Source organism: Pelobates fuscus, chromosome 4, assembly GCF_036172605.1.
Source record: "Pelobates fuscus isolate aPelFus1 chromosome 4, aPelFus1.pri, whole genome shotgun sequence".
NCBI classification, from domain to species: domain Eukaryota; kingdom Metazoa; phylum Chordata; class Amphibia; order Anura; family Pelobatidae; genus Pelobates; species Pelobates fuscus.
In genome coordinates, this window is record NC_086320.1 from 140,014,476 (window position 1) to 140,271,309 (window position 256,834).

At 39.5% G+C, this 256,834-nt stretch overlaps 1 protein-coding gene across 5 annotated transcripts; it reads right to left on the minus strand.

Moving 5' to 3' along the window:
* Window positions 1–121,057: 121,057 nt before the first annotated feature.
* ZNF516 (zinc finger protein 516) lies at window positions 121,058–241,756 on the minus strand. Of its 5 annotated transcripts, XM_063451633.1 has the most exons (8): window positions 235,576–235,901; window positions 187,448–187,562; window positions 186,773–186,966; window positions 163,975–165,870; window positions 137,054–138,559; window positions 131,078–131,182; window positions 129,991–130,058; window positions 122,683–122,825 (listed from the first exon to the last, which is right to left on the minus strand). In XM_063451633.1, the coding sequence occupies exons 4-8, from the start codon at window positions 165,743–165,745 to the stop codon at window positions 122,766–122,768; spliced, it is 3,510 nt and encodes a 1,169-aa protein (XP_063307703.1). In that variant the 5' UTR covers window positions 165,746–165,870; window positions 186,773–186,966; window positions 187,448–187,562; window positions 235,576–235,901; the 3' UTR covers window positions 122,683–122,765. The 5 variants fall into 5 exon arrangements, with proteins under 5 accessions (XP_063307702.1, XP_063307701.1, XP_063307700.1 ...); XM_063451632.1 differs by lacking the exons at window positions 129,991–130,058; window positions 235,576–235,901 and adding an exon at window positions 241,681–241,756 and having other exon boundaries at window positions 121,058–122,825; window positions 187,448–187,559; XM_063451631.1 differs by lacking the exons at window positions 129,991–130,058; window positions 235,576–235,901 and adding an exon at window positions 241,681–241,753 and having other exon boundaries at window positions 121,058–122,825.
* Window positions 241,757–256,834: the final 15,078 nt, after the last annotated feature.

Consider the following 256,834-nt stretch of genomic DNA (forward strand, 5'->3'; position numbering starts at 1 on the left):
GTTACTCCAATGGCCATTGGAAGGAATGCCCTCCTGCCAACGTCAAGGCAGGTCCTACACTGACTTTTCACCTTGCTTCTAATGGCCATTGGACTAACTAAATTTGTTTAAATATACATAAGGATTTGGGAGAGAGCGCAGGTAACTTGTTCTTTGGTTTTTACTGGGATTCATACCAGGACATCGTGAACAGAGACTAGCCAGTCGAGGGACCAAGGCGAGGATCCCTAAGATTGGTGACGGCACTTCTGGGGTACTGGCAAGTTTTGGTGGGCTCTCATGAGCCCGAGGGACAAAGAAACCAGCTCTTTTCTTTTCTGTGCCAGGGAGAAAAGACAGTCCCTGGGTAAAAGGACAGTCCCTTTTACCCACGCCTAGACTCTCAGGCACAGAGGCACTTGGGAAGAAGACCCCTGGCAGTTGGTGTGGGAAACCCCAGAGATTTAGTGGCAGGCTTTTGGGACAAAGGGAACAGAGTCCCTTCCCGCGCTGGGACCTCGGGGAGGATTGTGGGATGTGTCTTCGTATGTGTGTGTGTGTGTGTTCCACCCCTTGCACGGGGTATGCATTAAAGCCATGTGTGGGCAAAAAAATTGTATTGTACCTCCAGAACTAGGTCTTGTCCAGTTACTGGGGGTAAATGAGTCTCGTTGTAGTTTAAGTGGTTCCTGACCGGCTGAAGGAAGGGAATTAGCGGTGGAGACAAGTTGGGTTACCCGGAGGCTGCTACAATATCCATCCGGGGTTCCATCATGTCATAATACAGGCAGTTTGTGCAATGATAGGGGTTGAATTATTTTTACTCACTGTGGTTCCATAAAGGGATACACTAAGCACCAAAACAACTTTAGTTTAAAAAATGATTTTGGTGTACAGATCATGCTGCTGCAATCTCACTGTTAATGCTCTGCTATTTGTTTGAAAATTAAACATTTTTTTTTAGAGAAGCTGTTTATGCAGTCATGGGAGTTGTGGCTATGGCGGTATAAAGAAAGTGATTTAACTCTTAATTTGTAACTCTACGACTTTTCTCCCTACATACCCACATAGTATATAATCCTATCATAATATATATATTGCCCCAGGTATATGTTGCCACATTACTCTGACATTACCCATACCATATTATCCTTACATTTCAGCCGTGTTGCAATTTTGCATACACACACAAATACACACACTGATATACCATGCATACAAACACTGATACATGAACACATATAAACACTCTGATAAACGCACACACATACAGTCTCTGATAGATGCACACATATACATACACAAACACACTCCACAAGGTCACACAATGACACACACAAACGTTGACAGTTTCAGACACACCTGTGTGTGCATGTCTGGCACTGACTGTGTAGCATGTATGTGTTTGAGAGTGTGTGTGTGTCTGGCAGTCAGTATCCTTGTGCATGTGTGAGTGTATATCTGTTGGTGTGTGTATCTAGGAAAGTGGCTGAAATGCATATTTTATCTCTGCGTCTGTTATATGTATATGTTTCTCGGTGTCTGGGAGCATATGTGTGTAGGGGAGCTACTTGCAGTGTGTTGTGTGTATATATATATATATGGTGTGGTGAGTGTGGAGAGTGAGCATGACAAGGACACTGTGTTGGGGGGTGAGAGTGACAGAGTAACTGAGTGAGAGGGGTAAGTATAAGAGGGTGCTAGCAGCCTTACTCTTACAGCTTGCTGTAGTTGCTATACTGCTTAGAGTGCTTCCTTAATATTATACTGATCAGCCACAACATAAAAACCACCTTCCTGATATTATGTAGGTCCCCCTTGTGCTACTGAAACAGCCCTGATGCATCGAGGCATGGACTCTACAAGACCTTTGAATGTGTCCTGTGGTATCTGGCTCCCAGACATTAGCAACAGATCCCTTTAAAGTCCTGCATGTTGCGAGGTGAGGCCTCCATGGATCGGATTTGTTGTTCAGCACATTCTACAGATACTCAATTGGATTAAGATCTGTTTGCATAGGCAATACCTTGAACACTTTTCCATGTTCCTCAAAGCATTCCTGAACAATTTTTGCAGTGCAGGGTGCATTATCCTGATCTAAAAGGAAAAATGATTCACCAGACCAGGAAACCTTCTTCCATTGCTCCATGGTGTAGTTTGTGCCTTAGACAAGTGTCAACATGGGCACTTTAACCAGTCTGCAAGTACACAGCCCCATATGCAGCAAACTGCAAAGCACTGTGTGTATTGATACCTTTCTATAATGGTGAGCATTAAGATCTTCAGCAATTTGAGCTACAGTAACTCTTCTCTTTGATTGAACTAGGCTTCGCAATCAGGGCCGGACTGGGAAGAAAATTCGGCCTGGGCATTTTTTAATTACAGCGGCCCACTAAAAAGGGGGCGGGGCCAGATAGGGTGTGTTTTGTCATCACCAATGACAAGCACGCCCCATCACAAAGTGAGCATGTTGGTTCAATGCTCTTCCAGGGTAGAGCATGCGCAGAGCTCTGCTGAAGAGCTCTGGCATGAGAAAAAGACCCTGTATTTGTTCTGCACAGCGCAAGCAAATTCAATAACATGCTTGCACTGTGTTTGCTTGAAATTTGTCTCTGGTGTCTCCATAGTTGGGATACCAGGAGTCAAAAATGCTAGGAAAGCATATTGTGCAGTGTGTGAGGGTGCTGTGTGTGTGTGTGTGTGTGTGTGTAAGGGGTGTAGTATGTGTGCAAGAGGGGTGCAGTGTGTGTGTGTGGGGTGTGTGTGTGTGTGTGTGTGAGAGATGGGTGCAGTTTGCGTGAGGGTGCTATGTGGGTAAGGGTGCTTTGTGTGTGTGCTGTGTGTGAGTGGGTGCTGTGTTTGCGTGAGGGTGCTATGTGCATGTGAGTAAGCTGTGTGTGTCAGGGGTGCAGTGTGTGTGTGTGAGGGTGCTGTGAGTGTCAAGGGTGCAGTGTGTGAGTGAGGGTGCTGTGAGTGTCAGGGGTGCAGTGTGTGTGTGTGTGTGTGTGTGTATGTGTGTGCTAGTGAGGCTGCTGTGAGTGTCAGGGGTGCAGTGTGTGTGCTGTGAGTGTCAGGGGTGCAGTGTGTGTGTGTAAGGGTGCTGTGAGTGTCAGGGGTGCAGTGTGTGTGAGTAAGGGTGTTGTGAGTGTCAGGGGTGCAGTGTGTTTGTGTGTATGTGTGTACTAGTGAGGGTGCTGTGAGTGTCAGGGGGCAGTGTGTATGTGCTGTGCGTGTCAGGGGTGCAGTGTGTGTGTGTTGGTGCTGTAAGTGTTAGGGGTGCAGTGTGTGTGTGTGTGAGGGTGCTGTAAGTGTAAGTGGTGCAGTGTGTGTGTTATGAGTGTCAGGGGTGCAATGTGTGTGTGTGTGAGTGAGGGTGCTGTGAGTGTCAGGGGTGCAGTGTGTGTGAGTTAGGGTGCTGTGAGTGTTAGGGGTGCAGTGTGTGTGTGTGAGGGTGCTGTGAGTGTCAGGGGTGCAGTGTGAGTGTGTGAGTGAGGGTGCTGTGAGTGTCAGGGGTGCAGTGTGTGAGTGGGAGTGCTGTGAGTGTTAGGGGTGCAGTGTGTGTGTGTGTGTGTGTGTGTGTGTGTGTGCGTGTGCTGTGGGTGTTGGGGGTGCAGTGTGTGTGTGTGTGTGTGCAGTGAGTGTTAGGGGTGCAGTGTGTGTGTGTGCAGTGAGTGTCAGGGGTGCAGTGTGTGTGTTTGTGTGTGCAGTGAGTGTCAGGGGTGCAGTGTGTGTGGGTGTGTGTGTGTGTGTGAGTGAGGGTGCTGTGAGTGTTAGGGGTGCAGTGTGTGTGTGAGGGTGCTGTGAGTGTCAGGGGTGCAGTGTGTGTGAGTGAGGGTGCTGTGAGTGTCAGGGGTGCAGTGTGTGTGCAGTGAGTGTCAGGGGTGCAGTGTGTGTGTGTGTGTGTGTGTGTGTGTGTGTGTGTGCAGTGAGTGTCAGGGGTGCAGTGTGTGTGCAGTGAGTGTCAGGGGCGCAGTGTGTGTGTGTGTGTGTGTGTGTGTGTGCTGTGAGTGTCAGGGGTGCAGTGTGTGTGTGTGTGTGTGTGCTGTGAGTGTCAGGGGTGCAGTGTGAGTGAGTGAGGGTGCTCTGAGTGTTAGAGGTGCAGTCAGTGTCAGGGGTGCAGTGTGTGTGTGTGTGTGTGTGTGTGCAGTGAGTGTCAGGGGTGCAGTGTGTGTGTGTGTGTTCAGTGAGTGTCAGGGGTGCAGTGTGTGTGTGTGAGTGAGGGTGCTGTGAGTGTTAGGGGTGCAGTGTGTGTGTGTGTGTGCTGTGAGTGTCAGGGGTGCAGTGTGTGTGTGTGTGTGTGTGTGTGAGTGAGGGTGCTGTGAGTGTTAGGGGTGCAGTGTGTGTGTGTGTGTGAGTGAGGGTGCTGTAAGTGTTAGGGGCAGGGCCAGACTGGCCCACCGGGATACCGGGAAATTTCCCGGTGGGCCGCGGCACCTGGGGATGGGCTGACAGCCCCATTCAGTGATCAGGCTCCTGTGATCCCGGCCGGCCATGTGTGAGCTCTGCTGCCGCACAGGACCCTATGGGAGCAGGGGGAGCCAGGCGGCCGGCACACCTCGCACATGGCCGGCCGTGATCATTAAAAATTTTTTTTTTTAAAAAATTTGCGGCAGGGCGGAGCTTGCTTGCGGCGGAGGCGGGGCTTAGCGTGTGGCGGGGGCGGAGCTTAGCATGCGGCGGGGGCCTGGCCAACTGCAGCATGGGAAGCAGGAAGGAGTCCCTGCTTCCCCAACAACCAGCCTCCAGGAGCTCCAAGGGATGTGGAGGTAAGAAGCAGGTCAGTGTGTCTGTGTGTGACTGCCTGTGAGTGTGTGACTGTCTGTGTGAGTGTGTGACTGTCTGTGTGTGTGTGTGATACTGTCTGTGTGTGTGACTGACTGTCTGTGTGTGTGTGTGTGTGTGTGTGACTGTCTGTGTGTGTGACTGCCTGTGAGTGTGTGTGACTGTGTGTGTGTGTGACTGTGTGTGTGTGACTGTCTGTGTGTGTGCGTGTGTGTGTTTGACTGTCTGTGTGTGTGTGTGACTGTCTGCCTGTGTGTGACTGTCTGTCTGTGACTGTGTGTGTGTGACTGTCTGCGTGTGTGTGACTGCCTGCGTGTGTGTGACTGCCTGCGTGTGTGTGACTGCCTGCGTGTGTGACTGTCTGCCTGTGTGTGTGTGTGTGACTGTGTGTGTGTGTGTGTGTGTGTGTGACAGTCTGCCTGTGAGTGTGTGACTGTCTGCCTGTGAGTGGGTGACTGTCTGCCTGTGTGTGTGTGTGTGTGTGTGGCTGTTTGCCTTTGTATGTGACTGTCTGCCTGTGTGTGTGTGTGTGTGTGTGTGTGTGTGTGTGTGTGACTGTCTGTGTGTGTGTGTGGCTGTCTGCCTGTCTCTGTATGTGTGGATGTTTGCCTCTGTGTCAGTGACTGTCTGCCTCTGTGTGTGTGTGTGTGTGTGCGCGCATCTGCTAGTGAGGGAGCCTCTGTGTGTGTGTGCCTGCTAGTGAGTTTGTGTGTGTGTGTGCCTGCTAGTGAGGGAGATTGTCTGTAGGGATCATATGTGTGTGTGTGTTAGTGAGCTTGTCTATAAGGAGCATGGGTGTGTCGGAGCCTGTCTGTGGTGAGCATGTGTGTACAATGATCTTGTCTGTAGTAAGCATGAGTGTGATCATGAGCTTGTCTGTAGTGACCCTATGTGTGTCAGTGAGCTTGCTGTAGTGAGCGTGTGTGTCAGTGAGCTTGTCTGTAGTGAATCTGTCTGTTAGTGAGCTCTTCTGTAGGGAGCATGTGTGTGTCAATGGGCTTGTCTGTAGGGAGAGTGTGTGCGCATCAGTGAGCTTGTCTGTAGTGAGCGTGTGTGTGTGACAGTGAGCTTGTCTGTAGTAAGCTTGTGTGTGTATCAGAGTTTGTCTGTACTAAATTTGTGTGTGCCAGTAACCTTGTCTGTGTGTGTCATTGAGATAGTCTGTCAATGAGCCTATTTGTGTGCATCAGTAAGATTGTCTGTGTCTGTGTGTGAGTATGCTTTACTGTATAATTTAATTACCCTAAAAGAACTAATATTTTGAGTTAGAAGAAGAAATGTATCAATAATATATATATATAAAACTTTTAAAAACGAATCAAATCTGTCAACATTGAAGTTGCTGTTTAGTAGATAGGAGAGTGTGCTGGATCTTGTGTATTGTTTATTGTATAATATGGCCCCCAGCAGCACCCCATTTAAGCATGTTCAGGTGAGTGCAACCATCCCCCATGTTTCATATATATATATATACTGTTGCATCACCAGGGCGCCAGTATCCAGGCAATTTAAATAGTTGGCTGCACTCTCAGATTACTTTTATTGAAATATTTAAGAGAAGATCAATGTTTCAGTCCCTCTTGTGGACTTTCGTCATGATCCTGATGCAAGTCCACAAGAGGGACTGAAACATTTATCTTCTCTTAAATATTTCAATAAAAATTACATTTTAAGGAAATCCGAGAGTGCAGCCAACTATTTCAATTGCCTATATATATATATATATATATATAGAAATCAAATGTAGGAAAAGCACTCCAAGGACTTCTTTCAATGTTGAAAATAAATAACTTAACTTTATTCGGCAACTGCCATGAAAAATCAACGTTTCAGTCCTGTGTCAGGACTTTCGTCATATATATATATAAACACCCTACATAGCACAATGACTTATGGGGCTGGCATAGATTTTTTTCCAGGGCTGCTTCGTATACCCAGTCCGGCCCTGGTTAGGGGTGCAGTGTGTGTGTGTGTGTGCAGTTAGTGTCAGGGGTGCAGTGTGTGTGTGTGTGTGAGTGAGGGTGCTGTGAGTGTTAGGGGTGTCTGTGAGGCTGATGTGAAGTGGGTGATTATTTCCCCTCTCCCTGCTTACCTTATGCCTGGGAGAGGGGATCCTGCTGCTCCTGCCACCATCCATCCCTGGTGGTGAGTGAACTCTAGCCTGTGAGGCTAGAGTTCACTCTCGCGAGACCCGGAGCGTTGCCATGGCAACGCTCCGAAACTCGCAAGAGGAACCCGGCGGAGCTGCAAGTTAGAGCTCCTCCGGGTTCCTCTGCTGGCAGGCTGGCTCCCTCCCTCCCTCTCTCCCCACCGGCGGCCGGAATATCCTGCATGTGGGCCGGTGAGGGAGGTCTCTGATCTCCCCACCGGCCCGCCATGGACTACTGCAGGGCCGGCGCTCGGATAGTGCCGGGCCTGCAAAGACCAGCAGGGGAGATCCTGTGATCTCCCTGCCGGCCTCGGCCCATGGCCACCGCGGCCCACCGGGCATTTGCCCAGTGTGCCCGATGGCTAGTCCGGGCCTGACATCAATGAGTCTTTGGCGCCCATGACCCTGACACCGGTTTACCAGTTGTCCTTCCTTTTAACATTTTCAAACACCTTATAAAGGAAACAACCCACAAGGCTTGCACTTTTGGAGATGCTTTGACCCAGTCATTTAACCATTACTATTTGACCATTGTCAAAGTAACTCAGATCTTTTTGATTGCCCATTTTTCATGCTTCCAACACACGAAATTCACTTGCTCCCTAATTGACTAAATTAATTGACATACATACTCACTCAATGACACACACACATACTAATACATACACTCAGTGATACACACTCTCGCTGACACACATTCATTAATCTCACAGCTAAACTTTCATATCTCAGGCACCTTCCAGATGCTGATGCATCCGTGTATTATTCAAACGTCAATCATGACGTGAAATGCTCTTCTACGCACTCACTACCCCATATATTTACTGACACATATATTCACTCCATGACAGACACACTCACTGACACAGTCATTAATTCATAGGGTCACTGATAAACTGTCTGCTGCGCACCCTATTTATACTACCCAATACCTGCATCATTCTTGATGCCACGCCGATCTGCAACAACATGGCTTTTGTTTTGTTGTCACTATTGATGCATGTTAGCAAACTTACCAACTTTAATGCATATATGTCAATCCAGCTGTGGTCACAGGATCCTCATGCCAACTCTGGTGCATCTGTGTCAATGTAGCTGTAGTCACAAAGTCCTCATTCCAACATTGACGTAGCCATCTGTATTCAAAAAAACACGTCATCTAGGTTTGAATACAGCATCATTTTCACTAGGTTTGGGACTCTGTCATTTAAGATTGGTTGGAACTTCAATGAAGTGATGTACTGCAGATACACCAATGACTTAAACTGATGCAAGGGCCTGTGCCTATATTAGTATATATCTGGTATGTGAGCACTCCAATATAAATAAACAAATAATCATAAAATAAAATAATAAAATAATGACCACTAAAGCTAGCAACACCACAATAACCACCAAAATGAAAAATCAAATAGAGGAACAGGCATATATACCGGGTAAATCTATCTAGACAAATGTACTGTGAACATATATAAAGTATGTAAAAAACTTAATTTATTGTATAAAAAACAAAACATAATAGTATTAAACAACACCTCAAATGTCCAGATCAAATATCTGCAAAGTGGATAGTATGGGGCCCCCTGTTCGTTGTTATTTTCCACAAATAAGCTGATGTTGAGGACTGGAGATGTGCACATAAAAAACAATTAATAAATTCAGATGTACAAAATGTATTCCACAGAAAAAATAAAGTTAGAGATAGTACCCAAATGGATGCACCGTCTCAAGTTAAAAGCTAGGTTTAGGGAGCACAGGCGAGCCATCAGCAACCATGACAGAAAATCTTCTGTGGCCAGACACTTCCAAATGGCCTATGAGAGTAATCCTGCTCATTTATCAGTGATGGGTATTGAGCATATTGCGGAGAGGATACACAATAGAAAATTAACCCTAATCACAGCAGAAACCAAATGGATCTTCAGGCTTGACACGCTCACCCCTAATGGGTTAAATGAAGAAGTGGAATGTAACATCTAAGAATTGATCTATAGTTTATATTCTCTTTCTTTGATATTGAAGGATTTTTATAGATTCCATATGTGGGGAAGAATTGATTGGTAACTATTTAGAGGTATGTGATATACACCTCTGACATACACTTTAGATCTTATGTTTCATTATGGTATTTTTATGAGTTATATATGAGCTTTCAGTATCTTTTTAATGTTCTTTGTATTACCTTTCCGGGATCCGGATAAATAACAATTCAATTTTATTATCCTTAAGAAGATTAGGAAATTAATATCCATTTATATAATCAAATCTTGTGAAAATATTGTGAAAATGGATATTTAATTATTCAATTACAAATTTCCTGATTACAATTTTACTTCTATCATATATTTTCATTTATACATTTCTGAAATTAAGTTTGTGATATTGCTCAGTAATTGTAACGATTTCATTTTATATATATTTTTTCATTGTAGTCTGTGTCACTTCAATAATATACAACATTATATATATATATATAAATTTATTCCTATTTTGTTTTTCTAATTAACAATTATGACCACTTTGAATAATAAGCAAGAGAGGGTATATATACTCTGCTTTTAGACAGCATAGGTTGTCTTGAGAAAGTCCTCTAGCAAGGACGAAACGCGTAGACGTGCTGTCTGCTGCTTCACCACGCCGCCGATTGACTTGGTTTTCCCATCCGGTCCTCCATTTACGATCAGACATTGATTTTCGGCGATTGGCCTGGCGGGAACGGCATCATTTGCACCTCCCACTGTTTGGAGTTGGTGTGCTCCCGTTACCTTATCCGAAGGTTGGACGAACAGGGTAAGTTGCCTTGGTGAACCCCCACATTGTTCAACATCCTATGGATATGGTTTCACATTTGGGGACATCCTAATTGCAACCCCCTTAGTCCTGACCCGGTATTTTGGTTGGTTTATGAGCTCCCTCCACTTGAGACGGTGCATCCATTTGGGTACTATCTCTAACTTTATTTTTTCTGTGGAATACATTTTGTACATCTGAATTTATTAATTGTTTTTTATGTGCACATCTCCAGTCCTCAACATCAGCTTATTTGTGGAAAATAACAACGAACAGGGGGCCCCATACTATCCACTTTGCAGATATTTGATCTGGACATTTGAGGTGTTGTTTAATACTATTATGTTTTGTTTTTTATACAATAAATTAAGTTTTTTACATACTTTATATATGTTCACAGTACATTTGTCTAGATAGATTTACCCGGTATATATGCCTGTTCCTCTATTTGATTTTTCATTTTGGTGGTTATTGTGGTGTTGCTAGCTTTAGTGGTCATTATTTTATTATTTTATTTTATGATTATTTGTTTATTTATATTGGAGCGCTCACATACCAGATATATACTTTTCTAGTTCATTCACACAAGTCGCTCTCCTGTATGTGATGCAGCCCTATCTCTATTGATCCTATCGGGTCGATTTGTTACTCCCACTCTCACTGTCAGTTCTTTTATATTTATACTTGCCTGTGCCTATATTAACTAGTGTATTTTGTTGTGTATTTTATACAATTGTTTAAACAACACACTGTGACTTAATTTATAAGATTTATTACAATATACTATGTGAGATATTATGGGGTTATTGCTTTGGAATATGAAACCCAATTAATGCACATAAATCTTAATGGATATGAAAATAGCCATGATACTTTTAATAACTATCTGAATTCGTTGACCTTATGCAGATATTAATATGCATACAATTTTAAATGAAAATAAAAGACTACGTATGTTATATAATTAAAGCACAATTTAATTTTGATCATTAAGTCAATTAAAATCAGGTATTGTTCGTTTTGTCAAGCAATATATTACTATAGTTACACAGTCAGAAGCAATGGTAAAATAGTAAAGAGCTGACTCCCTTATATATTATGCCCAAACATTGAAATGCATGATCCAAGAAACTGAAACAATATTACAAACTCAAGGAACTGAGATCTTCCTTTGGGATAATTCCGAAATGGGTTCCCAAAAGTGTTATTTGATCTAGATTTAGTATTAAGGTCAGATCATCACACCCTTATATCGAAATTGTAACAGATATCATATGACACCAGAGTTTAGTAAGTATTGCGATGTGTATATTATTAATACTTGATAGATATAGTTCTACAATGATGTCAATGCTAATATTCTTGTAATTTAAAGTTAGGCTATTTATATTCTTTCCCACGAGTCCAATTTATCAGCAGGAATGCAGATAATCAATGCTATCAAAAGCTGGTAAGATATTTTCCCCCACCAACTTGGTGACTTCTCTTTAATTTTCTGCACTAAAATGAAAAGGTTTCCTTTATTCTATTTTAAACTTAAATAGAAGTGGTTCTTGACTATCTATATATCCTACTTAATAAATAGATATATTTGGTGTGTAGTGGGATGGTGACTGGTATGCCATGAGTTTGTGAGTGTCAGTAATGTGAGTGCTCTCCTGTGATTTCATGTGTGCCTTGTTGTCTTGTCTGACATATGTACTCTTTTTTTGTGTTGAATTTACTTGTTTAGAACCTTCCCTTTGTATCCTTCCTTTAGTCCAGAGTACCCATTGTTAGTGAGAATTTAAGGTAATCAGTTAGATGTGATTAACCCTATCAGTAAAAATAATCCTATTACATTTACTAAAATGGCTGCTCTGTTTTGAAATAAATACATAACAATATACCCAACAATATTTAAAGCTCTGTTTAGCTGGACCTCACACCTGACTATGTATATCAACACTGATATATGCCTTCATATATAGATAGAGTGTATGTATAACCAGAGACCATATACAATAACTCCAAACTTACATATTCATATACACATATAGGTGCATCTACCCATTTATCCCTATAAATAAATACCTCAATGCAAGGTTTGTGTCATAAATTTCTAAGAAATAAGAAAGATATGCTCCACATATAATACTATTTATAAATCATTGGCATGGGCAGAGCCTGAATATACTATTTATGAATGGTTTTAGTTCAATTAATATATTCCATTTTCATAAAGTATGTTGTATCATCGCTTGCTGTAATAATTACTCAACTCTCAATCAAACAGGATGAATTCCTCAATCATCTATGCTTCATCCATTGATCCTCTATAATTGTACTGCTTTACTCTCTTTTGTAACTGTGTCACCTGGAAGCAATCTGTTTACTTCATGGCCAATTATTCCTTTGGTAATCCCGTTACACACACAATGTTGTGTATTGCCCCGTGAACAATGACCTGGTCAGTTTTATGACCCATTTGAATAGGGTGAGAATTTTTTTTTTAATATTTAAATATGTAAACAAATTAGAAAATCATATTTATATAAATATACATACATGATCCAGTGCACTTGCTCATTCATTAAACAGCAAATACAAGTTCACCTCACCTAGGCAAAAAATAATGGGGATTTATTTCCAGCATATGATCATACATTGCATGAGCCTGCCACAACATCAATGTCAAGGTACCTATTTGACATTTGCCTGCAGAGAATCCCAGGAGGAAGCATTTCCCAAGTAAGTGGATTAATCTCTGAAGAGCAGGCATTAGATGGCTAGAGAAGGACCTGCCAAAAGATGGGGTACACTGACGTTGTGGCAAGCTTATTCAATGTATGATCATTTACAGTAACTAAACCCCCATCATTTTTTGCCAAGGTGAGGTTTTTTTAAATAAAAAAATTACATTCTGTGAGACTTGAAATTGCTGTTTAAGGAATGAGCGAGTGCACTGGATCTTGTATGATACATACCTATTTCTCGGGTCATCTACTAGACCTCTGGGAGTCTGAGGATTCTGCACAGTATCGTATCTGTTCCTAGAACTGCACTCTTCTGGATTGTGTTCTCAGATGTCCCACTTGGAATCTTCTGAAACCACTCCCCAAACTTGGGGGTCAAGGATCTGACTGCTCCTATCACAACTGGGACTACTACTGCCTTCACTTTCCACATCTTTTCTAGCTCCACTTATATATATCTCCTCTTCTTATTGATTCTGATCTGAGACAGAGCAAAATACAGTCATGGGTAATAGTCTAAGATTAAAGGTGGTTGCCCTATACCAGGCACAGGCAACCTTCGGCACTCCAGATGTTTTGGACCACACCTCCCATGATGCTTTTTCAACATTATCGGTGTTAGAGCATTAGGGGGGGATGAAGTCCCCAACAATTGGAGTGCTGAAGGTTGCCTATCCTTCAAAACCAAGATTCTTGTCAAGAATGTGGCACATATATTATAGCAAATTTAAATTAAACATTGGGAGCTGGACATTTTCTTTAGTTATGCATTGTAGGTATCCTCTAGATTTGCGCATGGCAATAGAATTAAGTTCTTCTACTTGGGATTTGTCCATATGGCATTTTGGTTTACATGAGTTTTATTCATTCATATTCGGATGAACCAAAGTGGTTTGAAAATTGGCCAATCAGTTCATTGCAAAATAGGAATATTATGTATATATTTTGCAGTACACAGATAGGTGTTCATGTCATTTGAAGAAGTAACTAATAGAGAAAAAAGAGGAGTAGCAGTAAAAAGAAATGTTCTTTATTTATTATATATGTATTCAATATTTCATACATAAATATAGACTTTTTTTTTTACCTCTTTATTTTCCTTCTGTAGGTAACTTTTTTTACTTGATCTAACCATCACTCATTTTTTTCCATCAGTCATCTTTTTATTTAGTGAAACAGAAGGAAGTCTGAATCAGGAAAAAAAGAAATTGTCCATTGCCCATTTAATTTGTTTCATTATTCATCCATATAGCGTTTTGGAGTTTAGGATTTTGGATGAATCGCCTAATCCCCAAAATTTGAACAAATCGCAATTCATATAAAACTAAAGGCACAGGCTTAGTCTCCTCCATATTCTTCAAGTTTCTTTTAAAGCACTAGGTGTAAGCAATATAATTCATGTTCTTTCCTCCTAAGGAATTTTTTTATCCTTTGTCCTATGTCTTTTTTTTTTTCTCTCTATGTATTCCTTGGCTCCTCGGTTATTTTATTTCACTTAACTTTTCAGTAACTTTTAAATCACTGTTTCTTCGCATCTATACCCTAATTTATTAACCCTATCCTTTCCCTCCCATAGTACCTATTTTACATCCATACAATTTATTTTCTTTTTTTCTATAGTGCTTATTCTTTGCCAGTCCTTACTTCCAATTTTGTTAGTGATTCTCATAGGACCAACTAAGGTAATTCTCACCGATATGGATATTATCATAAAAATATACTGCAGCTTTTTGTAGAACTTCTATGTAGTTGATTTATGTGAATTTTATAGAAAAGTTCAAATTCCAGACAAAAAAATAATCTGTTGACTCAAATCTGTACAAAATAAAATATATAACTACATGAAATGATTGCATGGACAATATAAAGCTGATTGTTACTGACACATAGAGACATAAATTGCAACAAATTGCCAAGATATTTAAGCTACAATGTGTGAGGTTTTTGTACCAATATCTGGAGTGATTAAATGCATTCCAGTTCATGTTGACTTAATTTTACACACTAGTATATATCTTTCAGTAAAAGGAATCATATACATGTTTTATTTCAGAATTATTATACCCTTGAAATCCTTATTAGAAAACATATAACATTTATAGAAAGTCACGTGAATATATAATTGTTAGATTTCCACATTTACAGAGGTTTTCAGCTTTAACATTTTTTAAACATGAACCATATTTACATTAGGATTCATTTTGATTTAAACACACTAGGTATAAAAGCCTATTTTGCAACATTCCAACTGATAGAGATATTTGCAAGAATAAAATTGCTTGATAATGATATTCTAAGCAAGAAAATAGAGCAGTAGAGCAGTGCTACTGACATCTTGTGGTCGAAGACAATAACAGCAGTCATATGTCTAGGTTTTGTCAAAGTGAATGTGCTGCCTAGGTATATCATATAAAGACATTACTCATTTGTCAGCATTGACAAGGATACCGCAAGGTTCATTCTGTCAGCATTGACAAGGTTACTGCAGGGCTCATTCTAATAACTGCTTTGAAATGCCAGCTTACAAAGTAGGTATATTTTTAGTGGGTCTGAAATACGTTATGAAGGATGAAAATGGTGATGTATGTGTCTTTCTGCATTTTACCAGGAAAAAAGACAGCCCACGTAATAACATAGCAAAAAGTAAAGTAGTAGCTTCGGGCTCTCTCACCCGAAATATAGAGTCAGGCACGGTCATTTAGTGGTCATTTTGCCACATACACCTTTGTAGTGCTTAGAGTAATTCCCTTTCCTTTATGGTAACATCTGAATAGTTTACTGTACAGATTCAACAAGTTTATGGAAACATTATTTATGTATTTCTACTTTCATGTTTGACTAGATTCCCAGAGGTTCTGCAGATATTTTGGGCACATACTAACACTACAAAACTGTTTAGTCTCTTCCTAAATTTGTATTGGATGTAGTTTTCTCATTACGCAATCCAGCCTGTTATTATTATTATTATTATTATGTTATTATTTATATAACGCCAACAAATTCCACAGCGCTTTACAGTGGGTGGACGAACAAACATGTAGTTGTAACCAGACAGGTTGGACACACAGGAACAGAGGGGTTGAGGCAGGGGAGGGCTGGCAGCCTTAGGCCTGGGGGGCAAAACCAGTCAAGTGGCCCATTGCGCCACCAAATCAGTTCACCATCCATGCCCACCTTTTCCTGGTTTTATAACGGATATTGATGTTATGCTAATCAGTAGCTCCTTCACGGCTCTGACTTTCAATGTTGTCAGAGCACAGGCTGAGAATCTCTGAGCCTGTGCTCTGACTCACTAACTGAGCGCCGGAAACACGAGGGAGAGGATATAATCTGACTGCACCTACTGCTGGTGCGCACCAGTGGACCACCAGCGAATCGTTTAAATTAAATATGCTGGTGTACCCAACTTGTGAGCTGTGTTGGCCGCCGGGCGCCTCTGTTGTCATGGCACCCTGCGTGACCGCACAGCTTGCCCACCCTAACGGCTGGCCCTGCTGACACAAACTGACGTTACTACTTAGACATCCCTCAATATTAATACAGACATCAGAGTAAACACCAATAAACTGTGGAAACAGAGCTGATCCCCCCCAAATTTATAAAGGTTTGCTTAGAGGATTTATTCAAGATTAAATCATGCCTCCTCCTCTCTCCCCCATGCGCTGCTCTGTAGGCTGGAAGGAAGTGAAGAGTAATCACAGTCTCCCAGCACAACACCACCTGTGGCTGCATGGGGAACAGCTGTTTAATGTAATGCTTGCAGGACGGCCAGCTGCCGCAGAACCTCTTTGTTTCCGTCTCTTCAAAGGGCTCCAGGCACTGCTTGTTGTGAGTGTGAGCCACTGTAAATTAGGGGCAGAGGGCACTTGCACTGCGGTCAAGACGGGTCTGGGCAGGAGGAGAGTGCAGTGCAATCAGTGCACTCCCCTCCTGTGGGTCACCAGTAGCCGGTGCAAGGATTTTTGCCGCCCTAGACAAAATATAAATTTGCCTCCCCCCCCCATGTGACATCACAATGCCCCACCCATATGATCTGCCATTTGAACTAACGCCAGTGCTGCACACAGTTTGTGTTTACATTAAAAAGCCTCAGGGACCAGCTATAGACACCAGAACCACTTCATTAAGCTATAGTGTCCCTTTAATGTGAGGTAAATTATAGATTAGTGTCACTAATATACTAGATTGCCTACTTACAATTAGATGAGGATGATGATGGGCTGCAGTTTGGCTCCACTGGTCTGGTGTAGAACAGGACCTCTGGAGGCTGTTTGCAACTGTGGTCACAAAATTCAACGTTCTGGGAGAATTGGAAGCAGCTCCATTTTTTGGGGGCCTCTTACACAGCTCAAGGTCTGGGCCCCAGTGCCTGACGGTGAGTATGCCCATAAGACCCACTCATAAGTCCACTTATATGTTCCACCCACCCATGAGCTCGCTCACAGGGAGTGGAGTGTGTAGGGGATGTGTTATGTGTTATCTAATATGTGTGCTTATGGTATGTAGTGTATAGGGATACCAGTTTGTGCAGGTGATGCAGTGTGTTTGTGTGTAGTGGAAGCAGTGTGTATTTGTGTATAAGGGATGTATTATGTGTTTCTGGTTGTGTGTGAGGGATGCATTGTGTGAATCTGTGTTTGTATGCATAAGGGATGCAAGGTGTGTGTCTGTATGTGTGTGCATTGAGTGTAAGAGATGCATTGTGTTTCTGTGTGTATGTAAGAAAAACAGTGTGTGTGTTTGCATGTGTGTGTAAGGGTTTGCATTGTATGTTTCTGTGTATGTGTGCAAATGATGCATTGTCTTTGTATGTAAGGGTTGCATTGTGTGTGTGTGTAATGGATGCATTGTGTGTTTCTCTGTGTGTAAGGGAAGCATGTTCTGTTTCTGTGTATGTATAGGGATGCATTGTGTGTTTCTGTGTATGTATAGGGGTGCATTGTGTGTTTCTGTGTATGTATAGGGATGCATTGTGTGTGTGTGTGCGCATAGTGTTAAAGAGCTCCCTGTCTTGCCCCCTGTCCTATAGAGCTGTCCCTTCTGTACCTTAGAGCTCTCCCCTGCCCCTTAGTGGTCTCTCCTCTCCCCCACCCTCCCCTAGCGGTCTCTTCTCACACTCACCCACCCTCCCTGTGCTCTTCTCACCCCCCCTCCACCCTCCCTGTCTTCTTCTCACTCCTCCCTCTGTGTGTTCTCACCCCCCTGTGTTCTTCTTACCCCCTCCTCCCTGTGTTCTTCTTACTCCCCCCCTTGTTCTTCTTACCCCCTTCTTCTTATTACTCCCCCCTTCTTCTTACCCTCTTCTTCTTCTTAACCCTCCTACTTCTTCTTACCCCCTCTTCTTCTTCTTACCCCCCTTCTTCTTCTTACCCCCTTCTTCTTACCCCCTTCTTCTTCTTACTCCCCCCTCTTCTTCTTACTCCCCCCTCTTCTTCTTACTCCCCCTTCTTCTTCTTACTCCCCCTTCTTCTTCTTACACCCCCTTCTTCTTCTTACTCCCCCTTCTTCTTCTTACCCCCTTCTTCTTCTTACCCCCTCTTCTTCTTACCCCCTTCTTCTAATTACTTCCCACTCTTCTTCTTACTCCCCCCTGTTTCTGTTTCCTGTACCCGGCCGGACTGACAGGAAGTGCACACTCAGTGTGCACCTTCCCATCACTCCGGCCGGGACCGCGGACCGGAGTGCAGCTCGGCCACCTACAGGGGAGGGGAGGGAGGGAAAAGCAGCTGCAGCCATCTGAGCGCTCTTTACAGAGCGCTCGGCGGCTGCAGCATTTAAAGGGCCGGCCCGCCGCAGCCGGTCCTAAAATAATTTCGGGCGGCTTGGGGGGCAATTGCCTCCCTGCCCCCCGGCCCAGCCCGCCCCTGGGTTGAGGGCCCTGCTCAATGAGCTTACATGCTAGAGGGAGTGGGGTAAAATGACACAAAAGGTAAAGATAGTATTAGACTAATGGCAGTTGCAAGAGAGGAATCAGTCGGTTTAATTGATACGCCTTTATGAAGAAGTGGGTTTTTAATGATTTTTTTGAAGGAGTGGACACTGGGTGAGCATCTAACGGAGGAGGGAAGTGAGTTCCACAGGAACGGTGCAGCCCTCGAGAAGTCTTGAAGGCGAGCATTAGAGGTGGGAGTACGGACAGAAGATAGACGTAAGTCTTCAGCAGAGCGTAAGGGCCTAGACAGGACATACTTGAGTGCTGAGAAGGGCTACAAAATTAAAAGGAATGGACCATTTTAGCTATGAAGAAAGGTTAACAAATTTAAGCCTCTTTAGTTTAGAAAAACATTGCCTCAGAGGGTATATGATAACACTATACAAATATATTTGTGGTCAATACAAACCATTGCATTTAGACTGGAAGAAAGAAGATTTAGTCTAAGGCAAAATAAAGTTTTTTTTATTGTAAGAACAATACGGATGTTGAATTCTCTGCCTGAAGAAGTGGTTTTATCAGAGTCCGTACAGATGTTTAAACAGCAACTAGATGCATACTTGCAAAAGCAGAATATTAAAGGATATGATTTTTCAATGTAGGGTAACTGCTTCTTGATCCAATGATTAATGTGACTGCCATTCTGGGGTCAAGAAGGATTTGTGTGTTTACTAGTTTGTTGCAAAATTGGAAGTGGTTCAAACTGGGGGGAGGGGTTGCCTTCTTTTGGATCAACAGCAAAAACAAATATGAGGAAGGATGAACTTGACACATGTCTCTTTTCATCCTTTGTAACTATGTAACAAAACAGGAGCAATGAGGGTTGCAAACATTTTCTTCTTCACCAACCAATTCTGCTTCTGTTAGATAATCCAGAATTGTGTGTTTCTTTTTACATTTCTTGTGAGCTGTCTCATCATGATTTCACATAGGGACTCATCTGGAATTCTTATTTCTTTAGTGTCTGTGCTGGTTTGTTTATGTTTATCCATATTTTTGACTGTATTATGTTTAACATGAAAATAAATAATTAAAAAAACAAATGTCAATTTAAAATCTAAATATGGCACTATTTTATGCAATGCAGTTTTCCCACATCACTTTGATTTGGATCCACTGGTCAGCAAAAATCATCATGTTTTCCAATGTTACTAATTCTGTAGGTTCCTTCTTATTATGGTCTATGAAAGCATATGACAAACATGCTTGTACATCAGCAAAGGAAAGAGAGAGCCTGATAAAGATGAATCAAGATTACAGGTCTGTGGATCCAATGTATGTGAACTTTAACCCCTTAAGGACCAAACTTCTGGAATAAAAGGGAATCTTGACATGTCCCACATGTCATGTGTCCTTAAGGGGTTAAGGAACACTATAGCATTAGAAATACAAATCTGTATTCCTAACATTATAGTGTCCCTGTCCCTACTCTTACTCATCCCTCCTCCCACAGGTTCATTAAATCAAATATATATGTATATATGTTTTACTTACTTATATACCTACTGTTGCAAACGTGTTGATGCTACGAGCTCCTGGAGGAGCCTACTAGCTAGCCTTCCACAAAAGGACTTTGGGCCATATACAAAGACCCTGTTTGGGAGTTAAATCTCCCCAGCCACCATTCACAGCTTTCCCTGGGTGCCCTTGGTTCAGCACATTCCCTTCATTCGCATGAAAAAACGCACAAATTGTCCTCAGCAGTACTTAGCCGCGATTGTTATGGAACTGTTTTCGGCATGGGTGACCTTCCGGCTCCTGGACAACTTGGTGAAGGGTTTTGAATGAGTTTGCAACACGCCAGGAGAGCGCTTTATGGAGGGAAGGTGCCTGAGACTAAGGGGAACAAACGCTACCTGAGACCCAGATGGAGCACCCCCATATTGCGGCCACAGGAGCTCCCAAAAGTCCCGGTCAGAACGTTAACACGGAAAACTTGGGAGCTTAGATCAGGGCTATTTGGGGATGTATTTTTGTGGGGTTATTATATATTTTTATGATGTTTTTAGGTATTTTTATGTTTTACATTTTTATGTTTGCCTCTCTGTTCCTCTGAGATAATTAGCTTACTGGTCTTTAATGCAATTATCTCCCAAGCACAGAGATCTTTGGGAGGGGCTTGCATTGTATTGTGTGGAAACCCCCTGCTGGGGATTGTGTATATAAGCAGGCAACTTGACCATAATAAATCAGTTTATTTGTACCCTTCATCAAGTCTAGGCTGATGTTTGGGATAGCTCAGAGTAATAATCACTGCTTCACTTCGGGACCTGGGAGACTTCAATGGGTATAGTCGGAGTATACATTTTGGTATTCAATTTTTATATAACTATCTTGTTCTGAACGTCAGCAGTTCTTTGAGGTGAAAAACTGTCAATTATGTGAGAAAACTAGTCACAATTCAACCTTTTGGTGTTTTTATTAGAAATGAGAAGCCTTCTTCTAGCAGTACTAATACATATGTACTTGGAGGAATCTAATGCATGCTAAATGTCATTTAATCTGTGTAGTGTGGTCTCCTGTGTTGACACTGGTGGATAAAGAGGAGGAGCACCAGGGCAAGTGGTCCCTCCCAGTCACTAGGTAAATCTACTACATTGCGATGATCTGTAACAGCATAGATTTTGCTTTAATTCTGATTCCTCCAAATGTTGACCAGCACCTACATTGCCCTTTTTTCCTGCTAATGCATAGCTTATCCTCCAGAACAGGATGCCAAATCCGCCAGCCATGGATCCTACAACCCCATGCAGGGCAGGTAACTTTTAGGGCTGGCTTGTAGCCTATGATATTACAGGTTAAGATATATATGATATACCCATGTTACTTATATAATGAGTACTTAATCTATTAATTATGACAACTCTTATGATTAACTGGAATAGACTGTGTCTGCCATAGAGTCATTCCAAATAAAGTTTTCTTAGTTATTCTATATGGATATATGTAAACAGTGAATAAAAATTAAAATAGAATAAATTACAAAAACTTCATTGGGACTCAATATATAACATAGGGATATGTTATCTACCGTATTTTTCGCTCGATAAGACGCACTTTTCTTTTGAGGGGAAATGTCTGTGCGTCTTATGGAGCGAATATGAAGCTTTACTTACCTGTCTTGTAGCGTGGGCCGGCTTCACAGCGCGCACCGCGGTACAGGAACTTCAATTTCAGGTTTCGGTTTCCGGCGGGACTGAAAGGAAGTGCGCACTCAGTGAAATTGAAGTTCCAGTACCGTGGTGCGCGCTGTAAGGCCAGCCCACGCTACAAGATAGGTAAGTAATTATGGGACGAGGGGAGGGGACCGTATGGGAGAGGAGAGAACACTATGGGAAAGGGGGGAGAAGACTATGGGAAAGGGGGGAGAAGACTATGGGAGGGATGGGGGGGAGAAGACTATGGGAGGGATGGGGGGGAGAAGACTATGGGAGGGGGGGAGAAGACTATGGGAGAGAGGAGAAGACTATGGCGGGGGGGGGAGAACACTATGGGACAGGGGAGAAAAAAAATATTCTGAACAAACTGTCCCATAGTAAGAAACACTATGGGACAGTTTGTTCAGAATATTTTTTTTCTGGGTTTCCTCCTCTAAAAACTAGGTGCGTCTTATGGTGTGGTGCGTCTTATGGAGCGAAAAATGGTGATCCCATGACCTTCCCCCCTCATGTTCATTATTGGATGAATATTATTGTCTTTGTTGGTTATGCCCAGCATTGGGGAGTAATAAGGTAGCTCTTTTAATTTCCTTGATTTTTTTAAAATTGTATTAATATATATTGCTGTTACCCACCTCCACACACACTGCTACCCATACTGTTACACACACACACACACACACACACAAAAATTGCTACAAACACTGTATACTCTACACAAACACATGCTAACCCACATACACAGTATTACATATATACATACTAAGACATTTACACAATGCTGTACATGAGCCAAAACTACACGTGTGTGCGTGTGTGTGTGTGTGTGCGTGTGTGTGTGTGTGTGTTTATATATGTACACAACAGTTTCTATCATATTTAAATGGTCAAGTATTTTTTTAAGAATGCTGTGCCTGGAAACATAAATCCAGACCATTATTGAGCTATCAATCTGCCCCTGTATTGTAATTTTGGGGGTTCATTTTCTTTTAATGTATGAAAGTCACTTATCTAAAAGTAATTTTAGAATGATCAATTCAACTGTTAAGTAGCAGCTCCTTACATTGAAACATTAAGTAGATTAAAAGCATTATGCTGCCAGGTAAATCTTTAAAAACACCAAAATAAATATATACAAAAACCGAGAAGGGATCCTTAAGTCTCCCACTACACCAGAAGCAAAACTAAACATGAATATGAATAAACATGGAACTGTATTCTTTCTTTAAATATATATATATATATATATATATAATTTTTTTTTTATATAAATCTGGAACAGTTCTTTATATCTCGATTGTGTTTGAATGAATAATCGAATTAGAGGAAAATGCGAGATAAAGATTGAGCTATCATGAATTGAAACTCAAATATAAAAAAACCTTATGTATAATCTTTTTTTAAGATCGAGAATAAAATCCTGACCTTACCCCTATATTCCAGGTTATTCACAAAACTCTGAATCTTCATGAATTAAATCAGAATGGCAAATAATCCTATTTGAGGTTAGTAGCAACACTTTATTAAACAGATATTCGTTACATGTCCCTTACACAGGCATCCTTTTCCATATGACCCATTATTTACTACATACGCTTTTCTAAACAAAAGCACAAGGACAGCAAAAATAACATCATTCTGACATATCACTGATGCTAATGTCCATAAACCTATGGAGGAACAACCAATTAAGATACATTTTATCCCTAGAGGATAATCGAAATCTATAGAGAACATTAACCCAATCTGAGAGCTGCTATACTGCAAATAAAAAACCATTAGCCCTGTTCTCATCAGTCCGCTGGATTTTACTTAATCCATCAAATGTAATATTAATACATTTAAACAAATATGACAAAAAATATTCATTAGACAGCAAAAAAAAAAGAGTTGCACAGTTTTTGTGTAATACATAAAAGCAAGTTGCATACAATATTAAAGAAGACATGACATACAGAAGATGCCATTAAACTCTGCTAATCCTTCAATATATGTGTGTTGGAGATGCAATAGTAATAGGACATATAGTCAAAAAACACTTGCATTCATTGTTGTATTCATGTGTCTATTATAGATGTTAGTATATTTGTAAGTGCTTTCCAGGACATAGATAGAACGCTTAATGTACCCGAACATATTTTACAAATAACTAGGAAAATGAATTAACATTATCCTTATTTCAGTGTAAGAAACCATATGTTCATATTTTTTTGTGGTATTTATAGTATTTTTTATGTATTTATATATATATATTTTTTTAATTCTTTATTTTTGCATTCCATGTATAAGTGATACACATGTATCAGTCAGGTAAATTGAATATACATTCACAAAAATAATAACAGTAACATCAGTAGAAGGCACTGTGGAATGGCTTTTAAGGAAGTATGTGTAGACATATAAAGTGTAACCAGATGGTTCCCTAGTGTATCCCTCTCAGGGTGTGCTGTCTCCTTGAGAGTGGTACTAAACCATTTATCTCCCCCATTAGTTCTCCCTTGTAGGCTAAGGCTTAGTTAACGTGTGTCGGGGGGTGAGGGGGGAGGGGAGTTTGAAGTGCATTAAGGCATGAGCAAGTAATGTAACAACCTATGAGTTGTGGATAAGTTGCCTTATTGCATAGTTAACTAAAAGTTAAGACATAGAAAATAAACAGAAAGAAATTAAGAAATCATACGTAAGTAAAATCTGTGTAAATATATATATGAAACAAACTGCGATGTTGAGACTTGAAGGTTCTCCAAACCACACAAGGGCTTAGGCACATCACTGTCCTTCAAGTTTTTCCCATAGAGGTGTCGTGTGTTGAGATGCTCGGGGCATAAATTCCCCAACCATGGCTGGATCCATTCGGGACAGGCTTGAGGGTGCCGCTTGAGGAGGTTCTGCAATGCCCAGCCCACGTAAGTGCGATTCCAGTTCCGCATAGTTGCGTGCTCGGTAGGCAGTGTCCTGGTGTTAGAATGTGAGCAGTTTCGGTGTCCCTCATAGGTATGATACTCCTTTTTTTGCGGAGCTGTAGCAGTAGTGGCTGCAGGGCCCTGTGCAATTCAATGGTGCCTCTGGTGAGGTTTGGGAAAAGTATTAGCGTAGATTTTCCCTCTGGCCGCCGCAATCAGGAGGGTCTTATCCTGTAGTGACTGGAAGCGAAATACGAGGTCTGCCTGAGCAGTTTATGGCGCCGTCCTTGTCTTTGGTAATCTGAACATTCCACCAAGTCGTACCACTTTAACCTGTTTAGGTGGTAACAGTTCGTGGAATAGGTGTCGGACAAAGTGGGACAGGCCTGTGAGGCCCACAGAGTCCGGGATGCTATTTTTACGTTATAGCGCCTCCTTTGATCCTCAAAGGTCTCCATCACTGGCGACCATTTGTTGTTGCTGTATTGCTTCACGCTTGAGCTCCATGGCGGTAATCCTAGATTCTTGCATGCCCGAGGTGGCCTCTAGTGAGGTGATCCGTGAGACGATGTCTACAATTGCATCCTTATTGCCAGTCATATCTGCCGTGATGTGAGCCCTGAGCTCCGCTAGCATGCTCTACAACTGGGAAGCGGTAACTGGTTCGCCCTTTGGAGGTTGTGGAGGTTTTTGGGGTTTAGTAGGTAGCATACACGTGGCTTCTTCTCCCAGGTCGATTGGCAAGTCCTCAGAGGAGTAGGACGATCCGTGCTTACTCAGCACCATTTTGTCCCATGGAGGCCTCTGGGAGCTCTGCAGCAACTCTCCAATATCGTGGCAGGTAGGGCCTCTGTGCGCCTTTGTTGTTAAATGTTTCCACCCATGATGGTTCTTTGCTTCCTGTGAGGGGTATTTCAGTTGGATTTGTTCCCCAGTACCTCTCCAAAACCCTTGTTTTCCTTTCATATAGCAGAGAGCAAGAAGCAACACATCTGCTCTGTTCGGCTGATGGCTCCGCCCCCTCATTTTTTATATTTTTTTATTCTTTATTTTGGCACATGATTCATGACAAAGCAGTAGTTTAATTGTATAACATTTGACAAGCATATTCGAGATTTGCAAACATTGGTGTCTAGTGTCATCACATTTTTTTTTTACTGAAAGATAACTATTTGTAGACTAGGGATGCCCAGCAGCAGGGTATAGGTAGTCGAAGTGTCGGCCTTCTCAAGCGGTTAAAAATCTAGTCAGTAAGACTATGTATCAAGGGCATGAGTATATCTCCTAGGTGGTGTGAAGGCCTCTTACCCATGAGGCAATGGGGGGAAGGGGATAGGGGGAATTATATGCTTATGATACCCAATCGACATTATGTGCATTAAAGGCTTTCTCTAAGGGCTGGGCTTAGTTTTTTATAGCAGGACTAATTATTAACAATTATATGTAAACACAATTATCCGTACAGAAATAACATCAACATAAGAGTATAAAATAGAACTGAAAAATTTGGTGACTTAGATATGGTCTGCGATATTTAGGTCAGAGAGTCTCGTTCTCACCCTGGTACAAAGCGAGTGATCACAGAGACATCCCAGTGATGGCTGGTTCTCGATGAAGGAGTTGCATCAGGTATGCCAAGTGCCTGGAAGAAGGCCGGACCCTTTGTGGGACTCATTGCCCGCAAGGTTTTCCACTCTTGGACTACGGTGATGGATCTTGAGTAAGTTCAATGATAAGAAAGTCCTGCAGTTTGTAGGGCTCCGGTAATGTGCTTCATAGACTTTCGCCACAATAGTGTAGGCCTGAAGTGGGGTTTTCCCTTTTAATGCTGTGAGGAGCTTTTGTTTATCAGCGATGGATTGACACCACAGGATTAGGTCTCTAGGAGCTACGGTGGGAGCTTGGGAGGATTTTGTGATGAGGTATGCCCCTTCAAAAGCAAATTGTTTGTCAAATTTCGTAGGCACTCTATAGGCACTTAAACTACTTCATGTCAGGGGGTATGCCAGCAGGATGGGAACAGTGCAAGAGAGCTGAAAGTTAAGTAAAACTCACCCTATTGGCCCTAATATGGCAGTGGGGACATGCTTGTATCCCTAACGTTATAGTATTCTTTAAGCTAAAATGGGGACAGCTTCACCTGCCCTTGTGGGACAACTTCCTCTGTTCTGAATAAATAGGGAAAAGAGGGGTCAAGTTGTATGGGCAAGGAAAAGGAAGAGTGTTATTTAGTCTTTGGGCATCAGGTTGTGATAACAGTAATACCCTTTGTTTCTAGGTTTTTAAACACAATCAGAGTTATTCAGTAAAGTAAGAATTCAAAGTGAATTCAAATTTAAGGTAAAAATTGCTGAAATGGAAATATTATCTTAGTCAACTATGCTATCAGTTCAGTTCAACTACTCTGGCTTTTAGTTTAAAATTCACTTTGATGTCTCACTTTGGTAAATAACTATGAATGCGTAGAAATGTGTGAAATGATTAGAAGGGGCAGTAGGGGGATTGAGAGATACAGAGGCAGCAGAGTGAAAAAGAAGAAAGAAAGATTAAAACAAGTAATAGGGTTTCTATGATGTGGGCAGTAGATTATAACAAAATTGTCTACACAATTGTACAAGACACAAGTAAGGGCTTTCATGGGGATGATCCAAGTTCTTCCTTTAATAGCTATTTTACTCTCTATCCAGCAGTGTGTTTAGAACATTCCTGTGCTTTCTTTAATTAATACAATACAAGGATTAAAACCAATACAACACATTGTAGGGGTTATAGTACCAGATGTGCCCTGGTGCTCCCATAGTAAGGAGTGAACCCATTCTAAAGCAGTTTGACTTCTTACTTAGAGTCCGACAGACACTCCTCCCCACCTTAGCTACAGCTCAGTGAGAGCCGTAAACTCCCGTCACTGATCTAAGCCTTGCACTGCAGGACTTTGCTCATTGGTTGAGAGTGATCAGCAGGTGTGGTTTCTGTCACCATAACCACTACAGCACCCTGTAGTGGTTATGGTGCTTAGGGTGTTTATGGACCCTATAGCCACTAAGCATACATTGATGCAGTTTGCCCCCTATAATTGCTCTACATTTGCCTTGGTAAATATGGCCTTTAACTTATTCTGTATATGACAAATTAACTTTTTCCATTAGAAATAATTCAGTGAGAAAAAAAATACACATTGCTTAATAAGATAAGAACTGCAATACAATTTGGCACGCAGAGTATGGCAGTGTATACACAAGCTTTAGTCTATTGTTTCTGAATAATCCCTCATAGACGTTGCTTACGATACTCAGTGTGATGTGATCGATATGGCTCCTTTATAACTTATACAAGGAGACAATACACTAACTGATGAGGGATCTTTTGTAACAATGATACACATGCTTCTTTCGATTCTGAAGAGCAGCATTTTTAAAATATGAATGCATGCATTGTGTCGCCCAAACAGTATTCCAATAACTATCAAACATTTGCAGTAAACACATCCCACTATGGATGATCATTTACAGGACTGGTTTAACCCCTTAAGGACCAAACTTCTGGAATAAAAAGGAATCATGACATGTCACACATGTCATGTGTCCTTAAGGGGTTAAGCTAACTGCAGGTGGTTAAGCTATATCCTTTTTCTGAATTTCAAGGGGAATTATCACACGTCACGATTTATAATATCATGCTGAATTATCACTATATTTAACAAATATGTATTTGTGAGGTGTAAAAAATTAATGATACGTAGTAATCCACACTTCTTTATCCTTCAGTTGGGCGCCTCCATCTTAGCTCCCTGCCCATTGTTGTTATAAGCTTTGTACTCTGCACCCGGCAGTGATAGTGAAGGCATAAAGAAGTAATTACAGCATTTCTATTCCCCCTCTTCATTTGCAATTTTTGCAGTGGCTTGTCTTGCTTGTCTACACTGGATTTTAATGTAATTTGGTAAATATTTAATATAAATTCAGCAGAAAATTGAGCATCTCATAAAAAGGTTATATTTACTAGTAATGTTGTATTCAATGGTGCAAATTCCAAAGAAGTGACAGGACCGCTTTTGTGGGGTTCAGCAATGTCAGGTATATTGTAATGCGAGGATAGATTCAGCTCTATAGAGTCTTAAACCCAACTGGAATTATAAAAATGTCCAAACAGGAAAAAGGCTGATTTTATGTCTAAATCTGTAAAAATGGAGCCAAGTTATTTATTTAGAAACAGACTCGTTTTTTACAAAAAAAAAATGTGTCAAATTGCATTTCAATCAGTTCAGTGTGTGCATTTGTTATTATGCTCTTTCAGGGTCTGAAATGTAATATATTAACCCCTTAAGGACACATGACGGGAATATTCCGTCATGATTCCCTTTTATTCCAGAAGTTGTGTCATTAAGGGTTTAAATGTGCGTATTTTGTGCATCATTTATAGAGGTACACAATACACTAGTGCTCAGGAATCAAATGCAGAGGGAATGTTTGAGTACTAAATGCATTTGCAAATAGAGTATCAGCCACTCAGTTTCCCTCTTGCTTTACATGCCTGGCCTGATGGGGAGTATGTATTTCTTCTGTGGGACTCTGTAATCAATTTATCACTTGGGCCTTGCGGTGTAGGTCTCTATTTTAATTTTGCTAAACTGAGCATAATTCAATGCACTGATGTCTGCGTCCCATTAGTGATATGTTCTCTCTGTATTAGTGTTGCTGGTTTGCAGATGAAGGTGCGTCTATCTATCAGCCTCTGATGGTGAAAAGAGGAGACATGTAATGGCAATCTGTGATGGCTTAAAGGGACTTGTAATAGAGATTTGTAATTGGGGAATTGGAACATGTGATGGTGGATTAGTGGCCTATAATAGGAGGTCTCTAAGAGTGGTAGAGTGCAATTCAGCAGAAAATTAAACCTAAAATAAGCAATGTGTGCCTGTGATGGGTCTTGTGATTGGGTACGAGGATTAGAGGGACTTCACACTGGCAAATCCATATATATATAGTATTATTTTGGTGTGTATTTTTTGGAAAGAAATTGCAAAAAGTATGAAAGGTTGGTTGGATCTGTATGTTTGTATATATGAAAGAGAATGTAAATGTATCCGTTTCATCATCATTACTAGTTGCTGTCTTCTGATATACCTTAGCAAGTACCCTGATGACGATATCGTTGTCGTTGTTAAATCAATTATTATTATTAAGTCCTAGTTTCCCTTTTGTTATACAATACACATTGTGCTTGTCAAGCCTCGGAAAACTACCCACAGATAAGCTGTTTCCAGTAAAGGCCTGTCCCAAGATGTCAGGAAATTGAACATAATCCAATGGAGTTGGTGTTTTGAAGAATTATATTTCTGAAGAGTAGGTTTGTAATGATATGCACATAATCTCTCTCAAAACAAGTCAAAAACAATGTGTCCAGTTACGGTTTTTAAATATGTCTGCTCAGTATGGCCTTGTTTACGCAGCATTTTAACAAGTATCAATAATTAATATATGTTTTGTTGCTCACTTGTTATAAGTATTTTAGAAGAACAAAAACAACTGGTGCAAAACTGCTCTAAGTAGGCCCAAAGTGCTAACATTTTGTAGTAATTAACAGAATATATATTTTTTAAGCCTGGCTATTTGGTGTCATGGATGTTACATAAAGATATGTAAATTTGCCATTACTATTGCTCATTATTTGATATACAGTTTTTATAACATTAAGATTGCAATTTATCCTGTCTGTTAACTCCTCTGTTTTCTACCCACAACAATTTCCCTTAAAGTGGCACTGTCACTGTCTGGGGACTTTGCCAAATTTGCAGAGCCCCCGACGGTGAAATCACCACTTGGGGGTCAGGTGGCCAAGTAAGAGGCAGGTAAAAGGGAGGTTTCTTACCTGAACCTGTCCCTCGCAGGAACAGCCATCTTGATCCAGCAGGTCCTCTTTGGAGCCGATGTCACTGCTGTACTCTCATACATTCACTAGAGTACAGCATTGGGGTCTATGGAAGATCCTGCAAGACTCCAGGGTTCTCCACAGACACAGCCAATTCCCAGCAGCCATCACTAGTGACAGCTGTCGGGATTGACCCTTAAGGTCTGCCCAAAGTCTTATAAAGTTAGGCAGAGAAAGCCATATCTCTTGACTGGGTTGGAGTTTTAGTTAAATTCTAACACAGTCAAAATAAGTATTTCATAAAGATTCTATTGTTGTGAAATACAATTTTTTGGGGTGTGGGGAATGGGACAATGCCGCTTTCATGCTCCAAAGTATGGACTTTGTGTCTCAGCAAATGTTTAGGCAACTAGAACATGCCTCCCAAGGGTCTCTATTTTGGGCTCAAATCCCTCTGCCGTTCTTTTCTTTCCTAATGTCCCCCGTTTCTAGGAGATTTCTATATTGTTAATGTGTATGAGTGTATAACAGAGCTCCAGGGCAATAATAATCAAACAAATATGTCTTTACTCTACAATAAATGTGTTTAAAAATCAGTGTGTGTGTGTGAATAAGATACATTGTTCTTCTTCTATATTACATTTTAGAGACAAATATAAAGTGTGCTGTGCCTTTAAGATTGTGCTCACAAGACCTCTTGTGTATTGCAATCAACCCCGGCAGATACAATATTTAAATGCAACAAAGTGCTTGTGCTCAAGATAAAAACTGTGATTTTTTTTTGTGCCAAAAATGCAAAATTTGTGCAATACTGTGCAGTTACACTTCAAAGTATATGTGTAACCATTATTGCAACAATACACACTAGAGTGCCTAAATGTCAAAGGTGCTTTTTATATACTGTGTATATCAACATATAACTTAAAACCAATGTGGTAAAAATCAATGTGTTAATAGAGTTACACTCACAAACTTATTTCACAGAGAGCAGAGTAATATTGCAAACACAATTATAGATATAAATACAGGGTATATTATAGCACTCACAAACGTTGAGCAGGTAAAGAGACTGCTCAGGCTATTTGCGCTTGTTCACTGTAATACAGTGTGCACAGGATATTTTCCTTGACAAAATCGACTGTCAGCCAAGAATAAAGGTAACAACTTTATTCCACTCAATAAAAAACAGCAGGCAATTAAAAGTGGATCCTTTCCATCACCGTTCATGTACTAGGCAGGATAAACATACGGTTTCCAGATACCGGTATTTCTGGCGTCCGAGGTCTCCTTGCTTGTTCCGGGAGGCGGAGTCCCTGCGTCACTACGTGATGATGCCTTTCGCCACTATTGGCTTCATCAGATCACATGTGTTGACTCTTGTCCATCTCTTTTTAAATCCCCCTGTATAGGCGTATCGTAGACCAAAGGCATGTATTAGTCATCGGATAGGTCCTATAGTAGACCTATATGTTAATATGTCTCTTTCTGTTTATAAGTCCACAGATCATACTTAAAGGGACTCTCCAGTACCAGTAAAACAATCAGTTTTCCTGGCACTGCAGGTCCCCTCTCCCTCCCACCTCCCATCCATCCCCGGTTGCTGAAGGGGTGAAAACTCCTTCAGTCACTTACCAAAGGCAGCGATGATGTCCATCGTTGCTGCTTCTTCCTCTGCCACCACTCCTCCCCTTCATCACGTCAGCCGGTGAGGGAGACTGATCACGCCTGCCAGCTGGGGAGACCTAATGCATATAATGCAATCTCTCCATAGAAAAGCATTGAAAATGCTTTTTAATGCTTTTCTATGGGGATTTTAGCAACGCTGGAGGTCCTCACATAAACCTGTGCTAGAATCCTGGAAGTGCCCTCTAGTGGCTGTCTAGTCAGTCACTAGAGGAGGAGTTAACCCTGCAATGTAATTATTGCAGTTTATGAAAACTGCAATAATTACAGTTGCAGGCAGGGTTAAGGTAGTGGGAGTTGGCACCCAGACCACCCCAATGGGCAGAAGTGGTCTGGGTGCCTGGAGTGTCCCTTTAACCCCTTAAGGACCAAACTTCTGGAATAAAAGGGAATCATGACATGTCACACATGTCATGTGTCCTTAAGGGGTTAAATATTCTTAAAGAGACATAGACATAACTTTTTTTTTCCGTAAAATAAACTTTACAAAAATGAGTTAAAATTGCAAACATATCTTAGTTAAGTATTGTTAAAAATACCCACACAACTTAGGCTGCAAAAAATATCTTAATTAAATGTTAATGAGGGTCTCCACACAAAAACGTCTCTTCTTAAAGGTACATGCCCCTAAAGATGCATGTTAAAAAAAATACATATAAATACATATTAAGAACATGTTTGGTATAAATTAAATTTTAGCAGCATAACCTGTTATTAGTAACACCCCTAAAATTAAAGTGTCCCTCTTTGTCCATTTGGAATGTTGGGAGGCGTGATCAGAATATATGAAATACAGCCTGTGTTCACAATAAAGAACACGATGGAGTCTCTCCCCAATTTACCATAACAGAACAGATTTTATATATATATATATATCAGATTTCCCAATATCATAATAAACTGGCAAAAGGACTTCATAGCACCTATATTTGCTTAACAACAAATTAATGAAAGCTGCTCTGACACCTTCTGGGGTCGTTGCATATTTTGCATAGACCCAGATGGTGATTGCTTCACTTGCATTTCAGTTGCCTTGGGGGCCAGGGGAAGATAGTTTTTACTTATCTGAATTTGTACCTTCCAAGAAATCCATTTCAGCTCCTGATGCACCATCTGCCTGGTGCAAACCTCAGTTCCGTACTCTCGCACATGTGCAAGAGTACAACACTGATGTCTATGGAGGATCCCGCAATTCCAATACAATCTTTATGAGGATTTTGAAGACTATATATTTGTGAAATGCTTGAAGATGATATGAAGACTTTATCTTTGCGAAATGCTTTTTTTTTTGGGTAGGGGGAGGGGCGGGTGACAGAACCTCTTTAACAATGTGCATGAGCAATACCAACACTGCATACATCTAAAATATCATTGTGTAGGTGGGGTGTTAAGATGTAATTCGTAGCTCCCAAGTTTCAGTGATGCCAGGTTATCAGTTTGGTTGTCAATACTTCAACCATGATGTAATCTCATATCAAAGATCATGTGATTAAAGACAAAAATGAACGTTGAGCTCAGTTTTATGTTAACAATTTCTTGCTTCAAAGCATTAACAGAAAAAAGAAGTAAAGGCAGTTTTGGATTTGGATTGAGTTATTACACCTGCCGAAGTTCAGGAACTGCTATTGAAACTTTTTTTTTTTAATTCAGCAGTGTAATAGAGGCCATAGTTACTTTATGAATAAACAAGGGAAACAAAGTTACTCCCTGAAAATGTAATGTTAATAAGTAGTCAACAAGGACATCAATAGCCCAGGATTCAAGAATTAGTATTATTCAAACAGCGATATCAATAAAACATTACAATTTGCTGAGGTTTGGGTTGAGAACAACAAATAATGCATATGAAGTGCTCTACAATAGAGATTTCAATAACAGAATCATTTGGGTACAGCAAGGGTCAGTGGTAAGTGTATTTATATGTAGGGCGTTTCAATATCAGAACGTTCTCACAATCCTATGTTCGTAGACATGGCATATATTAAAGTATTGATTCCGATGTCTAAGGACCTTGAGGTCCGAAACCCGTTAGGTGTTTGGTGTGATCTTTCCCCCTGTTTGTTACTTTTTGCTTTGTGCAGATTAAAGCTTCTGTGGACTTTGAGAGCTTGCAATGGCATTATTTCCTCATGTATTAAAGTAAGAATGATGTACTTTTATTTTTTTTCCATTCTTTATTTAAACTTGAGCAGTAGACAGTTCAGTATACAATGACAGTGGATAGAGTACATATAGTATATAGAAAAGATACCCAAAGGTAATCTACAATACAATAGTAACAGATAAAAACATTGCAATAATGTTGTAACAATTGTGAGTGAATAATTTGATAAGTCACACTCACAAACCAATATAGATTGTAGGCATATCATAAAAGAAGCCTCAAGACTCATAGAAGCCTCAAGACTTGTAGAACATCATGGTAAATATAGAAGGAAACAAAGAATATAATAGTGCAGAGTATCTTAAGAAATTGATATAGGCACAGGCATAGAGAAGGAATTTTATTATACGCCCCTGAGGAAGTTCAGAGGATACTGAACGAAACGCGTAGGGCTGCCTCATAGTGTTTAGAGTTTATTTTTCATTATTTATTTGTTTTATGTCAATATTTTATTTTATGTTTTCTGTTTTTTCTGATCCTGGGATCCTGTGACCGGAATATCTTATGTGATGTGTCTATTTGCCACTTCAATCTTGTAAGTGTGCCTTTATATTAAAACGTATCAATTAGTACCAACCAGATTATGAAGTCATTTACTAAATCTTTATTATAAATGTAAGAAAAATGGAGCATCTCATGAAAAGGGGTTAACACGAGGTGTAGATTATCTTTAATTCAAATTTATTCAGTGGTGTAAATTCCCGAGACATACCATTTCCTCTTTAAAGATAGGGAATTATATTATTAAAATTCAAAATTTTCAGTCACATAAAATAATATATATATATATATATATATATATACATATTATAATAAATATTACTATACATAAATAATACTATATTTCGTATTATATATATATATATATATATATATATCTTGACTAACTTAGTAAAGTTTATTATACCAGTTGGCAACTTTCAAACTGAATTGGTGGCAATGAGTTAAATGAACATATCCTACAGCTTGAATAAGAAAAAAAAGAATACGAAGTGAATGTTAGCTTTACACAAGTCGAAGAACAATGAAATATATTAACTTCTCATGGAGATGTCAGTCTCTTTTACCCAGGTCAGTGAAAAATCACTTATTAGTTTTGAGTACTAAAGACAGTTTTTACTTCAGGGCAACTCCTTTATGCCACCCTTGTCCCAAGTCATTTCTTTAGTAATATGGTTTTAATGTAAAATAGGTGCAATTTCTTTTGGTGCAAGGAAAATGACACAATATTAAAGGGTTCTTGGATGAAAAGCCTTTATCTTAAAAGCTTTCAAGGTCCATAAAAGCCACAGAGGTACAAAGCCAGTTAGCTAAGCAGCTACTTTACAAATGTTCTTCACAGAATATACAAGAATGGAAGTAAAAGAGGTAACATAACTTAATTATTGGAAGAACAATTAAAGAGAAGCATGTGGATTACAGTTATTGTACCGTATATCAAGCTAGTAATGTACCAAAGAGAAATGGCTAAAAGAAATACCCCATAGCTGGACAGCACTAAAAATCTTTCATAATGCACTGTTCAAAGGCATTCTTAACAATTCTGACAACGCATTATGGTTTTTTGCATTAAAAGCTTAGACTAATCTGTTACACTTAAAGAAGAAACGGACAAAACAGCACTACAAATGTGAAGAGCTAAGAGGTTAAAGGGCCATTTTAAATACAGGCAATTCACATTTTTTTAAAATAAGAAATAGTAAGTACCTTATGATTGAAACACATTATTTTACTGAAAGTGGATCATAAGTTTTATATATATCAGAATAATCAAATGTGACTGTTTTAAAATTGGGGGTATATGGATCTTTGCATATCAATATTATAACGATCTAATATACAATAAATATAGCTGGTAAAAAAAAAAAGCTACATAAGATGTAATAAACTGTTTTCTAAGCACATATCATAGACTCATGAGTATACATGTATTATATACATAGGCAGCCACAATGGTGAATATTTTCTATTGCTATGTGGATAATTTATTCACACTAATTGCTCTTTGATTCTTAGTTGGTAGACGTTGCTTATTTTCAATAATTGTGTAAATGAAAATAGCAAAATATGGGCAATTTAATATAATACTGCTAAGGAAAAGGACATGTTTCAATAAAAATAGTTATTTATTGCAAAAATAAGAATAGTGTATTTTTTTTTTTTAATGTTAAATTCCTATTTCTTCTTAACTGCCAACTAATTATGGGACCTGTGCATGTCTCCTGGCTACTAAGATTGATGTCAGCATGTGGTTATATATGTCGGAGAATTTATTTACGTCAGCTGTTTTGACCTAAATATACCAGTCAAATCACAACATGAAAGGTTACAGAAGAATGGTTCAGTGAAAATAGTTGACATAAATGGCAGAAATACAGAGATTATCACTTTGTGCAGCAATGGTTTGCAAAGGATTATCTATAGACACACAATGTATTGAAACATAGGATATGTACTACAGCAGAAGGAAAACATGTTGGATTACAACATAGGAGACATATGGATACAGTAAACATAAGACCGAAAGCTGTAAAAATGTCTGGTCTGATTATTTTTTATTTCTGACAAGGGTCAAAAGAGAATGTAAACTGTGTACATCCATTGGATCCTGCAGTTTGTGCTAATTTGTGCTGCAAAAATGAACGTTTGTGACACTTTGGTTTCAGAGGTTTTATGCATTAGATTCGCTCAAACCACACCCACTTTCCACCCCATGTTATTACATTTTAAATGCAAAAACACCATTTATTTGTGCTGTCTTCGTGCTGATCTGTGCCGCAAAAATTAACATGGGGCATCATGGGGTGGAAAGTGGGTGGGCTTTGATACAAATCTAATGCTCAATATCTCCAAAAACACAGCAGCACAAACATTCATTTTTGCGGCACAAATCAGCATAAATTAATGCTTCATATCTATTTACCAATATAAATACGGGGTGCCAACCTCACGCAATTAAACTATCTGGATACATCACATCCCAGGATTCCAATTTCTTATTGAAATATAAAAAAGAGCTGCCAGAAACCTGTTTTCACATGGATCAGGAGAAAGGTGTATTTCTGTCTCACTAGTGAAGTGTCATAGAAATATTAAAGTGGAGGTCCCACAAGACAAGCAATCATAGGGACAGCAGTACCCAGTGATGGCCATCCCCATCAACCTCAAACAGCTTTGGTGCCTAAATGAAAGGGACATTATTGTCACCAGAACAACTGCAGCTTAATGTAGTTGTTCTGGTGTCTACAGCATGTCCCTGCATGTATTTTAATGACAACACTGCCTGTTCAAAGAAAAATGCCGATTGGCAGTTGCAACTTATCGTGGTAAATGCTCTTTCTCAAGTAATACATTTTGGAGTACTGTAGGGGGGTCCCTGCACTCACCACCAAACCACATTATTTTCTTCAGTGCATGAGATTTTACCTGGAAACATCTACACCTTTGCACACTATACTGCATTGCACTTTCACATACCTTGGATCTCAGGGCTATAGTCCCATCTATACCATCTCTACAAGTCAATCCAGGCTGAGGTTTTCCAGGGAAGATCCACAGGGATGTGATGTGGTTGCTATAGTAACTCCCTACTTATTGCTGCTAGTGCTAGCTATCGGGTATAGGAATTGAGTTACTGATGTCACTCAGTTCAGACCCCAATATGCTGGCAATGAAGCCAGCATGTTGATGTCATGGAGGAGGTTTGTCCTACTTGGGGAAGCGTACCCAAGCAGGGCAAATCAAAGAGGACTGTCAAAGAGCACATAATGCCAACAAACTAGTTATTTAGTTGATTGTTCCACACTATTTGTGGTACGTTGGGTGAAATACTTGGGTGCATATACTGTATATGAATTACTGAATGTCTTTCTCTGTCCTTATAAATCTGATTCTTTTTTGCCATTATCTACAGTTGTGTTTAAATGTTTGCATACCCTTGGAGAATTGGGAATACATGTACCATTTTTAGAGAAAACATGAGTCAGACAAACATTTTTTTATTTCCTGTAGGATTTATATTCAATTGTAGGTTATAACAGGATGGCACAATCATAAAACAAAACATGGCAACAAAGAAAAAAAATGAAATTACCCCTGTTTAAAAGTCTGCATACACTTAGTTCTTAATACTGTGTCTTGCCCCCTTTAGCATTAATGACAGCATGCACTCTTTTGTAATAGTTGTCTATGAGGCCCCTAATTCTTGCAGGTGGTATAACTGTATTGTGACCATAAAGTTCTATTTTGGTCTCTTCACTTCAAATTACAGTGTGCCAGAAGCTTTGAGGTTTGTCAAGGTGTTGTTGGGCATATTGTAACCAGGCTTTTTTTGTGGCATTGGTGCAGTAAAGGCTTCTTTCTGGCAACTCCACCATGAAGCTCATTTTTGTTTTCGTTCATATCGTCGTATTGTGCTTCTTTAAACAACCACACCGTCTTTTTCCAGAGCAGCCTGTATTTCTCCTGAGGTTACCTGTGGGTTTTTCTTTGTATCCCGAACAATTCTTCTGGCAGTTTCTCTGTCTACCTGACCTTGGCTTGGGATCAAGAGATCCATGAATTTTCCACTTCTTAAAAAGTGATTGAACAGTAGTGACTGGCATTTTCAAGGCTTTGGACATCTTTTTATATCCTTTTCCATCTTTATAAGGTTCCATTACCTTGTTACACAGGTCTTATGACAGGTCTTTTCTGCTCCCTGTGGCTCAGTATCTACCCTGTTCCGTGCATCCATGTGAAAGCTGACAAACCCATTGACAATTTATACACAGACACTTATTGCAATTTAAAAAGCAGGTCTGGGAAATTAACCTTTAATTGATTTTAACCTGTGTGTTTCACCTTGTGCGTATGTAACAAGGCCAAACATTCAAGGGTATGTAAGGGCCAGTTGGGTGATTTCTGTTATCATTATGATTTAAAAAGGAGCCAAACAATTATGTCATGATAAACGGCTTCATCTGACAATACTTTTCAGTATTTGTGGTGATGTATGAGTGTAAAGCAATCTCTTCTTCCTATTACATCTAACCAAAACAATCTACTATTGTTTTATTTAGAAAAATACATATAATTATTATTATTATTTATATACCACCAGCAAATTCAGTAGCGCTGTATAATGGGTGGACTAACAGACACATAATTGTAACTAGACAAATGGATGCACAGGAACAGAGGGGTTGGGGGCCTTGCTTAATGAGCTTACAAGCTAGAGGGAGTCGGGTATAGTGACACAAAGGGTAGAAGTAGGGGTAATGAAATAGGTTGCTAGAAAAGTATTCACTGAGAACTTAGTAGGTAATTTTTGACAGTTGCAGGAGAGGAGTCATGAGGGGGGAGGGGGGGAGGGTAAAAACCCACTAACAGTTTAAATTATATGCTTTCCTGAAAAAATGTGTGTTTTCAAAGAAGGAATGGAGAATGGGTGAAAGTCTAACGGAGAAGGGAAGGGAGTTCCACAGAAAAGGTGCAGCACTGGAGAAGTCTTGGAGGCGAGCATCAGATGTGGGGGTACGGACAGAGGATAGGTGTAGGTCTTCGGCAGAGCGCAGGGGCCTCGACGAGACCTATTTGTATATTACGGAGGATAGGTAGGTTGGAGCAGCATTATGTAGGGACTTGAAGCAAGCACCAGAATCTTGTTTTTGAGATAGTAGCTGCAGGATTTGGCGATTGACTGGACATGAGGGGTAAAGAAGAGGTCGGTGTCAAAGAGAAGACCTAGGCAGCATATTATTTAGAAAAATCAATACATTCATTGCAATCTTATTAATGCCATCCAAGGTATCTGTGTGAAGATGTAAGGGGTCATATGAACATATTAATGGCTTCTGTTTGATTCGGAAAACTTTGCTATAGCCATAGTTAGTGGGGGTTAATTCACTAAAATGTGAGTCAGGGGGCGGAGCCTGACCTGTAAGCAGACAAGACGTGCCTAGCACAAGCTCCTGCACAAACTCGCAGTATTATGGCAATATCTCGAGACACTGGGCTACAAACTTAAATTTGAGGGGTTCTTCAGAAAGGGGACACACTCCTGCACTGTTAGATACCTGAAGTGAGGCTCAAAACCGCCGGGGACCACGACAGTAAATTGAGGCCTGTCAGCATCAGAGCTGACTTACTCACCTACAGATCTTTCCCTTGTTCTTTAAGTTGCCCTCTTGATCGATATAGCTGAGCGATCCATATACCTGTTTATTCAACTTAAGTTAATAGTTAAAGCACGTATCTTTTCATGCAACAAGCTAGACGCAGCCATGCAGCATTTGCCAGTGGTTTAACTGCATATCCTGATCAGCACACGTTTAGTTAAATGTCTGCAAACATGATCTTTATCTTTACTTTGTTTACTAATGTTTCTTTTATGCTGATCATCTTAATGTTTTTCATATCCTGTGGCACTCCTACAATGACTCCAGTAATTGTCTTTTCTAGATCTGCCACTGTCATAACATGTATGACTTTTCTTTAATGATCCCTAGCCATAGTGAGGCTCTGAGGGCCTGCGGCATCACCTGACTGGATATCGCCATGTTATGGTGATATTCAGAAACCACACTCTAGACCCCCTTAACGTGTTTTAACCTATGTCTAACAACATATTGGCACCTTCCCATTCCACAAGTATGTAGGCTTAGTTGTTAAAATGTCTCTTATAAACGGAGCAGCGAGCTAGACCTGTAACGTGTGCCACTAGCTGCCACTCTCTGTTGCCAATCGAGATGATTATACATATAAGTGTGTCAATAACTACTATGTTTTTTCTTTATGCTAGTTATTATAGCTAAATCTCACTCTGTTGGAATAACTGTTTAGTTAAGCATGCAAATTATACAAAAATGTGCGAATTGTCATGCCACTGTTTAATCTAAGTGAAACCTGAGATACGCTGTTGTGATGCTTGCTGATATGTCTGTAACCCCCCGCACAACAAAAATAAAGAATAAAAAAAAATAAAAAATGTGAGTCAGATTAAGGTTGGGGGCAAGATAGTTTCTATATGTTTGATTAACATTTGCAAGTCATTTTTCAGTTCATCTCAACGCAGCTGAATTGTGAATAGAACTTATAATTCTAAAACGTACACGTATTTATTTTATCTTTTTTTTTTTAAATCTATAACAATGAATGAATTAATGATTAAGTGCTATTATTTCCTGGAATTGGCTGAATTAAATGAGATAATCTCTGCTCTGAGTGAATGGAGGAAAATTTTTTATCTACGGGCAATATGCATTTAATGCCCAGATTTTCATTATTCTTTTCCTGAACTCACACCTTACCATGTGCCAGAGAACCTTGGAGACACTTTAAAAGCTTTAGCACCTTTTATCATACAGCTTTAATTAAGCTACCCATATTTTTACATTTTTACCACCCTTCCGGAGAATAACGCTATTACATTGTGCTTCTTATATTAATTAGTCTTTAAAAATAACATTTCAACTTAAATACCCACAAATTCCAATGTTAAAGATTGAAAATCTGCAACTTATATCCATTGAGGTGGCCCACTTTTTTATGTGCTGCATGTGTTAGAGTCATAACTATTCCAAGCATGCGGTTAGAGTACATTTTTCGTTTGTTGCACTTAAATTATTTTTCCGGAAATCTAGATTAAGACACAGGTGACATGAAGTAGTAATAGTCAAAAGGCATTCATTTTTTTTTTTTTTTATGCGTATGAACGTGAATTTTCCTTTTCAGCATGAAATGGTAGATACAAAGCATCTACTTTTTTGGTGTACACTTAAATCCCCCTCTCATAATATTGTAAAGCTCTACGGAATCTGTTGGCGCTATATAAATGGCAATAATAATAATAATAATAACATAAGCATGGATTGATGGACAGACATTGTAACCTGGTCTGACGAATGTTATATTACGATGCCACATGCAGATGGAACGATCTGAATGTGTCATCAGACATGAGAATTCATGGATTAGTGTTGGCTGTCAGCAGTACATGATGGTGGTGAAATGGACCTGTTCATAGTTCATAGTTGAAATGATATGCAAGGACACCCCTACAAGTGATTCACTTAGAGTGTTTGGCATTTTCCATTCAGTCATTGTACATTCCATGTAGCTATGCCTTTTCATCATTAAATTTGTTTAATTTTCTCTTTTTTTATTGTTTGAATCATTAGGGTGGGAGGACAGGGGGAAAAACAGGAAGTGTGACTTAATTTCTTAACTGATAAATCGGGGGAATGTCTCTGCATTGTGGCTGAACTGCGCTTCTGTCATAGTAAATATGAGTATTCCAGTGAGCGTTTTTAACAGATTTTGTCCATCTGCAAAAAAACTCCAGTGTTTAGTAAATACCCCTGCCAGTGTTTTTCATAAAAAAAAAGAACAATCCAGTTTATAGATCGTGATAATACAACAACAAAACCTTTTCTAGGGTGAGTGGTTGTTTTCTTTTTCCGTTCTCCTCTTTTTTAGCAAGAGTTAACAAGTAAAGACTAGGGCCAGTAAGCAATTCAAATACAGATACACCACAAAACAACAGACCTTTTTGTAGAGGTCTTTAAAATATTCTGCTTTTACAGTAGACTTAACCCATCTCCAGATATTAGTGCTAAGATGTCTATATGCACTGAATAAAAAAGTGATGTGTTGTAGAGATGATTTCCTTCAAGGTTCTATTTTACATTGAATTAAATAAATCTACAATCTTCTGTTTCTTTTAATCTTTTTATTCTGTGCCTGTAAGCCTATACTTTTGTCAGTTTTCTAACAAGTGTATATTCTCCTTTACCACATTGGACAAGATTTGCCATTCCGAGTTTTTTAATATGGAAATCTTCACGACTTTTACCATAGATGCTCCACTACTGCTATGTTCACCTCTGTCTTATAAAACATAATATTAAGTCCGTACAATACAATAATGAAATGTATACAGTCTTTGCATTAAACAAGACATACATTCCAACACATATAAGTAATGCATATATCTCTTTGCTTGTTAAAGTGCAACACAATAGTTCTTAAACTTGGAACCACAAATTAATTGTTAGTAGTTAATGACCCATTGGGGAACTGTATTGCTGACGTTTTGTTTGCCGGGATCAAGAGATTGATCCTAATCAGGCCATTGATATAACGGTGCCTTCCAAATCTATTTTCAGTGGTGGTTTGTCCATCATGATGTGTGATCCCTTTCTGTCTGAAGCTATGTATTAAAACAGAATAATGCATACATGTGACATCACATCACATTGCTGTGGCTCTTGCACCTCTTAAGAAGGTAAAGATGACTGCATGAGGTTCACGGGATGGTGACCAAAAGGCAGGAAATAAGGAAAGTGTGTGGAAATATCACTGGAGAGAGGAAAGGGGAGGTAATGGAAACAGGGGGAAGATAGTGTAATTGTATATGACCGCATTAGATATTGAGAACTGAGGTAATTGATTGTAGGGACTTGGTAACTAAGGGTACGAGATAGACAACAAGAGACCTGGAGATTAATAGTAAGATTCCAGGTACGTGAGACTACTAGGACATAGTGGTGAGACTACTAGGATGTGGTAATAGAGTAAGAGACTATGGAGACAGAGGAAAATAGACTTGGAATGTGACGGGACTGAAAAACGTATTCCATACTCAAAAAGGCTTAGAACTGCTGGTGTGGAATTATTTGTATGTAATTTCTATTTATTGGTAATGACAATGCTTTTAGAATTAATCACACTAATCTAGTCTAAATCTAGCAATCTATTCTAATGTCCATGGTGGCCTTTTTTGCATGCAATATAAACAAACTTTTGTATCTAGGGATCCAATAGATCTAAATGTAACCTGGATTTGAACAGATCTTTTCCTTTTTTTAAATCACTCTTTTTTATTTGCATGCTTGAATATTTGCACTTCTGTTTACAAACTGTCACATTTGCAATGTGTTGCTCTATGCCCTGGCATTGAATATGTAAAAAAATAAAAAAAAATAAATAGGAAGACCTAAAATGCACATGCTATGCTTATGAATTCCTGTGAAATCTTCCAGATCTATACCAAAATATATACTATGCACATTTAGTTATAATATAAACAGTATTTTTTGGCATATACTTGGCATACAAGTCTTCAATATACAATTTCAAATTAATTGTCACCGGTGATACTTGTCAAGAACTTTCCATGCATTACATAGAATTGTCGTTCAACAAATTCTGTCCTTTGTGGTATCAGCTTAATTACAATTCCAGCTTTCATTTTGACTATAATTAGTAGATCAACATGATTTCATGATTTCTTTGTTAATGGTTAGGCGATTACTTAAGCTACGTTTGCAAATGAATAAAAAAGAAAAAAAAAGTAGAAAATGATCACAAAAGAACTATTAATTAATTGTTAAAATAAATTCATCCAAGAATTAATATCATGCTGAATTCACTTAAACATATTGTAAGGTCAATAGGCTCAGCACCTAAATATTTTAATGTGTAAAAAAATAGCGCAGCTTATTTTACGTTTTCCAAACTGTAGAACAAACAATGCACTATGACTAAAAAGAGAAGGCTCAGCTAATCTCCTGTTTAGGTGTAAATAACACTCAATGTGAATAAAACTATGTTTTAACATTCATTAGTGTCATAGATTTGAAAAGAGAAAAACATAGGTCATTCACCGGAGGTTACTTCGTATGCTAAATACCCTGCGGTAGCTGTCATTCAGAGCTACTTAGTGTACGCCCCCAGCCATCTATTAACAGGGCTCCTGGTCATAACCTTTTGTGGCATTTGGAATACCAAAACCTCTTATTAGCAATGCAATATTTACATATCCTTTAGTAAAAGAGGGGAAAAAGACTGCCTTTATATAAATTCATGATGCGTTCTAAATTTCCTTGGCCTTTTGTCTAGAATGCATAATTATGAATTTAATAACTGCATCAAATAAAGAAGTGCAGTAAATTAGATATACATATATATATTTATATATATTTGTTCATCATGTTACAGCATTTAACATGACATCACTTAACCCTTTATATGGCGGGTTCACTCCCTGAAGACCATGCATGCAAACTAAGCTCGCGCAATGGGTGGCAGGGAGCTTATTTCTCCTAATTTATAGGTAGTAGTTAAAAGGCCTACATTTTAGCACCTTGAACTATTCTATATAGTTTTTACCTCATCTGGGGAAAAATTCATGTCTATGCCACACGTGATTTAGTGTTCTCCACAGAGTTCGAAATGGTACAAATTTACTGGAAGTTGTAAGAATGTTATTGAATTATTGCATCACTGCATTCTAGGAAGGTATCACCAATCATACACATTCTGATCTCCAATAGCATGGGAACATCATTCACTGGTATTGCTGAATCAATAATGGTATTTTTTTTTTTTTTTTTTTACGGATTTTGAAATCAAGTCATAATACAGCATGAACCGCATTATATTGGACATGATGGATTCATTTGTTGATTTATTTTGTTTCTTCCCTTGCGGTGGGATGATAAGGCAATATTAAGTTGGTTTCTCAGTGGCATACTTGTCAATCTAGCAGTTACATTAGTTTTATCTTAATATAAACACATGCCCAAGCTGCTATACAACTACAAAGAAATGAATGTATCCTGTATGAAGTAAAAGTTCACAATCTGCAGGATTAAATTTAAAAAATTAAAGAGTTCTTCTTTTTTTATATACAATAAATAAATACCTAAGTAAAGTATTTGCACAAACATAGTTGTGGAGAGAAAGTATATGTTAATTATTTACAAATAAATAATACATTTGAACCATTCTAAGTAAATCTCCAAGCTGAACAGACGTAAATACTGAATATCCAATTATCAACAGCTTATTTCACTTATATCTGACAATCAATATGAAACATATTCTGGGAAATGTTTGTTAAAGATATAAATGAGCTATTTATAGAAAATGAATATCAAAGATAATATGTATAAACCTTATCCCAATTGTTAAAGTCAATGTAGTGATTCTGACAGGAAATTAAAATGTCAAACATGCCAGTTAGTATGTAAAAGAGAGAATTGTGGTAAATAAGGTACAAAGAAATCAGAAATACCCAAAAAGAAAGAAAATAATTTCCTCATAAGAATACCCTGATATTTCACATGTTTACATTGCTATGTTAGCATAACCATGCTTAAGTGCTGTGGTGCATTTTACGACAAAGACAACAGTGAGAAAAGTTTGTCAACTCCACACCTTGAGTGTGCTCGTCTGTATTAACGGTTAAAACTGTATTATATTTAGTAGTGAAGTGTAAACAATAATTTTAAATTCTCAGCAAACAAATGCTACTAAACCTGGATAGTAGTGATGGGCTGAGAGTGCTCTGGGTGAGTTAGCCCAGCTCTTTCTGTATATTAAAATGTTTGACATGGGCACTCCAGGGGGAATAAAAATGAAACAAACACACCTTTTATCGTTCTCAAACAACTCAGATATGAGATGGAATGATGTCAACACCAAGAAGCTGATGAACTATGGGGAAGGACTCTATGATAGAATGCACGACCTAAAATGGCCGCCCAGGTTAAAATGGTGTCCTTGATTTGATTGCAATATAAAATGTCTGTGAATCCAAACCCAGGTACAGAATTTGTTAAAGTAATACACATTGTTTCACGTTTCACCACTGATTTTATTTTATAACATTTATATTTGTACTTTTTGCATTTCTTATTCTAAACCTATAATAAAGGTTGTTAGACAAAGGACACTGTATAATGTTTAATATCTGCAGTAGAAGAATGAATACAAATATTAATATTTTTTTAAAAATGTGCTGATTTTAATATTATATATTCATTTTAGGCACAGCTGCATTTGTAGCTTTAGTATGCTAGTAACACATCTTGAGTTTAAAATGTGGTTTGATTTACAATTATCAGAATTTTCTATGTATTATTAATATTTATGTAGCATGAAAAATTGACATATCATTTAAAACAGTACTAGCAGGGTACTGCCAACTGACAAATTGATAAATCAGAGCCATGCTTGCTGAAGAAAAAAACATAAATATTAACATTTTAAAGAGACAGTTGAACTCAAAGCATTGAAAAGGTGGGAGGGATAGATTATACCATGAAAAATTTAACTACTTTTAAACTGATTTTACATGTACCACCCCATTTAATTAAACTGGAAATAATTTGCTGCTTTATCTAACAGGCTATCAAGCATCCTGAGTTTCTGCATTATGAGATATGAGATATGTCAAGGCAGTCAACTATCAGTGTCACCTCTTTTACACAGGGCCTTACTGTAGTGGTGCATCCACTATCAGGAATGAAAACATGCGTCGTAATATTGAATAAATCTGATAAATGTGCACTCCAAACATCCCCCTTTGTATTACATTGTATAAATAATGAATTTAAAGAGAAAAGCCAAACATTGAGTGACATGATTGGGGGAGTAATTGTAAGTGTGGCACCGTGAAGGGGGTGACAGTGTGTGTGTGTGGGGTTGACAGATACATAAGTGCATACACTGACACACATGCAGATAAACAGACAAACACACACTGACAGATCTGCAGATACAAACAATATAACACGTACAGATCCATACATGGACACACTTTCTGATACACAAACACACATTCAGATAGACAGACACACTTAATGACAAACATTCAGATACACAGAATGATACTCATACAGATATATAGGGGCAAACACTGACACACATACATACAGACACATGCAGACAGACACACAACGCAGACAAACATACAGATACACATAGACACAGATACACAAACACACACAGATATACATACAGATACACAAACACGCACACATGCAAAATGTTAAGTTTTTTAGTCCTACCTTTTAGGTGCAGAAGGGTGACTTCTTCCCTGGGGTCCAGTGGCTGGCTTAGGCTGATGGGAGTCAGAGCTCCCACTCCGAATCCCTCTTCTGCCGCGTGGCGCTCTCCTCTTCGTCCCTCATCATCACAGGTGGCTCAGTTTCACTATTAAAGAGCCGCAGCACTACAGTACAAAATGTGTATTCTTAACTTTACAGTCCCCGAGTGGGCATTTAGGTTACCGGCACCACATGTAGGGTTCCTCGCAGCACTGGTCTCCATACTGCAATTTTGCCTCCTTGGCTGAGATCATCAAGATCGATCATCTCAGCAAATCCAATGCTTCTCAGAGGAAAGTAGTGGAAGGCTGGTGTGCACATACTGCGAAACCCCACCCTGCTTCAATCAGAGACCATCTCTGATGAAATAGCAGAGTTTTACTCTAGTGACAGCCACTAGAGGCATTTAAACCCTGCAGTGAAAACACTGCCGTTCTGCAGAACAGCAATGTTTTTTACACTGCACGGTGAAAACAGGGCGGACATGGCAGTCACACCAATTAATTGAGATTATGTGGGGTGAGTAACTAAGTACTGTATATAACATTTCAGGTGTCTGGGGTCACTCTTGAGTTAAAATAATAGTAGTCAGGAGAAGACAATTCAATATATCACATGGCATTAAATTCTTATTATTATTTTAAAGCAGGAGAGCATGTGTAAGAAAGAACCTAGTGAATTTTGTTTCCAGGATTAACCAATAGGAGAACTGGGATCGTAATAGAAATTTGCATTTCATTTTTTTCCAACAATCTTTCTGTGAAATTCCAAACTCTGCAGCACCTACATTCATTAGTCATTTATATTTTTTTTAAAATGCATTCATGAAAACATAGGATAGAGCAAGCTTTTTCCATGAGAACATAATCACTTTATATGATAAATTAGAGTTGTTTAGACAAATATTGCTTACAAGAAAATTTATCCAGTTCATTGATCCAAAAACAAATACTTAGAGAACATTAGATCACCCTAATGAATATTGTTTGTAGTTATGTCCATTAAATAAAGTAATTAACGTGTTTTAAAATGACCAAGGGGTTTTTGTTGAGTGGATATGGTTCCTCAATCCCCTGTATCTAATATGTATGTCACAGATAACAAAGCAATTGCACTCTTATTTGATTAGGATATATGAATCAAACAAGACATGTAGCCATGCTGATTACAGTGAAATTTGGCAATCTGCGGTGCTTTATTTATGATTATTAAGATTTTAAGCTGGTTTTACTTATCCTTAACAAACTGACAGATGCATATACAGCTTCATTCATAAGATGGAAAAAATATGTATGAATACATTTCTTATTATAATCACAAATCATTAATCTTTTTATTTACTTCTGTATATATGTATAAACTTCTTATATCCAGTGCTAATTTGACAAAATTGACTACATTTATTTAAAGGGACACTCCACTGCCCAAATCCAAAGATAATATCACTGTATACTAGATATACCCCTAAATAAAAACATGCATGTATTAAATTGTGCGTTTTTTGTTTTTTTTTAGAAGATATCTAAAAAAAAAAAGTTTGCAAAAGCTGCAATTCCCTTAGTAATATCAAATAGTTACAATATCTTTCAAAACCATTTCTACTCAGCATGATTACTTTTATTAAGCACAAGATAGGCTTTAATTCATTAGTGAATATGGTGAGACAGAAAATACATTTTAGGTATTTAAAGAACACTGGGACAAAAAAAAAGTGACTGAAAAAACGTTATTGGTAAAAGAAAAAAAAGAAAAAAGTGGATGGATAGCCAGTTAAACCATAGTAGTCCACAGATAAAAACTAAGATTATCAAATAATACTTGCAATAATACTTATAATTTTACATTAACTGTGTATACAAAAGTGACAGAATAAAGGAGAATGAACATATTACTTTGTATACAGGTTCAAATAGAGAAGGGAAAAAGAAATGGCTTCAAGTAAATCGGGAGGTAGGGATGAGGAGACAGTGGGAAAATGGCCAATAGGATAATAGATGAGGAACTGATTATTTACAATTTAGGTTGTAAATAAAATGATCCAAGACAGATCTCGGGTAAGTTATCAAATCATTTGCTAATGGTATGACTTTTTACCCTGGTACGGCTCCAAGACACTCCTGGACCCATAACCACTACAGTGCATTGGTTATGGTGCTTAGAGTGCAACTTTAAAGGGACTCTCCAGTGACAGGAAAACAACCTGTTCCTGGCACTGCTGGATCTTGCAGTGCTGTCCCTCCCTCCCTCCCTCCCACCCATCACCCCATGTCATTGAAGGGGTTAAAACCCCATTCAGTAACTTACCTGAATTCAGCACCAGTGTCCCTCCGCTCTGGGTCAGGCTCCGCCCACGCTCCTCCCTCGCCATCAACCAGCAGGGAGACCTAATGCGCATGTGCAGCAATGACCGTGCGCACACATTAGACCTCCCCATAGGAAAGCATTACTCAATGCTTTCCTATGGGGAAAATCTGACTATGGAGGTCCGTGAGGACATTCAGCGTCAGATAACGGACCAAAAGTCCGTCATGAATCCTGAAGCGCCCCCGGTGGCTGTCTGATAGACAGCCACAGAGGGCAGACTTAGAACTGCAATGTAAACATTGCAGTTCACTAAGTGCAATAGGAGCACAGCACCCAGACTACTTAAATTAGCTGAAGTGGTCAGGGTGCCTGGAGTGTCCCTTTAAGTATTGTGTGGGAATTTACCATACCCTACATCACATGTGATTATATAGTTACAAGACAGACTATTTCCTTTGCAAAGAGGGAATTCTAGTAGCCGATCTTGATTATCAGTCAAATGGAATGAGGAGCTACCCAAACATTAAAGGGACACTATAGTTACAAAACAACGGTACCTTAATGGAGCAGTTTTGGTGTACAGATGACACCATTGCCATCTCAATGCTCAATTCTTTGCCATTTAGGAGTTAATTCACTTTGTTTATGCAACCCCAGCCACACTTGACTGCATATGATTTACTAAACACTTCTTGTAAAGTGATATCTAATGTTTACACTTCCTTTATAGCACATTCTGTTTAATTTAGAATCCCTTATCTCCTGCTCTGTTAATAGCTTGCTAGACACTGCAGGAACTTTAATTCTGGATTATTCTAGCTTCAGTGACTGAATAATATAAATTGTATTAAAGACAGGAGGCGAATATTTGCTTTAACCTTCTTTACTGAACCTCCCAGCAGCAAAGAAATAGTTAAACATATGAGAAAAAATCAACCAATCAGGACACATCTTAGAACATATTCGTCTGCGAGGCTCCTCCCAACTCCTCTGATGCAGCCAATCATAAGTGTAGTCAACCATGTAAACTTGAGCGATTAATCAACAGTGTAAACCAGAACGGAACCGATACTGGAGACCAATGGAAACTCCCACCCTACCTGAGTAAAATGCTCTCCTCAGCTTTTCCCACCTCCTATAACCTCCGATCCAGTACCAGCACTTTATTTAGTCTACCTCAATACAAAAAGAAAGCGGCTCGATCCTCCTTCTCCTACAGAGCACCGCACTTGTGGAACGACCTCCCGCACACTTTAAAATCTTCCCCAAGCCTAGAGTCCTTTAAGAGATCCCTCTCTGCATACCTCAAAACAGAATGCATATGTCAAGGCTGATTATATATTTCCTACCTGTTCTATGTTAAATTTTGTATATATTGTGTATTAATATTGTTTTTGTATTTTATTGTACCCTAATGTAACAATGCAATGTTTTGTGGACCCAGGACTTGAGAACAAGAGAAATCTCAGTGTATCTTTCCTGGTAAAATATTTTATAAATAAAATAAATAAATAAATAGTCTTCGTAGCTCATGCAGATAAACCTCACACTAAAAAGACAGAGAAATATTGTGAAAGTATAGTAACTTGGACTGGGTGTCTGCAATATATATACATACACAGATATACCCCATGGATATCACAAGTATAAAACCATTGCAACATCTAAAATAGCCAGAACTAGGTAGATTAAGAATCACCTAACCAGAGTAAACAGAAAACAGGAAGTTTACGAGAATCCTAGAAAATAAGAATATACTTGACCTGAAAGTATCTGGAATGGGATACCAATAGGGTGTGAAAATATTTGCCTCCTGTCTTTAATAAAATTTAGATTATTGAGTCACTGAAGCTAGAATAATCCCGAATTTTATGGCAATACCGAAGGCTTCATATTTGCTGTTTTAAAGCATGGAAACCAAAGAAAAAGAAGCATGGGACAATTGTTGAAAATAAAAGGTATGGAAGGTAGACTCTCTGGACCAATCAGCGGATGATAGAATGTCTGCAAGGGATCCCCAAACCCTAAAGGTGGAAGAGGCGGCAGAACCTCTGACTGATTGAGCTCCAAAAGATGAATCTATGCCGGCTAAAGCAAAAAGCCACTTAATCCAGCAGGCAATTGTGGGACAAGACATTGTCTTGTGTGGTTGCACATATGAGATAGACAGGGGGCCCGTAGGAGTACGTAGAGGTGACGTAGTGTTGAACACAACGAGCAATGCGGAGTGATGGCTTGTCAGAAAAGTAAGGGTAAGTAATAATTAAGGAATTAGTTTTAGTGCGGCGAGAAATATTGAAATGTACACCCTGGGGAGTTAAATCAATGGAATGGAAGTCAAATGCTTGAATATCAGACACTCTTCTAAAAGAAACTAAGCAGAGAAGAAGAGCTAACTTGTCCGACAGTTGTAGAAGAAAGAGTGCTTCATTGGGTGGCCAAGCCTCCAAGAAGGACAAAACAAGAGAGGCATCCCAAAAGTGAGAATATTTTGGGGCAGCAGGTCGAGCAAGACGAATGCCACGCAACAGTCTACAGATAGAGGGATGTTTACTCACTGCAGCATTGTCAATGGGGCCTTGAGCTGCCGAAATTGCTGAACGAAACACATTAATAGATCTGTAGGATTTACCTTGATCGAAAAGAGAGGACAGAAAGTTCATAACATTAATCAAAGAAGCCTGAAACGGGATCAATACCCCTTTCCAAACACCAGCAATGCCAAACTCGCCAAGCCGAGAGGTAAGAGCGTCTAGTCCAGGGGGCCCATGAGTCCCATAAAAGTTCGATAGCAGTCTCCAAAAGTCCTACAACATTCCAGGATCCCTTGAACCAGTCCAGGCTACTAGCTGGAGATGACCCTGCAATGCGAGAGAGTGAAAGCTGCCTGCAGGATCTTTGAGAAGAGTGTGGCAGGTAGCAGTAGTGGGTAATCCACTGACATCTCCAAGAGATTGTGGAACCATGGTTGGGTACGCCACAATGGAGTCAGCAGTGTTATTGTGGTCCCTAGAGTCCTGAGATGATGGAGAGTGTGAAGGATCATGGAGAAGGAGGGAAAGCATAAGCTTTGGCCAAGATTGAAGGAAGACGTCAAAATTGGTATAGTTCTTTTGTGAGGTCTGAGAGCATTTTGGAATGGGATCCCCCTAAGCGATTCACGTATTGAACAGCTGAGATGTTGTCCATCCTCAGCACTAGGGAACAATTGTAAGAGTCCTTTGTGCAGCTGCAAATCGCAAACGAACCTGCAATCAACTCGAGGCAATTGATGTGCAGTGCACGTTCTGATGGGGACCAACAATCTGAGCATGATGCACCCCAGCCCAGAAGGCTGGATGCTGGCTCTAGGATATAATCTGTCTGCAAGCCGAAGATCGCTCTCCCATTCCACGCATCCATATGGTGTAGCCACCAGTTCAGTTTGAGTCGGACTTCGTAAAGAGCGAGTCTTCAGATGCTCGATAATGTAAAGGAGCTGGAAAAATCGCCTGTATAGAGGCAGCGAGCAGTCCGATTATGCTAGCTAAGTCGCGAAGATGGATAGTCAAAGAGGCTAGAATTTTCCTGATGTCTTTTTTGATGTTCTTGATCTTTACTAAAGGGAGTTGTAGGATAGCCAAAACGGAATCTATCTGGAATCCGAGGAATTAAACCATTTGAGACGGGGTGAGGACGGATTTTTGGACATTGATCATGAACCCCAAGTTCTGTAATAGAGCTGCGGTCATGTCTGAATGGAGGCGTAGAGTGCCTGGGTCCTGAGCCTTAATGAGGATATCGCCCAGATATATGATGGAGCGAATCCCCTGAGAGAATAGCAAGGCCATGACCGGTTTCATCAGCTTCGTGAAACACCAAGGTGCGTAACAGAGTCCTAAGGGGATGCATGTGAACTGCCATAAATCTTGATGCCATCTGAACTGTAGGAAACAGCGATGTGGTTATAGGAACTGTGAGGTACACATCTTTCAAGTTGAAATGGGAGAACCAGTCTCTCTTGCAGAGTAGGTCTCACAGGAGATGGATACCCTCCCTTTTAAAATGTTGGTAAACAATAACATTGTTTAGGTCTTTCAGGTTGATAACTGGTCGAAAGTCTCCCAACTGTTTCCAGACCAGAAACATGTTGCTTATGAATCTGTGAGAGGACAGAGAACAATCTATAGCGCCCTTGGCAACAAGTTCGTTTAGCGCGGCCCCCAGGGTCGCATTGTCCTCTTGAGACATGTGCAGAGGAAGTGGGGGAGACCCCTGTAGAGGGTCATTTGCAAAATCTATATGGAAACCAGATACGGTTTAAAGGATCCATGAATCCCGAGTTAATAGAGACCACTATTGGAAAAAAAAAAGGGTTAACTGGCCTGCAATAGGAACTTGAGAATAAGGAAAGTTGATTACCTGTAGCAGTGCGGTCACAGAGGGAAGCAGATCCACATCGTCTGATGGATCCTGTAGAGGGAAAGAACTGTTTGTGGTAGAAACGGGTATTGCCCGAATTCCATGTGTCTGATGGTCGAGGCCTGTAGCCTGTGAAGGCAGCTCTGCCAGTCATTCGGCCTCTGTAGCGACCAGCTCTGCTGGAAAAACGCTGGGTTTTAAACACCCTGCGAAGGGACAATTGTGCCTTATTGAGGGAAGTAGACACGGATATGTGTTTACTCAGGTCCTGTCCCCAAATAACAGTCCGTTAGCCTCTGGACCAAGTTCTTTGGTGCCTAATTCTGCCAGTTTGGCATAAATTTTATATAACACAGCTTTACGCCATTCAATTGAAATAGCTACACTGGCGTTGCCCAACAGGCATAACACTCTTTGTGCCCATTCACGCACCATGAGTGCGTCGAAATTGCCACCTGTTAGCGTCTTGTCAGCAATTATAAAAATCTGGATAAGCAGGCCCGCTATATCCATCAGCTTGTCTTGTGTGGTTTTAAGCCTATTTAGATGCCTTTGCGAGGATCTTTACCCATCTTAGTTAGAAAAGTGACCAGAAGAGGGGGTCAAGTTTAGGGGTGACAGCCACCTTATCTGGGATTGTAGGCCATGGACATTCCGCCCTTAATTTGGCTCTAATCTCCTTTTCTAGTGGTTTACGAAGCCATAATCTGCAATGTTTGGCAATGTGATTAGGGAATGTTCATTCCGCTGAACAAGAGTGTCTGATACAGCATGGGTCAAAAAGAGGACAACCATTGGTATCCAGTAGGATATCGTCCTACTGGTTGGTCTGACATAATGACCAGTAAAATAGTAGTGGGTTCACCACAGAATCAGTATACCAAGTATATAATTTGTATTATTATTATTATTATTATTTTTATATATATATATATTTTTTTATATTAACAAACTTGTCAAACAAAAGCAAAGGCAGGGGCTGTTCTTATTGGAGTTCACCCAGATAAAAATATTCAGTCACCTTTAAAGGCGACTCAGGGTAGATAACTAAGGCTAAATGGTGTTGAAAAAACAAGGCATCAGTGGGGTTCATCCATAGTTATGGCAGTTAAACTGTCAGTCAACAAACAATTATTATGTTTATTATGGCAGTGTGACCTGTCTAATCAATAAACAAGGGGATCAACCTCAGAGGTAAGGCAAGAGGAGGTCAGCCTCAATAAAGAGGCCCAAGGGGGTCACCCTCAAAAAAGGAGGCGAGAGAGGGTCACCCTCTAATAGGCACAGAGCTGTGTATAGTATGAGGGCAAGCTGAAATAAAAACAAAATAGACTATGATAAGCTTAGTGTTCACTAATAGTAACGGTAACAACAAAATAATGTACCAGCAGAGGGCATAGATCAATGGTTACTTAAGTTTTAACAGAGCTGCAATTTCGATCGGGCATGGAGCACAGAGCGGAGAGTTGTCATGAAAAGCGCGCAATAACAGGAAAACAAATCGCCGAACAAAAGATGGCCGCCGGCAAGAAGGAGGAAGGCGGGACTGCGTGTCCATCAATGACGCGAACAAAGGGCTGTACAGAATAGGTCGCGGGCGTGACTACAACGGCCCGCAGCCACAGCAGTGGCACGGCGTGATAACAACCTCACCCAAAATTTTTTTTAGTACGGTACAAGTCTAAATGAATAGTTCTAGATTAACTAAAATCACAGGGAAGGGACTGGGCAGTGGGCTGACCTGAGAAAGGTAAGTGTCATAAAGGGCTTAGAGATAAAGTAAACACACAAATAACCTCATGTAACAACAGAAAGAGAAAAACATAAATTAAAGGAGTAAAAGTATCTATGGAAAACAAAATAATGCAGGTCAATAATATATAGAGAGCTATAATTGGAATAGACACACCTGGGAGGCAAGCAGCAAAGAAAGAGGAGTTGGGAGAAGCCTCACAGACTAATATGTTCTAAGTCGATGTGTCCTGATTGCTTGATTTTTTCTCTATATGTTTAACTATTTCTTTGCTGCTGGGATGGTTCAGTAAAAAAGGTTAAAGCAAATATGAAGCCTACTGTCTGGCCATAAAATTAAAGTTCAATTTACAGAGCAGGAGATACAAACTTTTAAAGTAAGTTACATCAGATTGAAAATGAACCATTTTGTTTTCACGCATGCTGTGTCAGTCTCAGCCAAGGAAGGTATGGCTAGGCCTCTATAAACTGATATAAAAGTGATTTAACCTCTAAATGGCATAGAATTGAGTAGTGAAACTTCAGAGGCATGACATATACACAAAAACTGCTTCATTAAGCTGAAGTTGGTTTGGCGCCTATAGTGTCCCTTTAAAATCATATTAATTACAGCAAAACATTAAACAAGTGAATTTGATTCTCTCCTGTCTTGAGCTTTATAAATGTTGCTGCCAACAAGGACGTTTGTTCACACATCTCTGTTTATCACACATCAGTACATGTTCCCAACTGATTTCAACCATGTTAAAAAAAAATAGATACTATTAATTGGCGCTTAAGCTATGTTAGTAAGCAATCGGCAGCATTTCTGTCTCTGGACATGCAGAATAACAGCCTGGCTCATTACTGATAATATGTACTAAAATGGCCAAGTTACTAAAATGCTTGACATTGACTAAAATGCTCACACACAATGCTTCCACACATCAAATTATTTGACTTATTAGTAAGAAGAAAATCTCATTTTAATAATGCGGTTGCTCATGGATTTGTTTTGCTCACTGAGCAAACCAGATCCCTAAGTGTCACACATAAAATAAATCTATATAGTTGTTCTGGAGGAACTGATTTCTCGAGATGTTAAGAATTACTTCTGCAAATGATGCAGATGCTGATTCAGCTAAATTTATAAATTGGGTTGAAAAGTTTGACATGCCGAATTAGATTGCACTATATAATGCATCACTAAGTAATTGATACATACATTATGTGCAAAGAGAGAACCAGGTTAACTGAACTGTAACTTTTTTTTGCATTATTGTCTAACTTAGCCTTTAGTATATTGCCAATTGAACCAATCTCTGAAAGAGCTTACTGGCTTTATTAGCTGAATAATAGCTTAGCTTGTTATAGCTTGGTGATTTTAGGAAACAAGAGAATGTGTAAGTACATTAGGAGTCTGTTTAAATCACTTGGAGGAAAATATTTTTGAAGTTTTATTTTATTCAAATTTGTTTCATAAAATCCAATTGTTCATGCATAAATGCTTAAAAACATTTGTAATATGAAAGTCCTTGAATGTAAAAGCACTTCACAAAGACATAATAGAGTGATGGTGTATCCGTCCCAATGCGGTTTAACTATTTGAAGACCTATGGGGATTTGCATGGATATTATTGAACTTTCAAAGCCCGGGCTATGTAGTGTTTTGCATAACATATTAAGATTTCATATTTTGTTGACAAAGGCTGACACAAAGATAATTTCTCACTGTTAAAAAAGCAATATTTACAAGGGAATTTTTTTTTTTCCAAAGGATAATTAAAAATGGATGCATGTAAATGTGTTCCATTTGAACCAATCAAATTAAAACGTGCATAAATGCAATTCGCCTTCACATCTATTTAAATAATTTTGATTTATCCTAGATAAAAATTTTTTTTTAAAATCAGCTTCTCCTGCGGAATTTTCTACAAGTGTTCTCAGCTGCATTCTGATAAGTGAAACCAGCAAAATATGTACACAGTTATATTATTAAGAAGCACAGATCAGGAGTGTAAGCTCACAGGCTATCTACGTAAGTATTTTGTAATTGTATAAAAGAGCTTCAATGGATAGATCTCCGCACACATCTCTTCCTTTTGTATTGGTTTGTGTATATTGTTCTGTATTTTTCCCCAATTGTACAGCGCTGCAGAATACATTGGCACTTCATAAATGCTGGTAGTAATAATAAGCCTCCAAATCAATGACTGAACAGGAGAAAGAGTGCTGATTCACCTACATTTATAAATTGGGTTGAAAAGTTTGACATGCCGAATTAGATTGCACTATATAATGCATCACTAAGTAAATGATACATACATTATGTGCAAAGAGAGAACCAGGTTAACTGAACTGTAACTTTTTTTTTTGCATTATTGTCTAACTTAGCCTTTAGTATATTGCCAATTAAAAAAGTAATCAGAAAAATGTTGGAGTAAGTTTGGGCTGTGGGTTAGTTATTTATTTATAAAATATTTTACCAGGAAAGATACATTGAGATTTCTCTCGTTTTCAAGTATGTCCTGGGTCCACAAGTCATTGCATTGTTACAGTTAGTGCACAATAAAATACAAAAAACAATATTAATATACAATATATACAAAATTTAACAAAGAACAAGTAGGAAATATATAATCAACCATGACAGGTGCATTCTGTTTTGAGGTATGTAGAGAGGGATCTCTTAAAGGGCTTTAGGCTTAGGGAAGATTTTAAATTGCGTGGGAGGTTGTTCCACAATTGCGGTGCTCTGTAGGAGAAGGGGGATCAGTGTCACGATTCGGGGAACCCAACACGCCAACACACACACAGACACACACACAGAAAGTGTGCCGTACCGGTCCTTAGAGTGGCCGGGCTAAGCACACACAGAATAGTCAGGAGACAAGCCGAGTAAGGGGAACCAGAAAACAGAATAACGAGAAACAAGCCGAGGTCAAAGGGTAGGAGAAAGTCACAAAGTCAGTATAACAAGCCAGAGAGTACGTAACCAGAAAGCACACGTTCAGTATCAATACTATAAAGCAAAGACCACAACAGGGCAGGGAGGAACAGGAAAGGTAAGTATATAAACCAGAAGGTTAATTCTGATTGGCTAATTTCCAATCAGAATTAACAATCACACGTGGGAGATAACTAAACTTCCCACTGTGATTGAGGCACTGTGCCTTTAACGCCGGGTCAGGTGACTGACCCCGGCGTGTAACAAATTGGCCGGTCTCCCAGCGTGCAGCGTCATGCATGCTGCCACTGGGGGACCCGGAAGAAGACGCGGGCGGCACCCGTGGCTGGGAGGATGCCGCCCGCCGAACACCTGGCAGAAAGGGGACCGTGGACGGCTGGAGGGTGAGTGCCGCGAGCGGATTGCAGCCTCCCCTCGCAGCCGCCCGCGGGATCCTGACATTACCCCCCCCTCGAAGACCGCCCGGAGGGCGGGAAGCAGAAGGCTTCAAAGGAAACCGGGCATGAAAGGAGCGGACCAAAGAGGGAGCGTGCAAATCAGAGCTCAAAACCCAAGACCGCTCCTCAGGGCCGTACCCCTTCCAATCCACCAGATACTGCAACCGACCCCTAGAAACACGAGAGTCGAGAAGGGCAGCCACCTCGTACACGCCACTAGAGACCGCGCGAGGGGAAACGGGCCGCCCGAGGGGACGAGAGAACCGGTTACACAGCAAGGGCTTCAAAAGCGAGACGTGAAACGTGTTTGGAATACGCATGGAAGGAGGCAGGTCAAGGGAGTAGGAAACGGGGTTAACCCTACGCAACACCTTGTAGGGACCCAGAAATCTGGGAGCAAATTTCATCGAGGGAACCTTGAGACGGAGGTTCCTGGAGGACAACCATACCCTATCACCCGGAATATAAGAAGGGGCCGCAACCCTACGGCGATCAGCAAACTTCTTCTGAGCAGCAGCTGAACGAGATAGCGCAACATGGACCTGATCCCACGTCTTCCGCAAAGAGGCGAGGTGCTGGTCCAAGGCGGGCATTCCTTTGTCGGAGAACGCACCGGGAAGGACAGAAGGCCGAAACCCATAAGCAACCTCAAAAGGACTTAAGCCAGTAGACGAGTGAGACACCGTATTCCTGGCAAACCCAGCCCACGGAAGGAGGTGAGACCAGTCGTCCTGGTGCGCATTAGTGAAGCAGCGCAGATACAATTCCACAGACTGGTTAGCACGTTCGGCTGCACCATTAGATTGCGGGTGATAGGAGGATGTGAACGACAAGGAGACCCCCATCTCAGCACAAAAGCCCCTCCAAAACCGAGAGACAAATTGAGGACCCCTGTCAGACACGATATCCTGAGGAACCCCATGCAAGCGGAACACTTCTTTGGCAAACACCTGAGCCAACTGACTCGCAGAAGGAAGCTTTCTAAGCGGAATGAAGTGCGCCATTTTAGAGAACCTATCCGTCACAGTCAAAATCACCGTCTGACCATCAGAAAGAGGAAGGTCTACAATGAAATCCATGGATAAGTGGGTCCATGGTTTCTTTGGTATAGACAGAGGCAAGAGAAGACCCTGGGGTCTCACATTAGGGGACTTACACTGAGTACAGACCCGACAAGCCTGTACAAACTCTACTACGTCCTGCTTAAGCGAAGGCCACCAGAACTGTTGAAGGAGGCCCTTATAGGTTTTGGTTACTCCCGGATGACCAGCAGTTTTGGCGGTGTGAAATAAAGTTAACAGCTTTTTTCTGTCCTTTGTTTTAACATATAGTTTACCAGCCGGCGTCTCAGGGGGTGCTTGGGTTTGGTATGTCTTAATACTATCAAGAAAAGGAGATGAAACAACCAAACGGGTAGCAGCTATTATCTGAGACGCAGGAACAATAGGTACAGGAGTCAGGTTAACAAATTCTAAAGGTTCATGCTGTCGGGAGATAGCGTCAGCTTTGGCATTACGGCAACCAGGTCTATAGGTAATAACGTATTGAAAACGTGAAAGAAATAGGGACCATCTAGCCTGCCGGGCAGATAACCTTCTAGCGTCAGCTATATAGGAGAGGTTTTTATGATCAGTAATAACCATGATTTTGTGTCTAGAACCCTCTAATAAGTACCTCCATTCCTTAAAAGCTAACACAATAGCTAAAAGTTCCCTGTTCCCAACATCGTAATTCTTTTCTGAATCGGACAACCTTTTTGAAAAGAAACAACAGGGATGGAGGGGTTCGTCATGCGATAACCTCTGTGACAGTACTGCTCCCACACCTGACTCAGAAGCGTCTACTTCCATAACAAAGGGAAGAGAAGGATTAGGGTGGTGCAGTACTGGAGCAGAGGCAAATGCCTTCTTGAGAGTTTCGAAGGCCTTAAGGGCTTCGGGAGTCCAAACCCTAGGGTGTAGACCTTTTTTAGTCAGCTTCGTTATAGGAGAGATAAGGGGTGAAAAGTTATTTATAAATTTCCTATAATAGTTGGCAAATCCTATAAAACGCTGGATAGCCTTAAGTCCTTGGGGAAGTGGCCAGGACAGTATGGCTTCCAATTTAGCAGGATCCATACTGAAACCCTGTTCAGTAATTATATAACCAAGGAATTGCACCGAGGTTTGATCGAACAAACATTTTTCTAACTTACAGTAGAGTCCGTTCTGTAATAATTTCTTGAGCACCATCCTAACATGATTATGGTGTGACTTCAAATCAGGGGAATACACAAGTATGTCGTCCAGGTACACCACGGCACAGACATGCAAAAGATCCCTAAGGACATCGTTTATGAGGTCCTGAAACACAGCAGGAGCATTACACAGTCCAAAAGGCATGACCAGATATTCGTAATGCCCGCTGCGCGTATTAAACGCTGTTTTCCACTCGTCATTCTCCTTTATACGGACGAGGTTATAAGCCCCCCTGAGGTCTAATTTGGTGAAGTACTTGGAACCTTTCACACGATCAAACAACTCAGTGATGAGGGGGATAGGGTAGGCGTTTTTAATCGTTATGTTGTTCAGACCCCTGTAGTCTATACATGGCCTCAAGTCGCCCTCCTTCTTTGCCACAAAAAAGAAACCAGCACCAGCAGGAGAAGAGGACCTTCTAATAAAACCTTTACTTAAGGATTCCCGTATGTACTCCTCCATGATCTGATTTTCTTTCTCAGAAAGAGGGTAGACCTTACCCCTAGGAGGCATAGTACCCGGTAACAGGTTTATGGCACAGTCATACTCCCGATGTGGGGGTAGTTTATCTGCTTCCCTTTTTTCAAAAACCAATGCAAGGTCTGCATAGACAGAAGGGACAGAAACAGAAAGTGGTTTAGCCGTGGGCACATTGAGTGAACAAACAGGACGTACATGAGCCATACAGACTTGTTGACAAGATTCCCCCCAGGAGAGTATATCTAAACAACCCCAGTCAAGTACCGGGTTGTGCTTAACTAACCATGGAAAACCCAGAACGATTGAAGCAGTAGGGGAGTCAATTATTTGAAAGGTTAACCTTTCCTTGTGCAAAGCACCCACAGACATAATGATTTCTTGGGTTTCATGGGTTACCAGAGGTTTCTCAAGCGGTCTACCATCTATGGCCTCCACGGCCAAGGGTGTGGCCTTTTGGATCAAAGTCAAGGCTGCGGTTTTGGCAAAATTCTCATCCATAAGGTTGTCTGCCGCACCTGAATCGATCAAGGCTTTAGTTGTTATGGTGGTTTTATTGACTAAAAGAGAAACCGTAATAAATGGTCTGGAGATGGACACATGAGGGGACAAAGTCATAACACCCGAGGCCGACCCCTCTCTAGGCCTTAGGTGCTGTAGTTTCCCTGTACCTTAGGGCATGCATTACAGCGGTGCCCCCTCTTACCACAATAAAGGCATAACCCCTCCCTTCTACGGTACGCTCTTTCAGCCTCAGTTAACCCCGTAGCGCCTAATTGCATGGGTTCAGGGGATGGTGGCCTAGGAGCGGGTAGTGCTAGTAATGCAGTGCTGGGTAGGGCAGGAAACACCCGTGTATCCAGGCGTCTTTGACTACGCCTCTCTCTAATGCGGTTATCAATAAGGATCACATAGTCTATAACATCATCCAAAAGAACAGGCAATTCCCTGGATGCTATTTCATCCAGTATGTAAGCGGCCAAACCCTCCTGAAAGGCTGTTACGAGGGCATCATTGTTCCAAACCACTTCAGCTGCTAGAGTGCGGAATTCGATAGTGTAATCCGCTACAGATCTATTACCCTGTCGTACCCTAAGCAGAGCTTTGCCAGCAGAAGCAACCCTACCGGGTTGATCAAATGTGCGTTTGAAAGCGGTCAAAAAGTCTGCAAAGGACATTGGGGAAGCATTCTCCCACATGGGATTAGCCCATGCTAAAGCTCTCCCTGACAAGTGGTTTATCAAAAAGGCTATTTTAGATCTGTCAGTGGGATAGGAACGTGGATTCATCACCAAATGGATGTCAATTTGGTTGAGGAAACCACGACACAATGCCGGGTCACCGCTGTAGCGCTGTGGCGGCGTCATATGCACTACATGGGCAGGAACGGGTGCTGGAGTGGGAATGGGCTCGGGCACAGCAGCAGCAACCTCCTGAACGGCAGGCTGCAAGTGTGCAGTGCGAGCCAGTATGGTTTGCAAAGCTTGAGCAAACTGATCCATACGGTGGTCCAAGCCATCCATTCTAGCCTCCTGATTAACTAGGAGCTGTGGTATGTCAGCAGGTTCCATTATGGCCCTGTTGTAATGTCACGATTCGGGGAACCCAACACGCCAACACACACACAGACACACACACAGAAAGTGTGCCGTACCGGTCCTTAGAGTGGCCGGGCTAAGCACACACAGAATAGTCAGGAGACAAGCCGAGTAAGGGGAACCAGAAAACAGAATAACGAGAAACAAGCCGAGGTCAAAGGGTAGGAGAAAGTCACAAAGTCAGTATAACAAGCCAGAGAGTACGTAACCAGAAAGCACACGTTCAGTATCAATACTATAAAGCAAAGACCACAACAGGGCAGGGAGGAACAGGAAAGGTAAGTATATAAACCAGAAGGTTAATTCTGATTGGCTAATTTCCAATCAGAATTAACAATCACACGTGGGAGATAACTAAACTTCCCACTGTGATTGAGGCACTGTGCCTTTAACGCCGGGTCAGGTGACTGACCCCGGCGTGTAACAAATTGGCCGGTCTCCCAGCGTGCAGCGTCATGCATGCTGCCACTGGGGGACCCGGAAGAAGACGCGGGCGGCACCCGTGGCTGGGAGGATGCCGCCCGCCGAACACCTGGCAGAAAGGGGACCGTGGACGGCTGGAGGGTGAGTGCCGCGAGCGGATTGCAGCCTCCCCTCGCAGCCGCCCGCGGGATCCTGACAATCAGGCTGCTTTCTTTTTATATTGAGGTAGACTAAGTAAAGTGTTGGTACTGGATCGGAGGTTGTAGGAAGTGGGAACAGCCGAGGAAAGCATTGTGTTCAGGTAGGATGGGAGTTTCCCAGAAAAGCTCTTAAACACAAGGCTGGAAAGATGAAGGGTGCGTCTGGATTCCAGCGACAGCCAGTTTAGTTCTTTTAGCATGTCACAATGGTGGGTCCTGAAATTACATTGTAGCACAAATCGGCAGAACGAGTTATACAATGTGTTGAGTTTATTTATGTGGGATTGCGGTGCAGATGCATATACTACATCCCCATAATCAATGATTGGCATCAGCATTTGCTGTACAATCTTTTCCTTTACTGTAGGGCTTAGGCAGGATTTGTTTCTGTACAGGGCACCTAGTTTTGGATAAAAGTCAAGACAGAATCTGTTTCTCATGAAAATGTGCAGTAACTTGTTTACATGAACAGGGACAGGAGCATAGTTCGGGACAAAGGGGGAATTAATAGCCTCAAGAATCAAAATAATTTGGCACAAATCTGCTTGCTACTGCCAGAAACACAAGAAAAATACTGCCAAGATCACCATGAAATTGACTTTCATAGGAAAATCATTGTGCAGGACAAAAGGAATAATAAGGTTATTTGACAAAAATGTTAGCTTCTTCTGCTCCCCCAGAAATGTAGGATGGTTTGTTGTTGTCTTTTTGCAATGCATCTAACACTCTATTGTTAGGAACATTACATACACATACTCACACACTTACATTCACACACACACACACACACACACACACACACACACACACACACACACACACACACACACATTCATATAAACACATGCTCACATTTGTGTACACATATGAACAAACATTTATACACACACACAATTATACACATACTCAAATTCATATACACACACATGCATAGTCACATTCTCACATTCATATGCACATATTCACACACACACTGGGATCAGTAAGATTTGTACTGCTCTCGCAGCTCTGTATGCATGCCAGGGCTGGACTGGTTATAGGCTGTTAGAGGGCAGACTGATCCCAGCAGCTACCTTGCCACCTGCGAGGTCTGATTCTGCAGAGCAAACTCTTGCCAAACAAGAACCACCACCAGCAGGGGCGTATTAGCCGCGAGGCAAACAAGGCCTTTGCCTTGGGCGGCATTTTCCAGGGGGCGGCAAAAAAAGCCGCCCCCAAATGCCCAAGGCAAATGTCTTGTTAGCCTTGCGGCTAAGAGACATGCTGGGCTGCTGCTGGGCGGTCGGGCGGCGCTCTTGGGCGGGCGGCGAGGGAGCACTTCCTCTGAGCTGTCTGCTCAGCTCCCTCGCGCGCCGCAGAATTAGGCTGGGAGCCGGAATATGACGTCATATTCCAGCTCCGCCTCCCAGCCTCACTCTGCGACGCGCGAGGGAGCTGAGCAGACAGCTGAGAGGAAGTGCTCCCTCGCCGCCCGACCGCCCAGCAGCCCAGCAGCCACTGGACCACCAGGGAGAAAGATGACCCTCCCCCCCCCCCAGCATTCCCAAAGGTAAGGAGGCTGGGGGGTTAAAGTAAAAAAAAAAGTGTTAATGTGAGTGAGTGTGAGTGTCTGTTAGTGAGTGTGTGTTTGTGTGTGTTAGTGAGTGTGAGTGTGTGTGTGTCTGTTAGTGAGTGTGAGTGTGTGTGTGTGTGTGTCTGTTAGTGAGTGTGAGTGTGTGTCTGTTAGTGAGTGTGAGTGTGTGTGTGTCTGTTAGTGAGTGTGAGTGTCTGTTAGTGAGTATGAGTGTCTGTTAGTGAGTGTGAGTGTGTGTGTGTGTGTCTGTTAGTGAGTGTGTGTGTCTGTTAGTGAGTGTGTGTGTTAGTGAGTGTGAGTGTGTGTCTGTTAGTTAGTGTGAGTGTGTGTGTGTCTGTGAGTGAGTGTGAGTGTGTGTGTGTCTGTTAGTGAGTGAGTGTGTGTGTGTGTGTGTGTGTGTGTCTGTTAGTGAGTGAGTGTGTGTCTTTTAGTGAGTGAGTGTGTGTCTGTTAGTGAGTGTGTGTGTGTGTGTGTGTCTGTTAGTGTTAGTGTGTATGTTAGTGTTGGTGTCTGTGTCTGTTAGTGTGTGTCTGTTAGTGTGTGTGTCTGTTAGTGTGTTTGCCTGTGAGTGTGTTTGCCTGTGAGTGTGTGTGTCTGCTAGTGTGTGTCTGACTGTGTGTGTGTGACTGTGTGTCTGCTAGTGTGTGTGTTTGCCTGTGAGTGTGTGTGTATGTTAGTGAGTGTGTGTGTCTGCTAGTTTGTGTCTGCTAGTGAGTGAGTGTGTGTCTGCTAGTGTGTGTCTGCTAGTGTGTGTCTGTTAGTGTGTGTCTGTTAGTGTGTGTCTGTTAGTGTGTGTGTTTGTCTGTTACTGAGTGTGAGTGTGTCTGTTAGTGTGTGTGTGTTTCTGTTAGCGAGTGTGTGTTTCTGTTAGCTAGTGTATGCGCATCTGTCAGTGAATGTGTGTATTTAGAATGCGGGGCGGGGTAAAGGTTGGGTGGGGGTGGCGCGCGGGGGGGGGGGCGCCTGAGTTTTGTTCTGCCTAGGGCAGCACAAAACCAGGATACACCACTGACCACCAGTAGGCAGGTTAGTGCTCTGGCAAGAGAGGTGGACCAACCCATAGGTAGACAAACCCATAGATAAGTATGCTACTGTCTAGCCTACACAACAGATCTCACATTGCTAAAGATCTGAACAGATCTAGAGATATGCATGCAGTTTACAATTTTACAGTTTGGCTGTCCATTAACTCTTCTGCAAAGTGGATATTGGAAGGATGATGGGATATGTGAGGCATTAGAAGGACAATCATGTAAAATGTGAATTTTAAAAATGTGAATTGATCAGTGAGACTGCAAGGGCATGATCTCTACACCAAAACTCCTTTATTTGGTGTCTAGAGCAGGCATAGGTAACCTTCAGCACTCCCTATGTTTTGGGCTACACCTCCCATGATGTTTTGCCAGCATTATGGGTATAAGAGCATTAAGGCGGGATGTGTTCCAAAACAGCTGGTGTGCCAAATGTTGCCTATCCCTGGCCTAGAGTAGCCATTTAAACAATGTATATACATTTTTGGATACTTAGGAAACAGCAACATGTTTCGGTATTTTGAATTTCATCTTAATGCTTTTGGAGGGATTTAGGTGAACGGGAAGGGTTATCCAGCATTTTCTTCATCTCTCTGTGTTTCTATGAAAAATATATAAATACATGAATTTTAAACGTTCTGAGAAAGGATTAGAAGAAAGCCTTCACCTTTTTGGATTGCTTCTTTTTGAGTGAATCTTTGTGTTTTAGGTATTTCTAAGTCTCTAGCCCTGTCAATTACAATAATAATGATATTGGTTGTTGAGAAATTGAAAGATTGTACGCTAAGGGATATGGTATTGGTTTTGGAACATGGAAAAGTCTGTGTCATATTATAATTATTAAGACATGACATTTAAAAAGTCTAAACATATAATAGTGGATGACATTTCCAGTTGTTATAAAATAAGAGGTAAAGATAGAAGGACTGGAAGACCACAGAATGAGGACTGAAAAATGGCATTTAGTAAACAGAGATTGTAATAATGGCTTATTAGTGAAAAGATAATGCCATGGTCTCAGATGTAATTAGAACATGGGACACTAGATATTTTTCATAATGTTCATTAAGAAAGTATATATAAATATATACACATACATATTTATATATCAATGCCAAATTATATAGATATTAATAAATGTGTAAATTGGCATTTTTTTTTTATTTATTTTTTATCATTCTCTTGGCTGTTGCATATTTCTTTGATTGTAAAAAGTAATGAAAATAGAACGGCATCTATCACAATTGAAAAGTATGAAAAAAGTCCACTTTTTGCTTCAGTTCTCTTTTTTTCAATAGGAAGTGCTTATTTGAATAAGATGACATTTGGCTTAACTGCATCTCCAAACTATTTGCAGTCTTATTATTTACAGGAATAAGTATGTGATTACTTACAAGTGAAATCAAATCTAGCAGTTTCACATCTCAGTGAATTTCTGCAGACTTAGGGCAATTTGATTTCTTCCAAAGAATGCTCCACTTATGACATACTGTGCTCTGGATTTATTTAATGTAATGTTTTAATGTGAAGCATTAAGCTTGGTTTGTTTGTGAGCTTCCTTATGGAAATATGTTCTGATTTATAAAAGAATATAAATATGAACAATCTATAATACGTATTTTATAAATGCATAACATAGAGGTGTCTTTACAATGTCTAGTATTTTCATGAAAGTGAAGAGAAAGTGGGATGCAGCTTTTACACGAACAGAAAACTCTATTACCTACCGATCCAGACTTTTTCGTTTCGGTGAGGTAGATCATTCAAAAATAACAGCATATCAGCCTACCTTATAGAAGTCGGGAATAGTTTCCTTTGTCCAACAGGCTTATTCACTAAAGTAAGCAGTCAGACATTCAAAGTGGATTCAAATTGAATGTTAAGGGTTACTGTAATCCTTCTTCATCTTTTCATTTTTTTTCCCTAAAATTTAGCCCTATTGGCCATTGCTATTAGGTTCCTCCCCATGAAATTGAAATTAAGTTTAAATTTACCTGAAATCAAGAACCGGGCAAAGCTCCCAGGGCTGACCTCGCTCCTTCTTCTAATGTCACAGGGGGTCGCGCACAGTCCAATCACAGGCTTCTCATATAGAAAAGGGAGGTAAGGACAGAGGGTGGACAGAGGGAAGGAGTAAAAAAAAACAAAGTCCAAATGAAATGTAGGGAAGTGGGGAGGACTTAATAAAAGAAGGGAGTGAGAGATGGAGCCCAGAGTGTGTTGGGGGTGCAACTATCCCCTTGTGCTAATATCTTAATATGTGCAGTGTTTCAAGCTGAAACACTTCACATACAGACTTCTACGACCATGACCACTTCAGATCACTGCAGTGGTCATGGCACTGTCGGATCCATTGGGGGGGCAATTCTTCCCCCCTCCCCACCCACCAAGGCTCTCCCCTGCCGGCCAATGCAGGGCTGGTGCTATCCAAGTGCCAGCCCTGCAATGTGCACTCACAAACCGGAGGGGAGATCAGAGATCTCCCTCCCCGGTCCGCAGGCACTTTGCTGGCAGCCGGCAGGGGAGGGAGGGAGAGAGGTCCCAGGAGCTCAGCCTGCAGCTCCTCTGGGTCCTTCTCTCACGAGCATGGAGAGTTGCTGCGGTTACCATGGCAACACACACATACACTGCCCCCCCATACACACACGGCCCCCCCATACAAACACTGCCCCCCATACACACACTGCCACACACACACACACTGCCCCCATACACACATTTCCCCACACACACATACACTGCCCCATACACATATTGTCTCACAAACACATTGCCCCACATACACATACACTGCCCCCTTCACACACACACACACACACACACTGCCCCCCCACACACACACTGTACCCTTGACATACACTGCCACCCTCAGACACACTGCAACCTTCACACACACACTGCACTGCTCACACATTGTCCCCCTCACACACACACATAAACTGCCCCCCTACACACACTGCACTTCTGACATACACTGTCACACACACACACACACACACACACACACTGTTTACACACACTCACTGTCCCCTTCACACACAGACACATTGCACCGCTCACACACTACACCTCCCACACACACACACACTGAACCTTTCACACACGCTGCACCCCTCGCACATTGCACCACTCACACACACCACTACTCCAATGCCCTACTGGAGCCCCATATCCCAGCAGACCCCACGTAAGTTGTCAAACTGTTCTTAAATGGTTTGACTACTTACTCTCGGAGGGGGGCCCGGCACTCCTGGCACCATAACCACTACACAGAGCTGTAGTGGTTATTGTGCAAGGATTATTTATTTAAATAATCTACAAGTGTCCATCTCCGAGATCAGGCTCTGGATTCGCCCCTGGGTCATGGTGGCAGGAGTAACCCTTTAAGGTCAAAGTAACTGAACTGAAAGATGAACTGGAAGATTTTTTTCTGCTATTTTAACTTTAACTTTGGAATTCACTTAAATTCAAAATGAATTTCAGATTTTAGGCCAAAGCTGCAAAATTGAAGCATGGCTGACTTGGATAATTCAATCCAATTCAACTATTTTATATTTTAAATTTATAAAATAAAATAAAATACACCCCTCTCTCAAAAGGTCTTGAAACTGACCTTATTTATACACTCAAATTGAGTAAAAAATATACATTTATTGATAAAATGCAGACAAATATATCACAGAAAAGAAACAATCACTTTTGCATATGAAAATATGTCTTTAAAAAAATAGCTAAAAAACAGCCGCATAAAAAATGATAATATAAAAGTCCAGACCTTATTTGAATGCTCGGCGTCCCGAGTTAGCAAAGATGTGTACTGCTGAAAAAAATATCAAATAACAGTCCTCTTTATACTCCAGATGCTGGCTGATATCGGACCTCTCCAAACGCGTTTCTCCGCTCCGGCGGCTTTTTCAATGGATGAGGTCTGTGTCTCTGCATTCTCTTTATATAGCAGTTTTGCCGACAGTCATTTGCACACGGCAAGTCCAAAACTACGATGTATACTGCAAAGTTGACTTCTATGTAACTAATTAGTTACTATGTGTTATTGCTTGATTGCTCAAAAAATAGTTACTTATTATAGGCAGCATATAACCATTGCTATTCTCTATTTACTTTTGTTACCATAGTAACCCCGCCTGAACGGGTTTAAATACAACTGCCGTTTCTCATATTTACAGGCATGAAAGAGAAAGTAAAGTAACGTAAGGTTTTCTAAATTAAACAGGAAGTCAGTGATTGTAAATACATAATCTCGTGGTTAGAGTGTGTTCAAATTCCATAACTGGAAATTTCGGCACATTAGATTACTTTACTTTTTTTTACTCATGTTACCAAGGTAACACTTGTCTCAGTAAGTGAAAAGAACCTTTCCGTTCTCACCTTAGGGTTTTTTTTAATGTTTTTTGTCAGAAAAGTGGGTATCATTAGTCCCACATAATTATACCGAGACATGATGGCTTTGAACTTTATACTATTAATTTTCAAACGGTATAGTGAATCAAAAATGCTTTGTTAACTTCCGTTGTTATATAGACAATCCCTAAGTGAGTAAAAGTATAACTCCCATTACCAATTTCTAAAAAACAGATAAAAAATATGAAAGAGAAATAAGACTAAAAAAGTGCCCTATAGAAGTAGAGATCTCTATTTATAATCCCTTTATATGTATAAAAATAAGAGTGATTTTATATAGCAAACTAGTATTGAAAAATTTTTTGAAAAATTTATACTCAGAACAGACACAAAAAATCTTATGTTAGCACTTCTGCTGCCACTTCTAGATATAGATGCATATGGGATTGAAGATGTTACATGCCATTAACTTTAATAAAAAATGGAAATTTAAAGGGGGGATTCATCCCAAAAAATGATACAGCTCAAATTCGGCATTCAAACCCTTAGGCTGCAGCGTATCAAGTTGATATATGTACATCAGAATTAGGGAACATATGTTGAATATAAAGAAGGGATATATGCAACATTCAGTATCAGCCCATTTTAAACAAATACACAATTCGGATATGAGCCTTTTGAACTTTAAGGGGATATGCAGAGTAAATAAGAACTGGAGAGGAGGAGACCATACTAAACAACTGGGCATCACGGAGATGAAATGGATATATCAACTTGATACGCTGCAGCCTAAGGGTTTGAATGCCGAATTTGAGCTGTATCATTTTTTGGGATGAATCCCCCCTTTAAATTTCCATTTTTTATTAAAGTTAATGGCATGTAACATCTTCAATCCCATATGCATCTATATCTAGAAGTGGCAGCAGAAGTGCTAACATAAGATTTTTTGTGTCTGTTCTGAGTATAAATTTTTCAAAAAATTTTTCAATACTAGTTTGCTATATAAAATCACTCTTATTTTTATACATATAAAGGGATTATAAATAGAGATCTCTACTTCTATAGGGCACTTTTTTAGTCTTATTTCTCTTTCATATTTTTTATCTGTTTTTTAGAAATTGGTAATGGGAGTTATACTTTTACTCACTTAGGGATTGTCTATATAACAACGGAAGTTAACAAAGCATTTTTGATTCACTATACCGTTTGAAAATTAATAGTATAAAGTTCAAAGCCATCATGTCTCGGTATAATTATGTGGGACTAATGATACCCACTTTTCTGACAAAAAACATTAAAAAAAACCCTAAGGTGAGAACGGAAAGGTTCTTTTCACTTACTGAGACAAGTGTTACCTTGGTAACATGAGTAAATAAAGTAAAGTAATCTAATGTGCCGAAATTTCCAGTTATGGAATTTGAACACACTCTAACCACGAGATTATGTATTTACAATCACTGACTTCCTGTTTAATTTAGAAAACCTTACGTTACTTTACTTTCTCTTTCATGCCTGTAAATATGAGAAACGGCAGTTGTATTTAAACCCGTTCAGGCGGGGTTACTATGGTAACAAAAGTAAATAGAGAATAGCAATGGTTATATGCTGCCTATAATAAGTAACTATTTTTTGAGCAATCAAGCAATAACACATAGTAACTAATTAGTTACATAGAAGTCAACTTTGCAGTATACATCGTAGTTTTGGACTTGCCGTGTGCAAATGACTGTCGGCAAAACTGCTATATAAAGAGAATGCAGAGACACAGACCTCATCCATTGAAAAAGCCGCCGGAGCGGAGAAACGCGTTTGGAGAGGTCCGATATCAGCCAGCATCTGGAGTATAAAGAGGACTGTTATTTGATATTTTTTTCAGCAGTACACATCTTTGCTAACTCGGGACGCCGAGCATTCAAATAAGGTCTGGACTTTTATATTATCATTTTTTATGCGGCTGTTTTTTAGCTATTTTTTTATAGACATATTTTCATATGCAAAAGTGATTGTTTCTTTTCTGTGATATATTTGTCTGCATTTTATCAATAAATGTATATTTTTTACTCAATTTGAGTGTATAAATAAGGTCAGTTTCAAGACCTTTTGAGAGAGGGGTGTATTTTATTTTATTTTATGCATCTGCCGTTTATCATATAGGTTGTTAGGTTTCCTATCTATTTACCCCAATCTCCTTTATCTATATTGAATCAGCGCTCCACTACAAATCCTTTTTTTCATATTTTAAATTTAGTTTGAGTTTATGTTGAATTCTTGAATTCTTAAATTTAGCGAATAACCATGTTGGAATTCACTTTGGATTCCAGACAATACTCACATTTGTGAATAACCTTGTGAGTATGTCATAGGGAATCTCATCTTCCCTTCCAAGGAAACCCAAATATTCTCTGTAATAATGCACCTTAAAAAATAGTCATTAAATATGTCCTGCAAGGACTAATTGTTTTTGCAAGTTTACAAATTATTATTATTATAATTGCCATTTATATAGTGCCAACAGATTCCGTAGCGCTTATCAACTGAACAGAATCAGAATCAACAGAATGCTATAAATAGTATTATAGTGTGTTACATAATATACCAATATTTTCATTTTTAAATGAGATGTCTCAAATGTAGATGCAAAGCCTATAAAGATATTATATACATTTTTCCCCTTACCATATTTTTAATAAAAAGCATACTTAATTATGGATCACAGATTTCATGTCTACAAGGCTACGATTTGATTATTTGATGACAATTTTCACATTGCAGAGAAACTTTAGGCTGCGGATCTCAGCAGGAGATATAATGGGCTCAAGGTGTACAAAGTACAGGAGATAATTCCACATCAATACAGTATATGCCGAGGTTTGTTGCATGATTATTGAAGCATCACATCAAAATGAGTTATGAACCTGTCAATGAAAGCAGCATCATGGGATTGAGGTACAAGATATTTTAGGCAATATGCCTAATCAGCCTTGGACCTGAATCTGCATATATTTGAAGTTATACACCTGGTTTATGTCATGCTGATATTAAACTGACAGCTGCTTCTGAATTATGCACTCTCTAAAATGAAATTTAGCCGAGGAGTGGACTAAAACCAGTTTGGTTTATCAGGCTTGTCATAAATCAAACCCAAACACTGTCAAAAGGAGACCACGTCAACATTTCAAAAGTGAGACACATCAACACTCACCGGCGCAATCAGGACAAACCAGATTCTGAATTCTGTTGAGCCATTTTCATTTTTTCTGTATTTATTTATTGTTATCAGGACCTGTTAAACCAAGATCTATTGGGCAATATTTTCTCAAGAAATGTAAGACAATATCTGAAAGGCTCCCCTCATAATCTTTGGGACCATAAACACTTTCATTAGGTTCCTCCGAAAGGAATCATTACATATAATGGGAAGAGTGCTACGATCTAGATTTCCCTTAGAGCATAATAAACCAAACTAAACCTGAATTGAGTATTGAAGCTTTATAGTGTCAATGCCAATTCCTCTCCGGAGTTATTTTTGGACAATCAAAGCACCATGTAGGTAAAATATTTCAGATTTTAGTGTTTTATTTATTTTACTTTTTGGTTTTGAAGATTTATCATCTGAGTGACTGGTACTCTAATTATGTTATTATCCAGCATATAAATCTGCAGAAAAGCAGCGGATATGTGAAAACATGTTCGCTCCATGTGAGAGCTTTCATTCAAATGTGCAGCAAACTGGCATCAATTATAAAGCAACCATTTTTAAACACTTTGCACCACTGAGCTAATTGAAGGCCCTATGTTGTATTATGACATCTCGGGGGAACAATACACTAGTACCATTCAGAATTGTCACAACAAACAAATTTCTATGTCAAAATCAGAAGCACAAACAATCTCAATAAATTGCTGGTTATAAAAGTGTATCTAATTCACTATCAGCATTTAATACCCAGATAAAAATAAAGCAATTAGCTACCTGTGAATACCATTTAAAAACATCAAATCAAACCCAGCGAGATACATAGAAGTACTTGGAAGAGCAATCTATTTCATTCTGTAGAATTACTAGGCCATGTTGATTACTTTCTAAAGAATTCACAGTAATGTGGCTTGGAAGATATATACATGTATTCTGTAATGTTGAGATTCTTGTGGATGTTCAAGAAATATCTTTTAGATATGTAATGCTGTTGACCCAGTTGGCAATCAAATAATCAAAATTCTTATGTTGTATTTCTCATTCCGGAACAGCTTAACTAGACTTTGAATTCGATAAATTGTGGGATAATTTAGGGAAACCTTATTTCAGACATCAGAACAAACCACTCATTTTGCTGGGGAGGGTGTATGATGACCAAATCAAATTTAGGAATTTAAATTGGACTATAAACATTAAAAATAGCCACATAACCATTACTTATGATTACTTAAAGGGGTAGGCAACCATGGGCACTCCAGATGTTGTAGACTACATACTCCATGATGCTGTGCCAGCATTATGACTGAAAGAGCATTATAGGAGATGTGGTCCACAAGACCTGGAGTGCCGAAGGTTGCATATACATGTCTTACACCATGATTATGAACTATGGTTTACACCAAAAAGTGTTAAATATTATGAGAGCAACCTATTTGTATATTAATATTTGTGTATTTTCATGAAGGTTACTAAACGTTTCAGCCTTCTTTGGGCCTCATCAACAAGGTCTAGCTGATACCCCAGGCACAGTGAGCCTATCTGACTCCTATCAGTAACAGCACTGTGCATGCTGGGACCTCAGTGATCCCAATATGTACTGGCTATATATGAGTGATAGGAGTGTGAGTGCTCTCAGCATGTTTAGTTAATGCCAGATTTGTGTAGAATTTGTATTGCTTTTTAAAAACTTTAGAGCTTCGACAATGGAAAAATTATATTGGTGGATCTCTAACATATATATGTCCAGGACGCTTACTGGTGATTTGGTCTGGCCAGTACATGAATCTGGTTTCCTGGTTCTAAGGCAGTGGCTATACCATTTCCCATCCTTGCAGGGTTGTATTTGTTAGCAGTTTGCGCGTTTAAAAGTAAGCATGTTTTAGTATGAAGTATGTGTGTGCATGTAAGGGTGTATGTGCTTGTGCAGTTGCCATTGAAAGTACTGTACTTCTATGCAATGTTTCTGTTGCCACTTGCCATGCAGGAGTGTGGTAGTATGTAGCGTTGACATTCAAATGCATGTGTACTTTTGTATGTAGTGTAGGGTGTGTTTGTATGTAATGTATGCATTTGATTGCAGCGTGTGTTTGTATGTAGTGTTCTTTGAATGCTAGGATGTCTGCACATATACACATACAGTGAAAAATACATACATACTTACACTAGATAAGCATACACATTAACACAAACACACAGATACGCACTGACATGTACACACACACTCAGATACACACATATACACAAACTGACACATGTGTCAATGTAGCTGGGAGGAAGTGACAGGCTCTCACTTCTTCCCAGCACTGACAATATTACAGTGTTAAAGAGCTGTTGTGCCTGACAGGGTCCTTGTTCAGCAATACCCATCGAGTGGCCCTAAGTGCATCGGCTACAATGGTGGTTGTTTTGCCGCTCAACTGAATTATTCTGTTAGTAATGAGCAATTATGCAAACATTTCTAACTTTCTGTTTGGCATTTCTTTCCAATAGCAAAACGTGTAACACTTTCTGCTAATATACTACAACATTGTAAAATATAATACTCTGATCCCAGATTCTTAACATTCTAAAAAAAGTTATACTCTCCTTGTTTTTCCCTGTTATATGTATATATATATAATTATACATAAAGTATTTTTGAAATTATATAATATAATTATATAATTATACATAAAGTCTTTTTGAAATTACAATTTTACAAAATGATTAACACTCAGTAAATTGAGTTTTTTTTTCAAATGTATATATATATATACACATTTAAAAAAAAAAACTAAATTTACTGAGTGTTAATCATTTTGTAAAATTGTAATTTCAAAAAGACTTTATGTCTAATTATATAACCCAGTCTCACAGTAATATTTTCTGAGACCATCCTAAACTGATATTTTGTTGATGTAAGATGAATTCTGAAAACACACTTATTCAACATTTTCATTCTTAGATTTGCCATTTCTGTACTGCGTTTAGCATATTATTCAAAGTGAACTTGGACTGAATACAATAAAAACATTCATTGAAAATATGCATCTAGTTTGTAACGAATGTATTGCTAAAGGAAGTGAATGTACTCTATTATCTAATGTTTTGACATTGCTCACAAGGGTGCACAGCAATTAAGTAAATAAAATGCTGGTTTGTGTTTTATCAATTTTTTAAATATTTCTGTGACATTTCCCACAAAATGCCATATTATTATTATTGGTTTCTTTGATCAAACATTTTATATTTTGTTTCCATAAACGACTGTTTGGCCATGATTGTTAAAACAATAGTAGATCAATTCTATGGCAAATATCTAAAAATAAAATAATAAGTAGAAAGATTTAATTTTTTAACAACTGCTCCAAAATTTTAGTCCTGTTTTAATCTGCAATAAAATATGTCTGTGAGTTGTAATAGCCTAACAGTTAGAAGACATATTGTCTACCATTTCTAGTTCTGATTGCAAGCAAGTTCTACACATGTGCTAGCAAAGGACACAAGATGAGCAATTGTTATTTTTTAATATTTACTTTTGATGCCAGTGAATTCCATGAAGAGCTAATATAATTTAGACTCCAGGACATGCTTGAAAACTAGCAGAAAAGCTATATATGTTTTTTATTTATATATTGGCTAGACTAGCAACATACATACAGGCTTATTTACTAAAGTGAGTATTCAAAGATCATTTCAAATTTAAGGCCAAAGTAGCTATACTGGAAGAATAGCTGAGAAATTTTCCATTCTGCTATTTTGATCTCTTTGGATTCACCTAGACTTCTCATATTAGTGAATAACCCTGACAGTGAATTATGACAGGTCTTGGATATGTAATGCATTCCATAATTTTATCCATTTAACATATTACTCAGAGTTACTACAGTTGCATAAAGCAAGATGAATATAAAGGTTCATGTTGCTTCAATAACCAGAAATTATGTCTCCATGAAGTTTTAGAGATCTGTCACGGTTCTCACCGCAACATCCAGACGGCCAGACGAGGTCGCCCCATGAGGGACTTGAACCTGGGTACTTTGCAATCCTGGACCTGCTCTTTTGCCTCTGAGCCACTATACAGCTCTAATAACTGCCCGAACTATAATCTTGCCGTGTATCAAGCACTGGGGGCTGGACGTTACCCTGAGGGCAGTGTCAGTTAATTGACTCTGGTTCAAGTATTGCTGCTTCGTGTTCCAGTGTTCTCCTGACCTTGGATTGTTATTTCGTTGTACCCTGACTTCTGGCATCCTCTGACCTCGGCTCTCTACTCGTTTATCCTGATTTCTGGCACCCACTGACCTCTGGCTTACCCACGACTATTCTCCTGGTTTATCCGTTTCTGTACTGCGACTTGGAGCATTAACCTGCACAGCCCCTGTGCACAGACTCACAGGCCAGGTGAGTTCTTACCTGACCACCTTGGTCTGTGTTTAATTGCAAGGGTGAGCATATATCTGCGCTACAGACTCCCAACCAAGGTAAGCTGTTACAAGATCATGGGTTTTCCAAGTAGAATGAGGAGTCTGTTATCATGGAACGGAGGTCTGAATAAAAATATTGTTCTTCAAACTCACCACTGCCAACAATATTTATGCTTTAATCAGGTCTGCATTTACATCATGAGCACCTGTAGGCACAGAATTCTCCAGGGAGAGGCATAGGAGGTGCAGGCAAACAGGAAGATGAGCCTCGCCTCCGCATTCATTATAGACTGTAACGGGGCAAGTTGGGAAGACGTAAGACACTGAGAAGCAGATAACAGTAGTCAACACGAGAGAGGACAGCGGCATGATTTGGCGATTGATTGAACATGAGTGGTGAAGTAGAGGTTCTTAAAGAGAACACCTAGGCAGCAATCCTGTGAGGTAGAGTGAATAGTAGTGCCATTTACTTGAATGGAAACAGACAAGGGAGTAGCAACACTTGAGGGAGGGAAGATCAGAAGTTTGCGTGTTATCCACATAGAAGTGATACTGTAAGCCGAAGGAGCTGATGAGTTTACCAAGGGAGGCAGTGAAGATTGAGAACAATAGGGGACCAAGGACAGACCCTTGGGGAACACCAACAGAGATGGATTGGAGAGTAGAGGCAGAGCCAGAGAAAGAAACACTGAAAGAACGTTGGGAGAGGTAGGAAGAGCACCAGGAGAGAGTGGTATATCATAGACCGAGATTGCAGAGGATGAAAAGAAGCTGTTGATGATCAACAGGGTCAAAAGCAGCAGAAAGGTTGAGGAGAATTAGGATAGAGTAGTGGCCACGGGATTTTGCAGTGATAAGATCATTGGATACTTTGAACACAGCTGTTTCAACAGTGTGACGAGCGCGGAATTTAGATTGAAGCGGGTCAAGCAGAGAGTTGGATTCGAGGAAGTCTGTCAATATCGCATCCACAACTCTCAAGGATCTTGGAGGCAAATGGCAGTAGTGAGATATGGCGGTAGTTGGATGGGGAATTAGGATCAAGATTGGGCTTTTTCAGAATCGTGGTAATGGTTGCATGTTTAAAGGGTCGAGGAAATGTGCCAGAGGAGAGGGAAAGATTGAAAATTTTAGTGAGAGGCAGAGCAAGAGAAGGAGACAAAATGCAGATGAAATATGAGGGAATAGGATCGAGGTGGTGGTGGTGGGGTGGGAGGAGCAGAGCAGAAACCTCTTATGCTGTAGCAGGTACAAATGAGCATAGGACAGCTGAGGGAGTGCGGTTAGGGCAAACGTTGGTAGGGGATGGAGAGAGATTAGAGATCGCTTTCCTAATTGTAGAGATCTTCTCAGTGAAGTAAGTTGCAAAGACTGTGGTGGTCAAGTTGGTAGGAGGAGGAGGCACAACAGGGCGAAGAAGAGAGTTAAAAGCATGAAACAGTCATTTGGGCTTGCGGAAGAGTGTGGTTATGAGTGAATTTAAGTAGTTTTCTTTTGAAGAGGAAAGAGCCAGATTGTAGGAGCGCAGCATCAATTTATAGTGGAGGAAGTCAGATGCAGAGTGAGTTATGGAAGATTTTTTGGAGGTATCGGGTCAGCTTGGTGTGCTATGGTTGTAATTGATGGCACTTGCTGTGTTTAAGTGTAGTAGATGACATGATGTCTAGTTGAGAGGAGAGAGTAGAGTTGTAGAGGGAGGTTGCAGTGTTAGGGTAGGTGAGGTTTGAGATGGTGAAAGGAGACTTTGGAGGTTGGTGGAGAATTGCAGTAGGTCAAGACACTGTGGAGGTTTCTGCGAGACTGAGAGTGGTAAGGGTGGTGTAATTAGGTTACATGGTATACCGATGTCAATGGACAGCAGATGGTAGTCTGACAGAGGAAATGGAACACTGGAGAGATTAGAAGTGGTACAGAGATTGGTGAAGATGAGGTTAAGAGTGTTTCCTGCTGTATGAGTTAGACTGAATTAGACCACTGTGTGAGTCCAAAAGAGGCAGTTATAGAAAGCAGGTGAGAGGCATAGGGCAGTTGGGTTTGTTGTTTGGAATATTAAAGTCCCAAAGATTGAGGGAAGGAGTGCTAGAGGAGAGGAAATTGGGTAGCCAGGAAGAATAGTGTTTAATGAATAGCCTAGGATGACTGGGGGGGGGAGGCGATAAATTATGGCAATTCTTAAAGGAGTGGTTTTAAATTGGTGGACAGTGTGAACTTCAAAGGAAGGAAAAGATAAGGCAGGGAACATTGGTTGAAAGGTACATTGAGGGGAGTGAAGGATGCCAGTTGTTGGGTCTTGGAGTGTGGGAGAATTGTAGCCCACCATTACATAATTACATAGTTACATAGCTGAAAAGAGACGTGTCCATCAAGTTCAGCCTTCCTCACATATGTTTTTCCTGTTGATGCAAAAGAAGACAAAAAGCCCAGTCTGTAGCGCTTCCAATTTTGCAATAAACTAGGGGGGGGATCCTTCTTGACCCCAAAATGATATCTCTTTGGATCAAGCAGCTATTATCCCACTAATTAGACTAATTAGAAATTGTATCCCTGTATGTTATGTTTTTAGAAGTATTTATCCAATGTCTGTTTAAACATCTGTATGGACTCTGATAAAACCACCTCTTCAGGCAGATAATTCCACATCCTTATATCCTTATGTAAAAAAACTTTTTAGATTAAATTTCCTTTCTTCCAGCCTGAATGTGTGACATTGGGTTCTATGTATAGCCCTGTTTATGTATATATTTCCAGACAATGGTTTGTACTAGCCATGAATATATTCATATACTGTTATCATATCCCTTTTAAGGCGCCGTTTTTCCAAACTAAAGAGATTTAATTTTTTTTTTACCTTTCTTCGTAACTAAAATGCTCCATTCCTTTTATCAATTTTGTAGCTTGTCTCTGCACTTTTCCTAGTGCCATAATATCCTTCTTTAGAACAGGTGCCCAAAATTGCACAGTATATTTAAGGTGTAGTCTTACCAACGATTTATAAAGAGGCAAAATTATATTTTCATCCCGAGAATTTATGCCCCTATTTATACATGACAAAACCTTACTAGCCTTAGCAATTGCAGATTGACATTGCATATTGCTGCCTAATTTGTTGTCTATAACAATTCCTTCCAAATCTTTCTCATGTGTGGTTATCCTGAATTTACCACCATTTGTGGTGTAAGTTGCTTGTGCATTCTTGACCCCGAAGTGCATAACTTTGAATTTCTCTACATTAAATATCATCTGTCATTTTAGTGCCCAGTCTAACAAACTATCTAAATCCCTCTGCAGCAAAGCAATACCTTGCTCACATTGTATTACTTTACAAAGTTTTGTGTCATCTGCAAACACTAAAACATTGAATATTCATCTAAACCAATTTCTTTTAGTTTGAAGACTAACCTATTGTGAGAAACCATATCAAATGCCTTGGCAAAATCCAAGTAGATCACATCCACTGCAACACCCTGGTCTATACTTCAACTTACTTCTTTGTAGAATGCAATTAGGTTAGTTTGACATGACCTATGTTTCATAAAACCATGCTGATTTATTGCTAATAACAAAGTTTTTCCTAATGAATTCCTGAATATTATCCCTTAATAGCCGTTCAAATAATTTCCCAGTCACAGACGTTAGGCTCACAGGTCTATAATTTCCAGGCAAGGATTTTGAACCCTTATTAAATATAGGAATGACATCTTCCTTCCTCCAATCCTCCGGTACAATACCTGAAACAAAAGAATCTTGAAAGATTAAATGCAGAGGTTCACTTATTTCCCCACTTAGCTCCATAAGTGCTCGTGGGTGAATACTGTCAGACCCCAGAGCTTTATTTACATTAATTTTCTTTAATGCTGTAGCACCTTGTCTCGAGGCATCCAATCACAAGTTATCTGCAAGTTTTTTGCAGCAATCATTTGCATATCTCTTGCCATTGGATCCTCATTAATATATACTGAAGAAAAATAGTTATTTAAAATCTCTGCCTTTTCCTGGCCTTCATTAACGAACAGACCCATCTCTGTTTCCAGTGTACCTACACTTTCATTTTTTTTTATTTATTTTTTTTAGAATGGATTTACTTGAAAAAAACTTTGTTTTGGGGTTGGTTTTGCCTTCTTTGGCTATCAATTTCAAATTTTCTAGTTTAGCCACTATAATCACCTTTTTGCAAGCATTATTGGCTGCCTTATATCTTATTTAGGATGCATCTGATTTGTCAGATTTAAATGCTTTAAATGCCCTTTTCTTATTTTGAATGTCTTGTTTTACATCTCTACGAAGCCACAATGGTTTCAGTTTGTTTCTTTTATATTTATTACCCAGTGTTACATACTGAGAAATGTACCTTTCTAATATTTGTTTGAATAGTTTCCATTTATCCTCAGTCTTTTTTTTCACTAGGGAGTTTATGCCAGTCAATATGTTGTAGAACTGCCCTAATCTTATTGAAATTATCTTTTTAAAAATGTATACGTTTTAGTATACCCCACGTGCTTTTGCTTTTTTTTATTTTTTTTGTTTATTTCAACATTTACCATATTGTGATCACTACTTCCCAAATGCTTCCCTACTTGAATGTTGGTCAAAAGATCAACATTGTTTGTTATCACAAGATACAGACATGCATCCTTTCTACTTGGTGCTTGTAACAGTTGTGACATGAAGGTCATTTAACACATTCAAAAACCTGATTCCCCTTGCTGAAGTATTAGTCACTCTACCCCAATTTATGTCCGGGTAATTAAAATCTCCAATAATTAACGTTACCCAGATTTTCAGCTTTCCCAATTTGCTCTAACAGCTGTTCTTCCTCATTAATATTTACATTAGGTGGTTTATAACATACCACAACCAATAATTGATTTCCCTTTGTTTGTCCCAAGCAGATATCTACCCTTAAAGCTTCCACATTGTCCCTGTCACACTCCACATGCCTAAGATTTGACTTTAACTCATGGTTGACATCCAAACATACCCCACCACCCTTCTTGTTTTTCCTATCCTTTCTAAATAACATGTACCCATTTAAGTTAACTGCTTAGTCAGGTGTCTCATCCCACCATGTTTCTGTTATGCCTATTATGTCATATTGTTTAGTGTAAGCTGTTGTCTCTAGTTCCCCCATTTTGTTATATAGGCTCCTTGCATTAGTAAGCATACATTTAATTTTATCATGAGTCATTTGTACTTTTTGTGAATTGTTATCAATCTTACATACTTCCTCTGTTATGAGCCTGCCCCTCCACCCCTCTTATACTGAGCTAAAGCCAATCTCCTTTCTATCCTATCTCCATTTTCTAGATTGATTTGACCCTCCCCCCTACTACTAGTTTAAAATCTCCTCCAACCATCTAGCCATCCTATCCCCCAGCACAGCAGACCCTCTTCCGGTTAAGTGCAATCCATCAAGGCTATACAGATTGTACCCAAGCGCAAAATCTGCCAGGGCTCCAAAAACCCCAAACCCTCTTTCCTGCACCAAGACTTCAGCCACACATTGACCTCTCTAATCTCGCGCTGCCTTTCTGCTGTAGCGTGCGGCATAGGTAATATTTCTGAAAATATTACCTTGGAGGTCCTTTTCTTTAGCTTACTTACTAGTTCCCTGAACTCATTCTTTAGGACCTTCCATTTTCCTCTGACTTTGTCATTGGTACCAATATGGACCATGATAGCTGGGTCATCCCCAGTTCCTCCCAATAATCCCTCCACTCTGTCAGCAACATGCCGGACTCGAGCATCCGGGAGACAGCAAACTGTTCGGTTGAGACGATCACCCTATCTACCCTCTTATTAATAGAGTCCCCTACTAGTGATGTCCCGAACGGTTCGCTGGCGAATAGTTCCCAGCGAACATAGCGTGTTCGCGTTCGCCACGGATGGTGAACATATGCGATGTTCAGTCCGCCCCCTATTCATCATCATTGAGTAAACTTTGACCCTGTACCTCACAGTCATCAGACACATTCCAGCCAATCAGCAGCAGACTCTCCCTCCAAGACCCTCCCACCTCCTAGACAGCATACAATTTAGATTAATTCTGAAGCTGCAAACCGTTTTTTTTGTGTGTGTGTGTGTTTGTGTTTATTATACATTATCCTCCATAGCCAGTAACCTGTGTTTATTATACATTATCCCTCCATAGCCAGTAACCTGTGTGTATTATACATTATCCCTCCATAGCCAGTAACCTGTGTTTATGATACATTATCCTCCCAATAGCCAGTAACCTGTGTTTATTATACAGTATCCTCCCCATAGCCAGTAACCTGTGTTTATTATACATTATCCTCCCCATAGCCAGTAACCTGTGTTTATTATACATTATCCTCCCATAGCCAGTAACCTGTGTTTATTATACATTACCCCCCCATAGCCAGTAACCTGTGTTTAGTATACATTATCCCTCCCATAGCCAGTAACCTGTGTTTATTATACATTATCCCCCCATAGCCAGTAACCTGTGTTTATTATACACTATCATCCCCATAGCCAGTAACCTGTGTTTATTATACATTGTGACGAGAGCAATCTCGCCACATTGCATTGGAGAAGCCCGGTTGCCCGCCTGCTGCCTTTGTACTATGGACCAGACTTTAAAATACTTTATTTTCTCTGCAGAAAGACTTATTCGTGCCTTTCTGCCGGGGTGTTTGGTAGATTTTATCTACCGAACAAACTACCAAAGGGGCGATCACCTGGGAGCTGGAGTGTGCCGCCAATTTACCTCACGAATACAGGGTGGTCTTTGTTCGACCACCCTGTATTCGTGAGGTAAATACAGGTAGATACTGACGAATACAGGGTGGTCTTTGTTCGTTTACCAAACACGTGGCGGCGGCCATTTTAAAAGTCCCGTACGGCCAGCAGTGTTCGGCACTTAAACTATGGAACTAAAAACGGACACTTATTTGCACGAACACCGCTGAGCCGTCCGCCGCCTGGTTCCTGTTCGTACAGTTAAGCGAATACATGTCTATTCGGTATGTTATTTTATGTGAATGTGTTAACCCAGATAGCTATGCCATGGAGCCCATTCATGTAGTTAAAGACTTTGGCTCCATGGCAATTGAACTGTGTGAATAGGATCTGGGCGCTATTCGGTAGTTTTGTGCGCTCAGATCCCAGCTATCTGGGGATATGTGAAATGTCTGTGTTTTATGTAGACAAGGTGACTGTAACGGATCACCTGGCACCCCGACTGAGTACCTCCGTTAATGGATGCTCCTAGTGCTTCCTGAGGACTCCAAGCACTCTGGCAGACACCACAATCACCGAATCCGAGAAACCTTTTAAATTCTCCCAAGCATATGAATGCTGTAGACCATTGAATAGGAACCATACGAATAGGCTTGTACTCCTAGCAGTCAACTGGAACAGCATGCAATAAATCCTTCCCCCCAATAATGAGACGACACATCACTTTGAGGGTAAAACAGGAACTCAGGACTGGCTCATCCAGCCTGGCTTTTATTACACTAATCCACATACAGGCCACACCCAGGGGGAGGCATAAAATAACCAATCAGATACATTGTACAACCCACACATCCCCTCCCCTCAGATAACATTAAACCCAATTATCCGGTACACTTTTCCAGCCAAGTTCTGGATGTACCCCAAAAACAGGGGGTACGCCTTTAAATCCAGCATCGCTGGATAGCCCTTATTCAGGGGGACAACATATCCAAAATTCAAGTCATTCGGATGAACAGTTCGGGAGATATGAGGTTCCAAAGATTTGACCGACCGCATGGGTAAAGTATCCGAAAACAGTTCCATGCATTTTGGCCCTGCGGTCGGTCACAAACAAGGGAATGAAAACAGACGAATTGCCTGTGTTATAGAGCCTGGAGAGGGTTTGAATGAATTCCCTTGTTTGTGGGGTTCTTTCTACCGAACGGCGGGTCATTCGGTAGTTCCATACGAATTTCTGGAAGTATGGAGGTCTCAGCGGTGTTTGCCTAGTCAAGTGTCCGATTTTAGTTCCAGACACTCGACGGCAAAACACCGCTGTTCGGTAGTTTAAGATGGCCGCCGCCACGTGTTTGTTTCCCGAATGGCGGCCACCCAGAGGACAAAGAATACATTACACTGATTGCCAATTACCCGTTTGCAACATTGTTGCAAACTGTAATTGGAGGCACACTTATTCCTGGGTGGTCTGGTTGTTCGGTAGTTTCACTCAATATAATGAATGGAGTGATTCTACCGAACAATCAGCTGAATGCTGCATACATATCCCAGGTTAAACTCAACACATAAATACATATGTAATATTAAAGGCAGTATACTGGAATATGCTCCACAGTCTTAAAGGGACAGTAGTCCCAAAAGTCCCAATATGTCCATCGCTGATTTTAAAGGGCCAGTAGCAGCAATATAAAGTACAATATGCCCCAAATAACCCAGGGGCCATAGTCAGCAGGTAGGAGGCTAGCAAACAGGCTTCTCCAGGGCCCAGTGGCGAGGTTGGTTTCGCCACATTTCTCCCCTTTTCCAAACAGACTAACAGGGTACCTGACCTCTTGCCGGTCAGTGCCCTTGTTAGTCCAGCAGCCCACCCACAAAACAGAAACAGCAGTACAGCCCACCCACAATAAATGGTTACTACACCTGAGTAAGAGAAAAACTTGTCCCGGTCCAGGTGCCTCACCATGGCTGTGTGGGGGACTGGTAGGCTGTTTTGGTGGGTTGCTGAGTGGGCAGAGACCAGCGGTACTCTGCCCTGGTGCCAGCACTACTACGGGAGTAGTCTGGGTGGAGCCTGGTTGCTGGAGACCGACTGTCTCCCCTTTAGCTGCGCAGCTCTGCTGCTGGAGACCGACTGTCTCCCCTTGAGTTACACAGCTCTGCTGCTGGAGACCGACTGTCTCCCCTTTAGTTACACAGCTCTGCTGCTGGAGACAGACTGTCTCCCCTTTGGCTAAACAGCCCTGTTGTGGGGGGGCAGGACCGACCGTCCCTACCCCCTGTGCTGGAAGTGCAGAGACCACGGTCCCATCTGCACAGGTGTGGGGCTTACAGTCTCCCCCTGGTACATTAAGCTGCCGCTGGGGAGAGGTGGTAACCAGCTCCTCTCCCATTAGAACACTCTGCCCATTGATGATCCGCCGCTGGGGAGAGGTGGTAACAATCTCCTCTCCCATGCCTACTTTCAGTCTGTGTGGAGGGAGACCGACTGTCTCTCCTCCCAATTCAGTGTCCTGCTGCTGGGGAATAGAAACTGGGCTCTCTATTCCCAAAAAATCACGCTGCTGCTGGGGGGTAGGACCAACTACCTCTGCCCCCTGTAACTCAGCCTTCCGCTGGGGAGGGAGGACGCTGCTCTCCTCTCCCTGCACTTCACACTGCCTTCCCGGCATATCACTCTGCTGCTGGGGGGTAGGACCAACTACCTCTGCCCCCTGTAACTCAGACTGCCGCTGGGGAATGGGGACTGGGCTCCCAATTCCCTGCAATTCACACTGCCGCTGGGGAATGGAGACTGGGCTCCCAATTCCCAACAAATCACACTGCCGCTGGGGAGTGGAGACTGGGCTCCCAATTCCCAATAAATCACACTGCTGCTGGGGGGTTGGACCCACTACCTCTGCCCCCTGTAACTCGGGCGCAGAGACCACGGTCCCATCTGCACTGGTGTGGGGCTTACTGTCTCCCCTTGGTGTGCTAAGCTGCCGCTGGGGAGAGGGGGTAACAAACTCCTCTCCCTTACACACTTTCAGCAGCTGGGGAGCAGGGCTGACCCTCTGTACTCCCTGTAGGCAGGGCGCAGAGACCACGGTCCCATCTGCGCTGGTGAGGGGTTTACTGTCTCTCCTTGGTGGGTTAGGTTGTCGGTGGGGAGAGGGGGTAACAAACTCCTCTCCCTTACACACCTTCAGCCGCTGGGGAGAGGGGATAACAGGTTCCTCTCCCTGAACCGTAGACTGCCGCTGGGGAGGAAGGACGACCCCTTCAGCTCCCTGTAACTTGGGCGCAGAGACCACGGTCCCATCTGCGCTGGTGTGGGGCTTACTGTCTCCCCTTGGTGCGCTAAGCTGCCGCTGGGGAGAGGGGGTAACAAACTCCCCTCCCTTACACACTTTCAGCAGCTGGGGAGCAGGGCTGACCCTCTGTACTCCCTGTAGGCAGGGCGCAGAGACCACGGTCCCATCTGCGCTGGTGAGGGGTTTACTGTCTCCCCTTGGTGGGTTAGGTTGTCGGTGGGGAGAGGGGGTAACAAACTCCTCTCCCTTACACACCTTCAGCCGCTGGGGAGAGGGGATAACAGGTTCCTCTCCCTGAACCGTAGACTGCCGCTGGGGAGGAAGGACGACCCCTTCAGCTCCCTGTAACTTGGGCGCAGAGACCACGGTCCCATCTGCGCTGGTGTGGGGCTTACTGTCTCCCCTTGGTGCGCTAAGCTGCTGCTGGGGAGAGGGGGTAACAAACTCCCCTCCCTTACACACTTTCAGCAGCTGGGGAGCAGGGCTGACCCTCTGTACTCCCTGTAGGCAGGGCGCAGAGACCACGGTCCCATCTGCGCTGGTGAGGGGTTTACTGTCTCCCCTTGGTGGGTTAGGTTGTCGGTGGGGAGAGGGGGTAACAAACTCCTCTCCCTTACACACCTTCAGCCGCTGGGGAGAGGGGATAACAGGTTCCTCTCCCTGAACCGTAGACTGCCGCTGGGGAGGAAGGACGACCCCTTCAGCTCTCTTTTTGTCTAAATCTGCTAGGCGCTGCAGGAAATCTGCCGTTGATTCCCTTATGAACTGCACAATTTTCTCAGAGGGGTTGGGTCCAAAGAAAGCCAGCCGTATGGCAATCTCTCTGTCCAACTGCTCCTGAGTGTAGCCAGGCGCCATGCTTGCTCTGCTGCAGTTGCTTCTTTTGTGGATAGGGACGCTGTACGGGTACTAGCGTTGTCCTCCCTTTGTAATCCAAATGTACTGTGTCTCCGAGCTGCTTTACCTCACACTAGGACGCCATCCCACCGCTGCCACCAATGTAACGGATCACCTGGCACCCCGACTGAGTACCTCCGTTAATGGATGCTCCTAGTGCTTCCTGAGGACTCCAAGCACTCTGGCAGACACCACAATCACCGAATCCGAGAAACCTTTTAAATTCTCCCAAGCATATGAATGCTGTAGACCATTGAATAGGAACCATACGAATAGGCTTGTACTCCTAGCAGTCAACTGGAACAGCATGCAATAAATCCTTCCCCCCAATAATGAGACGACACATCACTTTGAGGGTAAAACAGGAACTCAGGACTGGCTCATCCAGCCTGGCTTTTATTACACTAATCCACATACAGGCCACACCCAGGGGGAGGCATAAAATAACCAATCAGATACATGGTACAACCCACACATCCCCTCCCCTCAGATAACATTAAACCCAATTATCCGGTACACTTTTCCAGCCAAGTTCTGGATGTACCCCAAAAACAGGGGGTACGCCTTTAAATCCAGCATCGCTGGATAGCCCTTATTCAGGGGGACAACATATCCAAAATTCAAGTCATTCGGATGAACAGTTAGGGAGATATGAGGTTCCAAAGATTTGACCGACCGCATGGGTAAAGTATCCGAAAACAGTTCCATGCATTTTGGCCCTGCGGTCGGTCACAAACAAGGGAATGAAAACAGACGAATTGCCTGTGTTATAGAGCCTGGAGAGGGTTTGAATGAATTCCCTTGTTTGTGCGGTTCTTTCTACCGAACGGCGGGTCATTCGGTAGTTCCATACGAATTTCTGGAAGTATGGAGGTCTCAGCGGTGTTTGCCTAGTCAAGTGTCCGATTTTAGTTCCAGACACTCGACGGCAAAACACCGCTGTTCGGTAGTTTAAGATGGCCGCCGCCACGTGTTTGTTTCCCGAATGGCGGCCACCCAGAGGACAAAGAATACATTACACTGATTACCAATTACCCGTTTGCAACATTGTTGCAAACTGTAATTGGAGGCACACTTATTCCTGGGTGGTCTGGTTGTTCGGTAGTTTCACTCAATATAATGAATGGAGTGATTCTACCGAACAATCAGCTGAATGCTGCATACATATCCCAGGTTAAACTCAACACATAAATACATATGTAATATTAAAGGCAGTATACTGGAATATGCTCCACAGTCTTAAAGGGACAGTAGTCCCAAAAGTCCCAATATGTCCATCGCTGATTTTAAAGGGCCAGTAGCAGCAATATAAAGTACAATATGCCCCAAATAACCCAGGGGCCATAGTCAGCAGGTAGGAGGCTAGCAAACAGGCTTCTCCAGGGCCCAGTGGCGAGGTTGGTTTCGCCACAGTGACTTTATCTATTTTAAAGTGTTTTACTGTCTTTGTGTCCCCACGTGTGTAATGGAGTCTTGCCTCTGTCCTGGGAGATAATTGAATTACTTCTCAATTATCTCCAGGATAGAGGGAGGGAATTAGGATGCATTGTGGGGATGTTTTACTGCTGTGTGTCTCTAATTAGTGTATGTCTGTCCCTTGTCACAGTCTTCCATCTGGTCCCCTAGGGGAGTGTCCACCAGGTGGGAGACTTGCATAAATACTGGGCGGGTAGCCCATAATAAACCAGACCACTGCTTGACCCTCAACACGGAGCTCTGTCTCGTCTTTGGGGGGATTCACTGTATGCTGTTAGAGACTGATTGTCACGAGTGTAAGCCGCTTGGGAGCTTTTCCTGTTCGTCTGCTAGCAGCTATTCGTGAGGTTCCGGTTCGGGAGTTTGGAGTGCTACCTTATTCCATTGTATGCAGTTCGAGAGTTTGGTGCATTCACTTGTATTCAATTCGGGAGTTTGGTGTTCTACAGTAGCTGCCTTTATATCTGAAAGGGGAAGATCGCCTAAACGGATTTTAACCCCTTGTCTGCTGAAACGGTCCGTTACACACATTATCCCCCCATAGCCAGTAACCTGTGTTTATTATACATTCTCCTCCCATAGCCAGTAACCTGTGCTTATTATACATTATCCCCCCATAGCCAGTAACCTGTGTTTATTATACATTATCCTCCCATAGCCAGTAACCTGTGTTTATTATACATTATCCTCCCCATAGCCAGTAACCTGTGTTTATTATACATTATCCTCCCCATAGCCAGTAACCTGTGTTTATTATACATTATCCTCCCCATAGCCAGTAACCTGTGTTTATTATACATTATCCTCCCCATAGCCAGTAACCTGTGTTTATTATACATTATCCCCCATAGTTATTTATCGTTGGACCTAGGCAGCATGATGTCTTAGGCCGGCCCAGAGAGTGAGTGAATGATATAATATATATGTTGAGAAACATATTAGTAATATATGTAAATCGGGTTCATGCAAAGAGGGTGAAAAGGTATTAAAGAAAAACACACTTATTGCATCAAATTTACAAAGCCAAATTTTTAAAAGCTTTTAAAAGCTTTCCTCATTTCTTTCTCGGGATGAGGAATATATCGGTTGTAGACTGAGGATTTCCATCTGCCCAATCTTTTAATATTATGCACTGGAGTGTCAGTGTTGAAGGAGACCGAAGCTGCCCCTATTCTAAATGAAAGACCCGAGACATGGGTACAACCCAATCTTAGGAGTAGTGTTCAGATGTAGAAGATGAATTTAGCTGTAGTCAGAGGGATTCAGTGAGAGTAGTGGTGAAATGTGTGTGGCATGACTGAGTGTGGGTAAGTAAGAGTCAAGTATTTTAACTGGGCACTAGTTCTAGGTGGGATAAAGTGGTATAGCGGATGGATGAGTAGTTTGGTTCGTTTTAAAGGTTTGTAGAGAAAGTATATAGTGATCATGATTTTTAGCGATATCCAATATTTTTAAGGTGGTCCCAGTGCCACCACTCATATCTGGTGTCACAATAGCTTGCATTTAAAAAAAAACAAAAACTTTTTTGACTGTAATATAATAGCAGTCAGTTTCCTTCACACGTGTGCGTTTCAGGGCCTGCCAGGGTACAGTGTCACACCAGTGCAACTCAGATCTGGTGTAACAGTAGTGTGCATTTAAAAAAAAATATATACAGGGGGCTTGTTGTCACCTTTCGGGGACCCTTGGTGTTGTACATGACTGGGTGGAGGAAGAGACCTTCAATGACATCAGTGAGGACAAGGAACGGACATGGCTAACTTGGTATCCAACCTTGTGCAAATGGGGAGTTTGCGGTTGTGCAAATGGACTGTTTGAGGTTGTTTGCGGTGCGTTAAACGGGGAGTTTGGTCTATCACTGTGAAACAGGCGTAACCCTTACACTACCTGATCGATACAACATCATACCTGATGTTTTAAAGCACGTTATTCCAAACAATTTAGGAATGTTAGGTGATTTATGCCCTTTATGGATTAAAACCAGACTCTGCATCAACTATGTAATTTTCCATGGGTGTTTTGCCATGGATCCCCCTCCGGCATGCCACAGTCCAGGTGTTAGTCCCCTTGAAACAACTTTTCCATCACTATTGTGGCCAGAAAGAGTCCCTGTGGGTTCTAAAATTCGCCTGCCTATTGAGGTCTATGGTGGTTCGCCAGGTTCGCCCGTTCGCAAACATTTGCGGAAGTTCACGTTTGCCGTTCGCGAACGGAAAATTTCATGTTCGCGACATCACTATCCCCTACCACCACAACTTGTCTTGCTTTCCTTACATTCTCAACCCCACCTGTACTAAAGGGGCTGTTCCCATGGCTGTTAGAAGGAACGGCTTCCTGCAGTACAGCTACTCCTGAGCTGATGCTACCAACATCTTCACTCAAACGGGCAAATCTGTTAGGCTGGACAAGATCAGGACTAGCTAAACCTTTCCTCTTCCTTCCCCCCCACTTCGTCGCCCCACTGTTACCCAGCTATGTGCCTGTTCACCAACTGTCTCATCTCCTCCCACTCCACTACCTGCCCCCACTAAACTCTGCTAAGTGAGCAGCAGACTCCTCTCAAGATTATCAATCTCCCTCAGTGTTGCAATTTGCCTCTCCAGATCTCCGAGAAAAGCCACTCGCTCACACACGCCACAGAGGTATGGACCCTGGACAGATTCATCCAGGCATGCATACATGCAGCAGTATGTGCACTGAGTAAAACTTGCAATCTAGCTAGCACTCATTCCCAGTTACCAAAAAACACAAGTGAGCAAAACAATATTTACCCTCTTGGTTTAAACTCGCTTATAATTTAAACTCCTGTTTCAACTCCTACTTAAAAGAGACCACTTTAACCCCTTAAGGACCAAACTTCTGGAATAAAAGGGAATCATGACGTGTCACACACGTCATGTGTCCTTAAGGGGTTAAATAGCCTACTTTCAAGCAAACTCCAATGAGCAAGCTCTGTGAGTCAGTAGTGGGTATATTGGCAATACAAATCCCACATAGAAATTAAGGGGCACTTTGGGTTCTCATTCTTCCCTCCCAAACCCCATTCTGTGTCTTTCTCCCATATAGACATAAATATACAGCAAAAATACATACATGCACAAAGACACAAACATATAGACACACAACTATACAGGCACACAGACATAGTTATTCAGGCGCACAGTCACGAAGATCTACAGACACACAGTCATAAAAAGGCACACAATCAAACAGTCATACAGACACACAGTCATACAATATACACATATAGGTACATTGTCATACAAACACAGACATACAATCATATAGAGACATACGGACTGTCTTACAGAGACATAAAGACTGTCATACAGAGATATACAGACACTGTCATACAAATATATACAGACAGTCACACAGAAACATACAGACACAGACATAAAGAGACATACAAGCATAGGCATACAGTCAGAGACATATAGAGACATACAGAGACATACATACACAGTCATATAGACAGTCATACAGAGACATATATACATATACAAACCTACAGAGTCATACATACAGACATATACCATATTTTTCCATATATAAGACTAAGTTTTTTTCAAAATATTTGTAGTCAAAAATTGGGAGTCCTTTTATACACGGAATGTCACTGCAGGGGTTTAAAAAAGTAAAAAAAATAAACACTTTTGTTGCGCAGGGGTTGACAGGCTGAAGCTCCTTAAAAAATCTAATTATTTAGCCAAATAATTACAGTACTTACGGCAATTTGGGCACAAAACCTGGCTACTCACCTCAGGGAGCGGCCTACTGGAAAGTGAGGGGGCCTGGGACTGGTGGGGGATCCTGATCAGCCAAACTGGACTTCAGTGCTATAGATGTTTAAAATATGTATTTCTTTCTTTTGAGCTCAAAAAATATGGGTCGTCTTGTACATGGGGGCGTCTTATGCATGTAAAAATATCGTAGTTATACAGAGACATGCAGACACAGTCAGTCATACATGCAGTGACATGCCTGATTGCACAGGCCTGTGCAATCAGGAACCTGGGAAGCATACTTTCTGGTTCTGATGTGTGGATCCATATTAGAAGCCTAGCCCCATCACTAGGTGCTAGTGGCAGAAGTAAATTAGAGAGGACCCTAGTGCAAAAATTATATTGTCCCTTCCTCAAGGGTGCCCAGGTAGATCTCCATCTGTCATACAACTCCAACAATGCTTTGACAGCTGGAATTTGACCAAATTTCCATCCTTTCAGGGTTGCATTTAGCCCTGATCAGTGTGTGTGTTTGAATGGTAGCATGTTTTTGTAGGAGTATGACTGTGTGAATGTAGGGGTGTGTTTGTATGTAGTGCTGGCATTTGTTATATATGTTATAGGTGTACAGCGCCCGACAGTGCATCTGCTGACAAATACCCACTGGCTGGCCCCAAATGCATGGGCCACCCGATGGGCCCTCTAGCAGTTTCACCACTGCTGGACGCCAGCCGCGCTGAGTGCTACACAGGGATTTGACGTGATTAATATCCCCGTCCGTTCTGATTGCACGAGAATGGAAGGCTGGACCGGACGGAATTGCTGGAGCTTGGCCACACTGTGACCAGTAGGAGAGGAGTGCATTTGCGCCCCCACACCAGTACGCCATAAGGTGCCTGTGCCATCTTATGGTAGACTTGCTCTTTGCTAATGATTGTGCTCTGAATGCTGGTACAGAGTTAGAAATGCAAGCCAGTATGAACATGTTTTAATTTGTAACAACTTCTGTCTCACCATTAACATCATGAAAGCTGAGGCCATGCACCATCCAGCTCCCAATACTCTACACTTAGAACTATCCATTATTGTTAATGGACAGAAACTACAGGCAGTGCACCTTTCCCGAATAATGTAAATACATGCTGAAGTTAACTGCAGAATAGCTAAGGCCAGCTTTGCCTTCAGCCAATTGCGTTCCAATATCTGGAAACATGGAATGCGAATGGATTAGCCTAGTAACAAAGCTGAAGGTCTACCAAGAAGTAGAGGTTCCAACTCTGCTTACACCTGTACGACTGTCTACTGGAGTCATTCGTGTCAGCTCAAGCACGCTCTAATCCACTTCAGGGAGCAATGCACTCAGTCTGACCCACAGGAAGTGTGTGCAAAAAGACCATAAGTTCCCTGACTCACCAAGCGTTTTGCCAATCGCCAGTATGCAGGTATCCAATACAGTTTGTCTCTGATGCCTGCATGGCATCCCATCAGACTGGTGATGCTTGTCTCCCTCTTTCTAAGCCTCTGTGAGCAGGGTAGCATGCCTGCACAGAGGAGCCTCCAAGCTGACAAGCCCCACCTTGGGCCAGGGCTGCTATGTGAAATTCAGATATTTCTTGCCACTTAAGTTGTCACATCTATTCAATATATATGTAAAATGAAGTAAAAATAAATAAACTCCTGTGAGAAATGTAAGAGGCTCATATAGTACTTATTCTGAAGGAAGAAAACTCCTTATCAACCTAGCATTCCTGTCCAATTTTTTTTTATAGTTTTCTCACTTGTTGAATTCTCCCCTTTATAACATTGTAAAAGAGGCCTTGATTTAAAAGCTTTCCCAATGATTACATTCTGTTAGAAAAACCTTACAAACAATTTATCTGCAAAAAAAAGCATAAAGGATCTAATGGTGATCAATCATTTTGAGAGTTTTTTTTTTTTTAAAGCATTGCATCATTTGAAAAACTCAATAAATAGAGGCCAGACTCTGGAAATTATCCTCACTAACTAAGACCAAGTAGGGTTCATCTTTGCAAGAGATGCTCTTGATAATATTCACCGTACACTAAATTTGATTAACCTCACTCATTCGAATACGAAACAACTCTTCAGCATTGATGCTGAGAAGGCATTTGAAAAAAATAGGATTGATATACTGTGGATAACCCTTGTATATACTACCACAGCAAATCTCAAGAGACATACATGCCTTATGCAGTTGCTGATTTGTGACGGTACCTACTACTATACCTACTATTATATCTTAGTCAATATTAATCTTAAAGTATCTTAAATGGCACAAGACAAGAATGCCCTCATTGGTCTTTACTCTCTTTTATATTTAGTTATTCCATTTATGATTTAGTGCTTAGTATATATAATGTTATTTTATATATATTGTTGACCCCTTCAGGATGGAGTCAATAGTACACATTGGGAGACTTCACAGAACACAAACATGAGTGTTTCAAAACAGTAAAACATATTACAACAATAATATGATCAGTAAAAGTGCAGTTTGTGTGTGAAAAATGCAAAAAACTTCACTTTTACAGAAAATATCATCGTTGAAATACAATGTATCAATGTATCATTTTGAAGTCTCCTGAGTAAATCAGTACTTCCCATGTACAGATTTTATGGTGTCTTGGAAAGTTACAGGATTAAATATAGTTCTTGCAAAATTAAAATCTCTGCACTTTGTGCCTGGGTTGTCAGGCATGTCAATAAAATTTTAATTAAGTCGCATAATCATGTTAAAAGATTACTTAAATATACATGTAGAATTTTAATATATAAATACTTATATATGTATTTAAATTCTACGTGTATACCTATGTAATCATTTATGTAATTATATATTTATCTATATATATATATATTTGCACTTATTTGTATTTTATATTTTTATATATATATATATATATATATGTCATTCTAAATGTATCTTGTTACATATATATATATATATATATATGTATATATATATATAAATAACAAAATACAGTTACAATGAAATTACATATGTATATATATATTTTTTAATATTTTACATATTTATTTTATTTATTTATTGTAATTTTACGTGTAAATATAAAATATATATGTAGTATATATATGTATTTTATATATATAATATATATATATATATATATATATATATATATCTTATACATATGTAACTTCATTCTAAGTGTATTTTAATATTAATATATGTACTTATATTAACATTAAAATACACTACGTATGACGTTACATATATATATGTGTGTGTGTATATATGTAAGAAAAAGGAAATACAGGACACCACCTCGGCGTCACAACTAGGAACAGAAAAGCGAATGTAGTTGTAGTTCAAAAGTGGAGTCAGGAAAGGAGGGGAGATGCCAAATAATAATGGGTAAAAGGATGAAAGGAGTAGAGAGACAGGATCAACAACAAAGTAACCCTTCTCCACCTAAGACCACCCACAGGTCCCAGAAACCAAATGTACTTGGAGCTGATAACCCAAAAAGGAAAGACCCCCCCCTTTTCCAAAAGCAGGCTAGGGTCCTATGGACACAGGGTCCTTGTAGGGAGACCCTAGTAGGCCTGCATAAGACGCCAAAAAGTCATATATATACACTAAAACTAACTAACTCTTGTAATCATACTAACTACCTAAGTGCTACCCAAATAAGTGAAAAAACAAAATAATTAAATAAAAGCGAAAACGCTCTACGCGCGTTTCGGCGTGAATGCACGCCGTCGTCAGGAGCAAAGGCGCATACTGATGCCATATCGCCAATTAAATACCTGTGTGATCAAAGAAAAAGTCCTTCAGGTGATCCGGCGTGTAGGGGGGCGTGGATGAGAGACATAAACATGCCATGCCCCTCCAGCCGTATCCTAGCGCTCCATTGAACAAAAGGGTGGTCAATCATACTTGAACCACCACCCACCTAGCCATGATACACGTTATTGGGCGGTGGGGGGATCAGTCAGGCTTGATCCACACCCACCTTGCCCGAGCGTCTGTCATTGGGTGGTGGGGAGATCAGTCAAACTTGATCCCCTCCCCTATGGCCGCATCATGACTAGTGCGGCATGAAAGAACACTGTAAAGAAAAAAAATGAAATTAGAAATAAGCATATTTTAACCCCTTTGCGTGGCGGCCAGTGCCAGAATAAGTAAAGAAAAGAAACCTCAGGTTTAAACCCGATCTCGGGTGGATCGCTGTAGGCGATCCAAGACTTATAATATGAACAGGGGGGAGATATTGTGAGCCTTATCCCATCCCATGTTAGTGCCTGGTCCGATATGTGCCTTTAGGTAAGTACAATTTAGGAGGACTATTGAGAGGGCCAAAATGGCTAGATATCAGTAAGTCCTTAAAGTTCTTTCCTCTACGGGCTGTAACCAAGGGAAATGATGAGATCACAGACTTGATATGAGTATCTGATGTCAAGATTGGCCAGTATCTGCCAAGAATTGACAGCATTGTTTGCCAGCCAGCGTCATATGTCCCAATGCATCGAATCTGATGGCTTGAGGGAAGGCTTTTATCCTGAAGCAGATTTGTTCTATCTGAATTTATAGCTCTCGAATAGGCCCTTTTCAATACCCTATTGGGGTATCCCTTGTCTTTAAAGGACTTCCTTAGGCTTACAGCTTTTATTTTAAAGCCCTCAAGACTTGAGCAATTTCTGCGCAACCGCAGGTATTGCCCGATTGGAATACCAGCTTTAGAGGGGTAGGGATGGAAACTATGCCAGTTAAGTTAACTGGCATAGTTTCCATCCCTACCCCTCTAAAGCTGGTATTCCAATCGGGCAATACCTGCGGTTGCGCAGCAATTGCTCAAGTCTTGAGGACTTCAAAATAAAAGCTGTAAGCCGAAGGAAGTTTCCACCCCCTATGTACATTATAGGTCTGGCTTGTACATTTATTAAAGGGATACGACACTCTGTATCATATGGGATCTGATGAGGCTAAAATATTCTGTTATTAATTATATTACAGTTTTAGACCTTATACTGGTTCCTTTGAGGTTTGATGGGATCAAAGTTTCCACACCCTATGTACATTATAGGTCTGGCTAGTACATTTATCAAAGGGATATGATGGAGTGAAAGTATCTAACCTCTGCATACATCACACCCCCATCCCCCAGGACTAACTCTGTACTGCCTTATGATTTACAAATAGGGGTTTTGCATATTTAGCCCCTTATTGTATTACAATATCGGACCAGGCACTAACATGGGATGGGATAAGGTTCACAATATCTCCCCCCTGTTCATATTATAAGTCTTGGATCGCCTACAGCGATCCACCCGAGATCGGGTTTAAACCTGAGGTTTCTTTTCTTTACTTATTCTGGCACTGGCCGCCACGCGAATATGCTTATTTCTAATTTCATTTTTTTTCTTTACAGTGTTCTTTCATGCCGCACTAGTCATGATGCGGCCATAGGGGAGGGGATCAAGTTTGACTGATCTCCCCACCACCCAATGACAGACGCTCGGGCAAGGTGGGTGTGGATCAAGCCTGACTGATCCCCCCACCGCCCAATAACGTGTATCATGGCTCGGTGGGTGGTGGTTCAAGTATGATTGACCACCCTTTTGTTCAATGGAGCGCTAGGATATGGCTGGAGGGGCGTGGCGTGTTTATGTCTCTCATCCACGCCCCCATACACGCCGGATCACGTGAAGGACTTTTTCTTTGATCACACAGGTATTTAATTGGCGATATGGCATCAGTATGCGCCTTTGCTCCTGACGACGGTGTGCATTCACGCCGAAACGCGCGTCGAGCGTTTTCGCTTTTATTTAATTATTTAGTTTTTTCACTTATTTGGGTAGCACTTAGGTAGTTAGTATGATTACAAGAGTTAGTTAGTTTTAGTGTATATATATGACTTTTTGGCGTCTTATGCAGGCCTACTAGGGTCTCCCTACAAGGACCCTGTGTCCATAGGACCCTAGCCTGCTTTTGGAAAAGGGGGGGGGGTCTTTCCTTTTTGGGTTATCAGCTCCAAGTACATTTGGTTTCTGGGACCTGTGGGTGGTCTTAGGTGGAGAAGGGTTACTTTGTTGTTGATCCTGTCTCTCTACTCCTTTCATCCTTTTACCCATTATTATTTGGCATCTCCCCTCCTTTCCTGACTCCACTTTTCAACTACAACTACATTCGCTTTTCTGTTCCAGAGCTACTCCTTCTGGGATCCCCTTGTCTCAAGGGTCTCCTTTATTGTGTGTGTATATATATATATATATATGTATATATTATATGTGTGTGTGTATGTGTGTGTGTGTATATATATATATATATATGTATATATTATATGTGTGTGTGTATGTGTGTGTGTATATATATATATATATATATATATATATGTATATATTATATGTGTGTGTGTATGTGTGTGTGTATATATATATATATATATATATATATATATATATATATATAATTTAATTTAGTTTTACATGTTTAATGATATTTTTTTTTAGCTCTTTCCACCAGCAGGGGGGCTGTCTTACAGCCCAGACAGTCCCCCTGCTGGCATATCCACAGCCAGCTATAGGGGGTCATGTGATCGCTTTTTGAGAGTGATCATATGGCCCCCGGGGGCCTGATTTGCCATGGGGAGGGCTGCCTGGCCTGTCAGGCAATCCTCCCGAAGCGGATAGCCAGGAAGGTGAGTTTCTGGAGGCTCCTGAGAGCTTAAACCGTTATGGCGTTCTATGCCGCCGCAACAGCTTTAAAGCCTGTTATAATGGGGACGGCATAGAACGCCATAACGGCATTAAGGGGTTAAGAATTAAAAATAAAAACTACAAAAATGCTTTTAAAAATGTAATGTTTTATTAGGTTGAAGCTGTTTGTGATATTGTGTGTGTGTGTGGGCTGTCTGTTGTGTTATGTTTGTGTGTGGGGCTCTCTGTGGTATTATACATACAGTGAGGGAAAAAATATTTGATCCCCTGCTGATTGTAAACGTTTGCCCACTAACAAAGAAATGACCAGTCTATAATATTAATGGTAGGTGTATTTTAACAGTGAGAGAGAGAGAATAACAAAAAATAAATCCAGAAAAGCGCATGTCAAAAAAGTTATACATTGATTTGCATGTCAATGAGTGAAATAAGTATTTGATCCCCTATCAATCAGCAAGATTTCTGGCTCCCGGGTGGTTTTTATACAAGTAACAAGCTGAGTTTAGGAGCACTCTCTTAAAGGGAAGGCTCCTAATCTCAGCTCGTTACCTGTATAAAAGCCACCTGTCCACAGAAGCAATCAATCATTCACATTCCAAACTCTCCACCATGGCCAAGACCAAAGAGCTGTCCAAGGATGTCAGGGGCAAGATTGTAGACCTACACAAGGCTAAATTGATTGCTTCTGTGGACAGTTGTCTTTTATACAGGTAACGAGCTGAGATTTACCTCCCTGTCTCTCGCTGTTAAAATTATAGACTAATCATTTCTTTGTCAGTGGGCAAACGTTTAAAATCAGCAGGGGATCATATACCTTTTTCCCCTCACTGTATGTATGTGAACTGTTCAAGGTATTTTTGTTTGTGTGTATGTGGGCTGCCGGATGTGTGGAGTATGTATGCTCAGGGCTGCCATCAGAAATTTTGGGGCCCCTGACAAAGCACAAGGTCTGGCCCCCCCCCCCCGACCCCTCCCTCCCGGGCCCGCCCACGCCCTACCTAGTCCGCTGACAATGATGCGGGACTGAATGTGGTGTGTATAGTGTAAGTGAATTAGAATGTGTGTAATGGATGTAGTGTTTGTGTGTATTAGATACTGTTTGTGCAGTGAATGCAGAGTGTGTTAGTGTAGCAGATGCAGTGTGTACAGTGATGTAGTGTGTGTTTGTGTAGTGGATGTAGTGTTTGTATGTACTAGATGAAATGTGTTTAGTGGATGCAGTGTCTGTAGTTGATGTAGTGTGTGTATTAGACGCAGTGTCTGTGTATAGTGAATGCAGAGTGTTTCAATTTGTGGTGGATGTAGTGTGTGTACTGTGAATACAGGATGTTTGTGTAGTGGATGCTGTGTGTACAGTTAATGCAGAGTGTGTGTCGTATAGTGAATCCAGAGTGTGTGCATAGTTTAGTGAATGCAGAGTGTATGCATAGTTTAGTGAATGCAGAGTGTGTGTTAGTGTGTAATGAATGCAGAGTGTGTGTTAGTGTGTAGTGAATGCAGAGTGTGTCAGTGTAATGAATGTAGTGTATGTGTTAGTGCAGCGAATGCAGAGTGTTTGTAAATGTGTAGTGAATGCAGAGTGTGTGTTAATGTGTAGTGAATGCAGAGGGTGTGTTAGTGTGTAGCGGATGCAGAGTGTGTGTTAGTGTAGTGAATGCAGAGTGTTAATGTGTAGTGAATGCAGAGAGTGTTTGAGTAGTGGATGTAGTGTTTGTATGTACTAGATGAAATGTGTTTAGTGGATGCAGTGTCTGTAGTGGATGTAGTGTGTGTATTAGACACAGTGTCTGTGTATAGTGAATGCAGAATGTTTCAATTTGTGGTGGATGTAGTGTGTGTACTGTGAATACAGGATGTTTGTGTAGTGGATGCTGTGTGTACAGGTGATGCAGAGTGTATGTTAGTGTAGTGAATCCAGAGTGTGTGCATAGTTTAGTGAATGCAGAGTGTGTGTTAGTGTGTAATAAATGCAGAGTGTGTGTTAGTGTGTAATAAATGCAGAGTGTGTGTTAGGGTGTAGTGAATGCAGAGTGTGTCAGTGTAATGAATGTAGTGTGTGTGTAAATTTGTAGTGAATGCAGAGTGTGTGTTAATGTGTAGTGAATGCAGAGAGTGTGTTAGTGTAGTGAATGCAGAGAGTGTGTTAGTGTAGTGAATGCAGAGAGTGTGTTAATGTGTAGTGAATGCAGAGTGTGTGTTAATGTGTAGTGAATGCAGAGGGTGTGTTAGTGTGTAGCGGATGCAGAGTGTGTGTTAGTGTAGTGAATGCAGAGTGTTAATGTGTAGTGAATGCAGAGAGTGTGTTAGTGTGTAGCGGATGCAGTCTGTTAGTGTAGTGAATGCAGAGAGTGTGTTAGTGTGTAGCGGATGCACAGTGTGTGTTAGTGTAGTGAATGCAGAGTGTGTTAGTGTGTAGCGGATGCAGAGTGTGTGTTAGTGTAGTGAATGCAGAGTGTGGTAATGTGTAGCGAATGCAGAGTGTGTGTCAGTATAGTGGATGCAGTGAGTGTGTTAGTGTGTAGTGTATGCAGAGTGCATGTTGTATTAGTGAATGCAGTGTGTGTATTGTATTAGTGTATGCACTGTGTGTGTTAGTGTATGCAGTGTGTGTTGTATTAGTGTATGCAGTGTGTGTGTTTGTGTATGCAGTGTGTGTTAGTGTATGCAGTGTGTGTTGTATTAGTGTATGCAGTGTGTGTGTTTGTGTATGCAGTGTGTGTTGTGTCAGTGTATGCAGAGTGTGTTGTGTTAGTGTATGCAGTGTGTGTTGTGTTAGTGTATGCAGTGTGTTGTGTTAGTGTATGCAGTGTGTTGTGTCAGTGTATGCAGTGTGTTGTGTCAGTGTATGCAGTGTGTTGTGTCAGTGTATGCAGAGTGTGTGTTGTGTCAGTGTATGCAGTGTGTGTGTGTTGTGTTAGTGTATGCGGTGTGTGTGTTGTGTCAGTGTATGCGGTGTGTGTTGTGTTAGTGTATGCGGTGTGTGTGTTGTGTCAGTGTATGCAGAGTGTGTGTTGTGTAAGTGTATGCAGTGTGTGTTGTGTCAGTGCATGCAGAGTGTGTTGTGTCAGTGTATGCAGAGTGTGTGTTGTGTTGGTATATGCAGTGTGTGTGTTGTGTCAGTGTATGTAGTGTATGTTGTGTTAGTGTATGTAGTGTGTGTGTGTGTTGTGTCAGTGTATGTAGTGTGTGTGTTGTGTCAGTGTATGCAGTGTGTGTGTTTTGTCAGTGTATGTAGTGTGTGTGTGTGTGTGTGTTGTGTCAGTGTATGTAGTGTGTGTGTGTGTGTGTTGTGTCAGTGTATGTAGTGTGTGTGTGTGTGTGTGTGTTATGTCAGTGTATGTAGTGTGTGTGTGTGTGTGTTGTGTCAGTGTATGTAGTGTGTGTGTGTGTTGTGTCAGTGTATGTAGTGTGTGTGTGTAAATTTGTAATGAGGAGGGGGAGGGGGGGTCATTTTAACATTATTAAAAAAAAAAAAAAAATTAATTAATTAAATTGTTTCTCCCCCTCCCTGCTTACCTGTGTCTAGGGAGGGGGGAGATTCCATCCCCGGTGGTCCGGTGGCATGGTGGGGCCCCCCGGCTCCCTGTTGCCGCAGAGGGGGCCCAGGCCTCCAGCTTCTCATCTTCTCTCCTCCAATAGCTCTCGCGAGACCCGCGGAGCGTTGCCATGGCAACCGGGTCTCGCGAGAGTTATTAGCAGGGAGGAGAAGAGAAGAGGCTGGAGGCCTGGGCCCCCTCTGTGGTAACAGGGAGCCGGGGGCCCGCGGCTGCACACATAGATCGCGATATTCGCGATCTATGTATGCAGAGAGGGAAAGTGGGGCCCAGGACTGCCAGAGCAGTCCGGGCCCCCCAGGGCCGCCGGGCCCGTGACAACTGTCACGGTTGTCACCCCCTGATGGCGGCCCTGTGTATGCTCTTTGTAGCATGTATGAGTGTGGCCAGTGTGTGCATGTGTTTTGTGTGAGATGCTTGAAGTATTTGTGTGTGCTGGGGACTGTCTGTGGTGCTAACTTTGTTCACGGGCTGTATGTTTTTGTTATATATAAAACACAGTATCCACAAAATAGCTGGTGTGGTTTACTTTTTACGAGGCTCCTGGAAAGCAGTAGATAACAGTTACAAGACATTTATCTTAATTCAAATACACTACAAAATTAGTTTCTGAAAATCAGAAACAAGGAAAACAATTGTATTTGATAATATAGAAACAATTGCCATTTGCATTCCAGAAACAAGATTCTTTGAAACCTAAAAGGCTAAATAATGACAGTTAAAATTAATGATGTAAATGCAAAGCTTGATTAGATGGGGTAAATTAAGATTACAAGCCCTACTCCATATTGTGTGCACAATAATACTTCACCTAGGAAAAAGAAATAAAACAATAATTATGCTCGATTTAACATAGATGCCTGCTGGTCATACCTCATTGAGCTGTTAATTTTGTTAGTTAAGCATAGCAATGAAATTAATCAAAACATCAGATCTATTTTAATAGAAAATTAACCTCATCTTTATTAAATCTTAGCGACAACAAGCTTCATCAAGTGTTGGATAACAAATTGTGCGGACTCTGACAAGTCCATAGCCCTTAGACAATACTGTCAATGCGTGATATATGATACATCATAATAGTAAGGATACATGTCTAAGATGAAGCCAATCGGTAGATTCTATCAATCAATGACAAGGAGCAGTAATCAATTGAGCTGTCTTTCCTCAAACAGTCTCATCAATCCCGTCAGTGCTAAAGGGATAAGCAAAGCAATCTGATTCAAAACCCTGGAGTACTGATATTACATACAGGTTATATCATATTTTACATTTTGTATCAAGATGTAGCCTAGAGTATATCGTCACTAGAGAGAAGCAAATTAAACTTAAAACACTAATGTTCTGAAAGAAATGCTGTACTTTACACATTGCAGTCTAAATGGAGACTCTCTCGAATCCACTGATCTACATATAGTTTTTTTCTGGGGGTATCAGCAGGGTGAAAATTCAATGGTATTATTGTTTTCATAAAGGCATACAATTGATACATGCAAATATAACATATTTTGGTAACAACAATTTATTGGTGTACAGTGTCAAACACAATGCATACACAATGCAACGGTCAAAATCACTTTTCTGCACTGTCCAGAAATAAACATTACCACCATCAGGACAATTAAAACTGGAGCACCCTAGGTTATCTCAGCTAAATTACATTAAAGTCCCCATGTAATTTAGCATAATGTAAAAAGTCTTCTACACTAGACTTGGGCATTAGTTTTCAGACGAGCACATTTTTGTACGAATTTTGGCTTTTCACCCATTTGTCCGAAAAATTAATGAACAAGTGTTCCCTTTCAAGAGATATGCATAATGAAAAAAAAACTTGTGAAAAATGTGTGCCAAATATTTGCCAAAAGACTCTATCATTAAATGATTAATTCAAATAACCATATCCCAGCCATGCTGTTAGCTATTATGCGTCCTTATGCAAGTAAGCATGAATTCCCAAACTACCCAATAAGTGAAGGGATACTGTCTGAGACAAACTTGGTCGGAGCCAGAATGGATGATTGATTGACCCTCATTACGGCATCACGTTACGTCCGATGACGTTATGATGGTATATATGTGTGGGTACAGTAAATGAGTAAGAGGAAAATTACAGCTAAACAGAAACACCGCAGAAATGTAAAAAGAGCCCTGGTACTTAACGGTAAGAAAAATTGAAAACAGTCTGGTCACTAAGGGGTTAAATCAAAGCCTAAGTATGCTTCTGACAGGAATACTATTCGCTGTCATTTGTGTTGGAGTTCAAGAGTCTTTTTGCTAAAAGTCTTACTTTCCTGTAATTGCTTTATGCAAATACTAGTCTAATCAATATGTAATACAATCCCAATGAAACATAAAATATTTGTTTCTAGGTTTTGTTATTTGTTAATCTAGGTTTAATTCTTCATGGGGGGAGAGAGGCACACAGAGGGCTGGGGAAAGAGATACACAGAAGACTGGGGTGAGAGGCACGTATAAGGGTGATAAAGTGATAAAGAGACCAGGGCCGGTCTTAGGGGTGTGCGAGCTGTGCGGCCGCACAGGGCGCCATGTAGCAGGGGGCGCTGTGCGGCCGCACAGCCGGCCGGAATTTAAAAAAAAAAAAAAAAAAAAAATTTTTTTTTTTACATTTCCGGCGGGGGCGGAGCTTACCGTGCGGCGGGGGCGGAGCTTACCGTGCGGCGGGGGCGGAGCTTACCGTGCGGCGGGGGCGGAGCTAAAAGCGCCAGAAAACTGCTGCAGGGGAAGCAGGAAGGAGTCCCTGCTTCCCCACCAAACAGTCACCAGGAGCTGCACTGCCTCCACAATGAGTGATTGTCAGGTGAGTGTGAGTCTCTGCCTGTGTGTATTACTGTCTATGTGTGTATGACTGCCTCTGTGTGTCTGTGTGTATGACTGTCTGCCTGTGTGTATTACTGTGTGTGAGTGTGTGTGTGTGTGTATGACTGTCTGCCTCTGTGTGTTTGACTGTCTGCCTGTGTGTGTCTTTGTGTATGTCTGTGTGTGTGTGTGTGTGACTGTCTGCCTGTGTGTGTGTGTGTATGACTGTCTGCCTGTGTGTATTACTGTCTGTGTGTGTGTGTGTATGACTGTCTGCCTCTGTGTGTCTGTGTGTATGACTGTCTGCCTGTGTGTATTACTGTCTGTGTGTGTGTGTGTATGACTGTCTGCCTCTGTGTGTCTGTGTGTATGACTGTATGCCTGTGTGTATTACTGTCTGTGTGTGTGTGTGTATGACTGTCTGCCTCTGTGTGTCTGTGTGTTTGACTGTCTGCCTGTGTGTGTCTTTGTGTATGTCTGTGTGTGTGTGACTGTGTGTGTGTGACTGTCTGCCTGTGTGTGTGGATGTCTTCCTGTGTGTGTGTATGGCCGTCTGACTCTGTGTGTGTGTGTGTGTGTGTCACATACAACCAATACACGCATATCACACACTGTTAATACACCCATTACAAATATCACACATAGCATACATATCACACCTACTATCACATACACAGACAACACAAACATTACAGCATACATGGATGACTGGGGGGGGGGTGGGGGGGCGCTGTGAATATTTTTCGCACAGGGCGTCTAAATGCCTAAGGCCGGCCCTGAAAGAGACATAGAGGGGGTTCAGAGGGACAAAGATACACAGAGGGCTGTGGTTCTAAGAGACACACAGAGGGGCTAGGGAAGGGGAAAAAGACACACAAAGTTGACAATTGTTTTTTGAGGTGGGGGGGTGCAAGTAGCTGGACTTGCCTAGGGTGCTAAATAGTCTTGCACGGGCCCTGAGACCATAAGCAGATAGTGAATGTGGCACACATTACAAATTCTTACCAGTGGTTAGGAAGACTTTGTGCAAAGAGGCCTCTGAGACAATCCAGCACTAGTAGCTAACTGTTGCAACATGTTATTTGGACAGCATGCAATGAGAGGCACAACCAAGTTGCTAGGGTTCTGTACTTAAACATCCACACAGAATATTGGCTGGACCTACCAGATGGGGGGTACAGCATTGAGTAGTTGAGAATAACAGGGCTAAGAGCCTGTGGGATTTCTAGATCAAAACCCTGGCCAACAAACCTGACATTTTGGTGGTAGACAAAGAACTGAAGACTACAGTAGTGGTGGGTGTGGCAATACCCATTAAATAGGCAACGATGTGCAATGTCAATCAGCAGTGGCTTAGGCCAGTAAGGTATTGTCATGTATAAAAAGGGGCATTAATTCTTGGGATGAGAATACAATTTGCCTCTTTATGATTCACTGGTAAGACCACATCTTGAATATGCTATGCAATTTTGGGCACCTGTTCTAAAGAAGGAGATTATGAGATGAGGCAGGCTACAAAATTAATAAAAGGAATCTAACATTTTAACTATGAAAAAAAGGTTTAAATTAAACCTATTTAGTTCAGAAAAACAGCAACTCAGTGGGGATATGTTAACATTATGCAAATATCTGGGGCCAATATAAAACATTGTATGGAAATCTATTCAGAAACAGGTTTATACATAGGACATGAGGTCACACATTTAGACTAATCTAATCTAAGGCAAAGGAAAGCTTTTTTTTTTTTAACAGTAAGAACAATAAGGATGTGGAATTCTATGCCTGAAGAAGTGGTATTATCAGAGTCTGTAAAGATGTTTAAATAGCACCTAGATGCATACTTGCAAAAGCATGATATTCAATTATATAATTTTAATTGTAGGGTAATAGCTTCTTGATCCAAGGATAAATCTGACTGCTATTCTGGTGTCAAGAAGAAATTTGTTTCCTAGTTTGTTGCAAAATTGGAAGTGCTTCAAACGTTTTTTTTTTGGGGGGGGGGTTGCCTTTGCCTTCAACAGCAAAAAACACGTCAGGAAGGCTGAACTTGATGGACACATGTCTCTTTTCAGCCTATATAACTATGTAACAAAGCTTGTTCATGCTCTAGTAATCTCTTGCATCGATTACTGTAATTCACTCCTAATTGGTATCCCCAGAAGCTGTACTGCCCCCTACAATCTGTGGTGAATGCTGCTGCCAGGTCGATCTTTCTTTCCTGTCGCTCCTCTCACACCTCACCCCTCTGTCGATCCTTACACTGACTTCCTGTCCCCTACAGGTGTCAATTTAAAATACTAACTCTTACCTATAAAGCCCTAACCAACTCTAGCCCCTCTTACATTTATTCACTGATTCATAGGTATGCCCCCTCTCGGTCTCTCCACTCTACTGGTGACCTTCTCCTTTTTGCGGCTTGCACCCTTACTGCAAAATTACGCCTGCAAGACTTCTCACAGGTGGCTCCTTTCCTTTGGAACAGCCTGCCTACCCCTGTCAGACTCTCCACTAGTCTTCAATCCCTTAAGAAGTCCCTCAAAACCCATCTTCTCAGGAATGATTATGGCCTCCAACAGTAACTTCTATCTCTCAAACCTTCCTCTCGCTCTATCCTATAGGGCTACACTTCACTCTCACCTCCAGATCTGCTACTTTCCCACCATGTCTATTTGCTGTCTCTCTCAATACCCTTCCTATTGTGTTTTTATACCCCACCTCCTCTAGACTGTAAGCTTGTTTGAGCCGGGTTCTCAACTACCTATTGTTCCTGTTACATTTTGTCATTGTCTCATTTGTAAATTCCCTTTTTATTGTAAAGCACTGCAGAATAAGCTGGTGCTATATAAATACCAATAATAATAATAATAATAATGTAACTAAGTGTGGCAGTTGGAACGTATAGTGGACAGCAGATAAAATAATTATTTTTCTTTACTGTTATTATGAATGTAGACAGAAAATTTGAGTAAAGAACAAAGAAAGTGGATTCTAAAGTAGTACCGGTAGACTGAAGATACTGAGTGTTTGCGCAAAGCGTGGCAAGAAGCATTTGACACTCCTCCACCAACATGTCTGACAATTTATAGTATTAGAGATAAATTTGAAGTAACGGAGCAGTGGTTAATGCACAGAAATCTGAATGTCTGAATAAGATGAGAGTTATTTTGACATTTGTAAACAGTCCGAAAAAGTCCTCATGATGTGTGTCTCAGCAGCTATCCATACCAAGAATGTCCTTGCAGTGCTTAATGCGTAAATTGAAATTTAAGCTGTACCGTCTAAGACTTTTACATAGTCGTTTCTGTGAGATGATGCGTAACCAAACCTCTAACAAATCAGACCTTCTTGATAAGATCATCTGGACAGGTGAGGCTTCTTTCAAATTGTTGGGTACATGAACAGGCATAACTGTGTGCATTAGGCATATAAAAAAAATCCTTATTTGACGATCACATCTTAACCATCTGAACCAGCCAATCATCACAGAGTGGGGTTCATTATTTAGCAAAGGTGTTGTAGGACCAGTTTTCTTCAATAGAACTGTGAGTAGTAGCAATTACCTAAACTTGTTGCGCGACATGCCAAAACTCAGAACCAGGGCTTTCTTTGCCAAACTGCTCATAAATCCACAATACGGACAAAAATAATTGAGCTGCCCATACCATTTCATCTTTCCGAAGCGCATCATAATATCTCTCAGCTTCAATTTCAAATGATTGATCATGTTCCTGAAACCCCTAGGCAGGGCCGGACTGGCCCACCGGGATACCGGGAAATTTCCCGGTGGGCCGCGGCACCTGGGGGCTGCTCTGGCAATATATGTGCCACCGGATGGCCGGTCCGGTGGCACACACTTTGAGGGGGCCGGCCGGCAGGCGGCCGCATTGCACGCTGCAGCCTCGCCGGTCCGGCGGCACTGTTAATGCTGAGGGCTGAAGGGGGAGGGAGGAGCATGTCTCTCTACCATGCTCCCTCGCGGTTCCCACAATCCCCAGCAGCATCCGTGCTGGGGATTGTGGGAACCGCGAGGGAGCATGGTAGAGAGACATGCTCCTCCCTCCCCCTTCAGCCCTCAGCATTAACAGTGCCGCCGGACCGGCGAGGCTGCAGCGTGCAATGCGGCCGGCCCCCTGACTCCTCTCAGGTGGGTGGGGGGGATGGAAGTGGGGGGGTGAATAGAGAGAGAGAGAGACAGAGGGGGGGAGAGAGAGACAGAGGGGGGGTGAAGAGAGAGAGAGACAGAGAGGGGGTGAAGAGAGAGAGAGAGACGGGGGGTGAAGAGAGAGAGACAGAGGGGGGGGGGGTGAAGAGAGAGAGAGAGACAGAGGGGGGAGTGGAGAGAGAGAGAGACAGAGGGGGGGTGAAGAGAGAGAGAGACAGAGGGGGTGAATAGAGAGAGAGAGACAGAGGGGGGTGAATAGAGAGAGAGAGAGAGAGACAGAGGGGGGTTAATAGAGAGAGAGAGAGAGACAGAGGGGGTGAATAGAGAGAGAGACAGGGGGGGGTGAATAGAGAGAGAGGCAGAGGGGGGGTGAATAGAGAGAGAGAGGCAGAGGGGGGGTGAATAGAGAGAGAGAGGCAGAGGGGGTGAATAGAGAGAGACAGAGGGGGGGGTGAATAGAGAGAGAGAGACAGAGGGGGGAGAGTGCCACAGGGAGAGGTGGGAGAGAGGAGCGAATAGAGAGAGACAGAGGGGGAGGGAGAGTGCCACAGGGAAAGGGGGAGAAAGAGACAGAGGGGGGAGAGTGAGACACAAGGGGAGAAAGAGGGGTGAATAGAGAGAGACAGAGGGGGAGGGAGAGTACCACAGGGAAAGGAGGGATAAAGAGACAGAGGGGGAGAGTGAGACACAAGGGGAGAAAGAGGGGCGAATAGAGAGAGACAGAGGGGAAGGGAGAGTGCCACAGGGAAAGGGGGGAGAAAGAGACAGAGGGGGGAGAGTGAGACACAAGGGGAGAAAGAGGGGTGAATAGAGAGAGACAGAGGGGGAGGGAGAGTACCACAGGGAAAGGAAGGAGAAAGAGACAGAGGGGGGAGAGTGAGACACAAGGGGAGAAAGAGGGGTGAATAGAGAGAGACAGAGGGGGAGGGAGAGTGCCACAGGGAAACTCTAGCCCTGGAGCTACGGGCTAGAGTTCACTCTCACCACTGCGACCACCAGGGATTCCTGGTGGTCCAAGTGGTGAGAGTGAACTCTAGCCCCATACAAACACTGCCCACACACACCATACACATTCACACACTGCCCCCCCATACACACACACAGACCCCCATACACACATTCCCCTACACACACAGCCACCCATACACACATTGCCCCACGCACCCTACACACTGAACCTTTCACACACATTGCACCCCTCACACATTGCACCTCTGCTCCTATACCCTACTACAGCCCCATATCCCAGCAGACCCCAGGTAAGTTGTCAAACTGTACATAAACGGTTTGACTACTTACTCTGGGAGCGGGTCCCGGCACTCCTGGCATTTATATATGCATAATACACTAAGAAATGTCATTGATATGTACAATATGTAATAAGCAGATATTGGCCCAGTCTTGTTGCTAGGTGCATAATCCAGCACAATAACATATTTAAAGTGAAGAGTGCACCCACAGGACCTCAAAATAAACAAGATAACGTCATTTTTTACAGTTGTGCCCTACATACATTCACCATTTCAGTCCCATTACCAAGCTTTCCTTAATATGTCATGGTAGTTGGATGGAAACATTGGTTATATGCAAAGGCACGTCTGCTTAAAATAAATCTGCACTCTTTTTTTTAAGCCTATATGTGCTTTTTTCACGTTGGAGTAATAATTTTAATTTTAAGTTCTCTTTTCTAACTCTGTATCCGCACATTATGCTGGCGCGACGCATTATGGGGCTGGTAAATAATTTTTTTCCACGGCTGCTTTTAATTCCCAGTCCGGCCCTGCCCCTAGGAGGGGGGATAGGATAAAAAGATTACTAATGAAGGAAGCGTTCTGGATTAGGGAATTGGATACATTATCACCTAGATGGCTGAACCTAGAATATGATTTGTCACCTTTAATTTGAAGATTTTTCTTCGATTGATTTGTTTTTATATAAATATTATGTTAAATTACCAACTTTTTGTCTTTACAGGCTCTCTTATGGCCTTGCTGGTTTTGGGTTCTTTCTTTTCACCCTCTTAAGAGACCTTCTTTTGATCATCTGTTGGTTTACAAGAAGTTTTACATCTGCTGATCAACTATTTTGCTACTGGGAACAAAAAATGGAAACACGAAAAGGAAAGTCTCTATAGGTACAATGTAGACCTTTAGTAACTGTTCTTCTATTCTTGCTTTGGAATCTCAGTAGTCGAATATGGAATACAAAAGCAGAGAAGGGGGAGACCAATAGTGCAAAACCGTAATGCTGAAAGGATCACGAACAACACAGACGTGGAGAAGTGCCAACTTACAATTTTTAGAGCTAAGCCCAGCTCTAGGTAAAACAGCATACAGTGGTATTTGATACTCCCCACATGTAAGATATTACTGGGCAATTGGAGGTGTCTCCACACGATTCTTTAAAACTTCTGAGACAGACGTCAGCATATAAAATATATAAAAGAGGGGAAAAACCCAATGGTGCAATAACTTAGGTAATACTGCAACAACAGACAACACTGAGGTCCTAAGAGTGCCAACTTACAATTTGAAGAGCTATGACCAGCTCTAAGTAAAACAGCATACAGTGGTATTTAAACTCCCCACGTGTAGGATATTCCTCTAGTGATGCTTGCAGTGCCGGTCTTATGAAAATAAAATCACAAGAGAGGCCCATAGTGTTTCCGTGGGGTTCTTTGCTGACCTATGCTCAGTAGCACCCTGTGTTTTATTGTTGTGACTGAGTGCGACCCTATACTTTTTTCTATTTTATGTTACAGTCACCGGCAGGAGGAGAGCACTCCTTTCCAGCCTGTGTCCCCAGGGCCGGTGTGCTGTAAAGCGGCTGCCTGTGCTGCCTTATGGTATTTGTATGTATGGAACATGTAAGGGGAAGGGATGTGATGTTTAAACTTTACGAGCTTCAAATTGGGACTTTGCAATTTTTGAATGAAAGTTTTTTTTAAATGGAATAATAAAAGCTAATTTTGTACCTGAGCATATATCCTGGAAGTGACTATGTTTCTATTTTTCCATCACTGTGTTCTATTGACCATGGGACATCACATTGAAAACTAAAGATTGCACCAGGGGATTTAATCAAGATTAGCATACATTCTTTGCTGTGAATTAGTTTATTTTGTAAATGTGTGCTACTGCAAAAAAAACAAAACAACAAAAAGTCACTTGTGTCCAGCTATATATCCGGAGTATAGAATGATCCATTCACATAGCTTTGTAAAGTTTTTGTGAAAGTGCAGGGCTAAATTATTAACCTGCCTACTGCATACAAAAATAGTGAAGTGTAGACATGTTGTTTAAAAGAACAGTGGTCAATTCAATAAAGTCTTATTCATTGCTCTTTTTCCATTGTAAAAATATAGCCCATTTGAGGGTTAGCCTTGTAAGGCTTGGTGATGTATGTTGACTTTTTGATTTCTTATAGTTTTTAACCTTACTGCTAGGAATTTAGTGCATGATATTTAGTATTAACATGATTTTAGGAGATACTTACTATACGCAGAAGGCACTTCTTACTCTGTGAATTCGTGCTTCCTTCTGATTTTTGTTTTACTTTAGGGTCAAGCCCTCAGACATCCCTGTAGTGTCTTACTGGTGTGTTGGAACGGTTAGCATCATGGATGCTTTTTTTAGTCTTTTTGCTGAATATGAATTCTTTTTTATAACTCTTCAGCTATGACTTTTGAAAAGCTTCAAAAAGACTTTTTTTCTCTTTCACATATACACGTTTATCAAAACTCATTTGACCGAGCTAATAAAAATTACACTTTTTTTTTTTTTACATTACTAAAATTCTTTGGGAAATTATATATATTTCTAACCTGCAATGCCCACTTAAACCAGAACATGTAGTATGTCAATCAAGTATCTAGCTTGCAAACATTGCTTAAAGCAGCTCTGTCACTGAAAATTCTTATCATAAGTGAGAATTTTTTTCTTATGTATTTTCATATTTTTATCTACCAATCAATAGTAGAATATTATAGATTCGAGATAAGACATGGTCAAACCATCTGATATTTGATGGTCAGCAGTCATTCAGAATTTAGCTTTGTCCTGTACAGAAAAAAAACGATATGAAAGCTTGACACACCGATGCTGCTGACAAGTGCACGCTATAGTCTTTATGATGCATCCCTCCCATTTTAAGCAGTCATTCTGTGTTTTTTTTTTTTTTTTTTTAAACAGTTTGGCTTCTTACCTGGCATCTGCAGTGTTCACATTCTCCATGTAAGTAGGAACTTATATTAGCGCTCCTGGGCCAAGTCCTGGAATCCAGGGTTTAGCGCATTGACAGAGATCGATCAACCGGCAACATCAAACAGTTGTTTTTAAAAGCTCTGTGACGTTCCATGCCATCATGTAGTTCACGGCTCTGAAGACCAAGGGGCATTGAATTGCCATTCTTAAAAAATGAACAGCACTGCTCTTTGCTAGTAATATGGAGAACCAAGTATCATTTGTCACCAGATGCAAGAACTCTGGCCCCTCTTCACAGATACAGCTGAAGTGTAAGTTCTCTTCCACATTAAAAGAACACTCCATTGAGAAATAATAAAAGTATATATGTTCATGTTTTAACTATTTAGTAGTATATATACACACACACACACCGCTGAAGAAAGCATACATGTAATTTCTTTCCATATTTTTTGTGGGAATATAAAAGTTAGCTCAGATAGCTACAGATCTAGTATCTGCAGCGATGGCATGCCCTCCCCTTTCTGTCAAGCTCTTTGAGTAGCTACTGAGGTTTAACCACATGTGCTGCCTTTAAAGGGTTACCCCAAGCACCATGACCACTTCATTGATTTCAAATAGTTATGACACCTGGGGTCTGTATGTGCAACATTTGGGTTCCAATATCTTCATTAGACGGCCTACAGCAAAATTCCAAGATAACTAATGTCAGCTCTGTGCAAAATGAGTGTTTATTGAGCTGTACACTTGCCAAGCACACCTCTCACTTCTATGAGCTCAGTCAATGAATTCCATCAAGAGACAGCCATAAATGATATGCTAATGCGGAAAACGGAACCTGTGCTAGCTAAATCCAAGAGGGGCTGCAGTGACCCAAGTAAATGTCAACAGCCTGACACATAATTGACTTGAGACTCAGACAATTTCTCGCACCATAACCACCACTATAGTGGTTATGGCCCCAAGTAAGCTGCAGCTTTCATCACATTCAATTTGTTCTGAGGGATTCAAATACATTATTATGAAATTTGTGAATCCTTTGCTTCTTTTCTCATCCATCTCAGAGTATTTAGAACTTCCTCTGAGCCTGTAATGGGATATTAACCACAGAAGTAGAGAAATCTCAAAAAAAAAAACTGCACATGGCATGGCTCAAGCTACATTGTAGTTGATGTATGTAATTAAAATGTATTGAGCAAAAAATGCTGGACGTCTATTTCTTCTGGGACTAGTCACTGCACCTCTAGATGTTAAGTAACGATGCATGGTAAATGTTGTATATATAGTGCTGAACAAAACATGACATCTTTTATGCTCAGGAGTAGAGCAGATGAGATCTCGCCAGCTGCCACTGGACACCAGTATAGGTGCTATGTACAGGGAATCAAAGCGGAAAGGCTAACCTCAGTTGGGATGGGGTAAACAAACCCTTAGAAAGTCAGAAAAGGGTGCCAGTTTGGCAATTAGAAGAGGGGGGAGGGGGGAGGATGCTCAACTGGTTCTCTTTTTATATTTTTACATTCCAATAGAATAGAGGGGAAGAGCTACCCAAAACGAATGCTTCCATGCATAATATGGATATATCATAGCTTTCCTAATTGTTAACATAACATAAATAATATGAACACAGTTCTTTTTCAATATTCTCCTCATATATAGCCAGAGTCCCATTAAAAAAAACAACAAAAAAAACAACACATTTTGACCATACTCTTCTTTCACATCTAACATACAAGTGCATTACATGTTAAACATGTAACTGTGTACAGTCCGCTATAGAATAGCTCAGCCAGTTGGTACCATTTTCCTAAAGTATTCCTCAGGATCATATGCTGCAGCTCATACATGTTGCAGCATAATTTTGTTATGGATCAGGTCTAGGAATGGTTTAACATGAAGAAAATTACTTCCTTAAACCATGATACTATGGAGCTCCTTATGGAAAGAAAAATTTGAATCCCTGAATTTTCCCTTACTCCAATACCTCCTCAGTATTGAACATGAACCTCTCACTGATAAATGGTTTTCCCTGGACACTTCTCTACCCACCTACACTTTCTTAGTCATGTTTTTTTTCTGTATTTTCATATCCAAAAATGATTTCCCATTTTAACTATTTTGCTTGGTGCTTTCCCAATTTTATGTCTTTTGCTTAGTGATTTAAAAATAGATTTTTTTTTTTTGTCTTATTTGTAACTTTTCTCCCCTTGCTTTTGTATTCGTTTAAATGCTAATGAAATGTAATTAATCTCTTGCCTGCCATACTCACACACATCTCTACCCTCTCTTTTGGGTACATGAACCACGGCTGGGTACATGTACTGTTGGTGGCTGGCTCATGAAATCACTGAATACATCTGTCTAAGTACTGTAAACTGTACTGTGGCAGACTGTTGACTGTCACGGTATACCTACAGCGGGGGGGAGGGGGACGGAGAGGGGTTTACTTACAAATATCATAAACATCTACTTGACAAGGGTCTACGGGTAAGAAAACCACATTGCATAAAAATGAGAAACTACTGATTGGTAGCGTTTCTTCTTCGAAAGGAGTGTGACAACCAAAGTATTTTATTTCACATAACTAATGCATAGTCTGTCTACTATATTTATTAAACATTGGTCACTTTTTGCATATTGTGTCTATAAGGTTTGGTTTGAGCCCATGAATAGAAAACTGGTTGTGGTTTAGGGTAATAAATTAAAGGGATTTGAACGTTGATTTAAAAAATGCTCTAGTGTAGTAAGTGAGGCCAGGAGGCGGTTACTGGTACTTTACTTTGCATTCCTTTTAAGAAGAAGTAAATGGGTCAAGCAGCCCTCTTCTTCCAGTTCCAGTAATCATCTTCCAGTTTCACTTCTCATGCAAAGAATACCAGTAACATCAGCTTATTATAGTTTGTTCGTGGTATGGTTTGCATTAAACATTTTGCATTGGAGGGGGGAAAAAACAACTAAATAAAACAGGAAAAAAATGAGACTGCACGTGCAGTGTAAACAATCAAACCCTTTATTGTGTAAATTACATTATAGCGCTGTAAAAAATAACCTGTTAGAGTGAGAAACAGCAGATTGGTAGAGGTAGTAGGAAATTTATGTAACAGTCCACAGATTGTTAACAGGAGTGTGTCAGGCTAAAAGTAATTTATTTTAAAAGCTGATCAAAACAGGTTGACTAAATAAATAACAAAACAAAAAAAATCATTTTAAATACTAGAGGCTAGCGGATTTCTACATTAACAAAATCAACACAATACTGATGATAAAAAAAAAAAAAAAAAACACAACAATGAATAAACCCACAAACTACACCACTAAAAAGGGTGATATTAAAAGACTGTTAGGATCCATGAAGATTTTTTATTTAAAGAATGCTTGTTCATTTAAGTGAATTTCGTGTTTTTCCAATTGTACACAGCATGTAATTATCTGCAGTGATTTCCCCCTACTGTTGTTCTCAATAAAGTAACATCCACATTGTAAACTTTGTTGATTAATATCCACATAACATCAGTGACAGCTTAGCTTCCTGTCATTTGTCAGATGTTCTTCCAAACTGTGCCAAATGGAAGAGGTCGTCCAATTAATTCCCTCGTAAAATCATGGTATACAATGCTGTTTAAAACAACAGGATGATGTAATGTTCAAAAGGTCTTGAGAAAAATGACAAACAGGATTTCATTGCAAGTGTTCACTGTCCCTCTGTATATATGCATGTGTGTGTATGTGTGTATATACATATACACACATATACATCCACACACATCCACACACATCCACACACACACTCACACATATACATCCACACACACACATATACATCCACACACACACATGGGAGGGGGGGGGGTGATATCCAATATTACTCTATTAACAACCTTGGAATATTTAATAGTGTATATGTATAAATAATGGAATGTATCCTTAAGATCTCCATTGAAAACAAACACCCAGTGTTTCTTTAGTACACCAGTACTTAAAGAGATTGGATACATGCAACTTTGTATCTAAAAGTGCCTTGTTGAAAGGACCAAGAGCTATATATAACATTACCAGGGTCATATTCTAAGTCTGAATAACTGTACAGAACTGATCAGACTTTTAATAGTAGGATCCACAAATCAAATAAAACTACATAAAAAAAAGTTAATCTTTTCTCTTTTTTCCCCCCAAATTTTTTTTGTTTTTTTGTTTAAACAAATTTATTTCAGAAGCCCACATTCTAGAAAAACCAAGCTAAAATATGACAAAGTAAACTGTTGCTCTCACCGGTATTAAAAGATTAGATTTATATCTGTACATGTAAAATTATTATTGCTTTTTTTTGAAAAATATATTTAGCATGCTAGAATTTTTATACCCATTTCCTGCCTTTACAAAAGGTTACAATAAAAAAAAAACACTAGTAAAGCTTTTGCAATTTTTTTTTTTCACAGAACATTTTTTTTTTCTTTCAAGGCAGCAGTAACTTTATATTTTTATAATGCATAAAATCATATGTGCAAATTTATTTGATTTTCAGAGGCATTGCCATCACACACAGTGCAACAGCACTAGGGAAAGAATATTTAAATCTATGGAATACACATGTAGCCCCAGATTTGCAGTAGCAGTAGTATACCCTGCTCCATTACATGGGGTAAATTGAGTACACTGCTTGTTTTTTTTTTTGTTGTTGTTTTTTTTTTTTTATTAACCACCACCTTACCATAAAAAAGTTGCTGCAGAAGAGGTATATAAAGCTTTTTTTTTTTTTTTTTTTACCATTTAATATATTTATATATATATATTTATTTATATGAATATATCTTCTTTTCCCCCCTCACAACCTAAATGCCACCAATTAACAGAGAAACTCTTAAAAACACTTTCAAAACATGCCTTTAAGATGAATAGAAAGAAAAATTAAATGATTAAAACCCTTCTCGAGGTACCGGCTTAGAGAAGGAATGATTTTGCAGCAAGGAGATCAGATTATGCAGCAGGTTATCCTGCAAGTCCATGCACAACAACTGTTAATTTTTCTTTCTAATACAGTACTAAAATCTGCAGCTGATGTGTGGTTATTGGATTGTGGGAGGAGGAAAAAAAAAAACAAACAAAAAAAACTTGCATAATTTTGTGGGAGCATGTTTAAGAGAGTAGCCCTATTACAAAAAGGTCCTGAGAGTATAATGGAGAAGCATGTTTTCCCATAGGATTTTGTTTTCCAATTTTTTTTTTTTTTAGTGTTCATACTGTGTTTTCTTGTTCAAATTTATATCCTGTCAGGAAAAAAAAACCCAAAACAAAAGTGGTACCTTGAGAAGCATCAGCTTCATAGCAAAGACCACTAAAGTAAAAATAGGTCTCAGGATTGGACCAATGCATTTACTATGCAACATCACTGAAAATCTTGTGGCTAAAGAATCCAGAGGGTCGATCCTCATTTCAGTCTCGGCTACTCTCTTTCATCAAAATGTAGTCCTATAGAGTAGGCAAACATTTCAGTGCTTACAATTTAAGTTGTCACTTCTTTAATGCTTTCCTTCCAGTGTGTGAGAATAATCTGCTTCTCGAACAACGGTCATATGCCACCAGAGGCCTTGCCATTGTTTCTTACCGAGCTAAACCTCAGGACTGAACAACAGTACAGTTGATAAAGTTTATCACTTTGTTATGCTAAGTGCAGTGTACTCCTGCATGGTGGGAAGGGGGGCAATTTTTCACGTTATATTCTTTACTTTAACACAACAGCTCCTGCAACTTGATGATTTGAAGGCAAGTTTTCCAGTTGATCCTCCATGTAATTGTTGGGATCGTCACTTGTAGGTCGAAGAAGCTGCTTGTCTGGGTACTCGCTGTTGTCAAAGGGCACCCGGTGTACACACTGAACATGTGTTTTTAAGTTCCCTTTTTGAGAGGCACTGTATGGGCAATATCTGCACTGGAATGGTCTCTCCCCTATAAAAAGAGAAGAAACATAACTTTTTTTTCCCCTAAGATCTACAGACTCCTTTAGTGGCAAAATATAAACTGTAGTTAGTTCATGTAACGTATTCTTTATTCAAAGGTGTTTATGCCAATTCATGGATGCCAAGGTGCATAATTGCAGTCCATATATGTTAACAGATTTTAAATAGTTGGTAATCTAGGGTATTCACTGAATATTGCAATTTTCAGGCTAAAAGAAATGAAAAAGAACATGAGAGAATTGTATTTATCCAGTGTCTTTTTAGGCATAAAGCTTTTAATTCACTAGTCTACTCTTAAAAATCCCTGTTTTAATGACAAACTGCTTTTTAGGGCACATAACCTGAAGTACAGGTATAAACATGGGCCTTAAGAATTGGCATTCAACACCTTTGTTATAATTATCTAATTTACCATTTCACCCTTGGAAAACATGACAATTCGAGCTCTTGAAATTGATTAAAAAAAAAAAAAAAAACAGCCTAAAAACTTTCAAACAACTAAAATCTGAGGCCACACTCCAGAAATAAAGGCAGACAGTCAGGAAAAGGTTCAGCAGCACAGTGAAAGCTTTAAAGAAGTGATAAAGATAACTTTGAATAGGTGTCCACAAATAGAAGAGAACTAAGGTATTGCGCTCATGCAGATCTGTCAAAACCTTAGAAGGCTTAGTAGCAATTTCCATAAAGAATTACCATGGTGAACAAATAAGACAGTTTAAAGTAAAGAAAACTGCAAGCTGAAATGTGAATAACTGAGCCTGAAGCTTTCTTAAGATTGTTCTACAATGACATTTTGAACATCAATGAACAATGCCAAGTTCCTAAAAATAACAAGGGAGGCTTAATGTTGAATTAATATATTAACCTTAAGCAGAGATACTCAGACTAAAAGATCACTTCAAATTAGGGAGGGGGGAAAAAGAGGCAATGTCTGCACTATGGCTGCATATCTAAAATGAAAAATTGTACAGCAAGAAAATAAATGTATCACCTTTATGGAGTATGTGCAATAAATATATCATTTATTAAAATCAATTTTAATTGGTTTTAATTCCACTTATGTAGCCAATTTCTATTCTGATTAATGGAATGCAAACATCTGCTTAAAAGGACACTAGAGTCACCAAAACAACTTCAGCTTAATGAAGCAGTTTGAGTGTACATATTATGCCTCTGCGGTCTCATTGCTCAATTATCTGCCATTTAGGAGCTAAATCATTTTTATTTTTGTAGCCCTAGCAGCACTACCTTAGCTGTGACTGACACAACCAGCTTGAAAACAAAATGGTTTCATTTTCAATCAGATGTAACTTACTTTAAAAGCTTTTATCTCCTGCTCTATAAATTGAGCTTGAATTACATACAGGAGGCTCCTGCAGGGTACGGAAAGTATAAACATTAGAGGACTCTGTACAGTAAGTGTTTAGAAAGGCGGTGTATTTTTAATCACAGACTTAATGAAAAGGAGTCTGAGATTACATACAGCTCTCAGTAGATCAAAGTATTATCAATTATGAATTTCCACTGACATGATAATTGAAGGGCAAGTCATGAAATGCCATGGGCACGGGCTTATTCCAATTTATAAAAAAAAAAAAAATTATCTGCATGCGTTATTGCAACTTATGTTGCTATGTGAATAAAATATGTACGTATAACTGAAATTTAACTAGTTTGCAAAAAAATAAATAAAAATGAGAATAGAAATTGGTGATAGGACACAAAACGTGGAGAGTCAAGCAAGGGTTTGTATTTTGCAGGAATAACAGATGTACAATGAAGCTCATGGTATAAGGTTGAAACAGGTTAGTAAATTGAGAATTGTTACACCTTAATGGAACACAGAGTAATTTTTAAAGTACATGACAAAAAAAAAATAAAGAAGTCATGTGACCACTAATGTAAATTTATTTCAACAGCATTTATTTGCAGAGAAGCAATCCACTTTGCTTCTCTGACCTCCTATTTTCTCAAAACATAATAAAACTATGAATAATAATAATAATAAAACTATGGCCTTTTGGATGTTAACAAACCACAAAGCAGAAGGAAATCTTGATATTAGCTCCCCCAATCACAACTCAATGAGAAAGCCAATAAAATTGCATCGTAAAATGATAGACTCCACCGATAGTAGATAAGAGGTGGGGAGACAATATAAAACCAGCTGTGGATAGCCAACAGGAGGAAGAGGAGAGAACAGAACAAATAATAGGAGTCTGGTGTGTTAAATGAGACCTATAAACAGTAGTACATGAGGCAATAAATCTTATAAAAATCTGAAGTTAGGTAGGGGAGATGGGGGAATGCTGTTCGCCTGCTGTTGTGAATCCCTTATTTTTATAACTGAAATGTACCCAATAATTTAAAAAGTCACCTAACTTCAGTTTTGTCATGTAAGCGATTTAACAAAAAAGGAAATGTACTGATTTAAACATATAAACCATTTATATGGGTGAAAATCACACAGATTGTACAAAGTAGGCAATACATAATAAAAAACGGCATTTTGATGACATGACAGCAGATATTTTTCCATGTGTCAGAATCTGTGATTTTAATTTTCAAATACACAGCTGTAAAACCAAAGAAACCTTTCTTCCCATTTGTTTTTGTGCTATAACTGGTGACATACAGACACACAAATAGAGTGAGAGAGGACAATGTAAGCACAAAAGAGAAACAAGAAGATATAACAGAGAATCGCATGCAAGGGAACAAACAGGAAGGCAACCTAGATAGACAGAAGCACCAAGAGGCAAAATATAGATTTCTATTAAAGCCTTATGGAAACAAGATCATTGTAATTGATGTCATGAAAATCCAGTTTCAGAAAGAATTCTAAGCTTTCACATACTGTAACACCAAATCCATAAAACCTTTATAAATAGCACAAATTTCATAATTTAGTGTACTTTAACACTTTTTTTTCCCCTTCTACATTTTTGGTGGAACATTGGTAAAATAGTTTGATCAATTTTTTTTTTTTGTTTAACGAAATTGTGAATACATTTTACATTGGTTAAAGTGTTCCAATAAAAATGGTGCAATAGAGGAACTAAACAATAGAAACAAGTATTTTTCTTATTGCATCTTGCACTGGTCCTTACTTGAAAAATAACGTACACAAAAAAATGTAAAAGTACACAAAGAATGACATATTTAATGAGATTTACTAGCAATTAGTTCTAAAGTTTTATCTACATCACAGCATATAGAAAAAAATATAGAAGGCACTATTCTGCCATAAAAAAAAAAAAAGGATTTATTTATGCATTCTAGATCAGCCAGATTTGGCTTGCCACAGTAGGCACGTTGTACATGGTAGCTAGGCAGCCTGTGATTTCCCCTCTGTGCATATTCTGGGATAACACCAAATGATATATGCCACTTACCAGGCTGGATGGCAACGTTCCAGGAAGAGGTTATATATATATATTTTTTTTTTATAATTTTCTTTATATTTAAGATTAAGCCAACTGAAAAGTGACATTCTTTCAGATTAAACCCATCATAGACACTCACCATATTTAAAAAAAAAAAAAAAAAAAAGGAAATAGAACTCTGAAATGCTTTTCAGCAGTGAGGGAGGATAATTTTAGAATTAAACTGCTTAAAAATGTCATTGATATGACACTAATTTCAAGGCACCTGAATGGTGGTGAATTAGAATTCCCATTCCCTCTGGTTTCATGCCTTCAAATTTGTATGTAATCAGAAGTGATTATTAAGTTCCCCATGCTGACAAAAGTGCAGCACCAATTCTTGTATTCCATAAATCATGGCTACTTCACACATTATTTAATCTATCCACCATATTTGTAGACCTTTTGATTTCACACATTATAGGCTTACAGTATGTACTCCACCTAGTCTATGATTACTACAAAGCCCTGAATGGCATGTAAGGTATGCAAGTTCATGACTGGAACCAATGTTTTTTGAGGTGGCAAAATAAAGTCAAACCATGCAAATAAATAAATAAATGTAAAAAATGGTGGATTAAAGTAAAAATAAAAAATAAAAAAAAATTGTATTTTGTAATTAAGGCAACTTAAAAAAATTGGTTAATTATACAATACATAAATATTACACACTCACACTCTCTCATATATATGTACCCAATATAATTTGCATTTATTAACAGGGATTGATTAAAGGTCAAGTTTTACCTTTTGAAGAAAAAAAAATACGTACAAAATGTGCAAACATAAATTAACCTATAATTCTCATTTTATTGCTGTTTTTCAACTGGAGCTCCCAGGTCAGAGTCCATTCCTACAATATCTATCTAGAAGTGGTATGGAGCTCCCACCCAGCCTTGCTATTTATACTAAAAAACAAATGGCATTCACTTTTCACTGGGGTTTTCGTGCACCTTTCTTTTTCATTCCTACATATTCTATTATTAGCAACAAATTCTCTCTGTGTCTTAACCATGTTTTTTTATTATTATTTTTTTTTTTTCATTGGAGAGTGTGGGGGGGGGGGGGGGCGGGTGAGATACTTCTTCCATTTTTCCTCTTTATATATAAAAAAAAGGAATAAAATGTGGCAGAGAGTTTTTTTTTTTTTTGCAAACTACAGAAAAGGAAGAACAAAAAGCAGCAATGTATAAAAGGTATAGTAACTTATACCGAAGAAAATTGTGCATTCACACAAAACCACTTTTTTTTTTTTTTTTTTTTTAACTTAAACCTACTGTTCCTGGTTCTCTTCTTCTACTTATTTTGTTCCATCTTGGCCTTTACTTTCTGGCAAGTTTTTATAAAAGTTCTTATGTACATCTTGCCATTAACTTCAATATACAAGTAGCTGCATGTTTGCAATAGTAACAACATTTAAAAAAAAAAAAAAAACTGTTTCAAGAAGGCTACTTAAAGGAAAACTAATGTTAGAGAAACACTATAGTATCACGAATACAAAACATGTGTTCCTAATACTGTAGTGTTTAACTATTTAGGTGACTGCCCCCCCTTCCAGGTGGTGGTTTTACTCACCTTTTCTCCCATGCCGCCACGGCTGGCCCTGCCTCCATGACTGAGATCACCAATCTTCAATCTTGATAATCTCAGCCAATTCAATGCGGTCCCGTAGGAAAGTATTGTTAGGCTACTGCACATGCACGGCAAAACACTGCTTCGCACCATTCAGCATCTCCTCACATAGATGCATTGACTCAATGCATCTTCATGGGGAACTTTCAGCACCTCCATGCAGAGCAGGGAGACACTGAACGCCAGAGTATCTGTTTCTAGGCAGCAATGTAGACACTGCATTGTCTGTGAACAGGCAGAGTTTACATTGCTCAACCTGCAGGGATAGGATGTAGACTTGAGAGCCACTATTTTAAGCTGTAGTGGTCCTAAAGACTACAGTGTCCATTTAAAAACACATTTATTTACATTTATTTGGTCCGTTAGATTCTGGTACTCCCGTTTCTATATTACAAAAAATAAACTACGCCATAACACTTACCTTAAACCCAGCCCCATGTCCATCCTCTCGGGGCAGTTGCTGTGCCCCAGAAAAATCACAATTCTTGATTACTTTTATCCAATCTAATGCTTAGGGGACCTATGGTTAACAGTTCGATTCTTCTCATTAAGAAACACTGAATCCAATGCTTCTCTGTGAGTAGCATTAATAGTCTTCAATGTCAACATGGCATGGGTGATGATGCACAACACAAAGAAAACCTTAAATTCTCAAAAGGTATTAATGAGAAAATGTCTCCAGTAGCTATCAGTCTGAAAGTCACGAGAGGCATGTTCTCTCACAAATGTGATTGGCTGTGATTACATTTGTTTGACATCTATGTACCAAAAGCACTATATTAGGATGTTTTGGTGCTTAAAGCGTTCCTATAAGAAAGAATTTTGCTATGATTGCATTTGAAAAGAAAACATACATGGAATTTAGGGATAGTGTCAAACTTGAATTCCACAAAAACTATGCAACCATTCCCCCAATTGCACATCATAATGTATGGGCTGGCTGTAGTATGTTTGTAAAAACAGCTTTATCTATCTTACATTGCTTCTCAACTGAGCGGAATTATTTTAAACTACATAATCACACCATCTGCAGAGTTGATGGTCTAAAAAAAGTTCATACCTCCCAAGTCTCCCTATTTAGGAGGGACAGTTCCAGTTTAGTGTTCCCCCTTTTCTATCCTAATGTTCCTCTTTTCGAGAAACTCCATATGTTGGTTTATCGGACTGTATAACAGAGCTCAAAAGCAAAAATATCCACAAAATTTCTTAGAACAGCTCCGCTCCCTGTCCACACCTCCACTCACACCCTTAATATTAAAGTGTCCCTGTGAAATGTTGTTAGGTATGTATTATTTCAGCTAAAAGCCCTCAAGTTACACTAGATTACTAGCAAATTAGACAAAAAGTATTACGAGCTTAATTCCCTCCCTAACCCCCCCCCCAAAAAAAAAGAAAATAATAACCTTGCCCAAAAGCTTACAATAGCATTGCATACAAATTGGTCAAATTAATTTGGGCAATGCAGTGGTAAAATATAGATATAAAGTCTCAACTTGGAGAGTACAGCCGATTTAGAAATAGAAAATGAGATTCCTATGGCCCCAGATACATTAAATTCAAGTATGATCACATACATTACTACTACTACAGGTCTGAAAGAAAAGAAGAAAACATAGGAGATATTAAATGGAGAGTTTGGCTTTCAGAGATAGGAAACACTGGACATCAGAGACAGAGGAAAGCACACCACCACAGAGTCCACAGAAGCTGCAAAGATTAGGATAAGGAGTTCCTCTAAAGATTTCAGTTGTGAACATTTGGAAACATACTCTTCAGAAAAACACAGACTAGATCCTCTATTTGGTAATTCTTTGTGTGTATGGAATGGGCTTCAAATGTGCACACACAAGATAAGCCTTTTCAGGGGGGTCTTGCATTCCACTTATTGTTAGATTAGTTAATAGTCGGCGCACGTGATACACAATGTGACACTACAAATATAATAAACATATAGGATTAAATGTCAGTGCTTTACTGAGGAGTACTGGCTGTGCAATGTTTCTCCCCAGCAACCAAAAGAGAAAAAAATATATATATAAAGAAAAATAAATAAAAAATAAATAAAAAGGAAAAACACTCAATTCATTGATAACATACTTGTTTTGGGGCATCTGCGGAGGTGGTGTGAACTTCAGTACCTCGGAGTCCATTAGACTCAAATACCACTGTGGGAACAAGGGGTCTTGTTAAACAGAGGAGCATTCAAGCTTTCGTTAGTGTGTACATTATTGAGACCATTACAGATTAACCATATTTAAACGGGAAAGGAGGAAAAAAAAAAAAAAAAGGAGAAGAAAAAAAAAAAAAGAAATACCAGCTACTAGCCTGTGGCCAGAACATACCAATTTACTGTAACACTTACAGTGAGAGTGTGTGCTAATGACAGCCTAAGGCCACTGCCCTTTTTAATTCAGGTTTTGGTGCTGAAGAAAGCAATCACTGACAACATTAATTATCAGTGTGTGTGTCTAAAGAGACCCTCTTCTTGCATTACTTACCATTTGGCCTCTGTCAGTTCATATCAGACTGGCTTATGTATGCATCATTCACACTTCTGAAAAGCAGCCCACCAGCCTAAATTGTTCATATATTATGCCTATGACAAGCTGGCACTACCCAGTTCAAGCACAATATGCAGGAGGCTAAATCAGTGCAGCTCAACAGATGTGATAAGGTTTTATTAATATTCTTTCCATAAAAAAATTAAAGAACTTAAAAAAATAAAAGAACTTAAAAAAATCATGGTATAAAAAGGATTAATGGTAGGCAGATATGAATGGCTTGATTTCAGTGAGTTTATGGAATCTGAATACTTTGTCTCATTTTCCTTTTCATGCCCGGGAGAACACTTTTCATAACTCCGGGACGGACACTGCGAGCATGGGATTACCTAGCTGGTATACTATGCAACCTAGCCTGCCAGGATGCACTGACCCAACATCTGTGTCTGCCATGCAAACCCCTTCGGTGCCATAGAAATCTAATAACCTGCCTACGTCTGTCCTGCAAATTCTTTTCACATTCAAGACCATTGTAAACACTTATTCTGACTGACAGATCTCAACTGAAAAAGAAGAATATTTCACTCTAACATGTACAAATGTGCAGTTCCAGCCTAAAATGCAGGATAGAATTGATTAGTAATAAAAGGATTTAAACATTTTTTTTTAAATGTAAAATGTACCTGTGTGGGACCTCATATGAGTTCGTAAGTGGCTCGGCTGGGTAAAACATTTTCCACATTCAATGCAAACATAGTCTCCTTGTCGTGCCTGTGTCCTAAGCATTCCTTTGGTTGATAGAAGAGGAGGGAGAAAAACGAGAGGGAGAAAGAGGGAAAAAAAAAAAAGATGTTGAGAAGAAAACATTATGCTGGGAAAGAAACATCATTAGTATGTCTAATGTGTCATTATCTGAGGCTACCTTCAGGCCCTAGATGACAACTGTCAGCCTTCATCTAGGCATTGGATGACAGGCCAGGCACACACAGGACTGCGAGAATGCATAAATTACATTGAATTAAAAAACGTTCACCGTGATGTGCCCGCACCAGGACTGGCATGTCAGGTGTGCGCTTTTCAGAGCAGCTGGATCCACTTTTCAGCCATCACCCAGCTTTGTCAAGCAGTGTATCAGGCAAATCAAAGTGACTCCAGCGTGCCAGAGACAAGTCACATGGATAATAGAAAATGAGCAGAAGCAGAGTTTTTCTGTCCCCCCTGGGCTGATGTACCTTGGAGAAAAATTCAGAGTGAGTGGAGCCATCAAAGCCTGATCAAACCTTTAGCCCCTTACCTACCTGCCTGCTGGTGCTTCTTTGACCCAAGACCTGGGAGGCATAGACTAAAGACATCGGAGAATGAGAGTGTCACTGTGGACATTGCGAGACAGTAGGGGAATAACAGCCCCTCTTCCTGTCTTTAGTAAACATGTTTTCTGGGCCATTAGCATTTGTGGAAAGCCACTCAAAAAACTCTTTTTTAAAAGGTCAGTTTACAATATCTGACTTAAAGGGCTAGCTGTTGTCTTTGCTGCTGATCAAGAAAGACAAGCTTGACTTTTAGTTCTGTATGTTAGCTTCTGAATATCATTTGCTGCTTTCCTTCATAATTTTCACAAAACATCAGAACTTTGTTTTATCTGGGTCTGAAGCAAATGTATATTTTATCCAAAGACAAAAAAAAAAATTCAGAAGGTTAGGAATAAATCAAATTAAAAACAAAATTTGTTTATGGGATGACTGACAGGGTAGTGGAATTTTAAAAGGATTAATCGTTGTTACTTTGACTTTACATCAGTCCTTTTTCTACACAAAAGATGCAATATATTAAAAACAAAAAGATAATTTTTCCAATAGTTTAGATATTTGACCGTGTATTTTAAATTCACGTTGAATTCTCACTTTAGTAAGTAACCCAAATCAATATTTAGACCATGATATTGGGGAAGAAATAGTATCAGTCATCAAATTTTAATACAGCAGTCCAACTAGGTGTAAAGAGGAATTTATAAGCAAAATAACTTACATTTAAAGTTAGGAAGACAGGTTTAGTGTTACTTTAAGACATGCTGAATAATATACTTTTTTTTTGTACACAACATATGCCTATGAGTTCCAACATTTTTATGGATCAAAGTACAATGAGAGAAAAATATTCAAGGCAATCCTAGTTTTTACAATTTTACCATCCTCTGCAGCTTGTTAATGTCACATTTAATGTAAGCTATGCTAGCTATATTTGCATACTTTAAGCCAAATTAACGTATTAGTTTTAATTAATTGCTAGGTGAGAATCCCAATTTTAATGGTGACACACAAAAATTAAGGACGGCAATCAACTTACTGCATTCCTAAAGTCAATGTATTTGTGGCATTCATTGAGGAGTGAGGCACACCCATTGAAAAGGTTTAATTTACAAACAGCCAGGAGACTAGCATTTGACAATCTCTCCCTAAGCAGTGACTGTTACTTTTTCCAGATTTATTTATGGGGTGTCGCATTCATGGCACTTATGGTAAATCCTGACATTACCATCCATAGCTCACAGTATATCCGGTTTCCATGCAAACCACCTTAGTTTTCTGATCTGTTCAGTCTGTTGCAGTACCTCATAGAGCTGTAGCATCCAGACTTCGATCTCTCAGTCCCCCGCTGACCCTAGTTTGTAAATATCTTTATTTTATCTAGCCTTGTCCCTTCTTGGTTTCCAGTTCATTGGATTTGGTTCAGGTTTGTTGTCAGTTTCCTTCATCTGCATCCCGAAGAGTCAGGGACATTGCCCTTTCTTTCCTGCTCCCTGTAGGATGTTGCCATCTCCTGGAGGCCCTGTTACTTGCATCCTTCTCACTGTCCCCTGAATGCCCGCCTTCCCGTTCCCCTAATAGACCGGCTTTCCCTAATGGACCGCCTTTCCTTTCCCCTAATGAACCGTCTTCCCGTTCCCCTAATGACCTTTTATTCCAAGTTTCCCCCGTTTTATTTGTTTTGCATTCATGCTATTTTAATGCATGCTCTTTCACTTAATAAAAAATGTTTTCCCCCCCTATTACCTTGTTGTGTATTGTGTTTTTGTTTGCAATTGGGTTCCTACTTAAAGGTGGCTGCTATTCTCAACCAAACTCGGACCTAGTATAGCACAGTGCAGCTAGGCAGCTATCGGCTATAATCAGTCTCTTACAGGGTCTGGCATAGTGTGTGTACATCATAGAGGACTATGGAAGTTTAGGTAGAGCAGGTTAGGTAGATTATCAGAACAGGCTTCAGGCAATCCATTATCAGAAGGTAATTTTCCATAGAAATGCATAGACCGTCAGGCAATTATATGTAACCGATTTCTATTGTCAACGAGCTGGTTCATATGCAGGGAAATAATTCAGGTCACAAACACAAACACAAAAAAAAGGTAAAGCAACAAGCCAATGCAAAAGACGCTTATGGGGAATGTAAGATCAATTGCTTATTCTTTAGGCTCTTCATAATTTGAAACATCTCTAATCTGCTCATAGCACACTAAGTAGACGGTTAATAATACCTCACTGATGATGCTTACAAGGTCCCAAAATTAGTGTCTGGGTTTGCAGTGTTTCCCATGCTGGACAAACTTTACTGACTGTTTAGTTCCAAACTGCCACTATGGCTGGGACAAGTTTTAAGGATTAATTCAGTTTGTGATGTGATCAGACTGGCACTACCCATACGTTAAGATAACCAGCTGTCTATTTTAAAAGTGACACACTAAGTGCCTAGTCCAATTCATCTAAATGAAGTGGTCTTGGGGAAGTGCAGCAGTTATGTATAATGAGATCTAGTAAGACAAAGTTCTAAGTGTGAAGCGATCACCATAGAAATCAAAGGAACATTATGGCTTGTCGGACCACATTCAGAGAACTCTGCACAAGAATTCCTCTTAATGTAAAAACCCCATTCTATGCATCCATAACATTAACTCTGGCTGAGATACACATACATGCAGTATGTCTTTTTGATTCTGGTGAAAGAGTAATACTAACAAGGAAATCAATACTTTGTAAAATGTATAATTTTCCTATACAGAGATGCACTAGGTGCCTGCTCTTGTTTCCGGGTACAAGAAAGCAGATAATTTACAACAAAAAGAAAAAATGTTCAACAGATTCAGCTGCCTAGGGAATAAAAAAAAACAAAGTGGATGGCATGGGAAGAGATCATGTAATGAACACAGATACATGATAACGCAATGGTGGGCTACTAGAGGAATATGTATACGAAACAAATGAAATGGTTTTGTGTCATGTAGTAAAGTTTTGAAAAGTATGTAAATGGAAGCATGATAACAAAATGAAAAAAAACAAAACTATTAACACGTTAGTGGAGGTAAGTGGTTAACTGCTTAATATTGTTTGGGCATTCTATGTTGGCCTACATAAGGTGGGCTTTAAAACCTGTAGGGTGTCATAGAACACCCTGCAGATTTTGTGCGTGCATAATTAAATCCCTTCATACACCAGGGAACCCCAGGTATCAGTGATACATAGGGCTCACCTCTGGTTGCGAAGGTCATTTTTAGTGGCTTCAGACTTTTAAATGAGCTGTTTGCAGTACTATAAGTCAGCAATGCAAACAGTTCTTTATATACGCATTTGAATGGCTATTAAAAGATTGCGGTGTGACCAAGGTTAAAACCCTGCTCACACCACAAACCTCAGGTATCAATGAAAACCTGGGGCTCCCCTTAAGGTGTTGTGGCCAATTTTAGTGGACCCAAACTTTTTGAAGAGCTGCTCGCAGCGCTCACAGCTTGTGCTGCAAGTGGTTCTTTTAAAAGGCATTTAAATGCCTATGGGGAGATTACGGTGTGAGAGAGGTAAAATAAGTCAGCCGGGGCCATGTTTAGTAGCCCCAGAGTGACCAAAGAGCTCTGTGCAGTACTGGAAGTCAACACTACACAGAGCCCCTTTAAGTGCATTCATAAAACCACAGCTGAGCGGGTGCACGCTGCTGAGAAGAGAACTTCCAAAGTTTGAATAGACCATGGTAGGGTCAGCCAGTCTGTCCCCAGGCTTTGCCAACACCAATCTCTATATAATCGGCTAGGAACCAGGTTTATTCAGAATTACACGAATTGTAAGTCTGAAAACGGCCAGTAGATGGTAGCAACATACCACCATCTGTGTTAAATTCAATACAATATAGTAAAACCCACATCTAATATAAGACTTCATATTAGCAGTGGGTTGCCTTTGGTCGGGGTTAGTGGTGGGGTGAAAGTTAGATTTAGGGTAAGAGTAGGGTGGGGTTACACTTAGTGTTAAGGTAGGGTTAAAGTTGGTGTTATGGTAAGGTAAGGGTTAATGCTGTTTTAGAGTTAAAGATTGTGTAGAGCTGAAGTTAAGGAAAAAAACTAGGGTAAGCCTACTGTAAGCATTGGGTAAGGGGTATGGTTGGTATAGCGTTAGTGTGGGAGTTGGTATAGAGTTTACTATTAATTTACATCCTAAACATATCAGTTATTTAACAATCAGGACTGATCTGTCTCTATTTTGAGGTTTTTTTGTTTTTTTTTTTATTATTCATTGCAATGAATGTGAAAAAAATAATATAAGCCAAAAAAATGCTTTGTGTTTATTTTTTATATTTTTTCCTCCATTTTTTTTTTTACATTTTATTCACACATAATGTTGTGTAAAGTATACATGTAGGAAATTAAATGAAAACCCTTTCTGTATAAATATGTATAGGTGCACTTGAAGAGAAACACGTACATTATGGTGGAACAAACCTATAGCTCAAATTCAAGGTCTTATTTGGTTCAGAACGCAGAAATTGCCTCCGTCCTTAAAGGGGTTATGAAGGAGTAAAGTAGATTGACAACATGAGAAAGCTCCTGTTACTAAGAGGGTGAAAAACAGTGCCTGGGTGAAGCAAAATGGTATATTGCAAGTGAAAAGGAATCAAAATAATTTAGGAATTTTTCATCTTTATTTTGTACACAACTGCTTTATAACTATTCATTGCCATTAGCCTTTTACTAACATTTTTGTGCATTGTGTTTGTGTGTGCACAATATGCAGCATCCCAAATGTATTAAAAGAAGAAAAAAAAAAGGAATTCTGGTCACTACTGGGACACTGTTGCAGTTGAGTTGAATCCTTCCACCTTACATCCATGTTGTATGTACAACCAGCGGCGCGCTTAAGTGACAAACTGTAACCCATGAAACGAGAACTACAATGGTTATATAAGTGGAAGGCGTGCACGTACAGGCATACTTTGAGCTGGTGGACGAGTAGCATGTTAAACATTTAAGTGTCTTCCACTGATGTACTGTTTTTTCAACATATTTTCAACATATTTTTCAATACTCATTTTTTGTATAGGGGCCATTCATTACCTTCTAACAATTTTTCTTTGTGGTTCAAAAACACTTATTTCACAAGCTCAACACTTAATGATTTGTTTATAAGTGAAATAGTGAAGCAAATTATGAGCAAGAGCTATGCTTATATACTATATCTGCACAAGATAAGCTAAGGTGTTGCACTGTTTGTTTAGCAGACTAAAATGTGCTCCTATATTGTGTAACCATCTTAAAATGTATTCCATTCTAAAATGTACAGAGAAGACCAAGCACATTAAAATATCAGGTACAGTTATCAAATACGTGTTTAAAACAGTCTTACCTGCATTATCCAAATTATTGGCATTGGCACCCCAACTTTGGTACAGTGTAGCTAGGTCCTTTGGAATGTAGGTCTTAAAGATATTTAAAATGTCTAGGCGTTTTTCATGGCTCTCAGATGCTGCTTCTGGTTTTACTGATTGGAAAGGAGATGGGCCTCCTGTAGAACTAGATGATGTATGTAACACAGGGCTGGTTTTGGCTAATGTACTAGAGTTGGACAATGCCCCAAGTTCAGTCATGATCTTGCCCTGAGATTCCCGTTGAGGCACTGGAAGGCTCTCATATTTTGCTTGGGGTTCTACCTTGTGATATGGGTATTGTGGTGGTGGTGGTTGTACAGCGAATTTGGTTTTCATTGCATCAGACAGAGAAAGTTTATTATTTGTAGAGGCAAAGCTAGGCCCTCCTTGAGGCATCATATACTTCTCAACTTGCTTGCTAGTGGATGGCTGCAAAATTTGTCTTGATGCTGCCATTTGAGCAGGTGTGTGGCTTCTACTGAAATTTCCAGACTGAAGTAATTTTGGACTTGCTTCATATTTGGGTTTTGAATGCTGTTGCTGGATTGCTGGATTATAGGGTTCCTGTGTAAGTGCCGATTTAGGCTGTCTCTGCAGGTCAACATTTGTAGCCTTAGAACCACTGAAGCCACGAGAGTTGTCACGCCCCTGGGACGCACTTGTTGCTTTAGGAACAGTTCCTGCATTGGAAGAGTTTCCTTTAGATGTCGATGAACGAGTTGGTATCTGAGTACGTGTGAATCTTGCAATGGGCAAAGGCTGACATTCTTTACCACCAAGTGCTGGCGGCGGACCTGTTCTGCCATTTCTAGCTAAGAATAGGACATTGTTTTTCAAATTTTTGAACCCATTTTGTTGAATCCATGGAGGAGCCATGGAGTTACAGCTGACTTTGTGCCAAATTCTTTTGTGCATCCATAAAACCTCCGGGTAGTATGTTTTGTGACTGCAGTAGGGACACTGGTGAAGAACCAAAGCTGCCTGCAGCGCAGAAATAGAACGCTTACTACACGATTCCTCCCTGGTAGATTTTTCACTAAGATCCAATGGAACAAATTCTTGTTTTATAGTAGTGCTTTTTTCTACTCCGCTGTGGTCCTTTATCAAATCTAGCGCCACACCATTGGGGGGGCCCTTTTCACCGGAGAAACCTTTTTTCATGTCAACTGCAATGTCATGACTATGTTGTGCCTCAGAAGATGTGCTGCTACTAACATCTTGTATAAGATTTCCAGAACCGTGGGGGTCTTTATTATACTTGAATGCTGGTATTTTTAGATCAGAAGGAAACTCAGATTTGACAACAGAAAAGTCGGGATGTTTGTTGGATACTAAAGCGGAAGGAGACTGGAGTATTTGTGGTTTAAACTGACTTGGTTCAAATTTGCTGGTGTCATTAGAATTGATATCATGCCGGTGGCTGGTTGTGGACATTTGTACTGGGGTATCCTCTCCGGAATAGTCACGAGGATATTGCTTCATTCCTGTATAAGAGTAAAAATTACAATTACTTAATGCCAGATAAGTTTATTAACACATAATAACCCTGAAAACATGGCAAAGTACACCGTAAATATTTTTAGTTTCCCTACCATATAACTTCTGGATTGAATATACAACATTATTTTCACCACAAGTTCAAGTAAGAAGTAAAAACTCAACAGCAATGACAATTTCTGAATTTCAGGAGTACAGAACCTTATGTGCTTAGGACATGAAATCAGTATTCTATTTTGTCTATTGACACAAAGCTCTGCGCTTACTGAATACATAAGGAATCATTGTAAATGTGATAAATGTCTTAATTAATCACCTGTTGATAGGTATCTGGTACCAAGGAATTGCTTCCTACACATCTCATGCGTTAATGATATGGGTAGTGATCAAAACATTAGCTACAAAAGATTGGTGCTGTCACAGCAACCTATAAATTTCAACACTTTGTAAAGTGAAATGCTATTAAGTATAGATCATGTGTAAATCACTCTGTAAAATATAGTTTACATTCGAGGCACATCCTATTTTTAATCTTCTATTCTAGCTCGAACGTTAACCATATCTTTTAGACCATTATCACTGAACTGTTTGACTGCCAGATGTGGACATTAAATAATTTTGCATCTCTCGTTTTGTTGGAAAAGACCACAGTTTTTATTGCATTATAAAAATTACATATTTTCTGCTCCCACCACCACCAACTTACACCCATAAATGGTCTGCATGTCACCACCACATTTTAAAAGGTAGTTAAAAAAAAAAAAATAATAATAATAATAATTAAGGTATGGCGTATTCGGACAACCTGATTTTCAAGGAATTTTACACATATTACATGCTATAAAACCCCTAAGCTAAACCCCTTCCCATGACAGGGAGTACTGGCTTACTAAGCAGGGTGTAGTAGTAGTAGTATAAATGTACACATGGGTTCAATGGGGGATCACAAGAAAAAAAAAATGTCTGTATGCAAACATGTTGAAATGGCAGTATGCTGTCAGTTAATTGGATCACATACTAAACTGGAAATGTCACCAAAGCCACACGGTGTTTCAAATGCTAGTACTGGCAAGAGACACAAAATCAGGCTACACACATAAATACATATATCCGTGCATATATAATGATAAATGCAAGGTGCATTCCTACATACACAGAATTGCTAAATGAACAAAAAAAAAATATATCAATGGGAGTTCCAATTAGTTAACATAAGGAGAACTATATGTGAACTAGTTCCAAGGCCTCCAGCAAGCACATGCCAGATTATTTGTGAAAGATATGGCCTTTTTACAAGATCAGCTTTATCTGCAAAAGACAACTATATAGAATGACCCTGCAAAGGACCTGGATCACACTGTTATGTCAAGTTTCTCTAGATCAATTTTATAGCCAGAATTGCTTTTTTGTAGGCACCGTGCCTGAAATGTGCCAGGTGCCATCAATAGAGCAGAGATGAAGATGACCCCGTAAACTGCGTGAAAGAAGAAACTATGGCTCTTATATAGTTATCCCAGTCATTTAGATTTTATTTATACACAGGATAACTACGCACTCTACCCCGAAGGTCTCAAAAGTGCTGCCTTCCAACAATGCAGTTTCCTTTTTCGACTGTGGATATTTGTGGGTTTTAACAATATATCATATTTCCCAGCTACAAAATTACAGTTTCCATGGAGAATGTGGGCTATGTAATGCAAGACATCATTGTATTTTTCTTAAATAGTTTTCTATGTCAGATCCCTAACTTTAAAAGGGGAAGTGTCACTTTTGAACATTCAATAATATGTCTACTTATCCCTTTATTTAATGAATATGCTTTTGTGCGGTGAGAAAAAAAAAAAAGAAAAATTAAAATGTAGAAGTCTACACTTCACAGTCCGGCCACCATGTTGGATCACTGTCAAACATTGCTGCAAGCTCTATTCTTTGTAGCTGGAGGAAAGAACGATAGGAGCACAGAAAATAAGATGCAACAAGACAATGCTTATTTCTTATCTTCATTTGCAATATGATGTTATATACTAAAGCTTCACTATTAATTTCAAAGAAAATGGATCATCTCATAAAAAAGGCTCATCACATTTATATGCCTTTTTAAAGGGACACTATAGACACCAGAACAACTACAGCTTAAATTAGTTTTTCTGGTGTGTATAGTATGTCCCTTCAGGGAATTTCATGTAAACACTGCATTTTCAGAAAAAGGGTAGTGTTTACATTACTCCCTAGGGAAACCTCCAGTGACAAACACTAAGACGGCCACGGGAAGCTCTTCCTGCACAAAGCGCAGAACTGACGTTCGGCGTCTCCATGTTGTGCATGGAGATGCTGAACATTTCTCATAGCGATGCATTAATGCAATGCATCTCTATGAGGAGATGCTGATTGGCCAGGGCTGTGTTGGAGTCTGCCTCGAGCCAGCACAAGGAGACCCGTGTGGCGTTAGAATAAAGGTGAATTTTATAGCATTTTAAGGGGGCAATGTGGGGGACAGTCACCTAAATAATGTTTTTAACACTACAGGGTCAGGAATACACATTTGTATTCCTGACCCTATAGTGTTCCTTTAAGTACTTTGTTCAATGTTGTAAATTCAAGAAAAGAGACAGTTTCCCTTAAAGGCTACAATCTGAGTTCAACAATCGGTATTTCAAAACCGTAAGTCCTAGTTCCTGCCCAAAACATTACAGTAGTTTTTGTAAGGTTCCCTATTGATAACCCTTTCCCTTTCACATAACATGAACAGTTTAGTTACAGATACAAAAAAGCAAGTCCTGCGCTCAAACTCCCATCACTCCTGGGCGGCAGCAACGACCATAGTACCAATCAGCCCCAATACATACAGTAAAAACCAAAGAAAAAAGTTACCAGCGCTCTTCCCAAATCCCTATGCATATTTAAACAAATGGAGGTTATTTAGTTTCTCCAATGGCCATGAGAGAGAGTTTAGTAATGGACTGCTCAGTCGCGCTCACAACAGTTTGAGTGTAATGCAACTCGCAGACCTTCGATGAAAGAATAGCTAAGACGCAGCTTTACTTTCAAAGTCAAGGGTAGCATACAGAACTATTCACAATAACCATTTGAGACTTATTGTTTTAATAGGGGAAAACAAATTATACCAAGAAGTTACATCTAACCCCTAATTGGAGACACTGGCACAGAACATGAATCCGTGCATAAGTAGTTCTGAAATGGTTATGCAACACAGTTCCAGTAAAGAAAAGGATGGGAAATAAGGTTTTGCAGTGATGCAATGGCTGAATCCACATTTGCACTCAAACTAACCTGTGACAGATAAAGGGATAAACCAAAAGGTCCATTTAACAGCAGTTATACACAAGCTTGGCTTTAGAGATGATCAAGTCTGTGGTTACCATATGCTAAATTTGGAATGTATATAGAAGATCAATACAAACAAAGCAAAACCCAAATAAAAAAAAAAAAATTCTTGTGAAGCTATAATGTAAAATATATTATCTGATATCAAAGAAGATGTGTTTTTTTCCCTTCAGATGTAAATGTGCTTCATGCAGCTAATTTTGTAGAGTTCCAAAAATGCTGCTGCCGTTATTGTGTGGCAGAGAAGCAGAATTCAGGTGTGAAATTGCCTCTTTTCATCATTAGTTCAATTACTGAAACAGATTTAAGCAGTCAACTATGCCATAAACTGAGCATGGAGGATAAAAACGTGGGAATCTACTGCCACTTGCTGGCAACTTCTAGAAACAGCAACAAGAAAAGATTTTTAAGATTTCTAATGGGGGGGGGGGGGGGGGGTCATCACTTGTGTAAAATACATAAGTGTAGCTTTAATAAATAGTGGTAGCATAAAAAGGTTTACATCACAGTACTGGTTATTCACAGCAGCAAATAATCATCTCTGTATCATAGTGTTTATTATAAACAAAAAAGATACCAATATATTTTGTATCAAATTAAATAGATAAATACTACTTACACACCTGTGGGGCAATCTAGGTGTTTGCCCTGTGTATTTTGACCCTATAGATCAGCATTTCCCAATTAGTGTTCTGCAAGAACAAAATTGGGGTTCTGCGGCAATTTGCCCATTGGGTGGCCCAAGCATTTATGGGTATCGCTAAACTGGGGTCCGGTCAGGGCCCCGGTCATCTAAAACCGCGACCGGACAGCTGTAGTATTGGATGCTGTGAGAAAGTGACGGCACTTCCTCCAAGACAGAGCGCGCTGTCTGGAGGGCGAGAGGGAGCAGCGGGGAATGAGAGGCACACCAACCTCAGCCAGCAGCACTGAAGATCCTCCTGCAGTAAAAAGATAAGTGAACAGCAAATGTAAACATATGTGTCTGTGTGTGTGTGTGTACCTGTGTCGGTGTGTGTATCTCCCAATGTGTGTGAATCTGTATATGTGCCAGTTTGTGTATCTGTGTGTCAAGGTGTATGTGTCACTGTGTGTGTCAGTGTCTGTGTGCATGTATCTGTCAGTATGTGCACTGTGTATCAGATACACACACACAGATACACACAATGGCACATACAAACACAGATACACACCTCACATACAAACACAGAAACACACACCTTGACACACAGATACATACATACACACACATATGAACACTGTGTGCCAAGGTTTGTGTATCTGTGTGTCAGTGTGTGTATCTGTATGTTACTATGTCCCAGTGTGTGTGTGTGTGTGTGTGTGTGTGTGTATATCTGTGTGTCAGATACATACACACTTCGATACACATTGCCACACAGACACACACACCGGGACATACAAAAAAAAAAAAAAAAAGTTTACGCAATGGCGCAAATTTCTCTCTCTTTTTTTTTTTTTTTTTTTTAAATAGGGTTGGTGGGGATGGGGTTCCACGATGTTGATACTCTATGTCAGAGGGTTCCACAGGAAAAAATAATTGGGAACCCCTGCTGTAGATCAATAAAGGCTAACTGTAGCACCCCCAATACTTGTAAAGTGTATTTCTCATGACACTCATCCAGCTGAGCACTTTGGGAAATGGTTCTCTATTACGACTACAATAATAAATGATTATTAAATTGAACCACCTGTGGACTACAATTAAGTCAACACAATTAAATGTATGATGTGATTCTTGGCAAGAGCCTTTTTCCATACAATCCATGATGAATACGCAATCTCATAATGCATGGCGAGTAATGTCACAGCAAGCATTGAGAAGCAGTAATGCACGTGGTGACAGACACTGTGCAGTGCTGGTATAGGACAAACATGCATCAATGGGAATTACAGCGCCTTCCTTTAATTCGGCCTTTCTCCTGTAACTTGGTAAATTTGGAGAGTAACTGGGAAGTACTTCTCCAAGCATGTGACCAAATAGATTGGGGGTGAATTAAAGGGAACCTATGGTCCTGAGAACAGCAATTGTTATTTTCGAACTACATGTTCCCTTCTATCCACCACATTTGCCCTGTAAAATCAAGCAAAACAAACATTCACCTCATTTCCAGTGCCAGGACTCCACTGCTGCTGTATCCAGCTATGATCCGATAATGTCAGCAAGCATGTTGATGCCACCTGCAATCTCGTGCATTGAATTGGAAAGCACATTTTTGTCAAAATACAGCATTCCTCCAATTAAATCCTGCTATCAACAGCATTTGATTACCAGACCGACTTTAACTCGGTCTGGAGGAGGAAGACAGCCATTAGAGGTGGATTTAATAATGCAATGTAAAAATTACTGTTTCTAATGGTTTAATTATAGGGTTATAATTTAACAACCACTGCACCTAGACCACTTCATTGAGATGAAGTGATCTAGGACACTACAGTGTCCTTTTAAGGACAGTAGCTGCTGCGCAAAAGTAACTCTTACAAGTCTCAGACAAAACAAGTAATATGCATATCCTGTTGCTGCCCTAAGATTAAAGTAAATTAAAAAAAAAAAACAAAGTAACATAAAACAGAGCAGAAACAATGGTGAAGGAAACATATGAAATTAATGTAATTTAAGGGTTTTGGAAACCAGACTGGTTATTGAAGTCTCCGGAAAATGACAAGACGTGGTTTCACAATAGCTTTTCTCCATTATGTTTTTTCATATTACACATTAAGAGGAAAAAATGCATTATTAAAAACATCTTTAATAATTTCCAAATCAGTTACTGTAGCAGATAGGCTGTTACTCAACTTTCAAACTGGAATAGAATGTAACACTCACTAAATGCAGAGACCCACAGACACTCTCACAAATATACAGTTGATTGGGGGGGGGGGAGATGTTAGATGAATAACAGTCAGTATTAGACAGCTATGATGTGTATTACAGTATATTTCCACAGTTTACTTGTCACTGCCTCTGTTAATTATTTTACTATACTGCAAAACATGACGTCACACTGGAACTACACCGCTTGAAATTCTGATCTAGTTATTTTTATTTATTTTTTTTGTATTATATATAGGCTTACTTTGTTTTGGAAATAGAACCTGTACACTTTATATTCTTTTTTTCTTAAATAAATACCGGTAAATAAAATAAAACAACATATATATTAAAAAAAAAAAACTTTTCAATATTGACTCAGGAGGGGAGGAGGAAGAAAAAAAAACTGGTTAAAAGTGTAAGCTGCAAAAGTGTAAGGATTCCTGAAATTGTCTCACGTGGGTACAAAGTTTGTAGTGCTTGCTTGGAGTATACCAAGTGGATGTGTTACTTCTTGTTAAAACAGATCTGCAAGAAGCTGCATGATCTAATGTACACACAAAGTCACTTCAAACTCAGCAACATACATACAGGGAAATTTGATAATAAGAGTACTGCCACCTTAATAAGCAGTCATTTAAAATTTAGCAAGACCTCCAACCTTTTTCTGAATGTGCAAAATATATTTATTTCCGTTAGCTAAATGCAGTCCTGATAGACTAGACAATCCCTTTTATACAATGACTTAGTGGATTACACCCTCTGCAAAAAACAAAACAGAATATACAGGCCAATTTGATTAATTTCTCTCCCATTTCAGAAGGGCTCTTTTTCATGTGCCTTCTGAATAACAACTTTTTATACCCACTGTAAGGTTTTATTCAGAGCTGCAAAATGGATTGGTGGCGTTATAAATTATGGTCATGCGACTGCTAATTAAAAATTTTTTTTAGAAATAAATCTGATATATATATATATATATAGTTTAAACCAAACTAGTGGAACAGCTGTAGAGCTTAAGAATGCACAAAGAAATATCTGAATGATAGACAACTGAAAATAAGATATGACCCATGCTGTAAAAAAAAGATATAAAAACGTATACGAAAATAACATTAAAATCTAAAACTTAAAGGGGCTATTCATCATGGCAAAATGTAACACCCTGGTTCACTTAAAGAGTACAATCCCTATTTTGAACCCAAGTCTCTCTGCCCCTCTTTTCTACTGTTATGTTCCTCTTTTGTAGGAGCTCCATATTATTGATGTATCCGAGTGTATAACAATAAATGTGTTTAGAAATCTGTGTGGGTCAATACTATAGATTGTTCATTGTTCTAAATTACATGTTAGTTACATAAATTGTTATCGGTAAGCCAAAAATAAAATGTCCCTTTTTGTCCACTTAAAATACTGGGAGGTATGCTTAAATGACTACTCTGTTCAGGTAGATATTACCATACTGCCAACATAAAAAACAGATCATTGCATTTTGCCTTTGTACCACCAGATGGCACTTGACTCAAAAAATAGACGTTTTAGCTATGTGTGTGGTCTCTTCCAAGTGCTAAAAAAAAAAAAAAAAATACACACACACACACACAAACAAAACTAAACACTGAATTATATACAAAGACATTGTATATTGTTCTAAAATTAATATGAATCATCTACACAGATAAACAGACCCTAAAAAATAAATTTAAAAAAAAACTAATTTATGTACACACACTTGCTAGTACATTGACATATAGATACATTATCAAATGGTATACATTCACACACAAATACAGATGTGTGTGCCTTTTTGACATGCTACTTAGGGCATACAGGGTAATAATCAGATGAACATATTAGTGAATATTTGATATGCCATGACATCAAATTGTAACTTATCGCAGTTAAGGGGGGGTGAGTGGATTTGGGGGGGTATATCGATGAAAATTAAGCACTGTAATGGATAAAAATCATAACGCAGACAGTTAAAGAGAATCCATCTTCTGAAGGGAAGTTTATTGAGAAGGCAGAGGATAGAGGGTACACAAGCATACTTTCCTCTTTCCAAAACTCGAGTAATGATGACTTGAAAAAACAGAATGTGACGGCAGATAAGAACCATTTGGCCCATATGCCCATCCCACATATGCTTAAACTCCCTCACTGCGTTAACCTCTACCACTTCAGCTGGAAGACTATTCCATGCATCCACTACCCTGTCAGTAAAGTAATACTTGTTATTTTAAATAATATCATAATCGAAGTTACAAAGCTACAGAAGTGTATATGTGTATCTATATATGTAAACACATATAAACAGACATGAGCACACTTACCCTGCAGCTACATCCTCACAATTATGGACCATGTCTGAGTGGACATCTGAGCTTTAAAATCTGCTTAGACGCCATATCATTAGTTACACCCAGTATGGAAAAGGTGCTGAAACGTGGGAACATGCTCCAGTTAGTTCATGGCGGCACTCCTCACAGAACTTAAACAATTATCTTTTACATAAGATCACCATTGACTCCAATGGTTGTCATTGAGAAAGCATGAAGACATGACATATTTAGAATAAATTTCCAATAAGAAGCTTTATGTTAGAAAGCTACACATAAAAATTAACAGATGTGAACAAGTTTGACAGTAGCAAGATTATTCACAAAATTCTGTAAAAATTCAGTCGAGTCAACTGAACAGGATTCATTCGGTTAGAGGCATTCGATGTCAGGTTCGCATCCAAAGCCTATACAAAGTATAGGATTCAAAATACAAACAAAGCACATATTTTAAACTTAATCTGGACCAAATGTATCCAACTGGATGCCTATTTGCTAATTAATTTGAAGTGCTATTTGCCAGTTGCTAACTAATAGTTAAAAAATTTAAAAACACCTCAGCAGCACAAGAGTTAAACATGTGACCAGCCACCACAAAAGAAAAGTAAATTAAAAATAAAAATATACCATGGGGAATATGACCCCCATAATACTATAAAGGATAAAGGGTGCATTTTAACCTCCCTTATGCCCTACCTATGATGCCACTAGTTTTTATTTACAATTTAGTAGGCACAATCAGACCTGCTGCATGGCAGGTGGGGGCATAAGGGAGGTTTCAATACTCTCTTATACGAATATGTGAGTAATATTGACCCCAAAAGGTTTTTTTTAAATTGTGTTTTTATTTTAATACTTTTATAATGTGCTAGCCTGCCGCAAAATGTATTTTTTTTATTTATTATTATTTAACTATTAACCTGTTGGTAATACTAGTAGACAGCTGGCATATATTTCAGATTTTAACAATCTGGGTCCGGATGTCAGCCATTCGGCAACCCATTCAAAGCCTGTTCTGCAAAAAGTGGATGTTTGATGATTTTAGCCATGGAGGCAGAGCGTGGGGGTCAGCCATGGCGAGTCCCACGCATTGTTGGAGAAAAGGTGAGTTTAAACACCTTTTTGGTCAATGAAGGGTGGTGGGGTTTGTGTTTCTGACATTAAAATGTTCATTTAAATTGTGTGAATAATATCTAGATTTTGCAGACCGAATATACTTTATCAGTATACATAAATAGCACATTATTTAAGGACAAAATAGTGACTTGCCAATCCTTGCTCAGCTGGGTACACTGAGCACCACTCTGGCCAATCAGCATCTCCTCATAGAGATCCATTAAAACAATACACCTTTCTTGGGATCGTTCAGAATCTCCATGCAGAGGGTGGAGAAGTTGGAGGCCAGTTCTGCACACAGAGCAGCACTGCCAAAGGAAGCACCTCTCGTGGCTGTCTGAGGAGTGGCCAATAGTGGTGTCCCTAGGCAGCAATGTAAACACTGCCGTTTTTTCTGAAAAGGCAGTGTCTGCAACAAAAATCCTGCAAGGACAGACTATACTCACCAGAACAGCTACATTAAGCTGTAGTTGTTCTGGTGAATATAGTGTCCCTTTAATGGTAATTATTTCATAATGCCGAAGATGTAGGGTTACATATGCCCCAGATGTTCCCATGTGCTATTATATAACAAAACAAAGAGACGAATACTATTATTAAGTTGTCTAAAGGGGACAGTATAGTCACCAGAACCACTATAGCTTAAAATAGTGGTTCTGGTGTCTATAGTCCATCCCTGCAGGCTTTACAATGTAGACTCTGCTTTTTCACAGAAAAAAAGGGGAAAAAATGGTTTGCCTCGCTGCCTAGTTACATCTCTAGTTGCAGTCACTTGTGAGTATTTTTTCTAACTTGTAGCGTGCTCCTTAAACTGGAAAAAAATACCCACTGAGTACTAAATCAAGTGATGCATGAATGGCTGGCATATACGTATGTAAAAACACATACTGGTATAATGTATCTCAATTGTGTGAGATATCTTGGAGGAATTACACACGATCTTCTTTATATGCCCAGTTTATTTAGTGCTGCCTTAAAACATTATATCAGTATTTGACACTGTGATATGGGCAGGGAGTGACGCATCCTGACATTTTCTATGAGACCCTGCATTTATGTCATTTCCATCTGTTTCATCTAAATTGCAGCTACAGCTTCAACTGTTTACGTGTCCAAGCAAAAGACTGTTTATTAAAGCGTTTTCCATGGAAAAGGCTGAGTCAAATGCAGAATTCTCAAATTCCGCACATAGGGTATTCCAGCAGAGCAGAAGCAATGTCACTAATAAGGGCTCTTTAGAACGCTCAAAGACATGGAATAAAAAAAATTAAAAAACAACAAGGAGAATACAGCATTTTAAAGCTTATAATATTTATACAAAATTTTAAGAATTAGGCATTTCAAATCAAATGATAATACCATCAATTTTTTTTTCCTTGTATGGAAAAATACATGTATATGGTATCTAGCTCTACAAGCTTGGGAGATGAATATAATGGATAAAATGGTATACACACTATAAATATAATGAACACCATAACTACAATAAACATCTCTAGTATGTGTAATACTCTGGTATTGGTTCATGATACAGAGAATTCGTCCTAGATCTCTAAAACCTGAAATGAAGCACTGTTTATACACTTATCCTGAACTACAGGGAATAAATGCCATCTCATCTACTCTCTCAGTCTCCTATCGTGAGGTGGGACATGTCCATCAAAGGGTTTTTCCTAGACAAATATATTAATAAAATCTGTAGTGGATGACTAGGTGGTCAGGGTCAGGCATCCAACAGCTGCATCCTTAATATAATCAAATGAAATTAAAACATCACATAGATTTTCCCTTGCGATTTACTACTGTAGAAGGGTAACGCAATCTTGCAGAAGATTATTTTGGGGGTGTCCCGATGCAGTCTTTATTGGGGTACGATAAGATCCACTAAGGATTGAAGAGCTTTTCTAACAGCAACATGATATAAAATAAATAAATAAGACAACCATAAGGTACTAGTCTACGTCCAATTACAAACAGCATATCAAACTGAAAATTCAAGAAAAATGTATTACGTTAATTTATAGTTCTACAGGTATCGGGCAAAACAGCTTTATTAACACATAAAAGCTTATGGTTTTATACAGAGTTTAACCCAACATCTGTTGAAATATGGTTTCTGGGTGAACCATCTAGGAGTTGAGTATTTTTTTCATTCATTTACTTATTTTGGGGTTTACAGATTAGTAAATATCTGCAAGCCCCCACTAAATTAAATGGATTACTTTGCAAAAGCTTATTAAGATTACTCCCAATCCACTATTCCTACCAAGGCTCCTCTCTTTTCAAAGCAGTATTAGTGATTTTGCTGAAGCCTATTAACAGTTTCCATTGATGCATTCCTACTTGCTACACTAAAATAAATGAAAATACACTGAAAATTTTATTTTACTATTTTGACAACATCTCCAAGCAGAAATTAAGGATCTCTTATTTTTTTTTTTAATGTTCCTTTTGTGATCAAGGCTTGTTTGCATTGTTGTCTGAATGGGATAGCTTTGCTGAGCACATGCTATTCAGGGTGTAATGGATAGGTTAAACTGCTACTGCCAGCAGAAAATGTACTCTATACACCAGGAAACCAGAGAGAAACAGTGTACGGCTGCCGACTAAATATAAAACATACAGCGAGGGCTAGAATGCAAACAGAGGGAATGCACAAAACCAATTGCAAACAAAAATATAATCGCTCAAAAAAAAATATGAAAAAAACAAACATTGGAAGTATTACGCTTCTGTTACACCTCCCCCAACAGGCTGATTGGTATGTGAAGCACAGCTTATACACACACTCTAAAATACATTCCTTAAGAGGACAAAAATAGTTTCTCTTAGATTTGTTCATTTAAAATATGCCCCTAAGTATGAAATCAGGGACTCCTACTTGGAAGAGTAGGAAAGCGAGTTAAGTAGCAGGTAAAATTAATAGCACGTTGCCTAGGAAAAACCTAACATGTCTGTGACACACAAGAAAAGGCAGGGAAGCAGTGTATACAGAGTAATATAAACTTGCAGTAGTTCTTAACCCCTAGGCTCCCATGTTATTTTTAGTGGATTCATAATGATTGGAATATGCACATGATATTAGTAACGATTTTTGTGACTTTTTTCCCTTCGCGATTAGCAGATACAATTACAAATATTTATATAGCGCCAACATACTCGGCAGTGCTGCACAATAAGTAAACAAGAAAAAATATTTGATTTAAAACAAACCATTTATGAAATATGGGAATAGTACGTGAAGAGGAGCCTTACAATCACGTTGGAAATATTTTTTGTGTAATAAAACTGGGGTATTAAAGGGACACTCCACTGTCTGAATACAGAAAGAAATAAAAACAAATCACTGTTTACTAAATATACCCCCAAGGAAAAACATACATGCACCTAATTTAGCATTTTACCATTGGGGGTATATCTAAAAACACCTTACAAAACCTGCATATCTTGTCTGAAGCCTTTGCAAACACTCCTCTTCTAACCAAGCCCAGACTTTCTGTGGCTTGTCTGCCTCTTGAGTTTAGCTCCACACTTGGGCAAACAACTAGGAAGAAACAGGACTGGTGGTCTGATTGACAGCCAGGAGGTGCTACAAAGTTAACTTGTGTCAGTTTCTACTGAAATCTGCAGAAAGGGGGAGGGGGGAGGATGGTACACCACGTATAAAGCACTTCAGTATGCTTTAGTGTGTTAGGGTTCTGGAGTGTCTCTTTAAAATGAAAAGAATCTGCTTTGTTGCGAGAGATGGATTAGACTCTAGTAATCATTTGTACAGTCATTTGGAAGTATACATTTTAGTACCGAGCATTGCAAATTTGCATACTGAGCACCCAAGAGAAAATGGTTTTAGAGAGAGACTGTCAAAGTGCAACCACCACTCGTCAAAACCAGCAAGAACAGCTACTTCAGTAATAAAGGTGACATTTAAAAAAGATGTCAGCCATTTTGAGACTGTCAACCAGACTACATGCACGAGAATGGAGTGTTCAATGTAGAGACACTGGAGGAATCTCCATTTAGAACTGCAAAGTGAAGTAGTAAAAAACACTGACACTAAAGTCTATATTTCCACACTAACGAAACTATGTATTAAAAAGTACACTGGTTTGTACAATTAAAATACAGGTAAAACATGCTGTACACACTCACAGCCATAATTCCCTAATGGGTAAGATACAGGAAAATAATCCAGATATAGATTTGTGTATATCTGGTTGAAACAGATGGAAAACTATCAAAATTTTTTTGGCAAAACAGTAATTCAAGCAAATACTGAGTTGAATGATTGTTGACATATCAGTAACAGGTCATTAAATATCTTCATAAGAAGATCAGGGTAAAAGTTGTGAAAAGGCAGAAAAGATCTGAAAAATTAAACTGCGGATTTTGACAGACTCCCTAAATGTGACAAAAATATATACTATGTTACCCTAAAGGCTAGCCAACATTGGCCTTGATTTATTATTTTTGGTAAGCATATGAAACCATTTAAAATGTTTGATACATTTTGCTTATTTTAAATAATATATTCAGACATACACACACATATAGGTAAAAGTGTATTTTAGCATATTTTATTATTTGCCGTTTCGTTCAGGTGTGATTAAATGGCACAATAAGCAAAATAAAATAAAATACGCAACAATACACTTTTACCCCCACATTCTAGACAAGACAAATACTATACAAGTTTGTAATTTTGCTTAAATCACACCTGATCGAAACAGCAAATAATAAAATACTCTAAAATATACTTTTACCCACACACCTCTTAAAACATTAAACCATTTTATATTAAATTTGAGTCAATTATATTTTATTGTATATTTCTGGTCTTCATCACAGTTGAAGCTTATGAGATATCGAACATTCTTAGATTTAAAGTAACTGGGTTCAGCTGACAGATCATCCGTTTCTATGTCTATAGAGAGAATCCCATTTCTGCCAATTATCATTAATATACTGGCCTATAGTTATACGACTTATGATAAAAATTAAGAATAAACAAACTTTGGTGGTATGCAATTCCATCAAGCATGAACATATTTACTGTGACCGAACACAAAATTAATTTTCAGCTTTCTAAATCAATTTACATATCAGAACTATACAATATGCCTGAAACAAAACATTGATCCATCTACTCATATACCCACTTTAAAATCATTATGGTTTCAACATACAAATCCTTTAATATGCTACTGAAAGTGAATTATGCAATAGCCTTATATAAACGAAGATGACCTACAAATATTTTCCAGTTTCACATATTTCATAATCTCTTCTGTTACTGAAAACTCCAAATCCTTTAACATAAAATGGCCTTTACTATACTAGAGGTCAAGATCAATATGCTTGTGCAACAGATCTTGTGTGAGCTGGGACAGTAATATCTCTTGTTAACTCCCTGGTCGCCACATTACCTGCCAAAAAGTCAACTAGGCATGTTAGAATGCAACGTAGGAAATACCAGAGATGAATTTCTACAATTTAAAGGAAAAAAACAAAAAAATATCATATTTTATAATATATATAAAAATAAAGGTAGACTGTACCTTGCACTCAGGCTCCAAAATTTGCCAAGCCGGGTGCAGTACCAGGGCTTAAATATCCAAATAGAAATACACCAGTTGGAACTACCAGGTGTATTGGTCCAGGGCTTAACCTTTAAGTAAACTACTATTGTGCATCACCTGCATATCTCAAGAAACCGTGAGAAATCGGGTTTCCACAACTATCCTGAGTTCCAAGCTTGATATGCAGTTCAGACAAGTATAGTGTTTCAGTCTTCAGCGTGTATTTCTGCAGACATCCTTAGCAAAGGACGCTGTTTTAAACACAGCTTTCCTTTATAAAAAAAAAAGTTTAAAAATCTAACAAGTTTTTAAATGTTTGAAAGGTACAACGTTACAGGCAGGTGAGAAAAAGGTTAGTAACAAAATAGCTATAAGAAAAAGTCTAATAAAATCAATCAGGCCTTCAGAACAGTGAATTAACTACATTATAATTAACAGACCTTCAGAACAGAGAAAGAACATTATAATTAACAATGTTGTTACTTGAGTACATATGACATATGAAAAACATAGCAAAGTAAACATTGTTGAGAGAAGTACTGCTGAAAGATATTTAGAAGGAATTTTTGGGGTGTCAAAATCCTAAACCATTTGTGTCTCCAGTGATGCAGAACTAAATGAGCTTCTGAGGTTTATTTGGACAACACAGTTTCTCTGTTCGGCAATCTGATGGGCAAGTCTAGGTTTGGCAGAAGCCAGGAGAGTGATATCTGCCAGATTGCATTGTGCCAATTGTAACATTTAGTGGGGGAGGGATACTGGTATGGGGCTATTTTTCAGTAGTTAGGCTAGGCCACTTACTTCCAGGGAAGGGAAATCTTAAAGCTTTAGCATACCAAGACATTTTGGACAATGCTGTGCTTCCAATTTTGTGGGACCAGTTTTGGGAAGGCTCTTTTCTATACCACAATGCCTTAGTGCACAAAACAAGGACCATAAAGACATGGTTGGATGAGTTTTGTTTGGAAGACTGGACTGGCCCGCACTGAGCCTAACCTCAACCACAAACACCTTTGCGATGAACTGGAACGGAACTTATGATCCAGGTCTTCTTGTCCAACATCAATGCCGGACCTCTGATAAATGCTATAAATTTCCTACAGAAAAACAAAGATCTCCAAAAGTCTTATGGAAAGCCTTCTCAGTCCAATGCATGACATTATGGCTGCAAAGGGGTGAAGCTTCTACACATTTACATGTTATATGTCTATGTATTTTGAATGTGGTCAATAAAAATGAATTAAAAGTCAGATAAATGTACTTCCAATGCACATTTATATATTGTTTTGTTTTCGTTTTTTTTTATTTTTGCAGACAACTCGTTTCTTGGAATTGGCTGCTTGAATTTTGTCTGCCATTAAATTCAAGCAAAATTATTTGGGTCTAAAAATAAATAAATAAAATAGATCATTGTCAAAGGCACTGTGTGCAGTAACAATGTGGTGGGGAACACTATGCATCCATGCAATAAGCATTGATTGCCATGGTGCTTGGATTACTCTTTATTCGCCTTAAAACCAAAATGGTCTTGAAATTTGTGCTCTAATGAAGCTTTAATTTCAATTACCTACTCGATATATATTTGTGCAGCATTATGGTGCACTGAAATTCATGGTAAAAGAATCAGAATAAATAATTCAAACAGTTATTGATCTTTAAGCATTACTACATGAATCATCACAATTGTAACTAAAGCTAAAGAGTAGCACAGTGAAGAAGAGCAAGCGCATAACACCAACAGCTTTTATGCTCATATATAGTACATCCTTTTAAATGGATATTCACTATCAAGTTAGCTCTGTTAAGAAAGTGACTTATTTTCCTTATGTATAACCTGATGGTTGGCAAAAGTAAAAAAAATAAATAAAAAAAAGGTGGAGCTTAATAAAGCTCCATTTTTTTTTCTGTACCCACCTACCTGCAGTGGTACGTCACTTCCTGACACGTCAAGTTCCTTAATTTATTTACTCTGATGACGGCTACAAGGAATTGGCTTTGGTTACGGAAGTTCCTCCTGTGCTCTTGCGGAATCCCCCATAGACCTCAATCCTGTATTCTCGCACATGCGTGAGAGTACAGCAGTGATGTCGGCTTCTGGCACTGACTAGGATCTGCTGAAGTACAACCCGCCAGAGCAAGATGCCCGTGCCTGCGAGGGGCAGGTTCAGTCAAGTAGAACCTTTCCCTCCCCCCGGTGATGTCACCATATTGAATTCTGAAAAATCCCCAGACCATAAACGTGCCGCTTTAAATTACACGTCCTTACTGTTATTTCAACATGCAGGTCACATTTCCAAATGCTGTGCCATTTGGATGGTGTCATCATCCGTGCAATTGTTCCCTGTATCAAATGGAGAATAGAGCATCTTATGTGCAGTTTGGAGCTCCAATACGTAATGGGTTCAAGAAAACTGAAAACACAAGAACCCAAGATACCACTCAAGCCATGCATTGTGTTTTTTTTTTTTTTATCATTCCACTATGAAGTCACCCTCAATATGGATTTAAAACATTATCTATGCACTGAAATAAAATCTAAAATACGTATGTCATATTTAATATACACACACACAAACTGACGAAAGTAAGAACTGAGAAGCAAATTATCATTCAATTTTAAAATATGTGCATATGTATTCTTATTTTATGTAACTGAAGTGGCAATTATAATTACGGGTAAATGCCTAGGATTTTATGGAGTTCTCTCTTCAATGGGAACCTGTCTCCTCTCACCCTCTGCACCCACTCCGCCATGTCCTCACTGAGATGGCTATTACAGGTCTTTAATACCCGCTTATGGGCCAATCTCGCTCCCCACATTCTTCCTTAATTTGTCTTTGGGATCACTTCATTTCCAGCACGCTGTCGTCGGAACGCAGAGATGTCACTATTTTGGAAGCTCTCCCTTGTAGAACACCTATGGTGCCTCACACACAGGAATTCCATCAGTTCCAAATAATATGTAAGCAAAAGAAGGTGTGGGCTCCTTAGGATCATCATGGAGTCCCCAGCTCTTCTTTTATGTTCTTCTGCTCTCCCTTGTCAGTCTATTCTTTGGCATATTGTCTATGCCGAAGAATTGACGGACAGGTTGAAGGAAGACCTATTTTTAAGTAGTTTTTCTCTCCCCATCTTTACATTTGATAGCAAGTCTGCTGGCACAATGAGTAGACAGAATGTAATGTTCTTTTAAAACAGCAGACGTTGTACCTAGCACGGCAGGGACCTGTTAATATAGAATACTTTGATTACTGCCTACTGATTGATGCCTCAAGGGGAATATAGACTAAACTTGCTACCTTCCTGAAAACAGTTTTCTGATTTTATTAAGTCACGGTTGGATTTAAAGAAGAGTTGAGAATCATTATGCTGTAAGAGTTTTCACTTTTATCCTGCTTTTCAACACTACCTATAAAAAGTATTTTAAAATGCTCATTCAGAAATATTTATACCAGATCCTTGAAATAAAAGAAAAAAATAATCTGTGTGAATCTACTGTGTAAAAAAAGTGTAGGATTTTTTTTGGCAGACTTTTTTCAAAATAGAAGCCATCGTCAAAACCATTTCATTGAAGGAAAAGGATTAAGCTTCCAAGGGATTATTTTTAAAAACTTATTTACAAAGTGCTGCTTCTCCTCCAGCATGATCTATTAAAGTGCATAGCTGGCGTATCTTTTAAAATGTCATCACCAATTAAAGACATAGTACAACCATGTCCTTCTTAACATCACCCTGTATCCTCTCCACTATGTCTATATCTGCTACAGTAGTCCATGTTATTCCAACTTAACACAAAATTAACTGATTGGGTTATATTTATATTTTTAATACAATGACTTTAATATGGCTCGCAATTATTACTTCTTGAAATGGTTTGAAAAACGACTATTTATTGTTATTTTATAATAGTTTGTAATACAATGTGACAGTGTTGAGATGGTATACCTGCTGCAATCTAGGCTTCTGAGAGCTACATGTAAACTCTAGTATGAAATACGAATTGCTATTCTTAGAAAACAACAAATATTTTACAGTTTATAGAGCTTTTATAACCAACAATACAGGAATTATTAAAGTGCAACATACATAGGCTGTTCCTGTGATAGACAGCCAGCAACTTAGCACGGCAAGAGTCCCTACTTCCTACATACAATCAGTAGAAGGGATCCTAACTAGGGTCTTGATGTAATAAGCTTTACAAATGATTCAATGCGGTTTAAAAAATTTAAAAATGATTTATCTACAAAAATAGATTTTACTGGTGATTCAATAATATATTCAATATTAAATACGGTGATTCTAAATAGAAAGAGACTTATTTTTGAATGAGGAGAGTGGAAAGATCTAACAAAACACAATCACACCTGAATTATCAAACAACTAACTGAGTGTTTTTTCATTCTAAGTTTTTATATGGAGGCTAAACCAGGAGAGTTTACCAATTTTAGGGAATAGTTTTCAGACGAAAACTTATAAATATGCAGTACAAATGATAAAGCATAGTCTAGCCACATTCCAAGATAATGATTATCTTGATGGTCAGGGATTGTTTTGTTAGGGATGCTTGGGGACTGTTACAAGTTTTTTTTTGTTTTTTTGTTTTTAACAATTTAGGAGCATTAGATTCGAATGCAATTTTCATACAGGAGTACAGGTAGTTTATATGGAACAAAGAAGGTTCTGGGAACCTTGAGGTCCAAATTTTAGATTTTTTTTAAGATCTCTTCAAATTATTAAATATTTTTGTATTAACTTCGAAAATATATTTCTCTAAATATTAAATATATATATGTTTTGTATCTATCTATATACATATATATATATATATATATATATATATATATATATATATATATATATATATATATATACACACACACACACACACACAAATTGGATCAATATGTAAAAAAATAAAATAATTTTATTAAAATATTTTTGAATAAAAAAATAAATAAAAAAAATAAACAAGGGTGGGTGTAATATAGATGGTAGTTACCAGTTTAAGGATTATTCCCTTATGCTGGAGGTTTTATGTCTAGAGAAGATGCTATGGTCTATGGAAGGGCTGAAAAAAAAAATAAAAAAACGCAGATCGCCAGATGTTCTAGAACTACATTGGGGTTAAATCTTTGTCTCTTAGCAGCATTTGCTAGCCTCCCTTTTTCACTAACACAGACTAAGTTTGTGCTGGAGAATTCTTCAGACAGTGCTTCTCAATAAGCTGTACTACAGGTGCTGATGGTGATGTTTTAAGCTAGTGGAGCTAATAGAAGAGGGGGAAAAAAAAACCTCCCTGATGGACAGCCAAGGAGATGTTTCTGCCACTAATTGCAAAACAAAATGCAGATTTCCATTCAACACATTTGTGACACGATTCAGAAAAATAAAGCACCTCAGCAAGATGAAGTGTTTAATGTGTGTGAAGTGTTCCTTTAATGAAGAAACCATTTTAAATTCAGTCTCATGCTCACATTAAAGCGACTAATCATGTGGGACCTCAGCCATGTACTTACATGTAGCAATGTGAATAAGCAAACTTAACTATTGGGTGTGGATTTTATGACGAGTGGGAGATTTTGCTCTTTAACTGCCTACAGCCTTTCAGTGCATAAATAAAAGATGTAAATAGAAAGTGTGATAAAAAAAATAGAATAAAAAAAAGAATTAAATTTATTTACGTCACTGTACCATTACATCAAAAGTTCAGTCTAAACACCATAAGATATAACTAAGAAATTAGAGTGGGCTCTGAGAAATCTAAGTATTGTTCATTTTGCAGAGTGGTGTATAATAAAAGCACTTTGAAGAAAATCACAGCTGCTACAACACAGCCCACCAATGCTGTCAATGAGGCACCTAGAACACTTCGTTCCGGATTGCCTTCAATCAATTTTGCTCTGATTGTGCATAACGCATGCACATTAAAGGACAACTATCACCAGAAATGTTCACTAATCTGTGAACCAGGCTGTGTGTAACGTTGCAGCAGTCACAGTATGCCTGCTATCACTTTGCAATTCAGTTTCAGCCATGCCAGGAGAACATTGGAGCTGTGTGTGGAGAATAAACTACTTATCCCATAAACCTCTGCTGGACAGAAATTTAGAAAAATCTGTCCCCATAGACCACAATGATATGCCCAGAAAGGAAACATTTCATCTTGGCCTGTGAGGGTTCTGCTTGCAAGTGCAGACAGATCCACTTAGCAGTGCACTAAAAAACAATTTTTATTTTTATTAAATTTAATGCATTATCTTCAGGGATCCACTGATATTGTTCCAAGAGCCGCTGCCAATACAGATTATCGGTTGCCTTTCAGGCCGATTGCTAATAACCGGAGCTGATGTTTACAGTTTTGAAAAATTAACACAATTTTTACACAACTCTGGCATTGACTGGGCATGCTGACATACTATCACTCCCAGGCAGCCAGTACATGCTGGATCAGTGAGATCCCATCATGTATAGTGCTGTTACTGATAAGAGTGTGACTGCTGACAGCAATCACACTCCTATCACTCTGTCAGCCAGCCCAGTATATTACAGTAGATTATTCATCTTCACCTCCCAGCCTTCAGCTGAGCTCCGCATAAAGGGGCAACGTGAAGACATAATGGCTATTAATTGGCTGGAGGCTGGAGTTTCCAGATGCAGAAGACAGCATGTGGTGACATGGAGAGGTAAGTTATCAGTAATATCGGTCAATTACTATACCGATACAGATTATCGGTAAAATGCTGGATATCAGCTCTAATAATCAGTAGAACTATTAAACGGTCTATCCATAATTATCATTACACTACGTTAAACAATACTGAGGCAATTTTCACTTAGACAGTTCCTTAAGTACAAAATCTGCATGGTATAATTACTTTGGTGTATTATTGTTGGCAGCTGGTGAAGTTTAACAATAAAGGGGTGTTTGACTCTATCCTTGTAATATGACTCTGCCCTCAATCTTGTTGGGCTCTGCCCATTTAATTCCATGCACTCTACCTCAATGATGTGTCAAGCCCTGTTCAACCCACATATATATAGGTCTGAGTCTATTCCTTGATGCAGTTACCCAATGCCACCACTACAAGACAGCACAATGCACAGGCCTGTCTTTTACAGTGCCCAGGATCTTGTTAGAGCAGGCTAACTAATTCTAGAAAGCCCTGCCCCCAAAATAAAACCCTTACATTTTGACTTAACACATTTTATTTTTTTTCTTTCAGCAAAAACTGGGGAGAGGGGTTGATGGACACTGTCCCACTTGCCCCTATAAGACAGCTTTCACTGAGCTCCCTAATATGTATATCAGCATAATAAATAACAGTTGTACTGAAACACTGCAAAGGTTTAACAAAAAGGTTTGTAGACAGGACCAACAAGAATGTTTGACTATTGTATTCTTCCAATTTCCACTCCATCACTTTTTGCCTTTTTTAGTTTACTGCGCAGGTGTCAAATTTGAACACACGGCCATAATGCGGACACAGACTTAGGATGATTCTTGTTAATTATAATCCATTAAGATGGTTTACATAGGGATAAGTACTCTAAAATCAAGTATGTCTGAGAGACAGGAGTTTGACACATTTTGTTTACTGCAACAGATTAAAAAGCATAACAAAAGTCCACTTAATTAACCGTTGTGAACATTAAAGATGGCAATGAACGTCTTCTCTTTCTATGCAATAGTCAGAATTATTTTAAATTACATAAACATACATTTTTCAGATTTGATGGCCTACACAAGTGAATACCTCTCAAATGTCCCTTTTTCTGGAGGGACAGGCCCTATTTTGGCTCAAAATTTCTCTGCCCCCTTCTCTATCCTAATGTTCCTCTTTTCTAGGAGCTACATATTGTTGGTGTGTATGTGTGTAACTCCACAGCAATAATACTGCCACTAATCCATCTTTAAACTACAATAAATGCGTTTAGAAATCAATCTGTAAATAAGATACATTGTTCATGATACAAATTACATTTTAGTTGCATAAATTGTTAAAGGATCACTATAGTGTCAGGAAAATAAACTTGTTTTCCTGACACTGAATACTCCTTAGGAACCCCCCACCCTCAGGGCCCCCATCCCTTGGCAGCTACTTACATTAATGCAGCGCCGGGCTCCCTCGGCGCTGGTGACCTCTCCTCCCCCGTCGATGTCAGCTCCCAAGTGGAGCGAAATGAGCATGCGCGGCAAGAGCCCCGCGCGCATTCAAACAGTCCATAGGAAAGCATTTGTCAAGGTTTTCCTATGGACGTTCTGCACGCCATAGGAGACAGCCACTAGAGGCTGGATTAACCCTGCAACGCAAACATAGCAGTTTCTCTAAAACTGCAATGCTTACATCTGAAGGGTTAAAACCTTCATTGAGCTGAAGTGGTCTGGGTGACTACAGTGTACCTTTAATAGCATGTCCCCTACGGTTTCCCAGAATAGCAACACCACCAGTTAAACCCTTGAAATAAATTGCCCCTCTTTGTCTATTTAAATGGTTAAATGCAATATTAATTGTGTAGTAGTTGTGAAGATTTCTTATAACTTGGAGCTGGAACCCTACTAGCAAAAAAATGTGCCCGTACAACAGAATTCATATAAACAAAATTACTCATTGACACACACTTCTGATTTCAGTGAACCACAATTTTCCTTTTATTATGTTTCCTACTTTTGCACTCTAGAATTATGTACTTAGTTATGTTCACATTAAGCATTCCAATTTCTCTTACTCTTGAAAAAAATCTTACTCTTGATTAAATTAAGACTGTAAATAGGTTGCAAATTAAGTTTTATTATATCCAATTTTAAAGTGAAAGAAAAAAGCAGCCATTTTGTTTATAAAACTAAAGTTCATGGTCAAAAATCTAGTGAATAGGAAAGAAACAGATGGGCTGCTTTTCAGCCTCACAGTATCTGGTTTCTGTAGGCATAACATTTACATTAATTTCAAGAACATCTGGCATAGTTCAACATGAACAAGACAAGCTAGATTACCCTTATCATGCCATTTTGACCTTTCAGTTTAAAAAGAGGACTTGAAAACCCTGAAAAAAGTTTTTTTTTTTGTTTTTTTTAAAAAGAAGAAAAAGGTAAAAAAAATGTTTAAAAAAATTACATTTTAAGAATACTAAAAATAAATGAGTCATGTATCAGTTCACTGACAATATTCTTTGGCATAATTTCAGCTTGAATTGATATTCCATTGTTTAATGGGAATTTTTTTTTTACTGGGAATGTTTGGTTTAGTGGTTGGTAGAAAGTATAGCACCAACACGTCTTGTATTAAATTGGGCTTACACAAGAAGCATTATTTTGCTACTGCTACATGAAGGCATTATTAGAACAATTATGTCCTAATCTCAAGGAAAAAAAAAAATAGTTTAAAGCAGAACAGTGTTTTTCACATGCTCTACAAAAACATAATTTGACAACACACAACAAGACTGAAGATAAAAATCCAATAAGCAAAATCCTATGCTTGTGTTAGTCTCTAACATAAAAGATGCAATCCTAATAAAATTAAGATCTGTGCAAGGTAGGTTAAAGTAGAATAGATAATACCAAAACTGGGAATTCATTATGTTCTGGGCACTTTTTTGAAATTACAGGCTGTTCAACCAAAATAATATGTCAAGAAATAAAATTTGAGAACACTGAAACACATTTTATATATATATATATATATATATATATATATATATATATATATATATATATATACGCAGTGGACAGATCAACAAACATATTAAAATATTATATCCTATGCATGCATTTTAAGCCTACACACTTCTTACCTGCAATACTTTATATGGAACAGACAACCGCTAGATAAAAAAAATTTAATGTAATAAATAGATTAGTTATTGCACAATTTCTGCTTTCTCTTCTTCAGTTTAGGTATTTGAAAACATGAAGTGTGCAATAAGTATTCTGAAAGAAAGATATACACTAGTGCAATACATAGTTAAAAAAAAAAATATATATATATATATGTATATATATATATTTTTTTTTTAACCCCTTAAGGACCAAACCTCTGGAATAAAAGGGAATCATGACATGTCACACGTCATGTGTCCTTAAGGGGTTAAAGCAATGGCTTATATAGAACATTTCCATATTGGTATCCCTTTGAATAGATGCTAATTTAGATAATTTATTAACTTATTAGTGAGTATCATTAAAAGTGCCCACGTACCTGGAGACTGAGAAGTAGCTTCTTCAAAACTATCATCATCTGGGCCATCCTCTCCCATACCTGAAGCAACAGAATCCTCTGGAGCAGAAGCAGAATCTGGACTACTGGGCCTGCTAGCAGAGTCACCATCACTATTTGAGCCATACCGATCACGGTGAGAGATGGAGCCACTCTCACTTAGGCTCCTACGTTCCTTTCTGTGCACCCTGGAATGAAGCACCATCTGATGGTATGTGCGAAATATCTTTCCACATTCAAAACACTCTGTGGACTTGTTCTGAGAAGATCTCCTGCTCTGCCGTGATGGTGGTCTGAATTCTAAATCATTTGGTCCATCCACATTTTCTCCTGATTGGCCACTTATACCTTTCTCGGGGCGGCTACCACTTGAGCAACTGCGCTTCTTGGGATTGCCAGTACCCTGACTTTCAGTCTCTCGTTTACGCTTCTCCTGACCAACAAAGACATATTCACCTTTATCCTTATCATACGTTACATCTGCATCTGCTAAGGTTTCATCCCATCCCAGGTATTTTACATACTCTGAGGCCTCTGCAACTTTTCCTTTGGTAGACAGCTGCCATGCTTGATAGCTATTGACTGGGTCAAGTTCGGGAACTCGTTTACCTTGCTGTGTATTTGAGATTTTACCCACTTCTTCTAAAGGTTTTAGTTTTAGATAATCTAAGAAAAAATGCTTGGCCTCAGGTACATCTGGAGTTCCATTGTATAAGACTTCCATTGCCTGCTCTGATTTGTCTTCAACTGGGTTTTCCTCAGTTTTGCAATGCACGAGGTTATGAGCATTTAAGCTTTCAATATTTGTAAAAAAATTCCCGCATTTTGTGCAGACTTCGTAGAGGGATAACCCAGTCATTATAGCCTCTTCCTGAACAACATCATTAATAGTGGCTACTGGCTCAGTGTCAGATTTAGGTTTATTTTTGCTCCCAGTTTTTGGGCCATGAGATTTCATATGATTTTTTAAGAACCATGGCTCCTTAAATCTTCTACCACATATATGGCAACCATGATCAAATGACCCGCGGTGCTTTTTCATGTGGGCTTTAAGAAACCACGCTTGACCAAATGCCTGGCCGCATACTTCACAAGGGAACTCTCCTGCACTAACCTCACTCTTGCCATTCTCGGCAAAGGGTTCCCTGTTCAACGGAATTGAAGTTGTGATATGGTCTTTCTCAATATGGTTTAACAGTGTCTCCTCTCTCAATGTCATATAACTACAAAATTTACATTTATATGGCTTGTGCACTTGTAGAAGGTGCTGGTCGAGTTCTTTCTTTCGATCATACTTATTCTTACAAAAACTGCACTGGTAACTCCCAGGCTTGTCATCATCCACCACTTCAGAGTCGTCTATTTGTGCTGAACCATTAAGTATCCTGTTGCATGCTGATGTGCTTTTAGTTGGGCTTGCACAGCCACCCATACCTTCAGATGCTCCAAGTTCTCCAACGTGCGAATCACCCATTTCAACATCATGAGCCTGACTAATTGTACCAGTTCGGTGGGTTCGCAAGTGTATCTTTAAATTTCCTTTTTGAGCAGCCCTGTGGTCGCAATAAGGGCATTTGTATGGCTTTTCACCAGTGTGCTTTCGCATGTGCTGTGAAAGAGAGCTCTGAAAGGGGAAGCTTTTACCACAGATGACACAACTAAAGGATGATGCTTTATCATCTTCCATGTCATTTTTAGTTGACTTTGGGTTGGTTTCTCGTAGCTCCATATCAATTTCTTTCCTAAGGTCCATCAACAGTGTAACATCAGGAAGACAGAACGAACTGGCACCATACACTATCCTAGAGCTATTTTATTGATCATAACTCCAAAAGTGATCGTCATTGATGTACACAAAGCAGCAGTTAAACAGGATACCTAAAAAGACAAAATAAATACACATCAGGTGGTTTATTTTACTAGTTTGCTAAAAACACTACCAAAACACATACTTGTAGGTGCGTAAATAATCAATCCAAGAAGTATATCAAATGCATAAATAACATGAAGAGATGTTTGAGGATTTATGAGGTTGTTTACAAAGGTGAGAATTCAAAGTGAATTTTAAATTTAAGGTCAGAGTGGCCAAAGTATAGCTGAATATTTCCAGTTCAGCTATTGTGACCGTAAATTTTAAAATCACTTGCTACTTTGTTTATGTGTTGAGTAAATGAAGTGGATATTGTTGGTAGCAGTATAAGTTTTTAGGTTTGTTGGTAGTATTATTCTGATGTAGATACAAAAATAAAAAGGTTAGCAGTATATAAAACCTAGAAAAATAAAAAAGATACAATTATTTTCACATGCCCTTTTAATATGTATACATACACACTGCATTCAGATCGTATTCAGACCCCTTGATTTGTATTTATTTTTACTTTTTTTTTTTTTAGTTGAAGCCTTATGCAACAATTGTTTATATCACATTTTTTTCCACATCAATATATCCCATGACAAAGCAAAAAAAAAATAATTTTTAAAACTTTGAACATTTATTAATAACTGCTGCAAAAAGGTGCAAGTCTCATAGACTGTAAGATCGTTTGAGCAAGGCCTTCTTCGACTCTTGTCTTGATCATGAGCAGATGGGGGATATTTTATAAAAAAGAAAAAAAATACAAAAAAACCCTCAAGCATCATTAAGTTACATATGGTGCACAAAAGTAATTGGTGTGTCCCTTTAAGTGCTTTTGCATTTGTCAAGATTTGGACAGGTGTTATCATTTAAATGCATATCATCATTTTGGAACAAACACCATCAGGAAAAATTACAAAAATAATTTCCAGTGTATATTTACTCTAGTTATCTTAAAGTTATTTCATTATATTGTCCCAATCATGTAAACAGCTTTGTGAGCTATTTCTCCAGCAAACATTCTGAGATTTAGCACAAAAAAAGTGCCACATAAATACACTGGCTAATACAATTTACAGTAGGGAAAGTGTTCGTTCACAAGCTTGTTTTTGTTCACCTGATGTTCTGCCAGAAAGCAGTTTTGTTAAGGTCAGTCAGTAGCCTATTTTAAACAAATTGGCAGATCACTTCCTATTTGGAAAGACTTTCCTATTTCACACAATGCAAGCACAAGAGACTAAGTCTCATACACTAATTTGAAGTTAACGAAATGATTTGAACCATATGGACCTTTTTTTTTTACATTTTTCCCTTTTTACATCACAGTAAGCAGCACAGAGGGTTGCCTGAGGAGATTTGGAAAACTTACTAGTCGCATAAGCTATTCAAAATTATTGAGAGATGTTTATCAATATCAAAATTCTGTAACGGAGCCATGTAAAAAACGAAATGCTTACATTTGTATTTTTTTTTTAAATAAAGAAAATGTAATAAGCAAACACAAGCAGTCATGTGCACCAAACAGAACAAGATAAAAATAAATATACATACATAAACACACACACACACACACAGAGATCTAGTTAAGTCTGCTATATATTTTTTTTTTCTTTAGATAGTAAGTTTAAGGATCACTATAGGGTCAGGAACACAAACATGTATTCCTGACCATAGTGTTAAAACCATCATCTAGCCCCCCTGGGCCCCTCATGCCTCCACAAATATAGTTAAAAAGTTACAGCCTGAAGCTGTAACTCTGCGACTTGTTAGGCTCAGAAAAACAAACTGTTTGCTGACATTATCAGAAGTGGTAGCCTGATCCAATCACAATGCTTCCCAATAGGATTGGCTGAGACTGGCAAGGAGGCAAATCAGGGGCAGAGCCAGTATGATTCAAACACAGCCCTGGACAATCAGCATCTCCTCATAGAGATGAATAGAATCAATGAATCTCTATGATGAAAGTTCAGTGTCTGCATGCAGTGGGAGGAGATACTGAATGTTTGGATGCATTTTAGGCAGCCATGACCCAGGAAGGATCTCTAACAGCCATCTGAGGAGTGGCCAGTGAAGTTATCACTAGGCTGTAATGTAAACACTGCATTTTCTCAAAAAAGAGTGTTTACAGCAAAAAGCAGCAAAAAGGTTAATGGTTCTACTCACCAGAACAAATTCAATAAGCTGTAGTTGTTCTGGTGATTATAGTGTCCCTTTAACCCCTTAAGGACACATGACGTGTGTGACATGTCATGATTCCATTTGATTCCAGAAGTTTGGTCCTTAAGGGGTTAAGCAAGGGCAATCCTGTGCATATAAAATCTATCTGGACTCAAACTTCTGTGGACATAGATCAATTAGTCCATCAATCACAAAACAAGTTTGTAATGATCAGGACCAAGATCTTGTGACGGTCAAGTTTGGTTGAAAACATGGTTTAATTATTTTTAATTACTTATGTTAAATAAAACGTTTAATTAATTATGTTTAATTACTAGTATGCATTTTATGAACTGTTTAAGCAGTTTGAATAATGAAATGAAAAAAATTGTGTTCCGTTTTGTTTTTAACAACCTGTGCAAGGCTTTGTCAGTTACTCAAGTTAAAAAAACAAAACAAAAAAAAACCACTCAATTCCAAAACTTTATGAACACCATACGGATTAAAAGGAGGGACTATTGAGTTGTTGCCAGGCATCACTCACAATAATCATTTCAATCACCAGACCTGGGAGACTCCCAAACTGGGATTTCTTCCCAAGCATTCCAGGTTATTTTCTCTAGTTGCACCAGAGGAGAGTTATGGAAACAAAAAAAGGAAGAGTTAAAAAAAATAAAAATAAGAATACATTAATAGATCTGTTAAAGGGACACTATAGTCACCCAAACAACTTTAGCTTAATGAAGCAGTTTTGGTGTATAGAACATGCCCCTGCAGCCTCACTGCACACTTCTCTGCCATTTAGGAGTTAAATCCCTTTGTTTATGAACCCTAGTCACACCTCCCTGAATGCGACTTGCACAGCCTTCCATAAACACTTCCTGTAAAGAGAGCCCTATTTAGGCTTTCTTTATTGCAAGTTCTGTTTAATTAAGATTTTCTTATCCCCTGCTATGTTAATAGCTTGCTAGACCCTGCAAGAGCCTCCTGTGTGTGATTAAAGTTCAATTTAGAGATTGAGATACAATTACATCTGTTTGAAAGTGAAAACTGTTTTTTTATTTCATGCAGGCTCTGTCAATCATAGCCAGGGGAGATGTGGCTAGGGCTGCATAAACAGAAACAAAGTGATTTAACTCCTAAATGACTGAATTGAGCAGTGAAATTGCAGGGGAATGATCTATACACTAAAACTGCTTTATTTAGCTAAAGTAATTTAGGTGACTATAGTGTTCCTTTAAAGCATCCGAAGACAAGGTTTGTGAACATTAACTAGAACAGAACAGATGTCTGGACTTTTCACTAAATAAACCACTTTAATTGTAGATCCACCATACTATGATCTTCTGACAACTTGCTCTTTTATTATGAAATCAATGTTAAAGTAGAGATGCTATCAAAAAGGTATCCAAGTACCTTTATCATTATTCAGCTATTTTCTACTAAAAAATATCTGGAGCCATTTAATAAAAAATAAAACTCTTCCTGAGTTGTATTTCAAAGCTGGTGTATACAGCAGACACATTGTCCAAGGAATCCATGTATAAAGTGGAATTATGAGGCAAAAATGTGGTTCTTTGTTGAGCTCATTTTCATACGCCTACCCAGAATACCTTGCAGTAGTGAGAGCTCTGTTAAAGTGAGATTTCTATGGGAAAAGCAAGTCTTATGGCTTGACTGGTGTGTGTATTTGGGTTTAGCAATGTATTAACTATCCACTTACCTCAGGTGGAAGGGGTTTTCATCCACACTTTGTTCCCCACCACAACTCTCTTGGTATGTAATATATATATATATATATATATATATATATATATATATCATACCAAGAGAGTGTATGTGTATGTATATGTATATGTGTTTAGAGAGGAACAACGCTGGTAAGGAGTGGAACAGGTCCATCCACCAGAGTTGTGCTGGTTGAAAGATACACTGGGGCCTAACCCCTGGAGATATAGAGAGAGAAAAGGACTAATGGGTGGCAAATGTAAGACACAATGCCTCCCAAAAAGACCCTGTATCCTTATATAAAAGGCTACTCTGCATAAACAGAGAGCCAAAAACAAAAAAACTCTTTTAATGGTCCCTCTTGGGGAGAAAATACTGAACAAACAAACAATTAAAATAAGGACCTAATGGGAAACAATAGTGACTAAACCATAGAGTGGTATAATAAACCAAAAAAGTAGCTGTAAATATATATCTGGCAAAGTTGCCAATGAGAGTAACAGGTTACTTGTAGAGGGAAAAAGTGATACAATAGATGTAGCAAGTTGCAAAACTTTGAATACAGAGTACATAGATTACGGATACCAATAGATGTATCCAGTGCATAGAAATCTAACAGAATTGATTTGCAAAAAAAACGGGAGAATCTTGTACTCCAAACATACAGCAATGTTGATATAAAGGCAGAAATGCCAAACCAACTATAGGAGATTTGGGGGAAAGGAGGTCCCTGATCAACTTGCTAATAATAAAGTATCTAGTCCCACCAGAGAACTGGAGTAAGGTAAGTCAGAGCGCCAAGAGGATCCTAAATTAAAAACATCCGCTTAAATCCGCGTTTCGGCGAAGTAAATCGCCTTTATCAAGAGCAGTTTGCGGTAAGGAGAGCGCCTCTTTTTAAACCTGTATAGAGCTCCGCCCATCAAGATGACATCACGATCCTTAACCAATCGTATGATCTTAGGCGGGATTAACGAGCTCAGAAGGAGCAGGGGGATTTTAACCCACACGTTCCCGGGGAGTATCGATAAATTCAAATCCCCTTCTTACGAATGGATGGAATAGAGGGTTATACCAATATATCTAATAGGCAAAATAAATGGGTATTTCACACAAGAAGCACCGCAGAGTATATAAAAGCAGTGAGCTAAGTAGTGCCATCGCTGAAATGATGGTCACATTATCAACCAATACAAACAAATACGATCTTATTATTTATGCCTATAAATGATATACACACATTAAAGAGCAGAGTGTGATAGTAATACCGAGAATGTATGGATCTTGAACAGTAAGGCATGAACACCTCGTGCCTTAACACAATGTAAGGTAAATGTAGGGTGAATTAACCCTTATGGTGCCTTATTATGAGTTCTATGATGTGAAAAAACATATGATGGGCAAAATGAGCAACATTATAGAGGAGTACACTAAAAGAACAAATGGGATGATGGAAAGGGCATAGGTTGATATATACATATATGCCCCTATACAGTTAAAAAGTGAACAGTGAAGATAAACTCCAAAAATAGCGAGGGAAAGCTCTTAAAGAGTTTGTTTAAGGTAGAAGGTATGTGTTGACATAAATTGCGTATAAAGTATCGGATTAAAAAAATCCATGTGTGGTGAAAGATACAAATAAATAAATACTGAATAATAGAAAAGAAGAACTAATTGAGAAGATAATAGTAATAAATGGAAAAATAGTAAATGTAAATTTAATCTCCTATACAGTAGGTAAGCTAATAGATAGCTAAATGACACCGCATGTCACTATTGTTTCCCATTAGGTCCTTATTTTAATTGTTTGTTTGTTCAGTATTTTCTCCCCAAGAGGGACCATTAAAAGAGTTTTTTTGTTTTTGGCTCTCTGGTTATGCAGAGTAGCCTTTTATATAAGGATACAGGGTCTTTTTGGGAGGAATTGTGTCTTACATTTGCCACCCATTAGTCCTTTTCTCTATGTATATGTGTTTATATACACACACATATACATACACACACATATACATATACACATAACATGTATTTTGCATTGATTTAAAGAATGCATTGTAAGTACATATATTTGACATGTGTGAAGGTTGCCTTGCAGCTGTGGAATGTATTGGGAGTTGAAAAATTAGTTGTGACTAGTACACAGAATATGGAGCATTCACCTATCTGTAAATATATTCTCAAACGGCTGACACCCTTTCACCTACTCCAAGAGTCCATAAATAAAATGCCTGTAATTGTTCAACTGCTACTTTTCATTGGGAAGAGGAGAAGCCAATTTCAAACTTTCTTCACATTTAATATATACGTGCAATGCACAAATATTTCACTGACTATTTGCAGTGATTTACTATAGTGTACTATAGTAAACTATACTATACTATAAGTTTTTTTTCGTCTGTTTGTTTTGTTTTAAACTGTTGTGTCTCTTTTTTGCTGTACAGTCTACAGCCAATGCTAGCCAAACTTACCTCTGAACAGGTATTATTATTGATATAGTGCCAACACATGCCGCAGCGCATTAAAATAATAGAATGGGGATAATTAACAAATAGATTACATACAAAATTTTAAGAGAGACAAGAGGTTAAAAAGGCCCTGTTCGAACAAACTTACGATCTAGTGCAGAACTTGCAAGGGTATAACGACTGCTCTAAACTAGAGCCGAGAAAAAAAAAAATCAATTTAAACCCAAAAACATTTTCCCCCAATTTCCAATTCAGTGAATAAAGCCTATTTATTAGATCTGCGCTTGCAGCACACTCTATTCTGTGTCAGCTAATGCATTTACTGCTCAGGACAGACAAATATTACATACCTATTTAGAATTGTTTAGTTTTAAGAAATGTCTGATCACACATTCTCTTTACGGTTCTCAAGTCACATCATACTGCACTTCTCTCTAGTTCCTAAAAAAAAATGAAGTCGGCTGCAAAATGTATCGGGCTGGCTCCAAAATACTACTTGCATTCTTGCTAACCCATGTAGTAACCCTCTGATTTCCAGAGCATATATTGGGGGCTGCACAGCCATGACTCCTCCCCCCAGCCCAAAAAAAATATTAAAATGTAAAGCATAAACATTACAGACGTCACCTTTTAACAAAATAATGCTTTTCTGGCTAAAAGACTAACAATGCTGCTAATAAAAAAGAAAGACCAGTAATGATCATTCCTGCTCTGCAAAATTGCCAAACTCCCCCACAAACAAACAATTAAAGGCTTCTAAAGCTGTGGTCCTAAATAGCTACATGAACTGATGCATTCACTATTGGAAGAGTAAGTACCATAGATGACAAGGCCCGAGGGCTTCTGCTGTTCTCAGACCAATCAATAATCCATTATGAGCCAACACATTTCTACATTAATATGAAGAAATGAATAAAGAGGAGCACTGTATTTTCTCCTAAAACTTAAAAAAAGGTCTATTCCCAGTATAACATTCATCATTTGTTTACACATTACAGATATGCATCATCTTTTAGTATTTGTTTTACATTTCAGAACTCTTGCCTTCCTCGTTTGCTCCACAACAAGACTTAGCAGTCTAATTTAAAGTAATGAGTTAAGCACACCACAGAAGAAAGCCAGTGAATTTAAAGATAAGTTAATGGAGACATCATAAACAAATAAAAGGTAAATTACTTACTTGGTGAAACTGCATAATAAATTACGAAAACTTTGTTTGTGCATCATTAGGTTTATAAACAGAAGACGGACTCAAAAGGTCAATTCAACATTTTACATCTGTACAACTGCTATAAATGACTCATTCATAACAATGTTCCAGTATTCTCATTCTGACAGCTGATTACATGTAACAGCATCAGGATCTCGTTTATCCACACAGAAGAAAATTACACACACACACACACACACACACACACACACACACTTTCTGAAGAAAGAATTACAAAAAGGTTTATTAATAATAACACAACTGTATACATACACACTAAGATAGATCTTAATAAAATCGTCACATTTATGAGTCATTTTAATTCTGGACAGAACTGCCATTTAAAAAAAATATTACTAAAATACAGATTGCAGAGATTTTGAAAGTAAAAACACCAGCCTATTGATTTTTCTACTTATCTTTTGTATAGATCATTGCTATCAGGCACATCAGAATACTGTAAAATGCTGGCTCCCCCCCCCCCCCCCCCCTCCCCCTTTTAATGACGGATTGTATAGATGTAACTTGACATGGTTACAGCATGTCTTCTGCTATTATAGCTGGCTGCCAAATAATTGATGTAGGACTCAATGACAATTTAAAATTATGGCAACATAATGCAATTGAGAAAATGGTAAAGGACCAGATGTTTGGAATTGCACAACATTTAAAAAAAAATAATAATAAATAAATATATTCCTGCCCACAATTTATATTTTACTAAATCGCTTTGGGCTTTCACAACTTAAAATTAATTTTTGTGTTCGTGTATATAAAATATTACATTAGAAAAATGACCAGATAATGGGTATAATCTTTAAATGGTAGAAATGCTTGGCTTCAGAATTAAATTACCCAGAAACAGACATAGGAGGCACACGGTATAAGTCTGTAAACAATTCCCTCCTGTGACCATAGTTACAGAACAACTAGGAGGTAATGAGCTAATCTTCCGTTCTCTGGGTATCCATTTTATTTATAGTGGCATATATCTGGCTGATAGTTCTGGTTTGTTATGAATTGGGAGAGTCATAGCAGATATCTATTAATATGCAATTTTTACACAACTGATAAACGGGGAAGAAAGCCACAACACAGCAAATGCAGTGCTCAAAATCAGAATATAGCACGGTTTTATGTAAAAAAAAAAATAAAAAAATAAAAAAAAAAATATATATATATATATATATATACACACACACACACACACATGCTGTAACATTGGTCACTCTGTAGCTCATGCATGCATATTTTGCTCTACAAAAGTGAGTAGCTCCCTTTTTATTAGATAAATCAATAATGAATTATTTAATTATGCCCTGTGTTTTTTTTTTTTTCCCCACTGAGAACAGATCATTAATAATGGTGACATACCGATTATGAACGGATCCAGTGCAACGAGTTGGAAAAACACACACACACACACTTAAACGGTATCAAACAAATAAGATGACCTGAGATAATAGCCCTGATTACTTCTGGAATTGCTATATTATTATTATTATTTGCAATCTCTCAATGCACAATTATTATTTCTACTGCAAAACAGTAATTATGTTTTACAGGAAAACAGCCTTGGGAAAAGAAGCAATGCACGTATCACTCATTCTCGGGAACATCTAGCCTACACATATGCAGCTGCCATGTAGCAAAGGTTTTTAACACTATCACAAGCACGAGCAACCTGCAAGGAGCTTGGGTTTCCAGGTATCCCCAGTGATCCAGCAGTTAACGTGACCTAGATATTGTTACTGTCGCTACCTCTATGCACTGCAGAGTGTATCAGCAGCTTACAGAAAGGGATATAAATCAGTGCAGCCACACGCAGACCAATTCTTGACAAGTACATTATGTAACTTCACTTTAAGCCTACCTCTGCCTTTGTTTCCCAACACGCCTGTGATTATGATACTGCCTGGATGAGCTGCAATAACAGCTTAGCAGTGGTAAAAAAGGCACTGCAACATATTTATTCCCCTCGTACCTTAGTCACCGTTTCCTGGAGCTTCAGGGCTATACATTACTAGAGAAAATACGACAACGATCGGTAAGGAGGCAAATTGTCACATCAACAATCCAAACTCGGTGTTGACAAGAAAGGACACAAGAAAGGTGACAAAATATTTAATTCACAGTGCTAACTATGCACACATCCATCAATATGGCACAGTAATGCAGAATTTATATTGGTGCTGCATGGGTGAAATTAAAGGTCATAGGTATTTAATAGGTAATAAAGATTAGAAAATGTATCATCAAAAAGAATATAGAGCCAAAAAAAAAATATATATATATACACATTTTCTCAGCATACTAATATTTGACAACAGGTAGAGAATACGGAGGAGCTAGCAGCTTGTGTGTGTGCACACTGCAGTGAAGGGAAAGGTTTTAATCTTGTTTTGCTGTTAATGCATCTAAACCCTGCATCATAAACAGAATGCTTGGTCTCCTGGTAAAATGTGATCTGCAGCTGAGCAGATCTGCAGCACATTGCTAGGAAACAGATTATGAGCCTGGAATACATACATAGCGTCACTGTTAAGCATGGGATTGTAAACAATGCAATAAGATAATAAACCTATCTCCCTCATCTTAGAAATCAGAATGAAATGCTTCTAAACTCTTGTGCGAATATGCAAACTCCTGGCTAAATCAGCAGGAAGTAGTAGAAACTGCTAAAGTGGTATATGTTAGGACAATACTCACAATGTTAATATCAGGGGAAAGGGACTAGGAATTAAGCAAACAAAGCACTAGGGTGCTCTGCTGACACGCATATACATTAAAATCTGCCTGGACAACCACAATGATACAGGTAATTGCAAAATGAATTATATATTTGGCCACTAGGAGTGCTGCAAACATGATCCTACTACAGTATACTAGAGATCCCGCAATACAGAATGTTTTGTAAAGCATTTCAGGGGCATGTAGTAACCAGCTGCAACTGAAAGATTAATCAGCAAATTAAATGTGAATTAAAATTTATACATAAATCACAAAGTTAACACTGCATCTAATTTTCATCTCAATGTGACTTTACATCCATTTGTCAATACATATAGGGATGTTAACTCTCTGTGACTGGGAATTCAAACTGAATTTTTTTTTTACTTTTAGGCTGAAACAGCTCAACAGGAAACAACCTGGAAAATGTTTCCATCTCAACTATCCACTTTGAATTTCTGCCAAATCACAATTTAGAGAATAATCCAATTGAATAGAATTGTTTAACTGGAATAAACAGTGAATACAAACATGCACAATAAATATTACTTGCACAAAACGTTTTTAAACTTCACAATTTGGAACAAAACTAACTAATTAAAGGACCAATAAAAAGTCATCCAAACTTGTAATTTAAATGGTCTGGTTGCAGTGGTCCTATCATTTAAACCCTGCTATGTAAAACTCTACCGTTTTGAAGAAACAGAAATCTTTCCATTGCAGGGTTAAACACATCTCTCGTTGCCGTCTACTAGACAGCCACTAGTGGTGCTTCTGGTCTCCTGAGTAAAACTAAGAATCTAAAAGTATAAAATGTGCTGTAAACCAATGTATCGCTTTCAATAGGCTGAAGGTACAAATATATCAGTTGTGAATGTGTTTTTTTTTGTTTGTTTGTTTTTTTAATTTCCGAACTCAAAACATAGACTTTTGGTTGGTAGGGTCATGCTGTCCTAGCCCTCAGCAAATATCAGTATCAATGTTATATTGATATTTAAAGTACCACTATAGTCACCCAAACCACTTCAGCTCAATGAAGTGGTGTGGGTGCCAGGTCCCCCAGGTTTTAACCCTTCAGATGTAAACATAGCAGCTTCAGAGAAACGGCTATGTTTACATTGCAGGGTTAATCCAGCCTCTAGTGGCTGTCTTCGCGAAAATCGCATTGAGCATGCAGAACATCCATGGGAAAGCCTTAAGAAATGCAGCGCATGCGCATTCGGCTCCACTCGGGAGCTGACGTTGGAGGGGGAGGAGAGGTCACCGGCGCTGGATAAAGGTAAGTGACTGAAGGGGTTTTAACCCCTTCAGCCCAGCAGGAGGGGCCCCCTGAGGACCTAAGGACAGTTTGTTTTCCTGACATTATAGTGATCCTTTAATCAGTACATGAATGTACTCGCACATTGGTCTTATATATGAAGTTTGAGTCTAGATAAAAATTATAAATGAACTGCAATTACCATGGCAAGGGATAGATCGCCTGGAGTTGCTGTATCTATTGAACAGAGGTGACCTGAAAGATATTTTCGTTTTGAACTGTGAGTGAGATCAGTCTCACATGCAAATTATAAAATGTTTCCCCTTTTTACCTCACACAATTAGCTATAAAATGTCTCAGACCCAAGTGAGATCTAACAATAAAGCAAACTATTTGTGGTGTGCTCCTTATGTCTTCTTCCACGACTATGACCCAGCAAGAACCATACAAAAAAAAATAAAAAATCAGAACACAAATAATGACAGAAAACATGGCAAAGTGTTTATTAAATGGCTTTAGTAAACCACTACTCTTAATTCGCCAGCATACTTGAAAACATTCCACCAGCCACTGCTCCATTTTTGGGCAGCAGGCAGTTCCCACAATTGGAAATAAGGGTTTCATGTCCATTTTTCTATATATCAGGGTTGGACAGGTCTCCCCAGTGTCCACTCCACAAGTGGTTTGTTTCTATAATCCTGCGCTGACAAGGCACTTCCCAAGGCTTCAAACTATCCATTTCCTTTTAGTCGTGTACATTTGATCCCTCCAATAAAAAACTAGCTTTACAAAATGACTTGCTAGGCCAGCCATTATAAAGGCTTCCTTTGCAAGTTGCTACGTCATCCTTTAAAGTTTTTGGTTTTCTGCAAACTTTAAAGAAAACTGAATAATATCACCTCGTTTGTTGCTACAGTGACTATGTGCAACATTTTAGAATCATAAGACAAAAAAGGAATTTCCAGGCACTCAGAGTGTTAAAGCTGCAGGCAGATTTTAATGGAACAAAAAAGGCAGCAACGTTTCGACCTTCTAAGAGGTCTTTTAGAATCATGTCACTTATGGGGAGAAGCAACCCCAAAAGGTTGGAAGTTCTCGGGTTTAATGTTTTGGTGAAGTTGTTCATAGTAGTAGGAAATCTGCCAAAACACGATGTATACAGAAGGATAACATTGCTTACACTACATTCAGAACAAGCATTAGGTCTTTGAAAACAAAACCAAACAATGGCATTTTGGAGATAATCAATTCCAAAGAAAAAAAGCCATATAAATCTACAGCCCCTGAAAATAAAGTCTGCTGTTAACCATGCCATCGCAAAGTCTAAATTACCAGATTTCTTAAACTGTTCTAATGCAGTCAGACATGTAATAGATTTTGAAATGCATCAGTATTGCCTGGGTGGGCCAATTAATGTCCACAGTGCCATGAGGAGCTGTTACCTGGAGTGCACACATGAACAGCATCATTGAAAATGGACTGCCACCACTACAGAGTCATCAAGTAAAGTTGGGTACTTCATGTGCATATCATGCACAAAGAAGAAACAAAAAAAAATAATTGCATCAGCAGCAATAACTGCAACAAACATAATTTTAAGAAAGGTCAATAGTCTCGCTGGGGAATTAAATATAATTAAGGTTCTCATTGTCTCTCTTCTATGTCTTAAAGCGGCACGGTCATGCCGAATCCCGTTTTTTTTTTAACCCCCCTCTCGCCTCCACTACATCCAATTGACCCCCTAGTCACCCCCAAATGCCCCTAAGCCCCCCAGATTACCTATTTTTAAATCTGTATCTTCTGCCCCGATCTTTATTCAGGGCGTCGCCATCTTTGTGTGGGTAGGTGAAGTCCCTGTGGGACACGTCATCTACCCACACTAGACAGACTGTGAGATTCCCGCACATGCCCAGTGAAACACCTGGACATGCAAACGGGAATTTCATCTATTCATTCATTCATCAGACAGACGAATGAATGAATAGAAAAAAATCAGACGAACAAACTAACACTGAGTATCAGTGTTCGTTTGTTCGATCAGTTTATTACAAGGAGGGAGCTACCGACGTGCAGCTCCCTCCTTGTAATATGTAAAGACAGAAGCGGTGGGGAGGTGTGCTCCCCACCACTTCATAAGCCCCCCAGGTCCCCCCCTCACTCTATGGGGGTCAATATGACCCCCATAATAGCACAAGGGAGATTAAAATCTCCCCAATGCCCTAGGGGCATGTCCACTAAACAGTGAGCAGCCTGTGGCTGCTCACTGTAAAAACATAAATGGTAATAAGGGGGGGGGGGGGACCTACTGTCCTCCCCCCTGGCCCCCACCCCTGCGCCCCCACCCCTGACCTACTGTCCTCCCCCCCTGGCCCCCACCCCTGCGCGGTGGGTGGGGGCCCTAATAAAATAATAAGGGGGGGGGACCTACTGTCCTCCCCCCTGGCCCCCACCCCTGAGCGCTGGGTGGGGGCCCTAAATAAAGATAGGGGGGGGGGGACCTACTGTCCTCCCCCCTGGCCCCCACCCCTGCGCGGTGGGTGGGGGCCCTAAATAAAGATATGGGGGGGGGACCTACTGTCCTCCCCCCTGGCCCCCACCCCTGAGCGGTGGGTGGGGGCCCTAAATGAACCCCCCCCCCCCCATCAAGGTGACTAGGGGTCCCAAGCCCCTAGTCACCCCCCCCCCCACCCCAAAACATTCTAACCCCTACCTACCCCCCTCACCCTAAAAATAGTGAGGGGGGAATAAAATAACTAACCTATAAAAAAAATAATTAAACTTACCATTTGACGTCTTCTTTTTTCTAAATTCTTCTTTCTTCAGCCCCCAAAAAGGCCAAATAAAAATCCATCATACCCGTCGCACTTTAAAAAAAAAAAAAAAAACGAGCGCAAAAAAAAAATTAATCCATGTTCACCCATGGAGGGCACGCCGCGTACTGAGCTCCGCAGGGCGGGTCAAGGCTTATATAGCCTTGCCCCGCCCTGCAATTAGGCTTAGAACACACTGATTGGTTGGTTTAAGCCAATCAGAGTGCTCTGTGTCATTTTACAAGCGTGGGAAAATTCCAAAGAACTTTCCCAGGCTTGTAAAATGACATAGAGCACTGTGATAGGATGGTTTTCAAGCCATCCAATCACAGTGCTCTGTGTAATTTTACAAGCTTGGGAAAGTTCTTTGGAATTTTCCCACGCTTGTAAAATGACACAGAGCACTGTGATTGGATGGCTTGAAATCCATCCTATCACAGTGCTCTGTGTCATTTTACAAGCGTGGGAAAGTTCTTTTGAATTTTCCCACGCTGTGTAAAATGACACAGAGCACTCTGATTGGCTTAAACCAACCAATCAGTGTGTTCTAAGCCTAATTGCAGGGCGGGGCAAGGCTATATAAGCCTTGATCCGCCCTGCGGAGCTCAGTACGCGGCGTGCCCTCCATGGGTGAACATGGATTAATTTTTTTTTGCGCTCGTTTTTTTTTTGTTTTTTTTTTTTAAAGTGCGACGGGTATGATGGATTTTTATTTGGCTTTTTTGGGGGCTGAAGAAAGAAGAATTTAGAAAAAAGAAGACGTCAAATGGTAAGTTTAATTTTTTTTTTTTTACAGGTTAGTTATTTTATTCCCCCCTCACTATTTTTAGGGTGAGGGGGGTAGGTAGGGGATAGAATGTTTTGGGTGGGGGGGGTGACTAGGGGCTTGGGACCCCTAGTCACCTTGATGGGGGGGGGGGTTCATTTAGGGCCCCCACCCACCGCTCAGGGGTGGGGGCCAGGGGGGGAGGACAGTAGGTCCCCCCCCCTTATTATTTTATTAGGGCCCCCACCCACCGCGCAGGGGTGGGGGCCAGGGGGGGGAGGACAGTAGGTCCCCCCCCCTATTATTTTATTAGGGCCCCCACCCACAGCGCAGGGGTGGGGGCCGGGGGGGAGGACAGTAGGTCCCCCCCCTTATTATTTTACTAGGGCCCCCACCCACAGCGCAGGGGTGGGGGCCAGGGGGGGAGGACAGTAGGTCCCCCCCCCTTATTATTTTATTAGGGCCCCCACCCACAGCGCAGGGGTGGGGGCCGGGGGGGAGGACAGTAGGTCCCCCCCCCTTATTATTTTACTAGGGCCCCCACCCACAGCGCAGGGGTGGGGGCCAGGGGGGGAGGACAGTAGGTCCCCCCCCTATTATTTTATTAGGGCCCCCACCCACAGCGCAGGGGTGGGGGCCAGGGGGGGAGGACAGTAGGTCCCCCCCTTATTATTTTATTAGGGCCCCCACCCACCGCGCAGGGGTGGGGGCCAGGGGGGAGGACAGTAGGTCCCCCCCATCTTTAACCCCCGCGCAGGGGGGGGGGTTATTAGGTGTTTTTTTTTTACAGTGAGCAGCCACAGGCTGCAGGGTTAATCCAGCCTCTAGTGGCCGTCTTCCTGACAGCCGCTAAAGGCGCTTCTGTGACCCTGGATGCGAAATTCGTGCAGAATGTCCATAGGAAAACATTGAGAAATGCTTTCCTATGGGCTGTTTGAATGTGCGCACTCCACTCGGGAACGGATGTCGGCGGGGAAGGAGAGGTCACCAGCGCCGAGGGAGCCCGGTGCTGGATAAAGGTAAGTGGCTGAAGGGACCCTGAGGGTGGGGGGGTCCTAAGGATGATATAGTGTCAGGAAAACGAGTTTACTTTCCTGACACTATAGTGATCCTTTAAGCCGCTGGAGCAAAACACCCACCCCCACTTCTCCATGACCTTGCTCAACTACAGAATCTGAGAAGTTTATTATTTCACACTGCACATTGAAGACTGGGGAAACATTTCAGGTAAAAAGAAACAATGCTTGCCATGTTGTGAAACTGCTTACAGTGCCAGGATTGGGAAACTCAGAAAATGGGAATTTGTCAGCCTAAAATTCTGTTTCCAGACTGTTGATAAAGGGAGTCTATATTGATTTGAAGGAGTCTGCTTAAAGCGGTACTGTTATGGCCGCATCCATTATTTATTTTTTTTAACCCCCCCCCCCCCCCCCCCCCGACTCCACTACATCTAATTTCCACCCTAGTCACCCCCATATTACCTTTTTTTAAATCTTTATTTTGTGCCCAGACGTAGGTCCTGGGCGCCACCATCTTTGTGTGGGTAGATGAAGACCCTGAGGGACACGTCATCTGCCCACACTAGATAGCGCTGTGAAATTTCAGCGCATGCCAGTTAAACACTTTTGTCCTATAATCGGAAGGGAATTTTGGCAAAAAGATGAATGAATGAATAGAAATGTTAAACAAACAAACACTGTAAGTTTGTTTGTTAGTTCAGTTTATTACAAGGAGGGAGCTACCGGCGCGCAGCTCCCTTCTTGTAATATGTATAGATAGAAGCTGTGAGCTGTGCTCCCTGCCACTTCCTAAGCCCCTCATGTCCTCCCTCACTCATATGATCCCCATATTCGCATAAGAGAGACTGAAATCTCCCGAATGCCCCTACTCACTATGCCACGAACAGGGCCATGTCTACTAAACAGTGAGTAGCCTGTGGGGGTCCTAAATTACAATAAGGGGGGAACCTACTGTTCTCCCCCCCAGCCCCAGCCCATAAGCGGCAATTGGGGGCCCTAAATTACAATAAAGAGGTGGGGGGAGACCTATTGTCCTCCCCCCCAACGGTCTCCACCCATGAACAGCGGTTGGTGGCCCTAAATTACAACAAGCCTTCCCACGCCCTGCAATTTGGCTCAGAGCAATCGGATTGGTTTGTTTAAGCAAACCAAGGAGACTGCTCCGACAGGTAAATGAAGAGACTGACAGGTAAGTCTCTACATTTACCTGTCACAGCACTCTGATTGGTTGGCTTGGAATCCAACCAATTAGAGTGCTCGGAGTCCTTTTACACAGCGTGGGAAAGTTCTTTGGAATTTCACCGGGTATTATGTTTTTTTTATTTGGCCTTTTCTGGAGCTGAGAAAAAAAAGTAAAAAAAAAAAAAAGACATCAAATGGTAAGTATTTTTTTATTTACAGGTATTTAGTTTTATTGACCCCCCCTCACTATTTTTAAGTTGAGGGGGATAGGTAGGGCTTTACTTATGGCCCCCACGCGCCGCTTATGGGTGGGGGAGGACAATAGGTCCTCCTCCATTTTGATTTAGGGCCCCCAATATCCCCAGTTTAGTTGAATAGCCCCCACTCGCGGGGCAAGGGTGGGGGCAGAGGGGGACACTATGTCCCCCCCAGCCTAGTTAACAGATGCCCCACCACTGGGCCACCAACAGGCTTCTCACTGTTTACTAGACATGCCCCTACTCGCGATATAGCGAGTAGAGGCAAAAAATGTACTAATATCTTGGTCTTTCAGCCTTTTGGTAGATAGCTCCCTAATACTGTGGGAGTTAGGGAGCTATCTACTAAGTGGCTGCAAGATGCAGCCGTGGCACGGATCGGAATTTCATTTATTCAAATGAAATTTCGAACCGACCAAAAAGTACCAATTATAGTCTTAACATGAATGAACAAACTGTTCTCATTCTGTTAGGACAAAAATCGGTAGTTTCACCGGCGTTCTGTCTAAATGACAGGACGTTCAGGAAAAGTGAAAGGAGGCATCGCGAGATCATGGAGGAAAGGTGAGAATTGTGGGAATATTGTTCTGACCGGAGGAAATGGAGCACACTTTGCTCCTCCGCTGGTCATAGCTGGTCAGGCGTAGGACAAATACCCAGGAAAAAAAATAGTCCACACTTTGTCTTATGTTTTAAAGAAAACTAGAGCAGACAGGAAGAAATGAAGAACAGATCCTGAGAGAGGAAGACGCATTTCTCAAGGAATTTATATAACTTGTGTCACCACCTTAACATTCACTTTCATCCATCGAGTCAGCATGTTCTGCACCATTGATGGATGAGGCTTTCAAGTAAATGGCAAACTTAGGAATACACAAACAGAATGTAGTTAGGGACCTTCTCAAACCAGACTGCACTTATGGCACATCTTTGAGGGACATTATTGCTAGAGTGGATGTCATGTTATGTCCTCTTTTCTATATAGCAGACTCTGGACAAAAACTATATCCTCAGTTAATAACATGTATGTGGTTACACACATAATCTACCATAATGTACTAAATGTCAAAATTTAAAAAGTGCATTTTAACCATATGATCCAAGTGCCATTATAATAATCTTCTGCACTCACTTAAAGGGCGTTTATAGTCAACTAGACTAATTCAAATCAATTAAGTGGTCTGCAGTGGCCCTGTCACTTTAGCCATACAATGTAAAACATTACAGTAAATCTCATGTGATGCGGAAGCTCATAGTAATGTATTAAAGGGACACTCCAGGCACCCAGACCACTTCTGCCCACTACCCTTAACCCTGCAAGTGTAATTATAGCATTTTTTTATAAACTGCAATAATTACCTTGCAGAGTTAACTCCTCCTCTAGTGGCCGTCTACTAGACAGCCACTAGAGGGCACTTCCGTGTCCCTGGCACAGGAAACCTGTGCTAGAGCATCGCTGGACGTCCTCACGCTGTGTGAGGACCTCCAGCGTCGCTCATTTCCCCATAAGAAAGCATTGAAAAGCATTTTCAATGCTTTCCTATGGGGAGCTCTAATGCCAACGCAATCACTGGGAGGAGCGGCAGCGGCGGAAGCAGCAGCAACGTGGGACATCGTCGCTGCCTCTGGTAATTGACTGAAGGGGTTTTCACCCCTTCAGCAACCGGGGATTGGGGGGTGGGAGGGAGAGGGGACCTGCAGTGCCAGGAAAACTGATTGTTTTTAAGTTCAATATTTTCCTGTGAGAATCATTGGATGCTCATCATACATGCGCTTCATGTTTCTAATGCTTTGACTGGACCATCACGAGTAGAGACCATGCCTCGATGTTAGCAGGAATGGGAGAGATGTGCACGCCAAGAGAGAATTGGCGCTGGGAAGAAAAAAAAAAAAAAGCAGGTAAAATCTCCCCCTCCCTTATTCAATTTTAGGAACAGAAGCACAATAGCATAATGAACACAGGTTTGTATTCCTAACTCTATAGCGTTTCTTTAATAGACCAACCAAGACTAAGAGGACCAATACAAATACTGTATTATATGGGTAGTAAAACAACAAAAGTGCTATCAGATAAAAAAAAAAAAAAAAAAAAAATATATATTCTCAAATTGGATCAACTTTCATACAACAGTAAGACAACAAAGTATTTTCCCAAAAATATATTTCTACATGGACACTGTGTAGATCATTGCTACTCTGAGCATTAACCCACTTAACAAACAAAAGGATTTAATACCAGTTCTTAAATACTGTAAGAGCAGTTTCTACTATTCATATAAATCCTGTTACACAACAAATAAGCATGGATTAATGAACAACTTAACAGCGGAGACTTCCAAACGTTCTGTGATGAAATGACTAAATATTTAACCAATAGGGAAATAGCAAGGAGAATTTTTTTTTTTGCCAATTCCAATATATTGGCTAAAGATCACAGTTCCAAGTCATATTTAACACAACAATATCATTCACTGCTCTAAATATTTGACCTTTATTTAAAAAAAAATAAAAAATAGTAAAAGTGAGAAAAAGTGACAAAACTCATTCAACATACAATGTTTTTTGATAGTCCACCATCATAATGAAACTTAAAAGGACACTCTGGAAACCAATACAATGTTAGTACATTTGATAGATTTTGTCCTCATTAACATGCTGTATTTTTTTTCTTTTTTGCATCTCAAATCTTTTTTTTTCCCATGCAAAACTATAAACGTTTCGCTGAATGCTGCACCATAAGCCTGCTTCGCTAACCATACCTTCTCACTCCAGAAAACAATTCCTTATCAAAAGGTATGCTCAGCCACTGACAGCACTTAATTAGCTGAACAACCAAACAACATAGTAAGGATATTACTACCTGTTTGTAGTTTCTCTGTCTGTAGCCAGGTTGTGAATTTAAAAAAGTAGCTCACTCAGTGCTGACGAGGGCTGAGCTGTGTACATACACTTGATAAGGATGACTTTCTGTCACAAGGGGGCGTGGCTAAGGAGGCAGGCTTGTGGTGCAGCATTCTGCAAAACTTGAAAGATTTGAAAATGCAAAAAAACACAGGATATCAATCAGGCCAAAATCTATCCAATGCATTAAAGTTGTATTGGTGGCCAGTGTCACTTTAACAAAGTAAGCTATTGCTCATTGTTTAAAATATATATATTTATTTATTTTTTTACAACTTACAGGGGGAAAATATTTCAAACCAATCTGTGTGTGTCCATCTCCAAGGCATTGTATGTGTTGTTTACAATGGATACCGCTCTCACCATAGCACATCAAACAAGGTTCTACCAGAATATAGCTTATTATTATTGGTTTGTGGATGAAATTTGACAGCAATATTACCTGATTGAACTCAAAGAGTTGTCACATGGGAAGTCACACTTGATAAGGTTGCAGTTTGTTGACAGCTGAAACTAGTAGTCGACCATTTTCTTTTTTCTCTTCTTCTTTTTTGCAAGGAGGGACAGTGATGAGGTATCAAGTTCCAGAGCTGAATAGGAAATGTTTGTTTCCAAAGGACCGTGTCAAGCCTATAGCTAAGCAAACAGAAAAAAAAAAAAAAAATTTAGCATTATTCACACCACACAAGCAATGGTTAAAAAGGAAAGCTAGCTACAGAAAGTTAAAGACAAGTTACCCAAGAGGCAAGGAGTTAATGAGCAATCATTCTGTTTAATAAAACTGTTCTTATGTCCCTCATTCATTAATAATTTGTCTAGGTGTGGAGGTGTTTATAAGGCAGAGTGAACGGTCAGGAACTGCGAGTGATTTTAAATTTTGAAGTTTGCTATTAAACTTTTGGAGGAAATTAGTCAAACTAAAAACATTGCTAACTTGGACAAATCTTTCAATGTGTCCATTTTGTCCTAAAATTTTAAATGCACTTTTCAGGGCATTTTCAGTGTAAATTCCGAAACCACTCTATGTCTAAGGGTGTCATGACTTTGCTTTTTTAATTTTAAAGAATCTGTAGGGGGCTTTACAATAAAAATAAACAAACAATTACGCAACACTAACCTTAAGTGTCAATAGTAGCTGTAATTTGCAGGTTAAGCCGTTTCACTCCAAGCGTATAAGCAAGACACTATAGGCAATCGCAAACACAGATTTCCTTGAATCCATAGATAGGCTGCTGAAATCACAGAAATTGGTTCATTTTAAGGGTTGTGATGTAATTCCAGTAAAATACAAGTTTAGCAGGCTAAGATTGCCACAAGGCATATGTATGTATATGTGTTTGTAGTATCAGTTAGTTAATTACACGTAGCTAAGATACTGTTATCACTGTACTGACCAGGTGCAGGAATGTAAGAACTGGAATTACGCGTCCCTCTCCTTTGTATCAGATGAGCCACGTGGTTAGACCGGATGGATGAGTTTAGACTCTATTTATTAAATAGGTTAAGGGTATGTGTGGGTGTAGTTAATTGTGGGAGGAGCTACAGTGCTATATAAGGAATGTACTCTATGTATTCAGTACTCAGACTTTGCTGTATTTTGGTGACGCTAGTCCCTCTGAGTCCCGATCGGTGATCCAATAAAGAATCTCTTCCTTCCTGAAGAAACCTGTGTCCATCTCTCTGTGCTTGGCTTCCGTCAGTTTCTCCGGTATCATTTGGTGCATTGGCCGGGAAGCTCATCGTTCAACGGTAGCTGAGAGGCAGAGGCGTGAGACGGTCTATCTTTGCCCACGTTCTCTACGGCTGCACCCCTGAACTTCTGCGTGGACCTCCCTTCGTCTCGGCGCCACTGGTCTGTTGTCCAGGAGATCATCGGCCTCTACGTGAGAAGTGCTGGGGTGTCCCCGTCGATGAGTGTGAACTCAGGTTCAGGAACGAGGAGGTAAGACAACTGCTGTTTTAGACGGCAGGACCCACTAGGGGTATACCGATTGTGCGGTAGGCCCAAAGGGGTTTTGAATCTGTGTATCTGCCCCCTCTGTCGGAGGGAAGGAGCGAAGGCGCACCGCTCGATCGAACGCTCTTTAGTCAGACCGTTTGATTTGGTTAGTCAGGCGGGGTCCTGGTGTAAATAGCCCTAGCCGGACACCGGTGTCTTGTCTAGACTAGCGTTCTAGGGTGTATATTACGTTCGCTAGGTCGGAGGGACCGGGAGACTAAGCGGCGCCTGTGTAAATTCGGTTCGCTAGTTCTCATCCTATCTGGGCTAAGTGGGAAGGCGTGTAAATTTGGAACCCACTAGACTTTTGATAGTGCGACTAAGAGGCGCCTGTGTAAATTCGGTTCTCTAGCTCGCTATATATGTGGTGATTGGGCAGTGTGGCTAACCAAAACGGGTGTATATAGTTTTAGGTAGTCCATTCAAGGTACTGGCCAATAGTTTAGTTGGGAATTGTAAATGTGTTAACGATTGTTTTAGTAAAGTGTATATCTTGTTAGATAGCGCGAGCTCAGCCGTCTAGCGAGAGTGTTAATAGTGTGTTGCTGTATTATAGTGCACGGTACCATAACCCTGTATATTTACTGACATTATATAATAAGTACTAATCATTGTCGTCCATTGCATGTTTAACACCATAACCACTAATAATTGTATTGTGACCTTAACTTGTGCTTTGACCTATGCTAACCGTACTGTAACCGCTATTTGTAAAAGACGATGTTACTGGGGTGTGTTATAGACGGGTAATTCGTATATAGAGAATTATAGCGTGGGTGACTGTATAGTTACGCCAAAGGGCATAATATTGATTATATAGTGACTGGTGTAACAGCTGTGTGTGTACGGGAATTCCCTGAGTGTTTATTGTTATTGTGTACGTTTCACTTGGTAACCGTACCACGTGGTGCTGTTGCCAGAGGAAACGGGTGTGACTGTTGAATAGTACGCGTGTATAGTATTCGTTGTCGACGACGTTCCATTGTTAAGTATGGGTGCGTCGCAGTCAACGATTCCGGATCCCTTAGGATGTATGGTTAAGAATTTTAAAAAGGGATTCAAAGTTTGTGATTTTGGGGTAAAGATGTCTCCTGTACGTTTGGTCACTTTGTGTACTAGGGAGTGGCCTACTTTGGTTGCGGCATGGCCGCCACGTGGCAGTTTGGATCCAACTCTGGTACAGCGCTTACACGTGGCTGTATCGGGTAGGCCTGAACTTTACGGCCAGTTTCCTTATATTGACTGTTGGAGACAGGCCGTAAATGACTCGCCAAAATGGCTCCAGACATGCCACGAGGAGCAGTGTCGCCTCATGGTAGCTAGGACTTGCTCGTCCACTAGGACTGGTGTTAGGCCCATTTTGGACACGCCCCCTGAGTCCGAGATCCCTTTGCCGCCCCCTTACTTTCCGTTAAGAAGAAGTGACGCAAACGCAGGAAGTCCTGCACCCCTCCCCTCATTACCCTCATCCACTTCCGCTTCCTCCTCCAGTACAGGATCCACCCCCCCTCGTACTAAATCTCCCCTTCCGGAACCAGAATCCACCCCCATTAGAAACGAATATCCTGATTTGGCGCCACTTCAGACTTCCGGTCAAGCTTCATCTAGCTCGGCTCGAAGTGTTTTATTTACGACCTTTTCCCAAAACCGACCTCCCACATCCCCATACCCTATCTCTCCCCGACCGGAACCCATGACTGACGCCTCTCTACGTAGCCCCATCCAAACCCGACAGTTGACTGGTGCCCAACAATTAAAGCACTATCAGATGCCTCTTCGTCTGAATCCCGGGTCAGCTTATATCGATGCCGCAGGTCAAATGGCACACGCTGACCCAGTCTTCGTATATGTCCCATTTACCACAACCGATCTTTTAAACTGGAAGACCCATAATTCCTCGTATACTGAGAAACCACAAGCTATGACTGATCTGTTCACCTCAATAGTACAGACGCATAATCCGACATGGGCTGATTGCCAGCAGTTACTAATGACTTTATTTAACAATGAGGAAAGGACAAGAATAAATCAAGCAGCCATTAAAGCATTAGAGGATAGAGCCCGTGCTTTGAACCAAGCCAATCCAGCAGCATGGGCCGCGACACACTATCCCAACACCGATCCCGATTGGAACGTAAATGGTGCTGATATGGTTCAACTCAGAGCCTATAGAGACGCTATAATTGCTGGCATGAAAGCCGGAGGAAAGAAAGCCATTAACATGTCGAAGACAGTTGAGGTGATCCAGAAAAGCGATGAAGCGCCCAGTGTCTTTTATGACCGATTATTGGAGGCATACCGCTTGTATACCCCCTTTAATCCGGAAGACGCAGACAATTCCCGAATGGTTAACTCCGCCTTTGTCAGCCAAGCATACGGAGATATTAAGCGCAAGCTACAAAAGTTAGAAGGGTTTGCAGGTATGTCCATCACCCAACTAATGGAGGTAGCAAATAAGGTCTATATGAACAGGGATACAGAAAGTAAGAAAGAGGAAGAGCGCAAGATGCGTAAAAAGGCTGATATGCTAGCGGTAGCGATCGCAGGCGTAGATAAACGGGGCCCAGATAGAGGCAATAATAGATGGAGTAGGGAGCCTTTGAGTAGGGATCAATGCGCGTATTGCAAGGAAGAAGGGCATTGGAGGAACGAATGTCCGCAAAGAGAGCAGTACGAGAGAGACCAACCCAGGGCAGGCTACGGAAACTTTAGAGGTAGAGCGAGAGGTAGAGGAGGCCCCGGAGGGAGTAATGGTTATAGAGGGAGTAATGGGAACAGAGGAAGTGTTAGGGAAGACAGGTATATTCCAGCAGCGCAAAGGTCCCGCGATAGAGAAGGTAGGGACTTTGTAGGATTGGCTGACACTGTCATGGAGGACTATTGATACCGACCGGGCTCCATCCCCCTTGGTCGAGCGGAGCCTATGGTCGATGTATCAATAGGGGGGAAAAGGAGTGCGTTCATGATCGACACTGGTGCTGAACATTCAGTGGTGACTAATCTAGTTGCTCCTCCATCTGGAAGGACTATTACTGTGATAGGAGCAACTGGAAGAAGTGCTGAAAAACCGGTTCTTAAAAGTCGACTCTGTACATTGGGAGGCCACGTAGTAAAACACCAATTCCTTTATATGCCTGAATGTCCAGTCCAATTGCTGGGACGTGATATGCTATCAAAATTACAAGCGCAGATTACGTTCCTACCAAATGGAACAACATCCTTAAAGTTTAATGGACCTTCAGGTATTATGACTTTATCCGTACCAAAGGAAGAAGAGTGGCGACTTTATACAGTGTTGACTAGCCAAAACCCTAGGAGTGATGAGACATTGTTTAACATACCAGGAGTTTGGGCAGAGAACAACCCACCAGGACTGGCCCGCAATATTCCACCAATAAAAATTGAACTGAAACATGGGGTTTATCCAGTGAGCCTAAGACAATATCACATTCCGCAGAAGGCTAAGAAGAACATCCAATCCTATCTGGATAAGTTCATACGGTATGGTATCCTAAAATTCTGTACTTCCCCCTGGAACACCCCATTGCTGCCTGTTCAAAAGCCCGGTACAGATGAGTATCGACCTGTACAGGACTTAAGAGCAGTCAATGATGCGGTTGTTAGCATACATCCAGTTGTACCCAATCCATATAACCTGCTTGCTTTAATTCCGGGCGGGGCTACTTACTTCACAGTCTTAGATCTCAAAGATGCCTTCTTTTGCCTCCGAATTGCCGCAGAAAGCCAATGTATTTTCGCTTTCCAATGGGAGAACGCTGTAACGGGCTCAAAACGCCAAATGACTTGGACAAGACTGCCCCAAGGGTTTAAAAATTCACCTACCCTATTTGGTTCAGCTCTAAGTCAAGATCTACTGGATTTCGAGTCTATCCCAGGAGAATGTGTATTGTTACAATATGTAGATGACTTGTTGATAGCAGCAGTTACAAAAGAAAAATGTCAGCAAGCAACGCACGATCTACTACATATTCTCTGGAAGGCAGGATACAAGGTGTCCAGGAAGAAGGCTCAGTTGTGTTTGCCAACTGTCAAGTATCTGGGATTCCATATCTCTGAAGGTCAAAGGATTATGGGGCCAGAGAGAAAAGAAGCTGTCTGCCAAATACCAATACCCAAGAATAGAAGACAAGTGCGAGAATTCTTGGGGGCAGCAGGCTTCTGTAGGATATGGATTCCCAGCTATGCGATACTGGCAAAACCTCTGTACGCAGCCATCAAAGGTACAGAGCACGACCCCTTCTTATGGACCCAAGAACAGCAAACGGCATTTGAAGATGTGAAGAAGGCTTTGATGAGTGCCCCAGCATTAGGTCTACCTGATCACACACGACCATTCTACTTATATGTACACGAGCAAAGAAGAATGGCTGTGGGAGTATTGACACAGTACTTGGGATCATGGCAAAGACCTGTTGCCTACATGTCTAAGCAACTGGATGCAGTGGCCAGCGGACTTCCACCTTGTCTAAGAGCCGTAGCTGCAGCCGCCCTGCTAGTAGCTGAAGCCGATAAACTCACTCTGGGTCAAGAACTTTATGTACGAGTCCCACATGCAGTACAGACGTTGTTGGATTACAAAGGAAATCATTGGTTTAGTAACAGCCGTATGACCAAGTATCAAGCAATGTTGTGTGAAAACCCAAGAGTGCATTTAGAGACTGTAAACACCTTAAATCCAGCTACCCTTTTGCCGCAACCTACTGAAAGTCAACATGATTGTTTGGAAGTAATGGATGAAGTATTTTCAAGTAGACCAGATCTTCGTGATTTTCCCATCCAGAACCCCGATGTTCAATATTACACCGACGGCAGTAGTTATGTGAAAGAAGGGATCCGCTATGCAGGATATGCAGTGACAACAATAGACAAGGTGATAGAAGCTCGGCCACTGGCGAAAGAAACATCAGCACAAAAGGCAGAATTAATAGCACTAACACGAGCGTTACAATTGGCTGAAGGTTTAAGAGTAAATATCTATACGGACTCTAAGTATGCGTTTTTAACCACTCATGCCCACGGAGCTTTGTATAAAGAAAGAGGACTACTGAATTCAGAAGGCAAAGAAATCAAGTACGCAGCTGAAATCCTACAACTATTGGAAGCAGTGTGGGAGCCGAAAGAAGTCGGTATCATACATTGTCGAGCGCATCTGAGAGGAGATGGTGATGTAACCAAGGGAAATCGGATGGCAGATAGTGCAGCTAAGCGTGCTGCTGAATCAGGAAGACAGGAGTATGTGGGGCATATAGCTGCTCTTATACCAACTCCACTGTCCCAATGGACTCCAGTTTATACAGCTCAAGAAGAGGAGTGGTTAAAGACTGAACCGGGAAAGTATTTGGAGAACAAGTGGTATCAGCTAGAAGATGGAAGAATAGTCATACCAGCATCACTAGCGGTAGAAATTGTCCAAAATTATCACAACGGGACACATTCTGGGAGAGACAGTACTGAAGAATCTCTCAGGAAACATTTCTACATACCAAGATTGTCCAACTTGACTCAGGCCATTGTACGCAGATGTGTAACGTGTGCTAAGAATAATGCAAGACAAGGACCAGTAAAGCCACCAGGAGTCCAGTTTATGGGGGGACTCCCCATGTCCGATCTACAAATAGACTTTACAGTAATGCCTAAATCGGGTGGACATCGTTACCTGTTGGTAATTGTGTGCACCTATTCAGGCTGGGTAGAAGCATGTCCTACTCGTACAGAGAAAGCAGGAGAAGTTGTAAGATTCCTGCTACGAGAAATAATACCCCGATATGGACTACCCTGTTCTATAGGATCGGACAATGGTCCAGCTTTTGTTCATCAGTGCCTACAACAACTGACTCATATGCTTGGTATAAAGTGGAGGCTTCATACTGCATATAGACCCCAGAGTTCTGGTAAGGTAGAGAGAATGAATAGAACTATAAAGAACCAGTTGGCTAAAATGTGTCAGGAAACCCAACTTAAGTGGAACGTTCTCTTACCCATAGCTTTATTGCGAATCCGCAGTACCCCTACCAGAAGGATGGGCCTCTCTCCTTTTGAAATCATGTATGGGCGACCACCTCCCGTACTTGGTAACTTAAGGGGGGACTTGAGTCAGTTGGGAGAAGGAATTACCCGGCAGCAGGTTGTAGAGTTGGGTAAGACTATGGAGGAGGTACAGAAATGGGTACAAGATAGATTACCTGTGAATATTTATCCCCCTGTTCATAGTTATCATCCAGGAGACCAAGTGTGGATTAAAGAGTGGAATAATGTACCGTTAGGGCCCAAGTGGAGAGGTCCTTATGTTGTTCTTTTGTCTACCCCTACAGCGATAAAAGTAGCCGAAGTAACTCCGTGGATACATCACTCCAGGGTTAAACCAGCAGCAGTCGATTCTTGGCAAATTACAGCAGATCCAGAGAATCCCTGCAAGATCCGGTTGAAACGCACTACTCAGTCGGAGTAACGAGGAATTATTGTGGATTACAAATTTTATTGTTACAGGTGTGAGTGAGAAGGCCATAATAAAGCCTGTCCGCTTACCAACACATAGTGTATAAGCCAGGAAAGTCTCGAAGGGACACCTGTGAAGACGAGCAGAACTCCATTCCCTGCAGCCCTCACATCCTGGAAGCTGAGGTTCCATCGCACGGACGAAGACTGAGGATGACGGCGAAAGATGTGCTTTTGATTGTGTTTATTTATATGTGTTTTTATATTCAGGAAGGTAGAGGTACCGACACTCCTAGCTGTGAGGTATGCATTAAGACTACGAGAACAGGTAACCATATTTCCCAAACCCTAATTTGGCATTCACAATACGAATGTAAAGGAGAGGTATCAAGATGTAGATACCTAAATATAGACTATAGTGTGTGCCATTTAGGAGTAGGAGAACCTAAGTGCTTCAGTCCAGAGTATCAACCTCGTACAATTTGGTTGACTCTCAGGAATGGAGATCCTCAGGGGACCCTAATTAATAAGACGGTGTTAGAATCCGTACATTCTTCGGGTGTTCTGCTATTTGATGCATGTAAGGCGATATCAAGTGGTAGAAAACCGTGGAATGTATGTGGGGATCTTAGATGGGAGAGGACGTATGGGTCTAATGATAAATATATTTGTCCCAGTAGTAAAAATAAATATGTGAGTCCTAGATGCCCAAATAAAGACTATAACTTTTGTCCATATTGGTCTTGTGTGGGGTGGGCGACTTGGGGACAGACAGTAGATAAAGACATGATAGTGACTAAGTTGCCGACTAGCCCTTATTGTAAGTCTATGGAATGCAACCCAGTCCATATACTTATTAATAACCCCGACAAGTTCCTAGATAAGTATGGAAATTTATTTGGGTTTCAGATATACGGGACGGGTTTAGATCCTGGGACATTATTGTTTATAGGAATAGAGACTGATACGGTATCCTCCCAGACTCATCAAGTATACCATTCCTTTTATGAAGAGATGAGTATAGATAATAAGATCCCCCATAACGCTAAAAACCTGTTCATTGACCTAGCTGAAAGTATTGCCGGTAGTCTTAATGTTACCAACTGCTATGTGTGTGGAGGTACTAACATGGGAGACCAATGGCCTTGGGAAGCAAAGGAGGTAATGTCCGGTTCTGAGGCAGTTGACCAACTAATATCTACACAAGCCGATTATCATTTGAGTGTTAGAGGTAAATCTGAGTGGAGATTAAAGACCTCCATCATAGGTTATGTTTGCATAGCAAGGAAAGGAATAATGTATAATACTTCTGTAGGAGAATTAACTTGTCTAGGGCAAAAAGCTTATGATGATGATACTAAAAATACAACTTGGTGGTCGGCTTCAAATGTCTCAGAACCATCTAACCCGTTTGCTAGATATGCCAGTTTAAAGGATGTGTGGTTTGATTTATCCATCACATCTACCTGGAGAGCCCCAGCAAATTTGTACTGGATCTGTGGTAAGAAAGCCTATTCGGAGTTGCCACAGGACTGGGAAGGGGCATGTGTGTTGGGTATGCTCAAACCATCCTTCTTCTTGTTACCGATTGAAACAGGTGAGACTTTAGGTGTTAAAGTGTATGATGTGAATCATAGGAAGAAAAGGGGACCCTTAGAGATAGGCACCTGGGAAGATAATGAATGGCCTCCCCAGCGTATCATAGATTATTATGGGCCAGCCACGTGGGCAGAAGATGGTACCTTTGGTTATAGAACCCCAATTTATATGCTCAACCGTATTATAAGATTACAGGCGGTGGTTGAGATTATTACTAATGAGACCTCACAAGCACTCAATCTTCTAGCGAAGCATAATACCAGGATGAGGACAGCAGTGTACCAAAATAGATTAGCCTTGGATTACCTTTTGGCAGTAGAGGGAGGTGTATGTGGGAAGTTTAACCTGAGCAATTGCTGTCTTCAAATAGATGACGAAGGGCAAGCAATAGCTGAGCTTACTAGCCATATGGTTAAACTAGTGCATGTGCCTACTCAGGTATGGAAAGGGTACAATCCAAGTAGTTGGTTTGGTAGCTGGTATGAGTGGTTTGGAGGGCTTAAGGCAGTGGTAGGTGGAGTCCTACTGATTTTACTGTTGTGTCTACTCCTACCGTGTCTTATACCCTTAGTAGTTAGGTCTGTGCAAAGCCTGATAGGAAGTATAGCAGAGAGGAAGGCTGCTGCACAGATAATGGCGATATATAAGTATAAGGCTCTAGATCAAGGAGAACCAATGCAGGAAGATGAGTGTTAAAAGATTCACATCATAAGATAAGTCTGGTCTGGTTCATGGTAACCTGAGGTATATGCAAACCAAGGTTAAGTGATGCCTCAAGTAATTGTGAAATATCAGAGGCATCAAAGGGGGGAATGTGATGTAATTCCAGTAAAATACAAGTTTAGCAGGCTAAGATTGCCACAAGGCATATGTATGTATATGTGTTTGTAGTATCAGTTAGTTAATTACACGTAGCTAAGATACTGTTATCACTGTACTGACCAGGTGCAGGAATGTAAGAACTGGAATTACGCGTCCCTCTCCTTTGTATCAGATGAGCCACGTGGTTAGACCGGATGGATGAGTTTAGACTCTATTTATTAAATAGGTTAAGGGTATGTGTGGGTGTAGTTAATTGTGGGAGGAGCTACAGTGCTATATAAGGAATGTACTCTATGTATTCAGTACTCAGACTTTGCTGTATTTTGGTGACGCTAGTCCCTCTGAGTCCCGATCGGTGATCCAATAAAGAATCTCTTCCTTCCTGAAGAAACCTGTGTCCATCTCTCTGTGCTTGGCTTCCGTCAGTTTCTCCGGTATCAGGGTTACTTAAAAAGGTTTGCAATTTAATCAAAACATGGCTAGTTTTCTGTAATAGCTGTAATGCTTTCCCAAAAAGGTGAATTCATTTCTGCACTTTTTTTTCTTTAAGCAAACAGTGTGACAGTTGAAGGTGTGCCCTTTCATTGTACACAGCTGCATGATATATTTGTTAGCTCTTTAACCCCTTAAGGACACATGACATGTGTGACATGTCATGATCCCCTTTTATTCCAGAAGTTTGGTCCTTAAGGGGTTAAAAAAAACAAGCAGATACACAATGACTGTGATAATTCACGTTTTAGCTCAGTTTACAACATACAATAAAAACTAATTTTAATACGAGAGTATGTTTATATACTTAAAAAAAAAAAATAATGCACATACGCAGACTAATTGTACATATACATACACCAAGGCTAGACAAATACCAGGCTCTATGGATTAGCTTTCCTGTGCTTATCCAAAAGAGTTGTGTTTAACTCAAGGTTTTCCAGGGAAAATCTGTGTATGTAACATTTTTGGTTTGCTTGTTTTTTTGTTTTTGTTATTTAAATAAATATTCTAAGTCAGACAACTGTCTCTCCAATGACCAATAATTTACCAAAAATAAGTTCTACAGTTACATTAAAATTAGTGTGTGTGTGCACGCGCATAACAGGATCAAATTCTTCTAAAGTCTAAAATGCATGTGAAAGAGAATAATGTCAGCATTTATTTATAAAGTTGTAACGTTCCTTTTAAAATAAACCTGTTACAAAGCACTATGGCATTTACATGGTTACACAACTACTATGCTTCCAGTGCTTAGGTTGCCCATTTAATAGCTATGGGTTACATGTAAACCATAAATAAAATGACTAGATTTATTATGCAGAAGAGCAAGGCTGGTTTAGAAAACACAACCATACAGATCACCTTACATTCCCTTTTAAGGCATATGCATACCAAATATATTTAAGGCACCAAGACATTGCATACTGTTATAAACAGAATAGCTTCTGAGACATAAAATGCTCGGCATATCTTGAAATGCACTGCAGTTGTTCATTCGCTTTTGTAAATAGCAGATGATTAGGACACAGACTCATCTTTTCAGGCATCTGAAGTTACAGGGAATGGCGTACTCTGGTGGGATTGCTGTTTTGCTTTTTAAAAGCTTTTTTTTTTTTTTTTTTTTTTAAATCCTTTTCCATACGTTTTCTAATTGATTGATCGTCACATAATTATTGCTGTTCAGTAGTTAAGGCCCTGGAGGGAAACTGCAGCTGCCATGAATTAGAAATCATTTCCCAGGAAAGAACTCTAGAATAAAGACGAGCAACACACTCCCATGTGCATGTCACAAAACTTGTTCTTACACAAATGTGTCGCTGTGCACTGGAAGCTATAAGATACATATTATTACGAGTCTCAGCAGGAGGCCAACAGCAGAAAAAAAAAAATCTACTTGTTTACCAAAGTTTAAAAAAAAAAAACAAAAAAAAAAAAACTAATAATTAAATTATTACAATGCAAATTTCACAAAAGTACTTAAGGCAGATCACTGGATTCAATCAACCCAGGGCAAGTTCCACACCTAAAACTAGCTAACAGAATTTTTTTTTGCTAGACTGGAATGACTTGTGTCAAGGTCAAAGAAAACAAGATGACATCTGGCTTGCATGTTACTTGCAGATTGCTACTAATAAATGCATTTCTACACTTTACATGTGTGTGCTGAGCGAGAAAGACCGACAGAACAGTGCAGCACATAAGATGGGAAAATAATGCCATTACTGTGTTCTGGAGAAGTCAAAATTAACCACGAGACTTGGGATCAGGTGGTTCATGAATGCCTCCAGAACTTCAAATTGGCAATTTTCCATAATAAAAAATACTTCAGCAACAATCTTTTATATTACATGGTTTTTTTTCTCTTTCAATTCAGTGTTGGGCCAGGGTTCCTTTAATCTCAATGCAGTACCGGGACATGCATGCCCCAGCCTGAGAGATCAATGGTAGTTTCACTCCCAGACAGCAGCTGCTGTCCTCCATTTGGCCCCTTTCCCATTAGTGTTATGTTGAGAGTGGGCCTATGGAGCCAGACAGTGCTAATCTATCTACCCTCCAAGTATATCACTTAAAGTATATGGACTGAAATTGATTTGATGGTAGCAGTGGCAGAGCTCCCCAGCAGTGTAACTCCCACTAATCTCAGGTATGCTGCATCATGCTGTGTCACTTTTAATCACTTACTGTACAGTATATTTAAAATTATAATTTTCCTCTGAAATAATCCGAGTACATACAAACAGACACTTACACACAAAACCAGCTGGCATTGGGATCCCTCCAGTAATTTGTGTAGGTGTGGTGTACCTCTACAGGTGCTTGAGATGATGCAACAGAAAAGGCAGACCATTGTTGCTTGCATCATGTTAATTAGCTGGAGATTGGAGAGCAATTTACTACACTGTAATTAATACAAATATATAAAATTATGGAGAACAGGCATAGAACCAGGGTTCTACAATGGTGTTAATATTTCAATCCATGTATCTGTCTGTACATAACAGCGTGCTCTTAATGCTGGTCCTTAGAAATTCTTATCTGGCACTTTTACAGGTTCATCAATGAGCGACAGAATTACTACATTGGTTAAAGTAAGTATACAACAAACGCATCCGAGTACAAAACAGGCATTTCAAATATCTATAACATCTATACACATCAACTACTGCATTATTTCCTTGCAGATAAAACACTAACAAGATAGAAGGCACAGAGAGCTATAGGAGAAGAAAAATTCACAAACACAAAACATGCACATTGACAGCATGTAGAACTTGTAATATATTGACTAAACCATTTTAAAAATATTAACTTGAATCAAATATTTATAGCATTTCTTAAAGGACAACTAAGGGCAACAAGAGCACTTCATCTCAATTAAAGGGATACTATAGTGCAAGGAATACAAAGATCAATGAGCTGAAGTGGTCTGGGTGCTTACAGTGTCCCTTTAAGAGATCTGGGTGCACAGGACCTGTAGTTTTAACTCTGCAATGCAAAACACTGCAGTTTTGTAGAAACTGCAATGCTTCCATATTTATGGTTACCACACCTCTAGTGGAAGTCTTCCAGACAGCCACTAGAGGCACTTCTGCAGCTGTAACCGTTTAAAAGTCTGTTATAGACCAAATTACTCTCCTAGGGAGCTTTTGATTGGCGCAGTGCTGCATTTTGCTGCACATTGCTGCACATATGTGAAGATTTAATTGGGTGCGATCATCAGTCTTGATAATCTCAACCAAGGAGGTGGGATGGCAGGACATAGACCCTCACAGGTGCAGGGGACCTAAAGTATATTAAGACTATAGCGTCAGGAATACAGGCTCGTATTCCGAACGCTATAGTGTTCCTTTAAATTACTGTTCATATCATGCAGTGGAAAAAAATGGTTTTCTTCTTGTGCTACTGCTAGTTCTGCAGCAATCAGGAAGTGGCGTTTACAATATCAATTATTGCTCTCCCTTACCAAACGGTGTGTGAACCACTGCACACATGTGCCACCTTCATCGAGTGTGACCCACGTACTCAACAACTGGCAATGCTTTCCCACGGAAAGCACACAGTTATACGCAGTACTTATGCAATTGTGCTGATGTTAGCAGAAGTGCTGTGCATTCAGATACCTTAATAATTACTCTTGGTTTTGGAAGTCTGATACATACCGAAAATGGAAACTGAGCAAAGATATTCATGGTCATTGAATTTTAATTTAGCTTACATTTAATTCTAATATGAATGCATGTCTGGACTGTAGCTTTAAACATAGATTTACTTAAAAGGTTACTTCAACCCTTTTATATTAAATGGTTAAACATCACAGAGAGTCAAGGGCACATTCAAGGTTCCCCCCACTAAGTTCTGTGTTGTCACGCGTCACATATGCTGGGGATGCAACTGGTGCCTGGCACAAAACAATGTTGTATAATCTAACTAGGTCTACACCAGTGTTCATTCTTTGAACTAAAAACCTACCAGCTTGTTAGAAGGGGATTCATGGAGCACGTTCTTTGCAAAACAGAAAAAGATTTTTAAAATATATGTACTTTATATAGTACTCTATCAGATTACATGTTGCACCTTACAGGTATTGAGTTGGTAATTTTATTTTAGTTTGTTAATACCAAATCATACTCTACAAGTTCTCTAAATTAGTACAGAAACAAAATAGATCACCGTTTAAAGGGACTAGGCACCCAGACCACTTCATCTCATTGCAGGGTTAAGATTGCCTCTAATATCTACCAGACAACCACTAGAGGCGCTTTGTGTAGTTTCACAAAGTTTGATGTGATGCTTGAAATGAGGATGTCTGGTGTCTAGAATTGAGGCAATGCTTCCCTATGGGTGTGGCATTAACCGTGCATGGGCATCTAGTCCCCCATTGGCCGACTTCAAAGCAGGAGGATCTGGGGTTGGATCAGAGATAGGAAGAGTTTGTATCTATTTTTTTTTTTTTCAAACAGGCTAGCAATGTGATATGAGCTTGACTCACTCTGTTGAAATAGTTCAATAAAAATATAGCAATCCTTTTCCCCCCGGGGTGAATAGTTTCCTTGCTACTATGCAGATGTATAGGTACAATTCTAAGCAACAGTCTAAAAGGTGGTCATTGAAAGCCTTTGTCCAGGCACTGTTATATGAGGGTGTAAAATGTAAATGAAAATCCAAATATACCAATTTGTTACACATTATTGTGTCAGTCACACATGCAGGGCCGGCCTTAGGGGTGTGCGAGCTGTGCGGCCGCACAGGGCGCCATGTAGCAGGGGGCGCCGTGCGGCCGCACAGCTGGCTGGGATTTAAAAAAAAAAAAAAAAAAAAAAAAAATTTTTTTTTTTTTTTTTCCAAATTTGCAGCGGGGGCGGAGCTTACCGTGCGGCGGGGGCGGAGCTAAAAGCGCCGGAAAACTGCTGCAGGGGAAGCAGGAAGGAGTCCCTGCTTCCCCACCAAACAGTCACCAGGAGCTGCACTGCCTCCACAATGAACTCCACAGGTAACTGTGTGCTTGTCATGTGAGTGTGACTCTCTGCCTGTGTGTATTACTGTCTGTGTGTGTATGACTGTCTGCCTCTGTGTGTATGACTGTCTGCCTGTGTGTGTGTGTGTGTGTGTGTGTATGACTGTCTGCCTGTGTGTGTGTGTGTGTGTGTGTGTATGACTGTCTGCCTGTGTGTGTCTGTGTGTGTGTGTGTATGACTGTCTGCCTCTGTGTGTGTCTGTGTGTATGACTGTGTGTGTATTACTGTCTGTGTCTGTGTGTATGACTGACTGTCTGCCTGTGTGTGTCTGTGTGTGTGAGACTGTCTGCCTGTGTGTGTCTGTGTGTGTATATGACTGTCTGCCACTGTGTGTCTGTGTGTATTACTGTCTGCCTCTGTGTGTGTGTCTGTCTGTGTGTCTGTCTGCGTGTTTGTCTGTGTGTATGACTGTCTGCCTGTGTGTGCGTGTTTGTCTGTGTGTATGACTGTCTGCCTGTGTGTGTGTGTGTGTGTGTGTGTATGACTGTCTGCCTGTGTGTGTCTGTGTGTGTGTGTATGACTGTCTGCCTGTGTGTGTCTGTGTGTGTGTGTATGACTGTCTGCCTCTGTGTGTGTCTGTGTGTATGACTGTGTGTGTATTACTGTCTGCCTCTGTGTGTCTGTGTGTATTACTGTCTGTGTCTGTGTGTATGACTGACTGTCTGCCTGTGTGTGTCTGTGTGTGTGAGACTGTCTGCCTGTGTGTGTGTGTGTGTGTGTGTGTGTATATGACTGTCTGCCACTGTGTGTCTGTGTGTATTACTGTCTGCCTCTGTGTGTGTGTCTGTGTGTATGACTGCCTCTGTGTGTATGGCTGTCTGCCTCTGTGTGTATGGCTGTCTGCGTGTTTGTCTGTGTGTATGACTGTCTGCCTGTGTGTGTGTGTGTGTATGACTGTCTGCCTGTGTGTGTCTGTGTGTGTGTGTATGACTGTCTGCCTGTGTGTGTGTGTGTGTGTATGACTGTCTGCCTGTGTGTGTCTGTGTGTGTGTGTATGACTGTCTGCCTCTGTGTGTGTCTGTGTGTGTGTGTGTATGACTGTCTGCCTGTGTGTGTCTGTGTGTGTGTGTATGACTGTCTGCCTCTGTGTGTGTCTGTGTGTATGACTGTGTGTGTATTACTGTCTGCCTCTGTGTGTCTGTGTGTATTACTGTCTGTGTCTGTGTGTATGACTGACTGTCTGCCTGTGTGTGTCTGTGTGTGTGAGACTGTCTGCCTGTGTGTGTGTGTGTGTGTGTGTGTGTATATGACTGTCTGCCACTGTGTGTCTGTGTGTATTACTGTCTGCCTCTGTGTGTGTGTCTGTGTGTATGACTGCCTCTGTGTGTATGGCTGTCTGCGTGTTTGTCTGTGTGTATGACTGTCTGCCTCTGTGTGTGTCTGTGTGTGTCTGTGTGTATTACTGTCTGCCTCTGTGTGTGTCTGTGTGTATTACTGTCTGTGTCTGTGTGTATTACTGTCTGTGTCTGTGTGTATGACTGACTGTCTGCCTGTGTGTGTGTGTGGATGTCTTCCTGTGTGTGTGTATGGCCGTCTGACTCTGTGTGTGTGTGTATGACTGTCTGCCTGTGTGTGTGTGTGGATGTCTTCCTGTGTGTGTGTGTGTGTGTCACATACAACCAATACACGCATATCACACACTGTTAATACACCCATTACAAATATCACACATAGCATACATATCACACACAGTCATCATACCTACTATCACATACACAGACAACACAAACATAGCATACATGGATGACGGGGGGGGGGGCGCTGTGAAGATTTTTCGCACAGGGCGTCTAAATGCCTAAGGCCGGCCCTGCACACATGAACCAATAATCTTCAGAGAATAACATTTTAAGTCCTACACTTCTAGTCCGACTGGAAAAACTACTCGCCACTGCAAGCCTGGAGGACCCATGACACACTCACCAGGGATGACTTTATATATGCCAGAGCTTAATTTTTACTCACCAATGTCTAGTGGACCTTTCGAGCACAGATCTATACCGTGCACACGACTGTCTAATTGTATACTAAAACTACAGACTTTGTATCTTTAAAGTCGTTGTGGTAAAATAAAATAAAAACATCTTTAGCTAGTGACTTAAACAGCTGGGGGAAAAAAAAAAGTCATAAAAAGGGATTTATACCTAAAACATCAAACTGTGGTCAATTGAGAATCAAACAACAAAATATAGTCTAAGATAGTCACACGCAAAGTATTTAAAAAAAAAAAAAAAAAGGCACATGGTTTGGGTAATCAAAAGCAAGTATCAGATTGGTATATTTCCGAAAACACCACAGTCTACAGCAGATGCAGCACTCAGCGGACTCAATGTTCCTGGCAACTACAGCAAACCTCTCTCTGCCACTACTGCAATGGCATACTGGCAACCAAAATAAACACGGTCACGTTACTTCCAGTCAAGGAGAGCAATGAGAAAGATTGTCTCAGTAACGTGACCTTAAAACTACAAACAAAAACCTAGCACAGCTAGAACTATATAGGTTTTGCACAGTTTTTCTATTTGCTTTGTTTTTTTTTTTTTATTTAGGTTTACGGTACTAGTTTTGCTAAACACCCTTAATAAATTGCACAATAATTTCTTACAACAGGACTATAGGACTATGTATTCTCATCTAAAACTCCAAATGATCTTAAATAAAGAAAAGTTATTGTAGCGGAATGGGTCCTGGGACAGTACTCTTATTCCAGCTCTGGGCTGTCCGGGTCTTTTTCTCCCGGTTGTCTCCTATGTTTGTGCTTGCAGTACCTGTGTGGGACAGACCACCCTGTTATTGGATTATCGTGATTTTCCCCTGTTCGCCTGGCCGTTCGGTAAAAATTCTCCTGGCCTACTACCACGGTCTTGTTCGACAACCGAACAAAGTACCGAACGGCAGGCGACCCATATGTGGAGTGTGCCGCTTGTTAACCCCAATAACCCCTGTTCAAGCACCTCCTTAAACCGCAATTACATGAACGTTCCAATCGGTCGGCTGGGTAGCCGCCGTTCATATGTGCGAACACGTGGTGGTGGCCATCTTTAGATAAGAACAGAGACAGCGGTGTTTGGGACTAAAAATCGGACACTCAACAGCGTGGGACTTTCACCTTCCGTTATATTCGTGGGGATTCAGATGAATAGAGTGGCGTTCACGAGGAGCAAATTTCCGACAAAGATACACCTCACGAATGTACGCACAAACAGTTTTGTATTGGTTTTTCAAGTAGTTTATACTCCAGAAATAGACCGACCGCACAGCCTGATTTCATGGAACCTTTTTGGGCAAGTGCCTTGTGTGCGGTCGGTCTAAACTATAGCCCAGTGGCGTTTCGGTTGTGTTTGTGGGATCCGAGTGCTTTTCGGATATGTTGGGCGCTCAGACCCAGGCTATCCGGGGAGATAGGATTTAAGGGGGTAATCAAATAACAACTAGGTTCAGCGAAGAGTTTTATTGATCGTTTCAAGCAATTGTGATCACAGGGAGACCATTTTCTAAATATATTTCCACCTAGTCTTTCCAAAAAGGTGTCAGCATTGAGGATGATTAAAATAAACATGTTCTTATACCATTAAACTATATCAAGTTATGTTTAATATTTGTATTATTATAGGACTTGTCTTTTGGGGTGGTTTAGTGAAAATGATGTGATTATGGGGCAGTTATGTGGGATTAAAAGAGGGACAATAACGACTTTCACAAAGTGAAATGTTCACATTGGAATTTGCAATTACCTTAACAATTCTCAATTCCCATTAATACACAGACATGCATATATACACACAAGCAAGATTACACTACAGTCAAAGGACAGTCAAAGGACACTTATTGAGAGATTAGGGACTAGCCCAGGATCAATGCTCCCAGGATTTAATTTAAAATAGATAAAATCCTTCTGTTCGCCAAAAGTAGACTGGTTTATAGGGACACTATAGTCACCAGAACAACTACAGCTTATTGAATTTCTTCTGGTGAGTAAAATCATTACCTTCAGGCTTTTTGCTATAAACACTGTCTTTTCAGAGAAAATGCAGTGTTTACATTACAGCCTAGTGATAACTTCACTGTCCACTCCTCAGATAGCGGTTAGAGATCCTTCCTGGGTTATGGCTGCCTAAAATGCATCCAAACATTCAGTATCTCCACCCTCTCTGCATGCAGACACTGAACTTTCCTCATAGAGATTCATTGATTCAATTCATCTCTATGAGGAGATGCTGATTGGCCAGGGCGGAGTTTGAATTTTGCTGGCTCTGCCCCTGATCTGCTCCTTGTCAGTCTCAGCCAATCCTATGGGGAAGCATTGTGATTGGATCAGGCTACCACTTCTGATGATGTCAGCAGGCAGGTCTAAAGGAAACAGTGACAAAGTAAGAAGCTGCAGACTTAATTACAAGTAATATTTTACTATATTTAGGGAGGCATGAGGGGACCAGGGTGGCTAGATGGTGGTTTTAACCCTTTAGGATCAGGAATACATGTTTGTGTTCATGACTCTTTAATGCTCCTTTAAAGGAATACAAGATATTTTTCTAGGGAAACAGTAGATATACAGTAAAAAAATTAAGCAGTCACCCGACTGTTAGACTGGAAATGTTATGGGAGTTGTATCCCAACAGCTAAGAGAATGCTCAATACCTCTGGGGTAAGGTGTACAAATAACATACTTCAGAAAGTTTAGTGTCAGCAGGAAGTTCTGGAGCCACAAATTGCTCCAGCATAGATAATTTAAAATAAAACATCCAGAAATTGCAAAAGTGCAGTGAGCATATTGGAACAGGGATCTGGAATTTATATTGGCCAATGCCTGGGACACACAGTTCTGGGCAGGGCCGCCATCAGGGGGTGACAACCATGATGGTTGTCACGGGCCCGGACGCCCGGGCCCCATGTGGAGCGGCAAAACTGCCGCAGGTGCATCTGCACCGGGGCCCATCAGGTGGCCCAAGCATGTAGGGCCACCCGATGGGCCCTATATCTTCAGGGGCCCGGTCAGCGCTGTGGCCGGGGGATTTCGCGACCGGGCCCCTTTAAATAAATTTTTTTTAAAATGGGGCAGCACCGCAAGGGCTGCTGGGAGGAAGTGACGTCCGGTCACTTCCTCCCAGCTTACTGCACGCGGGAGGAGAGCGGAGGGAGAGGAAAAAGAGGAGAGGAGAGGCATCCGCTCACTCCCATCATCCCCAGCCACCCTCCTGCAACTTAAAGGTAAGAGGAGGGTGGCTGATAAATGAGGTGTGTGTATGTCAGTGTGTATGTCTGTATGTCTGTGTGTGTGTGTGTGTGTGTGTGTATCTGTGTGTGTGTCAGTGTGTATGTCTGTCAGTGTGTATGTATCTATCTGTGTGTGTGTATCTGTATATGTGTCTATATGTGTGTGTGTGTGTATCTGTATATGTGTCTATATGTGTGTGTGTCTGTTAGTATGTGTGTATCTTTCTGTGTCCTTTTGTGTCTGTGTGTGTGTGTATTCCTGTGGGCGGGATTTGGAGGCGGGGCTTGGAGGCAGGCACACGGGGGCCCAGACCTTGAGCTGTGTTAGGGGCCCCACAATTTCTGATGGCAGCCCTGGTTCCGGGTAACAGGCAGGAAGTTTACTTTAACTTCTAGTCCAGGCAAAGTTATCCCCACCACTCTCCCCCTTCCTCATTGTACCACCAGGCAGAAAATAAACCCACAGAACACAAGGGATTTTTTACCTCTGCAGGATCACCAGGGATCATGCCCCCCTCCCTGCAGCAAGGGTCACCATTATACACAAAAACACACCTCTACAATACAGAGCCAGCATACAACACACACACACACACTATGTAAGCAGTACACAACATACATACTTTACTACATAAAGCCTGCACTTAAACACACACTTATTGCAGTGAGCAAGTACACAACCCATGCACACACATCACACTACAGTGGGGAACAGAGGGAGAGAATAGACAGGCCACAGGCTCAGGCACTATGCCTAGGGCTCTAGGCAGGGATCTAAATATTTCCAATTGAATTTATTTTGTGGCGCAGGATGAGTAGCTTATAACGAGAGGCAAATAGATTAGACAACTGCTTTAGTCCCTTAGACATGTAGATTAAAAAAAAAAAAATACTGTATTAGTAGGAATGTGTAGTACAAATGAGAGGCCAATTTCTATTATAAATTGATTTTATTAGACAAATGATTTCATTACATAGCCACATGTTTTATTTACACTTTCTGCATGAACATTACGGTTTCAGTTAAAATGTGGTATGTGAAGTTGACTCACTTTTCAAAAGCGTTCTCTATTTCTGTGCCTAAGTAAACCCATTACAATCAAAGTCTGCTGGAGTCAGCAGTATGAGACCATTACCTGGGTCTGACAGCCATTCAACACTAGACACAGCTCAAGCATTAAAAATGGTTACTCTGTCAATGGATGAAGGAATACTTGAATTTTCACAAAAAAAAAAAAAAAAATGTCCTAAGCACTCAGACGATGATAAACTGAATGCTCTAGGCTTACTATGGTTGAAAGCATATCTGCCTGTTTTATTACATAACCTGTAGGTTTTTGTAAAAATAATTAACCTTTATGCAATCCTCAATGCATTGCACAATGGCCTGACCTATGTTCACTCTGGACTAAAGAGGAGCTTTTGTTATTTCAAGGTTTCTTTACACTTCCACGGAGTATTTTGTTCAGAATAGATTTTTAATTTTTTTTATTTTCGCATGGACAAAACATTCCCTTAAAATCTGTGCATGAAAAAATTGAGAAAATGGATAGTGAAGTACATAGAAATGTTGAGTAAACTAGGTTTATTTATTTTTTTAAAGTGTCAATATCTTTTGTAATATGCAATTTTTGCAAAATGAAAAAAGAAGACACTCTTCACACAAAGCTTTTCAGCAAGCTAAAGTGGTTTAGAGGTCTGGAAATACGCTTTAAACATTTATACTACTGCATGAATCACAACTGTCCAGTTATATGAGGCACGGTTCAAATTTTGGGGTGCTGTCTCGCCAACCCACTTTTGTTCCCTGGTCTCATGCATCTGTGGACACAAGGAAGCTGTTCCCGGGAAGCACAGCACAAGCACATAATTAGAGACTTGCATTGTGCAGCCAGTACTAGGACCATGCAGCTTCAGCAGCACATTCCGGATCCGAATACATGGGGATCAGACTGCCGGTCAGTGACACTGGTAATGCCCCCTAAGGACACGGTCCACCTGTCCTGACTTCCAGTGGATGAAAGTAAGAAGGTATGCGACTGTCCCAGAATGCTCTGCACTGATAGGCATTTGACAAATGTCTACTTACTGACCACAATACAGTCCTTTTGGTTCTCATGAGAAAGGACAATTTCTAGAAGTTATGGTGGTAAGGATAAAGTGACAAAATTACATGGTAGGCCTCTTACATGTAGCCAAATGGCTACATAAACATTGGAACTTAAACTGTCCACTCTCTTTACACGTGTTTATTATAACTGGATGACCAAGTTGTAAATACAACTTCCAATAATTTAGAGTTAACCGCATTATGATAATTACCAGAATCAACAAAATATGTAAAAACATTTTGTTTTTTTAAATCTATAAACCAAGGCACGTTTTGTTTCCGGTTACCTTTCTCTGTGGGGCAGGGAATTTTAGCTCATCCAAATACATTTATATTGCTTAAAATGCACTGCTGATTGCAAAAAATTCTGGAAGCAAAAGAAAAACCAAAACAAATAATACAAGCTGGCTAATTGTAAAATTGATAAATTCACGTGAACACTATTTACGTAGAGGTGCTGTTCCCTTTAAATGGGTTTATTAAACAAATTTGGATGAGTCACTTTAAGAGCTGATGAAGTTTCATTTTTTTTAACTGGTACTTAATATAAAGAGTCACCCCATACACACACGCAAAACTCCTATTTGTGTGTTAAATCACAGAACATTCTCATTCTTCCTCTGGTGTGATGCGAGTGCAGTAATCCATGGGAGTGGCAATCTGCTGATTTCACATATTTTACGAAGAGGAGCATTTATGAGACACACCAATTAATTGTAAAGAGGAGTATGACATGCCAAGAATTATGTTCATTCTACAAATACAATTCTTCTTAGAAACAAAAGCATTTTGCAAAACGTAGGCCATTATTATTTGATAGAAGTAATCAGCCAACCGTAAAGACAAAATTAGGAGATGTTCAATTCTACACATAACCGTTATGAAATAGTCGGTGCTCATTTTAAGTTCCTTACGATTTTATATTCAAAATCTCCCCACTCCCTAACCACAACAATACACAAGCTCCACAACTTTTAGGACCATCAATACTGATGATCTTCGTGCTATCTAAAGCTTCTCATAGGCAAGTTTTAAAGGACTACTAGCATGCACATCCTGCCGATTCACTGAATCCAATGCATCAGCGACATTCTGCGTCACCCAGTGCATGAGGACACCAAACATGGTGACCTTTGAAAACAAATTGAGTTGTTTCAAACAAACGTAAACATCACAGTTTCTCAGAAACAGCAATACTTTAAACTATTCCAAAAAAAGGTTAGGGCACCAAATACACTTCTCTAAAATGAAGTTTCACTTTAAGGTCGTCTATGCATTTTCTGCTTACTGACCATTAACTACATTTATAGTTTATTTACACCAGTGTTAACAGTCAATTGAAAACCTAATTGCATATAAAGCAAAGCTGGAGAACTTTTCCAATTCTGTAATTCTGTTCTACTTTTTACAGTTTCAATTCACTACAAATCATGGTAGTTTGTTCAAGGGTTTATTTACGAAAGAATGTTGTTTTGACAGGCAAAATCTGGTGGAAATGGTAATTCTCAATTCCAACGGGAATTCGAAAAACCAAACTATATTTACAGCAACAGGCAGATGTATAGGATGTATAGGATCTGGAACATTTAACAAGCACCATTTTTAAACTAAATCGACCAACGCATCCAGCATTAACATAACGCATAGAATGCGAAGACAGATAAGAACGGTTTGGCCCATCTAGTCTGCCCAATTTTCTAAATACTTTCATTAGTCTCTGGCCTTATGCCTATCACACACACGCCTAAATTTCTTCACTGCGTTAACCTCTACCACTTCAGCTGGAATGCTATTCCATGCGTCCATTACCCTTTCTGTAAAAGTAATATTTCCTGAAATCATTTTGAACATTTGGCCACTAATTTAGCAGGCTGCACATTTGCAAATTATCTCTCACCTGCTTTTTGAAAGTACACGATAGTTTTAAAGTACTATTTGCCCAAAGGCAGCACAAGCAGGAATATAGTTTAGAAAAAATAAATTAGAAAAACAACACAACCTTGCCCAACTAGTCGCCACATTAAAACGTAAAAAAAATTAAAATAAAGCTACGGTGATCAATACAATAACATGTCCCGTTTGCACCCATTGTGATGTGGTAGTGGTGTGTCTACTAAACAGTGAGCAGCCAGTAGCTGATAACTTTAATTAAATCTAACAACTGAACAACTATAGCTGCCAAGGCCTTAAGAAAAGCCCCATCGTATGTGGATGGGGCCTGTAAAATACCAGGAGGAAAACAGTCACTACTGATCATCAGCGGAGTAGGGGCAGAAAGCAGTGGTAGTGAACATTCTGAAATTCATTTTGAATTTACCATGAATTCCAAGCAAATCTTACATTAGTAAATAATCCTGTAAGTCCTGTGATGCAATATTTCCTTCTCACAATTGTATAAATGTACCGGAAGCAGCAAAAGAGTCAATGAACCATCTGTTGCCACAGAATGCAGCCACAACGAATTTACTGACCCAATATGTCCCTTTGCCAGATTGCTGGCATTAAGGCGTTTTAGAAAACCGCAAAAGAGGGATAGAGAATGTATCAACTGCACATGCAAAACAATAAGATCCCTACCACTCCTATAGTTTTTTTCCTTTGGAGAGCTCTAAGGATAGTACTGTCTAACTTCTTTGGAGTAGAAGGCTAGATTTTGTATGAGCAACATGCTGCCGTCATACTAACCAAGTGTCTCTATTCCAGAGGTACAGTCCCTAATTTTGCTCCAAATCCCTCTGTCCCTCTTTTCGGAACTAATGTCCTTTTATAGGATCTTTATGTTGTTGGTGTATCTGAGTGAATAACAGAACTCCACAACAATAATAAAGTAATGGGTCTTTAACCCTTTAAGGACTGAGCCAAATGTACACATTGTGATCAAAACAAAATGTAAACAAAACCTGGAATTTTACTATATGTCTGTTCATATTAAATGCACCTACACTTATTATAGATCATGTTATTCATGGGAAACAGGGTTTTCATTTAACATCAAATATTTAGCTATGCAACATAATTTAATATGAATAAAACATAAAAAAAGGGGAAAAATAAGAAATGTGTTTTTTTTTGTTCTACATTGCATTTTAACAGTGAATGTCATAATACGGTTTGCTTTTACTGCAATAAAATACACATATTTGTATTCAGCGATGTCCCACGTGTAAAACAGTACCCCCTAGGATCTCACTAAATATCGCCACAGTGAATACAATCTTGTTAGATAAATACAGCATTTTTTTTTATTTTTAAATGAATGACATAGAGCAATACAAACTTTAGATAAAGGATTAACTTATTCTCGCTTTATTGACAATAAGTTCATGGTTTAGATGATACCATACTTATCAGGAGTTAATTAAAGCCATTATCTCATTGTAAACATATTTAATAGTATACACTTTGCAATAGGAATTGTGCTTGTGATGTGATGTAAAATTGCATCTGAAACATAATGACAAAATTGTTGAATTGCATATATTCACCAGTATTGGCTAATGTTGTATCCCACTAAAAAGGGTGACATTAGATGCATGATAAAGATGATTTGCACCCACAGCAGAAAACTTAGATTGGAGCTTCATTTTATTTTTTTCTTGCCTAACTTACATGATGACAAACTGATAAATTGAGAAGTGGCCATTTCGTTCATCTATGCGAGATATATATTTTTTATTTATTTTATTTAATACATCCACACAATAGTTGTTATATAGGCTACTCTATTTCCCATTTGGGCATTCTTCTCTTCAATGAGACACTGCAAGGGGGGTTACAAAATATGTACACGGATATATTATTTTCCTGTAAGTTCCTCTCACAGTACTTTATCTTGGACTAACTAACTATCTTTTTTTTTTTTTTTTTATAAGTGCTACGCAAAAACTATGCTAAAGAAACTAAGTGACTTCCTAAACAATCTTTTCGGATGCCATAGTTGTTGAAAAACAACATCGTCAAGAAAATTACATTTGCCGCTTGGTGTGCATCAGGAATGGTCAAAACTTGCCAAGTCACTGTAATCAAAAATCACACTCAAATGTATCCTCAAATGTCGAATTGTAAAGTACTGTGGAATATGTTGCCACTTTGTAAGTGCTAATAATAATAATAAAAATTATATATATATTTTTTTTTAGTTCAAAATGTTTTTTTTAACACACCCATTATATAGTCTGTAGTTTTTAAATGCACAGGCTCTCTAATATACAAACATTTGATCTTGCCATAATAAAGATATCAATACGAGCACACACACACCCTCTATCAAAACAAAATTCATAAAAAAATAAAATGACTGATAGCTGGTGCTCACTGGTAAGAAAGCAGGGCTCTTACCCTGCATAGTGTAAGCCGGTCACTTGTTTATGATAATTCTAAAAAGAATGCATATGGAAAATGACACAGCTAGAGGAATAGGCCTTGACAAAGCCAGGAGGTAGGCATAACAGCAACAGGAAGTTTTAGTGACAGCTAGCATGCTGGGTGGGGCAGAGCCACAATGGGAGTATTTATACCGGCCATCTTATGAAGTGGCCATTTTAACTGAACCTAAACTTACCTGTCAGTTGTCCCTCCCTGAAATTTGGTTAGGTTAGATGATTTTCCCGTTTCACAGCAGCGGGGAATGGCCAGGTTAAATCGGGGGGTAGATGGAGGAAAAAGTGGGCATCCTGAGGTTTAGGGTGGATTAGGCAGTGTTACACGTGGTTGGTAGGTTCGAGCCAGTCTGTGAGTCCGAACCTGGGGGTGTAGCGGTGTCTGGGTACACCCCTACAATCGATATGGTGGGTAGCGGTGTCTCGGTACACCCCTACAATTTATCTGGGGGGAAATGTGGTCATATTGGACGGCCAGTTTCAGTGTTATTTAGATTTTTATCCATTGTTTTTATTGTGGGGTCATTGCTAGGGGTATGTTATGTATATGGGGGGGATTTTGACTTTAATAAGATTTGTTGGCAATGACCCCATTTGTTATTCCTTAATTATTTAAATTAATTAATAAAGCTGTGGACTAATATTTCCAACAGTATAACCTGTGTCCGTGTCTTAATGGGGGTTTGGGTAAAGTTAGCGCATATGCCGGCAAATCCGACTGTGCGCCTGTCATGTGCTTTAACATGGGATGAACACTTTACCTCTAGTATAGAAAAGCCATTTAAGGAAGGTAAAAAAGTACATTTATTATAAACTTTGTGGAACTTCGGTTACAAATGTGTCCGGTCATTACAATTTACAATCATTTATGTAGCTGCAAGATATTCCACAGCACTGTACAATAGGTAAATAAGACAACCCTTTATTTCTAACAAAACACTCATGGCATACTGGAGCAGCAGGAGAAGGCACTGCCCAAACGTGCTTACGTTCTACAGGTTGTCACGAATGCAAACTCATATTTATATTGTAAAAACCTATGGCAATTAAGATTAAGAGGTTTTCTTGAAAACCAAAGATGGCCATAATAATGCATGGACAGATGGACAGAAATATGAATTATGGAAACAAACAGAGTTGTTACCTTGGACTGAAGCAGTATAGACTGTGTAAAGCTGGCTGCATTTCTAAAACAAAAAATAAAAACACACATCACAACCCAAAAATCCACCAACTTGGACGTAACACACACACACACACACATATATATATATATATAAATTTAAAATAAAAATAAAATTTAAAAAACACACATGCAATTTGTTTACCCAAAGCAAGCTATTTCAATTGAAACTTTGCAAGTCTGTGTTAAACTCACACCACTGGATTTGTGAAAAGATGTAGGTTTCAGAATACTGCCCACTTTCAGGAAGTTTAGTTTGCACTGTTTCATAAACATAATGAACACTTCTACAAGTCTATAATAAATATAATGTACCCATCTTTAAAATACACAAAAAACAACTGACAGACAGCACTGGGTTACAGAATGTTAGAGTATTTGTATACAAAATACTGAATGAAGCATTAACACCAATAGCGGTTTATTTATTTATTTTGGTGTTTTTTTCCCCCAGCAATCCAGGGAACCCAGAATAAAAAACAAAATGCACGAATAAAAGAAAACCAAACGTATGCAATTTGTGCATTATGAGTTGGTCAAGTCCTTTTTTTATTTTGATATGGGTTTTTAAATAATTGCCAATTTAAAATGAATGGCTATCATCACTAGCTTAACACTGTCAAGGTAGCCCCCTGTGTCTGTTACCAAACCTTGCACTGACATATCAGCAGCTACAGAGAACAGTTTGCACCTTTAAGTCTATCAGGCCTAGACAGGGGGTTGGAATAAGCAGCTATTCAAAAGCTCATAAAATTTGAGTCTGTAATTAACGCAGTACAAGTGATGTAAAAGAGAGGGGGGGAGGGAGGGGGGGGGGGGGAACTGCACAGAATCAAATGAGCTGTTCTTTAATAAATCCAGTGCATTTGTTTTGACACTGCTTTGCAGCTTAAAGACTTTAGTATACAGGTCCTGGTGTGTGACCCCCAACCATTTCATTTTATGACCTGTACATCTGTGTTTTGTGACAAGGTCAGTAAACCTTTTGAACCAAGATGTGAATGTAAACATAAGATCAGGTCAGACAGCAGTTAAGTGGCAAAATTCCTTAACAAACGAACAACTATATCTCAGGGACTACTGAAAAGCTATTGGAACTTCAATTTAATTTCAAAATATAAATATATAAGATACATCTGACTGAAAATTATTAAAATAACCAAAATTGAAAAAAAAAATGCATATTTTTTGCAATTATAAATTATTATTTTGAACCCGCTATGCTCATATACTTTTTCAGCAGTTTATTTTGTGCCATATAACATTTCAAAACAATGACCAAGAACGGCTCTGTGTTTTGTACTTGAAGTAACACAACAACCTTGATATGCATACTGTGGGAAACTTAAAAAAAAAAAAAAAAAGCTACTGTTGCATGACAAGTTTTAAATAAAAGTTGCAATTCTCTATATATTTTCACAGTGTGAGCTCTATAAGCAACACAGTAAGTAAAGGATCTCCACCTTCAGTAGCAGAATTTTACTTGGCATTTTCCAGATCTCAAGTAAACAAAAATTAAAATATGGAGAGTTTCCGAACATGTTCACGAAGTGCAAAATTAAAAACGTCCACTACAGAAGTAACATTTCTTTATTTTTTTCTACAATGAAAGAAGACAGTACACACATTTACATGAAACAAGACAATATATACCTTCATATCCCCTAGCAAGGTTCTTAAAGAAAGGCCAGGATACTGAATTCACAAGTTGTTTTTTGTTTTTTTTTAATTCTTTATTTTTATTGTGCATGGGATTTACAGCAGTGCTTGCATAGCCACAACAGCTTCCACAAGCGCAATAGTATTTGAACATAGGTACGTTATGCGTTAAGCTAGCACATTTTACATTTTTTAATCTACCAAGAATTAGAAACGGATTAAAGGGACACTGTAGGCACCCAGACCACTTCTGCTCATTGGAGTGGTCTGGGTGCCAACTCCCACTACCCTTAACGCTGCAAGTGTAATTATTGCAGTTTTTCATAAACTGCAATAATTACATTGCAGGGTTAACTCCACCTCTAGTGGCTGTCTACTAGACAGCCACTAGAGGTCACTTCCTAGTGCTAGAGCGTCGCTGGACGTCCTCACGCTGTGTGAGGACCTCCAGCGTCGCTCTATTCCCCATAGGAAAGCATTGAAATGATTTTTCAATGCTTTCCTATGGGGAGACGTAATGCGCATGCGCGGCATTTTCCGCGCATGCGCATTAGGTCTCCTCGGCCGGTGGGCGAGATTAGTCTCGCCCACCGGCCGACGTAATCACAAGGAGGAGCGTCGCGGAGGCAGCGGCGAGGGACATCGCCGCTGTCCCAGGTAAGTCACTGAAGGGGTTTTCACCCCTTCAGTAACCGGGGATTCGGGGGTGGGAGGGAGAGGGACCCTCCAGTGCCAGAAAAACGGATCGTTTTTCTGGCACTGGAGTTTCCCTTTAATGTAGGACTTCAAAGTTTCTTGATATATTAAGAGCCAGGGCGAAAGGGTTTTTGGTTTTTAATGGCAGTACAAACAAACAGTTAGCATTGCTGTCACACATACATAATTAACCACACACACTACCACATCAACAATTTCATTTACACATATCAAAACTTGTCAGGCACTATACGTGCAGAATTAGAAAGTCATTTACAAGCATAGACACACATGAACATGTTGCCTGTCACTCTAGTCATACATACAGAGAAACACAAACATAGAATGTGTATCATACAGACACATACAATTGTTGTGTGAATTATCCTTCATCTCCTGTATTGCAAAGGAGATAATCAGGGGAGATAATTTGGTCTCTCTCAGATAAGGAGAAAAGCTTGGCCACCAGGTGACATTCCCTTGGATTTGTATAGCCCTGGCTTAATGCATCCTTAAGAGAGCATTATTCATAAGCAAAGACCAAAGATCACACATATTTTGATGAATGCATTTTCAGGAGAGTGCTTCGATTCTGTTGAATGTAGTATATGGGAGGCTTAATAGTAAACTATAAGACCTGATTGGCTCCTCAATCTAACATTAAGTTTAGCCTGGATAGGAACGCTCTGGGACACGTGAGTGTGACTATATTACATATAATTTCCTTTTTTTTGTTACTACTGTTTGGATATACTACACTACTATACATCCCCTTGTTTCTGTTCTGATTTGTGAGAAACACAAAAGGAGAAGACAATTTATTTTATTTTATTTTTTAGGAGGGAAGAAGTCCTCTACAGAAGACTAAAAAGCAGTTTATAACAAGGCCCTAGCCAATGTGAGAGTCATGAGAGGAGTTTTATATGGTGTATATTTGTCCTGATCAGACTGTCTGCACTATTGTGCTTATTTAAGGGTTTATTATATCCATTTAAGAAGTCTGGTCCATATTTTATATTACTATGTGTATCATTTTGCACAGGAGTATTCCATTATCATTTTTTAGAAGTACTTAACTGAATAGAAATTTATATTATATAAAGCTTTATAATTTTTTTATATTTCAGCATTTGTGGTAGTATGGCTTTATAATCTTTATAGCATTTTTTTAATTTTATTTTTTATTCACAAGTGTTTGTATTGTATACTGATTTTGCATGGTGTGAACTTATTTTTTAATTATATGAGAGAAACACTTTTCAGGACGCTATAGACACCAGAACAATTACAGCATAATGCAGTGATTCTGGTGTCAATAGCATGTTCCTGCAGGCTTTTCAATGGAAACGCTATTTCAGAGAAACGTCAATGTTTACATTAGTGGCAAGTAACACCTCTAATGGCAGTCACTCAGAATACTTTTCCAACAACCTACTTTGTAATTTCACCCTTTGTGTCACTATACCCCACTCCCTCTAGAATGTAAGCTCATTGAGCAGGGCCCTCCACCTCTCTGTTCCTGTACGTCCAGTTACAATTACATGTTTGTTAGTCCACCCATTGTACAGCGCTACGGAATCAGAGGTGGAGCCAGGCAGGGCCAGCAGCGGCAAGACCAGTGCAGCGTTAAAAAAAAAAAAAAAAAAGAGTAAACTCATCTTTTCAGAGCGATCCCGGGGGGGGGGGGGGATCTAAACAGTGACTAAACAGTCACTATAATGTCAGAAATACATGTTTGTATTCCTGACACTATAGAGTTCCTTTAATAAGTGCTTTGTTAATTATTTGCATAAATTAGCAAGAGGCCATCGTAAATCTCTAGACAGACTGACTTTATTCAGAAAACCAAAAACTTAAACAATTAGGAGATAAACTTGGAAGATGACACTTTACCACAAATGTGATCTTTTTATACCTGTAAATACAGCCTACAGCAGGTTTCCCAACATCCATACACCTACACAGAAAAGGGTGGGCAGGTGGGAGGGGGTTAAGGGAGAAGTCAAGGACAGAAGTGGTTGATGTACGTGAAATGTAAAAATGAAAGCTACGTTCTCTTGTTAAACAGCTAATCTAAGCACCACAATGTACAATATTTCAATGGGCATATAAAAGTGTAGATTGTAAGGCTCATTGGCAACTGACAGAGCAAATTATAAATGGTATGACCCTGGAAGGACACCAGGGGTCTAATGGCAGCATATCCACAACTGAGCGCTGTAGTGTTTATTGAGTTTTGACTATCCCTTTAAGGACAGATTATATTTTTAAACTCATGTATGGAACAGATGGGGTCACCAGTCTTATTATTTCCAGCAATAAACAGGTAATGTTCAAATCAACTTTATATCTGAGGGCCCTAAACTTGGGCATACATTATTCCACAGATTTGTGGATGCCAATTAAAATAGCTGCTACCTGAGACTGTAACCGCCCCTAATCTGTGGTAGCACTGAGATATGTACGTCATAGAGCTACCATTATGACAACTTCTTCCCCCTAACCTCTATACTACCCCAACATTTACATGAAGCCCAATGTAAAAATATCAATATAGATGCATAATGTTGAAGAATGTATTAGGGGAAAGTATTGTAACATTTGAGTACTGAAGAAAAACAAACCTCTTGACCGTCACTCAGTTTACCATGATATCTTCAGAACCCGGAATGTAATGTTTTCGCTCCATACTACACAGTTCCCTGTTCCTGTTCATGACATGTTATTCTGATAATCATCATATATAAAGCTCCAACATATTCCGTAGCGCCTTACAATTAGAAAATGGTGATATTTGGCAAGTAATTTACAAACGGAATAGAAGAGTGAAAAGAGGTTAAAAAGATATTATGAGATTGATTATACATGTAGACCTGGTCACAGACATTAATAGTGTATGATATAGAAATCATAAATTACCTCACATACTCTACCCTAGTCTACTGTATAATATGTAGTAAATAGAGTTATGTATGTTAATACACTCAATCTCTCATCTTTAAATGCTCGCTATACAGTCTGAACACACAGCATATTATATAGGGTAATGTACTCCCCTGCTCAGTAATGATGCTCATTAACTGTGGCATCTAAAGAATTTACCTCCATTCCAGAGATATGCCATGGTAAAGTGAAGCGCTCTTTTACAGATAATTAACCAAGTACTTTAAGTAACACACTACTTGCACATGGCTAATTCTAACGTTTTATTCCAAAGCAATTGATGAATATAATATTTGTTTGGCAACAAACTCTTAATTGCTTTTTCAAAATGTATTTTTTATGTAACCATGTTCTCTGTTTTATCTTTCTCACTGTCTTTTTTGTTTATTTGTTTTTATTTTAAATGCTTTTATTCACTGTAATTCGCATACATTTGCAGTTAAACAACTTAGACTGGTATATAATATTACAAGACATCAAGGTTAATCGCGGTTGCAGTTGTAGATTGCTAAACGTAACAATAACACAGCTATAAAGGTAAAATATTAAGGTCGCTTCAATTGAAGTTTTAGAAATAGAAAAAAGTGCGTATAATCTGAAATCTGGTGCATAGCATGCAAGTGGGTCTCAAGTATACTTTACATCTTCAGTTTTGTTCGTGTGCAATACGTGCCCTCAGTGAGCTAATTTAGGGGGGCAAAAACAATATTAACTGTGAAGTTACAGAGTAATAATTTGCTTTTGCATAGATGTGAAAACAGATAGAAATGGTGATATACAAATCACCCCAGTTTCTTTTTCTAACTGTGGTCAGGTGCGTTTTATTTAATTTTTTGTCTCTTTGCCTTTGTTTTTTCCCCTCTCCCTCCCACCTCCCAATCCCCGGTAGCTTACCTTACCTGAGACTCCGCTGATGTCCCTCGGCGGTGGTTTCTTCTCGCCGCCGCTCCTCCCAGTCATCACGTCGGCCGGTGGGCGAGACTGATCCCGCCCACCGGCCGGGGAGACCTAATGCGCATGCGCGGCAATGCCGCACATGCGCATTAGAGCTCTCTATAGAAAAGCATTGAAAATTTTCTGTGTTATAGAGCAGGAAGTTCCCTCTAGTGGCTGTCTAGTAGACAGCCACTAGAGGTGGAGTTAACCCTGCAAGGTAATTATTGCAGTTTATAAAAAACTGCAATAATTACACTTGCAGGGTTAAGGGTAGTGGGAGTTGGCACCCAGACCACTCCAATGGGCAGAAGTGCTCTGGGTGCCTGGAGTGTCCCTTTACGTGTGTTATAATCAATTATTCTGTTGTGGGATATATTGCAATGGTGTAGTGGCTAATGAAATGTTATGTCCTTGTTGTTATATCAGAGTATTTTTCCTAAAGTTGGGGCTTATGCGGGTCCCTGCTGTTGTGAACTCCGTCTTTATTTCTCGTGGGTCATGTGGGTCTATTATGACGGGTGACACTACTGTCCCTGGGGCCCAGTATTGTGCATGTAGTAGTGTGTGCTTTTGTTGGTTGCTTGTGCTGTGATTTCGGGCGAGTTTGGGAAGTTCTCTATGTGTGGTACCTGATGTAGCTGGGGGCTAGTGGTCAATAAGTGCGTGTGTCTCAGCTAATTCCCTTATCGCCTGTGTCGTCTCTGATTGAGATTCTTGGATATGATTTGGGAAGTCCTTGTTATCACGAAGGGTGGTGATTCAGTCTGGTATCTCCCCGCTCATAATCGGGACCTTTCTGATATTTGCTTGTATGTCATTAGATTAATGTTGTGAGGTCTTTGTTGGTTTATGTGGTGGAATGATTGGGTGGGTGAATAAGTAGAGTATAGAGAGGGGTTAGATCAGCTTTGGTCAAGATTGGGTGTGAGGTGGTAAAATGTGTGGCGGGGAGTCAGGTATTCAGATGCGGTACTGCGGGTCAGCTCCAGCCCCCTCGGCCCCTGACCCACCCATCCCCAACACTTATTGTTCAAGATATTATTATTATTATTACTGCCATTTTTTTTAGAGCCAACTATTTCCACAGCACTTTGAAAGAATACAGTGGGGGATATATGACAATTGTTAAACAAAAATAATATTGATTTAGACGAGTAGAGAAGAAGTCTCTGCATATTGGGGTTGACTCTTTAAATTGGAAATTAATAGGAAAATGTAAAAATAAATAAATCATCCACACTGCAGATTCTGTGAAAATCTTTGCTCTAACATTATTATTAGTATATCAGATATTATATACACACAAACACAGATTATGAGGGAGCGAATATTATGTATATGCACTTTAAAGTAAGTGTTACTACAAGCACCATGACCACTTCAGTTATTTGAAGTGGTCATAGTGCCTGGAGTCTACGTGTGCAGAGTTTCTGGGCAGGTTCTGTAAAAAACTGGCATCTGAAGCCAGCACACACAGCATGCTGGTACCACATAGCCAATTGTGGCATGCCCCCTCCTCTGTGCTTGCCTGTACCACCCCACAGAAAGTGCTAGGTGCGACGTTTCGGCTCAACAAAGCCTTAATCATGCATCGGTTGAGCCGAAACGTTGCACCTAGCACTTTCTGTAAAGTAAATAAAGGTAAATAAATTTACCATCCTTATTATTGGAGTGTTGCCTGCATTTATCCTATTGGAACACTTTACCGGTGGATTCATCAATGTCTGCCTGAAACGGAGTACCTCTGCTTTGGATGGCTGGAGCATTTACACGGTACCTGTGTGCAGGGTTTTTTGTTTAGTTGATCTCTCCCCTGCTGTGAGGGTGAATGACGCCAGTGGGGGAAGATCACACTGCATGGAGAACTTTGCTTTGTCGCTGGAATAGAGGTATGGTTTAGTTGGGTTTTGTTTGGGGACATTGTGTGGACCTGTATGGGAAGGGTTACGCTGAACAAAAACAGTGTTTTCTTAAAACAATGTTTGTTGTTTGGAGTAACCCTTTAAAATGACTATTTTGAAGGCTGACTTCATAATTAAGAGCATTTAAGTTTTTGTTTTTTTTCTCAAAGGTCTCAAACATTATACAGCACAAGGAGTAAGACATTGCAATCTCACAAGGTCAGAAAAATTAAGCAGCAGGAGGGGTGAAATTGGAATGCACAATAATATTATAAATAAAACAGATCAGTTTTCATGATAATTTGCAAACTTTTACTTTATCTTGAAAGATACTTTCCTAGCCATGCAATGTTGTTCAAAATATATTCATAAGGAACATGCAACATTCTGAAATTAACTTACACTCCAAGATACAAATATTAAACACATACACAAAAACAAAAAAATAAAAAATCATTTTAATACCAAAAATAGCTGTTCATCTTTCATCTAAACAAGGTATATATAGATTACTAATGGAAAAATTGCAATTAATAAAAGAAAAAAAAGGTTTGTGACAAGCCTCTAAAGACAAATAGCCAGCAGTTATCCCCCACGCTGCCCTTGCTTTCATGTTTTTATGCTTCACCTCCTCTAGATTGTAAGCTTGTTTGAGCAGGGTCCTCATCAAATTTTGTTTCAGTCAACATTTGTAATAGTTTGCTGTATTTGCCGTTATCTCTCTTTTTAAAAATGTAAAATCACTGCAGAATAATTTGTCACTATATACAATAATAACTACAATAATAACTACAATAAAAAAAAACAAAAAAAAACGAAGAAAAACAAAATAAATATTTCATGCGGATACAAAATTTTCAGAATTAGAAAAAACAATATCCTTGGAAATGTTTGTGAAGAACTAGGGGAACTTTTTTTTTTCCTTTAAAGAAGTACTCAAAAGGCACACAAACTATAGTATATGTGATTTCAAAAGGCCCGTGAGTTATTATGTTGCTTTACAATGCAAGTCTTATAACTCATGGAAATATATAAATATATATATATTCTAAAAGCATAAAAAAATCAATTAAAAAATAAATAAAATAAAAAACCCTTATTTAAAGAATTCTCTGAAACACATTTGTACGCTTTACAGATTGTAGCTGAGTTAGGTTTTCCCAATTCTACAGTCCTCTCGTTCATTTAAATCATCAAGATCATAGAGTACACATAATGACATGTCAAAGAGCAAACCACACCAAGTGTTCCAAAACATGTTTTACTATACTACAACAGGAGGAGCTGAAATAGAGACTAATGCAAACATTGCTGCAACCAGCAGCCACTGCAGCAGATTGCGACATTGAAAAATGCTACACCACCACTTTCCTAATCTAGTGGATAAATGCAATGCTCATGCAGGGTTGTAAGCCTGCGTCTATCAGCAATGCTTTTGTTAAAACGTGGAAAACACCTCTTTGTTGTTAGGACAGTCTACTTTGTTTCTGTAAGTTATAAAAAATGTATCGAACACCTAACTTGCATGCATCCCTTTTGGCTGATGTAATATGTAAGATTAGCTTATCACTGTACAAATAATGCTTAAATGAGGGCCCAGCTGGACACTAGTGTATAAATCTAATCAACTAATGGGCACATTTAACCATTTATCAAATCCAAGCAGAAGGGCCAAGCTACACCTGACTTTAAAGTACACCTATAACCTTTGGGATTTTTCTCTAATTACGTTTACCCACACAAATGGCATGTTGTGCATTAAATTTTGAAAACAATGTAATATGGTTAAAGCTACCCAGTCATCCGGAACACACCTTTCTCCCGTCGTTTCTTCTTCTTGTCCTCTCTCCAAATCTGTTCTCTTCTTACTTTCTGATCTTTTTCTCGTAAAATACATAAGACAAGACATTGTCATATGTTTTGTTCAGGTTTTTTTGACGCTTGACAAAGGGGTTGGTCTTAATGCAAGCTCCACTTTCTTTGTCAAGATTTCTTATTTCCCATGTTTCCACAATACTCAACTGCCATTCGCATCTATCCTCTCTAATCTTGCACTTCACACTCTCCTTCCCCAATCATCACAAGTAAGGAAATGCGCTGAACTGCCAGCAAGCACTTTACATCTTCTATAAGGAATAGGAGGGTTAAACAGGTGATATACAAAAAAAGTTTTATATACACACACACACAATATATATATATATATATATATATACATACATACATACATACATACACACATACACACTGACAAGGGGGGACATTATACCTTCCTTGACAGGAACTTGTGTCTTTGTTAACCAGAAGATCACTTATTAATCTATGTTTATGGACACATATTGATTACTATGGAAATAAAATAACCAGAACAATTTTCAAGTTTTTCATATTTTTTTTGTTTTTAGGGCTGCTGTTGAAAGGAATGGAAAATAAAGGAAGGGTGGAGGATCATAAGCAGTTATTACTTTTTACAAAGCCCTTCATCCATGGCTTTCTTGAATGTACCCAACTGGAGTTAGACATAGGTTGCTTTCTCAAATAATAATAAAAAAAATTAAAATCACAATACAGAAAGCCATAGGGTCACTAAGATTGATTGAAAGGTGTCAGCACTTTCCTGGTCTGGATTTGAACAAAGAAACCTGAAGAAAGAGTGTAAGTCTGTCCACACTCTTTTAATAAATGTTGATGAGCCCTATTTCCCAATCATGGGCCACTGAAAGTAAAACACAGACTTTGGCTACAAAAGCACAAAGAATGTTCATTCAACATACAATGTAACAGTGTTAAACTGTATGCGGCGTGTATTTTAGTAGATGTCACCTACAGAGAGTATTACAGTAGATTGTAAAATACAGTGCATGGGTATTCACAAAGCACAATAGAAAAAAATTTAAACACTATGTGAACTGTATCTGTATTTCAGTTGTTTACAGGGTAAGTTTATAGTTTATTAAAAAGACAAATAAAAAGTTTCATAATAGTTAAGAGAAGCACCTGAACAAACACTTGGTCACATGCTGAGCAAGTTATGGTTTTAGGATGGCGTTTGCAGGATTCAGACATTTCAAAGAAATAGTGGGTGGAATTAAAACTGACCTTCAGGTTGCTGAAGGCAAACTGACAAAGGAGTGTTAGTGTATTGAGAAGGTTCCAGAAATACCAAATATATTGGGGAGTATGAAGAAAGGACAGTACCCGTATTGAGGAGGAGGGGTTGGGGGGGGGGGGGTGGGGAGAGTGTGGGTAATCCAAACAAGTAAGATAAAGAAGAAAAAAAAAATAGAAATTTTTCAGTCTTGGCAGTTATATTGAGCAGGGCTTTACTATACAATACATTGTGGATATAAAAACAAGTATGACATAAAAAGTAGCATTGACAGAGTCAAGTGCTAAATAGGCTCTGATCAAAAAGATAGGTTATGTGTGGGGGAAGGCAGGATTGCTAGGATATGAGAAGTTACCTAAGAAGATGGCAAGTTTTCCTAAAGAGGTGCATTTTTAGTGAAAGTCTTGGAGGCTAGGAGAAAAAAATAATAATAATAATAATAATAATTTCCCTGAAAACCTGCATGTGCCTAGGCACATCCCGATGCACATTTCATTTCATCCCCCACCTCCTATATTCCCCTCCCCCCCACCCTGTTCTCTCCAACGTAGTACCATCCTCTGGGGTCTCCACCTCTGCCACTGCAGAGCTGGGTCTGCGATGGTTGAAGCCGGGGGGATCTGTGATCAGTGGATAGTGACACGTACTTGAGACTTGTACACAACACCCAAACGCTACAAAAGCACACCTAGATGAACAAACAAAGAAGCCACCCGCCAAGACACTACCAAGAGGGGTGTAAAGTAAGTGAGATCTCGGGCAGATGCCCACAAATAGGCACACAACACAGACACGAACAACACTCCCACGGAAGGAGCTAGGCACACTTGCGTACAGATACGCAAACCACGAACCGATGGTTGAGGACGGCAGCTCTGACTGGGGATTTATAAGGGGAATCACCTCGCCTGTAAGTTGACAACACACATTCACCCACGAACACACATGATTCAACACTGAACGAACACACAGACTACACAACTAGAAACACACGACACACAAGAAAAAGGACAAGCTAGACATGCGACATATAACAACGACTCGCAAGCGACAAGACGTCAACGAACCAAGAGTGCTAACCGACTCCGCACACTCGCAACAGGCACATCGGACGAGATAGGCTCCCTACCCCCCACTTTGACACGTACAAAAGACCGGCCCTTAGGTACAACATAGACACAGCGGATAACAACCTAGCGTGACGTCCCTCTGATAGTACAAGACACTGACAAAATACACTGGGAGTGACGACAGTACCATTGCACAAGTGAAGATTATTACCCAAACCATAGGGCCACCACAAGCCGAATTGGGGACACAGTACATAAGCTCTATGTCGCCCCGAGGAATACTTGAGCTAGGTCGGACCACTTATACCATAGACGGATACTGACACATATGCGACATCAGAGGAACATAACTCATAGCAGTTACTATATGTCGCAAGGGACCTGCGAGTCCGACAAGTATGCGGGCCTGCGAGCCCATATAATTGCTCACATTTGTTGAAAGTTAACCTTGCACAGGTGATGTAAATGATGTGTAGGATATTATGATTTGGGAGACAAAGGAGTCTCAAGGTTGATTTCCTACACGGGGTAACATACGACCTATTATTCTGTGGAGCTCACTTAAAGGCGAGAAGAATCCTGAATTCTCGACAAGTATGAGGACTGTTAGGCGCGACAGCTTACTCACCATAACTAAACCTTTTTCCTGCACCTGTTGTGCACAGACCATAGTACAAGGAATGCAAAAAAGGGACCTGCGAGTCCCAATGTTATTGATTTACGCTGATATTGCCAATAAAAACCTTCTTTACGAAATAATAATAATAATAATAGAACGGAGTAGAGCATTCCAAGTGAACCAAATATGACAGGAGAAGGAAGGTCATAGAATGAAGGGACATATATTTGTGGATTAGAGGAAATGTAATGGGGAGGTGGGGGGTAGAATTGTTAAGGGCTTTTTATGGTAATGTCAGTAGTTGGAAATAATTCAATAAACACTCCTATACCAATGCAACTCTTAGAACAGCACCCATATTGAAACAGGTCAAGAAAATAGTAGGATTTAAGAATCTTATGGGCAAAAGGAGATAGGTTCTTAGAGAATGTGAATGGAGAACAATGGGGCTTTCAGTATAATGAAAAGATAATATGCTAACTATATGCTTAGGGAGAACTGCACAAACTGCCAAACTATGCAAAATCAAAATGACTTTTACTCCACGCCTTCAACATTATGCATTCAAGTAAAGCAAATACTGTTAAGCAACATTGTACTTTGTGCAATATTTGAAAACTCATATAAAAGTAACTTTCTTTAAATCTAAAAAAAAAAAATTATATATATATATATATTTAATAATAGCTATTCATATTTTGGGTGTTTGCAAATAACCCCATTCAAGTAACAGGGAAGTCAACTTAGATCATCACAAAACTGCAATAAAAAATGTGCTTGAGTAAACACAGTCAAAGCACAGCTCAATGTGCAACTACTGGCTCAGCTCAAATAATTTGAATTAAGAGATTATAAAGTGATTATCGTGGCACTTGAACTACTATGACATACATCATGTATCACTATAAAGATTTTCTTACTTAAAACAAATGCTCAGCACAGTAATCAATAACAGGGCACTGGTGCAATACAGTCAGAAGAATTTCATGAACAAATGAAAAAAATAAAAATAAATAACAGCATACATTATGAGTCAAAGGCATTCATCCATTTTCCGAACACTTATTTCGTGAACAAGCTACTCACAGCTGCATTACACATATGCAAGTGTCCAGTCATAGCTTTCAGCAACAGGTGGGACATTTTCCATTGAGTTTTAATTTAAAAAAGAAAATGTAAGTCATTTCAAAATCTGATTAGGAAACATAAGCCATAAGGTACTGAAGTAACTGAATCTGACAAAAGCATACTAAACCCAGTATCAATGATCACGTGGCAGGATGGCCCCTGTGACTTTAATTACAGGGCTGGAGGAAGTCAAAGTGCATTAAAGGGCAATTGTTTTGAACAAAAAAAAAACCAGACAAAATAGTAAACAAAATGGGACCCTTTTACATCAATGTTGCTAAACTGTTATATAAACTAGATATTCCTCTTCCTTAATTCCCTGTATGCTTTCCCACATCTTTTTTGTTTTTTTGGTAGGGGGGGTTTCCCTTACAGACTTCTCATATCCACAGGCAGACTAGCAAAACGAATGAGCATTGTGGCAGAGGCAGTTCATAAACACTTACTGGGCAAGCTGTACAAGTTAGCAATTCCAGGTATAGAATCTTTTGAAATTCTTAACTAATCCCTCCAATATAGTGAATGCCTTCAACTAACATACTCAAATACGTTTTGGTTAATTCCCTGGTAATTGTTTTGAGAGAAGTAAAAATTAATATTGAGGCATTTAGGGGAGGCAGGAAGCATTGCTCATTAACCTCCTCAAAAGACAGGGAGGCTGTGTCTCTGAATAAATCAAGCAAGGATTGTAATTAATTGTGCTGTCCTTTAACAAATGGAGGAGTTTGGGAAGGTAGAAATTAAGCCCACAGCTGTGTCTCATATGCCATGTGAAGTTGGTGTGTGGAATTTTGTCAGCTCCCCCACAGCTAAGCAGGAACGAAGGGAAAAAAATACAAAAAAAAAAAAAGAAGTTGGCAAAGTGAAGCAATGAATTCTGAATTCTCTTTTAAAGAAATGGTTACAATTTGGACTTTACAGACCTGAAAATTTCAGAATGCAATCCAAAAACAGGAGCAATGGCTGCTTTAACAGCAGCGTTAGCAGGGTAAACAGAAGTTGTTTTTTTAATAATAGAAACGCATACTTAAAGAACTCCTTAAGAAAGGGGTGTTGCGTAACCTGTATTGCTAATGACCACTGATAGCCACACATGCAAACAAAATGTTCCCTAAAAGAAAATTGTGTTCAAGCAATTAAACTGCACTACACCAAATCCTCATGGTTAAATGCAGCTGTTTGCACAAGCTCGGCCGTATACGAGACAGGGAGAGGCACACGCGCACACAGACCCATAGGGAAGCCATGTATAAGCACAATGGATTCCATTTAAAGTAGCAGTCTAAACAGCCCACTGTAGTGATTTTGGTGCCAGGAGCTTCCTTGCACCAAAGAACAGTTTTCCAACTAATGTTAAGCAGACCCCCCTCAAGTTTTCAGTTATTTTTTTTATAAAGGAAGTTCACATAATAGACTGTGCCATCGTTGGGCTTCTGACATATTGTGGTTAAACTGCCTATGCTAATCTATTAGAAATTAATGCAGCAAACATGACGGCTAGAGACTTGTATAGCCAGTTTGTTGTCTCTTAGTGAGAAGGCCAATGTACTATTCAGATCATGGGTGGAGAACTGCAAAAGCATCACTGACTGGCACACTTGGAGAAAGATCATCTATTTGTTTTATGTACTCAAACCTATATAAAAAAATAAATAAAAAAAATTGGGATACACTACGAAGAGTTTTCATTAAAATACTAGACCCAATGTAGTCATGAACTCAAGTCACGTAAAGTTATTCAACATACAGAAACCTCTTTCAGGCATAGGCAACCTTTGGCACTCCAGATGTTTTGGACTACACTCAAGATGCTTTTCCATGGGAGGTGTAGAGTCTAGATTAAAGATCTTGGAAGTTGGGAAACTTCCTGTTGGACGATTTAAAAAAAAAAAAATATATATATATATAATAATAATAATAGCTACACACACACTAAACAATTCAAAAGAAAAATAAACATTAATTCACAATAAGTACTGCTGAGCATATACGCTGAAAACATAGCAAAAAGTATCACTTGTTAACCCCCCTGAAGAGGTTTTTTGTTTTGTTTTTTACCACGCCCTAGATTATACACTCCACTGTAACATAAAACAAAACAAAGCTCTCAGAAGTTCAAGTCTATTGTTTTGTCTACAGATGTAAAATACATGAATGATTTTCTACACATCTATGCAATTTATGGTATCATTGATATAACGTAGCTGACACTAAAGGGGAGATTTTAAAAGGAAAAACAGGTTTTATTCTGTGACAAATGTTGGGAACCTGTTGGTTTCCAGGGCAACTGCTCTTCATTTAGCACTCTGAACCAGAATAGCATCTGCTTTTACCTAAAATGTCCACACTAAATGCTTTATCCAGCCAATGACTTATTGCAGGAAAGAGAAATGCTGATAGCTTACATTGAACAGTCAACTTGCTGGAAACCTCGGACAACTAATACATACAAGCCTCAACTGAAATGGCAGGCACTGGAAAAACAAACCAAAACAGCAAAGGCGTGTAACATAGTAGCTCTCTACAGCTTACAGACGTTTATATTTCAGCTTCCAATTACGATCAATTCATTTGTACAAAACGTCATGTGAAAATTGGGACAAAAGATCAGGCATACAAAACGATCACCCCAAAAAAATTAATTACCTATCATTTGGCTTATTTTTAACTAGCATTTGTATCTAAAATACACATGCATCTTATATACCGAATTAAAAACCTCTGATAGGGACCTACTTTGATAAAACTCTTTGCCTGGGCCGTTTTTGTCCTCATTTACAATGGAGGAAGTCATTTTCTTTAATCTACCTTTCTTATTGAGCTTTTACCTAACAGGGCCTGGCTCAGGAAAATTGCTTACCCCGGCATGTGCAATTTGCACATGCAAGCTTGTTATGTTCTGTCAAGCCAAAGAACACATATATAAGAGAATGTTACAGAATGTTCTTTCACACGATAAAACATAGCACTGTAGGTAGGGAAAGCTCTCAATTTGAACCTAAAAACAAGATGAGCAGTGAAAAACTTAAAAAATAACTAGGCAATTCATTTTTCATAGTTTGCAAGAAATGCATTGGGTTGGCCTTCTTTCACACCTAAATGAGGTTTTACCAAAGTTCTACAAGCTTGCCTAACAAGCCCTGAAGAGCTACTAAAAGACCAATACAAACATTCTTTCGAACTAAGCTTAATTACAAAAGTTTCCTCAGGCAAAAAATATAAAATAAAATGTATAAATAAAGAAAATGAATCACTATACTCAAATATAAATTCATTAATACCATTCATTGCTATACCATGATAAAATCAAAATCACCACACCACATGCCCATTAGAATTTAGTCTCAATTTTCCGAAGGGCAGCGTAATCCCATACAACAAAGGAGACTGCATTACAAGGTTACTGTTTAGGATAAAAATACATTTCCATATGTCTTGTTAAAGCTTTACTTGCAACCACACTGATGTTTGAAAAAAACACCTTATAGTAATGTTTATGGACAGAATGATAAGTAAAAATATAGCATATAATAATTAACAATAAATGAAAATTGATAAATAAAGGGTAATAAGTGGAAACTCTAAAATATTTTTATCCCCATATAATTTATGCCAGTCAATAGCATGTTTTTATTTTTATTTTCTGGAAACCAATCTCAAACTAGCAAACCATAAACGGGTACATAATACAGAATTTTGGGCAAAGTCTAAGAACAGGAGATCCTTATCAGCCTGGAGAATCCAAAACCCAAGTACACACAAACGGCCACCTGTCGCACCACGAAAGCATACTGCAGATATACAAATGGTGGGAGTACATATTCCCCAGCAACATAGAGGTGCAATTTGTTCCTCACCCATCTGGCACTCAGCACAGACAAAACAAATGTGCACCTATCAATTACATTAATGTTTAACAGTGCGAAGTTTCAGCAGTGTTCTACACAGACACACAAAAAAACTAAGCAAATAAAAAAAATAACTTGACTGGACATATATTACAGTATATTACCTCAAGTGTTAAAAAGGCAACCGTAAAACTCTATTGTAGACACAGATTACACACACACATACACACGTATGCAGAGAAAGTAAATATCCATATCATAACTACTTAAATACAGTATCAAATACACAACGGTTTCCAGTCACAACTTGTCATATGCAACTGGCATAAGATATGCAAATCTGAAATGAGATTTAGAAGAAAAATAATGGGAGTGATCAAGATCTTCTAGCACCTTGGTTATAAAAGATCAGCACCTAACAAAAGCAACATTGCTCGTGACGTAACACTATTCAGCCCTCTCCTCTCAGCAGCTGTACTGTACAGTAATATCTCTGATTGTGATACATAATGGCTCAACTGGTACCACGCTTTATTCACAAAGGTCGCCCTGACCCAAGTTTCGCAGCACGTGCCAAACTATTCCTAACATCAATGAACGATACTTCAATACTTGAAAATCATAAAGGCCCTTATATGTACATTGCATCAATAATAAAAAAAAAATTTAAAAAAGGCTTTTGTTTTGCAAATTCAGCTCACAATATCAGTATAGATTATATTAGGATCATTGCAATATTAGATCTGAATGTTCTTCTCTTAAGAAGAGAATTGTCTGGGTCATAAAGGGAAAACAAAATTATTATTATTATTTTTTTTTTAAAAGGGAGAGGGAAATACACACACAGGAGAAGGTATAACCCAGATCATACAAGATGGCTATAGCTATTACCCTTGGGAAACTAAAGATGTCTCCTTGAATTGCTGAACTGCACCACTAATTATACCACAGGTGTTCCAAAGCAACTCCAATTACACAATAAAAGCAGAATTATAAAATAGGAGTCCCAAGTATTATATTTATATAGATAGAGAGAGAGAGAGAGAGATCACACATTGGGAAAGAAATTAGTAAAACCTACAGCATAAACTATACACCCCTGTTGTTGCTTACTGCCCAAAATAAACGAGCAAGAGTATATTATGCAACAACTAAGTATGCAAAACAAAAACCACACTAGCCTGATTTCATGTTTACAACGTAAACATTTTGCCCATTAACCATTTTTACTACACACACACACACACACACACACACACACACACACACACACACACACACACACACACACACCCCTATGAAATGCGTTCAAGTACATTTTAAAGACAATGCACACTGGTTAAGATTTATTGCAATGTGATCTCCCTGGAAAATGTGCTGATGAGTTCAGTGTCCTACAGGAGCAAGGATTTCACCCAATCTAGCACAAATTGCACCCACTAAAGAAAAAAAAAAAAAAAAAAGGTATATATATATATATATATATTTATTGTGTGTGTTTAAAAAAAAAATGTTATTTCTAGCAGATCTCTCTCCAGCAATGAATTATTAATGAGGCCGCTGGCTCTTTCAGTAACTGAGCATTCCAAAGATTAGGCTTCTTTTCAAGGCTTGTGGAGGTGGAGAAATGATCAAGTTGCACCATTAAGGTAAACTACCAGTGCAGTCCCCCCCCCCCCCCAAAAAAAAACTCTCTCTCTTTGCTGAGATCACACATACAATGGGAACAAGCAAGAAAGTTTTTAGCCCTAGGAGCCCGGGGGCTAAAAAAAAAAAAAAGAAAGAGGAGCTTGTGAGCTTCCCTTCCCCTTTGTTGTTCAAAGTTATATTGTTTCAGTGTCATGCGCCCTTGCCATGGGAAGTCCAAATTGAGCAAGTCAGGACGCGACCCATCTATTGAAGAGGAGGAGGAGGGAAAGGGGGCTCTTACTAGGCTCTTGAAGTTGACCCAAACAGTACTAATCACCCCTCCCTTCTACGATAACAATAGCCCCCTACTTGATCATAACCCCCATCGCTGCCAGCCACGCCTTACAATATGCACAACAAACTTAAACAGCCATTTACCTTCCAAATCACTGAGTGTCTGCAAGCAGCATTCCAAAATCCACCATCAGCCAAAAATAGATAAATACAGGAAAGGATATTCCACTTTCTCTCTTTAAAATCCTTTGGCATAGAGAGGGATGGAAATATAGTCCAGTAGGTTGTTGGGCTTTTTTGTTGTTGTTGTTGTTGTTTATTTAATATATATATTGCGATGGCTTGTGATCTGTGCTGGTCCTAGAAAATAATGATAGAAGCCCAAGAAGAAGCGATGTCCCTGAGTGTGAGGGCTTTGTTTGGGGTTAGAAGTTGGGCTCTGCCTGTTTGCTGATCACTCACTCACTGGGTGACGTCCTCATCACTAGCAGCAATGGAGAGCGCACGCCCAGCCCAGCTTGCAGCTCCTCCTCTGTGCACTGCAAAGCTAGCACAGCAACAATGTGCCCAGCCAGCCAGGTACAACTCTCAGCCAGCCACAGCTGTCAGCCAGCCAGGTGCAGCTCTCAGCCATCCAGTGACCTATTTAATATTATTTTTATAGCTGTATGAGATATACAAACATATTTAGAAATACCTTTATATGGACAGTTTTTCTTACATATATTGGGGAAATAGCATAGAATTGGCTCACCTTTCACCAGAATGGAGTAAAATTACAATATGCATGCGTTTGGCTTAAACGCATTTTCCCCCCATTAATAGTTGGCATGGCTAAGCATGATAGTGTTTGCAGTCCCCGAGAGATGAAGGGGCAGCACTTGTTGGGCCCTGCCCTAAAACTGAAAGACTCATGAAAAGTACAGCACAGGGCGGGGGGAGTAAAGCTGGCTCCTCTCTCTCCTCGCCTACCCATTTCACAACACAATACGCTTCTCATTCAGACAAGCCATTAGAGGGAGGACACACAGCAGCCAGCCAGAAGGAGCAGGAAGCTAAACTATGTGGAGTTGTGTCTAAGCTAAAATGGCTTGAAATGATAATCATCAATATTATTACTATTAGAAGAATAGGCTGAGGAAAAATCCTAGCCCAATTACAAAGCCAAGTAGATTTTGTTTAACCTAGTTAAAAGTTTAGTTATATGAAGAAAGTCATGGATTCAATAAACTGTGAGGCAAATAAATGACTAAAGTTCAGTAAGACTTTGCAAACCATTTAACCTCAAATGGTTACATTGTATTACCAAAAGATGCTCAGCCAACCCTTATTTTGGCTGAGCCTGTGCATCATGTGAATTGCAGTTAAGCATTTAGAATGCCAGGTAAAGGTAATGTTAGCCATTACTAGGCTAGTGGACTAGGACAAAATGATGCTTCATTTAGGAGTTGCAGTCGATTCCACAACACTTGCCTGTTTGCCCATCTTTAATTAAAGCAGTCAGAAAAACAAATCCACACACATAAAAAGACAAAAACTCAAATCCAGTGGGAAGGAAACATGCAGATATCAACTACACTTTTACATCAATGCTATTCTTTGGCATCATGCGCTTTTAAAGCTGTTTTCATGAAGGCAAACACTTTCTAAAGGATTATAATTTGAGTAAAATTGGGTGGGGGATTAACTGTGCATAAAACGTGGTATGGATTCTTGACAGACATTCTTCTACTGAATGTGCCTTTTGTGTGGTGCAGAAATGGTCATTATTCATGGCATTCATTGGTCTGTTGGTATTGGTGAGCAGCATTCTTCAAATACTAGCTTTAAAAACTTGTTATTTAAAAAAAAAAAAATGATAAAACTATCATAAATAGTTCTACTCTTTTGTGCCAACCTCACCATACATTCCATTTTAGAACTTTTCCTATATATACACACACCAACATTAGTTAGAAAAGGCTAGTAATTGTTGAAAATAATCTCCATTTACAGGATTACCATGCTACTTGTATCTACCCATTTTGTGAAGATTTATTTTTTAGTGCACACTTATTTCTAATGGGCAATATGTTTATATAGCTGGAATATCCCTATAGTTTCCAAGGGAACTGCTCCACTTTAAAGGACTTAGCTTCATACATTGTGAAGAGCTGTAGAATTTGATGGCCCTATATAAATAATAACATAATAATACATGTCCCAACTTACATCAGTATGTAGATTCATGAGCAAAGTAGCAGGGATTCATGGCACATTCCTGTCACTTGCAGGAATGATATAAATCCCTTGCTTATTCTAGTCCTTACAACTTTGTTCTTCTCTTAGGTATAATGATATATTAAAAAAAAATTTATTATGTATTTAAATCTGAATTACACAGCTTATAAATGTTCATTTAAACCATTACTACACTGTTGTTATGGGAAAAGGTTAGATCACTAGTGCCTTACAAAAACACTATTACTAGCACAGTGGGGGCATGACTTTCACATTTATGCCCAAGATAGTTAAAATGAAACACTCTCCATGTCAGCTATGTTTTCATATCAACTATCTTATCCTAAAAACTTTAATTCTTAATATCCCAAACTCCTCACTTTAGAGGTTTGTTCATTGTTCACTTAACAACTAGATATTATAATGAATCAATATCTAAATAGAAAAATGCAAACAAAATAGTTGTCAGGGGAAAATTCTCCAATTCAGCTATAGTCACCGTTTGTCTATTTCAGCCTAAATCTTGCCATTTAAAATTTCAATTTAGGGTAGAAAAAGTTTAGTGCGGGAGTTGTCTGGGATAAAAAGTGAATTTCAAATGTTATGCCAAAATAGCCAAATTGAGAATAGAGTTGAATCTTCGATTTTGGGATAAAAGAAATCCTTTGGTTAATAATCCTGTAGATAAGATTTATTTGCTACACCAAACTACAGGGAGTTAAACATGGGGGGGGGGGGGGGGGGGGGTTTAATTTGTCAACACCAGCTTTTTTTGGCCTACATTTTGCATTTGGGCTTTAATTCACTACTTTTTGTTTATAAAAGGAATAGTACTGATAAAACTATAATAACTAGAGAGATACAGGAAGGTCAAGCGCTAATCATTAAAATAGATTACCTACAACAGCAATGACTGAAACAAGGGAAACTCCCCCAATCATGAGTAAACAAACAACAAATCAGATGTATGATTTATTAAAGTGAAAAATTAAGAAGAAAATAAATAAATAAAAAAGTATAGGGGTCGCAGTCTTGAATTGTCACTTTCCTCCAGATGGCACTTGAATATTCCGTGGGTACAAGTAAAGAGAGACAGGGAGAGAAAAAATAAAATAATAATGGTGCAGTATATTGCAGGACTTGAAGGACACACAACAGCAATGTGTGAATACCCATTCACATGTAACAGAGCTTCAAACAGTTCCGAGCTTAGTAGTGTGTAGTGGTATAATCCCCACTTATGGATAGATGTATTTAATGCATAAGTTTGGTGGTATTCAGTGGTGGTTATATAATATACAAGGGAGGGTAAAAAAGTAAAGTAGTGGGATATTGTAACTTTGAAGTGAATAATACATCAAATGATAAATGCACTCACAAATCATGGAGCTTGTGATGTAAGCACCACCTTTGGGAGTGCATTTGCCATCTGATTTATTATTCTCTTTAAAGTTACAATATCACACTATTGTGCTTTTATTTTATTTTTTTGCTCTCCTTTGTGTAATATTATATATCCATGAAAGAATACCACCAAAATCACGCGTGAAACCATGTATGCATAAGTGGGGATTATATCGCTGCATACTACTAAGCCTGGAGCTGGCCTGAAGCTCTGTTACATGTGAATAGATATTCACACAGTACTGTTGTGTGTCCTCCAAGTACTGCAATATACTGCACCATTGGGTATTTTCTCTCCTTTTTACATGTACCCATGGAATATTCAAGTAACAAAGAGCAAAACCATCTGTCGGAAAGTGAAAATTTTAGACTGTGTCACTTTTTTCATAATTTTCAACTTTAACAAAAACTATAATAATTACATATAAAAACAGAGAAGTGGCAATGGACAACATAAGCATACAATGCCAATTTCTGCAGTAGTGCAAGGGTTAAAGATACTGGAGGGAAAACCTTTTTGTTTAACAATCTTATTATAGATTTTAACTCCACAGAAAATATACACTAGTCCAAGTAAATACATTAGAGCTGTTGCATGAGAGGCACAGCAACCCTATCTGACACAGTATGAAGCAACAATAAACCACCAAGGAGGGATAATGCCAGGGATTGGTGTTCTACCTTGTCTCTCTCCTCTAAGGGAGGGGATAAGCAAATCTGAGCTACTTTGCATCGGCGAATGCAATTCTTCCTTTGCAACTCTCTCATACACTCATATAAATACATTAAAAAAAAAAAAAAAAATACATCTGGCCTCCCATACTTTTCCATTTCCGCCCCTTAGAAGAGACTTTACTAAATACTCAGATCTTATATATTCTATTGTTTCGAGTCTGGTAGCAGGAAATAGTCAATTGCAGCAATGAGAAGTGGGGGATGGGGCAGAGAAGAGTAATTGTGCCTCAACCCAAAAAGAGACTTTGACCTTATTATTATTGATCAGCAACGATGCCTGAATTTAATATAGATATTTTTAAACACGTCATCCTGCAAACCCAGGTAGTGTCAAGTGTATCTGCGAGTTAATGCCATTTCATTATTTAATCATGCACCAGCAACTGTGTTTCCTTAAGAAAGGACTGACCTATTTTTGGTTGGAGATAAACGATCATGTTAACAGATGTTAATCTTGTAATCTGTTTTTCCTGTAAGCACTTCACATACCCTCTTTTCAGATATTTAAACATGTATTGTCCCCCCTCTCCATATGAGTTTACGTCATTATCAGATTCAGGAGGGGAAAAAAATAAAATAAAAAAAAAATAATGATTCTCTTATCCCACCCCACTTTATAAATGCCGATTTGTTCTGCTTGAACTCCCACAGGCTTTTATTTGCATTTCAAATTCCACAGGTTACAGCACTCGCCTATTCAGACAAAAATGTAAGGCAACAATATAAACCAGCCATGGTAGACACAGAATATCCATTCATTTTTATATATTTGTGTGTTCCAATCATGTTAAATAATGACTTCAGTTATGAATAATTCAGTAATGAACAATAGGCAAATATAGACTGAGCAATGACATTCCCTGCTGTGAGCTGATGAAAGCTTATTATGGTTTTAATCGATGGAGCTAAGAACAGTCTGATATTTTTTTTTTATTTTTTTTTTTGTTTGCTAAAATACAGGACCTTCTCTAGTAAGTTAATTGCAGGAGGTTAGCCGGATTTTGAGCAAACAAGGGCTGATTGTCATTCTACACCAACCCTCCATACATTCACAGTCCAATTCAATACCCCACCCACCCTGTTCGCTTTTCACAAACTTTCCCAAACTTGTCCAAGCACATACATTCCAATTAAATCCTGATGTGGATCTGGGTTACATCAAACTCATCAGAGGTTTAAAAATACACCAGTATTAGAAACCAAATGCATTCAGACAGTATATAAAATATAAACAAAACAAAAAAAAAATGTTCAGCAACAAAACAATTCTCAATGTTCGTTAAGAAAATCGCTTCCCTTAAAAAGGATTTAATCCTCTGCCGTTTGAGAATAATAATAGTACTTTAGCTTTATGTTTTACTCCACCCCCAACTTCCTTTGAGAAATGATATAGTTCTCTGATGTTTATGAGGTTATGATGCAGGCAGGGAGAGGTATAATAATGGAACTAAAAAAAAAAAATACATAAAAGAAAGAAAAAAAAATACCTATCTGCACAAAGCACAAAGCATCATCATGCATTTTATGCACACACCGAATCAATACTATCAGCAAAGCCCCTTAATAATTTAAGTATCTTCATCTCGATGACCCATCACCCTCCTCCCAACCTAACACTTATAGCATTTGTTCTGTTGCTAAAGAAAGCCACAAAACAACATTACAGCCAGTTCCTTTCTCTCTATTTAACCTACTGTGGTTATAAATGGCAGATGATCCAATATCCCCATTGCAGTGAAACGATTTAATAAATCAGAATAATAAAAAAAGAAACTTAATATTTCAAGTCAATAAAATGATCTACAAATTGGATTTTAATTGAGCTATATTAGTTTTGTCTGCATCGTAATCCTATAATAAATGTTCGGCCAAACCCACCCGATCACTTACCTTATAGCTTTTGGTGATATATATATAATATTTTTTTGAGGACACAGACAAACACGAATCTGAAGGTGAAACCATGCTCTGAATGCAATAAGGAAAGACTCGCACATGATTGACTGCGACTACACCACTGTCTTAAAGGGGACTTTACTTGCAGCTTGTGTTGCCCTCCAAAACTATGCCCTTTCGTGAGATCATTCCAAAGAGGTAAATTATGGAATGTTACTGTCACATTGATTCACATAGATCTAAAAGCAGTTCTGGGTAAAGGAGTGTTTTCTAAGCTGCTTTTTTTTCCATGTATATGTTAGCGTGTCCCCCCGCAAGCTGTGAAGTGGCTTGTCCCATATTAAATGCACACACACTATCTACTATTGTCTCATCAGCACAAAGTTCTGCTTCAACGTGGGGAAAGTGTGCAGGCACCGAATGACTCCTAGATCTGCTCTTTCAGGAAAGAGAATGCATCACACAGCAATCCAATATGAGTATTATATCTCTCACTTAACTGCAGAAGCTGCTTAATACATTTAGCTTCTTGGTAGGATATATACATGTATAGATATGTATAGAAATATTAACGTTATATATATATATATATATATATATATATATATATATATATATATATATATATATATATATTATTAGTAATATATATATTGTTTTTATTTGTAAATCTGGTTCCATTAACAGAAACCATATATGAGCAGATGTTTTAGTCACACTTGTTACACATGTTTGTATGCAATCTGCTGCTCCTCCCACTTGGGAGAGGTTTAGAGAAATATTGCAATGCACCCTGCACAGGAACAATAAGATGAGAGTGCTCAATCAGCATTAGATCCCTGTCAATAAGTGTACTAAAATGGCAGTGGCAAGCTGCACTTACAGGTTTTAATGGACAAATAATATACGAGTTCACACTAAGTGATGTAAGTATATACTTATCAAGAATGGCTATTTCCCAGGGACTTCCCAGGTAGATAATATGCACAAACAAACAAAAGGGATGAACAGTAAACTCCTATAACATTTAATACATATATATATATATATATATATAATATGGTGCAGTACCCTCAAAAGACACCACTACCTATGTGCATACAATTGCACTCACAAAAATAAGTAGTAGAGGGCCTTCAATAAAAATCAATATTTCTTCATATGTCCATGGATCAACAATCCTTAGCAGAATAAGGATAAGAAATTAGATACAAATAGTGCAGGATGCCATAGAAAAAAAAGTCAACACGTAACTTAAAACCATATAAGAGAAGCATGTAATCAACTTCACCAGTGATGAGGTCACCAATCCTCCCCTCCCAAGGCGTTTCGTCACTCCGCGTGACTTCCTCAGGGCTATTTGAGTAATGAAGATGAAGTCCTCCTTCAGTGATGTGGTATAAAGTTCCTTTTGGCAATCTGTGCACTTCATGTACTTCTATATATATATATATGTACGTATCTTTATATTTTTTTGTAAATACATCTCTTTTACTATTTTATGTATAATATTTATAGTTTTCTTTTCATGGGACTTTCTACACAGGAATAATTTCTTTGTTTTGAATATGGTGATACAAATGTGTTATTCAGGGGAATGTATGCTTTCAGAATGCACAATTAAAAGAAGATGGATATATAGTAACATAGTGAGACACAACTAACATGAAGTGGAATGAGAATGGCATAATTGTTTCTGTAGAGCATCTTAATAAAACGCAACTTCTATCTTTCAATATCTTACGTGAAACACAAGCGTCACTTTTGGCAGAGATCAGATGCGAGCCACATGCTGGAATTCATGTGTCACTTCCAGTCGACAAAATTAAACATGTACATTACCCATAAATGCCGTAATTGGGTGGACTATCAAGGGGTAACCTATGGGAGGGTAGAGAGGGATATTTAAATAGGGGGACCACCGAAGGAACTTTATACCGTATCACTGAAGGAGGACTTTATTTTCATTATTCAAAGATCCCCTGAGGAAGTCACGTGGAGTGACAAAATGCTATGGGTGGGGAGCACAGGTGACCTCATTACTGGAGATGTTGATTACATGCTTCTCTTATATGTTTTTAAGTTACGTATATAATAAATGCACTGTTGACTTTATTTCTTTAGCGTCCTGCACTATTTGTCTCTCATTTCATTCAAGATTAATATCCTTATTCTGCTAAAGTTTGATGATCCATGGAGACATGAAGAAAAAAGGATTTATATTGAAGGCCCTCTAATACTTGTGGTTGTAATTGGAATGTTATGCATTTAGGAGGGTACTGCACCATTATCTCTTGTATTTATAAATAATATTTATATATATATATATGGTAGCATTTTGCTATTTGTCCCTTTATTTGTATGTGTTTAATGGACAAATAGCTGGGAGTTTCTTGAAGCAGTAGCTCACCATGTATACTCAACATAAGCATGAGAAATCAGTGCTTGTTTTGTCTGTAATCTATTATTATAATTATTATTGCCATTTATTTGGCGAAAAACAATTCCGTAGCACTTAACTATATATGCAATAAATAATATTAGTGTTAAATTTTTAAGAACATTCATTACAACAATATAAAAAGTCTACTGTTCGCTTAATGTTTAGATTTTTTTATTTAGGGATCCAACACAAAATAAGATATGTTTGTCTAACCCCATCATTCAATTTCCACCCCTCCATTTTTATTGTTCAATTACTTTTTTTTAAAGTGACTAAAGTGGTAGCCTAAACTACTTGTCCCAGTACAACATTTCAAATAAGAATGTTTAGGACCCTTTTTAGACCTGGACATTGGCAGGGCTATTCAACAAATTCTGAATTTCTCCAAAATAAATCCGAATAAACAAATTGGAAATAAAGTTGATCAGGCGAAAATAGTAGACCTGGAAAAAAATCTCTAACTCAACAATAGTTATATATGTCTCTATTTTGTCATTTGGATTTAATGCATAAATATTTTAAGTTTGCCCTCCCTCGTAGCCTGGTGTGTGTTGGCTGTATGTCATTTATGTGTGGTGTGTACTGGCTGTTTGTAATGTGCATACTTTAGTTTCATGAATTGGATATTTTTTTTGTTACAAACTGCAAATCGTCCAAATTTTGTCCAACTGGGTGATCATACTAATTCCTGAATCTGAGCAGAAACGTAGCCAAATCACAAACCAAACATATTGTGCACGTCAATTTTGATTTGGGATTCTGAATTTTGCCCTTGACACCAAATAAAGAGATGATTTATGAGGAAAAAGATGATTGATATCTGGGGGACAGCCACTGAATTTTGATCTTGTTCACAAATCAATTGAGAGGTGACCAATAGAGGGGGGGGGGGGAGGGGGAAGACCATTTAAAAAAAATTCTATATTTCTGTAATATATAATAAATAATAATAATTATAAAATGAATCTAAAAATATATATTTTTACTGCACCTCAGTTAATTATTTTTTCTCACTTGATCTGTGAACAAAATGCAGGTAAAATGCTCCTTTCAGTGTACTGCAAAATATATACATAATATTTATATTACGTATATAATTAACAGTACACTGATTGGTCCATTTTCACACCCTTTTGGTTCAACTGATTCGTTTTCCAGAATCTTTTTTCGTTAATAAAATCTGGACAAGTTGGACTGCTGTATGGCAAAAATGTGGCCTTCTCCCCAGAAACTTTTTTCAGACAAAATAGATTTTGCCATGTACAGGTCTAGTGCTGTCTATGTGTAATTAATGTAATGTGTGTGGTGTGTGCTGGTTGTATGTCGTGTATGAAATGCATTCTATTTAACATGTTTATAAATGATCTTGAAGACAGCATTGAAAGTCATGTTTCAGTGTTTGCAGATGACACAAAACTTTGTAAAATAATACTATGTGAGCAAGATATTACTTTGCTGCAGAGGGATTTAGATAGAATTGGGGACTGGACACTCAAATGGCAGATGAAATTTAATGTTGAAAAATGCAAAGTTATGCACTTCGGCGTAAAGAATACACAAGCAACGTATACCCTTAATGGAAGCGAATTAGGGATAACAACACACGAAAAGGACTTGGGAATTGTTATAGACAACAAACTATGCAACAATGTTCAATGTCAATCAGCAGTGGCCAAGGCCAATAAGGTATTGTCATGCATGAAAAAGGGCATTCATTCTCGGGACGAGAATATCATTTTGCCTCTTTTTAAATCACTGGTAAGACCACATATTAGATATGCTGTGCAATTTTGGGCACCTGTTCTAAAGAAGGATATTATGGCACTAGAAAAAGTGCAGAGGCGGGCTACAAAATGAATAAAAGGAATGGAACATATCAGCTATGAAGAAAGGTTAACAAATTTAAACCTATTTAGTTTAGAAAAATGTCGTCTGAGAGGGGATGTGATAACATTATACAAATATATTCGGGGCCAATACAAACCATTGTGTGGAAATCTATTCACAAACCGGACTTTACATAGGACACGAGGCCATGCATTTAGACTGGAAGAAAGAAGATTTTGTCTAAGGCAAAGGAAAGGTTTTTTTTTTTACTGTAAGAACAATCAGGATGTGGAATTCTCTGCCTGAAGAGGTGGTTTTATCAGAGTCCATACAGATGTTCAAACAGCTACTGGATGCATACTTGCAAAAACAGAATATTCAAGGATATAATCTTTCAATGTAGGGTAATAACTGCTATATCCAAGGATAAATCTGACTGCCATTCTGGGGTCAAGAAGAATTTTTTTTCCTGGCTTGTTGCAAAATTGTGCTTCAAACTGGGTTTTTTGCCTTCTTTTGGATCAACAGTAAAAAACAAGTGTGAGGAAGGCTGAACTTGATGGACGCAAGTCTCTTTTCAGCTATGTAACTATGTAGTGTATAGCAGATGCCTGTGTTATATACCAGATAAAAGAGTACTGACCAAAGTAAATTGTTTATTTAAAAAAAAAAAATTGGGGGGATTGTTTGTTTTTGTATGACATACTAAAGAAAGTGTTAAAGAGACACTATAGTCACCAGAATAATTACAGCTTATTGAATTTGTTCTGGTGAGTAGAATCATTACCTTCAGGCTTTTTGCTGTAAACACTGTCTCTTCAGAGAAAATGCAGTGTTTACATTACAGCCTAGTGATAACTTCACTGGCCACTCTTCAGATGGCTGTTAAAAACCCTTCCTGGGTCATGACTGCTTAAAATGCATCCAAACATTCAGTATCTCCTCCCTCTGCATGCAGACACTGAACTTTCCTCATAGAGATTCATTGATTCAATTCATCTCTATGAGGAGATGCTGATTGGCCAGGGCTGTGTTTGAATCGTGCTGGCTCTGCCTCTTTGTCAGTCTCAGCCAATCCTATAGGGAAGCATTGTGATTGGATCAGGCTACCACTTCTGATGATGTCAGCAGGCAGTGGGCAGGTCTAAAGGAAACAGAGCCAGAGCTAGAAGCTCCATACTTGAATACAAGTAAGATTTTACATTTTTAGGGAGGCATGGGTGGACCAGGGTGGCTAGATGGTGGTTTTTAACCCTATAGGGTCAGGAATACATGTTTGTGTTCCTGACCCTATAGTGCTCTTTTAATAAGTACCGTATTTATCGGCGTATAACACGCACCGGCGTATAACACGCACCTCATTTTAAGAAGGAAATTCCAGGAAATTTCCCCCCTCCCATAGTATTCCCCCCCCCTCATCCCATAGTGTTCCCCCCCTTTCCATAGTATTCTCCACCCCCTCCCATAGTATTCTCCACCCCCTCCCATAGTGTTCCCCCCCTCATCCCCTAGTGTTCCCCCCCTTTCCATAGTATTCTCCCCCCCCATAGTATTCTCCACCCCCTCCCATAGTGTCCCCCCCCCCTTTCCATAGTATTCTCCACCCCCTCTCATAGTGTCCCCCCCTCCCATAGTGTCCCATAATTACTTACCTGTCTTGAAGCATGGGCCGGCTTAACAGCGCGCACCGCGGTACTGGAACTCCAATTTCAGGTTCCGGTTTCCGGCGGGACTGAAAGGAAGTGTGCACACTTCCTTTCAGTCCCGCCGGAAACCGGAACCTGAAATTGAAGTTCCAGTACTGCGGTGCGCGCTGAACACCGGCCCACGCTTCAAGACAGGTAAGTAAATATGTTATATCGGCATATAACACGCACACATCATTTTCCCCCTATTTTCAGGGAGAAAAAGTGTGTGTTATACGCCAATAAATACGGTACTTTTACAAACCTGTAAATACCACTGAAGTTCAAACATTTGCATTGTGCTTGTCATCACACTATAACCTTGCCACCATCAATAGAGTGTACAAAACCACTTTTGACTTTTTAAAACTTTTAAAATACTAAAATTAAAAAATGTTCAAGTAGAGATTGTAGCCGTATTAGTCCACTGATGTAGATGTAAAAAGCAGATAAAAATTGTATCTTGTAATACCTTTTAAAATTAAAAAATAATATTCAGAATATATATTATATAGATGGTAGAATCATCTAAATACCTTCTGGAGTCGTTGAGGTCTTTTCGGTTCCAGGGAGCAGAACCACTGCCCATACTTTGAGATTGACAACTAGTCGGGTAATAAGATTGATCTACCCCAACCCTTCTGATTTGTCGGCATACTGCCCAATGGTGCCAATATCGAGAAGATGCAGCCCTCTAACGTGACTGGCTGTTGTAGAAGACAGGTTTGCAAGAACATTCCAGGCCTTAAGAGGTATCTGAGCTGATGCTAAAGATTTCCTTCTGAGTCTGTCTCATGTAAACCACAACTAAGCAAGAGTTTATATTTTTGATAGACTCTATATCAGCAAAGTAGTGGTGGGGTCATTGCCCACACAACAATACCTGCCTTTCCATAACAAAAGACTGCTCATTGGTTCTTGCTTCAACCCCAGCACACTCCCACCTCCCTTCCTTTAAACTGATACTGCATCCTGCCTTTTGATTCCTCAAACCTAAGGCTGCAAGAGAAGGTGCATCCAACTGCCTAACCAGTTAGTGCATAATTCATTCAGGGTAATTCATTCAGGGCTTCAACAAGAAAGAAGTTGAGTGTTTTTCAGGATTAGGCAGATTTAAGGCACTCAAGTGCACAACAGCAAGGTTACACTAAGGCAAGAATTATCAGGAATTGAAAGTGAATTCAAAATTAATTTCAATTGTAATCCAAAATACCCAATTTGAAGAAATAGTTGTCTTAAAAATGTTTCAATTCAGTTATTTTGTATTTAAAAATTGAATTTCACAGGGGCGAAGTCAAGCAAATGGGACGTAAATAAGTTGAGATCCTGAGCTTTTTCATAGAATTGGGTAAATAAACTCCGAATTTGGTACCTGTACCTTGTATAATCATCTCAGCTGCTCCTCTAACGGACTCTGTGTGCCTGAGATTGATCTGGCTTTAATACTCTGGGTTTTTATGATTGCGGCCTAGTGGTTTAGGCGGGGTGGGCAATGCGGACGATCACCTATCCCCTGTGTTCCCACGGGTACTGCAAGTCCCCTCCCTCCCGGTACTGGTGGGGGTTATTCCTGTCCACTACAGCACAAACCCGCATCTGCCTCTCCAATAAAGGGACCCGGTGATGGGTAGGAGGGATATGAACTTTGTGAACCATTCAGTTCTCAAAGTGGCGGCTGATGGCACAGAGAAGGCTTTTAGAGACAAAAACAACAAAGGGCCAGCCTCTCAGGGGATTCCTGTCGCACTTTGATCAGTTCTGAACAGTTTTGGCTTCGATTGCAAGTAAGACAGAGCATCGACCCCAAAGGGCAGAGATCACGGTCGCAACCTTACTCACCACAAAAAGGCAACTCGGAGAGTACTCCTTCCATGGGTCAGAGGAGGCCTTCTAGCGCTCTGAGACATCCTCCATTGAGGAGACGCAAGGTTGGGAGCTCTTCTGGCCGAAAAGGACGCATAACCCAAAAGACCACCCTCCAGCAGTATTCACCACATCTGGAGGTCGCAGACAGCCTCACGTGTCCCTATGGGGCCTGAGAAATGGCGTTCGCTCCCATCAGTCTGACCCGTGGCACTACGGTGCCACATACCAGGCACTGCTGAAACAAATGGAACTGATGCCACAGCTGCAAATACCCTGTAGCAGCAAACCCTGGGACTATACTACAAGCCTCTAGAATGGGTATAGGTTAAACATCATAGGCTGCACAAGGGCTCTAACCTTCTTCTCTGCAATGTAGTGCAGGAACAGATCACATAGCCCATAGCCAGCATTCTATTATTTTTCCTATGATATTATGCTTTTAGAATTGATCTGATATAGCAGTTTAGCCCAACTACACAGGGCTCCTACCTCCAGTATCACTCGCCCTACAATAAGTGAGCCTTATCGATTGCCCTTCATAATGCTGTAGATTTATATCAGCAAGTACCATTAATGCATAGTCTTTTGTTATGTTCACTGCAATATAGCCTATTCATACTCACTCAGCCTACTATTCCACAATGTAGAGCATACTATCAATACTAGCAAGTTTAGCCTATCAATAACATCCTTCAAGTCTTACACATTTTCTTCATCTGAAAATAATCCTACTACGGTACAATTAAACATGTTTGCCTAGCTCGATCACCTATGTTGATCTATACTTTAAAAATTGTGCCAATATATCAATGCCATGTATGTGTAATTCTCTGTTTTATTCTATTGTGAATGCATATGCTGTTCTGGCAATGGAAGCACTTTTGTTATCTTGTGCATAGAAAAATAAAGAATAAAAAATTAACAGCTCTCACTTTAGTGATTAACTTATTTTTGTCTAATCAAGCTCTCCAACAAACCAATACACTTCTGTCTTATTGTAATTATGAATTCAGATATGCAGTGGGCCTTGATCTCATTTTGGACTGTCCATTTTCCCACACTGTATTTTCTGATGGGTTTGCAATTTGTTCATAATGAAGAAATTCGCCTAAGATCATGGTGTGGGATATGACGATCAGGTACTCATTAGACTATTTTGAAGGAGCATTGTCCTTATTGATCTATATAACTATATTATTGTGTAACATTCTAATACTGTTTATACTGCAGTTTGTTAAATTGTGATTTATGACTGCGAAGTCAAATCAGTTAATATGCCTTTGTAGGTCTTCTCTGAGCTATGGAGGTATAACTTCTATACTTGCCATATATACCCTCTTCCTGTGAGTAATACCATTTGTTGCTACTTGAAACAAGGAAACTTTTTTTTTTTCTACAGATACTGTTTTATTGTTTGTTTGTTTGTTTGTTTGTTTGTTTGTTTGTTTTATAAAGTCACATATATTATCTTATCACTAAGAGTAGTGCACTGTTATTGAAGGACTCCAAATGAAATCTACAGGCTCCCAATGAAATCTACTTTGTAATAAATGTTTTCCCTTTGTATTCCTGGCACTATAGTATCCCTTTAAGACAACAAGATTTCTAGAGCTATTTTGAGATAAGCATCGGTAAAGTGAAGTCAGTCTGTCTGTCTGTCTATCAATCTATCTTGCCTTTTAAATATTATGTGAGTCCTATAAAAAAAAGTATTATTGCATACGGCAATACTCTGGTATTTTGGCATTATATATATATATATATACAATTACCTGTAGTTTTAAGACTATTTCCTACACATTAAACTCAGCATCTGGAAATTCAGAAGTACAGCTGAATACAGGGCAACATCTAGTGATCATACCTGTTGCTTTTTTGGCACCAAAGGATTTTGTACAGATGCTTTTAACATCCCCAAGGGGTGTACAAACATTTTAGATTTTACAATTGGAGAGCCAGTGGTTCACTTTTTTTTTCCTGTTTGGATTACAGCTGCCCTAGGTCACCATATGGTTAATCCTGTTATGGCAGCCCTTCCCCCTAAAAACACACACACCTTATCCAACAATTGTTAGCTTGTGGGTGTCGATGCCACCACATCACACGGGCACCTGCCTAGCTTGTGGCAGAATAGGGGCCAGGGGCAGGGAGAGTGGTGATTTTGTGCCCTTAATTTTGGTCTTCTTGGTCACTGTATGTTTTTACACTATTCATTGGTTTTGTTTATTCATATTTAACCAGAAATTTTAGTACACACATATGAACTATAGTTTTTTTGATGCCCGATGCTCCAAAAAGATGCCTATATGCATTATAATATATAATCTTCTTTGGAAATGTATTGACTTAGTTTATTCATTTACTACGCAGTAATGGTTATTTTTTATAAACAGTTTAATTAATATTTATTCTATTATTGTGTGTGTTTTGATCTGCTAAACAGATCATTTTAGAAAAGTGACTTGAGAATTTCACATTTTTGCACAAAGAAACTGATCTTTAAAATAATTGGTTTACTTACCTAAAATGTAAATTCTCTTGTCAGTTCTCCACAGTCCCCAGTCTACTGAACAAAACCACTTAGTACTATGGGATGTTGAACTGAAGAACATTGTTATTTATTATACCTGCCCCAATGGAAGTAGAATTTTTAACTCTCCCATTCTTTGCCTTTTTTAGAGTTCTTGAGTGCCCTCCTGTTGAAATCATTGCCTCTAATGGGAAGTTGATCCACATTTGGAAAAAGCTGTGAGAGACTGACATTCACATAAAAGCGTTTGTGTTGTATTTTTTTTTTTTTTTTTTATATATATATTTACCTTTACCTCTTCCAGTATCACAATGACTAGAATTAATATCTAAGAAAAAAATACACATCTTATGGGGGATTATTCAGTATGTCTTTGAAATACAAAACTTATTGTACTTTAGATTTCAGGAGGAATTATTAGTAATACAGGGTCAAATAATTATTAAAGGGACACTGTAAGTTTTTTTTAGAAAAACTGCAAAGTTTACATTGCAGCACTAAGACAGCCTCTAGTGGTTGTCTACCAGACAGCCACAAGAGGCACTTTGGAATGTTACTGGTCTTTTGGTCCGCTAACTGACGCTGGACATCCTTACGCTCTGCATGAGGACATCCCCATAGAAAAGCATTGATTAAGTGCTTTCCTATGGGGAGGCCTAATGCGTGCACGGCCCTCGCCGTGTATGCAAATTAGTGTCTGCTTGTCAATCAACATCTGAGCAGGCGGAGCTGCAACCCAATGCTGAGGGACTTTGGCGCTGGGATCAAGTAAGTAAATAAAGGGTTTTTAATCCTTTATTCAGTACGGCGAGGGATGTGGGAGGCAGAGGGAGCCATAGTGCCAGGAATATAGCAACAAGTTTTGTAGAGATATTTGAAAATTAGCATCACTAAAGTGAAGTTTGGGGCATAAATATTTATGTCATGTCTCAAAAAGAGGGTGGATCAGCCACCACCTTAAAGGTTGCATAGTAACAATTTAATAGAAAACATGCAAAGTTGGAAAAAAAGATACTATATGGCAAATTTCAATTTTTTTTAATTTATAAAAATATCAACATCAATGTATTATTCAAAGTTATAGATTTGTTCCAAAAAGCATGCAAAAACACTTAAAAAATATATTTAAAAAACAAGCTTGACATTACCAATTTTTATGCAGTTCAAGTTAATAAAATGCAGTTTCACTAAGAAGCATTTGCCGTCAACAAAATATTTTCAAACAAATTCAGCTAAACATGATATAATGCTGCGTCATGCAGAATTCACAGTGCCAAATCTGTCTTCCATTAGTTAATCTGGCTGCACACCACTTCTTATGTATATGTAATGGTTTGCTGATTTTAATTCCTTTTTTTTTTTAAAGAGGCACTCCGTGCACCTGGAAGACCTACATGAAATTAAAATGTAGAGTGCCAATGATAGAATCTCTGTAAAAAAACAAAACAAAAACTTAAATGCTATGTCACTGAAATAAATCCCAGTCACAAAATATATATGAGACAAAGTGGCAACCTGTTTTCTCCCAACATGTAAAAGAGGACCGAGACTCGAACAGCTTCAAGTAGAATTCCTCCTTTGACCTCAGAGAGTCAAAGATTGTCTTATAACTACAGTAATTTTGAGGACACGTATGTACCATATCCTTTGTTATAAAGTAAAGTGCAATAACCATATAATATATTTTGTTAGTAAATGGGCACTGGATGGGGGGCTTATGGCCAATGTACTTGATGGCAGGAACTGGATAATGTAGTAGTTATGGTGCAAGGAATCTTTGGTGCCATCTTCCTGTTTATCTCCAGAATATTTTAAAATTATCGTGGGATCTACTGGCCAGCCTCTTAGCCTCCATAGTTATAATCCTGACCAACAACATGTCGCCCAACTCTCTGTTACTGTCCAAACATCAATGGGTTTGTATTGATAATTTGGAAGTTTCACTTCTTGATGATAGCAGAGGAACCAGCTTTTGACCATCAGTATAGTCCAAGTTTTCATCAAGCTTCTCAATAATTTGACAAAAAAATTTGAGGGCACCAAATGATCTCTTCACCATAGGCTGTAAGCTGTAGTAGTGATAGTGTTTAAAAAAAATCCTTTAATGCAAGTAGTACAAACATTGTACTTTAAGGAACACTGTAACGTTAGAAATACACCACCACCTTTTCTCCCTCGCAGAGCTTATTTATCTCCGATGTGCACCTTTATCACTACTAGAGGCAGGTTATCCCTGCAATGAAAACATTGCTGTTACAGAGGGGGGGTAGATGTGACATGGAGTGATCTGGGTGCCTATAAGTTCTTTTAACTTTGTGGTGGACTGTATGTTTCATGTAAGCCCACCTGTTCAACTAAATTAAGCCATGTCATACATCATATGGAGGTGTGAGAATAAAGTGGTCATCCCAGTTTTCCTGTTGTTCAACAGTTTTATATTGGCAGTGTGAGTGTATATACAAAAGTAATTTATGGAGGAACACCATTGTTTCACCCTTCCCTTTTGCTCTTTGTGAAGTCACTGTGTGATAAATTAGTGTCACTTACATAGGCACTGAAGATGCCTGAAGATGCCTATACGCAGAGCCAGATGTTTGGGCTCTTCTGGTCCATGTGAGTTTTTCATTATCACCCCTTTATTTTCAGTTATTGTTTAAACATTCTGCATTATCTAATTGTCTTTGATTTTATTCTCTATATGTGGTCAGTATTGATCAGTAGAGTATTGTATATCAAAGGTATCCCCACATTGTACACGTTTTAATATAGTTTGTTGATTTTTTTTGGAGTGTAAAATATAATCCACCTAATTTATTTTGCATCTATGCTTGTTTGTTTTGTAGATTATGAGTTGCACATGGGTTTTGTAACACAGTAGCTTCATTTAAATTCCTTTGTATAGTGTTTAACTCTCCCAACTCACACTGAATTACTTGCAACCTTGTTTCTTATTTGGGAGTAACATTCCTGAACACTTTTATAATCTTGCAAATTTTTATTTAAAGGGATACTATAGTCACCAGAACAACTACAGCTTAATGTAGTTGTTCTGTTGAGTATAGGCAGTCCCTGCAGGCTTTTTGTTATAAGCACTGCCTTTAAGAGGAAAGGCAGTGTTTACATTACAGCCTAGCAACACTTCTAGTGGCCACTCCTCATACGGCCACTAGAGGTGCTTCCTGGGTCTGTGCTGCACAGTGTGCAGCATTGACGTTTAGCGTGTCCACCCTCTGCATGGAGACGCTGAACTTTCCTCATAGAGATGAGTCATGACTTCTGAAGACCTCAGTCAATGAGGCGGATCGGGGTGGTCCCATCACTGGCGGCCCCACAGAGTGCTGGAAATAAGGTAAGATTTTACTTTATTTATGGGGGGAAAATGGGGGGCCAGGGTTTCCAGATAGCGATTTTAACACTATACGGTCAGGAATACAAGTTTGTGCTCCTTACCCTATAGTGTTCCTTTAAGTAAAATGTAATGTACTGAATATTGCCTAAAAATATGCATTTTCAAATGGAATATAATCTATCCCAGTAAAACAAAACTGACTATACAGGGTGAAATTACAATTTTTTTAATGCATCAAAAACTAATGCAAAAATAAATAAAAATAAAAAGTTGCACACCTTTGAAGTGTCCATCAGTGCCCTATTTAGTGGGTCTGCCTGTAGTTGCAAACTTACCCCTTCCTCAACAGGAAGAAACTCTTCTTCTATAGAAGTCAGAACAGCAAAGGTTTATAGAGTAAGTAGCTTAACTCAAAGAGAAGTTCCACTTATTATTATTATTATTTATATAGCGCCAGCAAATTCCTTAGCGCTGTACAATGGATCAGATAGGACGAGTGGTACTGCTCTTTAAAATGATAGTGGCCATTTGACAGTTGCTGTGTAGTGTTTAGTGAACCAGGCTTTGTTATGCAATCCTTGCTCTAGGACAGGCTTAGGCGAGCTTCGGCATTCCAGATGGTGTGGACTACATCTCCCATAATGCTCTTACAGCCATAATACTGGCAAAGCATCAGGGGAGATGTAGTCTATAAGATCTAGAGTGCCGAAGGTGCTAGGAGGAGAGAGATCTCGGCTCAAGTACTGAAGCTATTCATACTGATAAGCACAATTTCAGTTCAGGGAACAATTCTGTACCTACGACTTTATTGGCCTGGGTACAGAACTGTACATTGTGCAGTTGGTTTTGGAGAATAAAGTGTTAATGTTAAGAGGATTTAAAATTAGGAGGTTTCTGCCCTTAGGATGCTGTGTGCTGTAACTCTGGATTGTAAACTTATTTGAGCAGAGTCCTTATCTACCTATTATTCTTGTAATATTTTGTAATTATTTATTTATTGTTAAGTTCCCCTCTTGATAATATTGTAAAGCACTGTGAAATAAGTTAACGCTATACAAAATGCCAATAATAATAACTCTAAAATCCTGGCCGAGAATGAAGTAGGTTACAGTCTGAATAGCCAGTCTCAATAACCTTAAATCCCCTGTAACACTAACAAACCTTAGCAATTACCCCCCAAACTTAACCTAAGAATTTTAATGCAGTGAGTCAATCAAAACTTTTAGAACATGATGTAACAAAAACAATATTTCAAATACTTACCTACTAAGACAGGATGGTGAGTCTGGGATCATTTGTTTTATATATTTACCATGTCTACAGATGTTGTTTGCTACAGTTGTTTTTACTATGTTTTTTTTTTTTTTTTTAGAAGTCACACTAAAATATCTATCCAAGGAAATATAGGAATACACCTAGTTTTGGATTAAGTTTAGATGCAAGTTTTT

Excerpts from the sequence above, each read along its gene's own strand:
- ZNF516 (XM_063451632.1), bottom strand. The coding sequence starts at position 165,745 with ATGGACCTTAGGAAAGAAATTGATATGGAGCTACGAGAAACCAACCCA. Across the intron at positions 131,183-137,053 it reads CAATAATTTGGATAATGCAG|GAATGCTTAGGACACAGGCA; the intron begins GTAAGACTGTTT and ends TATCAACCAAAG. Across the intron at positions 122,826-131,077 it reads TCATATGAGGTCCCACACAG|GGGAGAGACCATTCCAGTGC; the intron begins GTACATTTTACA and ends CTCTTTTTATAG.